We start from the raw sequence: 288,358 nt of genomic DNA on the forward strand, positions 1-288,358 counted from the left end.
AATATACACCTCTACCTCGATACAACGCTGTCCTCAGGAGCCAAAAAATCTTACCGCGTTATAGGTGAAACCATGTTATATTGAACATGCTTTGATCCGCCAGAGCGCATACCCCCCCCCCCCCGGAGCGCTGCTTTACCTCATTATATCCGAATTCGTGTTATATTGGGTTGCATTATATCAGGGTAGAGGTGTATTAAGAGAGTATGACAAACAACAGAGAATGAAAACAACCTAAAACTAAGAAAATGTTCTTCAGTGCCTATTTGACGTGTCTATTAACCCAAAATGAATTTCATGACAGTGATGTATTTTATAATTTGAGCTGCCATGCTCAACTATTATAGTTCAACATTCTATTAGATCATCTTGACTTAGTGTTTTATATTCTTTCCTACCACACAGTCTCATCAAGTTTACATCACTTTGAAAATGTCTATGGAAAAGGCAATGAGTGTTAAATTCAGAAATATTAGTCATTGTGTGAGTATTGTCATTAATAATTTTCATACTTTGGAAATTCAGGGCAAATTACAGAAAGAGTTTTGAGGGTTTTATTTATATCAAATTAAGCAATGATGGATTTCTAATAATGCTAACATAATATTTGGGATTTCCATAATATCTGCCCTTCCAGGACCTGTAGTACTTTACAATCACGGATTAGTTAGTTAAGCATCCCACTACCCAAAGTATTTAGGTCATTATTACTAGTCATCAGAAACAGAATGTGCAAGAGTCCTGACTTCTAAACACTAGAGAACACATTCAGTCAATTAGTAGAATAGCGTAGTATACACCTCTACCTCGATATAACGCTGTTCTTGGGAGCCAAAAAATCTTACCGCGTTATAGGTGAAACCGCGTTATATTGAACTTGCTTTGATCCACCGGAGTGCGCAGCCCCGCCCCCCCAGAGCACTGCTTTACCACGTTATATCCGAATTCATGTTATATCGGGTAGCATTATATCGAGGTAGAGGTGTAGTTTTAAATTATCATGGCTGAAGAGGTGGTAACAGAGTGTTGGGATTAGGGATTCTAAACAATTTCCTTCCCAGTCAGAGAGGTTATAGAAGAAGTGAAGACAGCACACTGCGGGAGATGTTTTAAAGAATTGCAGTGATTCGTTATAATGTTGGCAGTTAAATATTTAGTATGTAGGAAAATATATAGAGAATTAATGTGGAACACAGTTTTCAGACATACACACTATCTCCATTACTATTACTGTGAATGGTAATCATAGCAGTGTAGGGCTGGAAGGGACCTCGAGAGAACATCTAGTCATGCCCCCTGTGCTGAGGCAGGACCAAGTAAGGCTAGATAATCTCTGGCAGGTGTTTGTACAACCTGTTCTTAGAAACCACTTGGGATGAGGACTCCACAACATCCATTGGAAGTCTATTCCAGACCTTAAATACCCTTATAATTAGAAAGTTTTTCCCAATATGTAACCTAAATGGCCCTTGCCGCAATTTAAGCCCATTACTTCTTGTCCTACCTTCAGTAGACATGGAGAGCAATTGATCACAGTCCTCTTTATAACAGGCCTCAAGATATTTGAAGACTATTATAAGGTTCCCCACTCAGTCTTTTTTTCCTCAAGACTAAACATGCCCTTTTTTCCCCTTTAACCTTGTCTCACAGGTCTTAAGATACGCGTATACCAGGAAAATGCACTGCATTAGAAAAACATGTTAACTAACGCTAAGTTAAACACAGCTCTTAGTGTGGCTTAAGATAGCAACATTTCAAAATGTATTAGCTGGTCATAGAATCATAGAAGATTAGTGTTGGAAGAGACTTCAGGAGATCATCTAGTCCAACCCCCTGCTCAAAGCAGGACCAATCCCCAACTAAATCATCCCAGCTAGGCCTTTGTCAAGCCGGGCTTTAAAAAACTCTAAGGATGGAGATTCCACTACCTCCCTAGGTAACCCATTCCAGTGCTTCATCACCCTCCTAGTGAAATAGTGTTTCCTAATATCCAACCTAGACCTCCCACACTGCAACTTGAGATCATTGCTTCTGCTTCTGTCATCTGCCACCACTGAGAACAGCCGAGCTCCATCCTCTTTGGAACTCCCCTTCAGGTAGTTGAAGGCTGCTATTAAATCCCCCCTCACTCTTCTCTTCTGCAGATTAAATAACCCCAGTTCCCTCAGCCTCTCATAAATTATGTGCCCCAGCCCCCTAATCATTTCCGTTGCCCTCCGCTGGACTCTCTCGAATTTGTCCACATCCCTTCTGTAGTGGGGGGACTAAAACTGGATGCAATACTCCAGGTGTGGCCTCACCAATGTCGAATAGAGGGGAATAATCACTTCCCTTGATCTGATGGCAATGCTCCTACTAATACACCCCAATATGCTGTTGGCCTTCTTGGCAATGAGAGCACACTGCTGACTCATATCCAGCTTCTCCTCCACTGTAATCCCCAGGTCCTTTTCTGCAGAACTGCTGCTTAACCAGTCGGTCCACAGCCTGTAGCGGTGCATGGGATTCTTTCTTCCTAAGTGCAGGACTCTGCACTTGTCCTTGTTGAACCTCATCAGATTTCTTTTGGCCCAATCCTCCAATTTGTCTAGGTTACTCTAGACCCTATCCCTACCCTCCAGAGTATCTACCTCTCCCCCCCAGTTTAGTGTCATCTGCGAACTTGCTGAGGGTGCAATTAATCCCATCATCCAAATCATTAATAAAGATGTTGAACAAAACTGGCTCCAGGACCGACCCCTGGGGCCCTCCGCTTGATACCGGCTGCCAAGTAGACATCGAGCCATTGATCACTACACATTGAGCCCGACAATCTAGCCAGCTTTCTATCCACCTTATAGTCCATTCATCCAATCCATACTTTTTGAACTTGCTGTCAAGAATATTGTGGGAGACCGTATCAAAAGCTTTGCTAAAGTCAAGATATATCACATCCACTGCTTTCCCCATATCCACAGAGCCAGTTATCTCATCATAGAAGGCAATTAGGTTGGTCAGGCATGATTTGCCCTTGGTGAATCCATGTTGACTGTTCCTGATCATCTTCCTCTCCTCCAAGTGCTTCAAAATGGATTCCTTGAGTACCTGCTCCATGATTTCGCCGGGAACTGAAGTGAGGCTGACCGGTCCGTAGTTCCCTGGGTTCTCTTTCTTCCCTTTTTAAAATATGGGCACTATATTTGTCTTTTCCCAATTGTCCGGGACCTCCCCCGATTGCCACGAATTTTCAAAGATAATGGCCAATGGCTCTGCAATCACATCAGCCAACTCCCTCAGCACCCTTTATGCATTAGATCTAGACCCATGGACTTGTGCATGTCCAGCTTCTCTAAATAGTCCTTAACCTGTTCTTTCACTACTGAGGGTTGCTCATCTCCTCCCCATACTGTGTTGCCCAGTGCAGCAGTCTGGAATCTGACCTTGTCTGTGAAGAGTGATGCATAAAAGCACTGAGTACTTCAGCTTTTTCCACATCATCTGTCACTATGTTACCTCCCCCATTCAGTAAGGGTCCCACACTTTCCCTGAACTACTTCTTGTTGCTAACATACCTGTAGAAACCCTTTTTGTTACCCTTCACATTCCTTGCTAGCTGCAACTCCAAGTGTGCCTTGGCCTTCCTGATTACACCCCTGAATGCTCTAGCAATATTTTTATACTCCTCCCTAGTCATTTGTCCAAATTTCCACTTCTTGTAAGCTTCCTTTTTGAGTTTAAGCTCACCAAAGATTTCACTGTTAAGCCAAGCTGGTCGCCTGCCATATTTGCTATTCTTTCTGCACTTCAGGATGGTTTGTTCCTGCGTCCTCAATAAGGCTTCATGGCTAATCCTAGTGTCCTCCAGAACAAGGTAGCATGTCAACCATTAACCACATGTTAACCACAACCAGCTAACATGTTTGTGTAGATTAATACACAAAGAATGCAGCTTCCATTTAAATGTATAACAAGACAGGAGACTTTCAACTTTGTTGTAAGATAAGCTCTCTTTTATTTTGTAGGGAAAAACATTTCTTTTAAAAACAATGGTAGTGGTTTTAAAAATGATGTACAGTGTGGAATGAATACAAAAATTCAGTTTTTAAATCATTTGGCTATTGAGTTGACATCTTGTCCAAAGTCTCTTGGATGCTCCAAAAACTAAATGGCATGTTGTCTGCACTTCTTAGCATATATGCAACATGCCTCAGGTGGCACATGACCAGGATTCATCACCAAATTTTGGTCCGTTGGTTGGATCATTAGCTCCCCTGGCCCGGGCTGGGTACTGACGGAGAATGGGAAGTTCACACTGATCCTTGCCCCCCTTGTCTGCACTAAGAAGTTATTTAGGCCCTGCTGAGATCTACTGATTGAAGAGTATTGTGAAGTGATTGGGCAGACTATGACAGAAGGCCATAAAATATTGAAAACATTCTAAATAAGCATTTAATTTAGAAGCCAGAATAGTTAAGAACCTGCCATATATGTTCCACAGGCAGAAATTTTAATGGCCAAGAGTTGAATTAGAATAATATTATTAAACAGTGGTGTCTTTCTTGAATTGGTACTCTCTCTTGACATTGGATGAAATGCAATCGCTGTTGGTATGCCTATATCAGTTATGCAAGGATGATTATTTGGACTATAATGGAATGGAGAGATCAGAAACATTGAGCAATAATAATAAAAAAACCTCAGAAAATTAAAAAAAGCAGGAGAGGGGTAAGGAAAATAATCTTCCTCTCTTCCTTGAAATATGACTGGAGTGTTGAAATCTTTGAAACAATGTCTTTAGAAGGATTATAATTTAAAATCAAACAGACAATTTCACTGAAGTCTAGTCTCTTAACATTCTGGTCTAGTTTCTGAACTTATAACTAAATATGTAACTCACATACTTGTTTTAAAAAAAAAGAGTAATAAGGCTTGAAAGATCCTATTAATAGAAGAAGAGTAAAAATTTGACCTGAGAGGAAATATGCAGTCTGAGAAGATATCAGGTGTTATAGGCAAGTGTTAATTTGCCTGAGGGATTTCAGATCAATGAAATCCTTTAAGGGGAAACTTGATCTGTGGAAACTGACCAGCCTTCTTCTACAGGGTTGTCTAGCCCCAGAGTGGAGCACAGGCCTTGTACTACACTTCGTTAATATCTGGTGGTGTAAATATGTCCTCTTCCTTCCACCTCTACCCAGGAGTGACCATTTCTCCCATCATTACCCACACAGTGCCCTCCCAGTTGCCACTAATTCATACCCTACTTCTGAATTTTCTGTTGAGGGACTTGACCTGTTATTGACCTATGCAATTCACTGAGATGAATTTTCACCCTTCATGCATGAACAAATTAATAGTTTTAAATATTAGATGTTAGAGGAAAATTAATGGTTTTTAACGAGAGCATTATTGTTATTTTGGACTGGTATAGTTATCTTCCTTTTCTTTAGCCATCATCTCAGAGCTCATTCTGGCAACTTAACTGACTACAAAACTGGAAACTTTATTAGGCGATTCAAAAATTTAAATGTATCCTCTTCAGCTTATGTTGACTTTCACAGTGAATAGCAAAAAGAGCCAAGGTGATTGTTTGGAATTAGGACTATTTTTGAGCTGCTCACAAGGGATATGATGATATATAGTCCATAGGGGTTATGTAATGTAGCTTTCTTATTACCATCGTAGCATCATACTTCTGAATTTTAAATATTTTATACATTCTTTTTATACAATATCTTAGTAGCTAAGTGGCAATAAGTAAAATGACTTCCCAATGAAGAATTGTATAATTTAATTTACTTGTAAATGTTTTTTTCTTACTTTAATTCTATTACTCATGGTTATACTTCCATACGGTGCCCTAAATTTCTCTTTGTCTTTGGTGTGTAAGCTCTTCAAATAGTTCTAAAAATTAATAGGCATCACTATCTTCCCCCAGTCTTCTCAACTTTATTGTGCCAAATTCTGCTTTCACAGTGGTATAAACTGACTTAAATGGTGTGGAGTTTGGCTCATTACATGTGCTTAGGAACTTGTACAGGAATTTGGGATGCAGAACTTGTGCTGGAATTTGGGGTAAAGAAAGCAGCAAATAATTTCTCTTAGTAGTAATTTCTAAATTCTATATGTAATTATAATTTGCTGCACAAGTATTTGGGGAAACAGAGCCCTTTATATTTTGGAATGGGAACTGTAGGAAATAAAAGGTCTAAAGTAAAGGTTGAGAGGTATAATATACATGGCAGACAGCAAATATCCTGCTAGGTATATTTATCTGGAGGTACAGACAGAGGCAGCAAGTGACAATTGAAGCAGGAATTGAGGAAAGAGGAAAGGAAAAATAGAATGACTGGAGACACTGATATTGTTGAGGCTTGGCTGAAAAATTAGAAGGCTGTCCAAGCTGGAGAGAAGAGGAAGAGGGACAGATTTAAGATGTTCTAAATCCTCAATATTTTTTGGGAAGTAAGCAGAATTAGCCTATAGAGGATGGCTGGAAAAGGAAATCAATCTAGAAAAGCCAAAACCAAGCTAATAAGAAAAGAAAAGAAAAGAAAAGAAAAGAAAAGAAAAGAAAAGAAAAGAAAAGAAAAGAAAAGAAAAGAAAAGAAAAGAAAAGAAAAGGAGGTCTAACTGCATCTGTCTCCACATGGGCAAGAACTGGGATAGAGTTTCTCAGTAGGAAAAGTGGCGATTGTAGTGAAAGTCAAAATGAAGAGCAAATTAGCTTAAACAGTCTGAGATGATGAGAACATTCTTTGGGCTAATTCCTCTAATTCCTAGAGATTGCTTGCAGATCAGATGTTAATATGTGAGACTGAAGAAGAGGAACTGAAAACAAGGTGAATGCTGCAACAGACTAGACAAGGAATCACTGGGTTGGTTGCACTGAATAGGTTCTGGGGGAAGGAATTACAGTTCTGATTTAACACTGTACAAAGTAAATGGATGCTGAGGTGGAGACATTATATCAGTAGGAGTGTTGAATCACAACTCATTATCTGGAAAACTGAAAATTCTCACCACTGAAGCAACTAAACAATTGCAGTATAGATTCTGGTGGCATTGGTGAAAGCAGAAAGGAGCCTTTTTTGGTGCAAATATGAAGAAAGTGGAATTAACTACTTGGTTTTTGTTTTTGCCTACACTATGACTCCCTCCCAGATTTAGAAGAAGAATGGTATTTTATTTGACTTCTCAATTTGGTTCTGAATTATTTTAGCAACATAATTCATTCTTTCTTTCAAATCTGAAATGCTGGTAAGAAGAAGCAATGCTATCTGAAAGAAACATGATATTCTTTGCACAGACCTGATTTTATACAATTTTCTGCAGCTCAAGAACTCCAGGCAAATAGGGTAGTGTTGTATTAGTAATGAAGTGGCCAAATGCTTGTTTACTGTATTTGAGAATCAGAGTAAAGATGGAACCTCCACCTGGTTTCATTTAAAATATCTAGATTTTAGGGAGGCTTCATGTAAGACCTGAAAGATTGTTGACTTTTTATAAGGAAGGTAAAACATGGGCAGACAACATGGTTCAGTGAAAGAACTTGCTTCTACAGATTCACTGCATTTGTAGCAATTATAACTATGACACTTTCAGACAAAGCAATATATATATATATATATATATATATATATATATATATATGTGGACTGAATGGAAAATGGCCTAATACTTCTGGATTGGAGGCACGTCTGTATTGTCCCTACTCTATAGCTTTTGTTTAAAGAGATGCAGCTCAACAAGCCAAAATGAAGACACTGACAGACCTAACTCCAGGTAATTACTGAATTTCCAAATGGTACTCATTAGTTTATAAAAAATTTAATACACACAATGAAATTTTAGTAAAAATTCAGTTGGAGAGAAAAATTGGAAAACCTGTCCTATTTGGGACACACTGGATGGTATTATAATTTTATGTAGATACATTGACAAGAGGTCAAACTTTAAATCTAAAGTCAAGCACCTTATGGCTTTTTTATTATTTGTTTGAATTTAAAAATTCTGATATATTTTGAAACAATTACCTTTGTAAGCAGAATTATAAACTCAAAACTGAATGATGGTCATATTATCCTCTTCTAAAACATTGTACCATTAAACAGTCAGGTTGTTGCATCCTGAGAATGAAAGACCAAAAGCATTTGCCTGTTAAGAGTAGGGTAGAAATGTTATTTCAAAGTGTACAAATCAGTTACTGTCCTTTTCTCAATAAGACTATTCAAATATTTTTCTTGTAAAGATGCTTTATTTGGCTTTGATCTTTTCCTATTTAAAACGTGCTATAAATATGCTTACAGGTTGATTTTTTAAAAGAAACAAATACATATTTACACTATACCAATATTTATTTGTATCTATGGATAAATGTTTGAAAGATAATAGAAAAGATTCTAGTTTTATGAAGCCAAGGATTTTTAAAATGGCTTTCAAATAAATGAAATTTCTACATTTCATATTAAAAAGTATTATTGTTTTAAGCACATGCTACATTTAGTCTGATAAATAAATACTTCTTATCCAGCATTCATATTATTTAGAATAACCAGGTTAACAGCAATTTTTGGAGTTCGCTTCTCAGGCTAAAAAAGAGTACCCGAAAACTAAGCGAATGTTCAGCAGACTAGACAAGGGTCAGAGGGTTAACAGTGATTCTTTTAGCATGCTTCACAGTATAAATAGATTTGTAAGAATGTATGGATTTTTGTTTTCAGATTCATTGGTTTTAAAAAATATAGATCCTAAAATACAGGATTAGAGTAAAAGGTTGGTAAAACATAATTTCATCAGACAAAAAACCCTGCCCTTGCCAAACTTGAATATATAGTTGGGATGGGTATTAAAATCATGGATTTTTATTTTATAAAGCCAAAAAACAGAATTCCATATCAGTCAGTACAAACCTATAATAATGCAGTAAAAAGAATTATTGTAACCCAGTTGGACTGCTGGGTCATGCAATTATATTATTTTGAAGTCAGTTTCACAGTGGATGTAATCTGATCTATAGGAAACAAAGACAAATAATTTAAGTAAAATAAATACATCATTTATTTCTAAAATTTTAAACAACATACAAAAACCAAATCAGTGAACTATTCTTTAATAAGGCAGGGGGCAGATCCTGAGCCAGTGTATAAAGTATGAAAATTTACCCCAACTGAGGTTCTCCTCCATTCTCCAGCTATAATTACAGTAATCTTTTTTTTCTAGATTTGTTTCCAAATGTTAAAAAAAAAAGTCCATTTAGTTAAGTGGGTAAACATTGTGTAAAATCTGATGACTTGCAGCTATGACATCTTCCACCATCAGATGCCTGAATGTAATCAAACACTGGACTTTGAACATGTTCCTAAAAGCTATGTACATGATTTTTTAAAAATGGGCTAAGTCCACTTGTTTCTTTTAATTACATTTCAGACATGCATTCCCATGTCCTGAAGTGCCTTCCGAAACACAGCGGTTCCTGTCGGGTTTTCGTTGTTGCTTTAATGATATAAAGATCTCTGAGGAAGGAAAGATGGGTAGTTAATATATACATTTAACTTATTTCATCTTTTGGATTCGTTTGCCTTGCCTATCGAGCCGGAGAGTGGCCGTGCTGCTGGCAAACAGAAACTGGGAGCCAACGACCACTTATCTTCTGCCTGGTCAGTGAAAAGACACCAGTACCCACAGGCAGAGACGTGTACTGGGGAGCACACAGAGCTCAACTTCCTCTGCTTTGGCAGGGGCAATCTCTGCTGCTCTCAGCGCCCCTTTGCGGGGGGTGCAGTAGCTGTGTTGCGAGAAAAGTGTTTCGGGGGGGGGGGTGAGTCTCCCCGCAGCAGGGCTGTGGGTGGCTGCGTTGGCACGGGCCGGGGGCGCGGGCAGGTGGGCTGGCCGGAGGGCGCGGGCGGCGGGGGAGGAAGGGGAAGAGGCGCGCAGCAGTGAGTCAGGTGACCCTGTGTGTGGCAGGTTGGGCGGCGGGGGCGGCCACGCCGCGTGCAGGCGGCAGTAGCAGCCGGGCTGGCGAGCGGGCTGCGCCCCAAGCCGCGGCGGAGGCGCCGGCAGGGACTGGGCCATGTGATGCAGGGGAGGGGGAGGGCAGCGAGAGGAAGAGGAGGTGGGGGAGGAGCAGGCGGGTAGGTGCTGCTCGCTATAGAGTCGCTGGGGCTCCGCCGCCGCTGCCGGGGAGCGGAGCCGGGCAGCAGCCGCGGGAGAACGTGCCAGCGAGCCGGGCTAGGGGCAGAGCCGCCGCCGTCCCTCCCTCCCTAGGAATCCCAAGCGGCCGGAGGGTGGAGCCGCGGCCCCCGGAGCGAGCTGCTCCCCCGGCTGTGTGGCGCGGGGAGGAGGAAAGGCAGCGGCGGCAGCAGGGAGCCCGCGCTGCAAGGAGCCGCCGCCGCTTCATCCTGCGGCACCGGGAGGCAAAGAGGAGCCCGGGCGTGCGCAGGTGGGCAGCGCCCGCGGCCGCCGCACGGCCAGCCCCTGCCCTGGGGCGCGCCGGCTGCTGCAGGGCAGCCGCGTGGCTCCAGCGTCCCCCAGCCCTTTGGCGGGTCTCTGGTTGCACGCGTGACCCTCCCCTTTCTCCCGGGGGGGCTCAGACACAGGGTCACCTAGTGCTGAACGTGTCTGTTCCCAGCTGGAAATAGGGGGGTGTGTGACAGAGAGACGCATCATCTCGGAATTTCAGTTTAATCTTTTTTAGATCTTCAGATTCATCCCATATGTATGTGCCTTTCAGACAACGTGCGCGCGCGCGTGTGTGCGGGTGTGGGGAGTTATATATATATTGGAGTAGTTTCCTTGCATTGCTTACTTGTCATTTAGTTACTTGTATTAAGGAATTGATAATAGCCAAGCTGTGCAATGAGGGTGCCGAAGGTGGCTGCATGTGTACGTTTTGACAGGAGAACGATTGGCGTTTTTAGTGAGCAATGTGGAAAACGCAATTCCCTTTGAGGTGAAATTTTGGCTAGTAACTTCAAGGGAGGCAGAACTAGGTGCAGTGAAGGATTTACCTGGCTTTTCATATTATGCTCTGCACGACACAATAAAGCACCATCAGACTTTTTTGCTTTAGAGAAATTTGGTGGCAAATCATGTTTAATCTCTGTTTGGCATAAATATGTTTCTCTTCAAGTTTGTGATTTTTTTATAGATGTTTTGATCATATGCAACACAAAAAGCTTTTATGATTTCAGATTTTAAATATGAGAACAGCCGTTGTCATGCATGTGCTCGCAGTGGCATGAGGAAATGATTTAGTTTCAGATAGTTAATGACTTGATAACATTTTTCCAGGTAGAGAAGTACTAGAGAGAGTGGTCCTACAGTTACTTGTAGACAGAATATCAAAAATTAATAAGTGGAGCCAAGAGAGTGTGTGCACATGCAAAAAACCATGATCTTTCAAAAGATGATTTTCCCTTGAAACTCACTCAGTTGCTGAATGAAACAAATATGCTAAATACAAATAGGCTTTTGCTTTTACAAGTTAAAATATTCCTTTCCCCCCGAATATGAGATGACTGTGAGGTCTTTAAATACCCAGCTTGCATTTTTGTTTGACTGGTATGTAAATGCTTGAATCTGGAGAATGTGGCATTTTGGAGTAAAAGTTATTTTCTAATTTATTACAGTACATTTAAAATGAACTTTTTTATACAATAAGAAAATTCCGGGGTTCAACATAATTTAATTTTCAATAAACATCTAATTATTTCATGTTGTCAACATTAATTTTTTGTGCATATCATTACAAATTATATCAGGTAACCAAGTTATCCATGAAAAGTACATTTTTGTAAAATGGTGATGTTTAAATGGAAGTTGGGATAGTCTTATATTTAATTGAAAACGAAGTACAGATATTTCTCTGTGCTTGAAAAAGTTATAGTATTGCCTTTCAGGGTTATAAAGTATCCATTAAACAGCACAGAAGTAGATGGTGGGATACAAGGTTATTGGGTTTTTTAGTTTTTTAGAGTCTTTAAATATTCCATTGAATTAAATTATGTTGGAATCATTTATTTCCTTACCAAGAAGTTTACACATAACACAATATAAGTATTTTAATTGTCCTGGTACAGATGAGAACATTTTACTAGTATGGTTGTGTAGTAAAATAAACGAGATTAAATGTTTTGTGATGGTAGGCTTTACAGGCATGACTAAATTCTCCTATATAACTACAGGTGGCAGTGTAGAAGCCAAGAACAAAAACTGACAGAAGTTACTATTCTCTATAAGAAAATGAAGAGAGTGTACACATGACTAATCACAGGAACCTGAAAAACCACAGGTATGTGAAGTGATTAATCTAACTGCCTGTGATACTCCGAATATTTACTGTATCCTGATATTACTGATTCTTTAGATATTTTTGGACTAAATTTCATTTGAGTTATCTGAAGCATTCAAATCAAGATCCTAATCCAGATGGCAAAAAAAAAAAATCTTATGAAATAACTAAAGTAGAAAAAATGATCTGAGGTGGTTGTGAGGAAAAGAGGGTATTTCAACATCTTTCCCCAGTTTATTTTGCTATAAAGAATTTGAACACGGTAGTACTTTAAATAACTTGATTTCTTAAATAAGTACATGGCCTCACATTGGTCGTACTGTCTTTTTTCCTAAACCAAATATGACTTCTTTTAACTAAAATAGACAAATTTCAGTTATAATGGGAAGTTTCAATTTCTAGGTGTTCTAGGAGTCTTAGTAGTACTTTTAAAGTTTGTGCAGAGTCAAAAGCTTTAGACGTGAGATAGAGGAACTTCAAAGATGTTTGTCCTCAGATTGTCCAGAAGTGGTGTTAATCTTGTAGTTAAATATAGTATTTTAATATTTTAAAAAATAAAATTAAAATGTGTATTAATACACACAGATGACAGTTCAATAAAAAAAAATCAATGACGTGATTCAAAATACATGTAGTTCTCAATAATAAATAACATCACTCATCTTCCATGATAAGGTTACTAATAAAATACCAAATCAACAAATATCTAAAAATAAGCAGTTCTAGTAGAGGTGCTGCATGGAATCTTTTTGGGTATTGTAATAAGGGGGAAATTAGAGTAATTAGCAATGAATTCTGGTTAGTTAACAAAAATGGAATAAAGCATATATCCTTTCCACAAGACTACCTCTGGGTCTTCAATGCCTATAGAAACTATTCCCTGGGACCAAATTATCTGAATATTTTGAGGCTGAAAGAAGGTACAGACCTGTGGCTTGAACATGTGTTATTTAGGGCAATTTGTAATGTAAGGTGTGAATTTATATCAATCTAGTTATACCCAAAGAACTCCCACATGGATACTCTTATTCTCATCTAAGAGGGCCTTCTTTTTGTTTAGCTTATGTTGCTTTGAAACTAAACTGAAATAATCCAGTCTTATTCCAGAGTAAGAGGTCCACATGGAAAGTTAAAGTAATTTAACTGTACTAGTATAATTGTACCAGTATAACTTCCCATGTAGAGAAGCCTTTCGATTGTCCTTACCTCAAAAAGCTTACAATCTTTTTGTTGGTGGAGTGCCTAATACCATCAGATTCTGCTTCGTAAGTGGGGCTTCTTGGTGCTGTCGCAATATATGTAATTGATAATATCCTACACCTGTGATAATTCTGTAGAACACATGGTTCTAACACAGTTACTAAAAATTAACCCCCACAAAAATATTAAAACAAACCTAGAACTTAAGAAGAGTTATGCTGCAGAGACCAGTTCTCTCAATTATTTTCATGGGATAGCCAGGCTAACCCTGGCCACCTTTTGAGTCAGCAGTTTGCCAATCACCTCCACCCCAAAGGGAGCATTTAACCTGTAGCTTACAGGAAAAGGGAAATTAGCTAAATAAGATGAAAATCAACACAACAATAAGTATTGTGATCCTGATTTAGCAAAGCAGGTAAGCACATGAGTGCTTTAAGTACTTAAGTAGCCCTATTTCAAAGCAAATGGGACTACTTGCAGGCTTTATGTTAAGCACATGTTTAAGTGCTTTGCTGAAATCATTAATTCAATCTGGTACCAACTTGTGTAGATGAGAAAATGGAAATATATATTTATATTCATGTCAGGAATGTAAAATTCTAGTAGGTTATTCTATGATAGTAAGTAGTCACAAAAATTAAGCATAATTTATAATGTAAGAAGCAGTAATTAAAGATTCATATTACAGAGTTTTTGCTATGCTATGTGCACCTAGTACTGTACACGATGAATTATTATCAATAATTAAACTAAACTATAGTTGTAAAATTCTCAAAGTATATTTTGTGGTATATAACTATTGCTTTTTGTGTATGAGAATTCACAAAATTCAGCAAATTGTAATGAGTCAGTCTGCCACTAGTGCAAATTGGTGAGGATCAACTGTATTTGCACTGCATTGGACTATCTAAATTGGATTTGATAGTGGCAAGTAGTGCAAGCTGATATGAAATGAAAATGAATAAAGCCTTCACTATGAATCAGTTAATCGGTATATGGCTTCATTCCCTTTGCTGTACACCTCTGACTGCAAGATAAAGTAATCATGATTGTTTATCATTCTCTATAAAGCAAGAGAAACAGATGAAAACTTCAACATGTCTTTTGTTGTTTCATGTTGTATACAATATAACTAATAAAGAATAACTTGGTTCTGACATTTGAAAGCTACAGTTGTAGTGTTAGACTTAATTTAACTTAGATTTATGATTGATATGGTATAAATCAGAATGTCTTGGTAATAATAAAATATATAGAAATGTTTGCTTTAATTGGAGTTACCCTTATAAATCCATCATGTGTCAATGGCACAGTAAATCTCATATCTTTGTAGCAGGGAGAACCATTTCATGATACTGTGTTTTTTAATTGAAAATTCATTGCTGTCCATGCATTCTTTCTTCTTGTCATAAGTGTCTGCACAATGAATCATTTGATGGCTATCATAAAGATAGTTAAAGTCAGCATTACAACTGCTATGGAATCATGCTAGTATGAAATAAATGTAGTCATCTGTTATGGTACTGTGGTTTTGTACAATAACATCCTATATTCTTTGTGTTGCTAGAACTTTTATGGGATTGCCTTGGAAGTGTTACTCAGGGAGTGGGAGAAAAGATCAGCTTCGTGGGTCATTGTTAATGAACAGTGCAGTTGAGCAGTATAATTGCTGACATTCAGGAAGCCTAGCTGAACGGTGGAGAAAAGACTGCAGACAAGCATTTTGGAGAGAGTATGCTGCTTAGACCATAAGTTTCAACCAGTGAAGGGCCACTACTTCAGTTAAGAAGTATAAACTTAAATATAGACTGGTTATTAAGGATCAAAGGCAGTTTTATGTGAGACATGTAGAATGTCTTTGTTTCTACAAGAGGATGAGGGCTTGAGCTGAAGTCTCTGGCAAGTGAAAATTCCAGATGGAATAGACAAAGAGTAAGAAGATGGAAGCATATAGGATGGAATTGAATAGTGTGTTTGGAGGCATACAACTAGACACCCTAGTCAAGGTAATACTGCGACAGCTGGAGCACCACTCAGAAGAAGAGAAAATAAAATGTGTATCCATCTCAATTCTGTGCATAGGTCACCAATGCCAATTTAATGGGATAGCTATTCCATGTGAAGGGCCCACCTTTTGTGAGAGGTGGTCATTCCAGTGCCCAACTTGTAGTACACGTTCCTGAAGCAGGCACTAAAGCAGAAGGAAAAATACAGCCTTCAGCCATGACACAGCACTGAAAAGCATCCTTACTTAATGAACGTCTGTAAAGCTACAGCAAGTTAAAGTGCACCACCTAAAATTTTGACCTAGACATCCTGGTAGATAATGGAATGATCAGTGAAGAAAAGGAAAGTATTGAAAGGGACAAGAGGCAAGTGATCCTGATCTGTGAGTCCTTGGTGACAGCCTGACAGAGCCATGCCCTCAGAACAGGGGAGAATCTGCTCTTTTCCTTATGTGTGTTCAAGCTTACAGATTTGACAAACAAAGAGCAAATAGCGTCCTGAAAAAGTCTGAGAAATTTCCTTTTATTGTAGCTGCTTATTTACTAGAACTGGTCACAATTTTTCAACCACCAAGGTTTTTGTAAAAAAATGGCTTTTTCTGAAAATAGAATTTTTTTGCAACATATTGTACATGTCAATACATTTTTAATGAAAATGCTCACTGGTTTTTTATGTTTTTGTTTATAATTTTTCTTTTCCCTTACCGCCTTCTCTCCTTTCTTGCTTTCTCCCCCCTCCTCCCAAATCATATTTGAAAAATGAGGTTTTATTTTGAAAATGACTGGAGGGGTGAGGAATAAAGAAAGAGAACCTGAAAAATGGGAGAAGAGAGGGAATCAATGATTTACTGATGAAATATTTCAAAAACACCAAAAGCTAGTCCATTTTGAATCCTGTCAAATGAGAACAACTTCAAAATTTTCACAAAATTCTTTTTCTACGTTTGACAATCTCTATTTACTTTTCCGGAAAAAAAATTACAGTATTCCATTAAGTGTGGTGTCTTTCAGGATGTCCTAGCCTTCTTCCACACATGTCAACATTTTCAAACTTAAAGTTAGGCACCCAAATCCATACTTTTAGGGTATGTCTGCACTATGATGTAAGCCCAGGGTTAGTGGGTCTCAAGTTAAGGTCCTGGGTTAGCGCAATTGCAGCGTAGACACAAAGGAGGTTAGGCTTGAGGCCAGGCTCAAGTGCAGGCTTACATTGCAATGTAGACATACCGTAAGGCACCTGAAAAAGTGACTTGATGTTTCACAGGTGTTGAGCCCATCTGCAGGTTTCATTCTACAATCTTTCAATGTAAAGTGTAAGGCCAATAAATGGCCAGTATATCTTGAAGTGGACTGTTCAAAGATTTTTATAGCGAAAACAAAACATATATTGGAAAAGCAACAGAAATAGTGTGATATGGTAATGAAATAAAAACAAATATGTTTTTTGACAGATGCATTGCATCATGGACTGGAGAGGTGGTAGCTTCTGTAGGGCCCTGGAGACATCATACCTAGAATATTGCATATAATTCTATGTACCTCATGCCCAAAATTGTTTATTGACAGGAATGCTGAGAAAAACAGTGAAAATTACTAAAACAGAAAGATTGATTTATTAAGAATAAAATAGCTAAGTATGTTCTGGCTAACAGATGATTGAGGTGGTAGATATGAAAATCATGTAGAAGTATTTGAAGGGTATAAATGTTAAGAAGGGAGAAGAATTGTTCATACTGGTTCAAGCAACTAATGAATGAAGTTAAGGAAAGGAAAATGTAATCTAGCTAGGAGGAAAAATGTCCCAACTGTAAAATTTTTAGATTCTAGAATATTTTGACAATGAAAGCACCTTTGTTAGTCACTTAGGGTACGTCTATACCCAGCCGCTAGTTCGGCGGCTGGCAATCGAACTTCTGGGTTCGACTTATCGCGTCTTGTCTGGACGCGATAAGTCGAACCCGGAAGTGCTCGCCGTCGACTGCGGTACTTCAGCTCGGCGAGAGGAGTACCGCGAAGTCGACGGGGGAGCCTGCCTGCCGCGTGTGGACCAAGGTAAGTTCGAACTAAGGTACTTCGAATTTCAGCTACGTTATTCACGTAGCTGAAGTTGCGTACCTTAGTTCGATTTGGGGGTTTAGTGTAGACCAAGCCTTAGATGACTAGACCAAACAGTATAGAATATACTGGAGGGAATGAAGCAGACTTTGCTAAATGTCTTAATTTTATTCTTCAACTTCTTTTATTCTAAGATCAAAAGGCAATATTAGCTAAGTGAGTTTTCAAAGTTTTCATAAAGGAGAACTGGATACTTAAATTCAGTCAGTCCCATAGAGCCATTAGTGAACAAATGTTTTGAGAACTACAGCACGTACACCTCAAAACTTTCATAAGCAAGTTAAGAGCTTTATTGTAACTTGTGCTAATGAGAATTTTTGTAATGTTGCATCACAAATTTTCCTTTTAGTGACGAGATAAGCTCTTTTTACAGTGTAGAGGGATTATGTTGAATTCACCAATGTGGATGGTCTTTTGTTTGAAATAAGAAACTAATCCTGTAATTCACGGTACGCCCAAACTATTCCTTGCTTCAGTGGAAGAGCAGGGTGCATAAGGAATGGGGGCACAGGCCCCAAACAGCTAGCCTGATTTAGAGCCAGATGATGGTCCTGTGACGGTTCTCGGTACCCCAGGGCTTTCATAGATTCATAGATTCTAGGACTGGAAGGGACCTCGAGAGGTCATCGAGTCCAGTCTCCTGCCCGCATGGCAGGACCAAATACTGTCTAGACCATCCCTGATAGACATTTATCTAACCTACTCTTAAATATCTCCAGAGATGGAGATTCCACAACCTCCCTAGGCAATTTATTCCAGTGTTTAACCACCCTGACAGGAACTTTTTCCTAATGTCCAACCTAGACCTCCCTTGCTACAGTTTAAGCCCATTGTTTCTTGTTCTATCCTTAGAGGCTAAAGTGAACAAGTTTTCTCCCTCCTCCTTATGACACCCTTTTAGATACCTGAAAACTATCATGTCCCCTCTCAGTCTTCTCTTTTCCAAACTAAACAAACTCAATTCTTTCAGCCTTCCTTCATAGGTTATGTTCTCAAGACCTTTAATCATTCTTGTTGCTCTTCTCTGGACCCTCTTCAATTTCTCCACATCTTTCTTGAAATGCGGTGCCCAGAACTGGACACAATACTCCATCTGAGGCCTAACCAGCGCAGAGTAGAGCGGAAGAATGACTTCTCGTGTCTTGCTCACAACACACCTGTTAATACATCCCAGAATCACGTTTGCTTTTTTTGCAACAGCATCACACTGTTGACTCATATTTAGCTTGTGGTCCACTATAACCCCTAGATCACTTTCTGCCGTACTCCTTCCTAGACAGTCTCTTCCCATTCTGTATGTGTGAAACTGATTTTTCCTTCTTAAGTGGAACACTTTGCATTTGTCTTTGTTAAACTTCATTCTGTTTACCTCAGACCATTTCTCCAATTTGTCCAGATCATTTTGAATTATGACCCTGTCCTTCAAAGCAGTTGCAATCCGTCCCAGTTTGGTATCATCCGCAAACTTAATAAGCGTACTTTCTATGCCAATATCTAAGTCGTTAATGAAGATATTGAACAGAGCCGGTCCCAAAACAGACCCCTGCGGAACCCCACTTGTTATGCCTTTCCAGCAGGATTGGGAACCATTAATAACAACTCTTTGAGTACGGTTATCCTGCCAATTATGCACTCACTTTATAGTAGCCCCATCTAAATTGTATTTGCCTAGTTTATCAATAAGAATATCATGCGAGACCGTATCAGATGCCTTACTAAAGTCTAGGTATACCACATCCACAGCTTCTCCCTTATCCACAAGACTCATTATCCTATCAAAGAAAGCTGTCGGTTTGGTTTGACACGATTTGTTCTTTACAAATCCATGCTGGCTATTGCCTATCACCTTACCACCTTCCAAGTGTTTGCAGATGATTTCCTTAATTACTTGCTCCATTATCTTCCCTGGCACAGAAGTTAAACTAACTGGTCTGTAGTTTCCAGGGTTGTTTTTATTTCCCTTTTTATAGATGGGCACTATATTTGCCCTTTTCCAGTCTTCTGGAATCTCTCCCGTCTCCCATGATTTCCCAGAGATAATAGCTAGAGGCTCAGATACCTCCTCCATTAGGTCCTTGAGTATTCTAGGATGCATTTCATCAGGCCCTGGTGACTTGCAGGCATGTAACTTTTCTAAGTGATTTTTAACTTGTTCTTTTTTATTTTATCTGCTAAACCTACCCCCTTCCTATTAGCATTCACTAGGTTAGGCGTTCCTTCAGACTTCTCGGTGAAGACCGAAACAAAGAAGTCATTAAGCATCTCTGCCATTTCCAAGTTTCCTGTTACTGTTTCTCCCTCTTCACTGAGCAGTGGGCCTACCCTGTCTTTGGTCTTCCTCTTGCTTCTAATGTATTGATAAAAAGTCTTCTTGTTTCCCTTTATTCCTGTAGCTAGTTTGAGCTCATTTTGTGCCTTTGCCTTTCTAATCTTGCCCCTGCATTCCTGTGTTGTTTGCCTTTGAGTCCTTTTTATTTTGTAGATCATGCAAGATCTCCTGGTTAAGGCAAGGTGGTCTCTTGCCACATTTTCTATCTTTCCTAACCAGCGGAATAGCTTGCTTTTGGGCCCTTAATAGTGTCCCTTTGAAAAACTGCCAACTCTCCTCAGTTGTTTTTCCCCTCAGTCTTGATTCCCGTGGGACCTTACCTATCAGCTCTCTGAGCTTACCAAAATCCGCCTTCCTGAATCCATTGTCTCTATTTTGCTGTACTCCCTTCTACCCTTCCTTAGAATTGCAAACTATGATTTCATGGTCACTTTCAACCAAACTGCCTTCTTTGAATCACCTTGTTACTCCCCTGCCTCCATCAAGAGGATGCTTAACTGTGTGTCAGCTCCCTGAGACCACGAGTTTGTTAGCCACCTAAACAATCTCCTGTGAGCTAAGCCGCCCCTTCCTTTGCCTTGCAGATTAACAATAGGTGTACACTAGTCCCCGAGCCCTTAGAAGTGTTCCCCTGTAGTGTCCAGCCCCTTATCCACAGAACACTTGCAGAAATACCAGGTCTGCTGCTTTCCCCAAGGGAACAGTGTGCACATCAGCTTAAATGATTCATCTCCGTATCAGCTTCTTGTGTAATACCACAGCACTGAGATTTATTTGTAGTGTAAACAACAAGTTTATTATCAAAGGTTCAAGAGATACAGAGAAAGGATAATGAAAACAAAAGGGTTACATATAAAACAAAATCATAAAATGATTTCTAAATACTAAACTTAACAGACTAACCTTGTCTATAAAGAAATTTACTTCACCCAAATGTCCTTTGCAGCATTTCAGCCAAGGTTGGTTGTGATAGCAATGCCTGATTACTTCCTAGGGGCAGGATAAAGGGGTGTATTCCTTACCTTCTCCTTGTATTCCCCAAAGTTCATTGTTTGTAGCCAGAATCAGGATAACCCCTGCATTATTCTCTGATGTGCTCTCCCCTGTCGATTTTATATCCCCCGCCCCATTGACTTTGTATGTAAATGCGGCTTCCCGTGTGTTGGCTTACAATACTTAATTTACATGTCTACACAGAGACAGGTGAATACACATCTTTGGCAGAAAACCTGTTTGTCAACTCTCTTGACATAGACCTTAGCAACATACACCTCTACCCCAATGTAACGTGACCCGATATAACGCGATAAAGCAGCGCTCGGGGGGGTGCGGGGGGAGGGTTGCGGGACTGCAGCCGCGCGCTCCGGCGGATCAAAGTAAGTTCGATATAACGCTGTTTCACCTATAACATGGTAAGATTTTTTTGGCTCCTGAGGACAGCGTTATATTGGGGTAGAGGTATATTTTCGGTATACATACATAACTCCTTGCATAGCGTCTGTACATACATTTCACAATGATGTAATGACCTGCATGACCCCGGCTTTCATTTAAGACCTCACATGATATTATTTGGTGAAACAGAATGTACATAGCAGGATCAGGATTTTCTTGTAACCCCTTGCCAATTGGCATTGAAGATTTTCTTAGGGTCACAAGTCCTCTTTGAGTGCTTTGAGAGGGTTGCCATTGATTTTAGGGGGGCCAGGATTTATGCTTAAGAGTCCATTTAAAAAAAAAAAGTAAAGATTTAAAATGAAATATTATACTGAATAAAAGCACAAGAAAAGAATATTCATGGAATTTCTTGTCAAATAAAAATTGAAAGAAATAAACAACTTATCTATTAAGAGGTTATGGTTTCACACTTATTTGAAACCTCTCAGCATCATTGAGCCCACATGCACCAGCCAAATGCATCTCCATTATGCAGAATTTCTCCTAATATTGTGCCAATTAAGTAACAGACATTGGTGTTCACTGTCATTAGATGAAATTCAGCTCCTTGGGCGATGTACCTATTAAGCAGACTTCCTAATTAAAAATGTCTTGATTAAATGGAATGGACTGTACTATATTAAGCTTCTGTGTGTGCACTAAATCTTTCTTAAGATCCATAGGCTTACTGTGTTTCACTTATTTTTTAGATATACTAAAATGTTCTTACTAGGCAAGTAGCTTGTTTTATCACCATTGTTTTTTGTCTCTGAAATGTGTTTATCCATTATAGCTCATTATAAGAAGGTTGCTTAATACAGTAAAAAAAATCTCCATTTTGAATGGAGTGAGTGAAATTCTATTGCTATCCATTACTCAAAACTTGTTATATTAAGTTGTCTTTGCTTGAACATGTAATTGTAAGAAACTTCACTAATCGTAATTCAAAATAGTACCCAGAGCTCAAAAATCTTAGCAGTACCTGCTAAACCAAGGGTGAAGAATACTTGCGATGCCACACACACCTATGCCATGCCCTGTTCCTGCCACCCTCAAGAGCCCCCCACGTGCAATTCAAATGATTAAAAATGTAGTGCATTACTTTTCTAACTTATTTACCTCCTCCCCTTTATTCTGTTTTTCTGTTCCTATGTTGTTTTCTACCTTTTCCACCTGTATTTTCTACTTCTCATCTCCCATTTCTCCTCCCACATTCATACTGTTTGATGCCTTATCTCTTTTCTAACTTATCCCATAAACCCCTTTTTCTTTTCCCCCCTCCACTCCTCAGATCCTGAACACACACACACAGCCTTTTAAATCTTACCAGCACAATACATCTAACATCTACCCAATCCCTCCCTTCCATTCCCTTCTGCACAATTTCTATTGAGAATTACTATTTAACAAATTATAGAACCAGGCAAGTCACTGGCTTCATCACTTACCAGCTCTGGTCTTCCTCTGAAGTTTCAGGAAGGTTTTATCTTGTTTATTCACATGGATTATGAAATTTTTAAGATGTAAACTCCTGTTAACCTGGTGTGCAACACTTCTGAACAGGACAGTCTCCGTTCACTAAGGCTGTAGTGCAACTGCCATTGCTACTAGGATGCCACAACAGTTTATCTAGATTTGGAATCAGCTGAAAATGTAGCTTGTTTATTCTGTACCAAGCACCTTGATCAGTCTCAACTGCATGTGATTTTGAGTTGCAGCTAAATCCAGGAACAAAAGCTGGTTTTGGCTAATATATTTCCTCATCCAGTTCTAATTTGATTAAATTCTGGGAAGACCATCAGTTGTCCAAGCACCACAGTTTGAATACTGTGGGTCTAACTGTTAAGACTTGGGTTCCATTCCCAGCTCTGCCACAAACTTCACATGGGATTGTGGGCAATCTTAGTTTCTTAATTTCTCTTTCCTCATTTACTACCATTAAAAAATGGGAGTTCTTTACTTCACTAAATAATGGTTATGAATTGCAGATAATAACAGCTAGTGGGAAAAGGTAAGAATAAAACTGCTGACTCCTAACCTTGTGCACATTCTACTAGGCCAGTGGTTTTCAATCTTTTTTCATTTGCAAACCCCTAAAATTTTTTGAATGTAGGTGCATAGTCCTTTGGAAATCTTAGACATAGTCTGAGGCCCCCAGGTTGAAAACCACTGTCCTAGACCCTGGAGGCATTGCAGAGGGAAAGGTATCAGAAGAATTGTGATCTCTTATTTCTGGAAACTTTTGGAACGTTGTCCAGGCTAGCACAACGAAATTCAAGGGACTAGGCAGTTCACTGTGAAGCTACGTAAGTACTGCATGCATACATAGAACGCCATTTCTTAGGTGCACATTTAGGTCTGAACCTGCAAAGATCTACACTCATTTTAACTTAATGCATTTGAGTTGTACCATTGAACTCAATGGGATGTGATAACTCACATGTTTAAAGATAAAAATGTGCATACTTTTTTGCAGAATTGGGTCCTTGAACTATATTGCATGTGTTCAGTATGTGATTTTTCAAACACCCAGGAGTCAGGTTTTGGTTTGACAGTTTCCTCTGGACTAAGTATGTGGCCTTATCACTGAGGACTTCTTCTTTGCCAAGCTGTAACTTTCAAACCTCAGCTGCAGGATCGTACCAAAAACCCAAAACTAAACCGCCTTCAAGAATTTCTTAAAATGGGAAAGATTGTGGGGTTTTTTCCTTCCCTTAGTTCCTCATCTCAGTAAAATAATTTTTGGGGGGGGGGGATGAGGGGAACGTTTGAGCGATCACCTTTGAGTAGAGACCAAGCCTGGAAAATTTTAGCCCTAAACGTGACTGCTTCACAGTTAAGAACATCTGAAAAAAAATTGGTGCTGGTGTTTTCTAATTACAGTTTTGAGACTTTATGTAGCAGTCACTCCAGGAAGACTGATGTAAGCCTTTATTCAGCAAAGTACTTTACTTTGGAGCCAGTGAGAACTTGAAGTCAGTTGGACTACTAATGTGCTTAAATGCTTTGCTGAATTGGTCATAATACCTGATCGTTTGAAATAAAATCAAATTCAAAGTAATTATTTAATAGTTTGTTAGGAGGAGATATTGAGAGAGGTCCCACAGGAGTATCTTCTTGGTTCAGTTCTATTTATTAATTCATTTAGTGTCTTGGAATACAGTGAAGAATGTTTGGTCTAATCAACTTCTGGACAGTACAAAGCTGGAAAGGATTGCAGATACATAGGAGGCTAGGATTAAAATAGAGTACGGTTGTGATGCCTTGGGAAATGGCCTGATGTAAATAATATAAGGTTCAATAAAGAAAAACAAAGTGGTTCAGTTACTGTAGGAGGGAATAATCAAATTTACAAATATTGGGTGACAGAATAGAGAGAGGTAAATAGGTGTCCCCTAGGGTCTGTACTGGGACCAGTGCTATTTAAACTAATCATAAATGATCTGGACAAAGGGGTAAACACTGAGGTTGCAAAATTTGCAGATGATACAAAACTACTCAAGATAGTTAAGTCCCAAGCAGACGACGAAGAGTTACAAAAGGATCTCTCAAAACTGGGTGACTGTGCAACAAAATGGCAGATGAAATTCAGTGTAGATAAATGCAAAGTAATGCACATTGGAAAACATAATCCCAACTATACATATAAAACGATAGGGTCTAAATTTACTGTTATCTCTCAAGAAAGAGATCTTGGAGTCATTGTGGATAGTTCTCTGAAAACGTCCACTCAAAGGGAATCATTAAGAAAGGGATAGATAATAAGACAGAAAATATCATATTGCCTCTATATAAAGCCATGTTACGCCCACATCCGAATACTGCATGCAGATGTTGTCGCCCCATCTCAAAAAAGATATATTGGCATTAGAAAAGGGCAACAAAAATGATTAGGGGTATGGAACAGCTTCCATATGAGGAGAGATTAATAAGACTGGGACTTTTCAGCTTGGAAAAGAGACAACTAAGGGGGGGATATGATAGAGGACTATAAAATCATGACTGGTGTGGAGAAAGTAAATAAGGAAAAGTTATTTACTCCTCCTCAGAACACAAGAACTAGGGGGTCACCAAATGAAAGTAATAGGCAGCAGGTTTAAAACAAACAAAAGGAAATATTTTTTCACACAACACACAGTCAACCTGTGGAATTCCTTGCCAGAGGATGTTGTGAAGGTCAAGACTACAACAGGGTTCAAAAAAGAACTAGATAAATTCATGGAGGATAGGTCCATCAATGGCTTTTAGCCAGGATGGGCAGGGATGGTGTCCTTGGCCTCTGTTTGCCAGAAACTGGGAGTGGGCTACAGTGGATGATTCATTCCCTCTGGGGTACCTGGCAATGGCCACTGTCAGAAGACAGGATACTGGGCTAGATGGACCTTTGGTCTGACCCAGAATGGCTGTTCTTATGTTCTTAGTGGCTAGGAAATAGTACCACAGGCATGGGTCTGGAGGTTGTAGTGGAGGTTAAACTGTGTGGGAAGAAGGAAGCAAATGCCTTATTGAGTTGTACTAACAGGTGTTTCATGAGTAACAGAATCAAATTGTAATTTGTAATTATTGTAATAATCACTGTAATTATTCCACTATACCCGTGACTGGGTAGGTCACACTCGGAGTCCTGTGTTCTGTTCTGGCCACTACATTCCAAAAAGACAAACGGATTGGAGAGAGATCAAAAGGTCAGCACCAGAAATGGTAAAAGATTTAGAAAATAAGACCACCTAGGAAAGGTTAAGTGTGGGGCATTTTCAGTCAAGAGAAAAGATATCTGTGGGGAGGCATAACTATTAAATATGTAAATAGATGTTGTAAAAAGAACAAGTATCAATATCTTTCTCAAAATACTTTATATATGGCTTCTGTTTCTTGTGTAATAAACTATGACTGACTTCTATTCTCTGGTCTTTCTCCCCCTTTTTTTCTGGGGTATTAGGTTTCTTGGACTTGGCCCTCAAATTGTCCAGGTTCAATCTGTTGTTGATTGTGCGATATTTTATTCGTGAGATTCTGTGGGTTTTGACCAAAAAGAGAGAGATTTCATACTCAAGTTGCATAAAGATATAGGACAGAAATGTCCGTCCCTGCTTTCACCAAATATTTTTTTAATAGAAGAGAAGCTTCCTGACTTTTGATTGCGTACCTGCAAATGTAATGATGTTGGGAAAGAAACCCTGCTCTGTTGGTATTGAATCTCAGGTTGCTGTTTTGCTTGTCTTACTATTTTGGCCTCTTGGTAGCACAAAAAATTAATGTTATGTCCTCCCTGTCATGGCCACCTCAGCAGAGTCTGATATGTCTCCCCCAAACCCCACATACATTAAGCTATTTCCCGTTTTCAGTCTCAATATGAATGGTACCCAACTTTCTAAGAATCTTACAAGCAGTCTACTTTTTTGCTCCTTCCATTAAACTGAGCACACAACTATTATATAAAGAAACTGATTTTTCCACAAATTCTACCTAGTATAAATCTAAATTACATACTTTATTTGATAATACACTTGTTGACATTTGATTACTTTCTTTAAGCCTGGTTGCATCGAGATGTCCATTGCTATAATCTGTTTTTACAGCAGATCAGTTTTACATTCCAAGTTTGTAACTGTGGATGTCTTTTCTCTCCTTTAGGCATTTATTATCTATTTTCTGCTTCACTAATAGCTGTATAAAGCCCAGCATGGCTTTGCTTTATGAGGCACAGACCAGATGATTGGCATAATAAGGAAATTAGAATTGGCCAACCAACCAGCAGTTGGTAGCTCCTTTTGCAGTTGTTTTTGAAAGGGGAGAAAGCCAACAGCTCCTAAAACTGGTGGCAGTTGAAGTAGTCTGCCACTGCTTCCCAGTCCCTGCTGCTGCTTCTGTCTTTGAAGTGAGTGGGAAAAGCTGTGGAAGGAGAATGGCTTCTTTCTTGTTCCTACAGCTGATACCTCTGCCTCCTGAAGAAGAAGGGAGAGGTCCTAGAGAAGAAATGTAGTTGCTGCCGGCCATGTCTCCCCAGTCTTTGCCATTAGGGGAAATAAAAAAAAGGGGGGGGGGGAAGGGTAAAATGAAAAGTTATGTTAGGAGTTTTTTGTTTTTTATTATAGGGTGTTCATATAAATATATTGGCTTAAACTACCAGTGTTCTCCCCTCCTCCCCCGAAGAAAAACTCACGCTTGAGTCACTCATCAATTGTTAGAGAAGTTTATGCCTGGGATTATGGACACTAAAGAACACAAATCAATAATTCAGAAATAAAGGACAGTGTCTAAAGGCACATCTCTGTTTCAAAAATAACTGGGCTGTAATATATTTGCTAAATTGAATTGCTGCTTTCATACTGGAGTAATTTTGTTTTTAAACGTGCTGAAATACTTACCTGGTTTTAACATGTAGACAAATGTATAGAATTGAGCTTTCATTTGAAACCTGCAATTGTGAAAATACCTTGGAATGCTACTACCACAGGAACCAAACTAGAGTAGGACTATTGCGTCCACGGTTGGTATCCGAATACAGGAAAATTCAGACCTTCATTTTATCCCTAATTTGGTTCCTTGTGGGTATCCCATCAGTGGGACTGTACTTTTGTTCCAAGTCTGGAGATGTTACAAATTCAGCAGCACTAGTGTTGGGCTGTCCATGAACAAGTAATGAGATCTCAAAGCTTTCCTCTTTTTCACATGTTAGTACTGAACTTGCTTACATTGTATTAATAGTATTAATTATTAAAGATCTAATATGCTGCTATAGGTTTACAAGGCATTTCACTGTAAATGATAATATGGAGACATAAATTAGAGCAAGACACTTTCCCTATCCTGAAAAGCTTATTCAATAGAAAAGACAAAGGCCAATAGATGAATTAAGAGAGAGCTGTGGATTATTAGTGGTTAGTGTGTATGGGTGGCTTTATTGAGTACTTTTTTGGTTCCTTTTTCACTTGTTTTCAGTATTTCCCCTTATATCAACAGCATTTGAAGGCACGTGTATTTGAATTATACATTTGGGATTCTTTTATACTCTAAGGCTAAATTCAAACCCAGTGTGTTTGATTGTAACTTTTATTGTTGCTTGTCCTTTGTATAGACATCATACAATTCTCCTGGAAGCAGCTTTAGAGAGAGAAATCTGATTTGATAAGCCATTCGTCTTCATAATAATTTTTAATGTGGCATGGCTCAATGCATCATTTGAACTTTTTGATGCAACTTTATTTAATGTCGTACCCAAAACAAGGGTAAGGAAGGATGGGGTGGGAGTGGGGGAATTCCTTCAAAAAGAAGTACAAGTTGGGGGAAAGAATACTAACAGACAATGATTAATTAGAATGTGGTACATGATGAGGTTTCTGTATCTTCTGTTGGTTTGAAATGAGTGCCACATGGACAGAAATAGTGTGGTAGATCACCTTCCTAACTTACTGAACCATGATAGCAGGAAATAACTTACCATGGGGAGTTTACCTGGCTAACCACAACCTTTCACTAATATGTGTATTGTGTCCTCACACACACACATTCTGAAAAAAACCCCAAAAAACAAAACTCATATGTCACTGATGGGAAAGTGAAGGGAAATTTTGTCTTAATTTGTATGTAGGAGACCATGTCAACATTTGCATGATCTTCCCCCAATTACAGAATGAATACAAAATATTTCATAGACGTTTAAGAAATTATTTCATAATTTTTTTAGAAATATAAGTTGGCTTTGGAAATGCTTAGCTTCCCCACTACTAAATGTTTACCAAAAATATATTTTGGGTATATTTCTTAAAATAGGAAATAGTCAAATAAAGGTTTAAATAGATTTTCTTTTTTTAATTTTGAACTTTGAGTTGGAGTCCAGTAGCATCATTAGGTTCCTTTTAAAAGTTTTAAGGCTAGAAGGGACCATTGGATCATGTACTCTGACCTACTTTGTAACACAGGATGTAGACTTTCACCCAGTAACTCCTCTATTGTGGACAATAACTTGTTTGACTAAAGCATATCTTTCAGAAAGGTGTCCAGCCTTGATTTGAAGATTTCAAGAGGTGGAGAATTACCACTTTGCTTGGTACTTTGTTCCAATGGAACAAATTAAATTCAATAAAGACAAGTGCAAAGCACTACATGTAGATAGGAAAAATCAACTGCACATAAACAAAATGGAGACTAATAGACTAGGCATCAATACTGCAGACAAGGATCTGTGGGTTTCAGTGGATCACAAATTTATTGTGTGATGTTGCAAAAAGGCAAATATAATTTCAGAAAGATGTGAAGAAATTGGAGAGAGTCCATCAGAGAACAACCAAAATGATAAAATGTTTAGTTAACATAACTTATGAGGAAAGGTCGAAAGAATTGGGCATGTTTAGTCTAGAGAAGAGAAGGCTGAATGGGGACATGGTGATCAACTCTGTCAAAATCTGTGAAGAAGATGGTGATCAGTTGTTTTCCAATTCCAGCAAGTAAGGGACAAGAAGTAATTGGCTTAGTTTGCAGTAAGGGAGATTGGCTATTGGAAATTGTTTCCTAACTATAAGGATAGGTAAACACTGGAACAGGCTTGCAAGGGAGGTTGTGGAATCTCCATCACTGGAGGGTTTTAAGGACAGGTTAGAAAACACCTGTCAGAGATGATCTTTTTGTACTTAATCCTGCCTCATCACAAAGTGATGGACTATGTGACCTCTTCCAGCTCTACATTTTTGTGATTCTGTTAATTTAATTTTTACCTTATTTCTAATTTGAATTTGTTTCACTTTGACCTGCAATCATTGGTTCTTGTTATGCCTTTCTTGGGCACATTAAAGATCCCTTTAATACTCTTTGTTTTCTTCCGGAGAAGGTACTTAGACACTGTTATCAAGTCACCTCTCAATCTTCTTTTTGATACACTAAACAGATTCAGCTCCTTAAGGCATTTTTTATCCCTCAGATCATTTTTGTGTCTTTCTGCACCCTCTCCAATTTTCCAGTATCCTTTGCGAAATGTGGACACAATAACTCTGTGCAGTACTCCAGTATTGGTCTCACTGAGGCCAAATACAGGAGTAAAATCACCTCCCTATGTTTATTCTCCTGTTATGTATCCAAGGGTGTCATGAGCCCTTTTTGCCAAAGCGTCGCTCTTGGAGCCCATGTAAAGTGGTTTGTCTACTATGACCTCTAACGCCTTTCAAGGGTACAGTCCCCCATTCTGAAGGTGTAGCCTGCATTCTTTGTTTCTAGATCAATAACCTTGCATTTGGAAGTATTAATACACATTTTGCTTTTATATCTGCATGGTTTTTAATACACAGTCCAGAACGCTGAGAAATACGATTTGATGTAGCATACATTCACTAACTTATAGTGTGTCTAAAAAATTTGCTTCAACTTTTTAGTCACAGTCATGTTGATTGGGCCATAGAAGTGTCTAGAACATCCTCTAATTTGGATATTGCCCGTGATGTTCACTTTACTTATTAAAGTGAATGGGATCACTAGGGAGTAAGGTGATGAATCTGGCTCCCTGTTAGCAAGGTAGAATGACAGTGGCCAAATTAATGGGACTCCAGCCTGCCACTTGATAAGACTTGCCACGTGCCAGAACTTCCTCTTTCTTTGTCATCAGCAAGTTGCTTAGGTTCCAATAAATGTTTCATTTATTCAAGATAAATGAAACATTTATTGGAAAGTTGAATCATAGATGGCTAAAAACTAGCTTTTATTTATGTTGCAAGTATGAGTTTCAATAAGTCTTTTGTCATTTAAGCTGTACAGGTGTGGCTTTTGGCATGTAATTTTAAGCTCTTCGCTTTTTCTTCATGCAGTGAAGTGAAAACTTTTTTTCAGTAGTAAAAGTTCTTAATAGCTTTTTTCATCTTGTGTATTTATTTATTTATTTATTAAAACACTGAACTCTTTAAATCGCTTATATGCAGATGAGTTGTATTTGCATTAGGGGTCCAAATGGCCTCCATGAAGTTGATAATCTGGGGGTGGAAGTGAACTCACAATGCCACAGAGACAGGAAGATAGGAAGCAGGTTTTCTTCCTGGAACAGGTATTGTCACAGAGCTAACTGCATCTCTATCCCTTTTCTGCTCTCCGAGTGCACCCTCTGAGGCATAAGGCTTTTTACCTGTTCTGGACTGAAATTTTTATTTTTCCCACTCTTAGGCCAGGATTTGGGCACAACAGTTCCTGCCCACTGTTTATAACCAAATAGGCTTGACCAGATTCAGTTGCTTGCTTGAGTCTCTCTTCAGGAGCCTGTGATCAGCAGTGTTTTTAAAACAAGTGTATTTATTACCAAATGAAACAAAGGTTTAGAGAAAATTATTTCAAAACAAATAAATAGCCTATATACATAATTAGATTCATTTAATCTTATGCTTCACTACAAACTAAGTTAGATGGGCTTTCCTCTTAAGTTACAGGAAAAGAATAGAGTCAGGTTACATACTTTTAGGAATCCCAGCAGCTCTTGAGACTGAAGGCTGGTCTAACCCAGTGGTTCTCAACCAGGGTTCATGTACCCCTGGGAGTACGCAGAGGTCTTTCAGGGGGTACATCAGCTCATCTAGATATTTGCCTAGTTTCACAACTGGCTACATAAAAAGTACTAGCAAAGTCAGTACAAACTAAAATTTCGTACAGACAATGACTTGTTTATACTGCTCTATATACTATGCACTGAAATGTAAGTACAATATTTATATTGCAGTGATTTATTTCATAATTATATAGTAAAAATAAGAAAGTATGCAATTTTTCAGTAATAGTGTGCTGTGACACTTCCGTATTTTTATATCTATTTATTTTGTAAGCAAGTAGTTTTAAAATGAGGTGAAACTTGGGGGTACACAAGACAAATCAGACTTGTGAAAGGGGTACAGTAGTCTGGAAAGGTTGAGAGCCACTGGTCTAAACTACAAAGTTAGGTTGTCTTTAACTATATCACTCAGGGCTGTGAAAAATGTAATGCCCGGTGGAATGTAATTAAGCTGACCTGAGCCTTGTGGTAGACCCCGGTAAGTTGACGGAAGACCACCTCTCAGAAAGGTGGATTTAATACAGTGACGGAAGAACCCATGGTGCCGCCTTAGTGTTTCTAGTGTAGACACACCCTGAGTCTGTTTTCTCTCTTTCAGGGAAGTTAGGTTTTTCTAACCAACGTCCACCTCATGACCCAAACTGTCCAGTCTCCCTGTGTGACTTTGGCCCCTGGTTACCAGTCAACTTTGTTACAGTGTCTAGATTTTAAGTTTCTTTTCGCTCCCGTGTAGGTAGCTCCATTGAATAGCAGTTAGTTACTCCGTTCTTAATGGCTTGCCATCACTGATCTTCCGACAGTGGAGGAAACTGTATGTTCCCCTCTGACGTTCCAGTCCTCCATCTCAGAAATCCAGTATATAAGCTAAATATGGGGGGGTTAGAGATCAATATTCATTACCAAGCATCCCTGAGTTTATCACAGGCATCAACCCATTCATTACCCTGGATTTTAGTGGGATTGTGGGACTGTCTTACGTGATCTGCAGCAGATCTTGTTGCTGTCTTGAGTTTCTCTTTCTTGGGCTTCTTAAAACAGCACTGAGCCACTTGTGAGTCAGATAACACCCCTTCTTGTGGTCTGGTTTATTAAAGTAACATTGCAGTTCAAATGTCAACTTAAATCAGAACAAATCTTCTCCACTCTACAATTTCGTCAGCCTCGTGCTGGGTTTAACAGTTCTTTCCAAATCCCAGGTCCTGCTGCCTGGTGCTGTCTCAAGCCTCTTCCCTCGTAAGGCTTCTGCTGCTGCTCCTCATGACAGGTCACTCCAGCCAGGCCTTTTCATCTGATCCCCTTTTGGGTCTTCTGTGGGTCTGTCTCCCCTTTCTCACTGATGGAACAGACTCCCTCTTATAGGAAGTCCTGCCAATGGGCTATTCTAAGGTGATCCTGATCACCTGACCCACCACAGGTCCAAACCTAAATCTATCATCTGGGTCTAAGAAATTAAGCACATGTGGGCCAGGCCCAACTCCCTTTAAAAGGCCAGCCCACCCTGTAACCCCGATTATCCACTGTGTCCCCAAATCTCAGTGAGAATGGCAGGGGTAAGTGGTGTCACTACAGGAGGCTTTGATCTGCCCAACAAGAAAGTGGAGAAAATCTGGCACAGGCAAACAGAATTCTCTTTTTCACACTGCATGGTTTGGATTATGGTTCTCTGTGGTCTTAATAAAATTGCATCTTAAGCTATTTTGAACAATTAAGACATCTATATAATCAATCACATTGGTCAAAAAGGTAGGGGAAATTGTGAAAATGGTCAGGTTCCCTTCTCAAATTTCAGAGTTTTGGGAATAGCAATCAACGTGGGGCCGACTCTGGCAATCATCTTTATGGGTTTGACTCCAAGCCAAAGGATAATAGCCCAGTATCAGAAAGACTTGTCACAGAGAGCTTTTTATAAAAGGGAAGCTGTTCAGTTCCTGTATCAGTTTACTGTTAGATGAACTATTTCTGGGAAAAGATGGGTGATACAAAGCTATGTATTACAAACTCTTAACTTTTGGAGTGTTAAGCCCACATCAAGATAAAAAGTCCATATTGGTGTTGGGTTATGCTATCGTGTCACTCTGAGGGTAAAGTGTATATTGGGAATTTCTCGTTAAAATCCTATTTGGAAAGCCTTTTAGATTGAATGTTAGAATGTGGATTTTCCGAGCAGCCTAAAATTATTCCACTAAATAAAGACCAATTTAGTTAAACTCTCCAAAAGGTCGGCTGAAGTAGCCATGCAAAGGGAGGCCACTAGAGGGCTGATCATGGAGAAACACATACTAACAGAATTCCAGCCCCATTCTCCATATTTCAACTTAAAATATGAAAATGCAAACAAGAAACTATGCTTGAAATGTTTAATTTTCCTTAGTGACAAGTTTCTAAAAAAGATAAGAAAAAAAACTGACTCCAACACAGGAAGTCCTAGACTTCAATGATGGCGCGTGTGTGTTTGTTTTTTCTCTGAACACATATAAGCCAGTCATAGCAGTTGCAGAAGAAGCTGCTGAAGATTTTACTACAAAGACCTCTCCAAGCACTCAAATACTGCTTGCAGAAATCTGTGCTGAAAATCTAAAGACTGGACAAGAATTACTGCAGTCTATTAAAACTTTACTCTAAAAACTACTACTGCAAGAATTGTGGAGCGATTGAGGTGAGAAGATCTTCTCTCTAAAGGATTTTAAGGCCTCTGCTAGCAGAAAACTTCAAATTATTTAGAAATACTTTTGAATATTTTCATAACAAAACAGAAGACCTTTCCTCTTCAGGATATTTATTAATACCCTTAATTCCTTTCCTCCATTTACTGGTCTCTCTTTGGTTTGTTTTAATTTTCAGCTGTAGAGATGTGTGTATTTTCACTTTAAATTTGGGTATGAAGCCCTTTCTCCTCCCCTGTCTTCCCGCAGCCCCAAATTTGAGTATGAAATAATCTTCCCTCATAAGCTACAAATCTAATCACAATAATGCCAAAACAACATTCTACCAAACTATGGAAGATTTCCTGAATCTCCTCATTCTTCTGCTATCAGCAAATATCTTTGAAGCCCACTGGCAAATTATGTCCCTGACCCCCCTTTTAGTGCTTGTCCACATAGAAGATGATGACTTGCTATTGCTAGTGGTTGCTCTGTTAACTCAAATAGCAGAGGCCTGTGTGATGAATCTAAAGATTTCAACTCTGCTGATGACCCACATGGGCACACAATTAAACACTGACAAATTTTAAAAGTGCTTGTATACAAATGCAAAAAATCTAAATACTAAGATGGGGGAACATGAGTACCTGTTATTAAATGAGTATATTGATATACAATTCATCACAGAAACCTGATGAATTGATGGTAATCGATGGGACACGGTAATACCAGGGTACAAAATATATAGGAATGACAGCGTTGGGGGGTGGCCACTATAGGTGCAAGAAAGCATAGACTCAAATATAGTAAAAATCTTAAATGAATCAAACTGTACCACAGAATCTCTATGGCTAGAAATTCATGCCTGAATAATAAGAGTATAGCAATAGAAATATACTACCAACCACCTGACCAGGATGGTGATGGTTATTGTGAAATGCTCAGGGAGATTAGAGTTACTACAAAAACAGAAAACCCAGTAATAATGGGAGATTTAAACTATCCCCATATTGACTGGGAACATATAACTTCATTACGGGATGCAGAGAGACAATTTCTAGACACCATAAATGACTGCCTGGAGCAGCTAGTCCTGGAACCCACAAGGGAAGAGGCAGTTCTTGATTTAGTCCTAAATGGTGCACAGGGTTTTGTCTAAGAGATGTAGCTGAACAACTCTGTAATAGTCACTATAATATAATTAAATTTAACATCCTTGGGGGTGAGGGGATACTAAAGAAAACTACCACCGTTGCATTTAACTTCAAAAAGGGAAAGTATATAAAAATGAGGAGGCTAGTTAAATGGAAATTAAAGGAACAGTTGCAAAAGTGAAATGCCTATAAACTGCATGGAATCTTTTAAAAAGCACTATCATAGAGGCTCAAACAATTTGTATACCCCCAATAAAAAAAACAAAACTGTAAGAGGACCTAAAAAACACCACCCTGACTAAACAACAGAGTAAAAGAGGCGGTTAGAGACAAAAAGGTATCCTTTAAAAATTGGAAGTCAAATCCTGCTGAGAAAAATCTAAAGGAGCATAAACTCTGACAGGTCAAGTGTAAAAGTATAATTAGACAGCCCAAGAAATAATTTGAAGAGCAACTAGCAAAAGACACAAAAACTAATAGCAATTTTTTTTTTAAGTACATCAGAAGCAGGAAGTCTGCCAAAAAATCAGTGGGGCCATGGATGATGGAGGTGCTAAAGAAGCACTCTAAGAAGACAAGGCCATTGCAGAGCAGCTAAATGAATTCTTTGCATCAATCTTCATAGCAGAGTATGTGAAGGAGAGTCCCACACCTGAGCCATTCTTTTTAGATGACAAATTTGAGGAACTGCCCCAGATTGAGGTGCCAGTAGAGGAGGTTTTGGAACAAATCGATAAAATAAGCATTAAGTAATCAGGACCAGATGGTATTCATGCAGGAGGTCTGAAGTCGCTAAAATATGAAATTGCAGAAATAGCAACTCTGGTATATAACCTGTTACTTAAATCATCCTCTGTACTAGATAACAGGTGGATAGCTAATATGCCAATTAAAAAAAAAAAAAGGCTCAAGAGGCAATCCTGAGAGTACAGGCCGGTAAGCCTAACAGCACTAATAGGGAAACTGGTTGAAACTATAGAAAAGAACAGAATTATCAGACATATAGATAAACATGATATGTTGGGGATGAGTCAACACAACTACTGTAATGGGAAATCATGTCTCGCCAGTCTATTAAAATTCTTTGAGGGTGTAAGCAAACGTGGACAAAGGTGATTCAGTGGATACAGTGTATTTGGGCTTTCAGAAAACTTTTGAAAATGTCCCTCACCAAAGGCTCTTAAGCACACTAAGCAGTCCTGGGATAAGAAGAAAGGTCCTATCATGGATCACTAACTGGGTAAATAGAAGGGTCCCCCAAAGATCTGTACTGGGACAATACGCTGATCAGCATATTCATAAATGATCTGGAAAAAGTGGTAAACAGTGAGGTGGCAAAGTTTGCAGACAATACAAAATTACAGTCCAAAGCTGAGTGCAAAAAGTTACAAAGGGATTTCACAAAACTGGATGACCGGGCAAGAAAATGACAAGTGAAATTCAGTGTTGATAAAGGCAAAGTAATTCACATTGGAAAACATATTCCCTACTATACATATAAAATGATTGGGTCTAAATTAGCTGTTATCACTCAAGACAGAGATCTTGGAGTCATTGTGGATAGTTCTCTGAAAACATCTGCTCAATGTGCAGCAAAAAACTAACAATATTAGGAGCCATTAGGTAAGGAATAGATAATACGACAGAAAATATCTTAATTCCATTATATAAAACCATGGTACGCCCACATCTTGAATACTCCATGCAGTTCTGGTTGCCCCATCTCAAAAAAGAGATACTAGAATTGGAAAGAGTAGAACTAGAAAAAGAGAAGGCAAGAAAAATGATTAGGGGTATGGAACAGCTTTCATATGAGGAGAGATTAATAAGACTGGGACTTTTCAGCTTGGAAAAGAGACGACTAAGGGGGGATATGATAGAGGACTATAAAATCATGACTGGTGTGGAGAAAGTAAATGAGGAAGAGTTATTTACTCCTCAGAACACAAGAACTAGGGGTCACCAAATGAAATTAATAGGCAGCACGTTTAAAACAAACACAAGGAAGTACTTCACACAGTGCACAGTCAATTTATGGAGCTTGTTGCCAGGGGATGTTGTGAAGCCCAAAAATATAACTGGGTTAAAAAAAGAATTAGATAAGTTCATGGAGGATAGGTCCATCAGTGGCTATTAGCCATGATGGTCAGAGATGCAACAAATGCTTTGTGTCCCCCTAAACCTGTGATTGTTACAAGCAGGGGAATGGACAGCAGGGGCTGGATCACTCAATAACTTGCCCTGTTCTGTTCAATTTATCTGAAGTATCTGGCACCGACCATTATTGGAATACAGGATGCTGGGCTAAATGGACCATTGGTTCTGACCCAGTATGGCCGTTCTTATGTTAATATGATTCCACATGATGGAATTTCTGGTTTTTCTGTTTGATTTTTTTAAAAACCTAGGAAATCACACACACAAAAACTATGTTAAAAGAATATTTAGGTTGCGTAGTCAAGGATTGAAAAGTTAAGAAATGACAGAATTAAAGTTTCCTTTATAACATTAATTTGGCCCCTTTGAATGCATGCATTATGATACTGTCATTGCAAGATCAGACTATATTTTTTCTCCGGGAAGCCTGCCTGAACTGAATGGCTGGAACTGAGGAAATGGGTCAGGATTAAGTAGTAAAGGAAGCTGTTGCCTGTACGACCCCTGCCTCACTTGTTGCAAAAGTTGGAATGTGTGTAGTGAAATGAGGCAGGGGATTTCAGGAAGAGGAAGACTCTCATGGCTAAGGTATTTGAATGCTGCCCTGGAAAATTGGATTGTATCCCAGCCTCTGCCATTGAGTTCGTATGTGGTACTGGACAAGTCACTTAAACTAAAATTTTCACCGTTGGTAACTGTATTCTTCATTTTCTGGGTGCCCAGTTTGAGACATCTGAGGCCATGAGAAAATTAAAACAGGGTTTGGGCAATGTGCAGTAAGTCATTCATTGTGTGATCCCACACCTTATAAGGATAAAAAGGAATATTGAGTAACTACCCATTTAGTGAACATGGGCCTTCCTGTTCATTGAGTGATGCAGAAAAAACAGAATGTGATCATTTAATTTGACATTATGCATACACAAAAGGGGGCCGAATTAATGTTGCATGGGCAACCTTCATTATGCCATTTGCTAACTTTTGACTTTGTAACCTTCATATTTTACCATAATTACTTAAAATTTTGTATATGTATGTGTGTATGTGCATATATATAAAACGTTGGTATTTTCTAACATGATGCACACTTAAGTAAAGAATTGACAGATTTCAAGGAGGATGGATTTTTTTCAGTAGAATTGTTAATACATGGGCCTTCTCTCTCTTTGTTTAGTTTTTAAATACAATTAAAGGCTCCAGTTCAGCAAAGCACTTAGCAAGGCACTTAACTGGATGCTTGAATTGGGGCAAGAATTGATAAACTTGTATATTGTATGATGGCACATGCTAATACAAACAATATATTCACAATGTCTAATATTTATCTTCTAAACCTGGACAGGTCATGTTGCTTCTGTGATTTATTTTTATAAGTTGCAGAGTTACAGTATCCATATTTATTAGTAAGAGGTTTTTAACCTCTATTTTGCAAGATAATTTAGAACATTCCTCCCATATTATTAGAAAATTTAAAGAAATTGTATAAATAAATTATAAAATATAAATCCAGTAGATTTATTGTGGGAGCACATTCCCCTCATTCTCCAAGATATACAATGTACATCACTGAGCTCACTCGAGGACTATTTGTTTCTCATTCCCAAGTCATCAACACTTTATTCCGTCTCGGTGATTATTGGATCAGTTACTATTGCTGTACAGGTTTCAGTTATAGCTGAGCAGAAAAATGAAGAGTTCTAAGATATTTCAGAAAAAATATAAAGGAAAAAGTAAACTCTGGATAGACTAATGTTGATACAGTAGGTTGTCCCCAATTTATGGGGAAGTGCTTAAATAAAATCTAAGGGATGACCATCATAGGATCGTCACTTTTAAGAAAACCTTCAGACTCTTTACCAATTAGAAAAATATATATAATATAAAGAGAGGTGAATATTCATTACATGTTGGCAATTAGCCTCTGAAAATTTTTTATTAAAGAAAAAGCATATGAATGAGGTATAAGAGAGAGAACTTCATTCTTGGCAACTCAAGAAAGAATAAACTATAATTAATGATCTATTGGATAAATAAGGTGTATCTGTAATTTGCAACATTAATAAAATGTTCACCATTTTGTTATAGGATTGATAGAATTTGATTTTTATTTGATAATTTTGATGGACAATATAGATGTTTATTTTTAAGTATTTTTTTATTTGCCTCTATTTAAATGTTCACAGTTGTAGGAAATTATGGAGTGTATCGGATAATAGAGGGGGTCAGACAATAATTATTTAATGACAGTAGATATTGACAATCAAAAAGTTAAAGCTTTATAGCTGTTAAAATACAAATTGTCAACATCACATCAAAATATACAAAGTAAATATCCTTAAATTAAACTTGAATAAATGCTCAAGCAGCATTTTTCTTACTTTGCTACCTATAAATGTAGATTATCATTGCTGGCAATATTTTGTGTGTGTGTGTACGGTGAAATGGATGTTTACTGACATTTACTGATTAAAAAATCTAATCCTTCCAAGCCTAGTTATATACATCTGAATCTCAAATATCCATAACAGGAATCAAATACTTCGGTTTGTTGAATTTACTTATCCTTACACTAGAAGAGAAATTGGAGCTAACTTTTTTTAACTCCTTCAGAAGTTTCTAAAGCTATATTTCATCATGGCTCAAGGAAAGCACCTGGGCCAGTTCATTTTACATTAAAATTTTATACTCACCTTCATAAGTATAGGTATGAGATTTTTGGCCTGAAAGACTTAAAATACATAATTGAAAAATAAACACTTCTCAACAGTTCAGTTCAGCTCCTCTCCTGACATTCTTTTGCTTTCTTAAACCAAATAAAGAATCAACAACATCCAGTACTACTTTGGTGAATTAAAATGATAAAACTTGTCTCTCAGACCAACAGAAGTTGGTCCAATACAAAATATTACTTAATCTACCTTCTCTCTAAACCTTCCAAAAAAATTCACCTTTAAGGCATGAGAAAATATTAACTAAATGTTCAAGATGGGAGCGTTGTTATGGCAGGGAGGGATTTATTAGATAGTAGAATAAACCATAAATGAGACCTGTTGGACTATTGAGTCATCTGAAGCCCAGACCTTCAGAAGGCTTTTGATAGGGTGGAATGCAGTCTCCTTATAAAACTAAACAAAAACACAAATGTGTATGTTGCTTATTTATAAGAAACTTGTGGCTAGAATTTAACAAATGTATTGCCCTGTTTCAGTTGGGTAGAGAGAACAAGCACAGTTGTTCACTTTCCTCCTTGTTATTTATGATCTTTGGTGTGCAAAGGATTCTAACTTGAAGTAATGCAATAATATTGAGTATATTCATTGATGGAGCTCAACACAATATTTTTTGGTATGCCAGTGATGTCCTGTTCCACTTAATCTGTTATAATATCTGAAGTTTTATCAGTCTGAAAGATTACAAAATTAACATGAGCATAAAAAGAATTGTTCCTCTTTGAACAGTGATGAAAAAGCCGTTGAAAACAATTTACATTTTCTTTAAGAGACTTAGGTGTGAGTGTTGCTCATAAAACTGAGTTATATGCCTCTGTCAGGCAAAAAGTAAAAAGGACTTTAAAAATGGAACAACTTCCCTTATCCTTCTTGGGTAGAAGTAAGGTTAAAAGTCACTGTATTGTCATGCTTCCTTTTTCTGATCCAAGTAATCTACAGTACCTAATTTGTTTAGCTCCTTTTTCAAAAACATTAGCTGTTTATGGCTCCAGAGAAAGTAATGCATGATGATGACCAGAATGAGATTATAGTCATACAAAGAAGTTGGTATTATGCTATGAGATTTTCAAACCTATTAGGAGTCCAGCTGGTTCCACTGTATGATAGGCCTAATTCAGAACCTACAGGATATAAACCTAGTTAGCTGAAAGTTGTGGAAGAATAAAGTGTATTTTAAAATAGATAGGTGCATAGATTTAGAAGGTGCCTGTAACACCATATGTGCTGAGGCACTTTAAAAACAAACTGGGCATGCAAGAATAATTTCCTGAAATCCTTTTGTGGGAAAACTCTTTAATAATAACAGGGATTTTTAAATGGTATTTCAGGTTCTGAGAGATGGAAGGTAGATGACATTGATTTTATAATTTTAAATAAAATAATTTAAAATCCTTTCAGCAGCTAAAGACGCAATTTTGTCATCTAGCTACAAGTTTTTACTCGTACCTACAAGTACAATATTGGACCACTTCAATCTTTTGACACAGGGCTGTTTCCCTCCATTTCCTTTGAATATATCACTGTTAGTTAACAGGACAGAATACTTTCATCAGGTCACTGCCTGTCTCTTGTGTTTATACAGCACATAGCACAGTGTGACCCATCCTGCATGGGTTGTTCAGGCACTGCCACAGCACAAAGAATAGTAATAGATTAAGCACTACACAAACTTATTGAAAGACCTGGGGTAAAATCCTGGCTCTGTTACATCAATGGCGAAAATCCCATTTGCTTCAATGGGGACAGAATTTCACTCAGAGAAGCAGTCATAGACTAAGAATATATAAACTTAAGCAAATGTGAAAGATGAATTTAATTAGTATGAGCTACATTTATTTAACATATTCTCCAAACCCATTGACCAGATGTCCCAGCCTAATTGCACTACCAACAAGAGGGAAATCAGTGGGGGAATTTGCTCAATATCTTAGATGTCTATTCATAAATGCAAGGAGTAAGGGAATAAACAGGAAGAACTCAAAATATTAGTACAGAAGCTAAATTATGACTTAACTGGCATCAGAGAGAGTTGTTGGGATAGGTTTCATGACTAGAATATTTGTACAGGGGGTATAGCTTGTTCAGGAAGGACAGGCAGGAGGAAAAGGGAGACGTGTTGCATTATACATCAAGAATATATACACTTGTTCTGAGGTACAGAGGGAGTTGAGGCAGACCAGTTGAATGTCTCTAGGTAAAGATAAATTAAAAATAGTGGTAATGTTATGGTAGGGACTACTATGATCACCAAATCAGGAACAGGAGGTGATGAAGCATTTCAGAACAAATAACAGAAATATCTAAAACATAAGACATGTTAGCAATGGAGGACTTTAACTACCCAGACATCTGCTGGAAAAATAATATGGCAAAACATAAAATTTCCAATAAGTTAGTGGAATGTAATGGGGACAACTTTTTGTTTCAGGAAATGAAGGAAGCAACCAGGAGAACTGCTATTTTAAACTTGATTCTGAGAGGAATTGGTAGTGAATCCAAAAGTTCAAGGCAATTTGGGTGACAGTGATCATAAGATGATAGATTTCATGATTCTAAGGCAAGGAAGAAGTGAGAGCAGCAGAATAAGGACAATAGACTTCCAAAAAGCAGACTTTTAAAAATTCAGAGAACTGGTAGGTAAATTCCCAGGGAAGAACATCTAGGGGAAAAAAGGAGTTCAGGAGAGCTGGCAGTTTCTCAAGGAGACGATATTAAATTCACAACTGCAACCTTTCCTGATGTGAAGGAAAGATAGGACAAATAGTAAGAGGCCAATATGGCTCCACTGGAAGCACTGTAATGACTTGAAAATCGAAAAGGAATTCTGAAAAATGTGGAAACAAATTGTGAAGGAGGTGTACAGAAGAATAACACACGTATATAGGGACAAAATCAGAAATGCTAAGGCACAAAATGAGTTATGCCTTGCAAAGGGCATAAAAGGCAATAAGAAGAGGTTCTTTAAATACATTAGGAGCAAGAGAAAGACAAAAAAGAGTAGGTCCTCTGCTTAGCGGGGAAGGAGAGCTAAAAGCTGATTACATCAAGAAGGCTGAGGTGTTTAATGCCTGTTTTGCTTCAATCTTCACTTGACCAGATAATCAACACAATTAATATTCACAACAAGGAGGAAGGAACACAAGTCAAAATAGGGAATTAATAGGTTAAAGAATATTAAGATAAGTTAGATGTATTCACATTGACAGGGCCTGATGAAATTCATCCTAGGGTACTTAACGCACTAACTGAAGCAATCTTGAGAGAGTCCAGAGGAGAGCAACAAAAATGATAAAAAGTTTAGAAAATCTGGTCTAGGAGGAAAAGCTAAAAAAATCTGGGCATGTTTAGACATGAGAAAAGTCAAGGGGGGGATGACAAATATGTAAGGATTGTAAGGAAGAGGACTGTGATCAATTAATCTTCATGTCCACTGAAGGTAGGACAATAAGTAATGGGTTTAATCTTCAGCAAGGGACAATTAAGTTAGATATTAGGAAAATCTTTGTAATTATAAGGGCAGTTAAGCACTGGAATAGGCTTCCAAGGGAGATTGTGGATTTCCAGTCATTGGATGTTTTTTAAGAACAGCTTGGACAAACACTTGTCATGGATGGTCTACATTTACTTGGTCGCGCCTCAGTGCAGGGGGCTGGACTTGATGACTTCTTGAGGTCCTTTCCAGTCATATGTTTCTGTTATTCTACGATCCACTGTTTCCCTGATGCCCCCCGTACAGAACTAGATTCAGGTTTAGTGTGTGGGAGTATGTGTGTGGTTACTTAAAATCTGATGGTAATAATTTCATTATAACAATATGTAAAGGGAAAAATCTGGGGAGTTCCAAAACATGGTTAGAATGGGAGAATTCTTATTCATTAACACACTATACCAATAAATACATGAGTACCAAGTTATGTCTTGATTCATGATCTTTAGTGGACTGAAAAAGCAAACATATCTGAGATAACCAAATGGTATAGAGTTAATACAGAAAATGCTAGTTTTAGTATATATGCTGTGAAATTATGTAAAGCTACTTAAAAAAATCCAAACAAGCTTAGGAAAATGTTCAGCAAATAGTAAAAATACTGTTGGAATAAAATGAAAAATGTCCATTGGCTCCAAAGATGAGTCTTTTGAGAATCTTGCCAGAATTGTCTCCTTTTCATAAACAGAGATTTCCCACGTTTTCTTTGACAATTTTATGTATTGTATTGCAGTGGAAGTCAGAAAAGTTCATTATAGTACTGAAGGGATTTCAGAAGCTTCATGGTGCACCATCAACAAAGGGTTGGTTTTACAAATTGAGGTGTTATAAGACTTTTAAAAAGGTAGGAATCCTTGATTTAGATACAATTCTTGACTAGATGATATGGACTTTTCCTTTGATTGTACTCCCTCTGGGCCTCATCCTGCAAAGAATTACACATGTGAGTAGTCTTAATATGACTACTTACATGAGTAAAGTTAATCATATACATAAGTCTTTGCAGGATCATCCTCAATAGCCCCAGTCCTTCAAATACTTAAGCATGTGCTTGAATTTTGACTTAATGGGACTTCCTGCATGCTTAAAGTCAAAGCACGTGCATATTTGCAGACTCAGAACCTATGTTTGTAAAGCTGAAGTCCTGTTAGATATAGCAGAAATCTGTGATACTCCTTGTAGGTAAAAACATAGCCATGCAATGTGAACTAAATGTTTAGATGTAGGTTTAGTGATAATGAGAGGATGTAAACACTTAATTGCAGATTTTACTAGTTACTTAGGGAGACTTGGATGCATTACTCTGTAGCAAATGAGAGATACAGGTTGGATACTGATATTTCAGATGTCAGGCTACCACAGACTAATTTTATAATTTAAATGCTTAAAGTATTTATTCAGAATATATATCATGTTATTAGTCTTGTATGAAAGTATGAAGCTGAATAGTTGGTAGTTTACAGGCACATTTGTTTTGCTAAGAGTTGCCAAGAAGAGGTCGATAGTTTGGAACAAGGATATCTGTGGTTGCTATGTGCAAAAACCTAGAACAAGCCAGCGGGAAATAATATCAGGGTGGGAGAGTATTGCTATGGTAACCAAGTATTTTATTTTAAAGGCGAGATGGATAACACAACAAGGATCAGTGAGACTTGGGTAGCAAAGTATTTTACACAAAATGGAGAAGACTAAAAGACAGCAATTGTGTTGTGCTCTTAACTGCATTTTGTTTGTTAGTCTCCAGCTAAGAGAAATTTCTGTAAAGTAGGAACAATTTATGCTGAAGCAATATTACAAAATATATTTTGCTTTTATTTTTTTAAACAGGAATGCTAGAACAGATTCCCCCCCCCCTTTTTTTTTACTCTATTTATAGAAGGAGGAAGATTTTCTTTTTAATTTGTGGATATGGGTGAAGAGTTCCCTTTTTCAAAAATGCAAATTGTGAATATTAAACCATATGCCAGATCTGTGCATTTAAATTATATTGTAAATGTGAGGTGTTTTACAAATAGCTGAATAATAATAATAGGCGCCTCAGAGGGCCTGATTCTGATCTCCCCATGACTGATTTGACTTTGAAAATCAGAGGTGCAAGGACATAAAAGCTCAGCTCAGTTCAGCTGCAGCTCAGAACTGGCACTTAAATTTCCTTTGCTGTTGGGGTAAATCTTCCTCTTCTCCCCCACTTGATGGAAACAGGGACTGAACTAGGCCTCCAGGCCTAACGGGTTGATCTGTACTCTACTTACCTTCTCTAGTCAGCTGCCTCCGAGCCAGCTACTGAGCAAAGGCAACAAGAGGAATCTGCAGCAAGGAAGGGGTAGGAATAGGGATTGAGCAGTGGCTGTTTACTGTGCAGTTGGAGAGGAGAGCCAGTGAGGAAATGTAAAGGCAGTATTCCTGGACCAAGAGAGAGGCAGATGCAATAGAAAAATGTCTTATTTTTCTTGTGTTTGTTTATTTGTCTGCCAGCTCTTCAGTCCCAATGCCCTGTTAAGCTGCATGGTTTGACTGTACTGTAGTCCATGAAGTAACAAGATTCTAGTTGATGGAATTCCATTCATAAGACAAAGTTTTGAGTTAATTAGCCCTGTTAGAGATGGGGCTGGTAGCTCTGCCTAAATGTAAGGCTGTCTGACACTTCCCATTATAAGACCCTCTTTTCAATTGCTTAAACATTGCCAAACTTTAACCACGCAGGCTGAAATTTTTTCATGCCAAGTGTCTGCCTCAGTAGTGTTTTCCCTGCCCCGTCTCCTGAAAAAAAAAAAAAAAAAAAAAAAAAAAAACAGGTAAAATGGTTCAGAGGAAAAGATTAGGGAAAAATATGTTTTCCCAAGGTTAAAAAAATTTGCAACCATTTTCTTAAGAAACTCTAGCAACCTCATGCATTGGAACAGGGACTTGAAACTTGCTAGGAAGGTGCTTGTGTCAGGGATGTGCCTTTTGACATCCCTGTGAAAAAAATCACCCAAATTTGGCCTAAATATAAGCCTTCGAAAAATTGCAGTTTGAACTTGTTCAGTAGAGACTTGTTAGAGTTTGGCAGCTAAATTCTCCAAGGCTTGCATCTGCAGTGAGCATTCTCCAGACCAGGGCTACAGGGGCTGAGCAGGACTTTCACAACAATTAGTGCTCCTGTCTGCTGTGGGTCATTGTGATGCTGAACACAGGAACTGAGAGTAGGGAGGGTGGCGCCCAGGCAGCGTGGAGGAGGAAGCTGTCTGGCCTTGAATATAAAGGTGACAAGAAGATGAATCTTGGAGAGGAGTGGAGGAGGCTGAAGGGGTGACAGTGTTAGTAGACTGGTACTAGGAGTTGCCAGAGGGGGACAGAGGGAGGGGGAAGGACTGAAATTGGCTGGACAAAGACACTGAGACTGGGACAAGGAGCCTAAGATGAGAAGTCTGGGGAGGGAGAATGGGAGCTGGGCAGTAGGGAAGACTTAGACATAGAGCCCCAAGAGGGAACCCGGGACTGCCTGTGCAGGGAGACTGGGACTGAGATGGGAGGCCTGAGGGGGTGGAGTCTGGGACTGGGACATGTAGCTGTGGGATTGTGAGGAACTGGAGTGGAGGAATACGGAACTGTGACAGTGACAGACTGGAGGGGATGGGGCCAAGGGGGTCTGGCTTATTGGAAATAGGGGCTAAAAAGTCTGTGATGACTAGAGCATACTACTCTCCAGAACCTTGAATGGAACCCAAGATTCCTAAATTTCTCCATTCCTCTGCTGTCAGCACATATCTGGTAAAATCGTTCTCCTCTAGCGCTGGTCCACTGGGAGGATGATAACCTACAGTTGCTATCAGTTACTCTGTTAGCTCAAGTAGCAGATATCTATGCGGTGGCTCTAAAAGGTTCCAGCTCTGCTGATGACTTATGTAGGTGTCAGTATGGTTCCACATGATGGAATATTTATTTTCAGCTTGCTTTTTAAAAACCTAGGAAATTAAACAAAAAAAATCTACATTAAAATAACATTATTAAGGTTGTAAAATCAAGCACTCAGAAGTTAAGAAACGGCAGAATTAAGTTTGCCTGTAACATGTTAATTCACATATACATTATGATATAGTATTTAATTACATGATCACATGGTACTTTTTCCGCAGGATGCCTGCCTCATTCAATGAATAGGATGGACCTACTCTGGGGATGAATCAGTTATGCTTAGCGAGCAAGGCTGCAGTCTGTAGGACTCCTGTTTGTTTTAGAAGTTGGAAGGTGTTTAGTGAATGAGAAAGGGAATTGCAGGAAAGAAAGGATGACCTCATGGTTAAGATGGCTGTATGATGCCCTGGAGAACTGGATTTTATCCCAGACTCCCACAGTGTTCCTATGTGGTGCTAGTCAAGTCACTTAAATCAGGATTTTCACATGCTGTCGTTAATTATATGTTCTGCTTTTTCTGGGTGACTAAGTCTGATTTATAAAAGTGCTGACCATTCACAGTTGAACCTAAAGTCAATGGGATCTGTACTTAAAACATATAAATTACTATAGAATGCTAAATATTCTGAAAATCAGATCCTAGGTGTCTCATATTAAATACCCAAAATTAGTGGATACTTTTGGCCTTAATCTGTCTGTGTGTCAGTTCCCCATCTGTAAAATGGGGATAAACCCTTCACCCCCAATCTCATTAATTAATGTTGGTAAAGCATTCAGATAGAATAGGGAAGAGCACCATAGAAAGCCTGTGAGGAAATAATTCTCTGTCTTCAGAGCAGTAACTGAGGCATGGGGCCACCCAAGGATTAAAAAAAAAATGAACAGCTGCTGAATAAGTGAGCACTACCCATCTTGCACACTGAATGAGGTGGGGGTCCTGTGGAAAAAATAGTTTGTGATTGTGTAATTAAATACTGTATCATAATTCATTCACACAAGGGTAATCTCAATTTTGTTGCACTGGTAATCTCAATTTTGTCGCACTGGTAATCTCAATTTTGTCATTTTCTAATTTTTAAGAGCTTAACTTTTCAACCTTTATAATGTATTCTTTAATGTAGCTTTGTGTGTAACACATATTTAGACTTCCTAGTATTTCTTGAATCACGTAGCCTTTTCCCTTACAAAATACAGTGTATGATCTCAAGAGATTCCTCCGAAGTATTAAATTAAATTATTGGCACGTGACTTATACTACTTATGCAGGGACCAAAATTTAATTCTCATGGTTCAAATAAATTGAGTAAAATTGGTTACTAAAAGCTGGTTGTCTGGACTATTTGTCATTCACATTTTGACTACTCCGTATTTATGTTCATTTAACTAGCAACCTGTCAAGACGTAGATTAGAAGTAGTAGAGTTTATCACACACTCTATAGGAAACATAGCTTTCAGTCCTAGTATTTACATATGGTGAATGGATTATATTTAGTTAAAGATTAGAACATGCAAAATTTGCACACAGCATTTGTAGGGCTGTCAACCCCCACTTACGTAAAACGTTCTGGCTTTCATTCAGTTTGTCAAGGTTCCTCCTTTTCTTTCTCATTCCCAAGATTCCCAGATAAAATAGGACTTGATTTAACTAGTAACATGCTAATGAGAAACATTGGGCTTCTAGCCATGAAAACTGTGAACAAGCTATTTGATTGAATTTTAATTAACATCTCCCATTCGTAAAGGAACAAGCTTTTGAAATAATTCTTTGAAAATTTTGAGATAGAAATTAGTGGTGATGTCTCTAAGACCAGAAAACTTTAACTTTGAACATTATAAAAACACACATTAATTTTATGTAATAAGGTTAATTTTTTAGATACAGTTCCATTACATTGTATAATTGGAGTTGTAATTCTCATCCAGAATTTTGATGCTTGTAAATTGTAACACTTAAGTTAATAATTTGGGTCCAGATAAATCTGTTTACCTAGACAGCCTGATTGCCAGTATTTGGCCTGTGTACACGTGGGTCATCTGTGGAATTTAAGTCATGAGCTGTCTCACTGAGGTAGGTAGTATTGAGTGAGAAGAACAGGTAAGGGGCCCCTAAAAACCCATTTTCTTCTCTGTCTTCATTCCGTCTCCTTGGCATCACTATATGACTTTCCCTTTGAGTTTTTCTGGCTGTGTAAGGGTCAATATAAAAATGGTAGCATAGAAGAAAACAAATATTCCTTCAAACAATTATGGGACAATATTTGTTCCTGGATTCATGCACTTGGAACTTCCATTCACTTTCATGGGAACTGTGTATCCAGTCCTGAGAGCAGAATTTGGAACCTTATAACCAAACATTTATGTAGTTGCATGGGAAAGAGGAGTTGCTTTTTTTTTTTTTAACCAATATTTATTTTCTAAGTATTCTTAAGATCTTTTCAGCTGTGGTGTTAAGACTTGTACGTAGGGAAGAATTAGAGCTTTCTCAGGCTGAGATTTTTATTTTGGGTCTATCATGCAAGATCCAATGTCACACTAGCAGTCTTATAAGTTCCTGTTCTTCTTTGAGTGCTTGCTCATGTCCATTCTGTATTAGGTGTGTGCGCTCATCACATGCACCGCTGCCGGAAGTTTTTCCCTCAGCAGTATCTGTAAGGGACCGGCTCTGGCGCCCTCTGGATTGGTGCCATATCTGCAAGTTCTTCAAACCTAGGATGAAGAAGGAGCATGATATCTGTCTAAGAGCACTCCTAATGGAGTCAGCACTCACTCCACCACCAAAGCAGCAGTCAGACTCCGCACCAAGCACTGTGCCGCCATGCGCAGTGCTCCCCCGGTGCCGTCCATGAAAAAGACTGGGAGGGGAAGATCTCCTACCTCCTGCAAGGGAAAGGAGAGGGCAAGAGATGAGCTAAGACCCTTGTTGGGCAGCTCAACATCCCCCTCGGGAAGTCAGGCCCCAGCTCAAGTCGCGCGCTGTAGCCCATCGCATGCCTTGCCTCCGACTCCAGATAGCAGTGCAGGCCCCGGCCAGCTTCAGGTGCTGTTGACGCCCGAAGCCCTTCAAGTAGCTCAGGAGATCCTGACACTCCCAGTGCCGCCCTCACCGGCTCCTGCAGTACCCCTGTCTCAGGGAAAACCCGCGTTGGGACCTATGCATGTGTCCTCGCCTCACCAGTATCATTCCCCATCGAGAGGGACGTCCTGCCAGTGTTCGCCACAGCCATCATGCCTCTGGATGGGAGAGGCAGGCTCAGTGAAGCTGTCTTTGGTCCCCACACCAGAGGCACCAATCAAGGGACTTGAAGAATATCTCACCGGTAGATTGGCACGGACCCTCTAAGGCACGCGGCAACCAGGAAGAACTCTGGGATGGTGGACCGACCGCAGGACAGTCCTGGAGGAGATTCTGTTCAACAACCCCCCTCACTCCACCGAGTTGGTGTCGGACGCCTTGGACCTCGGCCGGGGTGCGCATCTCGGCGACCTCCAGACACGAGGGATGTGGTCCCTGGCGGAGGCAAAGTTGCACATAAATGTCAAAAAGCTCAGAGTAGTCCAGCTGGCATACGGAGTCCTCCTGCCCCACCTGACGGGCAAGGTGGTATGAGTCCTGATGGACAACACAGTTTCGATGTTCTACATCAACAGGCAAGGGGAAGTGCGCTCGTTGGCTCTCTGTCAAGAGGCACTCTGTCTATGGGACTTCTACATCAGCCTCGGAATCCATCTGGAAGCTTGTCACCTTCCCGGCATCAGGAATACGCTGGCAGACCAGTTCAGCAGGGACTTCTCCTCACCACGAGTAGTTGCTCCATCCAGAGGAAGCCTGCATGATCTTCCAAAGGTGGGGAACTCCCCAAGTGGACCTGTTTGCTACCAGAGAGAGCAGGAAATGCCACTGGTTTTGCTCTCAGCAAGGTCTGAACAAGGGCTCCCTCTCCGATGCCTTCCTCCTGTCGTGGCCAGGGAGCCTGTTGTACGTGTTCCCTCTGATTCCACTCACCGACAGGGTCCTGGCAAAGATCAAGAGTGACAAAGCGCAGGTTGCCATGATCGCCCTGGCGTGGCCTTGCCAACGTTGGTTCGGCACGCTCGTGAGCTTGTCAGTGGCCCCTCCCTGGCCCCTGCCCAACCGCTTGGCTCTGCTGTCACAGGACCACGGCTGCTCCTACACCCCAACCTTGGGTCCCTCCACCTCTTGGTATATATGCTGCATGGCTGAACCCGAAGGAACGGACCTGTTTGGAAGGAGTCCAACAGGTACTCCTGGGGAGTAGGAAGCCCTCAACCAGACTGACTTACCTGGCCAAATGGTCGAGGTTTTCCCACTGGGCGTCCGAGCATGGCATTTCTCCCTTGCGTTCTTCCATACAGGCTGTCCTGGACTACGTGCTCCATTTGAGGAACCAGGGCCTGGCACACTCTTCCATTAGAGCACATTTGTGGCCATCTCCACTTCTCACCCGCCAATCCAAGGACAGACAGTGTTTTCCCATGACATGACTGTCAGATTCTTGAGAAGGCTCGAGAGACTCTTCCTGCAGGTACGGACTCCTGTCCTGCAATGGGATCTTAACTTGGTCTTCTCTAGGCTCACCAGCCCACCCTTTGAGCCACTGGGTTCCTGCTCCCTTTCCCACCTGTTGTGGAAGGTCGCGTTCCTGGTGGCGATGACGTCGGTGAGATGGGTCTCTGAAATTAAAGCCTTGACCTCAGAACTGCTGTGCACAGTTTTCTACAAAGATACGGTTCAGTTGTGGCCCCACCTGGCCTTCCTGCCAAAGGTGGTCTCCATCTTCCATATGAACCAGGACATCTTCCTCCCAGTGTTCTGTCCCAAACTGCACAAGACCAATGAGGAGAGGCGTCTTCATGCCCTGGACATCTGGAAGGCCGTGGTTTTCTACTTAGAACGTGCCAAGCCTTTCTGAAAATTGACTCAACTCTTCATCGCTACAGCGGATAGGATGAAGGGTAACCTGGTGTCCTCGCAGAGGATTTCTAATTGGATTATCTCATGCATAAGGACCTATTATGACCTGGCAGGGGTTCCGCCGCCACCGATTGTCAGAGCCCACTCGACTAGAGCACAGGTGTCTTCGGCGGCCTTCCTGGCGCACATCCCTATTCAGGACATCTATAGAGCCGCAACATGGTCCTCTGTTCACACGTTTACTGCTCATTATGCCATCACTCAGCAGGCCAGAGACGACACTGGGTTCAGCAGAGCTGTGTTGCAATCTACACGTCCGTGAACTCCTATCCACCTCCAGGGGTACTGCTTTGGAGTCACCTAATATGGAATGGACATGAGCAAGCACTTGAAGAAGAAAAGACAGTTACCTTTTCCGTAAGTGGTGTTCTTCGAGATGTGTTGATCATGTCCATTCCACAACCCATCCTCCTTCCCCGCTGTTGGAGTTTCGAGCAAGAAGGAACTGAGGGTGGGGGGAGCCAGCAGCGGCCCTTATATCACGCCCTGCTGGCGCCACTCCAGAGGGCGCCAGAGCCGATCTCTTATGGATACTGCTGAAGGAAAAATTTCCGGCACCGGTGCATGTGGCGAGCGCACACATCTAATGTGGAATGGACAAGAGCAACACATCTCGAAGAACACCAGTTACAGAAAAGGTAACTGTCTTTTACTTATTTTTGCAGTACCAGTTACTGAAAAGTTTTCAGTTAGCTGGTACTATCAAAATAGATATTAGGTTTTATACCTTGTTTCCACTTACATAGATTAGTATAGTAGCATAGCATCATATTTACTTAAATAGTGCATTACGTATAGTTTTATTGTATTAACATAGGTAGCATCACCTTGTGATGGAAGATTCATATGTTTCTCAGGTGCAAACGACATCTTTGTCTCTCTATATGAAGGGAAGGGCACACTGAAAAAATTTAGGGCTCTCAATCGCAGTTAATGCAAGCGATTAATGCAAAAAAATTTGATTAAAAATAGTTGTGATTAATTGCAGTTTCAATAGTGCTATTAAACAATAAATACCAATTTACATTTATATTTTGGATGTTTTTCTACATGTTCAAATACATTGGTTTCAGTTACAACACAGAATACAAAGTGTACAGTGCTCACTTTATATTATTTTTATTACAAATATTTTCACTGTAAAGAAAAAAAAAGTAATAATATTTTTCAGTTCTCCTCAATCAACGAATGTCCTGCAATTTCTTTATCCTGAAAGTGCAATTTACAAATTTAGATTTTTTTTTTTTACATAACTGCACTCAATAAAACCAAAACAATGTAAAACTTTAGAACTTACAAGTCCATTCATTCTTCTCTCTTATTCAGCCAATCGCTAAGACAAACATGTTTGTTTGTATTTATGGGAGATAATTCTGCCCGCTTCTTATTTACAATGTCACCTGAAAGTGAGAACAGGCGTTCACATGGCATTGTTGTAGCCAGAGTTGCAGGGTATTGATGTGCCAGATACTTTAAATATTTGTATGCCCCTTCATGCTTCGACTTGTAGGTTTTAAAGTTTTACATTGTTTTGTTTTTGAGTGCAGTTACGTATAAAAAAATAATAATTCTACATTTGTAAGTTGCACTTTCATAATAGAAATTGTACTACAGTCCTTGAGGGGAACTGAAAAAAAATACTATTTCTTTTGTTTATCTTTTTACAGTGAAAATATTTATATTAAAAATAATAATATAAAGCCAGCACTGTACACTATTTTGTATTGTAATTGAAATCAATATGTTTGAAAATGTAGAAAACATCCAAAAATATCATAAATTTAATTTGGTATTCTATTATTGTTTAGCAGTGCGATTAAAATTGTGATTAACTGTGACTATTTTTTTATCTCACATTTAATTATGATTTTTTTTTTTACTCATTTGACAGCCCTAAAAAAATTATTTGGGATTTTGAGCCTATAGCTTGGGTGTGCTAAACTTCTCTTGCTGGTCTTTGTGGGAGTCACAAAATGCCCTTGTTGGTGAGCCTACCATAAAAATATGAATAGGACTCTGGGCACATTCCGCCCACATCTCATTTGAGTAAATGAACAATCAAGCCCCATCACAACATTGACACTTACATCTGATGACTTGTTCGCATATTTTGTGTATCAGTTAGGTTATTTTTCTGACCCTATTGCCAAAAGGTCTAGCTAATAACTCAATCTCTAAAATGTCAGACATGATGATGGAAAAAGGGAAAATCACATGAGAGAGTTAACCACAGCTTTTCCTGTGGGTCTTGCTATCAAAGAATATGCTGCTACTGGTTCATCAGTCAAACCCAAATTAAAAAGAGAACGCTGCTGCAGTCACTGCTTCTGCTGTTCTGCATGTTGTTATTATGGGACCATACAATAAACACATGCTTAAACAACTTCAGTATTTATAGTTATAACTGCAAACAATATTTTTTAAATCATTTTTGTCAAGCTTCTCTACATTCTCCCTTCCCAACCCTCTCTTCTTGAAATGCCAAATAAAGCTAGGGGGCTTCTTACATTGTGAGGATAATGAATAAAAACATGACAGCATTGCACATGTAGTGGAAGTGCACTAAGAGTTAATTTACCTATACCTTTATAATTCTTCTCCAAAAATAATTCTGGTATTTCAAAGGGACAGGAACAAACCTAAGCATCTCTGAGTCAAGGAGGGATAATAAAACCTAGTTAATCAAGTCTAGTGGAATGAAAGTAAAAAGTAGAAGGTGCTGATAATGACATAAAAGTTCACCTCCGTTGAAGTGTCACCCAACTTCGCTCACCTTTTTAAAAGATATGCTTATATAGGGAGGGAGGGGGTTAATTTACAACCTTTCCTGCTACAAAGTGCAAATTACTTTCATTTTGCTAAGCCAGTCCCCAGTAACTACACCTCATTATTTCCTCTAAATATAAACTACTTTAAGTTACTATTAATTATTTCACAGATACTGTGTAATAGCATAAAGTCTGTGGCTAATTCCTGTGTTAATGTTGCATTCCCTGCTCCATGCAATACTGCTTTGGCACTGAAAAAACAAGAACTGAAAGAGGTTCTAGAAATAAATTGCTATAGAAGATTTAGGACAGTGTTCATGTTTAAAATGTTGGAAAACTATTGTGAGAGAACATGTCAGACACACCCTGTCTAAAAGTCTGTAAACATTCTATGTGTATAACTTGTGTACATTAATGTACATCCAGGAGCTGAGATTTGCAGCACCATTCAATCAGACTTTTAAGTATCTTTTTAGTTAGAATATAATTCAGAAGATAGATCCATGTACTTCAAAACTTCACCATTATGGTCAGAGATATAATGCCTGGATTTTGAGAAAATTTGGTTTGCTTCCATTTCTTTGACTTTTTATCTTGCTTGGGCAAAAACTGACTCTTTGGATATAGTGTTCATTTTTGCCCTGTTACATGTTAGACTGCATATGCTTAAAAGTGGTAGTCATTTTTGTTTAGAACTATAGTGTGCTTTTAAGACACTGCACTCCTCAGCAATCCCAAGAGTATAGTGGAACTGTACTAGCCTTTAAGAAGATGCAGCACACACTACCTTCTTTTCCCAGCTATCTCTGTCTGCTATGGAGGTAGCAAAATCCTCATGAAGTCCTTGTACACCTCTACCCCGATATAGCGCTGTCCTGGGGAGCCAAAAAAATCTTACTGCATTATAGGTGAAACCGCGTTATATCGAACTTGCTTTGATCCGCCAGAGCCGCAGCCCCCCCCCCCCCCCCCCCCCCCCCCCCCGGAGCGCTGCTTCACAACGTTGTATCTGAATTTGTGTTATATCGGGTCGCGTTATATCGGAGTAGAGGTGTACTTCAGGAGAGGAAGAGACACATTTTGCCCAGCCCCTGCTTATGTGCAAGGCTCCTTGAATTCTTCATTTCCATCCATCTCCAGATAGAAGTAGGGGTCTTTTTTTGTTTGTTTGTTTGTTTTTTGTTTAAGCTGCCACTATTTCTCTAAAGCCATTTATTTAAGGCTATTGCTCTTCAAAACATATATTCATAGATTCCAAGATAAAATGGTCTACTGTGATCATCTAGTCTGACCTCCTGTGTAACTTAGGCTGTAGAACTTCCCCAAAATAATGCTAGAGCATAGCTAGAGCATAGCTTTTAGAAAAGCATCCAGTCTTGATTTTAAAAATTGTCTGCGATAAAAATTGTCCGTGACCTTTGATAAGTTATTCCAATGGTTAATTACTCAGTGTTAAAAATTTACACCTTATTTCCAGTCTGAATTTGTCCAGCTTCAACTTCCAGTCATTGGATTGTGTTATCCTGCGGTTCTCAAACTGTGGGTCGGGACCCAAAGTGGGTCATGACTCCATTTTAATGGGGTCACCAGGGCTGGCATTAGACTTGCTGAGACCTAGGGCCAATGTCCCACTGCATGGGGCCAAAACCGAAGCCCTTGGGCTTCATCCCTGGGTGGTGGGGCTGAGGTTACAGGCCCCCTGCCTGGGGCTGAATCTCTTGGGCTTTGGCTTTGGCCTCCCCACTCAGGGCGGCGGGACTCGGGCAGGCTCAGGCTTCAATCCTCCCTTCTGGGGTTGTGTAGTAATTTTTGTTGTCAGAAGGGAGTCTTGGTGCAATGAAGTTTGAGAACCCCTGTGTTATGCTTTTCTCTTCTAGACTGAAGAGCCCATTATCAAATATTAGTTCCCCATGTAGGTACTTATAGACTGTAATCAAGTCACACCTTAACCTTGTCTTTGTTAAACTAAATTGATTAAACTCTTTGAGTCTATCACTATAAGGCATGTTTTCTAATCCTTTAATCATTTTCGTGGCTCTTCTCTAAATCCTCTCTAATTTATCAATATCTTTTATTGAATTGTGGACACCAGAACTGGACACGGTATTCCAGCAGTGGTTGCACCAGGTGATAAAATAACCTCTTTACCATCTAAGGATTACAGTATCCCTTTTGGCCACAGCATCACACTGGAAGCTCATGTGCAGCTGATTATTCACCCCACCCTCAAACCTTTTCAGAGTCACTGCTTCCTGTCCTGTCAGTGTAGCATACATTCTATGTGTATTTTTACATTTAACCATCTTAAAACACCCAGTGTTGGCTTGCACCCAGCTTACAAAGAGATCCAGATCACTCTGAATCAGTGACCTGTCCTCTGTATTATTTAACCACACCCCTGATTTTTCTGTCATCTGCAAACTTTTCCAGTGATGATTTTATATTTTCTTCGAGATCATTAATAAAAGTGTTAAATCATTTAGGGCCAAGAACCGGTCCTTGCGGGACCGCCCCCCCCAGAAACTCACCATTTCAGTGATGATGCCCCATTTAGAGTTACATTTTGAGACCCATCAGTTAGCCAGCTTTTAATCCATTTAATGGGTGCCAATGTAATTTTATATCTGTCTAGCTTCTTTAATCAAAATGTCATGCTGGACCATAGACAAAACTATTACTTTTATCAAACAAACTTGTAATCTTATTTAAAAAATTGTTAGTTTGACAGGATCTGTTTTCCATAAACCCATGTTGATTGGCATTAATTGTATTATACTCCTATCATTCTTTATTAATTGAGTCCCATATCATCTGCTCCATTATCTTGCCCAGAATCAATGTCAGGTTGACAGGACTGTAATTACCTGGGTCATCCCATTTACTCTTGTTAAATATTGGTACAATATTTGCTTTTTTCCAGTCTTTTGGAACTTCTCTGGTGTTCCAAGACATATTGAATATCAATATTAATGGTCCTTCTACATTTAGGTAGTGAATTAATGATCCAAATTCTCCACTGATGTAAATTTGATTCAGCAGCTATCTCAATAGACCTGCACCAGTATGCTTCAGAAGAGAATTTATCCAGTATGCTGATTCTAGATGGATATTTTGAAGAAGGCGAGTTTTGAAAAATTTGAATATTTCTGCCACATTTGTCACTCCTGTGGTGCAAGCTGAAAATTCTAACGTTCAAGCCTCCCCACCAATTCCCAGAATTGTTGTAATAGCCATATCACATTTTATTTCTCTCTCGCTCCCCCTGCCACTAGTTTACCAAACCATTAGTAACTATTTGTCATAATAGGACCTTTGTTATAGTAAACGGCTCACTCTGAGCTGGCTGAACTATATTAGTTATATATCAATAGCCGTGTTACTTTCTTTTTTTCTTGTTTTAATTAAATAGTCCAGTCCTTCTCAGTTCCTAGAGGACTCTAGAAACTAAAAATGTGTTCTGCTGCACAGGTTATTCTAGCTACTAAAGAAGATTTGCTTATTCCTGTACAGACTTGTAAGACTAGCTTTGAGGGGAGGGAAGGGTGAAGTGTCTGCCAAAACAGAAGTCTTCCAGCCCAAATCATATTCGGGAAGCATCAGCCTTGAGAACAGGATACAAGAAAGAAATATGCCCATCTGGGTAGCAATTGCCTAAAAGTCACTAGAAAAGTATCTACAGGGACTGGGGAAACAAGCTGACCAGTTAAAAATATTCCCAGAAGACTCCGTATGTCTTATTTCATTATACTTCTTTAGACAAGTTTTAATTAGTGTGTCTACTATTATCAACACCAGGAAAGACCTTATTAACTTATGCTCAGTGTCATGATTTCAGCCACAGCTTCTACATCTAGAATTTGTTGTGCACACCAGTTTTAACAAATTTGCTACCATTTAATCAGACACATGCTCAGCATGTGGCACGTATGGATTGAAGTTGGAAGAATTGAATTTGAGTTCATCCAAGTATTGTACTGTACCAAAGCTCCTGTAGAAAAAGTTAGTTACTAACATGTCACTGCTTGGGAAATGGACAAACATGAACAACAGTACCTTGCTGCACTGGCATAAACTCAAAAACTTGTTTGTTATTCAGGACTTCTTTAGTTTACAAATTCTTGTGGCATGAAATCTGGTTCATGGTTCACTCCCAATTTTTCTTAGTCTTGCACCAAATAACACTTACAATTCTTACAGGGTTAAAGTTGGTTTCTGTTTGCAGTGATATTGAACTGTGTGCTACTTCTTAATAATTTGTAAGGCCTTGTCTACACTACGAGAGTAGTTCGATTTTACTTGCATCGAATTTTTGTAATCGATATTGCAAAGTCGAACGTGTGTGTCCACACTAAGGACAGTAATTCGACTTTGTGCGTCCACACTAACGGTGATAGCGTCGACATTCGAAGCGGTGCACTGTGGTCAGCTATCCCACAGTTCCCGCAGTCCCCTCTGCCCATTGGAATTCTGGGTGTAGCCGGCAATGCCTTCTGGGTAACAAAATGAGTCGAGGGTGCTTTTGGGAAACTGTCGTCATCCGTCCATCACTCCCGCCCTCCCTCCCTGAAAGCGCCGGCGGGAAAACAGTTCGCGCGCTTTTCCAGTCATTGACAGCGCGGACGCCACTGTACTCCGAGCATGGAGCCCGCTGCGACCATCGCTGCAGTTGTGGCCGCTCTCAACGTCTCGCAGCTTATCATAAAGGTTTCCCTGAGGCAGATGCAGAAAAGTCAGGCAAGGAGGCTACGGCACCGCGGTGATGTCCTGAAGTCTGAGAGTAGCACAGACCTGTCAGAAAGCAGGCGACCCAGCGCCGAGGACATCACAGTGGCAATGGGTCATGTTGATGCCGTGGAACGGCGATTCTGGGCACGGGAGACAAGCACTGAGTGGTGGGACCGCATAGTGCTGCAGGTCTGGGATGAATCCCAGTGGCTGCGAAACTTTCGCATGCGGAAGGGAACTTTCCTGGAACTTTGTGAGTTGCTGTCCCCTGCCCTGAAGCGCAGTGACACCCGGTTGCGAGCTGCACTGAGTGTACAGAAGCGAGTGGCCATAGCCCTGTGGAAGCTTGCAACGCCAGACAGCTACCGGTCAGTCGCGAACCAGTTTGGGGTGGGCAAATCTACCGTGGGGGTTGTTGTGATGCAAGTAGCGAAGGCAATCGTTGATGTACTGCTGCCAAAGGTAGTGACCCTGGGAAACGTGGAGGCGATCATAGATGGCTTCGCAGCGATGGGATTCCCAAACTGCGGTGGGGCCATAGATGGAACTCACATCCCTATCCTGGCACCGGACCACCAGGCCACCCAGTACATTAACCGAAAGGGATACTTTTCCATGGTGCTGCAAGCACTGGTGGACCACAGGGGACGTTTTACCAACATCTACGTGGGATGGCCGGGCAAGGTTCATGACGCTCGTGTTTTCAGGAACTCTGGTCTGTTTAGACGGCTGCAACAAGGTATTTACTTCCCGGACCGCAAAATAACTGTTGGGGATGTGGAGATGCCTATAGTCATCCTCGGGGACCCAGCCTACCCGCTAATGCCCTGGCTCATGAAGCCCTATACTGGCGCCCTGGACACTGAAAAAGAACTCTTCAACTACCGGCTGAGCAAGTGCAGAATGGTGGTGGAGTGTGCTTTTGGCCGTCTCAAGGGGAGATGGAGAAGCTTACTGACTCGCTGTGATCTCAGCGAAACCAATATCCCCATTGTTATAGCAGCTTGCTGTGTGCTCCACAATCTCTGTGAGAGCAAGGGGGAGACCTTTATGGCGGGGTGGGAGGTTGACGAAAATAGCCTGGCTGGTGATTACTCACAGCCAGACAGCCGGGCGATTAGAAGAGACCAGCGGGAAGCGCTGTGCATCCGGGAGGCTTTGAAAGCAAAGTTCCTGAGTGAGCAGGGTAACCTGTGATTTTATAGTTTGTGTACTGAGAAGCTAAACCTGCCCCCGTTTCTTTACCCAGGTAATGTTGACTATCCTATCCAGTTACATACCCCCTTCACCCCCCCTCCAACACACGTGTCGAAATAAAAATAGTTCTACTTTGTTAAAGCACACCGTTTTCTTTAATACTGTTTTCGCGGGAATTTTTTAAAACTGGGACGCAGACTGTGGTGCGGGGCGGGTCTAGTGTTGTGATGCGAATGCAGCTTCTAAACTCAAGGATTGACAGGCTCCGCTGCGGTGGGATGCTTGTTTCAACGGAGCCTGTCACCCCTCCTGATCGGGACTGTGTGTATGGGAGGTCTATTTGACTTTGTGGCAGGGGGAGGACGGTTACAGATCCCATGCTGTGTGGCTCTGTGATCCTGTCTAAGGACCGGCGCTTAAGATCTGTAACTGCCCTCCCCCGCCACAAAGTCACAGAGCAACCCACCCCCCCCAACATTACATCAAAACAACCTCCCAGACTAACCGGGGCAACTAGTCACTGCATCACTGCACTGTGTATGTGCCCTGCTGCTGTGCCTGCCCCCGACTATGTACCCTGCCAAAGGAGACTGTCCTGTCCAATTTCCAACCCCCTTTCCCCTCCTCCTCCAAAAGAACATGATTGAAACAGTAGTTAACAGAAACGAATTTTTTATTATCAACTACACATGGCATTGGGAGGTGAAACTTGGACGTGGGCTTGTGTCAGGCGGGAAGGAAAGAACTTTTCAAATTTTGGGAAATGAGAGCCTTCTGCTACTAGAGCTCTCTGCAGGGGTGGAGTGAGAGTTAGCAGGGACTCTGCCGCCTCTCCTTCTTTGCACTTTGGGTGAGGTGGGTATGGGACTTGGTGGCGGGGGAGGGCGGTTAGAGATGGACTGCAGCGGGGCTCTGTCCTCCTGCCTCCGTTCCTGCAGAACATCCACAAGGCGCCGGAGTGTGTCCGTTTGCTCCCTCAGTAGTCCAAGCAGCGTTAGAGTCGCCTGCTGGTCTTCCTGACGCCACCTCTCCTCCCGATCCATGTTGGCTTGGTGCATTCGGGTCAAGTTCTCCCGCCACTGGGTCTGCTGTGCTGCCTGGGCTTGGGAAGAGGCCATAAGCTCAGAGAACATGTCCTCCCGTGTCCTCTTCTTCCTACGCCTAATCCGCGCTAGCCTCTGGGAGTGTGATTCCAGGCTAGGTTGTGAGACAGTCGCAGACGGGGCTGTGGAAATGGGAAAAAGGGAGTGAATTCCTCTGAAAGATAAATGTAGTTGTGAACAAAGAACATAGTCTTTCTCTGTGAACAAGACCATGCACAGCACCTTTCACATGCGCACTCAGCACAAGGTCGAATTCTCGGCCTTCGCATTCTGTGCCTGGGGTCTTGAACAGCACATTTGAGAAGCGAGGCAGCACAACGGAATTTCTGTTGCAGGCAGACATGGTAAGCCGTACACTTGTGGCAGTTTAAAACTTTTATATTACCACTGGCCTCATTTCACATTTAAATCAATGTCAGTCCCTGCTGCCAGCAATCCGGCAAGCGGGAACTCTGCCCCTGTCCCACCCCCTCGCGGCTGTCCCCGGGAACGATCCCTTTCGGCTGCCCCTCTCCCGCCTCCACCGCGTGGCTGCAAACCAGCGGTTACAGTTCTGTAAAGGAACGGGAAAGCAGTCCCAACACTAACATTCCCCTACCTAATTAAAAGCAGGTCACCATGGCCGACATCACCCTGATGAGGATCTCCGAGAGCGACAAAGAGAGAATGCTCCGGGAAAGCCTCCAAAGACCAGGGCCGTATGCCGCCCTGCTGTGCAGAGCAATGATCCCCGAGTACCTGATAATCTCGTGGCGCGGCAACGTGTCGTACTTCGGAGGACCCAATAAGGCCGCTCTCCCCAAGAACCTCATGCAACGGCTTTCAAGTTACCTCCAGGAGAGCTTCATCGAGATGTCCCAGGAGGATTACTGCTCTATCCCCGCACATATAGACCGCATTTTACTGTAGCTGCAGTAGCAGGGAATACACAGTAGAGCGGCTTGTGCAGGACAATCACTGAAAACCGGACATTGCTAGATTTCTTTTCAAAACTTGCACTGCCCCTTACTAAACCGTTAAGCGCCTAGGGCACACTAATCATGAACAACCCATTCTTTTAATTGTTAATATTCCTGTTTTGTTAAAAATAAATGTTTAGATGTTTACAACACTTACTGGCTGATCCTTCACCAGATTCTGTGTCCGGGGTAATGGCTGGGGACGCTTCGTAGGGGATCTCTGTAAGGGTGATGAAGAGATCCTGGCTGTCGGGGAAATCAGCGTTGTGAGAGCTGCCAACTGCCTCGCCCTCCTCATCTCCTTCCTCATCTTCCCCGTCCCCTAACATGTCTGAGGAACCGGCCGTGGACAGTATCCCATCCTCAGAGTCCACGGTCACTGGTGGGGTAGTGGTGGCGGCAGCACCGAGGATGGAATGCAGTGCCTCGTAGAAACGGGATGTCTGGGGATGGGATCCGGAGCGTCCGTTTGCCTCTTTGGTCTTCTGGTAGCCTTGTCTCAGCTCCTTGATTTTCACGCGGCACTGCGTTGCATCCCGGCTGTATCCTCTCTCTGCCATGTCTTTAGAGATCTTCTCGTAGATCTTTGCATTCCTTCTTTTGGATCGCAGCTCGGAAAGCACGGACTCATCGCCCCACACAGCGATGAGATCCAAGACTTCACGATCAGTCCATGCTGGGGCTCTCTTTCTATTCACAGACTGCATGGCCATCACTGCTGGAGAGCTCTGCATCGTTGCCAGTGCTGCTGTGCTCGCCACGATGTCCAGACAGGAAATGAGATTCAAACTGGCCAGACAGGAAAAGGAATTCAAATTCAAATTTTCCCGGGGCTTTTCCTGTGTGGCTGGTCAGAGCATCCGAGCTCGCACTGCTGTCCAGAGCGTCAACAGAGTGGTGCACTGTGGGATAGCTCCCGGAGCTATTAGCGTCGATTTCCATCCACACCTAGCCTAATTCGACATGGCCATGTCGAATTTAGCGCTACTCCCCTCGTCGGGGAGGAGTACAGAAGTCGAATTAAAGAGACCTCTATGTCGAACTAAATAGCATCGCAGTGTGGACGGGTGCAGGGTTAATTCGATTTAACGGCGCTAACTTCGACATAAACGCCTAGTGTAGACCAGGCCTTAGTGAAAAGAAGGAAGGGTGATTTTGTGATTGAGGCACAGGACTGCGAGCCAGGAGATCCACTTCCTGGCTCTGTGGCAGAGGTTCCCTGTCTGACCTTTAGCAAATCATTTAATATTCCTGTAAACAGATAACTTCCCCACTTGTAAAGGGATAATTATATTTGTCCCTAATACAGAGTGTTGTGAAACTTAATTCATTAATATTTGTATAGTGCAGGGGTAGGCAACCTATGGCACGCGTGCCAAAGGCAGCACGCAAGCTGATTTTCAGTGGCACTCACACTGCCTGGGTCCTGGCCACCAGTCTGGGGGGCTCTGCATTTTAATTTAATTTTAAATGAAGCTTCTTAAACATTTTAAAAACTTTACTTTACATACAACAATAGTTTAGTTATATATTATAGACTTATAGAAAGAGACCTTCTAAAAACGTTAAAATGTATTACTGGCACGCAAAATCTTAAATTAGAGTGAATAAATGAAGACTCGGCACACCACTTCTGAAAGGTTACCGACCCCTGGTATAGTGCTTTGAGATTCTCAGATGGAAGCGCTATATAAGGGCAAAGTATTTATTATTATTATTTATTTATTATTATTACTATTCCTGTTCCAGGATAGAAAATGCAGTTGAGTAAAACCTCTTAAGTTCAATATTTCCTAAATGTTGATATTTCTGTCATCATAATGAAAGCTTGATGTAGGCTGTTTTCCTCTAGCTTGCTTTGTAACTTCCATTTCTTTCTGCTCATAAACATCAATGTCATGAGGTGTAATTGGTCCAAATGCTGTTTCTGACAATTACTAGTTAATATTACTATAGAGAAATGAAGAATAGTTAAGTATTTAGAGGAATTTGGGTGTGAAAGGGGTATAGCTTTAGGACAATTCATGAAATAGCTGGTTCCTTTTAATACTAGGGCTCTTCCTCCCCCATGAATTATTCATTTGACTGCTTTTGTTATAATGGACAGTGTTAAATCTGTGAGGCTGTTCTGAGATAGCTTTCCTTTGTTGAAATGCTGCCTATCAGCAGCTACCATTTGTTTTGGAAACCAATATATATTGATAACATTTTGAGAAAATGACAGGTTTCAGAGCAGCAGCCGTGTTAGTCTGTATCCGCAAAAAGAACAGGAGTTCTTATCATATGCATCCGAAGAAGTGGGCTGTAGTCCACGAAAGCTTATGCTCTAATAAATTTGTTAGTCTCTAAGGTGCCACAAGTACTCTTGTTCTTTTTGAGAAAATGTTTCTCTACCCTCTCTTCTTGGTGCTCACCCTCACCTCTATTACAAAAATATGGCATTCCACTGAATACTTTAATTTTCATGTTTAATGGTTAACTTAAATTACATGTAACCATGCCAAATTCAGTATTTTTGTTTATATAAATGTGTGCCAGGGAAACATTGAATAATATTGATGTTTGTAAATAAATATATATATATAGTTTTTTTTAAAGCTGACTCTTCTTTTAACAGTTTTTTTCCCCAAGATGAAGCATAAAATAACCACTGAGCCTACAGAGAAATGGTATTCTTTGTGATATCTAATATCAGTCTTTCATACTTCAAGTATGGACTTTCCTAAGCAGAAATTCCAGTGCTAATGGTTGAGGATTTCCCCTGGCACTCCCCCTTCTGACTTTGACTTAAGGTAGTGAGTCTAGCAGGGCACATTAGGGACAGTCCCTGTGCAAAGTGGGGAATTCAAGGCTGGGGGCTGCATGGTACTGTTGTGAATGGACAACAACATGTGCTCAAGTTCTTTCTGAAGAGGGTGATAAAAAGTGGCATTTCCTCCTAAACTGGTATGTGTGTTGCTGTAACGCCTTGAAGCAATAGATAAGGGAAGGAGAGGGGAGGGAGTTAAGCAGTGAGCAGATGGATGAACGATTAGATCATTTGGATTAGGAATGGGGTTTTTTTACACTGAACTCTCTCTTTTCTCATTCCTTTCTGATCAGATTCTCTATATACAGAGAGAGTTGAAGCTGCTTAAAATAGAGAAAAGAAACGTCGTAGCTGGATTTAGTTGCAAACTATGAGTACTGAACAAGACAAAGGTTAGAATTGAAAAGTATATGTGGTTTGGAGAATCTGAATCATGCAGTATTACTTTCACTTTTTCTAGGCTTCTATTTCCTATGAACAAACCATAAGGGAGATAGAAGTTCTGATTTAGATAATGTCTTACAGTCTTTGGAATAATACATTCTGTTGAAGGGGGAGTTATTTACATAAACTATAGGCTGTATGAACAGGGAGTGTTTAATGCTTTTTGACGTTAAGCAAGTCCATTTGCTGTGGATGTCAGCTTTCTTTCTCCCCCCTTCCCTCAATATTATTCTTATATTTAAGAAGAAACTTTATGTAAAATGAAAACACTCATGGGATCCCCTCTTTTCCTTTTTCCTGTAGCTTAGCTCAGACCATTCTCTCTGAGCATGGTAGTGGTACAAAGTGTGTGGTCTTTCAGCTCTGACTAATGCATTTTGTGCTGTGTGACTGAAAATGCCTCATAGCCTGCCAGGGCTGACTGAGGGTTGTGGAATGTGGTGCCTTTTCTCTGTTTCTCTGGGTTTTTTTGTTTTTGTTTTTCTTTCTCTCCCCCCCCCCCCCCCAAAAGTGTATAGGCAGCTTGTTGAGAAACCTGAAGATAGGGGGAAATGCTTATATGTTGTGGAATGTGGCTTCCCTTGGGAGACCCCGCGGGGCCAGTCAGGCAGTGAGTGAGCAAAGTTGAAGAATGGAAAGGGGAGGGGGATTAGAGAGAGAGAGGAAGGAGGTGGGAACAGAGGGGCCCATTTCCCTTTTTTCTGAAGCAGTGACAGCTGGTTCTGTCCTGACTCACATGACAAAGTGCTATGGAGACTAGTATTTAAGCTGAAGCCAGCTAGCAAAATGGTCAGCTGATTTTTTTTTTTTAGGCTTTAGTCAGGTGATCAGCTGATGACTAATCATTTAGCCCACTGAGAAGGTACTTCAGAACACAGGTAAGGGTGAACCTATCTACTCTGATGTAGATTTTTGCACAAAAAAAGTTTGGAAAATGGCTGTATTTGTTTTTAATCCTGACTGATTTTTGGCATACAGCGTATTCAGACCGTCTCTTTCAGTGCTACCACTTTTGCTGTTCAGACTTGTTCAGTATTGTTAAAATCTGTCTTTAATTATAATTCCTACAAAAGCTTTATTGGGAAAAAAGACCTATTGTATGTTACTAGATATAGTTCTGGGTATTGCATGAAAATTGCATGCTATTACATTTTTAATAACATTACTTGCTGTACTGCACGTTTGTCAGAAACTCGTGTTTAGAGGGGAATTCCCAAATACTTGAATTTTGAGTCATTAAAAAAAATTACAGGAACAGTGTGACAATTTAGGAGAAAACTCCATTCCTTCTTAGGAAGATGGGTTTTTTATATATATTTGGGGTTGAATGCCTCTCTAGAAATAGAAATTGCCAAGCATTTAAGCATGTAGTGAGAGTGTCTTTCCACCCATTTTGGAACACTGGAAAGCATCCTTGTTCCTTAGTTCCCTTATATGATGACTAAAAGGGGAAAGCCTCTCATTCACTTCAGTGTCTCTAAAATGATGAATGCAAATAGCTAAGTATGTGACAGATGAACAAGTCAATCTTGGGATGAATGCCTCATGGGCTAGATTTCTCTTGTGCTTTATATCTGAGTCCTGTTGGCCTTATGCATAGTTATTAGATTGTATTCCTTAAATTTTAAATTTAACTGTATACAATGTCTTCTTTACTATTTCCCTCACTTTTTTTAAAAAAAGTGTGTGCTGCACCATCGATCACACTTTTTTAATTTTTTTAAGTTTAAGGAAAAAACCTTTACGAAGGCACCAGTCAGCTAGATTTTTCACTGCCTAGTGTACAGGCACCAGAATGCATCAAGTGTGAAAGTGAGTGCAAGCACCATTTAGCATAGTGAATTTTCACACTGTATCAAAATTACAGAAACACCTGTGCTAAATACCTTGATCCCTTCCTTTAGTTTTCATTCCTTATCTCATGGAGGTGACCAACTAACCAGTCAGTTGTGATACAAAACATGTAGTCAGATGGATTTGACATCTTAAACAATCAAACTGCAATGGGTTTTTCAATGTATTTTTTTTTTTTACCTCAGTATTTAGAGTCTGGTATTTTAAGAATAGTCAAAATTGGTAGTTCCTCCAAAACTGATTTAACAAAAGCCACTGAAGAGAGGGGGGGGAGTGGAGTGACACACTACAGTTATGTGACAGATGGCTGTTATGATATCAATGTGTTATGATATTCAGGAGTTATGTTGTTATATGCCAATATGAACTCGATATATGCCAGATAATTTTTATGCTAATTTATGACTGCCATATACCTTTCCAGTCCAAACCAGCAAGGAAAATGCCCAATGAGTCTTAGGTACTTCCATGGGACTTGTGACAGGCTGCAAGATTGAAAGACATATGGGGAGATTTTTAAAGGCATGAAAGGCAGTTAGGTGCCCTATGCCCACTTAGGCCTTTGAAAATCTCCCTGCACTGTCCTTAAGTTAAGAGAGACTTTGTTTTGTAGTTAATATTTCCATACTTTACTGGGGATCTTATTCTTATCTAACTATTTATTTTGTAATACTAGATCAGTTATCTACCTGAGGCAGGTTGGAGGGTTATAACAAAGAGGATAAAAATGATCATATTCCCAATTTCTCGTGATGTTGCCAATAAAAGTTGCTTTTATTTATGAGAACCTGGCTGGGGTAACGGAATTTGTGATGACACATGATGTTTGGATGCCTCAGAGAAACTGAAGTCTAATCACTGAGAAAGATGGTTTAGCATGGGGTAGTGGGTAATCATAAGAAATGTAGTGGTGGTTCCATGTCCATTAACTATTAATCCCCAATGGAGTTTTTGTGTCTCATATAAATGTAGATATGTGCGTTTGTTGTTTACTGGTAAATTGGTTACAGATGGATGTCTACTGAAATATTCCAGACATGTCCTATAAGAGAGAAAATAAAGGTTCCATGAGGCAGCATGACAAAGGGTAGCGGGTGATCAGTGAAGTGCACAGACCATGAAATAACATTGATGAGCAAAGACAGATTTATCTAAATGCATTAAAAGATGTGTAAAAGTGAGTCATCTTCTTCCCACCCAAAGCATATGGGAGTACAGCTATGTGCTGCCCCCTCAGTGTGCCCAGTGCTATAGAAATCCTACTGGAAGTCAGTGAGGGTTTTGGGTGCCTAAGGAATCAGGCCCCATGTTTGAAAGTAGACAAAGTTCGTATAACCAATTCTGCCTCTGCTTAATCCTCACCAAAGTGATGCAAATTCTATTAGACTTCATGTTCTCCTCCTTGGGGGAATTCCTGGCAGGTGGACTTGTCTATAGGTTGTGTGTGTTGGAGAAATTCTTTTGGCACACAAGTATAAGCAAGACTGCACATCGTTATATATGTCAACTGCATTAGTAATATAAGAACAGAAGTGCAAATCTAGAAATGGGTAAACATGAAGATATTTCAAAGGGTTAACAATTTTTCCTTGCTGTATTTTCTTGTCTACTTGGCTTAAAGCTTGTTAGTCATTGTAGGTTGAATTTTGAACTATGGTATGTTTTTAATGTCCTGATTGTCCATAATCTCAGATTTGTTAGGTTATCGTCCCCCCAAATCAATCTTGCAACTGAGTAAAATTTAGGTACCACATTGTATAACTTTTATTCATGTTTTAATATTAATGTGCCTGTCTGAAGAGAGCTATCCTGCTTGAAGTATTTCCGGTGAATGATGTTCTTTAATCTTCGATTTTAAAACTAGAATACAGCTTTTAAAATGTTTTACTTTTATCTTGTGGTTTTGGACACTTCAGTTCAGTTTTCTGTAACCTATGTGTAATTATCAGGATTACTTTAGTTTAAAATTATTTGATTTTAAAAGAACTTGTTTTAAATTGAGAAACTGAGTCTATATAAATATATATACACACATACATGAGGCTCTTGGTTTAGATTCACATTAGAAGTAATGGAGAAAATGTTTAATAGCTATATTGAGTAAGCACATAGTTTGTGTTGAAATAATTTCTTAATCCCTTTCTATATGGAGAGATTCATTTTTGTACATAGAAGCAATATAACATTTTTAATATAAAAAACCTCTTTAAAGAGTCTCTCTTTACATTGGGATGATTTGTTTTTGTTTCTGGTTATTGTAACAAGTCAAGTACTACTTCTGTTCATATTGTTGTCTAAATTTAGCTTGGAGAATGTCCAATATAAAATATATGCTCCTCAAGGGCCAGATCCTGTAATCATTGATTACAGTGGGAGCAAAACCTGGTCTCTATGTATGTGTCTTTTGAGGGGGCAACTTCTTGCAAACACCACTTGTATTTGAAAGGAAAACTATAGTAATGTAGGAATGGACGATAAGCTCATTTTGATAAAATAAGAATTAACTAAAATCCTTTGTCCAACATTTAAGTTGAATGTTTGTTTATTTTAGTTGAAAAATGTTTGGATAACTTTTTACCATGATATTTGTGAAAAGTCTGCCTCTATCTCTTTACTAGTTCCAGAAAGGTCTGCAAACAGAAATACCAGAAATCTGGGTTGAAATTTCCATTCCAATTTTCTGGACCCGAAGAGTCATGATCAGATATTTTGGAACAATTTAGATAAACCTCTAAACTTTGTTGCGTTTATCCAAAATGAATCAAACCTATTGGAGGCTTTCCTATCGCCATGCAGTATTCTTATTTTTTAGTTTTTAAATCCCTTATAAATAAATATTTTATTTTGAACACATAAATCCATTTTCTTTACGTATTAATCCTGTTGGCTCTATTAAGGTTAATTAAATGTGCTTAATTATTTTATCTTTTTCTTGTCAGAGCTTCAAAAATAACTAGTAAAAGTGGAGTCAATCTCCTAATTTTTTGAAAAATAAGTATTTTGCCCTCTTTATACCTTTGTGGAAGAAAGTAGAACGCCATCTAGCGAAGTATTTGCATTACTGCAAAGTAAAAGCATTTTATTTTATTAAACTTACTTCTAAATTTACATTGAGTGAGGTTTGAAATGTAATATTTAAAATTAAGCCAAGAACTTTTAAAATTAGTGAGGATCTATGTTCTAGATTTCTAGTCAGTTTTGGGATTAAATCAGTGGCAGTTTTAGCAATTTAAATGTTCTTTGAATTTAATTTTTACCACTTTTTCCACAGTGGTATGTATTATATCAACATCTTGTATGAAACTGTATCCTGCATGATCCTATAATATCCTAAATGGAGTATTGAGTTACATGTAAACTTTTATTTAAAATGTATTTCACAATAAAAACTGGCACTTCCATACTGAAACAATGAAAGATGTCTTTTAAAGAAATCTGTTTATATCTATTGCTATACCTCATTACTACTCTTGAACCAAAATTAAGATTGATGCAAAAGTATACCGAAGGAATGTCTTTTAAGATGGATGGTAGAAGAACAAACAAGTTTTTCAGTTATAAACTCCCAAGAATGTACAGGACTGTAACGTATTGTACGGCCCTCTAAAGCTTTCTAACTGAACAGTTTTAAGTTAATGTTTAACACCAACACGTGTTAAACAATGTCCGGATTAATTTTGTTCTACCCCTTCAACATTTGAGAAGGGAAATACTTAAATAGCAAAATATAATTAGCAAAAGAAAGTTCTCTTCCTTACTACTCCATCTACACTTACGGGAGTAGGAGAAAGCTTCTGAAATGATGATGAGCTCTGATATTTAATCATTGTTTATGACAAGCCATTAATTAGAAGTGAGAGACTAATTCCTGCCACAACATGCTTATATTTCAATGGAAAGTACTCATTGCACAATCAGTTACGCAGTCAGGATACTCAGTTGAGTTTGGGAAGGAAAAAATGGAACTGAATTTAGTATTAATAAATCATACTTCTGCAGCACCCTGGAAATGGAGATCTTTTCTTGAAAATCTTAAACTTTCCGTAATGCTACTCCATTTGCATTGCTTGTATAGGATTTCTCTTTGTTCCCTTTCCATTATTTCCACCTGTCATGGTATGCAACACCTTGACACAAGTTACAGTAATAATAACAACACTTGGCTTTTACATAGTGCTTTTCATCAGGAGATCTCAAAGCACTTTACAAAGGAGGTCAGCATAGTGTAGACTGCTGTGGTTTATGTAAACTGAGGTAAAGGTGGACTCGGCAAAGAACAACTCCACCAAACACATAAGGTGTCCTCCCAATGTCTAAGTACTGTACACTAGGGCAATATAAATTGTCAGTGATAAAGAAAAAAAGATGTAACAATGAATGTATTTTCTGACCTGTATGCTAAGGATTTCAACAAGCATAAACCCATTCCTCAAACTGCTTATCCTCTGTAAAATGTTTGGGCCACTTGTAGTCTCTGGGACACCTGATCTCAAACACTGTGTGACTTATAGAAATAACTGGAAAAAGTTAATATAATCTCACTGACATTTTGATAAGAAAGGAGATCAATATAATACTGTAAAATACTTCTCTTGATGTCTGTCTTTTTTTTTAAAAGTACTCATATAATAGAATTGTAGGACTGGAAGGGACCTTAAGAGGTCTTCTGTCCTTCTGTCCTGTCCCCTGCACTCATGGCAGACTAAGTATTATCCTCTAGACCATCCCTAGTAGGTGTTTGTCTAACCTGCTCTTAAAATTCTCCAGTAACGGAGATTCCACAACCTCCCTAAGCAATTTATTCCAGTGCTTAACTACCCTGACAGGAAGTTTTTCTAATGTCCAACCGTAAACCTCGCTGGCTGCAATTTAAGTCCATTGCTTCTTGTCCTATCTTCAGAGGTTAAAGAGAACAATTTTTCTCCCTCCTCCTCGTAACAAACTTGTAATAATGCCCTAGGATGGGGGCATTATTGATCATCCTACACTTAATTTTCTTTAATGAAAATTGTATTAATGAAAATGGCCTACAAAAAAAGAAAATGATACTTCATATGCTATATAAAAAGAGTTGAAAAGCACTATTTTTTCCTTGAACTTTTAAACAAACTACTGCAGTCATTGAGATATTGTTTTCTCTTGCTTTCATTTTAGTAAATGCATTTCTTAGGATGCTTGGTTGAAATTCATATCACTGTTAACTATATAGTTGGCCTTCAGTGAAATACCAGTGATTTCTGCTTTCAATGTAGTTCTGATTTATTTTGATCTGAGACTGATGTTGATTTGAATAGGGAGATTCAGAAAATTTCCAGTACTCGGGATTGCAGAATTCCTCCACAAAATGAGATTTGTGTGTATGCATACATGCTACATGCTTAATAATGTAAGGCTGAACAAGAGTGTAAACACAAATGAAAAAATATGCTGCAAATGAAATGGTACAGCATCAGATATCAATATTTACTCTATGCATTCAGACCACTGCTCATGTTATGGTAAAGTTCTGACTCACCTTCTTACAAGGAATTTACTTTTAACTCTTCTCTTTAAATATTGGTAGTTTGTCAGAGTCAGATCATTTTCATTTTAATCTCTTTTTGAAGGAGAGAACGGGGAAACCCCCAAAATAGGGACCTATTCTACATGTTGGAGCTGATTGAGATGACATCTTAATAGAGGTGATGAGAAACCTCGCACTTAGGACCCTTTTCTAAATCGTGTTCCAAGTTTTTAATCAAGCTGAACATTTTGGAGCTATTGTTCCATTTAAACTTAATGACAGAAGAAACAATACAGTTTTGACATGCTAATATAGTTTGTATAAATATAATATACTGCATGCATACCATTTTTCAAGCTCTTGTTTACCTAAGGAACCTTTTTTATAGCAAATTTTCCATTTTGTTGCATTGGCAAGAACATTTTGTAACAAATTCTGAAAGATGCAGGGATTCAGAATTTAAGATTTTTTAAAAAAATTGATTTATTTATTTTGAGGGGAGGAGGTGGGATTCCACTTGCTTCTCATCATTTTTACAATTCCTAAATACCTGGGAGCTCATTTGATACTACTATTCAGGAGCATAACAAATGAGTTCAAACATTTCATCTTCTGCTATTGTGGCTTAATGAGTATGTCAGCCTGAAATTTGTGTACCTTCATCTGTGTAGGAAAAATTGTTGCTCTTACCCAAATAAGACAGGGCTGCTGCTCGCTGTTCAGGAGGTTCTTGGTGGGAATTGTTATTGTATAGCTTAATGTATGTGCTCTTGCTCTCTCATATCAATCCATAGGAAGATGGCTCATGATGAGAGGCCAAATCCCAAAATTGACTATGAAAATCTTCCCCAAAATAAGCAATTCTATTTAATTGCATTTTGGATGCATTTATGCTGAAACTGTGCTACTGGATATGAATAGGTCTATATCAAACCAATTAGAGATTGAAGAAAATAAGACAATTTATTTTCTCCCCTAGAATTTAAAAGGGCACTTAGTTTGAATTTTGTATTGACCATTTTCACTAGTAGTAAATATATAAATATGAAATATATGCCATGTCCAATTATACTTTAACAATTATTGCCCCTCGTCAACTTCCTCCTCAAAAAGCTGTCTCATTTGAATGTAAACTTCAAAGTTAAAGCTCTGCAATGTGAGATTTTGCATAATGTCAATTACTTTAGCATGCCATTGGGTATCTGATACAATATTAGGTGCCAAAACTAAATATTTTTCCTTTTAACTTAAAGTAATCCTTTTACAACTGTTTATAAGGATCTTTTACTAATAAAGATAATGGATAGATTTTGTTCCAAGGTTGTCAGAAAAGACTTAGCCAAAGTAAAGAACTATTTCTTAGCAACAGGAATTCTGCTCAGCAAGTAAAATTGGATTCTTTATTAAAGATTAGCTGAATTGTTAATGTAAGCAGTTGTCATGCACAAAACTTCTTAATAGAGAACTTCAGTGTTAAATACTGATTGCTTTCATAAGTGTATGTGTGTATAAATATACTATAAGCATATAGGTTACCAAAGAAACTGAATGTGCCTTTAAGGGAGGTAAAGTTTAAGCACTGTACTAAATAGCTAAATAGTTAAAGGTGTTACCAGGGAGGAGAATTACATTGAAAGACCTGTTGTTTGGAAGGGGAGGGGAGCAGGAAACCCTGCTGGTGTTAGAGGAGAATGGAATGTTTAAAAGAACGGGGTTTGTAATTTCCAGGATAAGGGCGGTTTCTGCAGTCTGGTAGAGCTGTGGGAAGCACTGACTCCATTAGACAGCCCACTCACAGGATATAACGGGGAAGTATGACCAAGTGGGTAGAGGTCACAAAAATGCTGCGTGGTACGCTGGCTACAGACTTCTCGGGGGCCACTGTGGTTGTATATCCTGAATTTCCATCGCCTAATGCAGTAGGTTTGTAAAGAAGGGCGGATTGCAGGATGCTGGGTGTGTGGAGTGCGTAGGCAGCTGTTCTTAAACGACAGTGGGTGGAGATTACAGCATTTCATCTGCTTTTCCTCTGACACCTTTTAAAGATACAGCCCACAATGTTGTTCAGGGGTTTGTGCCAATTGCTGCTAGTAATCTTGCATTAAATCTAAAAACTTATAGTTTGCCTCAGTGTAAAAATAGAAATAATTTATAAGCAAAAACTATAGGTTGTTCGAACATTAAATCTTAACTCCTATGCAGAAATGAAGTACTTTGGTTCTCAAATCCTTTCCATTGCAAATTAACTTTATTCATGTTTTATACATAAGTACTTTCTGGGGAAAAAAGCTTTAAAAGTAACATGTTGGGGTAAGATTTGTCCCTTTTTAGTTTCATTCAAAACTTCACAAATTATCTTTTCTTCCTTTTCAGTTTTCTTCTCTGTGTCTTGGTGTAGTTATGAATGTATTCTGTGTGCAGTATTTTTTTAAAGTATTTGTCTCAAAAATGGTGAACAGCTCGTTCTTACTAGTGTCTCTTTTTTTCTCCCCTGAAGCACATAGCATTTCTCATTTTAAAGGAGTAACAAGAATTTGCCTCTAACTAGAGGAAATATTCTTCCTATTTAAAATACTTTTCAGATATAAGTTTACCCAATATTGCTGTTCGTTATTTTTGATCTCTAAAATATTTGAAAGCTGTATTAGAAACTAATAACAGAGTATTTTATCCATTATTTCTGTATCACTGAAATGTTTGCAATGCACCATGGATTTGAGAAAAGTGAAACTAGGAATACAAATGATTCTGTATTGTTTTGTTTTTTAATGATAGTTCACTCAAGTCTACCAAAATGGAGAATAAAGTCCATTTAGCCAGCTACTAGGCAGACAACCTGAATAGCTGCCAACTTATAAATGTTAATGCATATCATGACCTCTCTTGAGTAATAGTGGATGAGTGTGTTATGCACAAGGGGAGAGGGAGGGTATTCTAACAACTCCTGTAGAATTTGTACTGCGTATTTTTAGGGAAGCACATATTTTAAATGTGTATGTTATAACCAGTAAGTGTGTTAATGCTAGAAGCTGTTGGTGAAACCACACTTATTTTTCTATGGAAAATGTAAAAACAAAATCAAAAACGTAGAGATGGATTTTTTTCTTGATTGTACACCGGTGCTGTTTTCTTTGAGACCTGTACGTTTCCCACCTTTCCTGAAATTCAGGGGAAAAGTGTACAAAGAGCATATGCCTGAAGTGTGATTTCATATTAATACTCGTATTAAAGTATTAAAATGGCTGTTCTAAATACAAGATTACAAAATAGCATGGCATTTTTGTAGTATTTAGTTTATTTCAGTAATCTTGTTTTGTGTATGTGTTTTGTCAGTAGGTAGCCTGGTGACACATGCTGCTCCTTTGGGAAGGCAGTGAAAGAGTCACCTTTTAAGAGAGGAACTTGTACAAGCAATAGGAAACTTACTTCTGAGGTGGAGCAAGTCAGACTTCCTTACTTGAGCAGGGCATTGGTTGCCAAAGAATTTATGACAAAGGACAGAATTTTCAGAAGTACCCAAGTCTTTTGTACTCTGCCAATGAATTGCCATTTCTTTGACATTTGGAAAAGGAAAGTGGTAACCATTTATATATGAGTTGAGGTATCCAATATGTAATTGGAGTGTCACTAAACTTTCATCAGGCTCCTGCATATTCTTAGTTTTCATATAGCAGCAAAAACTTTGAAAGCTATTGTTGGTTATTGGAAATATACAGATGCTGTGAAATGGCTAGACATTTCACAAAATACACCGTTACTTTTTAGATACTAAAATAAACATTCATCATTGAGGTGAGATTGCAAAACTCATCGGGGATGTAGTATTTGTGTCGGAGTAATGTCATACAGTAAACCTAAAATCTGAGCTCACTGAAGCTAAGCAATCGTTACTGGCTATAGACATTGTATTAGCAAAATAATATTCTGTTGGACATTGGGATTTCAGATATATTACAGCTAACTAGGGAACAGTATTACATTTAAACATCAGGACAAGCTTGTTTTAATAATTTAATGAACATACATATTTAAAGAGAAGACTTTTATGGTGGTAAACTGTATGTCCAGCATTCTTCCAAGAATGTCTAATATATGTCGGAAACAAATCCCAGTGCAGTGAAATCTCTAGAGGTGTCATCTGCACTGAAAGCAAAAGATTCTTGAAGTGTTGGGATATATTTTGCCTATATAACTAACCGACTTTAGTTCACCTGCATTGTTAGAAGATAGATGACAAGTAGGATGGAAATAGAAATGTATTTTAGTTAGAGGCATAGGTTGTGGGTGGGGTGGTGTTTTATAAACTGTGTGCCTTCAGGATTATTGATACGGGTGAATGCTATGTATTACCTTGATGCATTTTACTTTTACTTGTTGTATGTCTGCTATTCAAAGGCTTAACAATCCTTATACCTGGAACTGCCTGACTTAAGTTTATATACCTGGGGGTAGAGTCTATGGGCAGTATTGAATAAACTAGGATCTGTAGGGGGTTGTCTAAGGTGGCACTGTTCAAACTACCAGCCAAATGAATGCTTCAGAGGATTTATATTATTTTGGTGTGCTGTCTCCAAAGGTTTAAAGAGCTAGTCAAGACTATTCATTTATCTTGAAATACAGTGAACTAGGAATATTACAGAGGGATGGAATTAGGCATTTTTCTTCTGTTTTTGTTTTGACTTTTTACCATCTGTGGTACTACTTTGACTAGGGACACCAAGCTAGACAGAGAGAATGGTGACTACCTGGTGGAAAAAAAACAGAAAATAGTATAGTCATTCTTTTACTCCTAATTTATCCATTATTCCACAGATTTATTTTCCGATTAGACAGCTACACAACTTTTTCACATCTCTTGTATAGTTGTATATTTTCCGGAACCTTAGATTTTAATTTCATGTATATTCATTGGATGAAATGATAAAGTTGTATTAAATGTTGTGGCTTTGTTAACTTTGAAGAACAAGTAAGATCTTGTTCAGTAATGCAATTTAAGGTAATGCAATCCAATATTTTTGCAGATATCCCTTTTTAGCAATCATCTTAAAATATGGATCTTTATAGCATTGTAGGTGGTACCTCTGGGACAGCCAGTAACATTTTCAAACTAATACTTTGGTTTCAAAGCCCAGTGCTTGCCACTTTATCAAACTTGACACAAACTCAGCTTCTTTAGCCACTGCAATCATGCTCAAATCTCAGTGAAGGTCCCACTGTCACCAGAGGATCCAAATGTTGTACCTAGATAAAGGTACCTTAGTGGTAATCTTGAGCCAAACCTTCATCCAGTAAGATTGGGCTCATCCATGGTGGGGTGCTTCTTCCTTATTTGCTAGATGATGATGATGATCTATGTCTCTACAACTCTTCCCCTTGTGCCTTGGAGAGACCCACTTGCTTTTGAAGTACACCTCTACCCCGATATAACGCTGTCGTTGGGAGCCAAAAAATCTTACCGCGCTATAGGTGAAACCGCGTTATATTGAACGAGCTTTCATCTGCCGGAGCACGCAGCCCCACCCCCCGGAGCGCTGCTTTACTGCGTTATATCCGAATTCGTGTTATATCGGGTCGCATTATATCTGGGTAGAGATGTATTGAAGAAAGAGCTAATGGACTCCAACCGTAGCACACAGGACTCATGCCTACCAGGTTGGAATGACCAGTTGCCCTGAACAAAACACACTGCCACCCCTGCAGTCACCCTTTAACACAATTGCTTTAAGATTCAAAATCGGTGAACTGATGCATTTTACTCCACTGAGCCAACAGCTAATGTTATCTGATAATCCATACAAATTGCACTCAAGGAAAGTTGTCAATTAGGTGAGTGGGAAGAAGGTCTTCCTGACCCCATTAGGCTAAACCTTGTACATGTAAGTGAGCATTACTGTTCAGAAGACTTTAAATATGCCAAATAATCAAATCCACTGGCTTCAAAGTTTCCCTCTGTAAGAAGTGGAATTGGGGGCAGGAAATGCTTGGTGCGGTTGTAAAACAGTAAGTGTTCCCTCTTCCCACCCATCCCTATCTTCCCCCACCCCTCAGGCAGAGACCACCCTTGGGCAAGTGAGATCCTTGGTTGGAGCTGAGAACCCCATATCAATTATTTTCCCCTTTCATGCACACATGCTAGTGCACTGTTGCTGATGAATGGGCTATATTTTTCATTTCTTGCAAGGGAAAGAACTGATATTTTTTATTTTTTGTTTTAATAAGGAAGAAAATGCAAATATTATATGGATTCTGCAAACTTGAGCACCATAATTTGACAGTATCTCTTTAAAAGTTTTGAATTCTACGCAACCTTTTAACCCTGGACATTCTATGCCTCACTACGTCCTAAGTCACATATTTCAAAGGTAGATCTGTGCTTTACAAAGTAGCACTCAGATATGCATTGATCCACACACAAATGGATTTTTCTATGTACTCTTGTGTGTGAATACAGTGTAGGTCTGTCAGTTTAAAAAATTAAGTTATATATTTTTAAATAAGTTAATTGGATAGGAAGTAGTGTTTATATTTGGAGCCAACAAACTAGGCATTTTTCATACACATACTGTTAGAGGGAGCAAAACTATATTTTCAGAAAAGTTGGTTTGAGCCATGGGTCTGTTTAAATGTATTGGTATTGTAGTATTGTTGTGGCAGAATTTATCATAACTTCTCTTCTTGTATTAAGCAATATAGTTCTTTAGCTATAGCAAACTTGAGACTTGTCTTCCTTTTTTAAAATAAAATCTTTACTAAACTTTATGAAAGCCACAAAAAATACAAAAAGATGTTGAGATAGATAATGAACCAAGAACTCATGCCTAATGTACAGTACCCCTATGGAACCCGAAGGAAAGAAGTAAGGCACAGTATATTACTGTACATACAGGATACTTGCATTGAATGTGAAATTCAGGTGATTGCAGATATTGAGGAACAATTCCATCTTGTCATGCCTCAGGGAATAACATCTCTCAGATTTTCAGTTCAAGAAATTAAGACTTTAAGACTGAGCACTAAGTCTTATGCAGTGTCAGCCCTAACCTGCTTGAACTGTCAATAGTTGGGAGAGGAAGGGTTCTGCCATCTCCGTGCCATTTCTCAGTATACAGAGATGTACACAGAATTACTACCGGTTGTATATTCTAAACTTTTTGTTTAGGTCATTAAAGAACAAATTTGACTAAACTCCATGATTTGTATCTTCTGAAATCATTTTAGAGATTTTGGTATTATTTGGTTTTGATACACTTGTTTACAATGTTGTGTTGGTTAGGATTCCACATAAACAAAATGCAAACATTATTGCTAGTACTCACAGTGCTGCTGCATACTTGCGGTTTAGCTATTGCCAAATATTTCAATGTATAGCCACAGACTCGGTCTGGGTGGCATAATCAAAAACAAAGTCTTTCTGTTTCTATGATGACTTGTTTTTTGAATTAGGAGCATTACTGACTGTATCATTTAAGTCGAGAGCCGTGTGTGTGACTCTTTTATATCCCAAAGTGGCAAAGTACAACATCAAAAAACAGATCTGAATGTATCTTCTTAGTTAGAAGAACCCCACAATATGATTGCCAGTGTACAAGATACATGGAAAAGACTGTCTCTGCCCCAAGAAGCACCAACAGGCACATATAAGACTTACTGCAACCAAGAGGAGGCATTGACTTGATTTTGGGTTGTTTACTTTATTATTACTCTTTCCCTTTCTCTCTTTCACCTATTTGCATTTAATGTTGAGGTAGAGAAGGCATTTGACACATGAGTTAGTCTGTCTGGACCTCACTAACCAATATGAGTCAAATGCTTTCTCCCTTCATCTCAAATAAAGGGAGGCATACCATAACAGGGTACAAAACGTATCTTTCAACCTAGGAACTCTCCTGGAACATGCTTAAAACAAAAGTTCAAAATAACAAGTTTTGCAAATGTATTTTGGTACTTATATTTGCACTTCTGCCCATCAACCCCCCAAAATAATCATAGTAATCAGAGTGCCTTTTAAAGTTAACAGTTAAAATGTATGGAAAAGGGAAAGTGGTGGTGTTTACACAGAAAATATTGTATTCTTGAATTTTGAAATAGAATTTTTTACATTGAATTATTGAGTTTAATAATGAATTGTGTTCTTGAGTTCAATTGTGGATTTCTCCCCTAGTTTCCCATCATGTAATGGGAGAAAATAGACGTACATTTATAGATTTTCATTATGCTCCCATGTGATCTGTGCACCCTTTCAAATACAAACTCTACTAGACATCTGCATTTGATAATGGAATTTCTCATTGCATTTTCTTGAAGTACTTCAGAAATAGTAGAAATTAAAGCGTATGTGATTTGTAAGAAACTGGAACAGAATTTGAGTTTTGAGTCTGACATGAGGTACATAAAATGTCTTAAATTGCTGAGGTAAGTAGCTATTGGTAACATAGGACCTGATCCAAAGCCTATGAAGTCAATAGGAGCCTTTCAGTTGACTTCAACAGCCTTTGGATTAGACTCATGATTTGGTAAGCAAATGAAGCCATCATTATTCATTTAACTCAAATGCAGCCTTGTGCTTAAACCTGTTTTTATTGATAAAGGAGGATGTTAGCTTTAATAGCAGGCTCTTCAGTTTTGAAAAGTACTGTTTGTACTTGGCACCAAGACAGTTGACAGAGATAGGCAGCAGAGCCTCTTTCTTTTTTTTTTTAATTTAAAGTCCAGTACCTCAAAGAGTGCAGAGGCTGTTGTGTCAGATAATTGGAATTTGATACATTTCTGGGTCCTGGAATGGAACTTGAACTTAAAAGCTTTCCGTTCAGTGGGTAGAATGCTACTATTCTGAGATATACCAACACAGATTGACGGAGCTACTGAAACCATTCTGTATGTACAGGAAGCACTATTTTTATTCGTCTAAAATCTGCAAAAATGGGAACTGCTTTATGAATTGATTTTGGTGCTGGTGGACAGGCTTGCATGCACTTTACCAAACAGTACATATTTTGTTGGGAGCTACCATTCCTAATGAAATCTCAGTTGTGAATGAAAAATAGCCATCAGAAAGTTAAATGTTTGGCTTATGCCTAGCAGTTGTAGAATAATTTAATTGGAGACCTAAACAGTGCTGTGATAATACAAATGCCACAACAGGAAAAATACGAATGATTATTGTTGAACTGCGGAGATAATAAAGATGCTGGTTTACTCCTGAATGAGAGAAATGCAGTGTCTTCTATGGATGCATTTTGGCTGTTGACACGTGTCTACAAATTTAAAACTGTCTCTTGCGTTGCTGGTGAAAGTTATTGTTAGAAATTATCATTATTTCCCCCAATGTTTTGGTGTGGGTGTGGCCTTCCTCAAGTGAGTGTTTTGTTTGAGCCATGGTTTAAAGAAACTTCTTTTGACAATGAAAGTATTGTCAGCTAGAGCTCTAATACTAAACATTTTTTGTGGAAGGTTAAGAAGTTTGTGGTCAGGCAACTCTATCCAGAGTCCTTGAGCTTCCTTGAGTCCTGGTAAAGATATGATATTGCATTAGACTTTCTGGTGATGGACCGAAGTCAGGTGTGCATGCTGATTCTTTTAGATCTCTAAGCAGCCTTTGATATTATTGACCACAAACTGATGGTGCGCTTCCTGCAGATCCTTCCAGGGAAGGGGGCTGGAGAGTGCTTCTATTTATTTATTTTTTGAGAGATTTCAGAGGGTGGCGTGTGTTGACTGCATATCAGCCGCAGGTGTTCTATTGTAGTGGTGGTGTTCTGTGTTCTTTTGTCAACCCTCCATGTATTGTGTATGTGAGATGAGATTGAGGCATTTTTGGCTGTGGTGCTTCCTGTACCTTCATGACCTATCTTACTGTGTCTCTCACCAGACCTAGATAATTATTTCCCTCCACCTGGCAACAATTGGGCCTTAGGTGGGAGTGAACTGGTGAAACTGAGTCCTCCTAAGACTGAAGTGATGCTGGGAGGAAGAATATGGACGGGTAGCAAGGACAGTGTCTGCCCCATAAATTGAATGTCAGTCCACCTTTGGTCAAGACGTTTTATACGCTGGGGATTGTCCTGAATCCCCAGGTAATGTTGCTTATAAACCTTCTTGACCAAAGGTGCGCAAACATTCAATTTACTGGACAGATACCATCCTTGCCACCTTCAAATTGCCACAATCACCCGCACATTCATTACAAAACTAAAATGTCATGTTGTATCATAATTTACTGGTTACTAAAGGCCAGTTTCTCAGCTGGTATATATTGATGTAAATAAACTTCAACAGAGCAATGCCAGTTTATACCAGCTGAGATCTGGCTTTTCAACTAGTGGAAGTGGCTGCTGTTCACTAAGTCTGGTGTCAATCTTAGGAAATGTGTGTGTAACATCTGTACTCTAGGCTGCACTAGCTCCCTGTTTGTTTACAAATGCAATTTAGGGTACTGATTTTGATCCCTGTGTAGTTTGGGCCTTGGCTATCTGCGAGACCCTCCCTTTCTCTCCCTCCCATCATATCCCCTCAAGGTAATTGAAACAGCAGCGGTGCTTTATCAAAAGTTCTGATATAAATGTCTCTCTGGAATTGGGCCTTTGTATTACAGGGCCCTCGACTATGGAACTTGCCCCCCTCTCGGTCCTTCAGCCTGCTGACCTCCAGAGTACACTTTTTACACAGTTTTTTGCTTGAGCGTATGGGAGAGCATGATTGTAGAAAAGCATCTGGAACTGTTTGAAGGAAGGAGTCAATTTAGATTGATTTTCTTTTAACTGTAGTATATTCACTTAGAGCTTGTTTGATAAGCACAATTTTATAAACTTAAAATAAATGTGTGCACAAGATGTGTAAACGCTAGCTAATGTTTTGCCTTGAGCAGTAATACTCAGACTGAGGCTCGGGAACCACAAGTGGCTCTTCAATGTGTCTCCTGCGGCTCTTTGCAGCACATTATATTAAAATACTGTGTGATTTTTATGACAGGTTTCAGAGTAGCAGCCGTGTTAGTCTGTATTCGCAAAAAGAACAGGAGTACTTGTGGCACCTTAGAGACTAACAAATTTATTTGAGCATAAGCTTTCGTGGGCTACAGCCCACTTCATCGGATGCATGCAGTGGAAAATACAGTAGGAAGATATATATACATAGAGAACATGAAAAAATGGGTGTTACCATACACACTATAAGGAGAGTGATCAGTTAAGATGAACTATTATCAGCAGGAGAGAAAAAGAACTGTTTGTAGTCGTAATGAAAATGGCCCATTTCCAGCAATTGACAAGAAGATGTGAGGAACGGTAAGGAGGGCTGGGGGGGGGGGGGGGGGGGGGGGGGGGGGGGGAGGAGGAGGCATGGGGAAATAGTTTTACTTTGTGTAATGGCCCATCCACTCTCAGTCTTTATTCAAGCCTAATTTAATGGTGTTCAATTGCCAATTAATTCCAATTCAGCAGTCTCTCGTTGGAGTCTGGTTTTGAAGTTTTTTGTTGTAATAGTGCGACTTTTAGGTCTGTAATCGAGTGGTCAGGGAGATTTGAAGTGTTCTCCAACTGGTTTTTGAATGTTATAATTCTTGACGTCTGATTAAATGGACACAAATCAGATGTCAATGGACACCATTAAATTAGGCTTGAATAAAGACTGAGAGTGGATGGGCCATTACACAAAGTAAAACTATTTCCACATGCCTTTCCTCCCCTTCCCCCTACAGTTCCTCACATCTTCTTGTCAATTGCTGGAAATGGGCCATTTTCATTACCACTACAAACAGTTCTTTTTCTCTCCTGCTGATGATAGCTCGCCTTAACTGATCACTCTCCTTATAGTGTATGTGGTAACACCCATTGTTTCATCACACACGCACACACACACACACACACAAAATGAAACAATGAATTCATACTACTCTGGCTCTTTTGGGTAATGTTTATCACCAGTTTGGCTCCTGAACCACTGAGGTCTGAGTATCACTGGCCTAGAGTGTTTCTTTCATTATAATTCAGATCTCAAAGTAGTATATTTGGAAAGAACCTATTATAGCTCAAATAGAATTGTCTTTACAAAACAACAGTAAACATAAAACCAAAAAACATCAGAATACTTCTGCTTAACTGTTTGAATTGAAAATACAATATGGCAGACACATAAAGAATAGAGGGGAAGAGAACTTCCTCTTCACCATCATTTTGCCTGTTTATTTTTAGGACACTGCATTTAGGTTAAACAAAACTTTCTCCATATTATAAACTTAAGAGGCATATATTTCAACGTTCTAGAATACTGAAATCTTAATAAGTCATTTAAAAAAAATAGTTAGTGCAAAGAAAGAAATGCAGCCTAAAGTTTGGTTTAATTTCTTGGCTGTCTACTGTACGTTGATGGTGCTTTTTGAATTTTCTGTTGCAAAAACAATACTTTTTTTAAAAAGAGGTTTCACATTTTGAGGCTCACCATATCTTTTGGTATCTCATATTTAAAAGTAAATAGTTTAACCCCAGTATCATAAGAGCTAAAATTCTAAAATGGTCTTTTTAGGACTTCATCACTCCCAAAGAAAAAGACCAAGCCAAAGGATTATTGAGCGTTTTCTGTTTTGTGTACTTCATTAAACAGATTATCTCCATTAGAATGACAAGCTGTCTGCTCTAAAGTTGTAAAACCTGTACTCTACATAGCTTCACTTGCAAACTAGTCTTGAGTGCTCTGATCAAAATGCTAATGGCAAGATGAAATGCAGCCCTGTGTTTTCCCTTCATTGCCAGTAGTAGTACTTTTACTTCAAGTGTGGGGCAAAAGGGCATCTACCAGAATGTCAAGCATGCTCCTGTTCATACAGGGCTAACCTGTAAAAGAAAAAATTAAAAGGAAGGAGGAAGATATTGAAAAATTCAGCTCCTGCGAATTTGTTTTATATTGATTAACATAATTGCTACATCTTATGGCAGAAACTTTGTATGAAAAGGCAGTAATTGTAATTAATTTTTTGTCTATCCCACATATTTGGTGATAGCTCTGATTCATGCTATTATATTCTCTCTTCCTTCACCCACAGCAAAACAAACTTAATTTGATTCATAGCCCCAGGAAAAAGAAACTTGAAATTACTCACATGGTTATGATTCAGCTCGACATGGAATCCTGTCCTCCTCTATCCTCCCCTTCTCCCACCCAAACCACCCCCATCCTTACCCACAATATATTTATGTCATTGCAGTCTGAAAACATTGTGAGTGGCACTTTAAAAACAGGGTAAAAGAAATCCTTTTCCAAAGTGCTGTATAACTTATGTCTACATGCATTTAACAAGCTTTTCCCTGTGCTAAGTGATATGGAGGCAGTAGCAGTTTTCTGTTTGTGTGTTAAAGTAACATGAAAAGCAGTACTCTATTCTAGTCTGGAGATTTACCTGGTTTTAGAAGTAGGCACAGGTAAAGCAGCTTGTAGTACTGTATAAATATGCAGCCATTCTCACATTTATAAAGCTGATATTTCAGAAATGGAAATATGGTTATTTTAAAAGGGATCCTGTCTCATGGGGATTAGTGGTTTTAAACAAAAACAAACTATAAGAACGTGTCTGTTTCACCAGGGAAAAGTAGAAAAAATAGTTTAAAGATTATTTGTTAAAATCTTAAGTTTTAAAACTTTTTTTTGCAAGGTGAAAGCTGTCCTAGCATGAATTAATAGACGTATGCCCTGTTTCCTACAACATGCACCAGATGATATTTTCCTCTAGATGATCATCACACTGTTGAACCCTATCCACAACTGGGAGTGTGAACATTAAGCCCTGATCCTAGCAACCATCACCACTGTTATCTGAGTGCCTTCCATTTAAAACCAACAGCAATAGTTCATATTAGTTACAATATGAGCTGAAAGTAGAATTTAGCCAAAGCTGCAATGAATGGGGCTGTGGTAGATGAGATATAAAAAATGATTAAAAGTACTATTTTACATTAATCCAGGTTCTGCTATTCACAGGTGCTGAGCACCCACAATTCGAGTTGAGATCATTAGTTCAAAGCCTCTGAAAATTGAGCACTACAGACATATAGCAATGAGCTCTAGAGACTTCATACACGTTGATGCTATTTACCAGTCATTGTGTGTACAACATCTTGCACAAGTTGGAGGGAAAGGAAATTAGCCAAGCATACTGGGACATCCTCATACTCTTCAACGAAGACTGAAATGCTGCCACCATAAACTTACTGTAACTGCGATGAGTGTATGGATATCCAAGTCTTTCTTTTGTAACAGCAGAATCTACAGTGCAAGCATCAACCACCTGATGTTTCAGATGTCAGTATTTTTTTTTTAATGTCATGTATATAATAGAACCACAGATTCCTCAACCAAATGTTAGTTTGCATGAGAGGCACAATGTGTTCCAGTTGATTCAGCCTGAGACTGAGAGCCAAGGACTTCTGAGTTTTAATCCAGGTCTACCACTAATTTTCTCTCTTGGTCTCAGTTTCTCCATTTTTTAAAGGAGGCTAAAGATATCTATTTCATAGAGATATTAGGAAGGTTAATTAGTTAATAAGCAGTTGGAGGTATAAATTAGTTCTCATCTTTTTTGTGTGTGTTCTTTGACTGACTTTTCTTGTCAGATAATTCCCAAACCAACACATTTACATTTTCTATGTAAATACCATACATACAAAATACTATTATGGAATATTTTGGTTTTGTGTCATCTGAGTCACATATTCTTCATCCTCAAAAAACAATAAAAATTAAAGATTGGTTATTTAGTTTATGAACTTTACATAAAAATATTCTAGTTATGAAACATATTTTTATGTGAAGAATCTCATAATAAATGGTTATGGGGCAGGGCAGAGAAATAGTCCAGATTTTTTTTTTAAAGGAGCTTCTTCAGATAAATCTATTACCCTAGATCTCTTCTGAAAATGAACTGAGATTATATTCTGGGATTATTGACTAGGTAAGAGATCTCTAAAAATCTGCCTCCTTTTACTTCTTATGTTGTTACGCACTTGGCTTTAAAGAAGATGGAGGTACCTGTTAGCAGATATAGGAGGAGTAAATTAACCTGGTATTGCCTTGTTCCACTTAATATTTGCCTGAATAAAGCTCATTGTAGGATTTGGGCCACAATATAGAATATACTGGTAGTTTTGCAACTTGAATAAAATAAACACAAGCTATAAAATACATGGAATTAAAATAAGTTTTCCTTCGTTTTTCAAAAATGGCAGTCAGTGAAAGATCTCGGGTATTTATAGGAAAATTTCAAAATGACTAAATATACAGTATGCGATGGTGTCATAGCCATGTATGTCCCAGGATATTAGAAACAAGGTTGGTGAAGTAATATCTTTTATTGGGCCAACTTCTGTTGGTGAGAGAGACAAGCTTTTGGAGCTACGCAGCAGAAGTTGGTCCAATAAAACGTATTACCTCACCCACCTTGAATATAAAGTATTATTTGCTGTATATTGTAAATCTTATTAGATAAACTGATTCCGATTTAAAAACATTAGGTGTCTTTCTGTTATCCAAATGCTTCACCACTAGTTTTGGGCAGAGTGAGGGGGTTAATAGAAAGATTTTCTAGGATAGAATTTTGGCATTTGGGAATTTAGTATTTTGCTGGAAATATACCAAGCAGCTTTTAACATTGGATTAATTGTCCCCTGTTGAAATACATTTTAGTAATCAACTGTAGTGCCTACCCAAATAGATAACTAAATGTGGCTTGATGGCTACATAATAAATGTAGTTTCTAGATACAGGACTTGGTGAAGAGCAGTGGTGGCCAACCTGTGGCTCCGGAGCCGCATGCGGATCTTCAGAGGTTAATATGCGGCTCCTTGCATAGGCGCTGACTCTGAGGCTGAAGCTGCAGATGCTAACTTTCCAATGTGCTGTGGGAGTGCTCTCTGCTCAGCCCCCTGCTCTGCCCCAGGTCCTGCCACAACTTCACCCCTTCCCCCAAGGCCCCTTCCCCTTCCCCCGACCCTGCCATGTCCTCCCCTCTGCCCCCTCCCCACCAGAGCCTCCTGCGCACTGCAAAACAGCTGGTTGCAGTGGGCGGGAGGTGTGGGGAGGGAAGGGGAGGCGCTGATTGGCGGGGCTACTGCTGGGCAGGAGGCGCTGGGGGCTGGAGTGGTGTAGCGGGGGCTGCTGACGAATTACTGTGGCTCTTTGGCAATGTTCATTGGTAAATTCCAGCTCCTTCTCAGGCTCAGGTTGGCCACCTCGGTGAACAGTGTTACATTCGGAAAAAGTTGGGTTAACTTTCTAAGGGATTTAGTAGATTGAAAAAAATAATTATGATAACCCCTGGATTCTTAGAAGTTCCTTATAATTATGGGTTTACACCAAGGCAAACTTTTTTCAAAAAAGTATGTTGTTCTGGTCTGGGCAGTGGTTCCTGACAGATGTTGTTGACATACTGATGTTTTCTGCTATAGAACATGGGCCCTCTTTTTCACCAGGAGGGACAGCTCTTTTAGATATCCAGAGTATGCTGGAGAACTACTGTAAGTCTAAGGCTCTGAATCATGTCTGCAAAGTATCCTACTCCTCACTGCTAAAGAGGCTTGTTGTTCTGTGGAACAGGGGGCGGGGGAGGGGAGATGAGGCAGTTTGAGTCATCTTAAATGGTTTGTCCTGGCATACATTTCCTACCCATAAATTGGGATTGGCAAAAATCAACAGTGGCAAGAAGCCTTGCATTTGTCCCAGTCTAACAGCAGTTACTGCAGCCATGTAATCTTCATATCCTTGTGCACGGGGCAAAAGTGAAAATAAAATGGGGTACAATTCTGAGTGTTAAAAGACAAACACTGATTCTTTTCAAACACATGTCCCTATGTCCTGTGCATTTTTTAAAGAGTTATAGATAGCTGTGATCTCCAATATCTTTTGGGTTGCCAATTAGACTTGTAGATTTCTTACAAACTATTCCTTTTTTGTGGAACAAATCCTTAAAATCACAATAAATGAAGAATTAATTGGTAGTGTCTAGTCTTTAAGTTGTATGAATAATAGAAATTGTACTGAACGAAGACAGGAGAAGTAGAGTTGGTTGTCACTGATTATTTTACATATTTAAATCACTCTGTATTTTTCAAGTTGAGGTGAGTGAACTGATACATAAATTGAGGAGGGGGCTACATGTTTTCCTTTACTTTGAAAATCTCAACTTCAGAGTTAGGGGGGGGAGGGGTAAGAGAGAGAGAGAAGTTTTTATTTTAGACATGATATTTAATTACAAGTTTTCTCACAATTAGCTGGAAAAGCTTGTTTTAATTTTATTTTAGAAAATAGACATTGGTGGGAGCAGAGAATGAGTTGAGATAGTGGATATGTAAACCAAATCTCAGTATGAGGATTTAATTGAATATGTGACAGACTAGTCTAGTTCTGTGTGTCCCTGTGAGGCGAGGGGGTTTCCTGCTGTAAGGCACTTGCAGTGTTCAGCCTGGGCGTTTTCGATTTGAGCTTGCTGCTTTTTTTTTTTTTTTTTTTTTTACTCAATGAGTGTCCTTTATTTAACCCCGTCGATTCATAAAGTTCTCTGCGGTGCAATTGGGACTGCCCTGTCATATGACTAAGCCTGTGATTGGTCAGCAGCTAATTGGCGGTTCTCTATAAGAACTCCCTGCATTAGAGCTAACTGAAGCTTTCCTCTCTTCCACTGCTGAATTACCCGTAGATTGTAACTCTGAGATTAGAGTGATTCAGCAACATGTGATAACAAAGTTATCAGTGCTGTGGGTTTGGCCAAGCTGTTGACAGACAGTAAAGCCTGCTGAAGCCAACTTGGATTAATGAGCGTCACCTATGAACTGGTAACTGTCACATTGAGAATGTTTACTGTATAAGAAGAATGCTGTTTAAAATCTTTGCCAGGAACGTGTATGGACTTATTATCCTTTTTATTTCTTCTCTGTTTTGTCACAGGAATGAAATGCTGATAGCTCCTTACTTTGGAGAGTGACTGAAAGAAAACAGATCATTCATACAGTATACAACAAAGGCATTTTATAATCTGATTTGTCTAGCTGTGATGAAGAATTTTAGTTAATGGAAGCTGCAGTAGTCTGTCACCAGGAAATATACTGCTTTATTCAGAATGGGTAAGTGCGAAATGACATTGCCTACTAATGGATATCATCTGGTCCATGTTATAATTATAAAATTGCTTGCAGATTCCTAGTAGTGTAACTAAGATAACTTGGAAAAAACACAAACCTGGTTACTCAGTCTAGTTAAATATAAATTTGAAAATGGCTTTTTGGGGCTTGGAGGGAATGTTTAACTCAGTTTTATTTTTTTTAAAGGGAGAAGTTTACTAAACTGTTCTAGGAGCTATGGATAAAGTGAATTTAATGCATATGGTTGTGATGTTCCTTTTGGATAGTTACTTTTAACAATGAAATGTTTGATTCTTAATAAAGGGTGCAAATAAAAACTTTTCATCAACATAATGTTTAGTAAGTGTAGAGCTTGATGACTCAGGTAAAATGGGGAGGCTACTTACCTCAACTACTGGTTGTATATTTTTACCAGGTATTGGTGTGTATATAAAATGAGATTTTTAAAACTCTATTTCATTAGTTACTACTTGATTAATTTGGTATGATCATAACACAAAATATGGTCTGACTGTCTAATATAATAAATAGGTAGACATAATATTCCATACCTGTCACTTGATTAATTAGTACATACTCCTTTTATTTCCTAAGAGACAACTAAAATCTGAAGAAGTGAGGTTCTTACCCACGAAAGCTTATGCTCCCAATACTTCTGTTAGTCTCAAAGGTGCCACAGGACCCTCTGTTGCTTTTTACAGATTCAGACTAACACGGCTACCCCTCTGATACCTGAATAAATTGAATCCTATGAATCCACCTAGTCTTGTAATAATCACAACCTGTATTTGAAAAAAAATGTTACTTGTACTTTTAAGTGTTTTCAGAATGTCCTCAGATGAGGACAAAAATAAAAAGCTACAGTGGGATTTTGAGACTGGTTTCACTTTTTTTAGTGGATATCGATGCCTTCTTAATACTGCCTTAAAAAGGGAGGGCAGAGGGCGTTAGATGGTAGAAGGATGGCTATTTTATTGTCTAAATTGTTCAAACGCTTTTCTTTATTTCCTAATACAATGTTCGGAAGCTCTTTGAACAATACTTTTCATAAAAATAGAACTCAAGGTTGCTGAGTAGCTAAATTTATTGCAAAAATGAGCCGGAAATGTCTAATAAGAGGAGCAATAAAAAGAATAGACTTTAAGATAAGAATGTCTTTTAAGGGCAGTGTTCCCTAGCGAATAAGGAAGAATGTGACGCAACCTTTGCAATCAGATTCTTTTTCTTAGTTAAGGTGTGGCCAGGCAACACCTGGGAAAATGCTAGTTGTTAGCCTTAAGCAATCTGGGTTTAGAGGTTCTATATTCTCTTTGAAAATCATGAAACATCTATAGCTAGGAACATTTCACTTATTAATCTGCTAATTAATATTTCATAATAATCCAACAAATGCAGGAAGTTAAAATTCTGCCACTACTACTTTTCCCCCAAATAACTCATACTAAAATATTTGAAGCCTAAAAAATACTATTTTAATGGATTTGTCTGTTTTTAACCTAATGACCTACCCCCATCCCTTTTGGTTTCAATCACCTGTTCTGAAATACTTGTGTGAGTGAAGACTGGCTGACTGATTCAAATGAAAGGGAAATATCAGAAACTAAATAAACATGTCCCTCTTTAGATCATGTTTATTACTTTTCTTTTATTTTGTGACATACTGTTAACTGTTTCCAGTTTATTCATAAAAAGCTTACATTTTAAAGTGTGTGATCTCTCACACAACCACATTTTACCCTACTTCTGGTAGTGTATGTTTACTGTCTAATTTTTGTTAAGGTAACTAAACTAATGAAAATATTTACAGATGCTATAAAAAGAAAATCCTCTGGGTGGTTGTATTGCAAAACTAAAAAGAGCACTTCTATCTTGAAAATAAACTTTGCTAAATATGTCAATAACTACATTTGTAGGTTAAATTCTCCCACAGGTGCTTAGGTACTGTGGGGAGGGATAGAAGTATCTACATACATACAATTGTTTGTTTGTTTGTTTTTAGTTTTAAGATTCTAGTTGACATATGCAAATTACATAAACTACTAAAAGTAATTTTTCCTGTGGGAAGGGGTATATAGAGAATAAAGAAAGGGCATTTCCATCACAAGCATAAAAATTATTCAGGGGCATCCAAAGAGTCAAAATATTGTTTCCATGGCAACAGTATGCATCTAAAGTACTCGGTTTGGCAATATCACTAAAAACTACAGACCTCCAAAAGTAGTTTGTCATTAGATTTGGGGGAGGGAAGGCAGTGCTTGCCTAGAATGCATGCCATAGTGCACAGCTCTTCTGAATAGTGTTGTCTGGAAGTGCCAGGTCAGAATAAATTCTGGGCTGTTTCCACCCCATGTAACTCCATTATTTTGTTTAGTGTCATAAAGCATGTGAGTGAACTCAGAATTTGTCCCCCTTTTCACTGGGACAAAAATTGCTTTCCTTACGCATTCAGTTTGTAAGGGGGTAAGGGTGTCATTTTAAGAGCTGGAAGTTTCCACAAGTCTGTTTTGTGTGTGTATATATATATTTCCAGTGGGAACAACTTGAACTGGTTAGACTATGTAAGTCATTTCAACATCTCAATAGATTTTCCTTAACATATGGTTGTGGAGGAATGTTCTTGGTAGCAGTATGGTACAGCACTTCGGAGAACATTAGTCATTTTCCCAGAAATGACATTAGAGGTTCCTGTGCACTTGTAGATAGTCCTAACTCAAGGAAACTGTATAGGGAGGTCCCATCCTTTCTAGCCTTAAAGATCTCTATTATATTTTTTTTCAAAAAGAGAGAAAAAGCTTTAACCCTAGACTTGTTCATCTTTGCTCTTCTTGTCCTCAGTAGCAATGTCCCTTTTTACAGTTTTCCCTCTGCTTTAGGTCTGGAAATTGTATATTCTTAAGTGAAAATAATTCTGTATAAATATCATTTCAATAGAGAAATATTTTGTTCACCCAGCTGTAAGCTGAATACTGTAGACTGTAGTTATGCACCTTTAACTGTCAGAAACCCACTATAAAATAACTGAAGAGGTTCTCCCTTGGGGGTGATCATTCCATTGTGTTTGGTTTGATTTGTTCTGAAAAGTTACTTATCACAGCAAGAGCTCAAAAGCTGACTTAGTGTCACTTCTTTGCTTGGGGATATGAGAGAGAAAGAGAAACCCATTTCAAACTTAGGATATAAAAAATAGTTGTCAATAAAACATGACACATCTCAGCATTGCATATTTAGGTTTTAATAATTTGAGTTAAAAACAACAAATCAATATATTGGGGAAAATCTGTGTTAAACACTTCTGAATCTTCATGAAATTGCTGATGTTTTAATTGTAAATATGGACACTTCTGTTTATAATGCTAAAACATGTCAGGTCTTATATTGACAGCTGTCACACACACACTGCCCAATGCTGACAAAAATTGGCCAATGGCATAGATTTCCAACTACTTGGTTCATTGTTACAGATAGAAGCATGTATTAAAAAGTCCCTCAGAAGAGGTTTTTACAGAAAATTGAGTAGTCACAGGTAGGTAAGAGATAAAGATCTTTTATGGGCGGGACTGATTGAGTGAGAGAGAGAGAGAGAGAGAGAGAGAGAACAAAGTTCAAGAATAAATGAATTGTAGAAGTTTAGTATGGTGCCCCAAGTATCTGTAGTAGCTTAGGGAATGATGGTCAATAATTAGATTGTTCATCTTTTCTTTTAGGCTCAATGAGGTGACAAAAATTTGAAGAGCACACAATTAGAGTTATATAAATTGAGGCTAGTAAGGAACTTCTGAAGGACCTAACTAAAATTAGGTGCCTGGGCAACATATCAGAAGAAATTCAGTATAAACAGGGTCAGGTAATGCACGTTGGAAGAAACCATTGGACTATTTGTTCACATAGATGGGTTCTAAATTAACTACAAACAGGGAGGTTCAAGAAACAGATAAAGCCGACAGAAGGGCAGTGAAAGGCTGAAAAGTAAAAATATTAGTACTGTATAGTTTAGAAGAAAGGCAAATGAAGTGATAGAAATATATAGAATAATGAATAGTAAAAGGATTACTGAGGTATGCTTATTTCATTGTCTCCCAATACAAAAGACATAATACAACCCCTAAGTGCCTGGGATTAGGAGTAAACTTCTCCAGTAAGTATAATTGTCCATTATGGGGTATTTATACCATTTAATGAAGCAACCAGTACTATCCATTGTGACTCAGGATATTGGACTATTAGGCTGATCCAATATGATTCAGATATTTGTGAATTTGGTAGAACCTCCATAATTCAGTTTCTCTCCATAAAATGACAATATTTACCTACTTTTGTAAAGTCCTTTGGACATTTCTGGTTGAAACGTGCTTGATATACATGCAGCTATTTATTGCCATAACAGATATCACTGTTTCAGTGTTTATAATTTCCATTTAAATGACGTAAAAAGCGACAAAGAGTCCTGTGGCACCTTATAGACTAACAGAAGTATTGGAGCATAAGCTTTCGTGGGTGAATACCCACTTCGTCAGATGCATGTCTTGCCTGCATATTTATACCTGCCTCTTGAAATTTCCATGACATGCGTCTGACAAAGTGGATATTCACCCACGAAAGCTTGTGCTCCAATACTTCTGTTAGTCTATAAGGTGCCACAGGACTCTTTGTCGCTTTTTACAGTTTCAGACTAACACGGCTACCCCTCTGATAATTTAAATCATGCTGGTCATTGACGCTTTAGAAATTAAGCAGGTCTAGCATGATAATGAAGTTTGGTTGCTATTAATGTTATCTTGGCAAGAGATTACTACTCTCATTAAGAAACTGTACTTTTCCACAAATGCCACACGTGCACAGAGTGAAACTGAGCCTTTGGGCCCTGTCTTGAAACCGATCCAGACACAGCTTTAGTCAATGGGATTTCTGTGTGGATCAGTGATGGGGCTGGGCCCAAAGAATTGTTTTTTGACTGGCATTCCCAAACTATTTTGGAGTAAGAAAGCAGTTCGGTTTTTGAATGTGTGAATGGTGGGTTCCATTACTAGTGGTAAGAAAACTACTAGCTGTGTTCCTGTATCAGATAGTAAGGGATGTAGCTATTCACTTGTATTTCTGTAAATTTTAGTTATTCACTATCAAACTATTGATTTCAGATCTACTTCATATTATGTAAAAATCACATTGGCCTTCTTTATGGTAACTTTATATTTAAACTACATCTTTATAAATCCTATACTCTATCTAATACACATTGCAATGGCTTTCTGCATGTTTTTAGGTCTCTCTTTGCACATTGAAGTGTGCTTTGTTGAAAAGTTATGGTCTGTAGCTATTTGCCATAAGACTTACCTGTTTCATAAGTATCATATATCAGATGATTCATTTTCCTTCTCCATCAGAAATATCTACTAAAAATAGGTGCATAATGCTGCAAAAACATTTCCAATTACCTTTGTCACGGTGAAACATTGTATAAATTAGACCAGATGCTGCTTTTAAAATAAGCATTAAATTTTGCTGCCAACTGTTCACACTTAAGGTAAACTTCGCAGTCTGGGTAATTTATGAATAATCAAATATTTGTATTTTAGTAATCTTCTTTTGCTGACCCTATCTAGCAAGCACTTGATTTGGCACTGAATATGAAATGGTTTCTGTCAACAAAAATGGGTCTTGTTTCCACCTTGAAAATAGTTTTGTGTTTTTTCAACTCCGATTGGCAAAAAGTTTAAGGTAAAAGCAAATTATAATATAGCTAAGGATTTCTAAACCCCACACCACTGATAATCTTCCAAGAATAATCAATATTTTCACAATACTGCAAATAGTATTTGGGGTAAGGGGTGTTTCTTCCTGACAGATGCAGCATGATATTCTGACACTGAAATTCCTCAGCATTGTGCACCCATGATGCATTTAGACATATATGCTCCAGAATGGGATAAATAGCCTAGATAAATGGCAGCAGCAAGACAGTCTTGCTGTTGCATAAAGGGCAAATGTCTCCCCCAGCTTCCTGAAAATACAAGGGAAGAAGCAGTCCTGCTAGCTGGACAGCAAAGATGAGGGGTGACCCATTATCTTGGGGGAATTCCCTGCCATTGCACGCACGCAGAGTTTATGTCCCCCACAGATTTCTTTTCTCCCCCCCGCAGAAGATGACAGGGAAGCTGCAAGACCTGTCACACGCCCCTCCCCAGGAGCACGGGTGCGTCGTTTCAGGTGCCCGGCCAGCCAGCGAGTGAGGGGGTGGGGATGGTCAGGGCTGGGGATGCCCTGGCCGGTAGTTCTTACCCTGCGCTGGGCTCAGCTGCTAGACCTAGTTGGGCTGGGGGCAGGAGAGGACAAACTTCCTCTTCCCCTGCAAAGAGCGGCCCACCCCAGAAACCTCCCCGGTTGCAGGAAGCTCTGTCCCCATCACTCGTCAGCCACAGGGGGACGAGGGTCACTATATGGGGAGCTGCTCTCCCGTCCACCCAACCCCTGTTCTTCTAGACCTCCCCATACCCAGACCCCCCTCTGCCAAGCTGTACCCCCCCCGAGTCCCCTGCACCTGGAGCCCCCCTGCACCAAGCTCCTCCCCCAAACCCCCCCCCCCACTGAGCCCCTTCCCCCTGTATCCAGACCCTGTCCCCTGCACCCAACCCCCTGCACCTGGATCCCCACCCTACTGAGCCCCAACCAGCTCCACCCCTTCAAAACCCATTCTCCCAGCACCCGAACCCCTCCAATGAGCCCCCCACACCCAAACTCCTCTTGCCGAGCCCCATCTCTCCAGACCCAGATCTCACCCCACTTGCTAAGTCCCAACCACCGTCACCTGTACTCCTCTGCAGATTCCCATTCCCCCTGCACTTGGAACCTCCCAAGCCCTTGTGCACCTAGAGTTCTCTTCTCTCCCTCTGCCCCCCCCCCACACACACACACATGGATCTACACTGAGCCACCCACACCCAGACTGCCCACACAGAACTCTCTCACTCCACACCTGGATCCTTCCACACTTGGATTCTGCCAGGCTGAGCCTGCCTGGCCCACACGGGGATCAGGGGACCATGGCTGGGCATGAGTGCAAGAATCTGTCCCTCTCGCTTCCTATATTGGTGTGCCTGGGGCAGAGGTGCAGCGCCTTGGGGTGTTTCTGGGGTAGGGCAGGCCTGGCCCTTGCACAGCTTCACCACCATGTCCAGCGTGGGGGCTGCAGGGTGATCTCCCCCCTCCTTGCAGCCAGTGGCATGTGCTCCCCACTGCTATGCTGCAGCCTCCACATTTATTTATTGACAAATAAAATATGCAGAATTTTGCAGAATTTTAAAATATTGTGTGTAGAAATTTATTTATTTGGGTGCAGAATTTCCTCAGGAGTAACCTGAGGAGAAGTGGAATATCTGGCCAACTCAGTCCCCTCAGTAACTACATAAAGAACTGAGGGGCTAGGATAGAAGGCAGACAGTTTGGCCTTGTAGGAATATGTTTCACTTCTTTAGAGTTTCAGGTGAGTCCAAAACGTACAAGCTAAGGGAACGGTGAACTGAGCTCCTGCAAACCCAAACTCACTAAGTTTAGTTAGCTGAAGAACCAATAAAACCAGTAGACTTTGCATAGGCTGAACTGTACATACATCATCAAATAATGTTGTTCAGCTCTTGAAACTTGTTGCTCTTGTTTCAGTTTTATCTGAATGCTACAAGTCATATGATAAAATAATTGGCTGTAGATTTAATCCACATAAATATTGAGAATAAAGGCAAGATTTCCAGGACCATTATTCATTGTTTTAGAAAGTGGATGTACATGTACTTATATTTACAATATTTATTTTAAAATTATGTTTGAAGTTAGCCATGCTAGAGTTACTTATGTAAAACATTACCATTTTCTGGTCTGGTCAGTAAAATGTTGTGGACCTGAGAAAAACTAAACAGTATATTCTGCTGAAGACTATTGGCACTTGGCACGCATACCAATATTAACTAATAGGCACTTCAACTACCAATAATAACATGCTGCTGAAGCTGAGCTGAAATTGTTGATGAGGGGAAAGTCCCTCAAAATAATTTGTCTAGGGAACAGGATAGCGTAGCAGAGATCCACCTTCCTCACAAGAGGCTGTTGGGAGTTAAGGCAACTCTCCTTTGATCTTCAAACAGGAAATGTAGCTTTAAATTACTCACACCTACTAATAGGAAGTTTATGAGAGAGCTGGAGTCCCCAGGTAGGGTCCAGGGCCCTAGTAAAAATCCTAGCAACCTTCCACTTCCTAGAAGAAAGGGGTGCTATGGAGTGTGGAGATGTTGAACTGTCTTATCAAGACATTATTACTGAATCTCACTTGTGGGGCTTCTACCTTTGATTATAAATCTCTCTCTGTCTAGAGAGGTTTTCTATTAAGTGCCTAGGACACTTTTGGGTTCTTAAGAATAGGTAACAGTAGGCTTAGTCTTTTAATTAGTAGGTGCCTGGTAGAACTTCCAATGCCTGGCTGAGGTGCAGTCTCATTAGCGCATCAAGCTAATTGCTGGTAAGTCTCAACAGGCAAGCGTGGCTTGTGGCTTGAACAAGGAACTGGAAGTCAGGTGATCTGGGTTCTGTTCCCACTCTGCCACTGACCTGTTATAGTATTGGGGGTAAATCTCTTGTTGGACACTAGGGTGGGATTTTTAAGGGAATGGGGCACTGAATTCCCATTGACCTTCAAGGGCAGTTGGGTGTCTACCTCGCTTCACTATTTAAGGTTAGGATTTTCAAAAGGGAACGAAATGGCCTCTCACATCGAACCCTCTACTGACAAATTAAATCAAGCTCACTAATTTATTTTAGGTAGATTATGCTGGATGATTGTATTATTTAGATACTGTATTTAGTTATCAGCACTTAGATTCTGAGGTGCTATATGACTTAGAAATATTTAAAATAGAACCTCTGTGATTTATTTTCCCCATCTTTAAAATGGGGATAATTCTGCTAGATAGCATTTTGAAAGTTGCTCAGCAAATATACAGTAACTCCTCATGTAACTTTGTCGTTATGTTCCTGAAAAATGCTACTTTAAGCAAAACCATGTTAAGTGAATCCAATTTCCCCGTAAGTATGAATGTAAAAAGGGGGGAGGTTAGGTTCCAGGGAAATATTTTCACCAGACAAAAGACTAACACACACACACACACACACACGTGTGTATATATACACAGTATAAGTTTTAAATAAACAATTTAACAAACAATTGTGCACAGCAATGATGATTGTGAAGCTTGGTTGAGTTGGTGGAGTGAGAGGGTGGGATATTTCCCAGGGAATGCCTTACTGCTAAATGATGAACTAGCACTCCGCTGAGCCCTGAAAGTTTAACACGTTGTTGTTAATGTAGCCTCATACTCTACAAGGCAGCACGAATGGAGGGAGGAGATACAGCATGGCAGTGGCTGCAAACATTCCCTGTGGAAACTGAACGAGATGATGAACCCACGCTATCCCACTGGAGTGCACCACTCCCTCCACTTTCCAAAGTGGTGGTGGTTGGGGAGGGGTGAGAGAGAGAGAGACAGCGACACACACCTTGTGTGTGTGTGAAGAGAGAGAGGTAGAGACAGACACATGGTGTGGGTGTGAGGGAGAGAGAGAGAGATGCGCATTGCCCCTTTACGTATACTGACTCCACTCTAAGTACATTGCCTTTTTTAGTAGATCAGCAAGTTGAGACAGCAGCTGCTGCCAGCAAGCTCCCTCCTTCCTGAGCCCTGTCATGTCCTGCCCCTGCTCTGTGGAGTTGGGGTACAGGAGCAGGGGGGAGGGGGACACCCTGACATCAGCACCTTTCTTCCCCCACACCCTATGCACAGCAAGCAGGAGGCTCCCAGGAGCAGCTCCAAGGCAGAGGGCAGGAACACCACATGGCAGTGTGGGGAGGGACAGCTGAACTGCTGGCAATTGTTAGCCTGCTGGGTGGCTGCCGCACAGGGAACTCAGGAGGGTTGCCAGTCCACCCTGGTTCCAAGCCCCCACCAGCCAGCTGCAACGGGCTGCTCTTTCTGCAAGCAGTGGACAAAGCAGGCAGCTGCCAAACGACGTTATAAGGGAGCAGTGCGCAACTTTAAACGAGCATGTTCTCTAATAGATCAGCAACACAACAATGAAACAACGTTAACTGGGACGAGGTTAAGTGAGGAGTTACTTGTAGTTAGTTATTGTCATACCAGTTAAACTACACTGTTACCAGTCTTTTTTACAGTTTAGAAACTGCAACTCAGAGAATGCTGCAGGTCTTGTAAAAGGCAGTGGTTTTGTTGCTGTTACTACTGTAACCTGGGCAAGAGGAAGTCTGGCCTTCGTATGCTGAAATTGAACTGTTTTCTCACAAATGGCTGTTGTGCACAACAGGGCAGAAGTGAGCCTTTGTGCCCAGTTCCGCCTTTAATCACTACACAACTTTAGTCAATGGAAATTGCGTGTACTGATGTCAACATCAAGCCCAAAGGCATGGGGGCCTTTTACTGGACCTTTCAAACTTTTTTTTTTTTTTTTTTTTTTTGAGGGGAGTGAAGAGTGAAGAAAGCAGTTCAGTTTTTAAATGTGAAAGGTGAGGTTTCTCCTTACCTTGATTACATTACTAATACCAATAAAACTACTCTGGAAGTTATCTTGATGGTAAGAGAGCCAAAATGGCCCCTTTGTATTTCTCTTGCCACAGAAGAAAACTCTTTATGACAAACGTTTTCTCTAGACACTTTCTTGTTAGTAAGAAGTCATTTGGGAAGCTACTTATGTCAGAGATTCCTTTGAAAAAGAGCTTGCATATAATGAATGGTCTGGGTGTTTTACAGAGCACTATACTGAAAAACTTAAGTGCAAAGGAAAAAAGACATTTTAGATGAGAAACCCATACATGGATGGACAAACAATTTTGCTCCTCTTTAGTGTAAATACAAATGAAGGTTTTTAATAAGTTGAACTACTGTTAAGGTAGCTTTAACATTGTAATATGATTTGTTGCATTAATTGCGACCAGTTTGAGTTGTGTACTTTCAACTACTTTTTGGTCTTTTGTCACTTGTTAAACATTTCAGTCTGAAGTGCAACAGATCAATCCAAATTAAGGGTATGCAATCCTTTGGTACAAGATCAGCATCTGATTCTACAGCATGAGCATACACATCAACTAAAAAGTACCCATTGCGGACCAGACCATCAGGCGAGGTCAGGTGGGGAAACCAGTTAAATGTTCATAAAGTGAATAAATATTTTAAACAAATCTGGTCGAAAACCTTAACCATTCCTTTTGAAAAAGGCTGGAGGACCAAAATCATCAAGATGTTATATTTCTGTTATGCCAGAGATATTTTTAAAGATGTACATATTCTTAATTCAGATTAGACTCAAGAGCAATGGGGAGGTTGGTGAATATTTGGGTGGCATGAGTTCTCTTAAAAAAAAAATTAGTTTCTCTCCTTGAACCTGGTGGTATTTGCATCATATAATTGCTTTTGGATCCTTCCTATGTCATATGTTCAATCCTCTGGAGTTTTGTTGGTATTTAAAACAGGAATATGCATTTTATGTTTTTAGAGTATTCAAGTACAAATTCCTATAATTTACATGGTTTCTTCTAGAAAGTAGGCAACAGACACCATGATTAAGAACAACACACCCTCTCCATTGTGATGCTTTCCAGGGAAATGATTCAGTGCTCTTTAGTGGCTTAAACAATGGATTAATGGCACACCTATTTTGTGGAAAGTCAATTTTAAACGGGATGCCTGTTTTCTGTAAGTCTATAAAAGATGTGAATTGATATGTGGTAGTATACGTTCTCCATTGTCTGGAGATTTGTTCACTGCATGGTATTTCCTTGCTCTATTATAACTGCTAAATGAGTCACCTTAACAGGGATGTGATTTGTTAAATACTTAGTTTTAAAACAATTCAGAAAATGAAAGTGTACCTTGCAGCATAATATATTCCTAGGAGTGTCTCTGATAATCTGAGCAACTGTTGAAATGGTAGATTTCATCCACAGCGTGCCAGTTAAGTGAACTTCACTGTATATACTTTTTTTCTCATGTTAGGCATAGCTACGTAGGCAAAAAAGCTAATTTCTCCTTATCACTGGGTTTGTATTCAATTGCTGCTCTGACGTGCAAGTACAATAATAAAAGAAAGAGGTGATATACTCTTCTCCACCCTCCATGTGTTGTATAAGAGATGCTCACTGTGGGGAGGGAGTTGTATGTTCACATGGGCACATACATTCTGCATCAATATAGCAATGTTGTAACTTGTCTGTGCATAGAGTATCTTTGTGTACTTGATTGGACAGTTGATCAGTATAAATGCATTTTGGCTGCCTTATATTCCTGCCCCATATCCTGGGCTGTACTCTCCAGACTGATTATGCAGTGAATGGGGCACAGCAAAATGAGTCAGTTCCTGTTCTTTTGGCTGAAGCTTCATTAGGAGTTCTCAAGAAAAAATTTAGAATGTGGATGTGGTCAACGTAGTCATTTTCCAGGCATCTCAAAGGAAACCCACATCAACTGTGAATGTGAACTTTGAACTTATATCCCTCCAGTAACAGAAGTGGGGATGCATTTGATGGGAATATTCACTTGTGGCCCTCACCCTATGTTACACCCTGCAGATTTTATATAGAAATAATTCTTAATATCTGATCTTGATTGTACCTTTCAAGATAGGTATCAACTACATAGCATTATCTCTTTCAAAAACACCAATTTGGGGTGGGAATGAGTAAGAAGAACAATGCTTTTCATCAGCTGCATATGCAAAAAAATGTTTGTTTTAAAAGCATTTGTGGAATATTTATATGTTCAACGTATGTTTAAATAATATTAGAAGCAGTTAATGCTATGATGTTCCTTTTGACAGATTTTTAGTTTTCATTGTAACTACTCGCTGAACTACGTAGAAATCTGAAATCTGCTCATCAGTTCCACACTTAGTATTTGTATAGTTTTGGCTAAATATTTTAGATTAAAATGTCACTGTCCAAAAAAATCACTCTAAAACGCAGGATCTTTACAACAAAGCAGCTTTTAATTGTGAATTGCAACAGATTGAATTTCTGATAGGAGAAATGCAATTTCTGATATGCAATAGCCATATTCCAAAGAAGTCATTCTAAATAGTAAGCAAAGATTATTTTTAAAAACCTAAAATATATTTTAACATTCTTTCCCTGATTTTCTTACAAAATACATGTATTCGAGGCGGGTTGCTAAGTATTCTGCCTTATGCACTCAGGGACCACAGAAACAAGCATGATATAAATACCTATAGAGAAGTACTGCATTGTGTGTTCAACATTTGATCACTATCTTGACTTGTTGTTGTTTGTATTGCAGTAGCATTTAGAAGTTCTACTCATGGACCAGGGCCCAGTAGTACTAGGAACTGTACAAGCATAACAAAAATATGCTCCCTGATCTAAAGAGCTTATAGAAGAATATAAGAATGGCCATACTGGGCCAGCTAGTCCAGTATCCAGTCTTCCAACAGTGGCAATTTATTATTGAGTGATCCATCTCCTATCGCCCAGTCAAAGGTTTAGGAACACCACCGAAATGAGCATGATCTAAATACCTCCAGAAAAGTACTACATTATATGTTCAACAGTCAGAGGTTTAGGAACACCCAGAGCATGGAGTTGTCCATCTGACCATCTAGGCTAATAGCCGTTGGTGGATCCATCCTCCATGAACTCATCTAATTCTTTTTTTGAGCCCAGTTATACTTTTGGCTTTCACAACAGCCCCTGACAACAAGCTCCACAGGCTGTGTGTTGTGTTAAGAAGTACTTTCTGATGTTTGTTTTAAACCTATTGCCTATTAATTTTATTTGGTGTCCCTTGGCTCTTTTGTTATGTGAAGGGGTAAATAACACTTTTTCTCCACACCACTCATGATTTTATAGACCTCTCTCATATCCCCCCTGAGTCATCTCTTTTTTAAGATGAACAGTCCCAGTCTTTGTAATCTCTCTTCAAATGAAAGCTGTTCCATACCCCTTGTCATTTTTTTTTCCTTTTTGCCCTTCTCTGTACTTTGTCCAATTCTAATATATCTTTTTTTGAGCTGGGCAACCACAACTGCATGCAGTATTCTAGGTGTGGGAACACAATAGATTTATATAGTGGCATTATGATATTTTTGTCTTACTATCTCTCCCTTTCCTAACATTGTTCGCTTTTTTGACTGCCTCTGCACATTAAGATGTTACCAGAGAACTATCCATAAAGATCTTTCTTGAGTGATAACAGGTAATTTAGACCCCATCATTTTGTATATATAGTTGGTATTATGTTTTCCAAAGTGCATTACTTTGCATTTGTCAACATTGAATTTCATCTGCCATCATGTTGCCCCATCACCCAGTTTAGTGAAATCCCTTTGTAACACTTCGCAGTCAGCTTTGGACTTAACTATCTTGAGTAATTTTGTATCATCTGCAAATTTTACCACCTCACTGTTTACCCCTTTTTCCAGATCATTTATGAATATGCTGAACAGCACAAGTCCCAGCACAGATCCTAATTAATATGCTTTAATTAAATGGTAAAGCAAACTGTAACTGTACAAATATATAACTTTTCAACCTTATAAATGGAGTCAGATATTTTGTGCAGAATTAAAATCTTACATCAGTTGGCAGGAAGCTGCTTTGGCAGCCATGTGCTTGTATTGGAAAGCTAAGGCTTGAATCTCCAGGTAGAAAATTGTTGCAATGATTTATTGGACTAGTTTAGCTTCTGTATTAATAGCAAATAATGGTGAAACGTCTTTGTCATTGGTACTGATACCAACACTTTTTAATTATCCTGTCCTGGTGGAGTGAAAGTCCAATTCTAGCTATCCTCACGCCAGACTAGACCAGAAACATTAATGTAATTCTGAGAGGCACCGCATTACTTTGTCAGCTCTTTCAGAAGGCAGCATAAAGGAAAGAAAAAAGCCTCCTGCAGAAAATACAAAATGTGAAACCTGCTGTACCTGAACATCACAGGTTGATCTCACTCTAATTTTTAAAAAGTGGTTGCTACTTAGAAAAATGTTGCCATCTTTGTAGGGCTTTTTCTTTCTCTTTTTTTGTACAGAAGGAAATTGCAGGAGTAGCTCTACAGAAGTTTGTAAACTGTCCAGGACAGGGCAGTCTCCAATAATACATGGCTCCAAATCAAAAGTCAGGCTATTCATTGAGATTTCCCCAGGAAAAACTAGTAAAACTTGTACAGAGTGGTAGACTTCAGGTAACCTCACTGACTCCTAATATCATCTAGACTATCTCTGGAACTCTGTCCCTACTACGGTGACCAGACGGCAAGTGTGAAAAATCAGGACCGGGGGGGGGAAGGGGTGTAATAGGTGCCTACATAAAACAAAGCCCCAAATATCGGGACTGTCCCTATAAAATCGGGACATCTGGTAACCCTAGTCCCTACTGAGATAGTTTCTGCATATGGTCTGAAATATTAACATGCTTTTTTTTATTTACATTTTCCCATCAATGCTGCTGAATAATACAGCATGCTGGTATTAAGTTTACTATGTAATAATTTACAGTATTAAACAATGGCAATACATTAAACTTGCCAGACAAATTCAGAGGGGGGTAATATCCAATTGTAATATTCTGCTACTTTGAACGACAAACTTTTTCTTATGAGAACTAAAGAAAAGACTTATTATGGCTTAATATAAAAACGGTGCAACAGTGCACTAGTAAAGAACAATTTTTCCTTTGATTGAATGTCCAATTTCTTTATTTGTTTGCATTATTAAGTCTACAGTAGTTTAAAGACTGATGACAGGCTTGTTTTTTCAGTAGAGCTTTATGCGTTCAAAGTATTGTACAGACATTAATTAATCCTCAACAACACTTGTGTGAGTTCTCATTTTATGAGTGGGGACAGAAAGTTAAGTGACTTGCCCAAGCCCACAGAGTGAGTCACTGGAAGAGCCAGGATTAGGATTCAAGACTTCCAGGCTCCCAGACTTTGTGCTCACTATGTATCTGGTTTGCACACCTAGGTATATCTTTAGGAAAGAAAGACTGAATGGGACTGAAACTTTGAGGTTGTCAATTCAGTTGTTACAGTAACTGTCAACGATACAGCAAGAGGTTAGACTCGGCTATATTTTAAGTACACAAATATGGATAATGAACCAAAGAACTTACTTCCAGAAAGGCAGTTGAAGCACTGGTTATGTTGAATTTGTAATGTCCAACAGTACATTTAATAAGGTGCCCTCAAAGTACTTATTAACAAGGTTAAAACCCTTTCTCTTCTCATATATCTAGTAGCAACAATGAAAGCATACTATATGAGGGTTGAATTGTATATAGTCAGATTCAACAATCTTTTCACATTTTCCGGAACTGTGATATATAAATCTAATTTGGGGTTCTGTCTTAATTAAACATGCTAGTAGATCTGACGAGCATTTCCATTATATTTGTGTCCAATGTGACTTACATTCTTTAGGGGGGCATTCTATAGTTTCATTTTTTATTACTTCATTTGTTATTTTGTCTGTTAAATATTTTGTTATGTTTTTGATCTATTTTTAACACAAAGATTAATGATAATAATGTTTAACTATGTGCACAATTAAATATATCCCTCAGTACTGTAATTGCATTTCTAAGAAAGAGAGTAACAGAAGGTGTTTTTCAATTACTGACGATGGAGGCAATCTTTATGTACAGGAGTGCAATTTTCTTCCTTACCCTTATTGCAAATGAATGTGTGTTTTTTTTTTTTCAGTAGAAAGCCACACCCCCAGGCCATCCACTTAATTTTGTTCCCTTCCATAGGCTTTCATAGGTTTTTGTGCTTTTAAAAACCGTTTTGACAAAGTTCAACAGCACCTTCCTTATGTGGCCATCCTGAATATATAGTTCAAGCACTTTTCCCCAAAAGTTTAGCCTCTCATGTTTTTCTCATTGATAAAATTGCCATCCTCCCCCCCACCCCCACCCCTCCGGGTGACATAAAATGGTGACATTTTGGGAGGAGTTGTTCTTGCGGTAGGAGGCAGTCTGACTCACCATGTACTATGAATAAAGCTCACAACCATCTGACTAAGGTTTTAGGGCAGAGATTTTGACCCTGAGTTAGAACTCTGTGCACCTTCATTGAAGTCACCTAGTGTTTTGTAATGAGGGTTTGTCATAAGTAGGAATAGATAAAATTCACTCAAATGGACACCTGTTACCAGAGATGATGATGATTCAGAGGTTTTCAGGTTTAATATAAGGCGAGACGATAAACTGCTTTACTAGTCAGTGGGTAGTGAATATGGCACTACACTATAAAGCGGCATTGGCCAAAGAGTAGCCCACAGCCATACTCATCTTTAAATCGGAAGAGGCAGCCTTTGGAAATTATAAGCCCCAACATGTTATGATGACTTCTCCATTTAAGTAGCTTGTAATCTCTCTGCAGGCTACACTTCTGTTAAAAATGAAGATGGTTCCGTCTTCTCTGCACCAAGAAGTTGCGTCCCTTGGGCACCTAGCTAGTTCTTAAAGTGATCCTCCTCAGTTGGGCAAACTTTGGATGCTCCGATGGCTGTTTAGCCAATCCAGTTGCTACTTTGAACATTTTTAGCTTTTCAGTGTTGAGAGTGCTTCATGCTGTAGAACTCGTTCATCCTGTATTTCCACAGGAGTGTTGAAGTGTTGTTGCAATGTTCCATTTTTAAAATTACATTAGAGAACATTTAATATGTTGATGTAGGTCACCTGTTTTATTATCTTGCAGTGGCACACCTCACTACATATTACTTCGGATCAACTATGAGGTAAAACACTAACTAGAGGCTAAGTGAATAAGAAAGTGTTATTTACTCCTTCACATAACACAAGACCCAGGGGTCACTTAATGAAATTAATAGGCAGCAGGTTTAAAGCAAACAAAAGGAAGTATTTCTTCACACAATGCTCAGTTAACCTGTGGAATTCATTGCCAGGGGATGTTATGAAAGCCAAAACTGTAGCAGGGTTCAAAAAATGAGAGAAGTTCATGGCGGATAGGTCCATCAATGGCTATTAGCCAAGATAGTTAGGGATGCAACCCCAAATTTTGGTTGTCCCTAGCCTCTGACTGCCAAAAGTGAGGCGTGGATGGTGGATCACTCAATGATTACCTGTTCTGCTCATTCCCTCTGAAGCGTCTGGCATTAGCCACTATCAGAAGATGGGATACTAGGCTAGATGGACCATTGGTCTGACCCAGTATGGCCTTTATGTTCCCTTCCCTGTGTAGGCACATATGAATAATTGTAATCTGGGCTAAGATATCCTGTAATATAAAGGTACCCATGGGTCACCATATAAATGTAGACTCTAAATCTTGTTGACACCCTCATCAATCTAAGATTTCAGCTCTGTAATAGCAAAGGCTTTTCCCCTCTAAGAGACAAATCAATAAGTAAATTATATTTAAAAAAAACCCCTCACATGTACCACTGAAATCTCAAATTCTAATTGCCTTCATTTCTAGACATGCTGGTATAATAATCCTCACTCCTTCATCAATTCCATTGTCTCTTCACTAGCAACCTTTCCACTGCCAGGTATGAATAATTTGCTTTTTTCTTTCAAACTAAGAGTGCTGTAATCCAGGACAACATTTCTTCCCATTTGATTATCTTCCCTCAAGACTGCCTTCTGATCTTTGAAGTTATCAAGCCCCTTGAGTAAGGTACTTCTTTCCATTACCATTATTTGGGCTTCTTTTCTCCTCATTTGTCTCTTCTATTTTCTAATCTTTTAGAAATCTGTCCTCTCCATTCCTTTCATAAATTTGCCATTGACTTTGATGCTATCAGCAAAGTTCTAGTCTTCCCTTTCTCAGCAAAGTACTTGAAAGAAGGCTACTTTCACACATTTCCAGCTACTTCTCAAATAACAGTATCCTAGACCAATTTTTATCTGTTTTTTTTTTTTTTCCTGGAGCTGAAAGCGGTTCTCACTGTGGCTAGAGAACTGTTTTCTGTCTCAATCTAATTTTACCTCTCTGCAGCCTTTGCCACTCTGAGCTGTCTATCTGATACCATCTTATACTTTGTCCACTATCTCTGTCCAGTTCCTTTTATAATAGTTGCTCCACTTCTACAAGTAGTATTGCAAGGTTCATTCTTTTGTCCCATTTCCTCATGTGCCCTCCCCCTTTAAAAAAAAACCCTCTTTCTGTAGCTGTAGTCATCAATCTAACAATACTATTCAATGTTTACATGTTTTTGACACCTTTAATTACAGAGTATTCACACAACTAAGTTCTGACATAGCCAATTTGTGGCTTCATTTCAACTTCCTTTAGCTAAATCCTCAATCACAACTCCATGTCAATCTCCCATTTACCTTCACTGGCATCATCTTTGCCCTTGAATTATTCTCCTCACATGTTCCAGGTGGCTTCTAACCTCGCTGCTACTACTCCTCTGCCCACGTAGCAATGTCTATTTATGTCACTTCCTTGATTCTACCTCAGCTGAAATCCTATGCCATGACTTCATTTCTTCTCACTTATAGCTGACAGCTCCTTCTGACATCTTCCCAGATCAGAACATGTCACATTTTAGCATGAGCAGAATGCAGCTGTTGGGATGTATCCAAATGACTTTGACCGCATCCCTTTCTTATGTTTGTACAATGCCTACCACAGCAGGGATCCAACCTGATTTTGGCTTTCAGGTGGTGCACCTATAAAGAATGTCAGTAATAACTCTATCAATCGAACAACTCCACTGACTCATTGAATTACTTGGAATCCAGTCCCAACAGTGCTTAGATTTTTGAAACCTCCAATGACTTGCTCTAGTGCACTCTGCTCCAGCATTGGTCTTCGCTGAAATTTTACACAGTCTCATACAAGTGAGCTTTTTTTCTCTGTAGCTTATCTTCTCTAGAATACTCTGTCTGTATTCTTTCACATCCTCAATTCTCCTCTTAAAACATACCACACATGGCAAACTTTGTTAAGCTGGAATTGATTAAATAAATATATGGAAATATCCTATCTCCTAGAACTGGAAGGGACCCCGAAAGGTCATGCAGTCCAGCCCCCTGCCTTCACTAACAGGACCAAGTACTGATTTTGCCTCAGATCCCTACGTGGCCCCCTCAAGGATTGAACTCACAACCCTGGGTTTAGCAGGCCAATGCTCAAACCACTGAGCTACCCCCCTGCCCTACTATCAAGTTTTCAGGGGACAGGATTCCTTTTAATTAACATTGCTGTTCAACAGAAAGCAAAATGTTCTGGAAAGTCAGGGAATCTCAAATTTAAAATAAACTAAGGTCACTCAAACCCACCATAACTCTGACTCCCATACCACTGAAAGCCTCCCTTTTTCCACCCAACAGTATTTTTCATAGCTAGCTTGCAAATATAGTCTGAATTTACAAGGCTCTGCAGCCTAGTATGTTACAGAGACAAAGTGGATGAGTTAATATTGTTTATTGGATCAGCTTCTGTTGCTGAAAGACACAAGCTTTTGAGCTTACACAAAGCTCTGTGAAAGCTTGTCTCTTTTATGAACAAAAGTTGGTCCAATAAAAGATATTACCTCACCCACCCTTTCTCACTAATGTCCTGGGACCAACACAGCTACAATAATATGGCAAATAATGTAGTAAGCATGTACTACAATCTGGCTTTATATTCTCCAATATTATACAGACTTCATTCTTCTGACAATACTCTTCCATCTGGAGGCACATTTTAACTTTTGGAAATGGCTTGCGACACACATCCCCAGCATCCTTTTTGATTCACAAAGTATATTCCTCTAGACCAGGGGTTCTCAAATCTTCACTGCACCGCGACCCCCTTCTGACAACAAGAGGGGGGGACTCAAGCCTGAGCCCACCCAAGCCCTGCCCCCCTTGGGGGTGGGGCAGGGCCAAATCCCAAAGGGGGTCTGTAACCTGAGCCCGCCTCCCAGGGCTGAAGCTGAAGCTTGAGACCTACTGCTGCTCTAGACTGCATATGGTCCAAAAAAATTTTAGTCATGTAAGTTTGTGATGTAAATGCAGATGCAGTTTGGTTTGAATGGTATAGCAGTGTGTTGTCACCATAAGTAAGGTAGTCTTCTGGCAAGTTAAGATGTTGCTAATTTTCAAAGTCATCCATAAAGACTTTCATAACCCTGTGTAGAAATTGGTCCTATATATGTGAGATTGTGTCTCAGCAACTGTGACCTCCCACAACAGCTGCATTCCATTGGGACAGTGATCGTGTTGATCAATAGGGTTAGGCTCCTGATGACAGGAGACAGAAATGTCACAGGAGCTGGACCAAGAATATGGGACCTGCTGCCAGAAGAGATAAGAATGACCACGAACCATACCACACTTAGAGAGACAGGTAGATTCCAACCCTTCACACAGGTTTTCACACTAGTACCCTCATTTTCATAGATATTTCCATATACAAAAAAGACCTCTAAGCCATCAGGAAACAAAGAGAGAGGAAGTAGTGGGAGGTGCCTAAGTCCCTAGAACAGGGGTCGGCAACCTATGGCACGCGTGCCATCTCTGATTTTTAATGGCACGCGTGCCATCTCTGATTTTTAATGTCACGCTGCTGCCTGCCGGGGTCCCGCTCAGCCCGCTGACGAACCCTGGCAGGCAGCAGCGTGCCATTAAAAATCCGGCCTGGCCCAGCCCACTCTTCTCCGCCCCCCACCTACTGCTCTCTCTGGCGGGGGCAGAGGGCAGAAGCAAGCTTGGTCCTGCCGGCTGCTGCTGTAGGGCAGGCTCCGCCAGCAGCCAAGCTTCCCCCTCCCCCGCCTCTTCCCCCAGCGTGCTGCGTGGAGCCCAGCCTCCTCTCCCTCCCTGCCGCCGATGGCCCTTGCGAGGGAGGCGAGAAGAGGAGCCCCAGCGCCATCGCTGCTCAGACCAGGAAGGAGGCAGAGAAGAGGCAGGGGGAAGGGGCAGGGCGTATCCCTCCAGCCCCCTGCCGTGAGCCCCTCAGGGGGCTGGGAGCACACCCCTGATCCCAGCCCACCCACCCCCTAGCCCTCTGCCCTGACCCCTGCACCCCCCCTTGAACCCAAGCTCCCTGCATCCCCCCCACGACCCCATCCCTGACTCCTGCACCCTCCACACATACCCACCCCGCCTCACAGCCCTCTGCCCTGACTCCTGCACCCTCCACACAAACCCAGCCCCCCAAACACCTCCTGCACAGACTCCTGCACTCCCCACACATACCCAGCTCCCACCCTGACCACCAGGTTGGCAGCGGGCTGAGCGGGGCCAGCAGCTGGGACCCCAGCTGGCAAGGGGCCGTAAGCCAGAACCCCAGCCCGGCAGCGGGCTGAGTCGCTCGGCCCGCTGCTGGTCTTGGGTGTCGGCCCCGCTCAGCCCGCCGCCGGTCTGGGGTTCTGGCTCCCGGCCCTTTGCCAGCCGGGGTCCCAGCCGCCGGCCCCGCTCAGCCCGCTGCCGGCCTAGGTGAACGGAACCCCAGGCTGGCAGTAGGCTGAGCAGGCTGGCGGCTTAAGCTCAGCATTTTAATTTAATTTTAAATGAAGCTTCTTAAACATTTTGAAAACCTTGTTTACTTTACATACAACAGTAGTTTAGTTATATTATATATAGACTTATAGGGAGAGACCTTTTAAAAAACGTTAAAATGTATTACCGGCACGCGAAACCTTAAATTAGAGTGAATAAATGAAGACTCAGCACACCACTTCTGAAAGGTTGCCTACCCCTGCCCTAGAAGGATAAAGTATACCTGTGTGGCAGCTGAGGATCAGTATATTGGGACATTGAGTGGGTTAAAGTTCAAGTTTTCAAGTGACCATACCTGGGCATATCCATATTCTTAAATATTTTGGAGGTTTTGGAACATTTTAACTTTTGATTTTCAAGGTTTACAAAGTTATGGGTATCTTTATAAAATTAGTCTTCCTTAAAGTTATATTTTAAATGTGTGTATTCATCCTTAACTCCATGTTAACAAAGCTTGGTGCATGTGAATTTTCTTAGATTTACTTTTAAAAAAACACCCGGTTTTAACCCAAATACATTTTTGGAAGATGTGAGGCAAATTTCACAAAAAATTTTACTCTAACATAAGATCACAAATAAAATTTCAGGTGGATTAGTTTCTTTTTGGTGAAGTTAGGATTGTGGTCAAAACTGGTCTTATAATAGGATTGTTTCAACCTTATCTATGGAGATACTGTTGTAATACTATTACAGCATATGCATTACAGATCGGAAGTCACTTGCTCAGAGTCATGGCAAGTCATTGCCAAAATCATGATTAGAATGCAGATCTCCAAACTACTAGCTCCATATCTAATTTTCTAGCCCACAGGAGCCCCACGAATAATTTAACCTGCTTTTTCCCAACTATGAAATGAAAGAAATTATACTAAAGGCAAACCCAAAAATTATATCGAATTTAAGATGTCTGTAGCAATGCAAAAATAAGTATCATTACTCCATTTTGCCACTGGGGAAGCTGACAAGGGACTAAATTCTCTCTTAAGTAGTGGTTTAGATTACATATTGGTAAATTGGCATAAATTTCACACTGAGCTGATAAAGAGGTGATATATCAAGAAAGCAACTAAAATGAGGGGTGAGATAAAAACAAAGGAGCCTCCTAGCATCTCTCCATCGTTGAACTTTGACTCATAAAGGATTTAGTTCTGTACAAACATTCCTCACTCTCTTGTGAGGTATTAATTCCGCTTCAAAATATCTCAAGTTGGACAACAAAAAAATGAGGCATCCAAAATCACTAGTCACTTGTGAAAATTTTGGCTGAAAAACACAATTCTCAGTGGACATTACAAATATATTAGTCATTCTTGTAACCCACTTAATAACTGAATCTGGGTATTTGAATAACATGGTGATCTAGTGTGTTTGCACCAGGCTATATTCTAAAATATGTGAAAATACTAACTCTCTTAAGGCCTGCTAAAAATCTAGTTTCTTTTTTATCAAGTGTTAATTGTGCATGTATGGGGAAAGGATAATGTATATTTTACAAGCTATGGTACTGTACTTTAGACCAGAAACTGTCTAAGTATGCAAAAATACTTTTCTCTTTCCCTTCCCCACTCTGGAAGTCTCTGGTACTGTAACTGTGACTGCATTCCCAAATGTCAGTTCTGTGTCCCGTGAGCAGATAAAAACTGTTGCTATTCCCCAGTTCGCAGTAATATATCTGTTAGTACCTTGAAAGGTGTGTAGATAACCTTCTATTCCTAAGATCAATAAGAAAATGAAAGAAAGTACAGTCGTCTGACAGGTCAGTTATGTCACACAGTGCAATTAAATACACATGAATTGATATTTCACTAACTTGCAGATGAGTTCTCGTTCACATAGATCCAGGGTGCTGTAAACACTGGGTTCAATTAGGTCCTCTTTACAACTTAACCAGTCAGTGGTGGGTTACAATTGGTACCAAAAATGTTTACAAAACAGATCTGCCAGTTGAGGTCGTTAACTCCAATACAATTATTCTGAAAACAGAAAACCTGTTTTTCAGGGGTGTTGAGTACCTGCAGCTCTGATTGTCTTCAGCACCTCTGGAAAATCAGCCCAGTAGTTCTTGTTTTATTACTCACCTCATATATTCCATTTTGAGAATGTTATTACAAATATTAAGTGGATTCCTTTGGATTTATCAGTGTTAGATGTTTGTTGTGTCAATAAGAAAAAAATCATATAAATCAAGTTGTTGTTTTTTTCAAACTAACTTCAAGAACCCTAAACTAATCCAAGTTTAAACAACTGCATGGAAGTGGTGTAAACTTTTTCACACACAGCTCCCATTTTCTTAAGTGAGGGTTGTTTGGTGCTCAGCACCTCTGAAGATGAGGCCACTTTTATTTAGGTCCTTAAAGTTTGGCACGATATTTTACTAGAATTTAAATGCTGGAAAGAAATTAAATAAAATATCCACTTATGATGATCCCTTCTGAGGAATGGACCGTATAGTAATTTCCATGCTATTTGTATTAAATGCTTCATAGATACTGTCTCTGAGGAATTGTGACTCAAAAATATGATTTCCAAACCTTCAAGAATTATTTTAAAAATGAGCAAGGTTTAAAGGTAACTACCAAAAAAATTACATTAATCAGCAATTAAAACTAGTTTGAGTCTGTATGGGAATGCCAGTGGTTTTGCCTTTAGGGAACTTGTTTTAGAAGGTTGTGCCAACCATACGCCTCCCTAGGCCTGCTCATACTAGTATGGTCTGGCAGAGCAATTAAAAATGCCTTAGACAGGAATTTCCCTGAATATGTTCAGCCCAATCTGAAACTTCACTTAACAGAGCAATTTATTAAATAGTGAGATGAGTCAAGTGACCATCAGCTGGTGTGAATGTGTTTGATCAACATAGTCACAGGGTCTCAGGTATGCAAGAGCTGGAATCACTACAAACATACGGCCTGCTCTGGAGATAGCCTGGCTCTAATGTAATTATGTAACTCAGCAGGAATTCAAGTTCACAAGAACGCACTTTAATTAGATGCCCCTATTTCAAACGTTGTTTTCACCTCTGTATAATTACACCCTGTTGCACAGTGTGTGTGTGTGTGTGTGTGTGTGTGTGTGTGTGTGTTAAACTGTGTCTATACAATTAGCCTTTTTTGAGGTTTTCCCCCCCATCAAGCCAACATACTGCAATATGTAGCTAAACCTCTATAATTCTACACAGAGTAAGTACCTAGCTAATTCAAACAATATACTAAGCTGGTTAGATGAAGTTATAACTTAAGACACAATCATTAGTATGACTGTTAGATGAATAAGTAATGAAAAGATGTTGGCATGTGCACTGAGCTACAGTGCAGATGGCATTATGGCTCTAAGCACAGAGGAATATCCCTTAATTTACAATGCCAGTGCACCACTGCAAATTTTCAACTACATTTGGTGGTTTGGGTTTTTGAAAAACCCGTTCAGATGTGACATTCAGTCACCAACTTTGAACTTACAAAGATCAGACTTTGTCATGCAAGAAGCATAGTTAACATTGTGGAATGTCTCAATATTTAAAGCTTTCTATTCAGAAATTACCACTCCAGCCACAAATTACAATTTGAGCGTTAAAGGAGCAAATAAAATAACCATAATGACATCTCTCTTTCACCAGCGTCCCCAAACTAATTGACACCTGGAAAGGCAAACTTGTCCGAGTTAAATAAGTATAGAATACCATCCTTTTTGTGCAACAAACAAAGATCACTTTCTTTTTTTTCCTAAGACTTAACAGTGGATTGGTTTCTCCCCAATGTACCCAGTGCTTTGACCCAGGGCTGATCAGAGCCATTCAAATAAGATCACTTTCCTAGAGTGCTAGCTTACCATATGAATCGCTTCCATTCCAAAACTGAAAAAAATGGACAAACCTGTCTGTTTACTCTGTTTCCAAACAGTCAATTCAACAGCAGGTGTCAGGCTTTTGATTTAAAAAAAACTGAATTGTTGGCTTCCTTCAAACTGAAAAATGTACTTGAGTATGCATCAGTATCTTTCACCCTGATTGATCTACTCTAAGAACATTATATGGTATTAACCAAGCATGAGTCTTGATTCAGGCAGGCACAGGCATGAATATGTTAGGCTGTGACTCACAAGCCCTCTCCTCAGCTTCTTTCCTATTTGTTGCACAATAAAGATGAAATATTTTCCTTAATTTTTTATTTGACCTTGTCTTACAAACAGTCTCCTTTTGTGTTGGTTAACAATTTGTCTTCCCCTTAGTGTAGTTAATCAGTACAAAGATTGTTTCATTCTTTTAATAACAGAAACTACCAGAGAGTCATTCATTGGACTCATTTTTTATTTTTGAGCAGTAGTAGGAAGCCTGACTCTAGAGCTAAGCGAAACATTTGACTCGAACCTTAGTTGATCCTGGGTTTGATGTTTGTGCTCCTGAACCTTGGCCTGCCGTCGCAAAGTTTGAGAACTCGCTTTGCATGTAGGAGAGAAGGCAAGCCTTATAAAATTAACATTATCAAGTTCTCCCGTGTTCACAAACCTCCCTCTCCTATAGGTAACACTTCTCTTTTCCCACAAGCCTTGCGATTTCACTCCTTACCTTTTGATGTCTTCATGGTAACCCTGATGATCCATCTTTTTCTCCACACCTCTCCTGTTGTATAGTGGGAACAGGTGATCGCCTTCTTTGTGTTCAGAAGCTGCTGCTGTGTGACTACCCCCTCTACAAGCTCATTTTTGGGCAGGGGAGATGCCCAGTTATGGTTTTGTTTCATACTCTGTAGTCTTTATATAAAAATAATCATAAAGTATCTATCTGAACATTCTTGGAAACATTACTTAAAAAATAAAGTAAATCAAAGAAAGAAGCAGGAACCCCGTAACACATAATAATAATTAAACTGGCAGCATAAAAAATAAAAAAACGCTCCATTTTTCTCTAAGCTTCATGCCCAGCTATATTTCCAAAAGTCTCCTGCGAGGCAAATGTAGAACAAGATTGAATTTCACCGTCCAGTCATGCCAGCTCCTACTTGACACAGCAGAAGGAGAGAAACACTCTTACTGCCAACAAGCAGTGAACCAGAGAGGTGTCTGTAGTTAAATAACCCCTTTTGCTCTACACCAAGGGTAGGCAACCTATGGCACGGGAGCTGATTTTCAGTGGCACTCACACTGCCCGGGTCCTGGCCACCGGTCCAGGGGGCTCTGCATTTTAATTTAATTTTAACATTTTAAAAACCCTATTTACTTTACATACAACAATAGTTTAGTTATATATTATAGACTTATAGAAAGAGACCTTCTAAAAACATTAAAATGTATGACTGGCACGCGAAACCTTAAATTAAAGTGAATAAATGAAGACTCGGCATACCACTTCTGAAAGGTTGCCAACCCCTGCTCTACACTATGGGGTGGGTTGTATCTTGCTTCCTCCACCCAACCTCTATGCCAGTGCTCTCTAATTGAATGGGGAGCCAGCAGCACCACTTCCCCTTTCTGGGGAATGAATCAACCTGCCTGAGGATGGAGCATGAAGGAGTCCCCACAGACTCTGTGTGAAGAGGGAAGGGGGTAGCTAATGTAGCAAAGGGCTGGCTAGCCTGGCTGACAAAGCAGAAGGTAGTGGGGTATTCCTCTTGGCAGTCCACGTTCATTGAATTCATACCGCGGAGGCAGTCTAACACTAGAAAAGTTGTATATCCATTTCCCAGCACTGGTGCGGCTGCACTGGTACTAACAACTGTATGAGTGCCACTCTGGGCTGGGCCCTATAAATCTCTACAGCAGGGGTGGGCAAACTATGGCCCATGGGACGCATCCGACCCTTCAGATGTTCTAATCCGGCCCTTGAGCTCCTGCCGGGGAGCAGGGTCCGGGGCTTGCCCTGCTCCAGCACTCCAGCCGGGGAGCAGGGGCAGGGGCTTGCCCCGCTCTGCGCGTGCTGTGGCCTCCCACACCCTGAACCCCTCATTTCTGGTCCTACCCCAGAATCTGCACTCCCTCCCACACCCCAACCCCAATTTCATGAGCATTCATGGCCCACCATACAATTTCCATACCCAGATGTGGCCCTCGGGCCAAAAAGTTTGCCCACCCCTGCTCTACAGAGTGAACTGCAGGATCTTTATTTGCAATCTTTTATTGTGAGCCAAACACTGCAGGCCACATGTGCTTCTCTAACTCCTTTTTTTCAGTATTACATAGCAGTTCTGTTTATTTGCCATATGCACTTTTGAAACAAAGTGAGGAAATGTATTATTGTATATGGGGTTTTAAGGCATCTAGTTGGATAAACTTAATTTGCCTTCAGTTATACTATGCTTGTACTTTGTTTTGCAAGATCCTTTTGTTCTGGTATTAAGCATTTTTCTAGAGGATTTTACTTTAAATGCTGCAGGCTGTTTCAGAAAGCCAATTAAGACAAAAAAGTGTTATTTATCAGTTATGAAAACTTAAACAATTATGTTTTTTAAAAGATTGTCTTGGGACTAATGTTCTTAAATATCTTGGCAAGACACACTCAATCTGTTTACTGTGCAAAGTGGGACACCTATGTGTAATATTACTTGTGGTTGAAACTTTAGCTACGGAATTATTTATATTGATTTTTTTTTTATTTTATTTCTACAGGTCATGTTAGAATAATGCTGTGCATCAATCAGTCTGGAACTTGTAGTTGCCTATCAGTCGCTCAGTAGTCAGTGTAGATTCTGTCTTTACAATCAGCAGCTACATCTGGCTACTGGGTCTCTGATGACATCTTTCTAGCTTCTGTCCATGCATTTTGTTGCAGATTACTTGGCATTCTTTATGATAATGCAAACTTCATCATGTCTCCTAGATGCAAAACATTTCACAGTGCTACTAAGTTATTTGATATCATTTGGGGTTTGGAAATCATAAATGTCTAACAAGAAATGAAATATTTGTAGGATTTACTTTATAGCCTGGAGTGGATTAAGTGCATCTCTTTGTTTTTCTGTTAGAATGCTTCAATATGTTTTCTCATCTACACACACACAGCTTGTATCTAAACTTTTCTAGTAATGTAAATATAGTTCCCTATGATGAAAAATGTAATCTAGAGTTTTGGTTTTTGATTATCTTAATCGTTTATTAATTATGCTTGCTAAAACCCAACATTCACATCTTAAGCCAAACCCAGTCTTTGTGGTCCTACCATTCATTTCACTATAGCATGTGATGGGGAGAATGAGCACCATAGATGGCAGTGTGTCCAGCCATTGGGAGAGGTGTAATGATCAGAATACTGGAAGACTACCCAGGTTTGGGGCATGAACCTGGCATACAATGTAGAATTCTGTGTTTGTTAAGCAACAGCTACATTGTCTGCTGGGTTTCAAGCTGCCTGGAAATACAAAATGAATTCCAATCTTAGCGCCTATGTTTTCTGTGTGAGCCTGTCCTAGGTACTCAACAAGGAAAATAAGCTGATCATCATCAAACAAGTGATCATCCTGGAGTCAACGGCACTCTGCTCGCTTGGAATGAGGCTATCAGCACTTGGCTCAAACTGAAAATCTAAGTTTCAAGGCACTGATGCATCGTATGTGTTTAAATGTTGATATCTTTTTTTTTTTAATGAGTTTATTTTCAAGGAGATTGGAGATGACTTATGCTTTCCAGTTTAAAACATGATGGTTCCTGATATTAATGCTGTCCCTTTTATTAAGATAGAGTACAAAAAGATCAATAAACATGTATGAAAAACCTGCCTCTGGATTCACGTTAAACCATTATTACATACTGTATAAGCAACCCACTGAAGATGTTTATACTGGTGGGGAGGGAGAGGGTTAGTTAGCATAATGAGTTGGTGCACTAGCCTTTCACTGCAAGAGACTCAACTGCTGTTCTAAATTATATCGTAAGTGAAAATGAACTTGGCCTGCTGCATTTGTGCATATCATAGAGCCACACAGTGCAACAGAACTGGCAGTTTCAGAATGAGAGACCCAAGACTGGAATAGCAGAGGGCTATTGTAGATCAGGATTGAAAGGGCAAAGGCAAAGCTGTGTGGGGAAGCTTGCATAGCATGTGCTCAGTAGTCTGTGCCTGTTTCCCGTCTCTGCTGTTAACTGCTCACTGTCAAACTTCAAGTTCACTTGCACCTTGGTGAATGATTAATAAAGATCACTCTCAAAAATTATAGGAAGATGACATTTTATTTGTGAGGTACACCCTTTGGTCAAGAATCTTATTTGTGTGATGAGACAGGTCTTAATTAATAATGCAGGAATACAGAGCTTCTTCTATTTGAATGCAATACTCTAAGAGACAAGTATGATCTTACCATGAAAATCTGCGCTTTCTTAAAGTTCAAATAAAGCTGCTAATTGAAAATGCTGTGTGAGACTTCATATTTGCTGTTTTGAAACTGAGTAATTTTAGATTTCATAGCTTTAATGAGCAGGTGCTTACATTTTCTGTAGAAAGTCCATATTTATTTAGGTAAATTAAAGTCATCTATGTCGTATGGTGTTTTACAACTATTAACCTATACAATTCTTTACATTCTAAGCACCAGATGAATGGATGAAAAGACTCTAGAAAATGCATGTACCTGATAGTCATAATGAAGGTCATTTCCCCCCTTTCTTGAATTAGCACCTGTACCGCATTATTTTTCCTCTTATGGACTTGTTTATGTCCCTTGGAAAATTATTGTCCCCAATTCATATCTTTAGAAATAGTGTTTATTCATCAGACTTTTGGATGTTGTTAAGAAACACCAGCAGTTGTTTCTCTTTACTTGAACTAATTGAACATCCTTGTATAATTCTGGTTACCCTAGCTTCTCCCCTTCTTGAAATCATCTTTATGAAAAGATGACTTGACTTATGCATCATAGTGTAGTAATGGCAAAGTTGTTTCTTTAAACAATGTTTTATCAGTTTACTCTGACATTCTGACACTTCTGTTGAACCCAGATTATCAGCTTTTTTAAAAAAAACACTGTTGCCAAGTCTTACCAACATAGACACATTATCCCTTTAATTCTGAGTTTCTCAACTGTTCCACACAATTGGAATAAGAAAATGATCAGGGTAAAGTAAGTCTAAACATGTTGTACAGTAAGCACCAGATAAATTCACATCAATGCAGGATTCAATACTGAGCCCTCTCCCCTATTCAGTTTCACTTCCCCACCATGTTTCAGTTAAACTCATGGTGTTGAAATCCCCTTTGTGGGCAGGTACTTCTGGTTCCCCTATTTTTCTTTGTCATGCTACTTACATTTGTATACAGATACCTTAAAAACTCCCCCTTAGTTACCTTGTAAGTTGCTTGCTTTATTTTCAGTGTTTTGTCTTAAGCGTCATCAGATACCTTAGGCACGTATGTTAGCCTTTCATAACCTTTACCCACCTATCTACTTATTTTAGTTCTATGTTCCTTCCACTGATCATTCATTGACAACATCCATATGGACTGGCAGGAGTGCCTGTGCCTTGTTCCCCGTGGTCAACTATTATTATTTCTACTTCAGAATCATAGGGTGTAGTCCTGACTCCATTGAAGCTAATAGGAGTTTTGTCGTTGACTTCAGTGGAAATGGGATTCCACCAGTGATGTTAAAGAAATAAGCTAATTGCTTAAACCCACAATTAAGCCCATGTTTTCCAAAAGTATCCACTGAATGAGTTGCTAAGGACCACTAAGTGAGTTGGGCTGAACAAGGATTAAACAAAAGTTACTAGCTCCTCATTTTGTGCTCAATCCACCCCAATAAACAATCCATCAAACAGGAATTAAGTCAGTTATGACTGCACATCCTGCTACTCCATGCACTGTGTAAATCCCAGCCTCTTTCCCCCATGCTCAGTTTTTCTAGCATCCTAATCCCCAAGTAGCACCTTTCTGTACCCTTCACACACTTGCCCCCCTCCCCAAGCATTAACTTGTTACCCTGTGCATTAAATAGGCAATCTTCCTTCATAGCTTAGTCATCCTGCTTTTATTTTCTGGCTCCAACCGGAATTTCTTGATGCTTACAATTTGCTACTTCTGTGCACTGTGAACAATGTGTTTCTGTATTCAATGAGCTATATTTTCCCAGATATTCAGTAGTTTACTGGCTGTATTCTGTGTTCTGGGCACTATTTTCCCTTGCCATATCCACCTTGATGCATTTGCCACACATAATGCCAAAATTATGCCCAATAGTAATAAAACAGTATTATATAATTTTCCTAGGGAGTCTTTATTGCAGTGTTAACAACTTCACCACTCAAGAAAAATTCCAGGGTGTAGAGCAGTGGTTCCCAAACTTGTTCCGCTGCTTGTGCAGGGAAAGCCCCTGGTGGGCCAGGCTGGTTTGTTTACCTGCCACGTCTGCAAGTTTGGCCAATCGCGGCTCCCAGTGGCCGCAGTTCGCTGCTCCAGGCCAATGGGAGCCGTGATTGGCCGAACCTGCAGACTTGGCAGGTAAACGAACCGGCCCAGCCCACCAGGGGCTTTCCCCACACAAGCAGTGGAACAAGTTTGGGAACCACTGGTGTAGAGGCCAATTCATTATGGGGGTGAACATCTTTTACACACGCAAAAAATCCATATGGCAACAGCTGAATCAGTGACTAAACCAGTTGACTTCACTCTCAAATATGAATAATGTGATCTTACCTGCATTTAAGTGGAGGCCTACACTCAGTATGTAAGCAAATGGATTAATTTTAAGAAAAATCTTGTATAATCGTAAAAGATATTGGTACTGTAAAGGCCTGTAGCGGCCATCCTGTTTGAACAGAATCTATACAGACATTATAGATCTGGATCACTAGACAATTGCCTGTTCTGTTCATTCCCTCTGAAATATCTGGCACTGGCCACTGTCGGAAGTCAGGATACTGGGCTTGATGGCCCATTGGTCTGACCCATTATGGCTAATAGTATTTAGTACAACCTTGCCCTCTTCCTGGCTGTTGGAATTATTATTAACTCAACATAAATACAAGCCTGGCTGTACCTAGGGTTTCCCTGCAGCAGCATCTCTCTGTTCCAGACCCCAGTCCCACCTGCACAAAGAGCCAGTCCAACCCCCTTAGCTCCAGCGTGGAGCCAGTGAGTCACTCCTGCTACAATGAACAGCAGTTCTCCAAACCTGCTCACAGGATGGGTCAGCAAAAGAACCCTACCATCTTGTTACAAAGTACCATGACAATTGTATGTTTTGACCTGTTTCATGTATTCCCTATGTTGATGTCACTCAGACTCGGAGACTTTAAGGTCAGAAGGGACCATCGTGATCATCTAGTCCAGGGATCTCAAACTCAAATCACCACGAGGGCCATATGAGGACTAGTACATGGGCCCAAGGGCCGCATCACTGACACCTTTTCATATAAAGGTACAAAAGTCCCCCGCCCCCACTCCACCCCTTCCATGAGGCCCTGGTCCTGCCCACCTCTTGCCACTCCTTCCCCACCCCTATTCCAACCCCTTCCCCAAATCCCTGCCTCTTCTCCATCTCCTCCCTCCTGGAAAGTGCTAAGCACCACCAAACAGCTGTTTGGCAGTGGGAAGCGCCTGGAGGTAGGCAGAGGAGCGGGGATGCGGCCCGCTGGGGTTGAGGGTGGGCGGCAGGTGAGGGGAGCTTGGCGGCCGCAGGAAATAAGCTCCCCGTGCCCCCCTGGAGTTGGCGGGCCGCAGCAAATAACTCTGCGGGCCGCATGTTTGAGACCCCTGATCTAGTCTGACCTCTGGCACATTGCAGGCCACAGAATCTCACCCACCCACTCCTGTAATAGACCCTTAATCTCTGGCTGAGTTACTGATCTTAATTGAAAGACCACAGGTTACAGAGACTCCACCATTTTCTCTGGTTCAAACCAGCAAGTGACCTGTGCCCATGCTGCAGATGAATGTGAAAAACCTCTACGGTCTCTGCCAATCTGACCTAAACGAAAATCCCTTCCCAGCCTCAAATTGGCAATCAGTTAGACTCTGAGCATGTCAGCAAGACCCAATAGCCAGACACTGGGGACAGAATTAACCGGTAACTCAGCGTCCTCCCCAGCTACTGTCCCATCTCCAGCCATTGGAGGTATTTGCTACTAGCAGTCGCCGATGAGCCACAAGCCATTGTAGGTACCCCCTCATTGTACCATCCTAGCCCTAAACTTATCAAGCTCAGTCTTGAAACAAGTTAGGGTTTTTACCCCCACTACTCCAGAACTTAACTTCTCTGTGATTAAAAACCTTCTAATTTCAAGCCTAAACTTGTTGATGGCCAATTTGTATCCATTTGTTCTTGTGCCAACATTGGCCCTGAATTTAAATAACTCCTCTCCCTCCCTGGTATTTATCCTTCCGATGTATTTATAGAGCTCCACTGTAGTCTGCAAATATACTGCAGAACTAGAAGTGAAAATTCCTTTTTGAAGTTATTTTCAGACTACGTGGAAAGTCCTTTGAGAGTCTGTACAATGTGCCTCTAAGGATACTGCTCAGATAGGGCCATTACACTGGTTGCATTTATGCAGTGCCGTTGAACTCAAAGGGCCTGAGTGCTCACTGATGTGATTCAGGGTTGTACAGGCTGCTCCGTATTACTTCTTATAATAAATTAGGGGAAAGGGTCTTCATTCTTTTGGACAAGCTATTTGGTATGAGTGAATGACCTATGCACGACTTAAGACTTTGACATGGGGCTCAAGGGTAGACGGGAACTTGTGTATGTCCTTGACAATGAGGTGAGTTACACTTGCCTTAATTGGTAGGCTTACAATTGGTAGGTTATATTATAAAAGATATTTTAATTATTGCTTAAAAATCCTTATTAAACCACAGTACAAGCAAGATCCATTTGGATACTACTCCTCCTCTCTTTTTACATGGCCTGCGCTTTCTAGTGATAACATGAAGAAGTTGACTTAACATCTGTCACTTAAAAAGAGAGGCAAGATAAAGAATAATTGTTCTTAATATAACAAAAGCAGCACACACTTGCATGACTAATACAATTCAACAAAACCCATCGTTCTGCTCTCTGCTATACAATAGCGAGTATCATTTCAGGTGGCTTTGAATAATTGCTGCTTCTGCACATTAACAAATAACTTTTTTATATAAGTTAGTAATTTTTTTCTAGCTACTCAAAGTTTGTTCTTTAGGTTGCCTAGTAACACCCAGATGCTAAGCCTTCCCAATCACAGCAAAAAGCAATTTGACTTTGAACGCCAGTCATCAATGCAAAATACCTTTCCAAAATTAGTGTCTGTCAAACTAGTGAAAGGTAGTGTTGCTGTAATTCAATTCAATCATGTTGCCTCCAGTAGCTGCTATTTCCCCCCATAGAAAACATTTGCAGGTGCTTTACTATCGTGAATTTCTTAATTCCTTTTAGCTACAAGAACACAATTTCCTTTAAGAAAAATTTAGAAAGCACAAAGTGTGGAAAAGGAAGCAAATTGCAGGTGCTATCCATCTAGCTCACTAATTTTCACATCATAAGGTGGTAATATTCTCACTGACTTTTTAGCAGTTATTTATGTGACAGTGGGAAATTCCAAAGAGTAAACTGGATTGAGTGCTGAGACAGTAGTTTTTCCCATGTACCAAGACCAACCACACTGTAAACACTGTAGAAATGAATGAGTTTGGATCTGAGATTTTTTGTTTTACAGGCTTCCACTTCTTTCAAATATGCACTATAGCATGTTCAGTTAACAGTGTATGACCAAAACTGTCTTCACCTCTGTCCTTAAATCTACTTTGTCTCAAAACAAGCATTGATTTCCCCACCAGCTTCTGTAAGAATTTAATAAGCATCCCACTAAAAACACTTTGCTATGACAGTTTTTCTTTAAGAAAAAGAAAGCCCTCCACCTGTGTATTTGTTTCTCCCACTGGTTCATACAGGCCAGAAAGATCATCTGTGACCGTTGTGAAAGCAGCAGCAGCAGCTAAAAAGGATATCTCTGCTGAGACCAGGAAATATGAGCTGCTGCTCCCTTAAGTGTACTGTGTCTATTCCATGAAATTCACTTAGACAATCTACTCATACACAGAGAAGTTCATAACTAGTTCACTTTTTCTTTGGCTTATATGAAGTACTGAGACAGCTCAAATTGGTTGTGCTTTTGGCAAAAGAGCCACAAAAAAGCCATCAAAACCATGAAGGTTTTGCCAAATCGTGCCTCTATGTTGTAGCCTTTCTTGTAAACAAAAGCAGGTTGTTTTTTGAACATTTCCGCCTCTGTAATCCTAGGAAGCCAGCTGCAATAGAGTGGCATTTGGTGGGCATGGGTTACACTAGAGAATTGAGTCATTAAGCACTGGACTAGGAGACATAAAAAGAGATCATTTCTGAAGAGTTGTCATAAGAAATACCATGAAAGGAAAAAGTACATACTGAACTGCAGGTGTCAGGCATACTACATCATGTTTATATTCTTGTCTGTTGAACAGCTACAGTCCTGTGTTTTTAAAATGTCAAAAGCTCTGACTTTCTCTCACATCTCTATTGCAGTGAATGCAGCATGGGGGGAGGGATAGCTCAGTGGTTTGAGCATTGACCTACTAAACCCAGGGTTGTGAGTTCAATATTTGAGGGGGCCATTTAAGGATCTGGGGCAAAAATCTGTCTGGGGATTGGGCCTGCTTTGAGCAGGGGGTTGGACTAGCTGCAGGGCCGGCTCCAGTATTTCTGCTGCCCCAAGCAAAAAAAAAGCCACAATTGCGATCAGCAGTGGCAAATTAGGGGGAAAAAAAAAAAAGCCATGATCGGCAGCGGCAGGTCCTTCGCTCCTAGAGGGAGTGAGGGACCTGCCACCCCTGAATTGCCGCAGGTGCCGCCCCTCTCCCTTGGCTGCCCCAAGCACCTGCTTGTTAAGCTGGTGCCTGGAGCTGGCCCTGACTAGATGACCTCCTGAGGTCCCTTCCAACCCTGATATTCTATGATTCTATGTACAATTACCTGCCTCCTGGGCAGGTGGCATGTGGTGCAAGTAACTCCTGGCCATCAGAGAGATAATACAGGCTCTTGAAGGCAGAGTAGCTGAAGTGGAGGAGCTAAGGGTGGAGACACCCCTTATTGAAGGGGAAACTATATCCTAGTAAAGAGGATAGGAAATAAGTTGGTAAAGTACAGGTAGGAGCTAGTGCAGAACAGTCAAATATAAGAGATTCCTATTTAAAATAGAATACAAGAAGGCAAACAAGTAAATATTAACAAAATGTACAAGTGCTTATATACAAATGCTAGATGTCTACATACTTAGATGGCTGCACTAGAGTGCCTGGCAATAAATGAGGATATTGATGTAATAAAGCATCATGGAAACTTGGTAGAATGAGGATAATCACAAGGTACATGGTAATACCAGAGTACAAAATACATAGGAATGACAGAGTAGGTCCCACAGGTGGGGGAGTGGTACCACAGGTGAAAGAAAGCATAGAGTAAAATAAAGTAAAAATATTAAGTGAATCAAACTGTACCATTGAAACTCTATGGATAGAAATGCCATGCTTGAACAATACGAGTACAGCAGCAGGAATATAGTACCTATAATCTCACCAAGATGGAGACAGAGATTGTGAAATGCCCAGGGAAATTAGAGAGGGTACAAAAACCAAAAATGCAATAATAATGGGGGATTCCAAGTATCCTGACTCTGATCAGGAATATGCCACCTCAGGAAGGGATGCGGAGATAAAATTTCTAGACACCATAAATGACTACTTCTTGGAGCAGCTTGTCTTGGAACCCACAAGGCAAGAGGCAATTCTTGATTTAGTCCTAAGAGGTGAATATAGCTGAACCTCTCTGTAATAGCAACCATAATGTAATTACATTTAACATATTTTGGGGGGAGAGGGGGGAAATGCCAAAGAAACTCACTACAGTAGCATTATCTTCAAAAAGAGGAATGACATGAAAATGAGGCGGCTAGTTAAGTGGAAATTAAAAGGTATAGTCACAAGGATGAAATCTCTGCAGACTGCATGGGAGACTATTTAAAAAGACCATAATAGATTCTCAAACTCAATGTATACCCCCAAATTAAAAACAAAAAGGCAGAGGGCCAAAAAAATGTTACCATGGCTAAGCAATAGAGTAAAAGAGGTGGGTAGAAGCAAAAAAGATATCCTTTAAAAATTGGAAGTCAAATCCTACTGAGGAAAACAGAAAGGAGCATAAATTCTGGCAGATCAAGTGTAAAAGTGTAAGAAGACAGGTCAAGAATTAATTTGAAGAACAACTAGCAAAAGACACAAAAACTAACAGCAATTTTTCTTTTTAAAGTACATCAGAAGCCGGGAGCCTGCCCAACAATCAGTAGGGCCATTGGATGATCAAGGTTCTAAAGGAGGACTCAAGGAAGACAAGACAGTTGCAGAACAACTAAATGAATTCTTAGCATCAGTCTTCACCGCAAAGGATGCGGGGGAGATTCCTACACCTAAGCCATACTTTTTAGGTGAGAAATCTGAGGAACTGTCCCAGATTTAGGTATCAATAGAGGTGGTTTTGGAACAAATTGATTAAACAGTAGTACGTCACCAGGACCAGATGCTATTCTCCCAAGAGTTCTGAAGGAACTCAAATACGAAATTACAGAACTACTAATTGTGGTATGTAACCTATCGCTTCTAAGAATAACTACACTATTTATTTGTATTACAGTACCACCCAAGTCTCCTCTTCCCCCCATTGTGTTGAGAGACAGGCTCTGACCTGAAGAGCTTGCATTCTAAGTAGACAGACAAAGAGAGTATATTAATCTCCATTTTATAGATGGGGAACTGAGGCACAGTTAGCGATTAAATGACTTCCCTAACATCACACTGGCAGTCTTTGGCAGAGCTGGGATATGAACCCAGGGCTCCTGTGGCCCTGTTCAGTGCCCTAACCACAAAACTTTCAGCTTAATAGAAAAAAACATTTGTTTTCTATACTGGAGTGGGAGTGGGGGGGTGTAAATTTCCATACAAGGGATCCCACTGTTCAAGAAACAAGACTGAACTCCAGTGATTTGTAGTAGCAGAGTGGTAGGGTGATTAGACAGCAAATGTGAAAAATCAGGACAGGAGGTGGGGAGTACTAGGAGCCTATATAAGAAAAAGACCCAAAAATCGGGACTGTCCTTATAAAATCAGGACATCTGGTCACCCTACAGAGTGGAATACACAGTTCATACTCTTAGCATGGCAGTTTTCATTTTTAATCTAATTAACAAGCCAGTTTAAGAGGAAACCTGAATGTTCACTCTGTGAGTGTGTTATCGCCTAGTAAGATTGCACAGGAAAACAAGTTTTTATCTAGAGGTTCTAGAGGGCACTTCTGCCCTCAGAAACAAGAAGATTGCCTTATTGGTATTCTCTAGGTGCCAAAGTAGAGTCTCGCAATAAGACTTTCACTACTACACACATGAGCGCAGAACGATGACTATATTCTCAAAGAAAATGCCATCTACTGAGCTCTTCATGTTACGATGTGTTTCCCCTGCAAAGTTCAACGTGCAGACTGTACGCAGTGATGATAGCATGGGCCTGTGGAAGTCTGGGAAGAGTCCCTCTATTAGTCTTGATGTCAGCAGTAGTAACAACAGGGTAGTATCCAGAGTCCCCAGTCAGGATCAGGGCCCCCATTATGTTAGGAATTCTACAAATAAGGCGCAAAGGAGCAATGGTCTCAAGCTGCCCTGGGGAGGTCTAGGTTGGATATTAGGAAACACTAGGAGGGTGATGAAGCACTGGAAGGGTTACCTAGGGAGGTGGTGGAATCTCCCTCCTTAGAGGTTTTTAAGGCCCAGCTTGACAAAACCCTGGCTGGGATGATTTAGTTGAGGTTGGTCCTGCTTTGAGCAGGGGGTTGGACTAGATGACCTCTTGAGGGGTTTTCCAAACCTAATCTTCTATGATTCTATGAAACACATAGGAAGAGACAACCACTGCCCCAGAGTACTTACAATCTAATGCAAGATGAGGATGCAGCAAGTGGGAGTAACAAAAAAAAGTAGAAGGCGTGGGGGAAGGAGGCTGAAGACAATAGATATGAATGAAAAAAGAAATGTTAAAGGTGTCACTAGTCCCCATGGGCACAGTTGCCAGTTGCAATAGGCTGCATGGACTAAGCAGTTATAGGTCAGTGTCCATAATATGGAGACAGTTCCATACTGATCAAGTTACTAATGCCATGAGGCATTCAAAGGTGCCATTTGAGCCATTGCCCCAGTCATCTGCTCTCAGGCTTTACTCTGACCTGGGTACATGTATGGGAGCTCCACACTGAATACAAGGAGGAGAAAGGCTAAAACAAGTGAACAACTACAATAAAAACACGTTTTAGAAAATGCTAACTTGGATCCATCACGGACATAGACTTCCTTGAGCAGCCATGTTGACACTTAGGGCTGGTCTACGCTGGGGGTGGGGTGGGCGGGGATCGATCCAAGATACGCAACTTCAGCTATGCGAATAGCATAGCTGAAGTCGAAGTATCTTGGATCGAATTACCTGTGGTCCACACAGCGCGGGATCGACGGCTGTGGCTCCCCCATCGTCTGCGCTACCGCCGCTCGCTCTGGTGCAGTTCCGGAGTCGACGGTGAGCGTGTTCGGGGATCGATATATCGCGTCTTAACGAGATGCGATATATCAATCCCAGATAAATCGATTGCTACCCGATATGGCGGGTAGTGAAGACATACCCTTACTGTTGTGTTTATCTGTTCAGACTAGTCATATTTGGAAATACTGTTCCATTCTGACATATGACTTTTCCCAGGAGCAAGAAAGCTTACAAACAAGATTTCACAATAAAGACAATTCTGTTCAAATGTTTGAGAATGCAAGCCATGACAACTCCTTTGGCTGAGGACTGTCTTTTTTTCAAAGAGGATTTTTTTTTTTTTTGCTACACCTTTTCCCCCTGACATTACATTGTAGCCATGCATTATTTCTTATTTTGTTTTCATTCTCCCCACCAGCTGCTTAGATATAATACTTTGATACTGAGAAGTTTCATATGTTTGTACACCATTAACTTCAGTGATGTTACTCTTCACTTGCACCCATATAAGATGGACCAGAATCAGGCCTGTAGGGTCTGTTGTTCTTTTCACGTGGGTGAGTTAGGCATGTCGTTCAAGGGGAAGAGTAGGCCAAGGTCCAATAGTAGTGAGAGATGGCAACTATTTAGGTGCAACATGGCAATTCCAAATTTTGTAATTGGAAAGGCTCAAACATTTGAAGCCACTAGCTAGCTGATCAAGATCTGTCACTAATATTCTTTCTTTTGCTAGCACAGTGCTCATGGCATAGTAGTACCAGAGCTCTTGTAAGATAATGGTAATCTGTCTGGAGATTTCAGTTTAAGTCTGTATTTTAAAAAAAAGAAAAAATCTGCTGCATGATTCTAAAATTGAATTGGCTTAATCCATAATGCCAGATCTGTTTCCAAAGTATCAAACTAAAGAACTGAATTCCAGACAGTTTACACTATGGTTAACATTTAAACAACTGCAAAGCCACCTGTATTGTTTCGTCAGGGTTTTACCCAAGGTTTGAGAGAATGTTGGAAGGAAGCTAGTACATGGGGTGAAATTCTGGCCCCACGGAAATGGAAGTTTTGATTTTGACAATAGCAAGGCCAGAATTTCACCATGGTCTTGCTGTGCACATCAAAACTCAAAAATACAGATTAAGAAAGGCTGTTTCCTGCACAATCTGCACACTCACAATTCCAATTAACTTCACACAGAATTTTGGACATGCAAGGAACTCGCAATTGGGCTGTAAAATATTTATGTGAGTTCTACTTTCATGGAAGTTACAAGAAAGAGGAGGTTTTTCAAGGAAGTGAGTTTGTGGAGTAGAAAACAAAAGCATGATGGTATCACCACCAGCTTGTAGGGATTTAAACCAGAGGCTGGTACAACAGCTTTAGATTTAGTGTGTTTGCCTCATGTTGCTCAAACTATAGTTCACTATAGTTTGTTGATGTTTCTATTATAAATCCTCTGAAGTGGGTGTTTATAATTGCAGTGAATATTCTCGCTAAGAAAAAATTGGCCATAAAAGGGAGTCATCACAACAGTGAGAAGGGTTTTTAAAAAATGACAAATCTCTGCAGTTAAAAAAAAAATGCAAAAACCAAACACAAGTTACACATTAAAACTCCTTTTCTCTGCCTTCATTCAAAGGATATGTTTGAATAAAAGAAGCGGGTGCTAATTAGTCTATAATTTGGAGTTAGTATGTTTCTTCCTTTGACTATATATACAAATAAATTACTCGTTTCATTAAAAAACCCAACTTACTACAGCACATGAATAGAAATTTATGCCCACCAATAATGTTATAATGGTTTTAGTGCCTGGAGTTACATTATTTCCACTTACATGAATGACGCCTCATTATTTTCATCCATTGGGACAAGGATTTGTCAAGCTAAAAATATTAACTCTACTTAACCCATACTTTTGTTGCTTGCTAGTGCAGTGCTGGCACACTCCAAAATTCCCACTGAAGTCAATGCAGGCTGTTGGTATTTAATTTTGTTCTTCCCCTCCATTACATTATCATTTGAGGCTGTTTAAATTACACCTATTTCTCCAGGCTGCAAATATATTGATTTGTGCCCTTTCCAACCTCCTTTACTATGGAGAGATGCTTTTAGGGTATGTCTACACTGCAGTGTAAGCCCAGGGTTAGTGGGACTCAAGTCAGCTGACCTGTGTTAGGGAACCCTGGGCTTGAGCATCTATATTGTGTTTTAACCCTATGTTAAGACTTCTTTAACCCATGCAGTGTTTTCCCCAGGAATTGAAATTAGGGAGGGTGTTGGAATATTTGGGAGGGGTGAGGACCGACAAGGGTTGAGACTGTTAGGGCAAAGGTGGGCTGTATGGCACCAGAGTAAAAACTGAAAAATGTTTCACAATCATTTTATTAGATTTAACTCATGTTTTAAAATCATCACACAAATTAAAGTTGGCTACTTAAGCCTACTATGAAGCACTATATCTACATCCTTCTTGGTTTCTTGTTGTAATTTTGCACTCTTTGGTGTTTCCTTGTGTATCCGCTACTTCCAGTCCTTCATGATATGCTCATGATCAGGCAGAAGGCGACTTCTTTCGGAACACAAAATTCTATTCAATGAGGAAAAAGAACGCTCAACTGTAGCTGTTGTGACTGGGAGTAGCAAGAGATGAATTCCTACTTCTTTCATCCCAGGAAACATAGCACAAAGATGGAGTCAAACCACTAGTGATGATAAAGAAGTTGAAGTTAAATCTTCATTTGCTCATCATATCCTATTCCACTCTGTGTTCAAAATTCTCTATTCTATCCTGATCACATAGCAGCCCTATTGCTGATAGTGCCTCACTCCACTCAACTATAGGTTTCAGGGTAGCAACTGTGTTAGTCTGTATCCTCAAAAAGAACAGGAGTACTTGTGGCACCTTAGAGACTAACAAATTTATTAGAGCATAAGCTTTCGGGATGCATCCGAAGAAGTGAGCTGTAGCCCACGAAAGCTTATGCTCTAATAAATTTGTTAGTCTCTAAGGTGCCACAAGTACTCCTGTTCTTTTCAACTATAGGTGTTTTATAAGGCAGGCATCTGTAAAAGCTACATGGAGGTTGAGTAGAATCCAGAAATCGCTATCGTAGATTTGTAAGAATCAAGTCTGTGTATTTTTTCAGCTGGCTTAACAAACACTTCTTGTCCTCTTCATTTAAGGAGTCAATGTAAGTACCTTCATTAGTCAACTTCTGGACTGAAGTCTTTGCTTCTTCCAGTACATTTTCAATGGATATCTCTGATAGATCCAAGGGTAGCGTCTATTGCTGGACAAAAATCTACTACTGTTGTAGCAGATGCCTGGATGACATTGTTTAATGATCCAAGTGGTTTCAACAGTAGACTTACAAGAGAGAGAATGGTAATAGTCTTCTCTGAACTTAGTAACAAATATAGTCCACCAGCCTCACTACTTAGATCTGTCCTATCTTGGTGGATACTTTCCAAAGCCAGTAATAATGGCTGCAGTAATTTTAAGACAAAAGCCAAGAATCGTTCTCGAGAAAGCCAGCAGGTTTTCCCAGGTTGCACTAATTTGAACTTCAATCCCAGTGTATCTTCTATTTGTTTCCAAGATATTCAGTCCTTTCGGATTCTTGCTGAAAAAAAGAGTATAAAAAAGCCATTAAATTTATGATGTTTTAATGTCTTTTCAAGATTCTGCAGCTTGTACTAGCACTAGCTGGAGTACACGGCCTCTGCAGTGTGTTTAGGAGAGATTAGGGTTACACTTTTCTCTGAGCAAAACTTGTACTTTATTATGTCTTCCAGAGAAGTTTGTAGCTTCATCAAATGCACAACCAGCCATCTGTTTGGGGTTCAATTTACAAGCATTTAACTCTTCTGAGATGTCACAGATGCAGCTGATGTGTCTTCTATCACCTGAACATCTAGAATGCATCTACTGGCCTACCATGGACATCAAGATAACATATGCAACGACTTAATACTTGATGCCTATTTGCATTGGTGCATTCATCAGCCATGTATGCACATATTTTGAATATAGTCAGAGAGTTCTTTTTCAACTGCTGAGTCTTTCACTGTTACACCGCATGCTTCTAGAGAGTCAGCTGAGATTTTTCAGAAACATAGCGAGCATTTGCCATTCTTGTTCAAAACCAGTGTCCAACTTCAGGATTAACAAGTGACAATGCACTTAACATTGGCGTCCAGTTTGTAGTGTGTGGTATCTCTTGCTTAAATATGATGCAACAGCCATGTTGGTTCACATAAACTGAGTTGTGTCTCCAGCATTCTTAACAGCCTCATTAAGTTCTTCTAAAATTGGCTTTGACAGTGACTGGCTTATAAGGCTTTCTGCATGTTGATGCAGTCCAGAGGCATGGTATTTTGCAGCCTTTTCATGTAAATTGTCAGTATTGGTTTAGCTGATCAGTCTGGCAAACCAAGCTCCTCCACTTTTACTATATAAATCCATGATATGCCCACATCTTGAATACTGCATGCAGTTCTGGTCACCCCATCTCAAAAAAGATATATTGGAATTGGAAAAGGTTCAGAGAAGGGCAACAAAAATTATTAGGGGTATGGAACAGATACCATATGAGGAGAGATTAAAAAGACTGGGACTTTTCAGCTTTGAAAAGAGACGACTAAGGGGGGATATGATAGAGGCTTATAAAATCTTGACTGGTGTGGAGAAAATTAATAAGAAAATTTTATTTACCCCTTCTCTTAACACAAGAACCAGGGGTCACCTAATGAAATTAATAGGTAGCAAGATTAAAACAAACAAAAGGAAGTATTTCTTCACACAATGCACAGTCACCCATGGAACTTTTTGCCAGGGATGTTGTGAAGGCCAAAATTATAAGAGGGTTCAAAAAAGAACTAGATAAATTCATGTAGGACAGGTCCATCAATGCAGAGGATGGATCACTCAATGATTCCCTGTTCTGTTCATTCCCTCTGAAACACCTGGAATAGTCACTGTTGGAAGATGGGATACTGGGATAGATGGACCATTGGTCTGACCCAATATGCCATTCTTACATAAAAAATAATTATACTAATCAAAAAGTTTAGTATAGAAACTCCCCAAGATAATGACCTCTTGAGATAGCGACTATGTGAGATAATGACCTTGGCAAATAACACATTTTAAAAATCTTGGCCTACTAGGAAATGTTTATTTGTATAAGTTTCCTAGTCACAAATCTAGCATTCTGGAGCAAAGTCACTAAAACATAGTCCAATGTTTTGGCCGCTGTTGTTTGTCATGCCACTGTTCACTCTATTGCTCCACCCTAATGGCCCTGCACTGTCACCTTCTGCTGCCACCTGCCACTGTGACCTCTGTGAGTCGGTCTCTCGAGGTTCCACCCAGCTCTCAGTGATTTCAGCTCTCAGTGGGGGAACCTCGCTGCTAGTGCAGGCTGAGCTGTCTCTTCCACAGAAATGCTGCCTAAGCACTTAGATCTGATTATCAGTGATTTCAGCTTTAGTGGTCACTTAACAAACCAAAAGACTTTCTATGAAGCCTAATCAGCTCTCTCTCTCTAAATGGGAGAGAAGGACAGGTCAAATAGTGCCTCTGACTCTTAGGCAGAGCCCACACCACCAAGCAAAACACCTTTGCCCCACCCTCTCTCCCTTCATTAGGACATGGCATCCAAACCTCCTGCTTAGGGAGTGCAGTTCAGTTGAGGGTGGCCACTGCTTAATTTGTAATGAAAGAGGTGCAAGTTTGTTACTTTCATAACTGATGTGGTAAGCCCAGAGGTGCCAGGGCTATGAACTGCCATGCCTAGAGATGCTGGGGCTCAGCCCTGGCAAGTCCAAGCACAAATTATGCACTTAGGGAGACCCCCTCATTCAGTCAGGCTAAGTACATTTCTGCTGCCCTTTACTCATACAATAAGGATAACAACCTTTCATATCCCCCACATTTAATACTTCAGTGATTTGTAACCCAACACCAGCCAAAATTGATCAGTTGGGCAGGAAAGCTCTGTCTGCTGGAAACCTAGGCAGAGTAGGTGTGTTCATGTAAATGCAATCTGGTCCTGAAGCCTTTCCCCCCTTCCCTGGTTCATCACTAGCTGTCAGGGCAGAGCTCATTCAGACCTTGCTTTCAAATCATAATTTTAAATTATAAAGTAGGCCACCATTGCCGAAACGAAAGTGCTGACATTGTCATAAATAACAGCTGAATGAGGAAGCTAGTCTTTGTTCATACTTTTCAAACCCATTATGCTTTCTCAGGTACAAGTATTTTCTCATATACTGTGTATGCTTTTAAAGTGTGTATTAATGGTTGAATTTCAATTCAAATTTCCAACCAACAACTAAATTGGCAACACTGCATGAAACTGGGGGGGGGGAGGGAAATTCGGGGGGGGGGGGTCAAGGGAAATCCCTGGAACTCTGGCATCCATACTGCAGTGCACAGACCCAAGTTAAAGTACCAATAGCCAAGAGTCCCTAGTTTGCCCCCCGAAATGTGGCAGCTCTAGCCCTAGTGGTGCACTGTGGGAAAACTTTACTGCTGACACTGCACATTACCAGGAAGCAGCTCTCTTTGCAAAAGGCTTGATTGGTTCACTTTCCATTGCATACCCAGGAGGCTCACTGATAGTGTGCTTGCAGATTGGTGATCAGAAGAGAATGGGTTACCACTGACCTGAGTTGCTACTGTTCACAACGGGGGTGGGGGTGTGGCTTCCATTTTCAACAGAGTGGATTGCAGATTGTTGGGATAGAGAGGACTAAGGCAGTTGTCCCATGGAATTGTGGGATACTTCCAGCTGACTCCTGGGACCTGAGTCAAGTAGGGCTGTGTCTACACTGCAAAGCAATAGGGCTCGGACCCTGGGTCCTGGCTTGAGTTCAGACCCTCCAGACCTGTAGGGTCCTGGGACCCTGTGTCTAAGACCTGGTCAACGCAATTGCAGATACAAGGGGGGTTAGGCTTGAGCCCAGGCAAGCATGGGCTTACCGTTGTTGCAGTGTCGACAACTGCGAGGGACCTTGCTCTGACATAGGAGGGGTAGCTAAGATACTGCTGAGACGTCTCATTAGCAATTATAGTCTCTCTTCCCCTCCCCTCTCCCACTGATGTTCACGGAAGGACATTGCTGCCTCCCCACAACCATCTTAACAAATTAGGGCTTCCTGGGTTCTTTTAGAAGAAGAATCAAGCCCAAATATCTCTCTATTTTATTGCATGTATTCTAAGTGATACAAGCTGACACTAAGGAATACCTTCCCAGTAGTGCCAGCTCTCCTGTTTCTATCACAAAGCTCATGAGACCTGGTGTATTAAAGCCCCAACTTTGAGAGTCATGTGACTACGTGAACATCTCAGCTTTCATTTTTTTTTAAAGTAAGTTTCTAGCCATCAGGGTTGTGAAGGAAAGAATGAAAACATGACCCCAATTCACCCCAAAGTTTCAAAACACAGAAGGTAAATCAAAAGACCCCAAAATGTATATATTTTTAAAAAATCACATGATTTTTTAAAGATAATCTCATGATTTGGGGATGGGGGGAAGCCTGACTCATAGACTGGCAATATCACCTCCCCCCAGTTCTTGTTCAGAGTCTGTACTCACTGGCATAGCCAAAACTTTCAGCTTTCACCTCTGTTATGCAAGCCAGAATTGTGAAAGGCCTTCCCTGATTTCAACCTTAATAGCTAATGTGTTTGTGTTGGTCTGTATCTGCAATTTCACCTGCATGGAACCAGATTGCTCACCTATGCTGAGTCCAAACAAGGTGAATTCATGCATTCATGGTTACCCAACTGGCCTGGGGAAACCCTGCTGCAGCTTAAAAGCTATTTTTGGCAGCACCAGCTATAGGAACTTTGTTCCAGAGTAGTGTCTGGTTCCATACCAATGCTACTGTCCCTTGTGGATGCTCAGATGCCTTTGTAGTTATTAGATAAAGGCCTTTCCTACTGCTCATGCTGCTGTTGCTAATCTGCCCATCGTAGGTGTCTTAGTGCCATGTTCAGTGTCCCAGGGAAAAGCTGTCAGAGGAAATACTGGGCCACAACTGTCACAGGTTTTGTAAGTCTTTAAAAATAGTGCAGAAAACTACTGTGGGAGAGAAATGAAGAGGCATAAAAATGGGAGGGAATTATGTAGTGCCTGATCCAGAGCCCATTGGGTTCACAGGAGTTTTTCCACTTACTTAAATGGGCTTTGAATCAGGTCCTTGGTCTTTTCCCTTACTTTTCTTTCAACCCCAATCTTCCTACACCATCTATTTCTCTGCATAGGTGCTTAGGTGATGGGAGGGATATTACTGTCTGAATGTCTGGTTGCAGCATGGCTTCTGCGTTCTCTGAGTGGCTAGCTGTTGCCCTGAGTCCCTATTATCTCTTACAGTGAGGTATCTGAGTTACAATAAAATAGATATCCATTTTCACTAGAGTGAGGTGCAAGGTGTGGAAGGCATGTGCTGCAGGAAAATCTCAGGGGAGGAGGAGGAATTAAATGTACCAATGTTAAGACACTGTGTGTAAAAATATGATCCTGCCAATGATTTTCTCTGTTACATATGCAGAGCTGTAGCAAACACAGAAGCAACAAGGTGGAAGAGTGCACTATCTACACTGGCACTTTACAGCACTGCAACTTTCTCGCTCAGGCATGTAACCCCCTCCCCGAGTGCAGCAAGTTTCAGCGCTGTAAAGCGTCAGTGCTGGGAGCCATTCCCCTCATGGGGGTGGAGGTTTTTATAGCGCTGGGAAAGCTCTCTCCTAGCACTCTGCCGCAACTACACAAGCCACGCTGCCACCAGTGTAGACTAGCCCTTAGATAGTTGTAAAACTGCAAGGTGCCTGTAGTAACACACAAGGGCTGAGGCTGGCACCACTGCAAATTATTAGCTCTTTTCAGATCAATTGTGATGTAAATGGTAATGCAGGGTAACAGGCAAAACAAAGTAGGGAAATGATGAGTCAGGCTACACCCATAGCTTGCCTGAACAAGCAACAGGCACGTACAGTTTCATGAGCATGTGCAAATGAAAACCTTTTTGAGGAGGCTGCATTTATTGTTTATGCAAGGGCAGAAGAAGGGGAGGGCATTTGGGATTTTGGAAGACTGCCTCTGAAGAACCCCTCAACAAGCCTTTCCTCTGTGATATTAATAACAACAGCAAGTCCAATTTCTAATACACATTTGTCATTTTATTACCATTTCATTTCCATAGAATCCAGTGCAGTCTATTGCTGTGCAGTTTGGGGTGGGATTTTTTAAATTGTTCTTTAATGAGAAGTTAATATGTCTCTGACAGGGGAGAATACATCCTCTTGTTTGGAGAAGATAAGGAACATTTGGGACTATATAAGGCTCTCTGACAATTAAAACTTGGCAGTTTGCCCTTCCCACTGGAGAGGTTAAAACGAAGGTTTCAGCTTCTCTGTCCTACTATAGAGATATCAGATTAACAAATCTGTGGGCTCTGAGTACCAATAACTTCAACTCAGACCAATCACACATGCTCTTACATTTGCCTTTTAAAGCATAATTTAAATCATTTCTTTATTAACTATTTTAAACACTGCTGCTACATATTTTATGTTTACTTCTTTCCTAAATGGATTTTCTTGACAGCAAAACATTGTCAGTCTTTACAAAGGAGAGGAATCAGTGAAGCAGTTAAAGATACAGGGCCCATTTCAGGTCCTCCTAAGTCAACCTAAGTTACGTCAGCATAGAGCCGCTACAGTAATTGCTTTGAGTATCCATACTGCGCTCTTTGTGTCGGCAGCGTGCATCCTCACAAGAGCGCTTGTACCAATTGTACTGTCAGTGTGGGGCATTGTGGGATGGCTTCTGAAAGCCAGTAACAGTCAATATAAGCAATGCAGTGTCTACACTGACACTGCGTCGACCTTACTACATCATCACTGACTTTCCGCCTCTTGTGGCGGCGCAGTTATTAATTCGGCATAGCAGGGAAGTTACATTGACAGGAGTGAAATTTTAGTATAGTCACTTACATAGTTAGGTCAATGTAAGCTGCCTTTTGTCAACCTTACTGTGTAGTGTAGACCAGGCCTCAGTCGCAAAGCTCCCATTGACTTCAGTGGACATGGGATGAAACCCAAAGTGCCTTGAAGTCAGATGCAGACAGCTACAGTACAGTTATAAGAATCTAAACCTTACTTTAATCAACATATTTGTCCCTCTGTAGTTCAGAAATACTGTCCTTTCCAAAGCTGCTGCTCTGCGGGCTTATTAGCTATCCCTGTGAAAACTGTCTGCTATGATGTTCTGAAAGCTCTTTAAATAGGATGTTATTGGAAATGAATGAAGATATTTGAAAGCAGTACTGGGAACTGAATTTCATAAAATAAAGTGAGAAACAAGGTAGGTGAGGTAATGTCTTTTATTGGAAGGGACAAGCTTTCAAACTTCACAGAGGTCTTCCTCAGGTCCTTGAAAGCTTGTCCCATCCACTAACAGAAGATGGTCCAAACAAAGATATTACCTAACCTACCTTGTCTCTCTCATGTCCTGATATGATTTCAACAACACTGCAAACATATAATAATATGCCATACAAAGATAGCTAAGGTGCTACAATGTTAAACTTTGTGCAGTGAGGAGACACATAGGGAAGATGGGGAAAAGGAGTGCACTTTTGCTGGCTTGTGTCTATACCAATTCCCCCCCCTCCCCCCACTCTCTCTCACACACACACACACACAAAATAACAACCCACATTTAGGACTAAATGCTGCACTCCATAGGCAGGCCAATGGGAGCTTTCCTTGCTGATGGACTCAGGGAATAGTCCCAGGTTCAGGGAATAGTAGAAGAATGTGTAAGCTACAGCCCCTTTTTACAGAAAATCCTTTTAACAATTATGCAATTTACTACAACTTTCAAGAATGTCATAGACCACTTGAATAGTGTGCGTTTAGCTATTTATAAATGATATTTCATATGAGGTTTCATTGGCCCTGCAAATGTATTTTCTACCTAGGACTTTAATAAGTAAATCTTTGGCCTACTTTCTCACTCCCTCAAGGTAATCTCTTGCTTTTTAATCACCCAACTAATAAAGATTAAGGACCTGATTCTGAGCTCACTTACACTGTTATTAATCAGTAGTTACCCCCATTGACTTCAAGCCCTTGTTTTCTTCCAATGATATCGCATAAAGAAAATAGTTCATGTGCCAGGGACAGTAACTGGTAAAGCAGTTCGGAAGTATTCAGTAAATATGGTTTTAGTGTCTCTGCAATAGGCTACCCCAGGGAGATGGAACTAGGGGAGTGACCCAGAAAAGGTCGCTTCTCAGGATACTCAGGAGACACTGGAATTCATAACTGGAATCTATACTATCCTCCTGGCCAATTGGCATAGTTTAGTAAATATGCTACCGTATTGTTATGTGAGCAAATGGACCGAGAGGAAGAACTGTAAAACATGTTTGGGGATGACTGGGTAAAGCTGTTTCTGTGATGGCTGTATCCTAAACAGATCATGGTGCCAAAGGGTTACTTCCCAAAAGAATATTATTCTAATAAGGGAGCAAGAGAAAAGTCAACTGGAAGCTGTGTTTGTACCAAGCTATCTCAGCCGCTGCCTCGAAGTTCAAATGTCTGAAATGAAGAAGTGCTTAAAGAAATCAAATCAAAGAATCCAAGAAATAAAAAGCCCAAACGATCCTGTGCAAGATGCACCAGTTTTTCACAGACTAAGCCTTTTGCTGCAACCAACCAATGGTGCAAAATACTCCAACTTGGAATGAGCTGTCAGATTGATTAAATACACAAAGTAATTAGCTCTTTGTTCCCTGTGTTCTCATTATTTAAATAACAAACATCAAGTGAAAGGGAAATTTTAATGAAAAGCTACCGTATTCAACATGTGAAAAATGCTCAGTCATTGTGTTTATAGATGACCATATATGTGACCTTAAAAGATCAATACGAAACTTTATCTTCACAAAACCAAAACAACCACCACCAAAGGTTTGCATTTTATAGTCTGCATATTGCTATAAAAACACAACATGCTTTTATTTATTTATTTATATAAAGATCTGAAATGCACTACAGCCTTCTATGACTAAAGGAGCTGTCCTCCAGTGTAATTTAAACATCCTTGCTCATTCATAACCACAACCACAAGGTTAAATTGACCTTCTCTGTTCTTCTCAGCTTCATCCCTAAAAAATGCACTGAAAACTTCCACCCCTGCCAAAATTAGGGATGTTTCCTCCCCATCAATTTTCAGTCAAATGCAAAATTCCAACCCAGGTATATGACTAAGTCTTTAGTCACATAAACAAAATGCCTCATCTTAAATAAATTAGTAATTGTCATTCCTTCTCTCAACTTTGTATAGCTTTCTCTTGAAAAACAACATCCTTGATGCACAATAATTGACATATAAACCTGGATCTTTTTAGAGGACATTGCAAACACTCAAGCCCAAAAAATGGCAAACCCTGAAGCAGATGTTATGTTCTCAAACCATATTGATATATAAATAAAATAGTCCATGAGATGACAGAGCAGAGCTCTTGAGTGGAGCAAAGGACTCCCTAAAAGCAGGATCTATCCTGTTTGCTCCTCCATAGGGTTCCAGGCACTTTTCTCTTGTTGCTCTTTGTAAAGTTGGAATGCCAGATTCAAAAGCATCTTTTCCAGCTCAGAATTTGTACAAAGCCCTGATGGGTGGCAAAGAAAGGGATTTAGTGAAGCTTTGAATGGAAGATTCCAAAGCAGGCATTTAGGAATTACTGACTGCTTCCATGATTTATTACTCCTGAAACACCCCTCCATGGGACTGGTCTAAGATAGTCACTAATAAATCAGTCTGGTGGCACGCTGATGGAGTGCTGCCCTGTCAGCTGGTAGATGCCCAAATAATGTGATCAAATTGCAACTGTAAGCTATGTGCTGATGGAGAGTAAGCCTCTAAGGCAAGTTATAAATATACGGGGCGGAGAAGGTACGATACCTGCTGCACTTTTACATGTCCCTGCTCAGTAACTTGTGTGTCGAAGGGGGATAAATACAGATGACAAGAAAGGTATATTGACATGAAACAACTCCTCCTCCCCCCATGAAATGACGTAATTATTTTCAGGTTGCAGCAACACTACATTTCTGTTTCTCAATGCTGGTTTTTATTTTAGAAGAAAGAGAAACTTAGCAAACAGTGTCACTGTGATTGTGATGAGTGCACGGATTCTGAAAATTCCATGGCTTGCGTTCCAGCTGGCTTGAATTTAATTGTGTGTGTGGATGTTGGGGGAGGGTTAAATGTTATAATGTTTAACATTATAGAGAATAAAATAAAGGCTAGTTTGCGCCTCACTCTAATTTATACCCTTTATCGCACTCTGGCAGTATAAACGGATCTTAAAGTGTGTATAAAATACAATTATGGTCTCTTTACACTGCTGCATAGGTGAAAAGGGCCTTAGTTTAAATGGGAAACAGACATTTTATATTTAAAAGTATTTGCAACAATTGAGGCATCCCTCCCCCCAAAAAAGGAAGAAAAAAAGAGAGAGAAAGGGAAAGCTAAGATACCAAAGTACCTACGTTAGCCAGCTATGGTTTAAAGATCACAATGAAATCCATAGGGTGCCTAGGTTCTATTTTTCCCTAACTGGCTTGCACATAAATTGTCCCCAAATGGTCTTTTAATATCTTAAAGCTCCTCTGTTGCCTTAGTAGATGCCAATTGCCAGTCTAATTAGAGGAGAAGGAATGGGGCTCACAGCAGCAAGTTGACCCGGTGCTGTAAGACTTACCTTCTTACCACAAATAAAATAAATAAATAAAAAAATTGGTTTATGAAACAGAGCTAAAGAAATGGGCAGGGAAGAGGGAATCAGTCTAAAAATATAGTTTGTGTAATGCCGAGAACACTAGGTCCCCTTGCCTGGTCTAGCCACAGTTCTAAAGAGAGGTGACTAAGAAAGGGGGGGGACGGTCTTGAACTTTTGCACCTGAACCAAAGTTAGTCTCCACTCAGAAAAAAGCCTGTTCTAGAAAATCCCCCTTCTCCTGCCCACTCTCCAATTCCCGGCCTGTTCGTGTCTCCCTCCCTCCCAACAGCTCTGGGTTTCTGTCATCCCCTATAGGAAGTTTGGATCTCCACCCTCCATTTCTTCTTTCAAAGTGCTGGTCTCCAGTGCCAGAGCTGCTGGTAAACCCTCCTCCGCTACATCCAGCCCCTGCCAGGGCTGACCAATGCTTGGCATGGTGTGGGACACTGTAATGCCTAGAAGCCCCAGTCATGGGCCAGGGCCCTGTTGTACAAGGTGCTGCACACTAGCATGTTTGGCAGTCCCACCACGCCCTGCTGGACTGTCACCACCACCGGGGGCAGGACAGCTGGGATTCTCCCTACAGCAACTCCGCCTGACTGCCAAGGGCTGCTGTAACACAGGCTGCACAGGCAGCCTGAGCACCTTGCCTACCTTCTCAGTGATCTCTGCTCCCAGGGCTGCCCTACAGCTCCTGAGAGTGGAGAGAAGGAGCTGACAGCGCTAGGGACACCAGTTCGGGAGACAGAAGAGAGTCTGTTATTACTGGATGAAATGTCCTGTAGTTTGTCTACACTGGAGCTGGAGGTGTAATTTCCAGCTCGAGGAGATGTACCCATACTAGTTCAATCAGCTCCAGTGTAGACATACCCAAGGGGCTAGATAACATGGGGCTGCAGGTTGGGCAGGGAGGAGACAGAGCTGGAGGTGTAATGGAGCAAATCCCATGGGACTGCTAAAGACCAAGAGCAAATTTTAGCTGGATCTTGAAATGAATGGAAAACAAATAGAAGTGTTTGTGGATATGGACTATTCTGGTCATAAGGCTTGGTGTGAATGTGATATCCATTTTCCATTAATTATACTTAGCACACATAATACAGCACTTGATTTCAAAGAGCTTTACAAATATTAACTAATTAACATGTTTCAATGGATTGGGCCCTGGCCTGGGACTCAGGAAACCTGGGTTCTATACTCAGCTCTGCTACTGACTTTGGACAAATAACTTCAGCTCTTTCCACCTCTGTTTTCCCTCCTGCCTTTTGTCTGTCTCATCTATTTAGGCTATACATTTCTCAGGGCAGAGAGTGTTTCTTACTACATGTACATGTAATGCAGGGGCGGCTCCAGGCACCAGCGCACCAAGCGCGTGCCTGGGGCAGCAAGCCGCGGGGGTGGCCTGCCGGTTGCTATGGGGGCAGCAGTCAGGGAGCCTTCGGCAGCATGCCTGCGGGAGGTCCGCCAGTCCCGCGGCTTTGGTGTACCCGCCGCCGAATTGCTGTCGAAGCTGCGGGACCGGCGGACCTCCCGCTGGCATGCCACCGAATCCGTATTACCAGCGGACCACCCACAGGCATGCCGCCGAAAGCCTCCTGCCCGCCATGCTTGGGGCGGCAAAATACATAGAGCCGTCCCTTGATGTAATGGCTAGTACAATAGGGCCCCGACCCTAGGCATTACTTTTATATAAATAATAAAAGTTCTCCTTTAAAAAAATACATTCAGAGCTCATTCATATATGGTATATATATTTTGCATGCACACATACACTCCACATTGTGTAAAAGTTAAACTCATTCCACACAGACCATATCTGACACGAAATTACAAAAACAAGAAAATGAAAAGTTGAGGCATCTAACAGTACATATGTACAGTTCCTGCACCCAGACACACACCTCATCACTAGGACAACCACCATACACCATAATACACTTAATATAACCTTAACTCTACTCTAGTAAGAATGCTGGCTTTCCAGAACCCTGTTTTCCAAACTCCCTACTACCATAAACAGCCCAGACCTCATCCTCTTCCTCGCACCCCAATACTTTGCTATTATCCATTCTGCACAGTTCTGGAAAAACTTTCTCATTCATATTTGAGGAAGATGGTGGTACCTGACAGAATATAGTGCCACCATCTTCCCTGCGGGAAGAATGGCCTCACTCCGATTAGGAATAGTGGGAAATGATGGCCATTTTGAATGGGCATTTTTCTAATGGCAGCTCTTAGCCTTGCTCTCCTTGGTAACAATAGGAGTAGCAGGTATTTTGAAAAAGCAGTTCTTCATGGAATTATCTGTAGTAGAATGTTACTCACCCGACAGAGAAACTTTCAGTTATGAAGAATGTTGGCCAAAAAATGACCATTAATTCTAAAAATAATAATTAAAAAACCACCTTAAATTAAGCCAGTGCATGAGATTTCAGTGACTTGTAACTATGTGGGAAGCCTGAAGGGTCTGCATCATTCAGTTATTAAGGTCACATAGGATATTAAAATGGTCTGACACAGGGTGCTAAATTTATTAAAGGACCCATTTATTAATAAATTTTAATTCAAACTAATTACTTTATTTGCTGGTAAATACTCTGAAAATTCATTCTGTGCCCAAAGAGAACGTGCTGTAGTTTTGGGGAGATCTTCCTCAGATCTAACAAAGTAATGCCTACTTTAGGTACAAAATCCATCTCAGCCTGTGGAATCATGAGTAGGGCTGCCATAATATATATATACATACAAAGATATTCTTAGCAAGGATACATTTCAGGATGAGGTTTAATTTCAGGCTCATGTTTTAGCACATATGGATTGGACAGTCAGTCACCAGAATTTCCTACTCTGTGATATTAAGATAGATTTATCAACTTGCATTCTCATACTGATCAGTGAAACAACTGGAAAAAATATAAGCTGTGTAATAACTAACAGTACATTGCATGGAAATATAAATCAAAGCAGTGATAATCCCCAGACTCAGACACTCATTAGTAACCTCTAAATAACTAATGTTAAACTGAACTGAAGCCTTCTGTGAATAAGAAAACTAGAGTGTTGTTTTAATAGCAACTCCCTGTTTTCTTCCCCTTTGAGCAACATGTGTCAGACTGAAACTATAATATAGGTTGCGCTATATTAGTGGATCTGAAAAATGCATGGAAATTAATGTTCACAGATTATTTATAGCATCAGGCAAGGGTTGTCTCTCCCCACTAGATGCTGGCCAGAAGCATGAAAATAATTTAATGGCAATATGTGGCCAGCCCCTGTTGCATTAAAATAAACACTTGTACCATGCTCAGCACTATTTATAGAATCCTAGATATGTAAGTGCCCTCAAGGGGTGATCTACTCCATCCCTGCATTGAGGCAGGACCAACTAAATCTAGACCATCCCTGAGATGTGTTTGTCTAACCTGTTCTTAAAAGTCTCCAACCTCCATCTCCCTGGTAACCACAACCTCCTTAGGTAACCTGTTCCAGTGTTTAACTAACATGCATACCAATGCTCTCATTGTCTCTTTAAAATATGTTCATGTAAGAGAATCATAGAGAGCGCTTGGACTTCTTCCATTTATCCTCACAGCCAGGAGCATCAGAAGCTCCCTAAAAGTGGAGGGGCAACCAGTACCCAAACCATAGCCCAGCCCCCACACTGCCCCTCCCCCGAGGCCCCCACATCCACATCATGCCAACTCTTACCCCGAGGCCCCACCCTCACGCTGCCTCTTCCCTCCAAGACCCCACCCCTGCTCACTCCTCTCCACCTCCTCCCTGCTGTCTCTCGCCCTTACTGCCGGTAAAAAGGCTATGCCCTCCCACTTTTAAAAGTGATGGGGCCATGGCCCCATGGCCTCCCCCCGTTCTGGCACCCCTGCTCACAGCTTCCCATTAAGGTGGAGCTGACAAACTATAGGGCCTCTTAAACCAGATAAATGAATTTAGCCTAGAAAATAAAGTCTTGAGAACTAAACCGCAGTTCGCTGCTCCAGGCAATGGGAGCTGCTGGAAGCGTCGCGGGCCGAGGGACGTACTGGCCGCCACTTCCAGCAGCTCCCATTGGCCTGGAGCAACGAACCGTGGCCACTGGGATCCATGATCGGCTGAACCTGTGGATGTGGCAGGTACACAAAGAGGCCCAGCCCGCCAGGAGTTTTCCCCGGACAAGCGGCGGAACAAGTTTGTGAACCACTGGTTTAGAGCATTACCTGGGCTGTTCGAAGCTGCACTAAGGGGCCAGTTCAGCCTTCAGTCAGTCCTAGATGACTTAAAGCAGTTTACCTTCCCCCAACCGCAACCTTACCCCTGAGTTCTGAGCCAAGTGCAGCTTGGACAAACCTGGGGATCTGGCCCACACAGAATTAACTTCAAATATTAAAACCACTTATAATGAAAGTATCCACAATATTACAAATAGCTATCAATCTTACCCAATCCTTGTGTGGGGTAAATAGATGGGCCATTGATGTTAGCACAAGGGGACCCTCGAGTGACAAAATTCTGGAAGACAAAGATTCTCTTCTCCTTAAACCAGGGATGGGCAAACTTTTTGGCCTGAGGGCCACATCTGGGTATAGAAATTGTATGGCAGGCCATGAATGCTCATGAAATTGGGGGTTGGGGTGCGGGAGGAGGTGAGGGCTCTGGCTGGGAGTGCAGGCTCGGGGGTGCAGGAAGGTGGGACCAAGGGGTTTGGAGGGCAGGAGGGGGATCAGGGGTGGGGCAGGAATGCTGGAGGGGGTCAGGGATGCAGGCTCCAGGCGGCGCTTACCTCAAGCAGCTCCAGGAAGCAGCAGTATGTCCCCCCTCCGGCTCCTACGCAGAAGTGCAGCCAGGTGGCTTTGCGCATTGACCCATCTGTAGGCACCACCTCCGCAGCTCCCATCAGCCATGGTTCCCAGCCGATGGGAGCTGCGGGGGGCAGTGGCAGTGTGCAGAGCCCCCTGGCAGCCCCTTCCAGGAGCTGCATGGAGCAGGAGCTCGAGGGCATGAACTGGCTGTAATAGTGTGGAAGAGACAAAACCCTTCAGCAGCTGGCTCCACTTACCCAAAAATCCACAAATGGGAGCAATTGTGCTCGCAGTATGATAAATCCAGTGATATTGCCGAATATTTCATCACCTTTGAGAGACTGTGCACTCTCCATGCGATTCCTGAAGATCAAAAGATGACCACATTGGTAGCAAAATTGACTGGGAGAGCTCTGGACTTATTCAATAAGATGCCTATTGCTGATGCTTCAAACTATGGTAAATTTAAGGAACTGATTTTGAAACAGTTTCAGATTATACCTGAAACCTACAGGGTTAAATTCAGGAGTCTTAAGAGGGGATCTGGATTAAGTAATGTGGCCTATGTAAATGAAATGAGAGATTTGTTAGACAAATGGGCGAGGGGAAAAGGCATTACAAGTTTGCAGTGATGATGTAAAACAGTATTTGTGGGACAAAAAGGTAAATGCAGTGGGTGAATTAGCTGGGTTTGCAGACTCTTATGAGAAATCACAGGCTTCAATTAAACATAAATCACTGGCAGAGGGGTACAAGGTTGGTGGAAAGCAGAATCACCATTTTACCCCAGGGAAAAAGGAGGCTGGGCATTCACCTCCCCAGTCCCCTGTTACTCGTCCCAAGTCTCCTGTAAATGTCCTTGGCTGAGTGGGAACAAGCACCAGGTTACACACGAAGCTGCTTCTTCTCAGAGCACAGGGGTATCCCAGGCTAGTGCCTCTTACCACACAGGATTTGTAAAGGTTGCTTTTGCACAACCAAGCAGTGAGCTGCTAAGCTTAATGGCAAAGTGCTCCAAAGATGGAGAGATACTGGTGCAGAAATTACTGTGGTCAGAAGAGACCTGATCCAGGAGAAGGATTTATTACCAGGAAAAATGGCAGAATTAGAATTGGTGGGAAGTTACAAAGTCCTTTCACCTTTAGCTAAGGTACACATGGAAACTGGTGATTTGCAGGCTGAACTGATTGTTGCAGCAACGACACACAATTTTGCACCGTTTCTACTGGGGAATGATTTTTTTTTTTGATGTGGCAGAATCTGTCTCAGGGTTTGTTAGCAGCAAGAAGGAATCTTGTGCTGAAAGTCCCAGAGGGGAGGGTGAAGTCACATGTGTGGCTGGGGAAATAGGAGAGTGTCTCTTTAATTCCTTGGTAGCAGTGGGAAATGGGTCATGTAGCCCCGGGGCTCAAGGCAGGTCCCTGCGGGAAGGATTGGATAGAGCCAGCTCCTGTCCTGTGATCATCACCTTGGGGAAGGGGGATGGTCCACCTTGTAACAGGGAGGCTTTCCCAGCTGCTGACTGCCAGGAAGTTGCAGGTCAGCAGGGGACAGGTCCTGCCCTGGGGTGCACAGAGGCATGTATCCCAGAGACGGAAGTTGGGGTACTGGTGACCGCTACAGTGGGAACAGACCCGAAGGATTCTGTAGCTGGAAGCAAGCCCAACCTGAGTGAAAGAGGGGGGGAATTTTGCTGGCCAGTGAAGGGTCTGTCATAGCTGGTAGCTGTGATTCCACAGCTGGGTCAGAGTCACCTTCCCTTTTGGGGGACACAGGAGTCTGCCCCAGAGGGGAGCCCAGAGAGGGAAGTCCATATGGAAGGTGAGGGGGGGACAGGAGGGTCTGCTCACCTTTTGTAGGGAGGCTTTTCCCCAGGAGGAGGATGAAGGATCTGCATCTGAAATGCTAGACCCCTCACCTGTGGATCAGGTTTTAAGGTAAGACTAGGGGTCAAATCTCCTGACGGGGAGATCTTTTGCAAACAGAAAGTGAGGTGACCAAGGGGATCTTACCAATACAAAGCACTCCATTAAAAGATGTTGTTCCTGCTTTGCTTGTAAGAGATAAAACTGTCTCTTCAAGGCAGGAGAAAGAAAAACTTGGCATTTGGAAAACTTCACAGGCGGGTGGGGTCCAACACAAAGAGATTCCAGAGGGTGGGGCCGAGGGCAGGCATGTTTGCAGTGCACCCTTTCCTTACCAAAACCTCAAACACATGCCTGAATTGAGAGCCTTCTCCAAAGAGACAGAAGTATCTGTATCTGAACACCTATCCTGGTACACAAAGGGATTGGAAAATGGACTAGACTCTGAACAAGCCAAACTGTGTGAACAAAGTCTGTCTGTCATAAATTGGCTGTTAATCGTGTGTCTTTTGCTTCTTCATCTATGGGTTAAAACAAAGGAATTAATACTAGTGGTAAACCCTTTAAAGATGTGTGACATACCTGATTTGTGGAAAAAACTTTTGTACATGCTAGGGATGGTGACAAGACAGTTCCACAAGAATGTTGCTTTTCAGCTTATACTTGTAAACAGGCTGGAAGCTTGGCACAGTAGCAAAAGCATAACAGGCCTACACTGCTGTGTGGATGGGGAAACTGAGGCACACCACCTCATGGCCTTGATGGCTAAATGCCAAGACACCTACACTTTAACAGATATTGCTATTTGCATTCTGTTAGCAATACTACACCCCAACATGTTTTCAGGCACCTGGGGACCAGGAACCCTGAACCTTGCTAGGACACCTATGAATGACATCATAGGGTTTAGAGGTACTGGGAAGGTGTGTAACCAGAGACAAACAGGGATTTTACATGTACTGCCTCCGCCATGGACAGTGTCCAAGACTCTGGCAGTAAGTTCAGGAGGAGGGTATGACGTTGCACTCCATAATGTTCTATGGAAATATGCTTATGAATGTGAATATAAGGTACCTGGAATATGCTTTATGCAAAAGGTCTCTTGTAAGGTATCATTACAAAGCTTATAATCTACTGAGTTTGTTCATCCTATTTGTATGCATATATCATTTTTGTATCTGAAACTAGAAATATGAAATACAACTCTGAAATCCTATTGTAATTATGCAAAGGGTGGGCCATTAATGGTGGTTTGGAATCTTGATGTCTCCCATTGACTAGGACAATTGGTTGTGAATGGCTCTGTTTACTTGAAAACCTTCCTGGGGACCTGCAGGCGAGCCCTGAAGAATGAAGGCTGGGGTCTCATAGGACATGTGACCATGTCACATGATACTGGAATCCATCTTAAACCTGGTGCCTTTCCATTTAGAAGGAGGGGTGGGGATCCAGAGAGACAAAGGATTCCCACCTTGGGTCAAAGCTATAAAAGGGGGTGGAGCAGGACAAAAGGGGTAGCCAGTCATAACAAATCCGCTAGTTACCACCTGAGCTGGAACTGACAAGGACTGTATCACGGGAAAGGATTGGGACCAGACTAGGAAGGAGTCTAGTCAGTGAAAGAAGTTTATTGGAATATCTCTGAGGGTGAGATTTACCTGTATTCAGTTTCTTAATGTATTAGGCTTAGACTTGCGTATTTTGTTTTATTTTGCTTGGTAACTTACTTTGTTCTGTCTGTTATCACTTGAAACCTCCTATTTTTTACACTTAATAAAATCACTTTTATTTATTAACAAACCCAGAGTAAGTGATTAATACCTGGGGCAGCAAACAGCTGTGCATATCTCTCTATCAGTGTTAGAGACGGCAGACAATTCATGAGTTTACCCTGTATAAGCTTTATAGAGAATAAAACGGATTTATTTGGGGTTTGGTTCCCATTGGGAACTGGGTGTCTGGGTGCTGGAGATTGAAAACCACTCAGCAGGTTTCCTGTTAAAGCCTGCAGCTTTGTGGGCGCGGTTCAGACCTGTGTGTGTGTTGCAACAGACTAGCGTTGTTTGGCTCAACAAGGCAGGGTTCTGGAGTTCCAAGCCATCAAGGAAAACAGGCTCAGAGGTAGTTTCAGCACGTCAGGGGACAGTCCCAAGGGGGTCTCTGTGACTGAACTCGTCACAGCTGCTATTCGGAAAACCTCTGCAGAAAATGCCACAATGCCCAGTTGGGGGTGAAGGTTTTCAAGTTGGCAGGAAATATTGTTCTGCTCCTAAAGGCTGGGACTATCTAGAAATCAGCTTAGTCTGGCTCCAAGAGGATAGTTCCGATTAAAATGTTAAAAAATGCTATGCAAATTATTATTTTAAATGATTCTTTGACCAATTTTCTCATTACTGGTCAGAAATCAGTGTTTCTAGATTGCAAGGCCAGAAGGGACCATTCTGATCATCTAGTCTGCCCTCCTGTATAACACAGGCCATAGAACTTCCCTAAAATAATTCCTAGAGAAGCTCTTTTAGAAAAACGATTAATTCTGATTTAAAAATTGAGATCAGGATCTGAGCCCTGCCTTTATATTACACAAATTATCACCCACTTTAAAGTTGAATATTTCAGTATTCTCATGTTTTTATACCTGTGAGTATGACCTTTGAAACTTCTTGGGTGAAACCCTGACCCCATTGAAATCAATAGCTAAACTCTAATGGACATCACTGGGATTTCCCCCCTCATACGTCCACAAATTTCTTGGTTTTAGCTACAGTAAAAATCCTGGTCCATGCACATACGATCTCGCATCTGGATTTCTGAAATGCTGTTGACACTGGTCTGCCAAGACCCTATCTCCAGCTGCTTTAGCCATTCCAAAAGCACCTGTCATTTTTACTTTGCTTCACTATTCATGTCTCCCTTCTCTTTCTTCACCTCACTGGTTTCCTAGACCTCTGTGCTAGTGCTTTAAAATTCTTGCTTCTTACATTTCATACTATCACCCCTGCCATTCCTTCCTACCTTTCTTCTGTTATCACTCCTACCTTCCTGTTCACTCCCTTCACTGAGCTTCTCACGATCTTCTTCCCACAGTTAACCCTTCTCAATATCACGCTTTGTCCCTGCTAGCTGCAGCTCCCTGACTGCCTTCATCATTTTAAACCCCATCTCTAAAGCCCTTTACCTCTAATGATCATCTCTCTCTTCGCGGAAGCCCAATAGTTTGCTTTCACTCCAGACTACCAGTTGTCAACATATTTGCTTTTATTATTAATTGTCTTACGTTTATGTGCTATGTCCTTTTACTTTCCTTCCCTAATGCTGTTTAATGTAATTATTGGATACATTATGCTGAGAAATTGGTTCAGTACTGACAAAGAAAAAGACCAACACCTAATGAGTCCCCACGCTCACTTTCTGCAACTCCCAAAAGGCATCCTATCCATTGTTGACCCAACCCATTCCTAGTTAGCTTGGGGGATCTCATGGGATCACAGCAAAAAATTCCACAGCAGCACAGTGGTAGCTAAAAGGAGCCTCAGCTCAGCAGGTCCTCCTAGTGACCAGAAACCCAGTGACAGCCAGGAGAGCCCTCTAAGTAGCAGCAGTCCTGCTCAACTGCCCCTTAGGAAGCAGCAGCAGCCAGCAGGACATTGTGGGTCCAGTTTGGCCCTCTGATTTGACTTCCGTTACATCTGCCTACCTTTTGTGCAGGCGAGAGAGAGGAGAGGCTGCAGGAACCGAAGTGTTCGCTAGAGCTGGTGGAAAAATTGTAAATATCAAAGATTTTTGGTGAAACTATTTTGCTGTTTCTCGACCAGTTGACAGAGTGGTTGGCATGCTCTGGAAAGTTAAAATGTTTTTGGAGAGTTTTCTGTATTTTTTGACTAGCTGTGGGGTTCACAGGGAGATGGGGGAGTGGGAGAGAACAGATTCGATAAATCCAATCATTGCATGTGACTACATTTAACATGTATCCTATTTCATAAGTACAATATAGGCAACACACTGCCTCTTGCGGTTCCATAAGACACAAAGGACATTTCTGATATGGCCAACACATGTGTCCTGGGGACCAATTCTCCTACCTGCAGGATAGAAGCCAGTGGCCTGAGACCTAGACAGGCACTATCTTATACACACTTTTTGAGTGTTTGCCAAAAATAAACCAAAATTAAGAATGGACTAGCTACCACATTCTCATCTCAATTAAGTCAATGAGCGCTTGCCACTAACTTCCAAAGAGTTGGGATTTGGCCCTAAATGAAGATCAGTTGTTTATACAAGACGCCTGAATCAAATATGACAGTCACGGATATTCAAAAGTAAATCACTTTCCACGGGCACAGATATCTATTTGTGATTTTAAATGGTCACTTGAGCGTTAGGCTTATATATTTCAGAACAACTGCAAATGCGTGTTTCCATGCGTAAATGGTTTCGGTTACATTTTCATTTGTGCGCATGCTTTTAATGTGTGGGTTTTCCCATGTGATTCAGATTACTGTGTGACTAGGTTTTTACCTGTGCTGAAGCTGGACATGTGTAACAAATGTTCTTAATGGTGGGAATTAGCCTTCTAACATTTATATAGGCTTCCTAGAGCCAGTAGAGAACAACAGGAATAAGTTGGCAAGATCCTTTCCTACTGTAATTGCTGAGCATTATCAGTCATTAGGAATCAATATCTATCCCTGCCTTGCCACTCCAGATCAGTTCTGCTGAACATCCAAGCTGAGTAATTGGCGTATTTCAGGTTCTTTGTTTAAAGTCAAGGTATGGTAGAGTGGCACTTTTTCTTAACAGATTCTGATCTCTTCTGCTGCAGGTCCCAGGAGGTGTTGCGGAAGGGCAAAGGAGGCTGGACATCTCCTCTACACTCTCACAACTCCTGCAGTTCCTAGGGCTAGGCAACTTTTCCAACTCGCCTCCATGTGCAATGACTTCCAAGGGGTAGCTGTGGCAGCTGGGGACTGCTGGAGCACACTGCACTCTGACCATGCCTTCCTCCCCTTACAAACCTACTGCGGTATGGTACGGAGCCAGCAATGCCAGTTCTACACCCCCTGGAATTCTCCTACACCAGAGCTTGAAGGCTCTTTTGTGCTGCTAGAAAAACCTAAAGCAGCCTTATCAGGGCTGAGCAGCCACCCCCTTGTCTTCGTCCTCACCTGCAAAGCATCTAGCCTGCTATGAATTCAACCCTGTAAGGTTCTGAGCAAATGAAATCAATTTTATTATTACTGACACATGCGTACACACACACACACTCTGGTTATTGTGTCATTGACTTCTATAGGGCCAGGAGCTCATGCCTAGAATACTCCCAAGTTCTGTTAAATACTGATTATTAAATAATCTGTGCACCTGGAGCTTTTGCCTGCCCTGGCTATGAAGGAGTTAAAGATTTGTATACAACAAAATGAAAAGGGCTGTTTAAAATTCTCCTTCCAGTGCAAGTCATCACTCCCCATATGGTAAGATATTTATCTCAAATACATGTTGTTCCGTAAATCAGAGGATTTTTTTTTTAAAGTTCTATGTAGCAAAATGTCTCTGTGCATTTCTGTCATTGTAACTGTTATGGAACAGTCGGCAGCATTGATTTCACTGGAACAAAATATTTTTGGCACTGTCCTTTCCCCCCCTCATGGATAGTTCTCTGGTAAACACAATCTTCTTTCAGAATAGGGTTGGCTGCTATAGTTCCCGTCTCATACACATAGCATTAGCTTACCTGATAGAAAACATACAAGCTCTATAAAACCAAACACACAAAAGTAAGGGACAACAGCTTTAACTTTGCCACTAATTTCAGCCCTGGAAAGCAAGTTCTTCTTAGGACAGTTCTGCAACTCAAGTTGTGAGAGGGGCATCAATCCAATATACACCCACTGTCCACCGCTCTGGGTTTTATGTTGTTGTTGTTTGTAATTTATTTCTAGGGCTGGTACTAATTTTCAGTTTGTCAACCCTTGACTCATAGAAACTCTTCCCCTGCAAAAAGGATGCATCTCCCTGCCGAGCACAGGAAAAAATGTAACATGAAATTCAATCCTTTCCTGATTGGACAGGAGATGAGGAGAGGACAAGGGAGAACAGCATGATGAGGAAGTTCTGTCATTTCCAGAAGGAAGCATGAGTCACTGTGCAGAGCATTTTTGGGAGCCTGAATCAGAGCTGTCGAGGAAGTCAGTTCTTGGACAGTTTTAATGTTTGGTTTAACTGTGACTTTTCCAGTGAGCTGCTTGCCTCTGTGTGAAGACTGTAGATATAAAAAGCTCAGATTACACGCCACTAAAGAACAAGAAATAGGACAGACAAGAGAGCCCCAGAGTGAGTGAAAGCTCAATAGAAGTATTTACAAGGCAAGATAATTTGATGTACATTTGGAAAAAAATATAAAATAAAATTAGAAAATGCACCAGAAGTACTGCTTTTCATGCTATATCCCAGCACTTGCTACGGCAATAAATTGGCAAACCCCACAGTATAGAAAAAAAGTATTGTACCTGTCAAAATTAACAGAGGGTTACTGCCATGGGGGCGGGGGGGACGGGCAAGGGAATGGTGGGTCAAATTCTCTGCTGGTGTGAACTGGCACAGCTCCACTGATGGCGGTAGAGCTGCTCCTATTTATACCAGCAGAGAATTTGGCTCAATGACTTGCTTGACATTCACATGACAGAACGATACGCTCATGTTGGTTTCAATTATGCTGTTTATATATTAATACACTATACCACTCTGTAGAGGGAAGATGGATTATTTAACCATTATCCACATTTTTTTTGTTAAAAAATTGTCTCAGACAGATCATGGCATTTTTGAGTAAGTTCTTTATTGGCTGCTGGTAAGTTTCAGGGTAAATTTAAAATGTTTGTTTTAGAAAACCCATAACACCCTCACTGGTTTTAGGATCCAGTTATTTGAATTACTGGCTCACGCCACGTGCCATTCTGCAACAACGGAGATCAGCAGAGACACTCGAGCTGGAGCCTTTCTGATAGAAGAGAGAGGGATCTGCTGGCAGGGTGTCCTCTGTGTGGAGTCCTCAACTTTGCAATTCACTGCCTTCTTGGTCAACCACAGCCCTGATCTCTTAACCTATTGCGGGCATGCTGCAAGGCTTTCCTTTTCTCCCCAGCACCTCACAAGGGGGTAAGCTGAGGGAGTGATTTTATTTTGTTATGCCTGTGGAGGAGGACTTTCAATAAGATTACATCTGCTGAGGCATATTTGTATATTTATTGTTAGATCAGAACGAGCAGTTTCTGAAGATATGTACTGTGAAAAATTACCTTAAATTAGGGCACCCAAAGCAGGGGTGGAGGGCTGTTTATATTTTGTACAGATGAATAAAATCCATTCATCACCGCCATCTTCATTCTTGGTCATGTGGGAGCTAAGTTTCTAGTCTCTTGATAAGCTAAAACTGCATATAAAGTAAAGCCAGACTTTCTATGGGATGTATGTTCCCTTACTGTATTTGGGAGTAGAGAACTTTTGCTGACCATGACACGCAATGGGAAAAGGAGTCACTGGTGGCAAACCAGGAAATAAGCTAGTGCTCTCGACCTTTTTTGCTTGCTTGAAGAGGATGTAAAATATGCTTATCCTAGTGGGAGTACAGTTACAGTGCGACTGCTTAACAATAAAAAGGACTTTAGAAAACAATGGCTTGGAACTCAAGCACCCCATGTAATTTAAGCATTCCATCAATTTGCCCTCATCTAACAATGCCATCCCATCAGTAGGAGACACACACAGCAAGGGCGTGTCTACACTCCAGAGAGTACAGGCATAGCTACGGCTCTGTAGTTATGCTGGCACAACTCTGTAGTGAGGACGCCCCCTACAGCAACGGAAAGGGTTTTTCCATCAGTGCAGGAACACCCCCTCCTCAAACAATGGTAGGTAGACAACAGAAGCATTCTACCGAGCTGCATCTATACTAGAGGTTGGCATAGCAGTGGTGCTCCAGGGTGTGGATTTTTTACACCCTTGACCAACACAGCTATGTTGATTGGCATTTTAAATGTAGACCAGGTCTAAGAGACATAAAGACAAATTAGTACATTCAATTCTGTTAAATGACACGCTGGGTCAAATTCAGAAGCTCCACGTAAGTTAGTGTCAGAGCTAATCTACACTTAAAATGTAGGCTGACATAGCTACAGTGCTCAGGGGCGTGAAAAAGCCATACCTCCTGAGCTTTGTAGCTATGCCAACTGAACCCTCTGGTGATCGATGGAAGAATCCTTCTGTTGTCCTAGCTACCATCGTTTAGGGAGGTGAAGTTCCTACAGCAATGGAAAAACCCCTTCCAACGCTGTAGGCTGCATCTACATTACAGGGTTACAGCAGTATAACTACGGTGCCATAGCAATCTTAGTGTAGTCAACAGTTAGATTCCCACACACACTAACTCGGTCTCCCTTAGATGTACTTACCCTGTGATAAAGCAGGTGAAAGGGAGTCTCAGCTGGTTTAACTTGCACGAAAAAGAGTCAAAAGAAGGTGTAGGTTAAAGTACCCTCTGGTGTCCAGTTCCTCGTCATGAGGCTGACACAATCTTTGATTCCTTACACAGCAACAGAATCTGTGTTTGAAGGGGCTAAAGAAGATTGAAACAGGGAGAGGTCTCACTCCCCTAATTCAGGAGGAAGGAGAGCTGTGATAGAGCATGGTTCACCCAAGCCAGGGAAGGGAGCGGGAGCTCACCCTCTGCTTTTATCTCTTTGTATAGGTACCCTATTCCCTCTGACCTTTAAACTCTGGGCATAAGTAGGTCTATGGGAGTCTAACCAAGTGAAAGTGAGGCCTTGTCTGCACTCAGAAATAGTCCTGATTCAGCAATCAGTGGCCAATAATAGGTAAGGCTTTCAGATCCACATTTTCAAGCTCTCCTCTGTACTTTGCGAGCTCAAAACTTACCTTTTTAATGAAAACTGATATTCTTACATATTCACTTGACTCCAGGAGCTGGGCGTTAAGAAAATCACCAAATATCTTGAGAGTAAATAAAATCTTGAGAATTTGTAACACTGACTATATCACTTCTTTATTTTAATTAACTTGGTAGGCCAAATTCAGACAAGGACAAATCTGTTTTCCTAGATAACATTCATTCACTTCCCAGCACTGGCTATATCACTTTGCATTTTTTAACAGCAGTACAACACACTTCATCACTTGAGCATTAATACATTTTATACAATAAATTGCATGAATTCCTCAAGAGCAGATCTTACATAAACTTAGGACTTGAAAATGATTTTTAACATTTGTTTTAATGACAAATTCATCATTTTACTAGAACAAGTCTGCTTCTTTTCATTTTGCTCTCAGCAAGAGGAATGAATGTTTATTATTTGCAATAAAAATAGTCCTGCTATCATAAAAAATAGCATTTTTACAGCCCTCGGTGTTTAGCCTGCAAAGTTCTTTGCTCAAAATATCTATAGATGATTTTCACATTTGGAAACTAGGGCATTTACTTTTTGAAGTACTATAAATACAAATCTTAACGTATAAAGAGCTGGTTTTAAAGCAATAAAAGCACTTGAAATCCCTATAATTCCACACTTGCATACAGTAGCAAAACCAAAAAAAAAAAAAATCATTAGGTTGGATTAAATGCTTGTGTCCATGGGCACTTTGCTGTGAGCCTCAAAAATAAACATGGAAATAGTAACAGAAAAGTAGGAAATGATCTTGTTCCTGCTTGTCCCACCCTTGTACCTGGAACTCCCCCTGATTTCATTCACTGTCTTTACACCAAGTGACTGAAGACCATGTCCTAAGTATGAAAAATGTCACGGCGAGGGGCATGATAGTATTTCCTGCATACTCTAATTTTGCATCACTTATGAATACATTCCTAATGGGGGAGGGAGGGGAAACTTTATTACAGTGATTGCAGATAGCAACTGCTGTATTTAAGGTTAAATTGCAACTCCTTTTGTAACCTCCACCACTGCCCCCATTACCACCCTTTTCAAAGTCTCATAAACCTTCTCAAACAAATCCCTTTGGGGCTGAAAATCTGCATGTTTGGTCTCATCACAAAAGTGAGTTGGGGTTATTTTTGAGCAAATCTGAGTAAGTCCACATTTGAGCTATTCAGATATTAAAAAAAAATACCCTTCTCCGTGAGCTGTAATCAGAAATTTAGCACTCACATAATTCAGAAATGACAAGTTAGAAACGTCACATTTAGCTAAGTGAGATCTCCAAAACAAACATAGGCTTCAAACCCACAGCCGAATCTGAGGAGGTCACTTGGTCACATAGAATCTTACAGTAGGACCAGGGCCCACATTTGTATTGTTGATCTCATGGACCAAACTAAATCTGAAGAAAACCAGTTCATAATTGTTAAAACTACTCAACCTCTAAATTAGCATCTAAAATGTCTATTGTACAATGGCACGTCAGCACATCAAGGATGAAGTAGAGCAGTGATTCTCAAACTTTTGTACTGGTGACCCCTTTCACATAGCAAGCCTCTGAGTGTGACCCCCCATCTAAATTAAAAACACTTTTAAATATATTTAACACCATTAGAAATGCTGGAGGCAAAGTGGGGTCTGGGGCGGGGGCTGACAGCTTACGACCCCCCATGTATTAACCTCGTGACCCCTTGAGGGGTCCCAACCACCAGTTTGAAAACCCCTGAAGTAGAGTTTGCTGAACACCGGTGCCCCTGAGGTTCAAGCACTGTGGCTGAATTAAATTCCCTCTGGCACCTGCAGAAGAATGATGAGATCAAAAAGGAAGAAATGCACCAGACTATGGAGATTTTAGCTAGGCTCAGTGGGAGTTTCACACGCAGAGGGTGTGTTGGAATGGACCCATTCTGAATAATTATTCTCAGAACCTGAAGTTTACTGATATTACCCAAAAGAATCAGGGATTCTAGCAACAATACAATCAAAATGGACAAAAAATGATGGTTATTCCATTGAACTGAAATGTGCACCGAACACAGAACAGCAGCCTGGAACAAATTTTATAGTGGGGTTGCTGAAAGCCATTAAACAAAACTGTAAACCCCATATATGATGGAAACCACTTCAAACCAAGAGGTGCTGCTGCTGCATCCCCAGCACCCCTAACTCCAGCACCTATGGCAGTGTGAGATACCATGTCATATAGAACCTGAGATTCAGTAGTAAATTTCTCAAGATGCAAGAACCCGAAGAAAAAATTAGCTGAGGCTGGTATCAACTAGTCATAAATGGTTCCGGTAAGATTAATATCTTTGGGTTTTTGCTGTGGGTTGATGCAATGTTTCTCTAAAACATATCAATGCTATCCCCAAAGCAGAAGATCATTCTGTTCCTGAATGCCTAGCCAATCAGATGCAATTCCTAACCTACTGAGAGTGCAAATCTCAATATATGCATCTATAGATGAACTTTCTTTAGACCTAATAGCTAAAAGAAATAACAATTGCAAAGCATGCAAGCTCGTGGCAGCCGTACTACTCACTTGGCATGGTCCCTTCCTGTTAATTGTGGAGTAGAACATGTTCTTCTTCAGACTTTTCCTCTATCTACCCCAGTAAGAGAGCCAGACCGTGGCCATTTGTGGGGGGAAGTTGGCAGCTGTAAGTCACAGAAGCCAAGCTCTGGAATGTATTTTTCCAACAGCAACATCTGGTCCCCTGGTTAACTTCCTGATTGATCTTCTGCCTCAGACAGAGGCCAACCACAATAAATGCACAAAATATAGTGGGGAGGGGAGGAGAGGGGAGGCTTGGGCATACTTTATATCTTTAAAAATAGCAGTGCAAATCCAAAGCATATTGGCAAATTTCATGTAACTTCAAAACTTAACTGGGAAATGCCTCTTCCTGTTGATTGTCTTGAGGATTTTTTCCCTGGTGTGATCCTCTGTCGGTTCCAATAGTGAAGCCAACAGCTGCAGCGTCACACACAGAAACAGTTAGGCAACTTCAAAGCTCAAGTGCCAGACCCTAGCATATAGTTTTGGTTGATGGTGCATGGCTTCTTGGCTAGCTGTGTTGTGGCATCTGTATCATAATCACTGGGGCATTTACAAAGTCAATCTGCTGTTTGGTTGTATTGACTTGTTTGCTTGTCATTTTAATTTGTTGCACCTTTGAATGTGCTATAATACTATATGGCCAAGGAAAAGATATTGCTTAAATTACCTCTGAATGACAGTATGTCTATGAAAGGCCCCCCCCCTTTTTTTTTAAACAAAATGAACAAAAGAAGTTTGTGCCACAGATAACTGCATGGAATGAATGAATGAATTCTGCTCGCACTTGTATGCATGCAAGCCCAATCTACTGAGTCTTATGGTCACTCATTGGTTAGTGTGGATGCTAGTAATGCATACTTATTCTTTGATAACTGTAACATTCTATACCTTGGGGGAGTGTACTGTAACCCCCATATTCCTCATTTTCATATAATTATGATCTCACATATAAAGCATGCCTTGTTAGGTATCAAGGGAAAGGTTATGATCTGCTGAAAGTCATTTCTCTATCCATATATGTGTATCATTAATGCATATGAAGTTATGAGAATTGTGTTGTATCGTGGTCACTAAAGTATGCTGTAAGTTGGGGAATCAGCCAGATATTAGCTCCCCAGAGGCAACAGCAAAGAAAGTAACCAACACCTGGGTGAGGTGTCAAACAATCTATCAACAGCCATTGTCCAGCAAGGGAGCTACAATGCAATGACTCACCTGCATGAGGCCACGCCAGGGGAATTGCTCAACCTTGCCTGGAGACTCAGCAACGCCCTCCAGACATGCCTGGACTTGTGCTCCCCAAGCACATAGACTGAGAGTATAAAACAGACACAGTGGACACATACTGGGCTCTTCTCCTGCCCCCACCTATGCTGCAAGCAACCAAGACACTGAGAAGAGAACAAGACTCCAACACAGGAGATCGGCCCAGGTTTAACGGACAAACCTGTATATTAAGGACTGCAATATCCAGTGGGGTGAGAAAAACTACTTAATCTAGTTGCTGCCCAGTCTAATAGGATTGAGAGTTTAGACTGCATGCTTATATTTTCTTTTCTTTTGGTAACCACTCTGACTTGATGTGCTTTGACTTATAATCACTTAAAATCTATCTTAAATTTGTTTGTTTATTCTACCCAAAGCAGTGCGTTTGGTTTGAAGCATGTCAGAGACTCTCCTTGGGATAACAAACCTGGCACATATCAATTTCTTTGTTAAATTGACAAACTCATATAAGCTTGCAGTGTCCAGCGGACATAACTGGGCACTGCAAGACAGAGGTTCTTGGGTTGTGTCTGGGACCAGAGATATTGGCTAGTGTCAGTCGGTTGCACAATCCAAGGAGCAGCTTATTTGCCAGAGGCTGTGCGTGAGCAACCCAGGAGTGGAGGTTCTCCCAGCAGAGCAGGGTAAGGCTGGCTCCCAGAGTCAAGGATTGGGATGACCTAGCAGATCACCGGTCCAGATAACACCAGAGGGGAACGTCTATCTGTAAATCTGTCAAGGTTCTTTATTGCCCCCCCACCAGAGTCAAAGAGGCTCAACAAGAGAAGGCAGGTTTGGGTGAAATCTTAGCCTCACTGATGTCAATGGCAAAACTCCTATTCATTTTACACACACAAATGACATAAAATTATCAATTGTTGACTGTGCAGCTAAATGCTGCCTATATGAAGAATCACTAGTTTTAATTTAAATTCTCAGTTTCTCCTTTAATTTCTTCTTCAGTCACATTCCAGGTAATGGGAAATGCATCTCAGCAATAAATAAAAAACATTTTGAAAATGGAATATAGATTGCATCAGATAAAGACTCTTTGTCAAATGATAGATCTGTCTTCCGCCCACTCCTCCCCCCTATACATACTTCCATCCTGGTCTACAGGGGAGGGGAACAAGATAAGGAAGAAATAAAGAAAACCAAGCACAGACATACAAAACTAGTCTCTCTGAGACTCTGCTCAAGACAAATAAACTAAGCTGATTGTCTGTGATCACAAGTAGCATAAATCAGGTATGTCTGTCTAAGGGGGAGGGTGTACATTTACAAACAGGACCCTGTCAAAAAAAAAGAGTTTATTGTCAGAAGAGGATGAGGGGAATTTAAGAGCTTATGAAATCATGGCCTGGCAAGGGGTAGGAGGATAGAGCTTTGAAAGAATGTTTCGTTCACCCATCCCATGCACTGCACAGCAAATAGTTTGAAATTCTGACCATGTCTTCAGTGTCAGCAGGCGATTAATTCATCGATAGCATGGAAAGCAGACTTCGAAAATCAGGTGGCCACATATAGGGCTTTTTGCTGCTGGCAGCAAACACTGGCACATTTCAGTCACTTGGTGATTCTAGTCAGGCCATCAAGGCTGGCTGGCCATGACCTTCTGAAGATGATTTCTGGCACTTCATCTCAAGCATGAGTGATAAAGCCATCATTTCTTAGAAAGATGCCCCCTCTACAGATGTCATGCAAAGAATGTTGCTATAATGCTATGAATTTTATTCTGTTTGTTTGATAAGTGGGCTGCAATAGCTTAGAGGTTGATTCTGTGCTGTTCCATCTTACTGTCTAGACATATTTGCAAGCACTGCTTTGTCTTGAAGAGGAAGGAGCACATATTGTAAGATATTGGGTTATTTTTACTTGTATTGCACTAAGAGGATTTTTACTTGTATTGCACTTTTCAGTCAGAAGTCGCTTGATACAGCGTACTAGTTCTGACAAGTAAATGGAAAAAGTGGAACATATCCTGATTTTTTTATGGGGCAGACAATACCAATACTTTCCACATAGGCAGGAAATGACTTGGGTTTATATATAGAAATACTGTACATTTTATATACATATATAACATTGATTTATTTAAAAAAAATACGCCCTAACTGTATCTCAAGTTGCAAAAGCAAACATTTAATGTAAATACTAATGCAGTCTGGAAACAATAGGACCAAGCTATCAGTTTAAAAGATGATTCCACCCCTTTAGCCCTCTCAGAAGAAAGCCTTTGTCGACATTAAGGTTTGCCATGGTGACCTAAAGGTCAACAGACTTGGGTTCTATTGGACAATGGGAGGAGCAAATTCCAGAGTCAAGGGCCTCTCTACTGAAAGCACCCATCTACTCCTATAATAAACATTTCAGTCTATGACAACAGCTCAAGTGCCTCAGCTGACCTCAGTTGCTATGGCTGAGCATTTAGGGAAGAGGCAGCTTCTCAGATAGCTAGAACCTAAACCATACAGGGCTTTGTTGCTCTATTTCAATGCCCGAACTTCAATTTTAGTGCTTGAATTGCCTGGAAATGAAGAGGGAGTCAATGTATTCTCTGGAGCACTGATGTAGTAAAATGCTAAGCAGGTAGTCTCCCTATTCTGCACCTGCTGCAACTTGTGAGCAGTCTTCAGCCATAAGTGCATATATTGTACCACCGCACACTGCAGTGAACCAAATGAGGAACAATAAAAGCACTGCAGACCATGGCACATTCCATGTTTGAGAGAAATGGTTGTGTATTGCAACCACTCTGGCCACTGATGCCATCGCAAAATCAAGGAAGAATTAGTTCAAAAGTACCCACAGATTAGCAAAGAATGGATATACTCTTTCAATACAGAGGAGGCAGATTCCAACTGAGTCATGTTCTCCAGCTGGGTCCCCTAAGCAACCAGCATCACTTCAGTCTTATCTGGACTGAACCTCCATCAGCTCATCCTCTTCCAGCCCTCTACATTGGCCAGGCACTGGGTAAGTATAGACGTCACATGGTCTAGGTGTAAGTAAAAAGCTATACAGAGATCTGTGTCCTCCACATACAAATAGCGCTACAGCCCAAAGCACCTGGCATCTCATTCTGTGGCGACACATGGACGTTGGACAGGAGGGATAACAGCAAATAATCCTGTGGAATCCTGCCCTTGAGTGCGCTTTGGGCCCGAAGAGCACCCACCCAAACCATTCAGAGGCCTGTGAAATGTAAAACTAAACCACTCAAGAATGAGTACAGCCACACCTGCCAGGGTCCTGAGTCAGATCACTAAAACCTCATAATCAGCAGTATTAAAGGCTGCCAATAGATCTAACAAAATCAGCATGAATATCTTGCCCATCCTGACCTAGTGGATAGGGTGGAAGCAGATGATGTGATAGATCTAGAATTTACTAAGGCTTTTGATATAGTCCTACGTGACATTCTCATAAGCAAACTAGGGAAATGTGGTCTAGATGAAATTACTATTATGTGGGTGCACAACTGGTTTAAAACAGCGTCAAACTGGGAGTACGTAACAAATGGGTTTCCACAGAGGATCAGTCTTGGATCCAGTACGATTCAATATTTTCATTCATAACTTAGATAATAGAGTGAAGAGTATGCATATAAAATTTGTGACAATACCAAACTGAGAATGTTGCAAGCACTTTGGAGGACAGGATTAGAATTCAAAAGGACCTTCACAAATTGGACAATTGGTCTGAAATCAACAAGATGAAATTCAATGAGCACAAGTGCAAAGTACTACATTTAGGAAGGAAAAAAATCAAATGCATAAATATGAAATGGGGAATAACTGGCTTGGTGGTAGCACTGCTGAAAAGGATCTGAGGGTTATAGTAGATTAGAAAGGGCAGATATGATACAAAGAAATGGTTTGAGAAAGAGAAGAATACCTGCTCATTAGACGGAATCTGGCCTCTTGCTATCCATCAAAGCAGCACTAGCCATATCCAGCACCAACAGACCCAATACCTCTTCAACTTGATTTTGTGAGAGGCAGAGGTCTTGCTTACAATAGGTTCTCCTTCCAGACATGGATCTGCCCCCATAGAAGCAACTAATTCTGTCCAAACATGTGAGCTTTTCCCCAAAAGAGCAAGAAAATTTGTAACAGTGAGAAGCACTTGACTATTTCCAGCTGATAGAATCAAGATTTATCACCATCCAGAACAGCTGTGTTGGACAAGATTTCACAGACACTGCAGTCAAGGAGAAGAAAGCTCTTTCACTTCCATGAGAAGCCATAGCATAAGATTTTACATATTATCTAAGCCCTAAAAGTTCAACTCAGAGCAGGATAACTATCACCAAAACTCAAATCTTCACCTTTCATGTTTCCTCTGTTATAGGCCAACTATGTACATCACTGTCACAGTTTTACAGTAATTGCACCTCTATTTCCCTCTCCATGATCAACTCCAGGAGTTCCCAAGTCAGGTCTCAGGTCTCTAGCAGACATGCCAAACCCACAGAAGAAAAACCACAGAAATTGGGCTTGTTTTTGGCTTAAGTGTCTTGGGAGTTGCTTGTTGGGTAGTTTTTGGTTTGTAGCTGCTTTTATTTGATTGGCTCCTGGCAAGCAGGGGCAAGGGGGTGGGAAGAGAGTCAGGGGTGCACAGCGGGCCTACTACAGTCCCAGACTGCATGCCAGGGGGATCTAGTCACATAGAGTGTTGGGGTTCTTAGGGATTGGCTTGTTTTCGCCTTGTTTTGAAATGGAATTAGCTTGATTTTTCTCATATTGTGAAAGTTGGGCTGCTTATTTACCACGTGAAAGTTGGCAACTGTGGTCTGTAGCCATAACTCTTCTCTGGGCAGGGACCCTTGTCCCACTTCTTTCTGACCAGGGATTTTTAAGGCTTACACTGTGATATCCCCAGGGTTGCAATAGCTGTCACAATCACTACACAGAGATCTAGGAAAATATTGCTCAGCTGTCTTCTAGCTCTGTCTAGTATTGAGACTAGCCCAGGCACTGGTAGAAGTACCCTAAAGAATGTGTTCCTAACTCTATAGTCTACTGATGAAAGCTACCAGTAACATCAGCCATGTTATGACAGAAGTGAATATTCAGACTGCTGGCTATTGGCTGGTATTTTAATTCAGTTCATTTCTTCCTAGTATCACCTTTCATTTTTGGAACGTGGCATTAGAAAGCAAGGTGGGAGTAGCAAGAAGTGCTGCGTGGAGGGTCACTTGAAAAATATTAGAAACCAAATCAATTAGGTTTTCAGCTGGAAAACATCATGATGCATTAACACTGGTATGGCTGCATTCCTGCAGTGTGAACAAAAACTATAGAACAAGTACATTCAAGTAACAAAGAAAGTGTATGAAAACAGCAGACATAAAATAAAATAAAATAAAATAAAATAAAATAAAATAAAATAGAAACTTAAGACTTTTGTCCACTGGCCAAATAAATAAATAAAAATGAGACAACAAAAATATTTCATTTTTCAGCAGCAAATGCATCTCCATCGCACCAGGGGACAGAGCTGAAGGTAGTATCGCTGTGTATGGGCTTGCTTCCAAGTGTAGTGTCAAGCGGAGCTTTGCTATAGGTGGTATAATTTTTCATTGTTGACATGAAAGTAGAATTACAGCTCTCTGACAATGGCATTAGATAGCATTAACTAGAAAGGATTGCTAACTACAGGGAACATTTGAAATAAATGGCTGCAAAGAAAGAAAATCCTTAGGACAGAGGTATGTAGAAATGGATAATGTGAGCTTTGTTCTTTAGGCTGCTGCTTTCATTGTTTAGCCTACAAAGACTTCCTCAGAACAAGAGAAAACAAAACAAACCAGAATGGAGGTAGAGACCCAAAGATTACAGTTAAATTATATTGAAAGGCCCTGCCCTCTACTGTAAAAGATTCCTTTGTCATACTGCACCCCAAGAGTATGGATTGCTGCCTGACTTGGGAAGGCAGGAATCCAAGACTCCAGTCTCCAAGAGCTTTGACTAAATTCTTAAAGCATTGGACACACTATTAAGCAGGAGATACATTGGTCCCAATTCTCTTTTCTGGACAAGTTCTGCTTGGCAAGCAGTGGGAGCGGCAAAGTTGGCATTAGGCTATCTTTTTGCCTCTCCGATCATGGGAGTGTTGGAGGTGGTTTAGCCCATGGTATATAAGTTAGAACAACCTCAGGGCTGCTCAAATTTATTCCTGACTGCCTATAGGTCATTTGCAGCAGCCAGAAATAACCAGACCATGAAGCCTTGTCCCCTAAACTAGGGACTGGGAGATAAGAACTGCTATGCCGAAACTGCACCACTCAGAGGTTCTCGGGAATTCCCAGGTGGTCAGAGATGCTGATATCTTTGGCCCCTTTGCAATAGTGATTATTTCATTTTTAAAAGTATTGTTAAAAAGTACAAAAGATTTCAAGAATCCCTTAGGAATTAAGCATACCAGTAAAAATTTAAAATCCAACTATTTCAACAACTTTTCATGCATTGAAAAATAACGGACCTCTTGAATGTTTTTTTTTTTTTTTGCATAATTATGTGCAAGTATTGTTGCTTTGATGATGTCAGGTGACTGAGGTGACAGGAAAATTCTGATTATTTTTATTTACACTGGAGACCAAACACATTCTCTTAATATATGCAGTTGTATCTTAAGGTTTTATAGTGCCGCTCATCACCATAGTATCTGAACTCCTAGCACACACTGCAGTTTTCCCCATTCGTTTATTTTATCCTAAAAACAAAAATTCTGTTAGAAAAAGAAATAAATTGTATTGAAGAAACAGTAAAAAGGCACAGGATAATAAAATGCCTTCTACTTAGATTTTGTTCTTAAAATAAAAGTAACTCTAAAAAACACCAAACAATCCTAAAGTTGACATTGACAGTTAGAGGTTTCCAAAAGTTAGGGTTGACCCACCGTTTCAAGCTTTTCGGGCCCCACGTATGTTCTCTATAATACACTGGCATACATGGGACAGGTCTATTGAGTAGCAAGGTGTTATTTTTACACAGTCTTTTTTGGCCGGGAGAGGATTAACTATCTGCAGCTCTAACATAAGTACTTTCAGCAGTGAGAATCCCTGTTTGCCAGTGCTGCAAGCTTATTCCTCATAGTAGCCTTATTTCTAGGAATGAATGCACCCACAGAGTTTAGAAGGCATGTGCCTAGCATGACTGAGCAGCATTTTCTAGCTCAGCTACCTGAATCAAATTTATACCATCCCAAATTTTGGGAGCATGTGTTCCATAGATAGGTTACCATTCCCTATAAATGTAGTTGATAATGTTGGGAAAATACTTCCCCTACCTATCCATGAGCTACTGATTTCATGCTTGTGTCTTGCTTACAGCCAATGCTTTGAATTACTACATCTATGCAAGTGTCTGCAACTTCTTTTAATACTCTTGTGGGGGTTTATTTAATTCAAGATGTTTATTACTCTGGCCTCAAAAAATCTGGCCACTCCTTTTTATGGAAATTGCATTTTACAGTGAAATTGGAACATTAGGGAAACCAACATAAAGAAGTCACTGTAAATAAAATGAAGCAAAGGTTAACTAGTAATATTTACCCAATTGCAGTAAGGAAAACTACAGGCAGCTCCACTCCTCTATCAGCAGCCAAAGTCCGTCCCCCCTGCCCCACTCATCCTGCTGCTAATCCATATTCGTTTTCTTAAGAAGAAGCCAATTACACCTTGCTGTTGACAGTACAAATCTTTATAAAGCTTTACATTTTCACTCCAGAGGAAGGGAATTTCCTCTTACCTCTCAGGGCAGCAAGTCAGTTAAAGGTGATGGGAAATGCTTGACACCCAGCTCTGCCTACCTTTCATCTTTCCCATTCACTCCACAGATATATCTTGAGTCTGACATGGAGAAGTAATTAAAACCATGTTGATGCCATGCACAGCTGAGCAGACACGTGTAAAATCAGTACCTGGTACGAACCCAAACACATTGACTTTTATGAAACATCAGAGCAATTGCAATCTGTCTCATGGAATCCTGCAACCGTATCAGCCCAAGGTCAAAAAGGTTCAGCTTTAACTAACATAGATCATCTCAATAATCAAACAGATGCCACATGATTTACACTAGTGTTTTGCTCAACACTTGGACAAAGATTGGCCTTATACTACTGGGTAGTTAACAATTCTTCTCTCCCTCCTTAATGTTCCATATTCAAACTGGTATTTTCAACCTGCTCTTTTTCCAGACCATGGTTATTCTGAAACTAACAGCACTGCCTTAATATACTTGCCAATTACTTAAAAAAAAAATCCTTTTCTTCTCCCTTACAGCCTTCATCTGTTTTGCAGCTTTGCAGGTTTTAAGCTCATCAGGGCAGGGAATGTGCCTTGTGTGTGTGGAAAGTGACTTTCTGGGGGTGATCACAGTACAAATAAATAACGGTAATAATGAAGCTTATATGTTAAGTTATGCCCTCCTAACTTTCAACACCTCTTACAGTGTGCTGGTGTGCTCATGCTCTTCTCTTTCCCAAGCCTCACACATAGGGTGACCAGACGTCCCGATTTTATAGGGACAGTCCTGATATTCGGGGCTTTTTCTTATATAGGTGCCTACTACTCTGCCCCCATCCCAATTTTTCACACTTGCTATCTGGTCACCCTACTCACACACCATAGGGAGGGAAGCTAAAAACAGAGAGCTGGATTCTCCAGTCTGCCAAGTTCCCTGTGAACTGTGTATGTTTTCTAGTTATTGTCCCCACTTTCCCTACTAAGGTGGAGGATGTTCCCTGGGCGTGGGGCAGAGAAATATGGAGGGCTCGGGGTGGGGCTGAGCTCCACTCTGCCTAATCATCCTTTGGGGTCAGCTCTGCTAGCATATACCAGCAGCAGACCTTAGAGTAGACCCCCTGATTCTCTAACTTTCAACCAGGCCAAGTGAGCAGCGAGCAACAGCTAGGAAGTAGTAGAGAAATGAGGGGAGAGTTCACAAGTTTGATGGCAGTTGGGCATTCAACAGCAGTAATTTACATATGCTTCTATCTACAGCGTCTTCTCCCCAGTCACCGCTGTGGAAACAGAACTTCTCCCATATGTCCTCCTTCTCTCATCCTATTCATGCAAGTTTCTGTACTTCTGAATATAGGATAACTTAGCTGCTAAAGTTCTCCAGCCTCCCCAGTACAGTTTAACCAATCCATCACGATCTGGGCTTGTTACATTGGGCAACTGGTTTGAAGTAACATCATAAATCTATACAATTACACATTTTAGCTCTATAGCTCGCAGTAGCCATAATTAGAGCTCCAGAGTCTAATTGTCATATCAGACCAGTTTTACACCAGTGTACTTCCACTGAGTTATTTAATGTGAGAGGAGAATCAGGCCCACAGTATATAGGTTGAAGTCATGATTTAATCAAATTGCCCCCTCAACATGTGACAAACATCCCTTTATGCTTTATAGTGTTTCACTGGACGTTGCCAGTTGGAATGTTTCACACAATTTAAGCCCTTATTCCACTGTAGTTCTCATATTTAAGACAATAAATGTGTCTTACACAGCTGTGATGTATTAGGTGTGGGAAACTTTTATGTGGAGGTAACTACAATGAATGATAACTACAATGGCATAATTGCTATTGTACTGGAAATTCAAACAACTACAGAGCTGCAAAAAGACTGACATGGCACCAGACACATCATTTTTCTCTCTCAACAGGATGACTCCACATGGAAAACCGTCATCAAATACTATGGGGAGCAGTAGCATGAGTTCTCAGAGTACTCTAGGTATTTATTTTCACGCTTGTATTTTTTCCTCACATCAGCAAAATCATTGTACCATGAGTTGAGCAGCTCCATGAATCACTTTATAGGCTGTTTCCACACCAGTCCTGACACTGACGGAAAGGTGAGAGCAACTTTCCAACACACCAAGTAATGTTCCCGTTTCCTCCAATGACTTCTCAGAACAACATCACTTTGACAAGCCAGATATTGCAGGGGCTCATGCATTTAAACTCTGGAGCCAATAATTCATTTACAATCAATGCTTTGGATTACAGGGTGACATGCTGATCCCATTGAATTCCTTGGCAAAAATGTCATAGATGTCACTAAAGTCAGCATTTGGCCATTATAACATCGTTTCTATCATTCAGGAGAATTTCAAAATGGTTTACATATTTTAAATAGATGGATTCCAAGGCCAGAAGGGACCCCTGTGATCATCTAGTCTGACCTTCTGTGTAACACAAGCCATTGAACTCCCCTAAAATAATTCCTATTTGAACTACAGCAGATCTTTTAGAAAAACACCCGATCTTGATGTAAAAATTGCCAGTAATGGAAAATCCACTACAATCCTTGGTAAATTGTTCCAATGGTTCATTACCATAGGACACGCCAATCCCAGGCAAGATAACGGAGTGGCTGATATGGGATGTGATTGATAAAGAATGAAACAAGGGTGATATAATTAATGCCAATCAACATGGGTTTATGGAAAATAGATCCTGTCAAGCTAACATATCTTTTTTTTATGAGATTACAAGTTTGGTTGATAAAGATAGTTAAATATACTTCTATCTAAATATACTTAGACTTCTGTAAGGCACTTGTATTGGTACTGCATAACATTTTAATTAAAAAATTATATAAAATCAACATGGCACTCATTAGATGGATTAACAGCTTGCTAACTGATAGGTCTAAAAATGTTATTGTAAACAGGGAATCATCATTAAGGAGATGAGTGTAGTGGGGTCCTGCACTCACCGGTTCTTTGCTCTATGTTATTTAGCAATGACTTAGAACAGCGTTTCTCAAACTGGGGGTCCACGGACCACTGGGGGTCCCCAGAGGAACTCCAGGGGGTCCCCAGGAGCTGCTGATCAACTCCTTCCCCTCCTTCCCTCAACGCCTCCCCCTCCCCCTCTATCTCCCAGAGGCTATTGAAGCCAAACTGGGAGATTTTAGGTGTTAAAAGTCCAACAGCGCAGCAGGGCTAAGGCAGGCTGCCTGCCTGCCCTGGCTCTGCGCTGCTCCCGGAAGTGGTCAGAACATCTCTGTGGCCCCTGGGAGGGAGGGGGTCTCCGCAGGTTCCCCCACCCCGAATTCTGACTCCGCAGCTCCCATTGGCCAACAGCTCCCATTGGCCAACTGCAGGGATGGTGCCTGTGGGCAGGGGCAGCGCACAGAGACCCCCTGGCCTCCCCAGCTAGGAGCTGCTGACAGAGATGTGCCGGTCACTTTTGGGAGCCATCCGGCCAGACCCCGCACCCCTCACCCCCTCCCATACCCCAACCCCTTGCCCCAGCCCAGAGCCTGCACCCTGCATCCAAACTCCCTCCCAGAGCCCGCACCCTGAAGCCCCTCCTGCACCCTAACTCCCTCCCAGAACCCATGCTTCGCACCCCCTCCCACACCCAAACTCCTTCCAGACCCCACACCCCCTCCTGCACCCCAACCCCCTGCCCCAGCCTAGTGAATGTGAGTGAGGGTGGGGGAGAGTGTGTGATGGAGAGAGCTGGAAGCAGGAAGAGATGGGGTGGGGGTGAGGCCTTGGGGGCAGGGCTTGGAGCTGAGCAGGAGGGTTGGGGGTCCCCAAAAATTTTAAATCGAAATGGGGGACCTCGGGTTGCTAAAGTTTGAGAATCACTGACCTAAAAGAAAATATAAAGCAATCACTGATAAAGGTTGGAGATGACACAAAAACTGGGGGAGTGGAAAATAATAAAGAGGACACTAATTCAGAGTGATCTGGATCACTTGGTAAGATGGGCACAAGCATAAAATCTGAGTGTTAGAGCAGCTAAATGTAAATGTATATCTCTAGAACAAAGAATGCACTCCATACTTTCATGATGACGGACTCTGTCCTGAGAAGCAGTGACTCTGAAAAAAGATTTGGGGATGGTGGTGAATAATCTGCTGAACGTGAGCGCCCAATGAGACGCTGTGGCCAAAAGGACTAATGTGATCCTGGGATGCATAAACAGGGAATCTCGAGTAGGACTAGGGAGGTTATTTCACCTCTGTATTTGGCACTGGTGCAACCTCTGCTGGAACACTTTGTCCAGTTCTGGTGCCCACAATTCAAGAAGGATGTTGATAAATTGGAGAGGGTTCAGAGAAAAGCCATGAAAAAGATTAAAGGATTAGAAACATGCCTTACAGTGATAGACTCATGGAGCTTAATCTATTTAGCTAAATAAAGAGAAGGTTAAAGGGTCACTTGATTACAATCTGTAAAAACATACATGGGGAACAAATATTTAATAATGGGCTCCTTTGTATAGCAGAGAAAAGTATAACATGATCCAGTGGCTGGAAGTTGAAGCTAGACAAATTCAGACTGGAAATAAGGCCTAAGATTTCAACAGGGAGGGTATTTAACCAATGGAACAATTTAGGCCGGGATGGGGTGGATTCTTCATCACTGGCAATTTTTAAATCAAGATTGGATATTTTTCTAGAAGATTTGCTCTAGGCATTAATTTGGAAAAGTTCTATGGCCTGTGGTATACAGGAGATGATCCTGGTGGTTTCCTTCTGGCCTTGGAATCTATGAGTCAATGATTTGGGGCATACCAGTAGAGGGCAGGTTGAGGTCCCTTTCAAAAAAAGTTCCGTTTTTATACCATCACTCTGGGCTGTAAAAACTAGTTGCAAGTATAGGTTTATGGGCAAAATAATAGCATATCAGGTGGGCGTGGGGGAAAGGACTTCAATCCTGTTTACCTGAAGGCTGTGATTACAATAGTAAACATACTTGGACATTTCGTAAGAAAATGACATTCCCTCAGAAGTGATATCTGTGTCAATAGCTTTGTTTATATGCCAGGAATTATGGAGCCTACTGCAAAACCTATTGAAATCAGTGGAAAGATTCCCACTGACTTCAATCTGGTCTGTAATGAGAAAACCAACACCTTGAAAGTTAAAAAAACCCACAGGTCACAGAGCTGAGGGCTTGTCTTTATGGCGAGTTACTGCACTGGCAAGCCAGAGTGTGAATCTACATTACACCAGCTTGCCTCGCAGTAAATGTCCTGTACGGACACTATTACAACACAGTGAAAATCCCTGAATGCAGGTTAGTGTGCAGTAACTCCACATGCTGACGACCCCTGAGCATTCCTGAGGCACTCTGGATGCATATACATTAGCGATTTGATAAAATGTCCCACTGTTGCACTACCCCCAGAGCTAGCAGCGGCAGGAGAGCTAGCATACAGCAGCTGCCAGAATTCTCCCCAGTGTCATCTCATCCTGCTCAGAGCAGCCCTGGATGACACGGCAGTTAGACCCTGTTAGATGCTCTGCTGCAGTAGCAGTGGTTAATGAGGGCTGGCAGGAGCAGCAGTTTGAACATTACAGAATGATTTGCCTGGATTTTAGGAAAGTGTAGCAGCTTAGTTTATGAAGTCAGAAAGGGAGAAGAGGACTGAACTGAACGGCAATGGCTGTGGGACAGCAAGCCGAGGATAATACGCAGCAGAGTCTCTAAGGTAACATGTCAGGGCGGATAAAGGTAAACTAGGATCAATATCAAGAAAAAATGTCTTTACCTTCTATACTATTGACTGTAAGGGGAGAATAATGTCATACAGGCAGACAAGGAAAAGACCATCGACCATCTCAGATAATGCTTATCATTGGCTCAATTTAACTACTGCCAAACTGCTCTTGGGGTAGATTATTACAGTTACAGGGCCAGAGTGATTTCAGTTACACTAGGGTCAGTCTGAAGAACTTCACAGAAGGAAAGGAAAGTAGTCCCGATCGGCACCAATCTAAGTTGGTTCAGAATAGAGTCAATAGAGAGGAAATTGGACGTTATTTCAAAACTAAAATGCACAGCTTGAATAGGAAAATGCCACTTAGAAAAGTATAGGCATTACAAGAACACCATATTATAGGAAAGACTTTTTCATATTTGAAAATGTGTAGTTAGACAGAAATCTAAAGTTATTCCAAGTATTGGGGGGAAGATTCATTGTAAACTGAGGTTGTCTAGATTTCAATCTGTAACTGACTGTGAACAGTCAATTGAGATAACCCACTACCTTCGGACCAGCCGAGAAGTATTTTTTTAAGTATTATAAATTATTAGAATTCTAATATCCACTTATTGCCAAATTCAATTCAATCCCTTTCTTCCTCCAAATGCTCCCATTGAACTAAACAGTAAACAAGAAATTTCTTTTTCTGAATTTTCTTATTTAATCAGTCGGATATTACCATTTCACCACAAACAGAATACTTGCTACCTGTGCAAAGCCAGCTCCAGTAATCAAAATCTACTTAAAATAAAATAGAAAGAGGGCTAATAATGCAGCCAGACTTGTTATAACACATTTTTTTTAAAATCCCCATTAGATTAAGATGTGACCCTTACAGGCACTGAAGGATGTAGGCTGCTTTCCACTGGTCCAACCCTAGATCTGCTCTCCTAATTCAGACATAAGAACATAAGAAAGGTCCATCTAGCCCAGTATCCTGTCTACCGACAGTGGCCAATGCCAGGTGCCCCAGAGGGAGTGGACCAACAGGCAATGATCAAGTGATCTCTCTCCTGCCATCCATCTCCATCCTCTGACAAACAGAGGCTAGGGACACCATTCCTTACCCATCGTGGCTAATAGCCATTAATGGACTTAACCACCATGAATTTATCCAGTTCTCTTTTAAATGCTGTTATAGTCCTAGCCTTCACAACCTCCTCAGGTAAGGAGTTCCACAAGTTGACTGTGCGCTGCGTGAAGAAGAACTTCCTTGTATTTGTTTTAAACCTGCTGCCTATTCATTTCATTTGGTGACCCCTAGTTCTTGTATTATGGGAATAAGTAAATAACTTTTCCTTATCCATTTTATCCACATCACTCATGATTTTATATACCTCTATTATATCCCCCCTTAGTCTCCTTCTTTCCAAGCTGATCTATGACATTCTTCAGAGATCTGCAGGGTTGGGCCTCACACTTATACAGCTATTATCTGCACACTCAGAGGTACTGTGAATGAATTGAATTACCAGAGAATAATTTCTGTAACTGTGATCTGCCTTGAATAATCAGAGCATCTGGTATAAACATATTTAATTATCTAAGTAATTAATTTACTGTTCATTTGCTTCATTGCATAACTAACTATTTAACTCATTGTCATGCTGATTTGTTGACTAATTACCCCTTGCTTAATCCACTGATCTGTTGCTCATGCTTCACCTGCTTGTCTAGCTTCGACGCTTATTCTCTACTCCCTTGTCCCTACCTTCTTCTCCTTGCTACTTTTTCCTTTCCCTATTCCTTCTGTCCTCCGTCAGGGCACGTCTTCACTACCCGCCACATCGGCAGGTAGCAATCGATCTATTGGGGATCGACTTATCGCGTCTAGTGAAGACGCGATAAAATCGATCCCCGATGGCTCTGCCGTCGACTCCGGAAATCCACCGCGGCAAGAGGTGGAAGCAGAGTCAACGGCGGCGCGGCAGCGGTCACCTCACCGCCGTCCTCACAGCCAAGTAAGTCTACCTAAAATACGCAACTTCAGCTACGCTATTCACGTAGCTGAAGTTGCATCTTAGGTCGACACCCCCCACCCCCCGTAGTGTAGACCTAGCCTCAGACTCCTCTCTCTCTCTCTCTCTCAAACACACACACACACATTTTCATCCTCCCTGCCACATTTTCCACTCCATCTATCCACACTCTTGGGGTCATAGGCAGCCAAACTAAATTAGAGCAACCCAGCTCACCCCTGAAAACAGAGAGCACAAAAGTGGCACAAAGACCTTGTAGGAAGTGGAGCTAGGCTGTAACAAAGAAGTGAGGCCCTTGTTTCAAAGGCAGAGATTTCTTTACGATGTACTGAGCACATGGAGACTATTAGCAGAGCTACAAATGGTTCCTCTGTTTAACAAACAACCGTAGCTGGATTGGTGGGGGTGAAAAGATGATTTTGAGTGATATCTGGCTGGTAACTCAGAATGACAACATAATCAGAAGAATTTTAATGGACGTCAGGAAAGGTTACGTCACACAGAAGCTGGAATACTTTATAGGAGAGACTTTGCTAGCTGGGTGAAGGTCTGAATCTGCTGTAAATACTTTGTTGAGTTCTGCAAGTTGTAGATTGCTGAAAACAATAATAGAAACGATGTGCACAATGTAACTAAAAGCTGTCTATATCCTGCCTGTATCCAATCCATTCTATCCCATGAAATAAAAAAAACCATGCCTTCGGTGGCACCTTAAAGACTAACAGATTTATTTGAGCATAAGCTTTTGTGGGTAAATAACCCACTTCTTCAAATGCATGGAGTGAAAATTACAGATGCAGGCATTATTATACTGACACATGGAGAGAAGGGAGTTACCTCACAAGTGGAGAACCGGTGCTGACAGGGCCAATACATGAAGAGAGGAAACTCCTTTCTCTATTTTTTAAAGAAGTACTGATGTGGAGGTGTGTGTTTAAACCGGAATATTTTTACTATAAACCTCCTTTTTTAGAATTCCACAGGGGTGTTTCCTAATTTGGGATGCAGGGAAGTGCTATTCAACTTCACTATAGCATATTTTTATAGAAAGAGAATTTATGGGTTATTCCATTGACTAATGAACTTGGGCTTCAACATTACATAGCAGGTGCCTGAATTAATAATTTTAGTTGATATAACTTAACTTAGCTTCAATTTCTGCACATTTAATTTAGACCTTGGTTCAGTAAGGTCCTTAAGCATGTGAGAAGTCCCACTGAGAGATATATTATTATTTATTAAATATCAATCTTGTTGAATGTGGGTCTACAACAGGAGTGGGTGGGTGTCTACAACAGTTCTGTGGCCTGCAATGTGCAGGAGGTCAGACTAGATGACCATGATGGTCCCTTCTGGCTTTAAAGTTTATGAATTGAGACCTTAGGCCCAGGTTGCTACTAAAAACCTGCATTCAATATCCTAGGTCACAGCAGTGATTGTGACAGGACTGAAGCATATGACACTGACACATCTTTGGAACCGAATGAACCTCATTAAAGTAATTGTACTCAAAATTAAAGCAAACCAATGGGTCAGATTGGAATTCATCTGGTTTTGATAAGCCTTATCAACTGTTGGCAAGCAAAAAGAAAAGGAAAAATCAGACTTATTTACTGCCCTGATAATATTCCATGATTCTGAATCATTCAAATTTAGTCCTATATGCCCTACCTAATATTTCATCATGCTTTAAAAAAAAACGTTCTGAATAAGACTAATTTACTTCTCTAATTATGTCTCACCTAATGGTGTGTCTTGGGAGAGGGCCATTATTTTTTCTGGTATTTACTGCATATCACTGTGTAATTCCCTTGGTAACATCGACATCAGCCTGGCATTCAAAGCAGGGTAAAATGCCTTCGTGCCTGACTGATATCACATGCAGTGCTATACACGTGAAACATTTCATATATCTGTATGTTACACTCTGATCAGAAAGGAATGGAGCTTTCATTCAAATAAGAAATGTCCAGTGCTCTCAAAGCCCACTGCAGCTGCAAAACCACCTCCATATGAAACCCCACTCACATCTGCCTGAATAATTCTTTTTTGATATGCATGTACAGTTTGAAAGGTAGAAGTCTGCAAAATCCCTGGGGTCAAGGAGGAGAGAGGGGATTACATTATAGGTTTTCAAACTTCGTACTATGGGCTCCTTGGCTCATTCTAGCAATTGAGATAAATACACTCTTTTTAATTGCTTGTTGTTTCTTTATATTCACTCAAGTTGATTCTTAGACAGAGGAAATATCCCAGGCCTACTAGCAATCACACTGAAATACAGTCTATTTTGTGCCACTATAGGGAAAGCAATAAACTCCCAAAAGCTTTTAGCATGGCCTGTTTTTCTTTGGACTGTGGCAAAGTATGAGCATCTCTTTCGATAAGAGGGTAGGGTAGGGGATTATGGCGGAGGGGTTTTCCCCAATCAAAACAACATTAAGGAGAAGGAATAAAACATATTTCTTCTTCCACAATTGCCTTTTTCAGCCTAAATAGTCTATTTTTATGTTTTAACACTGATAATAGGAGAGGATTTAGGGCCTCATGCTGTTCATCTGACTCTCCAGAGACTGACGGTAAAAACGAGGAAATCAAAGTTCACATATTCTCATGACTGCTGAAATGCTTCTGTTTGCCAAACTATAATCCACAGGTATAATGAAATTTAAATACATTACACAACGGAGCTACATTCTCCCTTATAGGGCAATCTGCAGTCACATATGTTAAGGCAAAAACAAGACTGGAGCTGTTGGGGAAAATGAGGAAACATAGGTATACAATAACACTAATGTTAGGTTATGCCAAACTGCAGGTTATAGGAGTGACTTAAACAGAACCCTGGAAAGGGTGTATCATTAGTTATTCTCAGGGTCTGACTCTGAGCACAGCTCTCATAGAGCTAGGAATAACATTTTTGGAGAATTAGCTGAAGTGTGCCAAATATCTGAGCTCTTTCTTTGTTTCTAGGACTGCTTCATCAGTGACACAACCAAGAGAAAGAGTAAGGAAAGAAGTGCTCATTCTCGTCACTCTAACTATGGGGGTTTTCAGGAGGAGAGCAGTTGCTGGGTGGGAGTGTCTGGGTTTGGAGGGAAATCAGGGCAGGTACCAAGGTGGCTGAGATTTGCAGGGAAGAAGCACAGTGTGTGTTCAGAGGGATGGGTGGGAGGGGAAAGAGTGAGTCCCAAGGAATGCGTATGTGAGAGGTGGGGACACACACATACTGAGGTGTGTTTGAGATCTGTATGTGGGCCTTGGAGGGGGAAATGAGCAGGCAGACCAGGGACATAAGACCCTCATCCTCTTGGAGGGTGGCAGAAAGCTCCTCATAAATATGTCTCCTTTCATCTGGAAGCTGTTGTGCCAGCTGATTCCCTTTTTGAGTGTTGGGTCTCTGGCCCCTCCACTCTCAGATCAATACAACATGGGGGGGGGGGGAGGGGAGCAGGAGGAAATAACAAGGATACAGAAACAAGCATGAATCTACTACTAAGATGACTGCTCACTCACACAATGGCCGACGCCACGCCTCACCCCGCCCCCTTCTCTTTCTGATGGGTTTCTTCCCCACCCCACTCCTTTGAATAATTGAAATGGTCACATCCCATTTCTATTTGGCTCCTCTCTGCTCCTGTTACCTCAGCCCATTTACTGGAAAATCCAAAGGCAGGCAAAGAGTTTCCTGACCTTGTCTAAAGAAAATGGCAATTGGCCCTGAGACATGGACCTCTCTCACCTCTGGCTCCCCTCAACCCCTGCTGATACTTGGGCATGGGAGCAGCAGAGGTAAATCTTTCAAGCTGTGAGGAATCCACGGTTTGCTTTGCAGGCCAGACCAATGGGATTTGGACCATGTTATGCACTTTTGTGAGGGCAGAGGTGTGTGTGGAGAGGACAAAGACAGTGAATTTTCTGGCTGCTGTTCTTTGGGGAAATCTAGGTAACTTTGTTTCTGCACCCTATGAGTTGGACCCTCACCCCACTTAGCTAGAAAATTCAAGCAGGGAAGCATTGGGTCCATAGCTGTTTGAGATTGTTGACAAATGACTTCAGGATGGAGAATGTCATTGTGCCTTTTAAACGTAGGGTGAGGCCTCTGTTGCAGAAATCTTCTAAGGCCAATGGCCACACTGTTTCTAGCTTTCCCTTTTTGGTGAAGATTGAGAATGTGGTAGAGAGGTAGATCTGGAGACAGCTGGAATACTTGGATTTCCTCAGTGCCTTTTCGCCAGGATTTCTACCTGGGTATGGCACAGATCCTACACTCATGTCAGGGGCTGATGATCTACCCCAGCAATAGACAGTGCCCAGGCATCTGTACCTATAGTTGTAGATGTGCCTGAAACTTTTGATACTATTGATCACAAGGTATTGAGGAATTACCTTTAGTCCCTACTTCAGGAGGGTAGATGGCATTGCTCAAGAGATTCTGTACTGGAGTATGACCCAGAAAGCAGTTTTGAGTGTTGTTCATCTCCCCTGAGGGGGTCTCTTGTGTAGAGTGTCAAGGCTCTATTTTGTCAAACTTTCCCTTGCCAGTGATTGGCCAGAATGGGAGGTGGGTGAACACAAGATGTCATAATCTGGATAAGAGACATGATGCTAACGAGTTGAGGGGAAGAATCTTGACAGTATTGTGGGGCAAGAGAAAGTTTAGCCCTTTGGCTAGGATGTGTGTCCAATCTTTTGTGGGGGGACACTTTTGCTGGCCCTTGAATTTTGGGTGATGTCAGTGCCCTGAAAGCACCTTTTCCCCATTTGCATTTGCTTAAACTTTTTTCAACCTTCCCTCTATGATCACAGTGGCACGTTCTGGATCAATGGCTTTACGGTTTCTGAATTAGATTATTACCAGGCACTCCACTTGGGGCTGCATTTTAAGCTACACCAGAATACTACTACTCCTTTAGGTGGGGTTTACCACAGGGAACATCAAACTTGGATAACTGCACTGGCTTCCTATTCACTTCTAAAGTAAAATTCAAAGGGGAGTGGGGGAAATCCTGGTTCCACTGACGTCACTGGGAGTTTTGCCCAAGGTGCTGGCTTCGGTTTAGACCACAAGCTGTTTGGGACAGAGATTGTCTGCGACTCTGTTTGTACACTGCCTCGCACAATCAGGCCCTGTTCTTGAGTAAACATGAGTAATAATAAATTTGCATTTCCCCCCTAAAATGGATATCTGCATTTTTGTATTCACATTTTACAAGCAAGAAAACTGAGAACGAAGGGGTTAAGTGACTCATCCCGATAACATAGAGAGTCATTGTTAGAGCCACAAGTAGCACTCAGAGCTTCTCTCCATCCTTTTTCATTCCCCCAGACCACACGGACCTGACAAACGGTACATATTCTGCTCTGAAATCGCTGGATAGCAAAAGCAGGCAGATATGAAGGCTGAAGGCTTTGAACATGAGATCTGAGGACTGAAAAGTGAACAGATGTGCATTTGCTATTGATTGCTGCCCCTTTTCTTTATGATTTATGGGATGTTTGAGATCCACAATTTGGGAAAGATGCTATATTTATACTTGGAGATAGACAGAATGTAACTGCTACCAAGTTCAACCTGATTTGATTTCCTCTATTCTTATCTGTGAGGTTTTTTCCAACTTTCATAACACAGGATAGGATACGGATAGGATTACCAGCACATGAGATTAGTCTAAAAATAGATGTACTGTTATCATCAAATAGGAATAAGTGTGTCTTGCCAAGGGAAAGGAAAGCTGTGACATGCAATGCAATGTACACGTTTTTTTCATGATCCTCCAATAAGACAGGATAAACATAGGCTGCCATATATGAGGTTCTGATTGTTATAAATATAGGTGTGGGCTCCATAGCTGTTTATCTAAGGGTTTTCTAAGCACCCCTCATCATGGTATCTAAACACCTATTATTGCTCTTTCAGTGTTTTAGACCGTATCCTTGCCTCAGAGTGAATTAGTTTGAATTACATAAAATCTAACTGGAACCTTTGTGCCCAAAGTGTGAAATGAACTGGAATCTTTGAATTTTGAAAAATGTCTTGTATTGTTTCTTTTTCATCTTTCTGCACCTCTGTACTTCCTGGTTGCATCCAGGACTGATGTTTACAGGAAAGGCTGTTTTGTATTGTTCCCAACCACGCTTGAGCCAGCAGGTAACTGAGAGCATGCACCACAACCTCATGGATAGACAGAGACTCAGGAGCTCCTGAGGGATTTCTGTCTGGGCACAGATTCATGCATCCTGTCTTTTACCCCATCATCAAAGTCCTTTACCCAAAACACAGAGCCCTAACGTCTAGAAGCTGCCCAATATCTGTGCCCATAAGACTTAAAAGTGCTGTTCTTGATTTGCCACTGAATGGTCAATGGTCTTTGTTAGGAATTCCCCCTTTACACAAAAAGATTCCATTCAGCGGGGCATTGGAGGAAGCTGTTTGTGTAGGTATTTATAGTACCTATCTGTTTGCATTGCATTTATTTATTCAGACTTTTCCTATAATTTTTTGTTTCCAGTTTCCCTAGCCCATTATCACTGCAGTTTAAATAAAGCCCCTGTGGGAAGACTGCCCATCCTCTGGCTTTCACTGTCCAGTTTGTGTGCTTATTGACTCCTCCTCTGTGAGTTTCCCTGTAAAGTTTCCTAAAGGAGGGGAGGGTCTCACACACCTACACTCCGGTGGAAGTGCCAAGTACTCTAAAGTCTGGTACTAGACATCCCCATAAACCACCTGCCCTGATGAAAGCCTGAAGCCTGCTGTCTACCCAGAGTCAAGTGGGTGGATGCCATGCAAGAGAGGCAATTACTATATAGTAAAATAGTCAAGACATTTTAAATAATTAACCCCCGTCTTTATTACAGGAATAATTATTCTGCAGATAGGACAGGTTAGGAACATAACCCCTCCCCCTCCACACTCACAACAAGATTAAGATGACAGGACAATTCGATCTGATTGGAAGTGTGCTAATGCCAGACTCTTTCCTCCTACAGGGTTATCATCTCCCTTCCTTGCACAAAACTTGAGTCAACTGGTTTTGTGCAAGGAAGTAAACAGAAGATAGAGAGATGGATCTACCCATAGCCCACAGACAGGCCTGCCACAGCCATTGTGCCAGTCTAAGGGGTAAGACAACAGGGCCCTGACTCATGTTTGGAGTCCCTATGCACTACTGCAATACAAATAACAACAGCTTCAGCTGCTCCGGATCCCTCATGGGGTTGCCAGCCATTGGATTTGCTAAATTGTACAGGTATGGGTGGTGGGTATCATAGGCCGGGGGAAGCTGTGCCTCCCCAAACAGCCAGGCAGGACCTCACCCACACTCTGCCCACAGCCCCTCCCCCCCGCTTCCGCTCGACATGGCTGCTCCCATTTCCCTGTGGGGTGGCCCCCTGCCTGCCCAGCGCTCCAGGACTGGGGCCGTGCCACCTTCTGCGGGATTGGGGAGGAAGACTGGGGCCGAACTGCCCGCTTTGGGGCTGGTGCGGAGGCTTGGGGTGCTCTGGGGCTTAGGGGGGCTAGCCTGGGGTGGAGGCTGGCAGCTGCGGTGGGGCAGGGAGGCTCGGGGCACTGAAAGGACGGGGCTGGGGCTAATCCTCCTTTGGCTGGTAGTTCACATGCTGCCCATGTATGCGGTAGAATCCCTATTTTCTGAGAGATAATAGCAACCCTTTATGTTTGGGATTCGGCAGGCCTTGCTTGCAGGGTGAATGAATGGAAGAGAAAGGTGACACTATAATCAACATTTAAAAAACCCACAACTTTGGATTTTCCTGCATCAACTGCCAGTTTAATTCTTTCAATGGCCCAGCATGCTCCCTCCTGTATGTTCTGCTGCCTACTGTATATATGCTGCCTTGCATATAACCTCTGACAATTTATGGTATTTTATTGACTTTTCCCAAAACACATGGAGTTATCCCCAATAACCTCACTCCTCTTAAAGTTTAATAGAGCATCTACTAAGAAGTTAACTTTTCATTCTGATATATGGTATTTTCCCATACAGTGAATATTTCCTTTGACCAATGGGTATGTTTTGTTAGAAAAATCCCTCTGGGAAAATATGAAGAGCTATAAGAAATGTCCCTGTCGCCCCCACACACACACCCACACCCCCACACACACCCAAACCCAAAGAGATTCCTTTGGAACACTTAGAATCATAAAATATCAGGGTTGGAAGGCACCTCAGGAGGTCATCTAGTCCAACCCCTGCTTGAAGCAGGACCAATCTCCAGACAGACTTTTGCCCCAGATCCCTAAATGGCCCCCCTCAAGGATTGAACTCACAACCCTGGGTTTAGCAGGCCAATGCTCAAACCACTGAGCTATCCCTCCCCCCCCATCCTTTGGTATTAAAGGCCTGGGCTACACTATAAAGTCAGGTTGATGTAAGTCACCTTGCGTTGATCTAGTTGTGCATGTGTTTACCCTTAAGTTTGACTCCCACGGATGTAAGTGCCCGAATACAGTGATGCAGTAACACCACCTCCCCGAACAGCATTGAAACACGGTCAATGTACTGAGTTACCTATGTCAACCCTAACAATCCTCCAGCAGCTCTCCCAGAATGCCCGACACTGACCAGTCGGGTCACTATTGTGAACTCTACTGCCCAGAGGTCACGGAGACTAGGAGCCCCACCCCCTTTAAAGCCACAGCATGTCTGGATTTTTGAAATATCTTTTCCTGATCGCCCAGCTTGTCAAGCACACCTAGCAGCTCTCCATAGTTATGTGCACCTGCCCGGCTGACTGTGCCAGCTACATGTTCCAGACGTGCTCTGGCCTAGGGTACACAGGAGGTATTGGATCTCCTGGGCCCATGGAGAGAAGAGGCTGTGCAGCAGAGTTACAGACACATTGTAGAAACATAGACATCTATGAGCAGATAGCACGGGGAATGCTAGAGAAGAGGTACAATTGGGATCGTCAACAGGGCCATGTGAAAAGGAAGGAATTGCGCCAGGCATATCAGGAGGCCAACAGTCAATTTGGTGCCAAGTCACGGACCTGCCACTTTTACAAAGAGCTGCATACCATATGTGGTGGAGATAGGGTGACCAGATGTCCCGATTTTATAGGGACAGTCCCGATTTTGGGGTCTTTTTCTTATATAGGCTCCTATTACCCCCCACCCCCGTCCTGATTTTTCACACTTGCTGTCTGGTCACCCTAGGTGGAGACCTCACCACCACCACCTTCAAGGAGCTTTGGGACACCAGCAGCAGCTGTGCTCTCTGTGCCTTTGTTACCTTCAAGAGTGAGATATCAGCTAAAATCACCACTGCATGTGGAAAATGGCACCAGTATTCAGTGCTCTTGCCCTATGCCTGTACAACCAAACAATTCCCTCGCCCCTGGTGGGCCTTATTCAACATGGCTGGTGCTGAGAGTGGTTCTTCTCCAAAGCATAAGTGTCATTAAGCATGGCTTGTATAAAACTTTAGGGGAGCAACAGAAGCAAGTTCTGAATCTTACCTTTTGCTTTCCATTGTTTCTATACTGACAGTGGTATCTCTGGTGGTTTTATCTGCAGCTGCTGCCATTGTGGTCATAAACAGCTCTCCCTTCACACCTGCAGAACACCTGAGCCAGATAAGAAGGAGAAAGAAGAGAACTTGATCTCGCTGAACATGTCATCCCCTGCAAGCCATTATTGCATCAGATCATGAACAGAGGGCCTGGAGAGTGAATATTTCAGACGATATGGAGAAGGAAAGAGTGGAAAGAAGAAAGGCGCAGGAAAAGGAGAGAGGACTTTTCTGGCAGCAAACACACATGCTGCAGACTCTTGTGGACCTAGAGGTTCAACAGTCACAGGCTTGCCTCCCTTTGCTGGAGAACTCAATTTTAGCACCTCCCTACAAACCCCCCTCAACATTCCATGTGGCATCAAGGGCCTCACCCCGACCCTTACCTCTCTGTACCAGGGGACAGTCAGGAGAGCTACTTGAGAGCACCACAATTGCTGTATGTGTAGCCAAAAAGGACATGAATGTTTGTTCCCCTTACTTAGTTCTGTTCCCTAAATTTATTATTTTTTTGTATATTTACTTTTAAATATACAGATATTTTGCACCAGTTTTGTTAGTCTAACAAAATTCTATTTTGGGGGAAATAATTCATCTTTAGTAGTTCACAACATGTGCTACAGCAGTGGTTCTCAAAGCCAGTCCACCGCTTGTTCAGGGAAAGCCCCTGGTGGGCCAGGCCGGTTTGTTTACCTGCCACAACCGCAGGTTCGCCCTCCAGGCCAATGGGGGCTGCGGGAAGGGCGGCCAGCACATCCCTCGGCCCGCGCCGCTTCCTGCAGCCCCCATTGGTCTGGGGCGATGAACTGCAGCCAGTGGGAGTCGCAATCAGCCGAACCTGCGGACGCGGCAGGTAAACAAACCGGCCCGGCCCGCCAGGGGCTTTCCCTGAACAAGCGGCAGACCAGCTTTGAGAACCACTGTGCTACAGAATGCCTCGCAGTAGTGAAAGCCCCCATTTACTTGCCATTGTACACGGTGACCCAACTCATAGGATCAGTGACAAACGCAGTGTTATAGTCATAAATGTACAGCAGACACCACACAATTCCTAACAGGCCCTAAAACTGCAGGGCCAAGTAGAGCACAGTCCACCACAATGCATGACTGTGGCTCACTGTTCAAGTGCTCTTTCAAGACCTCCTTCAGTCATATAGCTCTGCCTTGAGCTCTTCTAATAGCCCTTGTCTGGCTGTTCAAACTCAGTGGACAGCCACTCCACCTCCACAGCTACTTTTCCCTCTTTGTCTCACAGTTATTATGCAGGACACAGTGAGCAGCTATAACCATTGGGATATTTTTCTCACAGTGATCCAATCTTGTGAGTAAACAATGCCAATGTCCCTTCAATATACCAAAAGCATGTTCAACCGACATTCTGCACTTGCTGAGATGGTAGCTGAATCTTTCCTTGGCGCTGTCGAGGTGGCCAGTGTGACAGTGTACCCCATAAGGCTTTATGGGGGGGGTGCTTATAAATGTATGTATGACATAACTGGAGTATGTTTTGTGCTGCCTGTGCCATGTAATATATCTCCGTAAAGGCTATGGTCTACTATATCTATTCATCCTATTTGTACATGTATATCATTTTCTATTTGAGGTTAAGAACATGGGCTGTATGCTTGCTTGGTTTCTAAGTAAGCTTTGTGAGGCATTTGGTCAGCTTCTTTAGGAAGGAATTCGCCAGGTTAAGTACCTGATCAGGAAACACTTGGGGAACAATGCATCTTGGAATGCTCCAATCCACATAAGAAGTCTTCCTGGAGACATGCAAGATACCATGTGGACAATGGCTTCGGCCTGTAAAGACTGAGTCATGCAGGGACATGTGACTTGCCCAGGTGACTCCAAAACTCCATCTTGGAGCTGGACTTTGCATAGGAGGGAGGAGGGGGGGTCTCCACCCACAAGAGAGAGTCTATTTAAACCCATGGGAGACCCCTCCATTTTGTCTTCAGCTGGCTAAGGAAGGAACCTCTCCACCCCCTCAGGATACTTGAAGGGAACTGAATCAAAAGACAGTAACTATAGGGGGTGTGAGTGATTGCTGGACCCAGGCTAAAAGGAGATTAGCCTGTAAAAGTGAGCATTCTGGAACTGGTGAGGAACTTATCTGTATTTAGTTTGATTAGACATAGATTTGCGCATTTTATTTTATTTTACTTGGTGACTTACTTTGTTCTGTCTGTTACTACTTAGAACCACTTAAATCCTACTGTCTGTATTTAATAAAATCACTTTTTATTTAGTAATTTACTCAGAGTATGTATTAATACCTGGGGGAGCAAACAACTGTGCATATCTCTCTATCAGTGTTATAGAAGGCGAACAATTTATGAGTTTACTCTGCATAAGCTTTATGCTGGATAAAACGGATTTATCTGGGTTTAGACCCCATTGGGAGTTGGGCATCTTTTGAGTGCTAAAGACAAGCACACTTCTGTAAGCTGTTTTCAGGTAAACTTGCAGCTTTGGGACAAGTGATTCAGACCCTGGGTCTGCGTTGGAGCAGACGGGAGTGTCTGTCTCAGCAAGACAGGGTGCTGGAGTCCTGAGCTGGCAGGAAAAACAGGAGCAGAGGTGGTCTTTGCACATCAGGTGGCAGCTCCCAAGGGGGTTTCTGTGATCCAACCCATCACAGCCGGTGTACAGCTTCATGAGGCAGAGGAACAAGGGGTAGGCTGGGTCCCTCGGGACCACTATTGGCATTTCAACATCCTCAAAGGTAATCCATCAGTCAGGAAAGAAAGTCCCTGATCGCATCTTTCTACAGTCCAGTGTTCTTAAAGATGTGAGCATCTTGCACCTTCCCTGACCAGACACACTGCTGCATAACCATAGAAAAGTAGCCCTTTCTGTTGATATGCTCTGGGGCCAGGTGGGCTGGTGCCGAAATAGGGATATGCGTACTGTCTATCACTCCACCACAGTTTGGGAACCCCATTGCTGCAAATCTATCCACTGTGTCCTGCACACTGCTGACAGTCATAATCCTGCCTAGCAGGAGATGATTAATGGCCCCACATACTTACATGACAATAGCCATTTTCCAACTTCAAAATAATTTTCCACGGGCTGGTAGCAATCTGGTATTGCAAGTTTCTAGAGTGTGATAATCACTTGCTTCTCCATGGTCAGTGCAGTTCTCATTTTGGTGTCCAGGCTGCTGGAGGGATGGAGAGAGTTCACCACACAGACCCAGTAATGGGGCCTTTCACATCCAAAAGTTCTGCAGCCATTTCTTGTCATCCCAAACTTGTATTACCATGCAACCCCACCGGTCAGCACTTGTTTCTTGAGCTCTGAAGTGGTGTTCCACCATCTGCTCTGTGAACACTAGCAACAACCTTGAACTGGTTCTTTCTATGTCCCACAGCAATCTGTCCTCCAAGAAATCTTTGTGGTCCCCACTGATGCGGTTCTTCTTGAGACTCTGAAAATACTGGAGGATTGTGTGTCCTGTGCTGGCAACACATATGACAATAATGTAGAACTGTGCAGACTTCATGCTTCTGTCAAAGATGGGCCGTGCAGGGATGTGAAAGGCTACATGGGATTTTTTTTAAAAAGGCATATAAATTATGGGAGATGGGTGACATTATGGGATGGAGAAAATTACATGCTGGTAACTTGACCCCTTTCACCCAGTCACCCCTCGTTTCTGCCTCACCACTTTATGCCAACGTAATTTGCAGCAGCCAGTTTGTAATGTAGACATGGCCTAATTATCCATAAAAAAACCCTGCTGTATCTGTATCTGCTAAAGTACTAAGCTTTGCAGCAATCCATTACTTCCACTAAAATGCAAATGATTAACCTGATTTTAATACTACACAGGTATGTTAACAGCGGTCATCAGTAATTCATTAACATTCTTCTGGCTAGAAATCACTTCTGAGGTAGGGCATTCCCTTTTGTAGAGAATTTCCCACAAAAAACAGATGCAAATCAGTTACAAGTCAAGGGATGGAGAAAAATGGCTTTTAAGAGGCAATGTACATGACATTCTTTCACATGCAAATCAAGGAGCATGGTCACACTTTCATTTCTGTTCACAGCGTAAAAGGTGTTAGTAATGAGACTGCCCTGAAAGGAAGAATTCTGGAGGAAATTTTAAAAATTCTATGTTTAAACAAATTAAATTGCTTTAAGATCCCAGATTATTAACAAAACGGGTGGACAGACTTAAAGCTACAAATGAACTAATCCATTTTAACACAAAACATTTCAGGTGCTCAGGAGCAAGAATGGTGCAAATTCCTGTTGGGTGAATGGGCAGGAACATCTTCTTTATTCACCTATCAGGTCCTAAATTCAGGATTCTGCATTTAGGACCCAGTCCCACAAACACTCCTCCAGGTGACTACTCCCATGTGCAAAGTTACTCACATGTATGTTTGCAGATATGGGCCTTTGCCCCTATCAACTTCCACTTTAAATAATGCTCCCTGTATTGCTGAAGACATCCACGATGACTTCTGCTCTCTCTCTCAGTTCTGGCTTTACACATGTTGCGCCGTAGGGTTTTGCCCCTATGCCCTCACCCCATCATCCACACTAGAGGCATGTCCAGGGATGCATAGAACACGAGTTAACATACCCACCTGGGTGTGTGGGCAAGACCCCGTATTAATATATCTGACCCTCCTCGCTACCTGCCCACTTTATGGTGTGGATGTAGCAATTACGCAGTGAACCACTCCCAAGTCGACATCATCTTCCACTGTTATTCCCACAGTTTCCGGTCTTGTATCTTCCCACCTTTTGGTCTCCTCGGTTCCTTCCCACTTGTTCTCTATGGACCAGTAGTTTACCCATCCCCTTTTGTGCATGTGGACTACTGCACTTCCACAATTGCTCCACCTCAGCCCTGCCCCATTATTTCAAAACATCCAACCCCCAGCGTGAGGCAAGCTGGCCGGAGAACCACACCAGGGTGCTGGTTACCATCTGGAGTGATTACATCCAGATCCATGACTTCAGCAGGAACTTGCAGAAATATTCATCTTTATGAAAGATTTCGCGGAGGCTGGTGGAACAGCGAATCCATCGTACCGCAGTGTGCAGCGCAGGGAGCTCGTAAAACATCTCATTTCCCTGTACCTCAAGGTCAAGAGCTCCAGCACCAGGTGTGGTAATGTATCCACTATACACCCCGGCAACCAGGAGCTTGATAGGATGTGTTTCAGCACCACCAGCATGGAGCCCTCTGTCTGCCATGATCCATTCCTGCAACTGATGGGTGTCAGTGTGAGGCCAGAGGAAGGAGAGGTGGGTCCAAGGAGCTGTCCATGGAGCTTGATGCCCTGATTCAGCCCACCAGCAGGATAGGATAGTGGAAGTTCTGGGTGGAGTTTCCTAGGACCTGTTTGGGGATGGAGTCAGAGATCAGCCAGGGAAGACAGAGTATGGAGAGAGAGTGGAGCTGGGACAGGGCACCAATCCATAGCTCAGTAAGAGCCAACTATTATGTTTTGAATGATTATTGCCACATGCTTCTTGTGTGGTTTGTTTTCAGGGTATGGTTTCACAAGCCATCGTAGGCAGGGTCCCCCAAAATAACAGTAGGCACCAACACCCCATCAATGATAATATTTTAGGAGAAAATAGGCCCCTGCTTCTCCCAACAGGTATTGTCCAAATCTTTTGAAAATTCTTGCATCATGCACCTTGGCAGTATTACTCACGTTAGTGTTCATGAACCTGCCTCTGCCCCTACCCCTGCAGAATGGTGGACCAGTGCCCTTTGCAGTTTACATATTCACTTGCTCCCTGTGGAGGGCAAATTATGGGCAAATGTGTACCGCCCATGGTCCCTGCACAGTTGGGGAACCCCATTCTCTGAAAGCCCAGTATTATTTCTGGAACATTTCTAATGCCAATCACACATAGATAAATCACAGTAACTGCCTGGCAAACCACCAGCACAACCCCCACCTCTGACTTGCTAATACCAAACTGATTAGCCACAGACCTGTAGCAGTATGGGGTGGCCAGCTTCCAGAGGACAATTGCAACCCGCTTCTGCATTTGGTACGGCCTCCCTCAATTGAGTGTTCTGGTGCTGGAGGGTCGGGACAAGCTCTTCACATAGCTCCATGAGGTCTGCTTCCTCACACGGAAGTTCTGGAGCCACTGCTGGTCATCCCAGGTCTCCAGGACAATGTGGTCCCACCATAGTGTGTCAGTTATGCTGTACCAGAAATGAATCTCCACACAGGGAAAATAATGTGGCATTCTATGAAGTCTGCTGTAAATGGATGCCCCCCACCCTCACCCCGCGTCCCTCTGCCTTCTTCATCTCAGAAACTCTTCCTGAAATGCATCTCGCCGAATATCTGCTCCATTTTATAAACCCATTCATATGTGAGTAGGAGCAGCTGATCAAATGGATCCATGGCTCATCCCTGGGTTGCAAAGGACCAAAGCGAGCAGCTTGAATGGCCAGAAGTGACTCAGAAGAAAAGGCATTCACAATGCCGAAAGCACTTTCATGCAGACATTCAAGGACAGGCAAGTTCTTCCACAATACACTGCAAACAAGCACTAGAGCGGCCCCAGGTGGGCAGGATGCTTGGGACTATGGGATCTAAACCCATGAGTCCAAGCGCAAAACAGCATGCAGCTGCAGCATCAGTTTGGGCACAGCTACATGGGGTATGGCACATGTGCGGCTCTGCAACATGGACTCTGGCGGGAGGCTTGGACACATGCACACCAGCACACAACCAATGTGGACATACCCTCAGCATCACCCTTACAACGCTTTTCACTTCACTGGGGATGACAGCACATCATAGCACAGCAGCAGTTTTACCAACTCTTGACATTTCAATACCACACTCACAACTCTTGTGGCTATTCTTAAAGTCAAGAGACTCACAGACGTCATTTTGTTAACAAGTAAGGTTGTGGACCTCCTGGTTGCAAAGGAAAGCTGGAAAACTTGACCTGAGCACACCTTAACAGATCAAAAACCAGAAAAGAAAGAAAAATGAACCCCACATTTATGATTGTTTAAACTCTTAAGCTAATCTCATCATTTTTTGCAAAATGATTTCTGAATGCTTGAGATTGGCAATATTGCCAAAATTGGACCAGTACTTCGAATTTAGGACTTAGCAGATGAGCAAAACTGATTTTCTAAATATTTTGTTAGAAAATTTATCAGAGAGTTTGTGGGTTTTAGCCTGTTGAGATGTCCTGGGGAATGGAGTGGGATTTTAAACAGATTTGTTTTTCAAAAAGAGACTCTGTAGTTCATCTTTAAGGACAGTCAAAATAGCCTCATAAGCAGGGTGGAAGGGGTGTGCTTAGATGCAAAGTAATTGTACGGTCAATTCCGTCCCACAAAAAGTCCCTAGTCACTTCTGTTCCCCTAACTTCAAATAGCGGCTGCTTACATTTCTAACCACAGAAGAGCAGCATTCCAGGCACCCCACCTCATCTTCCTATGTCTGTGTGATAATGGCAGTAATAACATCTCTGCCCACTGATGGGGTAAGAAGAGGATGTGTTTTTTCACTGGCAGTTTTCCATTAAAGTGAAATCTTAAAAGGTTTCATTTTGAGTGTGTAAGGCCCCTGCTACAATCTCCCCCCAAAATTTGACTTCATATAAGGGCACTCAAAATCAAAGGTGAAATCCTGGTCCCACTGAAGTCAATGGGAGTTTCTTTGAGTTCTGTGCTGCATAGCCCTGAGAATTATCCAGAGCTGCAGGGACAAATATAATAATAGTACTTTGCCCTGAGAGAGCACTTCTCATCCAAACCTCTCACAGCACTTTCAGGTGATTAAATAGTATAACTCCACTTTTAAAGATGGGGAAAAACTGAGGTACAAAAAGCTGCCTGAGGTCAAAGTCTGTAGTGTAGCCAGGACTGCAACAAAATGTCTTTTGCCTTCGATTTTGGCTCTAAGCGCTCTTTAGTCCTCCATCCCTACTCCTAACTGTATACCAGCTAAAAGGATAAGAGAGACCCCAAGGCAAGCCAAGTATCCACACTACTAAAATCCCAATAGCACTGCTGCCATTTCAGCTGGCAGGGATCCACTCTTCTCAAGCATAATAGTGCCATGGCTGGCAGATGGAAGAGAATGGGCTCAGAAACTCTCAGGTCCTAGGTAATGCTGAAGGCTGGTAAATCAACATGGAGAATATTTACTATTGCCCTTTTCAGAGTTGCACTGAAGGGGAAATTCCTCCCCTAACTTGACCCCTGCCAATGATACCCAAGTTATCAGTGCTTAGGAAAGAGAACATTTTAAGTTGACTTCAGTGTATCGATCACTGTTGTTGCTGATGTCATCTGAAACTGGATTTGGATCATAAACCCAGAGAAATTATTTCCTGTGTAAAGTCATCCTCTGGGGAGAAAGCTACAGGAGAGGGCCAAAAGCCAGGGTGGGGATTGTTTGGATACCCTAAGAATTGGGGGTGCATGATTTCAGGGGCAGACCCAACCAGTGATGCCTGGGTACTGAGAGAGAGTGTGAGTATGTGCATACTAGGGTTGTCAATTTTGGTTGGACGTGTTCCTGGAGGTTTCATCTCATGACATAATCTTTATTTAAAGATTAATCTTTAATTCCTGGAGGCTCCAGGACAATCCTGGAGGGATGGCAACCCCAGTGCATACACAGAGTGAAAGTGTTTTCTCTGGTCTTCCTTTGCAAGGAACTTATTTGTACATTCTTTACTTCTGAAGAACAAAGGAAGTGGCTTACTCAAACTAAACTAGGTTTTCAAAGATAAGAAGCCTTCATATTGGCTTTGGGGCTGCAGAAGAAGATATTCCTAGCTTCTAATGGCACAAAGGAGGTTAGGGGCCAACTTGATCACAGTCTATAAGCATTTACCATGGGGTACAGAAATTTGATAATAGGCTCTTCGGTCTAGCAGGTAAAGGTATAACAAAATCCAATGGCTGGAAGTTGAAGCTTGACAAATTCAGACTGGAAATAAGGTGCAAATTTATACCAGTGAGGGTAATTAACCACTAGAACCATTTACCAAGGATTGTGGTAGATTCTCCATCACTGGAAATCTTTAAATCAAGATGGGATGTTTTCCAAACAATATGCTCTAGTTCAAATAGGAATTAATTCAGGGAAGTCTTATGGCCTCTGTTATGCAGAGGAAGACCCGATGATCACCATGACCCCTTCTGGTTTTATAATCTATGACATAGTGGCACATACAGATCTAAGCTACAGGTGGGTCCAAAGTTCTGATCCTGATTCAAGCTTCCCAAAAATGCAATAACGTTTCAATCCAGGATTTTGGACTGAACCATTGTGGAGACATGAGTGAGCTGTGAAGTTCTGCGTTAGCTCTAAAATTCCTCAAAGTTCAAAGTGCTACAAAAATCTATAGATCAATTCAGTCCAGTTCTTATCTTTTGAGGAATTGTGTCAAACATATGATTAACAAACCTTTCATGAAGTTATCAAAATTCTATGTGTTACAGGAAAGAAAACAGGAATTAATAATTATTCTGACCAATAGTTTATGTAACTCCAGAAGGCTAGCTATAATTTAAGCCAAATATCAGGATCGGTTGAAAAAGAATCTTGATAAATCTTAGTTTGCACAGACAATTCTTCTGTTTATCAAATGGATGTGGTGCCTCATTGTAATTTTTTTATCCCCAGTTCGAACCCCTATAACTCTTATATCCACGAGTTAATTTTTCAAATACAGTACATAAATTGTTTGTGATGCAGATGAATTAACTTAGTTAGGTCATGGAATAAATATATTCAAGACCTTTGAAAAAAAAAGATTTCTTAAAATTCTACTTTATCCTGGAGATAAGTAGCTCTCTTAGCAAATTGGTAACTAAAAATATGATCACAGCACTTAGCCTCGGAGATGAGATCTGGTTGTGAATTGGTAACTGAAGATTTTATCATAGTGTAGCACATACCTTGGCTCAGGATTTACAGCCATTTCTACATTAACAATACAGCTACAATTTTCAGCAAACCTGAAAGCCTTTTTGTCAATCTGAATTATTAATTTACAGCTCAGCTCCAGGCTTCATACAAGTTATTTGCAAAAAAACAAACACCATTCTCTTAAACTCTAGCCACAAGGCTCTAAAACCCTTCCAATGAAATATCTTTTAAAATAACATTTACTACTGATTGGAAGGGGTGGGGGGCGGGAATCGACCCTTGCAGTAAAGTGAGTCAACAAAGTTGCTCCAGACATACTCTGATGTAACAGAGATCAGAATCTTGCAGGTGATATTTATTAATACTAGGCAGGACATTATGCACACTTCTGTGGAGTTAGAGGACTATAGAAGCCAAAAATGGGAAAGTCTGAATAGGTCTTCTAGTCCTATCCCCTCCACTTGCTAGACCAGGATTATTCCTGATGGTATTTTTTCATGTGCTTTGTTCAGTCTAATTTTAAATGTCCCAAGAAATGGGATTTCTCCTTGAATTCCATTATAAAAGCAGCAACTGGTGCCCAAAGTAAGTGGCAAGGCTGCAGGTAGCAAGCTGTTACCTCCATCTCTCCTCTCCCATGCGCGCCCCTCCTAACCTTTCCTGTAGGTTTTATTAATTGGGCATGGTAAGGAGACTGGGTTATAACAGGGAAGTTTTGGTTAGGTAAGGTATGAAAAATGGAACTTTTCAGAGTAATGGTCAGGGAACGGAAAACGTTTCTCCCTCTGTGACCCCTTCATTGTCCAATCCAATTCCGAATTTCTGCATCTTCCAATATTGCTCTTACGCTACTCCTGTGGTGCCCACAGCCATATGCACATTATGCGCCGTAGGGCAGCAGGACAGCCTGGGTGGGGGGGCAAAAGGATCAGTTTGCCTGCCCCCTCCCATTTTAGAGGTGTGTGGGATTGCAGCACCACTAAGGTTTGGCTCAACGACTCCTTGACGGGGGGCCATTGGGCCAAACATAAGTGGCACTGTGACCCTGTGCACCAGCTTGCAATGGCACTCTGTGAAATTTGGCCCAGTGATATCCTCTGTCATGGCGGAGGGACAGCTGGGCCAAACCTGAATGGCACTGTGACCCCAGGGGCCAGTTCGCATCGCCTGGAGCAGGGAGGCCGGCCCAGCCCCATGGAACAAGAGCTGAGCTGCTGCTCAGGGTGATTGCTGTGCGTACCATGTGGAAATTTTCTGGGTGTGCCCCTGCACACTATATCATCCCCCTTACTCTCTCCCCACTTATACCGTCATTCACCCATTGACTCTACCCCACCTTGCACTCAGCCCTCCTCGCCGAGCTCAGAACTTTCCCAAGCTCCTTCATTTTGCCACCTCCCAAACTCCACTTGCTCAGAAACACCCCAATAGCCACACATCCCCTACCCAACCCGGCTGAGAACACCTCACCTTCCTACCTGATCACGACACAATGCAGAGCTACACCCTCAGTGCTGAATCCCCTCCCACCCCACATCGCTAGGCTCAGAACAACTCTCCCCAACCTCCACGCCTAGTACACACACACACACACACACACACACACACACACAACCTTCCACACTAAGAACACGTTGCCCCCTACCTGACCCCACCCCACCTAGTTCCCTCTACCTGAGCTCAGAAACCCCCGACTTATTACTGGAACTGGAGAATCAGAGCAGGCAGCAGCGGTGAGCCCTATACTCGGTCTCTGGGGGGGTGGAGATTGATCTGATTTAGTCACACAGAGATGCTTTGTGCCTCTTCCTTTTGCTGCTTGCAGGGACTCCAGAGCTGGAGCTGGCAGGGAGTACATGCATGGCTTCCTGTACTTTGTGGGGGGAAACCTGAATTAGCCCCTCTTGCAAGCCTGTGTTCCCTCCTCCTGCTGCTGCTTGCAGTCCATGTGCTGTAGGACGGGTTGTCCTCCAGTGGTAGCCCAGGTGAACTGCACCCTGTGGGATGCCACTTTACCCAGTGTCTACCATTTGGCAGACAGCTCTGGCTCTAGCATTACTGGTGGGATTTAGCCCCATTAGCACCTAATGAGCAATTGCCCTGCTATTATACCTAGCCGACTGTGCAACCGCATTTAAAAGCGAGAGGAAGGAGAATGAATTAATCCGTAACCACGTTGAGGGGGAGAGAAACAGGAGAGTAAAAGGTTGAGGGAAGAGAACATGTACATCTCACCACCAAATAGTTCCAAAATAGAGAGTGCCATGTATTATTAGTATTAGCCAGAACTTGGGCCTTTAACACTACACAAGTAGTCTTTCCAGTACCAAACACAGCTCTTTAAGAAAGGCACTCCCTCTCAATAACAGAGGCAGAAGCAGCCTTGTTAGAACAGGACAATCCCTGTACCTTTCATTTGTACTCTGCAAATGTATGAATTTGTGAAAAACAAATGCGTTTGCCTTTAAAACATTTGCTATGACGCTGGTAGCTACGGTAGCTGTTTGAGTTTAAACTGGTCTGGTTATTTAACATTTTAAACACATGGAAATAATACAAGGTAGTGAAGCAGATTCTTTTATCCTTATTAGGAGCATAGGTTTTTTTTTGGGGGGGGGGGAGGGGGGATTTGCAATTATGAGCCACCCGTCACCTGGAATGTTGGTATTAATAGCGTTCTTCCTTTGAGTTCCAAAACGCAGATGGGCGTTTGCCTAAGCATGCAAGCATAGAAGCAAGGCTTGTGTATTTTGTATAGGAAGCTGCTTTTGTTTTCTGCCAGTAGGCTACACAATGTGATCTCTACAGGGGATCAAGATTTAGAGCTGTATAAACACAGAGCAGCAGGACCAGCAATATGTTATGTAACTGGCCCTCAGGGATAGTTACTTGTCATGAGAAAAAGGGTTTTGTCAGGAAAGGTGATGCATGGCAGGCAGTGTAGAATTCACTATTAAAATAATAAATGGAAAAAAACCAAACTATTTGCTTGGATGATAGCCAGGCACATAATTTTGTGCCACACAGGCAGTGCAAAAGGAGCAGAAACCACCCACATGCCTCTTTCAGGGGATTCTCCCAGCCTGGGGGTAGCCCTCAGTGGGCATAGAGCTAGTGTAGGCAGCTGCTATGTCTCTTCCCTACATCCCTCAACACAGGGAGCGTGTTGGAATCAGGAAGGGTTGAAAGGGTGTGAGGATGGAGTGTAGTATGCTCCAGCTATCCCCAGCTGGCCTATGGGTCCTTGGGAACCATAACCAGCAGGCACAACTTAGAGCAGCCCCCTGACTTCACCTCTCCTTCTGAGGTCAGCCTTTATCTAATGAAACCTTTATCTAAAAAGAAAAACTCCCTCTGTTTTAAACTCCTGCGGTATCTGTTTGGCTTCATAATCCAAACTGCCTACCACTGCATAATTATTAGTATGGACTCAATCTACTGTGGGCAGGTAGGAAAATACCAATAAAAAATGCTTGCTATATTTGTCTTGTCCATTGTCATTCTTCCCTTTTATTTTGGTTTAGCTTCATCCAATACAATTAGGTAATAAGTCCCAGACTTAACAGTTGACAACACAGGGGTGCACCCTCACACAGTTAGCTGCAGGTAGTTCTGTGCAAAAAATGGATTGTTTGGTTCACTGGCAATTTTGAAAAATTGGGGGGGGGGGGGGGGAATCATTTCCAGCCAAACCAAAAATTAATTAAAAAAAATGTTTGGTGAATCAAAAAGTCACAAAAAATTATTCTGTGTCAAACTACACATTTCATTTCAATTTCAAGCATTTGTCATGTTTCTTACATTTAAAAAAATAAAAATAAAGGAAATTTCAAAACAAATAGTAATTTGGAACAGAAAAATGCAATTTAAAAATTTTGAAGAAAGCCTGAAAAGAGTTTTCCACCAAAAACAATTAAGCAAAATCAACACACATTCATGAAATGTTTTGGTGTCACCAATTATGCATTTTTCTCCCCCAAAAAAGTTTTGGTCAAAATATTTTGCCTAGCTCTAGCTGCACAACTGAGGCCCGCAGTAATACAAAATCATGTTCTACACGTGTGGCTTTTTGGTAGGATCTTTTTCAAGACCTGGTTGCCATGATGCAACCAGTAAGGACAATGTTGGAGGCACGCAATTTGTCAACATATTTGCCTAGAGATGAACAGCATATTCTCATTGTGACTGTCTAACAAAACCAAGAGAACTTTTCTAAAAAAGAAAGCTACATCTATATAGCTGAAATGGCCACACTTCATTGACAAAGCTACAGCAACTGCTAACACCTCATCCAATCCGATACACCAGGTAGTGGCTGTCTATCCTTACAGCCAACCCTGGTAATCCTTATTTCTGCTTGATATACCCCTCTACCAGGGCCGGCTCCAGGCACCAGCATTCCAAGCAGGTGCTTGGGGCGGCAGTCCGTGTGTTTTTGCCACCCCAAGCAGCGCGCCGAATTGCCGCCGCGGATGGCGGGGGAAGTCCGTGTGCCGTTAGGGTGGCACGCGCGTTTCCATGTTGGCGGCAATTCGGCGGCTTCTGTCTTCTGGCTGAAGGCAGAAGTGTGCCACCCTAACGGCACATGGACTGCCCCCACCGTACATGGCGGCAATTCGGCGTGCTGTTGGGGCAGCAAAAAAAGTAGAGCCGGCCCTGACCTCTACCCCTATATAACACAACCCAATATAATGCAGTAAAGCAATGCTCCGGGGGGGTGAGGGGGGGGACAGGGCTGCGTGCTCCAGCGGATCAAAGCAAGTTCAATATAATGCAGTTTCACCTACAACGTGATAAGATTTTTTGGCTCCCAAGGACAGCGTTATATCGGGGTAGAGGTGTAGCAGAAATTGAAGTGAGCTATTAAAAGCTCTGTGAATCAGATGGAGGGAAAGAAAGAAATGTGACCTGCACTGTCCTTGCTAAAGAGAGACAGTAATGTTGCTTAGGAAATTAAGATTGGCTCTGCATGGTTACAGCTTGACAGTATGTTTGCATCCAAGGACGATAGCCTCTGTGTGGGCTCAGCAGTGCAGTGCAGTGCATTGTTAGGAGTTGAAGGTAATAACAGTGATCTTAACCAAGACATCAGTCAACACACGAGCCAAACAAATTTAACATGCTCTGTGATAAAGTGCACAGCTCCATTCAGTACAGAAAGGGTCCTTCACCTACAATTGTTAGTGAAGATTTTATGAAAATCACCATGGACACAGTTTCTACAAACAATATGAAAAATGTACCTCACTCTGGAAGCAGTAGTGACCTGCAATTTTTTATCTGAATCTAAGCGGGGCAATGGGTTTGATTTTCCTGATGTCTTTGGCACTTTAGAGAAGTACTGAAATGGCAAATCATGGAATCGTAGGACTGGAAGGGACAAAAGTGAATGAAGAATGGCGTTACTGCAGCCAGCTGAGACTGAACAGACTCCACAGTCTTTTACTAGCAGAAAGACAGTGGCGCTGCATACAAGACAAACAGGTCAGAGAGGGGTCTTGGCATTATTGCAAGAAAAAAAATGAAAGTTATGGTCATCTGTCTGAGAAACATAAAAATAATGTAATAAAGATGTGATTCAGGAAATGTAGATGTGGAAAGGCCCCTATCAAGGAAATAAATTAACATTCTTCAGTATTGATAAAGCATGGAAATTGTATTGCAAACAACAAATGAATTATTGGAATTAATGTTGTTTCCTTCATAGTTTAATATATTAACATTTCTTTCAATATGATTAAACATGATAAATAATTTGGATGGGTCCTGCTGATTACTTGATAATTCTTCATTCCAGGGTGATATTTGGAGAGGTTTTTCCCATCCAGGTTGCTCTTGACATTTAATGATAGACACAACTCTAAGGGCCAGTTCCTCAATTACTGTAACTTACATAGCTCCACTGAAGTCAATGGGACTATTCACAGTGTATAAAGTTAAACCTGTATCTAAGTCTTTCCAGGATCAGGACCTCCATGAATAGATTTTTGTTTCTTACAATGTACTGTAATTGAGAAAACATGCAGTTATTTTACAAAGAATTTAAATCTCTGACATGCAGTAAATGGAGCTTTATTGTAATTTTCAGTGTGGGATCCAGTGCTGAAATGAATCTGAAGTATGTAAATGAATTCAAATTGCAATTCAGAAACTGGATCTTTTAGAACAAAAGATCCAATTTCACCCAGTGAAATTTCTTATTTTGCCTTTTGAATTTAGAACCATATTTGGTGAAAGTTTTTATTCAACAACAGTCCTATTTTCAATTGTTGAAATGACAGAGTTGAAAATCAGTTATCATTGAAAACACATGAAGCATTAACGTTTGTATGTTTTCAGTGCTAAAGTGCTCATGATCATTTTGCAGAATAAGAACTTTTTAGGTCATGAAGTGTCCTAAAACCAAATCAAGAGAATGCGCATGTAAAACTTCCTCCTTTTTGTCCAGTTCTAGAATGGACCTACTGCCAATCCCAGTTCTAGGTATTATATTCCTTACTCTGCTCTTCCCTTTGTACTCTAAACAGAAAGCCAAGAGTCTCTTCTTGTACTGGCTGTTATTAAGAGGATTCTGGTCTGAACATGGAGTCAAAATGGTACATATATGCATGGTTTTGTGTGTTGGATTTTTCTAACCATCTGAGAGCAGTTCCCAAATTCACAGGCAAGCTGGGCCACGGTTTCCAAACAAATCTGCCCTTAGTGAGGAATAAATACCGTGTGAAGAGTAACACAACTGAAATTCAGGGCAACTCCACTTCACCCCCCACTATTGTCAAATTGCAATGTTATCTGTGATTTAGGGTAAGCAAACACTGCCAGTTGACTTGCATGGGAGTTGGGCCATGAAGAGGATGTGGTGTTTCATGAAACCTGGGTTACAGGACCCCTGGCACATAAGGAAGGAAAGATTAATGAAGAGGATTTCCTTTGCAGAGATCAGGTATGAGAAAAGTTCAAGAGCAAGTGGTCTCATGGTGGCCTGTGTGTACAGAGAAAAGATAAGGAGGTGACAGAGTGGTAACTTTTAAAACAGATTACACATCTCCAAACATATCCTGCCCTCTGTTATGGGTGCTGTGTGTGTACCATAATGGAGGGCAGCATTTGCTACTTTCACACTGGGCAGAACTAGCCTTTGCAGTGAGAAAAGGTAACAAAAAAATCCCCTTTATTGTAGTGTGCTCACTTCAGCAGATTCCATACAGACCTCTCCATAACCAGTTTTCATAATGATTATTAAACATTTATATTGTAACAGCCCCTATAAATCAACCAGCGTGGGGCCCCATACCACTAGGTGCTGTACAAACATAGAGAAGTCAGAATAACATTTGGTATACCATTGACACCACACTAGCACAGCATCACCCTTTAGTGATTGGGCCACGTAGTCTACCAGAGCGGCTAACTAGAGGAGTTACTCCTTTAGTTTCAGTGGAAGATGCTCAGCTTTTGGCACTCAAGGTATTGGGTTCAAAACCTACTGAAGATCCAGATGAGGGGTTATTATATTATGGATCAATACAATATGTAAAAATTTCCTACGTATAGTGCTTAATGAAAATACATGATGTAAAACACATCCCCAAGGTGCTACATGTGAAAATGATTTCATTCAAATATCCTTCCAACATTTCAAAATGCTATTTTAAAACAATGATGTTCATAAGTGTGAAGAAAGTTCTTTTCTTTTTGCCTGAACAAATAAATCTTAATTTTACATTCCATTTTAAATGCAGGCTTTTCATTAATAAGGATGGGAAACCCAGAGAGGAAATCTACTTCGCCTTTGACCCAAACATTGAGGGCAAGTTTAAAATGCACTGCCTCGTCCTTTGCACCATCTCCAATACCTGACTCCTCCTTTCTGTTTACACTGCCAGAACTCCTGTCTATGCCCTGATCATTTCACCCCTCAACTACTGCTCTCTCTTCCTCTCTGGCGTCAGCACTGGCAATCTCACCCCCTTCAAATCAATTCAAAATGCTGTTGCCAAGGTCATTGTCTTGGTTTGATGCTCTAAGTCACTCCCCTACCCAAAAGTTCATCCATTGGCTCCTCCTTTCCACTATGTCAAACACGAACTTCTTTCTCTTACTTACAAAACTCTTCATGTGTTAGCCCCACCCTACCGAACCAACTTACCACCACAAAATCAGCTCCCACCCTAGCTTTGCCAATGAGGACAGCCTGGATCTTCCACTTCTCTGACAAATACTTTCCCACTTTTTCCCCATGCTGCCCCTTTTGAGTGGAAAAAGCTCCCATTCCAGATCTGTAAAGTCATCACCTTAGCCTCCTTAATACTCACCTCTGCCATAATGCATATGGTAAACTACAACCTGACAGTGACTTGGCATGTGAACGTTCTATCATATTTTTTAGCCTCTCTCTCTCGCCACCCCCACCAGCTTGTTTGTTTCATCCACCGGTTATATCCTTTAGGATGTAAGCTCTTTGGAACTTACACCACAGTGACTGAACTAAGAATATATTGAAAGAAATACTGTATTACCAAAAAAGAACTGGAACATTAGAAAAATATTGTGTAAGAACTGACAGTCAATTAATATCTATCAGCAAGAGATCTCCAGCTTTCCCAACTCTGGTCAGGTCTCTCTGTCATGCTCTAAAATAAGAGGGAAATAAGGCAGTGGGAGAGGGGAGTTTTCATCCCAGACCATTCTAGAATGATCGTTTGTCCACCCCTTTCCCTCATTCTAATTATTACCTCTCTCTCTCTCTCTCTCTCTCTCTCTCAAGTGTTTTTGTGAAGACTGTGAGGTGCTCTCAGGTGTCACTGAATCTCCTCACAGGAAGTGAGGGCATCAGCTATGCAGTTCTCCCACCCTCTGCCCTGCTAAGGGATCTATTGAGGTTCTGGTACAGCCCCATCACTGTAGCTCCTCCTGCAAGTAGGAAATGACCGCAGTAACGTCACATTGTCGTCTTTCTTCCCTGCTGCTGAGAAGAGGGTTTGCTTCTTTTCCCTTTTCAAATATGTGAAAGCGAGTCTACTACTGCAGGAAAGCCTAAGGAGGCTGTGCCCAAAATAATGTTTTTTGCAAAAGGACAATCAAGCAGGATTAATACTTAACATAAAACAGTTTATAGAGAAGAGGGACGGTCCAGTGGTTAGGGCACTAGCCTGGGACTCACAAGACCTGAATTCAGTTCCCTGCTCTGCCAGACATCCCGTGTGACCTTGGGGAAATCACTTCATCTCTCTGTGCCTCAGTTCTCCATCTGTAAAATGGGGATACCACCACCACCACCACCACACCTACCTCACAGGGATGCTGTGAGGATAAACTACATTGAAGATTGTGAGGCACAGAGATATCACATTAACAGGCGTCATGTAAGTACCATAGATAGAACAATAGACTTGTCACCACAAAAGTTCACAATCACCCCCAGAGACCTGAAGAAAAGCTCTGAATCTTGATTTCACCCACACATACACACCTTTTGTGGGGCGGGAAGGGGAGGGTAGAAGATAGACTTTCCTATTTATGATTGACAAACAGATATTTAGAATCACTAACCTATCTACTAGCCCCCAAGCAGATATTCAGTGATTGGAAAAAATAAATAAAACCAAATCCTCATTACATTCAGAGCCACCAGTCATTCCAATACTGAATGCATAGAAATACCATATACAATATTTCACATCAATGTAAAGTACAAGGAAAGCTTGTTTGGAAGGAAGAGTACTTATAGCTTATTTACAAGTGAGATAGTTGCATGAACATCATAGCTGGATTATTTTTCCTGCTGAAAAATTCAATTGCCTATTTCATGGAAGATCTCTTGTGTGATTATTATAAGTAAAGCAATTTCAATACACTTATAACAATTATAAAGTGGCTAACTATAGATAATACTTAGATTGTAAACTTCTTCAGGAAAGGGACCATCCTTTTGTTCTGTGTACAGCCCATAGCACAATGGGGCCCTGGCCCATGACTAGGTGCTACTGAAATACAAATAAATAAGTAAATTAAATTAAATAAATAAATAAATGCTCATTACCACCACCTGAACTGTAGACATGAGCATATTAGTGTGTGAATATTGAGGATTATATGACTTCAAGTCTTGTGAGTCTTACATACCATGGTTAAATCCTTCAGTCCCTGGAGTTGTGACATTGGAGTTGTGGAGTAAAGATGCAAAATTTGACCCTAAATTACAAGTCGATGCATTGGTACCCCCAACAGGTGAAGGTGAGAGTTTGGGGACTATTGAACATTGTGCATTATGTACCACAATAATAGAAACAACTGTGCAGAATAATGTAATTTTTTGCCAATCTGCTATGGGCATCTAATCATTCTTTTAGCTCACTTTGCATCTTTGTGTCTCACTTCACATCTGTCATCAGCTACTCTAGTGCAAGAGTGACTGAACCATAAGAATGGCCATAGTGGATCAGATCATTGGTCCCTGTAGCCCAGTATCCGGTGCCAGATGCTTCAGAGGGAATGAACAGAACTGGGCAATTTTCAAATGATCCATCCCCTACCATCAAGTCCCATCTTCTGTCAGTCAGAAATTAAGAAACACCCAGAGCATGGGGTTGTGTTCTTGACCATCCTGGCTAATAGCCACTGATGGACCTATCCTCCAAGAATTGATCTCATTTTTTTAACCCTTCTATACTTTTGGCCTTCACAACATCCCCTGGCAACAAGTTCCACAGGTTGACAGTGCACTGTGTGCGATACTTCTTTTTGCTTGTTTTAAATCTGCTGCCTATTAATTTAGTCAGCTGCCCCCTAGTGTCTGTGTTATGCAAAGGGGTAACTAACACGTCCTTATTCACTTTCTCCATATCATTCATTATTTTATAGACCTCTGTCATATTCCGCCTTAGTCACCTCTTTTTGAAGCTGAACAGTCCCAGATTTATTAATGTCTCCTCAAATGGAAGCTGTCACCTATAATAAGTGGGAACAAATCAAAAATTATTTTTAAAATTCAACATGGTTGATGAGGTACACTTGAGTTTCTTCAACAAAGTACATTTAAAGTAAACACATGTGTGCTGTGATGCCAACAAAAGGATTATGAAATTCTACAGCTGTGGAGAGTGGGATTCAGAAAGTTCACATGAGGGGAGTAGATTCTATGTAGGAGACTAGCTGTAAAACCTGGGATTAGAAAAGGGGAAAGAAAGGACCCCGCAGGGTTCATATTAGTGGCAGATAGATCCTAAAAGATTAGTTTGGGGAATCATATTAAGTTTGGGGAATCAGATTTAACTGAACAATTTTGATCTAGAAATTGGGCTAGAAAAGAAGCAGAGTTGATTTTTCACCAATAGCCTCTTCTGCCAGCCAGAAAAAATGTACATGATCTGACAAAGATAGATACAGAGCCTGCCTCTGCACAGCTTGGCACCTAGCGCAATCATTTACATTTGTGTAAAGTGGGTGTGAAATGCCCCCATTCTGATTCAGTTTCATTTGGAACCTACTTTGCACAGATGTGAAATGATCAGACTGTGCAATTCAGTGAAGAGTCAAACCTAAAGTTTTGGCGGGGGAGGCTTGTGTTCCCAGGCTAGCAATCTGTCATTCCCTTAGTTCCTGCTTTGCTGGTGGGCCACCGCAACACCTCAAAGCCTCCCTGCAATTAATAAATAAATGCTCTCGTTGCTTTTTAAAATTAAAATGCTCTGGGTTTATAGTTCAGCACTAAGCATGTGGGAGAAGGGGAAGGTCACTAGATCATAGAGAGGGTCTCACAGCACAACCAGCACCTGATGGGTGAGAGACACCGACTGAGTAGTTTAAAAACTATAGGATAGAGGTCTGTCTTATTTACTTTTAGACCTTTGCAGCCAGCATTCTTTTCACAGTTTTCTTCTGAGCCTCTGCCTCCTTTGACTCTCTTGTAATAACCCATATCACATTATTGCTATCATCAAACTCACTCGATGAGTCAGCCCACATGGGTGTGAGAACTTCATCTTCTGCCTTGTCTTACTCCCCCTCCCATCTGCAGACACACACACATACACACACACTCTAAGTGGGTCATCGCTTTCCCCCCTACCTTCCTATTATTTTTTAGCCATTTTTTATTTTCTGAAGGAGGAGGGATTGTGCTTCTATACCCAGACCCTCCCACTGTTAACAGCACCTGCCCTGTGCTAACCCACTACTGGGAGCTGTGGTGCATGTCCCCCCTTTTCTTCAGTCCTCTTCTCTTTTTCTCTCTCAGTTTGAGATTTTTTTCTCTCCTTTTTTGTACTTTCCATCTCTCAGTCACTCAACCACGTTTTCTATCTTACCAGCAAAAAAAGGAAGAAATGGTTTCCATGGCAAATTTGCAGGGTTTAAACTTAACACAAATAGAATAACTAAGACTTTCACCTAGTTTTAGTGTATGCTAGATAGTGAGCCAAATTCTTGGCCATCATTTCACGCTCGCAGAGAATTTTATTTTCTACTGGTGATCGTGAGGTTGCCTACAACTGCCTATTGGAAAAGATGTATAGAATTTAATTTAAACCAATAGAGTTTTATGAAATTTACTCTAATAACCTACAGAATGTATTAGAAAATAACCTTTCTATAGGTGAGTTGGGTTTGTTTGTATGTTTGTTTTTGAGACATCCTATAGAATTGCATGGCAGTGATATCATTTGCTATTCAATTCTACAAGATAATGCAAAAATAAATAAATAAATAAAACCACCCTAGAGGAAGTGATCATTTTCCATTTAACCCCATAGGACTTTTTTCTATAAGGGCTGCAAATATCGCACTGTTGTGGTAGTGAGCTCCGAGACACATGCAGGTACAGGCATAGCAAACTAGATTTCAGCTCCAGCTTTCAGGCCTGTCTCTGCTGTAACATACACAGTATCGCTTGGAGAAGCAGACTGTAACACAGCTTTTCACTCAGAACAACTGCTTTTCCTGAACTAAGCAAATTTGACTCAGGAGGAAAGAAATTTTTCTGTCTGGTACCCAGTTCTCATATGTTCCGGTTTCATAAGTGCAGGAATAAATTCATTTAAAATGAAGAGCACAACAGGTCAGAAGATGATTGAATAAATGGATTTTTGTCTTTTACTCTCATGGTTTCCTTTCAAGTATTTTTGATGAATAATTCCTGTCCCACCCCTCTGCTCCACCTTCTGTGATTCATTCAATTTTAGGGTGGATGACAGGATGGTAAATTAGAATTAGTTAGTGGGGATGTGTGTCAATATCAATTTATTTGTAGATAACACACGATACAAATATATATAAACCAGCTTGTGGTACAGCAATTCCACACTTGTGTAGAAATTAATGGAATTGGATCAAAATATGGCTTATTAATATCCTTTCTTGTACTGTAGATACCTCTTGTTTGATCATATGAGCGTGCTTGCTGACTGCTACATCATGTGATGGCCAGAAATGACTTCCTTGTGACATTGTGCATGCTTGGCAATAAGTTTGCTTGCGCGCGCGCGTGCACACACACACCTGAAATATCAATACAGTGGGTTGAGGGGTTTTTTTACGTGCTCACAGACTAACATTTGAGAGGGACATTATGTTACACTGACATTTCATAAGTTATTTTGTTTTTCTGAACTTCCTTTTTTCCTTTATAATTTACAAAGCATTGAATGTTTCAATTAGAGATGGACACACGCTGCAAAATTCAGATCTGGCTTTTGAACAACCTCCCTTTCTGTGCAAGTTCAAAGGGATTTAGTTAGAGTTTTTGTTCCCCATAATACACAGAAAAGGGCCGTTCAAATTAACCTCCAGATCTGAGTTGGAACTCTGAGGCTATTTATTATTTGTAGCATGGCAGCACTGAGAGGTTCCAATCAAGGTCTGGATGCTTTACAGACCTGGTTTGTTTTATTATATATGTTTGTACAGTGCCTACCATAACGGAGCCTTTATACACTATCCAAATACAATTGGTCAATAATAATGACAATCCCTGCCTCAAAGAGTTGACAATCAAATTATGTAATTTTATAAAATCAGTAAGTTAGTACTAGATGAACCAGGTATAATCAGCTCTTACAGGGAAAAAACACACATTATATATCTTATTGGTCTATTATGATACTAGACATACAGCGTGAAATATTTTTTAAAGCTTAGAAATAGATGCATCTTTTAAATAGCAGAAAAAGAACCACAATAGAAACTGGGAAGTTATGTTCCAGGGTAAAATTTTCAAAAGCACTCAAGTGACTTGGAAGACTAAGTCCCGTTGACTTTCAATTGCCTAGACTCCTAAGCCACTTCTGACCATTTTATTCTCAATCTAGAACATTAGGTTTAGCTCTATAACCAGCAACAATGAAAGGGCTCAGGATAAGCAGAATACAAGTTTCCAACCTGTTTTCACTCTGATATAGCAGAATCAGAACCAGTTCTGGGAAGCAGCTCTAAACATACCCTTACCTGTTAGTTTTGTCTCTTCACTTTTTACCAGCCACCAGTTTTCAATGGAAAATGGAATTATTTAGTCTGGGCAGAACAATTTTGTCCCTGCTGATATTTTCCCCTCTGTCTCTCACCCCTGTAATCCTTTTCTTAGATGTATTGCTTGTAAATTACTGACTCCAAAATGAAGGAAGGTTTTCCTGTAGAATAGTGCCAGTTATTGCTCACATAATGATCCTTCCATGCACAGTGTATTTCTGTGTTATACAACAAATCAACAAATAATTGTATTCAGAACTTAAAAAAGAAAAGAAAAAAGAAACCAAATCTGCCCTAGTTTTGAGCAGACACACACTTTGGGGTTAGTGTTATAGTCCTGCCTTGCAGGGCTCAGTTGAATTTCATTTATTACAGTGCTTGGCGGTTCTGGAAGCTTTCCTTTAATTGATGATAATTACATGTCAGCCCCTAATGAGTCAGTTGAGCTTTTATTTTTCCCCTGCATTCCAATGAATTCATATGGGTGTGGAAGGAAGGGAAGGCTTGTTAAATATAGAATCCTGGCATTGAGATACTAATGTGATTGTAAAGCACTACTATTTCTTAAGAATTTGGGCGGGGCTATGTGGTGTCCTAGTTACAATTTCATTCTCTTCCTTTAGATTTTTGTTTAAAAACCAAATCACATTGCCATAACCACCAGAACTAGATGGGGTGATAGAGACACATGTTCCTGTGCTTTACGAGCTGCCCTAAATAGTGACTTTTTAAAAAGTAAATTCCATATGTCGTCTTTGCTTTTTCTAGACATGGAAACCATTCCAGGTTTTTACAACTTCACACATTAAAGGTCTGATCACATAACAGTCCCGTGAAGGGTAGAAGTTACATTGGAAATGGAAAACTTTTCATTGTTTAATTACTGTAGTGCCACTTGGATTTGACTGCTGAAATTTTCACAGCGTGTTGGTGTAGTGCACTGCAGCTCCTTACTTCGCTCTGCTATAAAGTAAACTAGCAATTATTGATTTAAAAAACAACCACCAAATCCTGAAAATCTCTCTGTGCAGGACTAGCCTTATGGGTGGGCAACAGAGGTGACTGCCCAGGGCCCCATGGTCAGAGGTGGATTAGGGGTTTGTGGGGCCCTGGGCCAGAGCAAGTGGGGGCCCTCCCCACTCCTTCTGCCTGCAGTCCTCCCCGCACCCCTGCTGGCTCCCTGGCAGGAGCGCCAGGCGGTTGGAGTGGGTCGAGGCATGGGGGGGGCATTTTTCAGCCTTCCTCCTCCCCCCTCCCCCAATTGGCCAGGCTCCTGAGCACAGGCCCCATTGGTCCAGTGGCTAACCCACCACCGGCCATGGTCATGGGGGTGCCGTCAGTGCTTAATTTGTGCTGGCACCTCTGGGCTCTTGGCCAGCAGACGCCGCTCTCCAGACGCCCGGCTCTGAAGGCAGCACTGCTGCCAGTAGCAGTGCAGAAGTAAGGGTGGCAATACACCATAACATGCCACCTTACTTCTGCGCTGCTGCCAAAAGCAGCGCTGCCTTCAGAGCTGGGTGCCCAGCCAGCAGCCACTGCTCTTCGGCTGTCATGGTCAAGAGGCAAGGAGCAGGGTGGGCCTGGAGTGCGAGGCCACAGAAGGGAGCTTGGGGCAATGTGTGCGGGGGACAGAGGGGGGGCTAAGCAGTGAGGCCCTGGAGCAACGGGGGGATGGGGAGCGTAGGGAGGCAGTGGAGCTCAGGTGTGATGGGAGGCTGCATGGAGTCAGCAGGGGCCAAAATACAAGTTTGCCCCGGGTGCCATTTTCCCTAAGGCTGGCCCTATCTCTGTGGAATACTGTTGTCTCTCATCCCTAACAGAAGTACAAGTATATGGTATGTCAGGCTACTTGCTTTATGTATGCAGTCTACAAACACTGAATGCTGCCTATATTCCTTAAGTGATGGAGTGATTTCCATTTGAACCATGACTGTGCAGACCTACCCCATCTAAAGGGAGTACACTATGGGGCACAGTTAATCATTGTCCCACAGTACTTTCTTAAAATAGTCTCTAGAATACTTACAGGGCCTGATCCAAAGGACATTGCAGTCAGTGACAGACAACTGGATCATCTAGCATTTTCATCTGTCAATGAAAGCTCTTTACACAGGAGGGTAAAGATCACTGTCCCCATTTTACAGATGGAAAAAACAATGTAATGAAGTGACTAAGCTAAGGTCACCCAGCAGGCCAGTGGCAGAGTTGAGAACAGAACCAAGGTCTCTGGATTCCCAGTCCAATGCCTTACTTATTGTGCCACACTGTCCCCCAAATTTCATAAGATGACATTGCTATCTGTTAGGTAGCAGAGTTAAACTGCAAGGCAAAATCAATAGGAAAAGTTTCCTAGAGCATAATACATTCCAACTTTGAAGTAGCTAGATAATGGTAATATCTGTGTGATATATGATGAGATTGTCAGACTGATAGGAAACCAAATAAATTTAATCTGGAAAATATGCCAAGACAATATACCTAACCAAGACCTAATACCTAACCAAGTCACCTAATCCTCAAAAGAAGACCCTGACCAGATATGAAGCATGGATTACCAACAGACATGGCTACATGCCGAGGAATATTTCTAATGTATTGGGCTCAAACAACATGTTTTAGGTAGGTTGTCAGTACATAATTAAAGTTTGCCTAAGGACTGGCAGGTGGTATTCTAACTACACAGCTTTTCAAAGGGGGTCTTTGGTATCACTTTAAAGAGGATTGTGGTAAGGAACTCAATCTTAATTAAAAGGATTAAGACCAATGCAAAGTGAGTGCAAAATGGATGTAAAAACATACAAGATCAGAATAGCAGCAATAAATACTACTTTGCACTAGTCTCCATGATTACACAAGGGGCAGGACAACGAGTCTAGTGCTGCTAAGCTAAGGCCATTTCTACATTACAAAATTAAGTCAATCTAACTTACATTGGCATACAGCTGCTACAGTAATTACATTGCTTGTACACGTCTACACTTTGCTTCTTGTGTCAGCCGCGCGCGTCCTCACCACGAGCACTTGTATCGATTATACCGTCAGTGTGGGGCATTGTGGGATGGCTCCTGAAAGCCAGTATCAGTCGACATAAGCAAGGCAGTGTCTACACTGACACTGCATTGACCTAACTACATTAATCTTGATTCTATGCTGCTCATGGTGGTGGAGTTATTAAGTTGGCATAGCGGGGCAATTACGTCGGTGGGAGTAAAATTTATGTGTAGATACTTCCATAGTTAGGTCGACGTAAGCTGCCACTAACTCTGTAGTGTAGACCTGACCTAAAATAGCTAAAGGCAGTGGGCTCCAGGATGAGCTGCATATAGCAAAACAGAAACCACCTGTGTATAGGTAAAGGTTTGTACATAAACTAGATGGGAAACAGCTATCACCTGACAGCTGTAAATAGGCTAATCACGGCTGTGAACACCACATGTAAGCCTACAAGGCTGTATGGACAAAGTAAAGCTACTTTTCTCTCTTGCAAAACCCAATGAAAAGGCAATGGTTTCGTGTCAGAAAAGGCTACTCCCCCACTGCCCCCAAAAAAGGAAGTTAAGGTGAAGTGCTCATAGACTAAAGTCAGAAGGGACCATCATGATCATCTACTTTGCCCTCCTGCTCATTGCAGGCCACAGAATCTCACTCACCCACTCCTGTAATAGACCCCTGACCGAGTTACTGAACTCCTCAAATCATGATTTAAAGACTTCAAGTTACAGAGAACCCATCATTTACACCAGCAAATGACCCATGCCACATGCTGCAGAAGAAGGTGAAAAATCCCCACAGTCTCTGCCAATCTGACCTGGGGGCAAATTGCTTCCTGACCCCAAATATGGCAATCAGTTAGACCCTGAGCATGTGGGCAAGACCTACCACCCGGATGCCACATAGGAAAAGACATTATTATCTGACTGTTGATTATTTGTATTACCATACCACCTAGGAGCCCTAGTTGTGGACCAGGATCCCATTGTGCTAGGTGCTCTACACAAACAAAAAGATAATCTCTACCCCTTCATTCAGAGCTCAGCTGCCTGGAACTCTGGTGCCATCATGTAGAGATTTGGGTTCAAAGCAGCAATTTTATATTTTCTTCTGTAGTTTGTAGCCATGTCATAATATTAAAGTTCAAATAAACTGAAACCTAGATGTTTCATCTTTTTCAACAAACACTTTCTTCCACATCAAGTCAGCACAGTTACAGAATTCCAAATTACAGGTGACAACAGTAAACACTTAATACACTGAACCGGTGGTCAAGTTCCTCTTCCCACCATATAAAACCTGAGCATTTTGTGTGGACCTGTCTAGATGTTTTGGAAGGACACTCCTCTCTTTAATTAAGAGTGAGCAAAATGCATAGCGAGGAACAACTTGTAGAAGGAGATATAATTTGAGAAATTGAGTCATTTTGATCACGTTTACCCTTGCCTTCCTTAGGTAAAGCATAATATTATGTATCTGAATAATAGATTAAGCATTGGTCACAATAGGTTTGTTCAGAATAGGTACAAAATATATTTAACATTCAACATATATTTAACAACTTTAAACTCAGCTGTTTTTTGAGGTGTCCTTAAGCAACCACTTTCTGGAGCTAAGGGCCTTTGGTCCATTCAAAAGCTGCACAAACCGCAGAGTATCTTAACTGATCCCACTAAATTGGAAACAGAGACAATGACTTACCTAGTACATGAAAAGTAATATGTTCTGCATAACATAATAGTGTGTTCTTAGTGCCCTCACTTCAGCAGCTTAATCTCTGTGAGCAGTTTAAGAAAGAGATGACAGCTTTGTACAGTACTCTGCCCACAAGACCATTCTGTCTAAGGCTTTCGCTGTATCCTGTGGAAATAGGGAAGGTACTCCTCTCTTGTCTTCATCTGCTATTTGTAGCATCTTGACATTTCAGCCTTTTATTAACCAGTTAGTCTACATGCACAAGGCTTTTCAATACTGTTTCCAATCAATCAGCTTTGAAATTAGATAAAACTCATAGTGGTACAGAGGGGCATGAATCTGTAGACCACAGATGGCTCTTTATAGTCTAGAATATATGGTGTAAAGTCTCCTAAAGCTCTCGCATCTCTCTCTCTCTCTCTCTCTCACACACACACACACACAGGTTGCAAAGTCAAGCACTCAAAAATTAGGAAATGACAGAGTTAAGATTACCTCTGCAACCTTAATTCAGCCTTCTTGTGTTTGCATTATGACAGTCTTTAATTACATGATCAAATACTACTTTTTCCACAGGACCCTGTCGCATGCCTTAATTCTGACATTTCCTAAATTGCTTGATTTTCCAACCTTAATAATGTTCTTTTAAGATAGTTTTTTGGTGTGATTTTTCTAGTTTTTTTTTTTTTTTAAACAAACAGAAATTCCATCACTGGGCATCATATTGACATCCACATGGGCCATCAGCAGGCCTGGAACCTTTAGATCCACCACACAGACTTCTGCCACTCAAGCTAATAGAGAAACTGATAGCAGTAGGAGGTTGTCATCCTCTGCATGGATCAGCACTATAGGGGGACAACACATACACTTTGCCAGGGGATTTCACAGATATTTGCTGACAACAGAGGAATAGTGACACTCAGGAATCCTGAATTCCATTCCAGGCTCTGGTGGGAAGTGTGCTCTAGTGGATATTGAATCTTCTGCCCATTTTCGCCATGCTCGACTCTTTCTGCCCCAACCTGTCCCTGTCCCAATCCTGTCTCTTTGCCGCCCTGGCTCCTTGCCAAACCAGTCCTAGTCTCCCTTTACAAGCTTGTTATCTGAGTCCCAATCTCCCTGCTCCACACACCCCGTTCCAGTCTCCTGGCCTCACCAGTCCCAGTTCCCCACCTCACCTCTTCCCTTCCCATTTCTAGTTCCCAGTCTCCTTCCCTGTGCTCCTCATACAACCTCAGTCTCTCCCTTCCCCCCCCACCCCCCAGCTCCTTGTCCCAGTCTCTTTGCCCAGGCAGTCCCAATTCTCCTCCAAAAGCCCCGGCTCCTTGTCATATTTCTCTCCCCACCCCCCTACTCCTGTCCCCCTCACTAGTTCCTAGTTCTGGTCTCCCCCTGCCCCCATTTCCCCCAGGTCGTCTTCTAATCTCAGTGTCCCCTAGGGTTACCATATCTGAACTTTCAAAAAAGAGGACACTCCATTGGGGGGGTAGCCCCACCCCCTAGCCACTCCCTCCCACTTCCCGCCCCCGACAGCCCCCCCAGAACCCCTGACACATCTAACCCCCCCCCGCTCCCTGTCCCTGACTGTGCCAACCCCTCTCCACACCCCTGCCCCCCTGACAGCCCCCTCCAAACTCCCGACCCATCCAACCCTTCCCCCCGCTCCCTGTCCCCTGACTGCCCCCCTTCTCCAATTCCCTGGCCCCCTTACCGTGCCACTCGGCTTAGAGCATGTGTCTGGCTCCGCGCCCCAAGGAGCACCCCGCCCCGCCCGAGCGCTGCCGAGCAGTGTGCAGAGGCTGTGAAGGAGGGGGGAAGCAGGGGAGGGGATCTGGCTACCACTGCCAGCCCTGCCACCGCATTCCCTCAGAGGCGCACAGCCCTGCCCCCCCCCCCCCCCAGCGCTGCCGGGCAGCGTGCTAAGGCTGCAGGGGATGGGGGGAGCCGGGAAGGGGCTTTGGCTGCTGAGGTCCCAATGCGAGCGGTGGTTGGCCACCCTGTCAGCCGCTTTTCAGTCGATAAATAGCTGACCGGGGGGAAATCCTGGACATTTTTAGAAATCCCCCCTGGACGGCTATTTAAAGAGCGAAAAGCCGGACATGTCTGGGGAAACCCGGAAGTATGGTAGCCCTAGTGTCCCCCTCTCCCCACCCCCAATCCAACTAGCTCTCAGGTACCCCTCCATTTTCCCAGTCTCAGTGTCTTTGCTTAAATTGTTCCAGCCTGGCCTCTGCCCCCTGGCTCCCAGTCTCCTTGCTCAACAAGTCCCAGAGTCTCCTGCTCCAACTCCTAGTCACAGTTTCCCTCCCAGCTCCATTTCCTGTCTCACCAGGCTACCTGTTTCAATCTATTCCTTTCCCCTCCCCCAGTCCAACTTTTGTCCCCTCTGTATTTGAATTAGACCACATTCTCCATGCTGCCTGAGTGCCTGCTCAGGCTCACAAAGAATAGAGGAGATACAGGCTCCCTGCTTTCAGTTCCAGTGCCCAGCCCCCACCCCAGCTTGGAGCAGCCTTTACTGGTAAAGTCCTTCTTAGCGCCTCTAGCCCTGGGTTGGAGCAAGCTCAGTTGCTCTGTGATGATGGCATAAGCATAGTCTGGACAGCACTAGGATTGAGAGCGGCTCAAGAATGCTCTGTGAGGATGGAATCTTCTGAGATTTTAGCGGCTAAAATTGAAGACGCCTCTATTGAGCATGTGCAAACTGTGATTTTTCCAAGGCTTATAACTTGGGCAAATTTGTGTAGCTTTTCATAGGAATGGCAACACACATATCCCTGGTACAAATGCCATCCCACCGTCAAATTTCAAGTGCCTACTGCAAAACATATGGTCATTAGAGAATTTGAAAGACGAGGTCTCTAGACATTTTTAACATAGGCAAAACATTGTAATATTCCCTAGCCTCGTACTCAGAAATAGCTGAAGCATTTTGGCTGAAATTTTTCAGAATAATTCAGCTGAGAGAGATACCTGGCATAGGAAATTTCAGCCCAAACATTTAAAGTTTAGCAAAGTTATAAACAACTGACAGGTGCTATAATGGGAGGTATCAGACAACTTTAACAACAGGCAATGCTACTAGTTCCACCTATAGGAACTCTTCTAGGAAGTAGTTCATATTCGGGAAAAATTCATTTTCACCCAAAACCCTATCCTGATCAGCCATAAAGGAGAATTCTGCTCTGTACAAATCCCTATAAACTACTGAAGTTGTTTCTTTTGTACCTGTGAAAAACATCTTGTTTCTGTAATAGACATATGATATCTTTAGAAGAACCAATGTCTTTGTTAGTAGTTTCCCTGGTCTAATGACATAGTAAAAAATGCATTGCCTTGCTTTTACGAAAGGAAGCCACTCCTTTTAAAAGAGTAGGCACCAATCAAACTGAAACATCAGTTCTCTGGAGAAGGCAGCCAGCTGTGATCCCAAGGGTTTGATTTTGTTGTCAGTTCATTCTGAGTACTCATTTGCATTGTTTTCTCTAGATGCAGGCCCTTAAGGCCCAGTACTCACTTAGAGCCCAATCCAAATCGTGCTGAAATCACTGGGAGCTGGATCAGATCATTAGCTTTCCAACAAATGGAAAATACTGATAATGGGTTTGGGGGCGGAACTGGATGCTTTTAGCTACAGAAAAAATATTTTTGTGCAGTGGAGATTATATCTGACCTTCGAAGAACTGAGTGTCATGTAACCACAGTCAGTGAACAATACAGACCAGCCTCAGTTAATACTCTTCAGCTAAATAAAGTTTACTGCTACCCACTACATCTTTGCAGTTCTTTCCCTAGTGTTTTATCCCCCATCTGAATAAACCAAGAAGCCTCTAATAGGATGGAGATTAGCAAATCTCCTCAGCCTCTACCCTGACTTAATACGGACTACAAGACATATATTCACCAAACACTATTACAAACTATTGCATTTATATTTGTTAACAAGGTAGATAGAAACAGTTCTGACCATGCCCAGCATGCATCAAACGAATTTACATCACGTAATCTCTAAGAAAAAATAGTCTACATTATTTCACTCAAGATAAATGGGCAAAAATTCCCATGATTTGGGTCACAATTCCCAGAGTATATATTCAACTGACATCATCATGTTCTCTACTTCTACAGTTAATTAATCTAGTGTTCCATTGAGCTCTCCATCCATTAGCAGTGCCTAAGCTACCCTGCCCTGGTTCAACAGGTTTATTTTATGGGCCTGATTCTGAGAGGTGCTGGGCACCTATCTACAAATCCCATTAGTGTCAACAGTTGTGGTGGATGCTCAGTGCTTCTTGGGATCAGGCCCCAACTGAGTAAAACTCCTTAAGTCCTGCTCTTTTTCTACTTTTTTCATAACCATAAGTAATGCAGCTCTGAACCCGATTCCTCATTGCTTTAGTTCCCCCTACTTGCTCATTATTCCTGCTGTATTTTAAGTATTCTCCCAGTTTCCCTTCTGTATGTGACCACCCACTTCTCCACCTACAGTGTCTATAATGTGATTTTATCTTCTGTAGTTTCTAATGGTAAAATTATGCTAATTTTATTCAGAGCTTAAAGTAAAAATCAGTATGACTATTATTCTGCCCATATACTGAACCAGTGCAGGTAGTTATTCACTTCAGAAGTGAATATGGCTAATAATGTAAGAAAATTACACCTGCATACTGTTAGCCAGTTTCATATTTAATTAGTGAGAACAATATATTTCCAGGTCTTATTACTGAAAAAAAATTAACTCCTTTACTTCAAGGCGTGCTTGCTTGCAAACTTTCAGCTCTCATTCATGCCTTTGAAAATATCCCCCTAAGTGACTTTAGTTTTATGCTCTTAAGTCTCTTTGATGCTTTTGACAATCCCACTCTAAAGTATTTCAAAAGTCTGTGAACACCCGATTCTCTTGATACACCATGGGCAAACACTCGCTATGTCACAGGGTGCGCATTATACTCTATTAGTTGCATACTGTATCATTAGGCCTATGTCTGATGGTTCAGTGCTTCCACTACCCTAAGAGAAAAGCATTGTTACTTGTTATAATAGCATGGGTATTGTATTCCATATTTCTTGGTTGCTGGCCTCATTTTGCCAATGTGTCACTAACAAACTTTGAAAACTGTCTCTCAAACATATAGTAAGAATTAAGATAGAGCTTCTAAAGCGTTAAATGTGGCAATGACAGTGCTCTGCAAATTCACAATGGCCATGGTATAGTCTCAAATAAGGCCAGCACGCTCCCACATTTGCTATAAATAATATACACTAACACACAGGCATGGGCTAGATTTCACGGGATTTCTTCAATTGCTGCAAAATTTGCTGTGATATATGTTGAAGACATAACACTGGTCTACAATTTTTGAGAAGTCGTCTGCTTCAGAGATAAAATGTGCTATTTATTATGTATTTTGATGTGCTGAATTCAAATATGACAATTAAAACAACTGTTTCTAAGATATTTAAGTTTTTACATTTTATGTCTATGTATATTGTGTAGATAGTAGAGTTTTAATCATAAATTGTAAACCTAGGTCTTTTCATGTGTTTATGGTTGCTTTACATGATAATATTTTACCTGTCCTATTTATGTAACACTTTAAAAATCAGCAAAAGGGTTATATAAATAAAATTTATTATGAAACAAAAGACAAAAAACTATTCTGTACATAGTTTAGTCCTATTCAGTGTCTACTCGGCGCTTCTTGGCTTGTCTCTTGTATTCATTAAATGGAGCATCTCTTGTCACTGTCCAGCAATAGTCTGCAAGCATTGATGGGCTCCATTTGCCCTGATAGCGTTTCTCCATTGTTGCAATGTCCTGGTGAAATCGCTCGCCGTGCTCGTCACTCACTGCTCCGCAGTTCGGTGGAAAAAAATCTAGATGAGAGTGCAAAAAATGTATCTTTAGTGACATGTTACAACCAAGGCTTTTGTGTGCCTTGAGGGGGTTTTCCACCAACAACCTGTAGTTGTCTGCCTTGTTGTTTCCGAGAAAATTTATTGCCACTAACTGGAAGGCTTTCCATGCCGTCTTTGCCTTGCTACACAGTGCATGGTCAAATGCATCATCTCGAAGAAGTTCACGAATCTGAGGACCAACAAAGACACCTTCCTTTATCTTAGCTTCACTTAACTTTGGAAATTTTCCACGGAGGTACTTGAAAGCTGCTTGTGTTTTGTCAATGGCCTTGACAAAGTTCTTCATCAGACCCAGCTGGATGTGTAAGGGTGGTAACAAAATCTTCCTTCATTCAACAAGTGGTGGATGCTGAACACTTTTCCTCCCAGGCTCCAATGACTGTCGGAGTGGCCAATCTTTCTTGATGTAGTGGGAATCTCTTGCATGACTATCCCATTCGCAGAGAAAACACCAGTACTTTGTGTATCCAGTCTGCAGGCCAAGCAAGAGAGCAACAACCTTCAAATCGCCACAAAGCTGCCATTGATGTTGGTCATAGTTTATGCACCTCAAAAGTTGTTTCATGTTGTCATAGGTTTCCTTCATATGGACTGCATGACCAACTGGAATTGATGGCAAAACATTGCCATTATGCAGTAAAACAGCTTTAAGACTCGTCTTCGATGAATCAATGAACAGTCTCCACTCATCTGGATCGTGAACGATGTTGAGGGCTGCCATCACACCATCGATGTTGTTGCAGGCTACAAGATCACCTTCCATGAAGAAGAATGGGACAAGATCCTTTTGACGGTCACGGAACATGGAAACCCTAACATCAACTGCCAGGAGATTCCACTGCTGTAGTCTGGAGCCCAACAGCTCTGCCTTACTCTTGGGTAGTTCCAAATCCCTGACAAAGTCATTCAGTTCACCTTGTGTTATGAGGTGTGGTTCAGAGGAGGAGGATGGGAGAAAATGTGAGTCCTGTGACATTGATGGTTCAGGACCAGAAGTTTCATCCTCTTCCTCTTCCTCGTCTGACTCAAGTGAGAATGATTCTGGTGCATCAGAAACCGGCAGTCCTTCTCCGTGGGGTAATGGGCGTATAGCTGATGGAATGTTTGGATAATGCACAGTCCACTTTTTCTTCTTTGACACACCTTTCCCAACTGGAGGCACCATGCAGAAGTAACAATTGCTGGGATGATCTGTTGGCTCTCTCCAAATCATTGGCACTGCAAAAGGCATAGATTTCCTTTTCCTGTTCAACCACTGGCGAAGATTTGTTGCACAAGTGTTGCAGCATATGTGTGGGGCCCACCTCTTGTCCTGATCTCCAATTTTGCAGCCAAAATAAAGGTGATAGGCTTTCTTAACCATAGTGGTTATACTGCGCTTTTGTGATACAAAAGTCACTTCACCACAAACATAGCAGAAGTTATCTGTACTGTTCACACAAGTACGAGGCATCTCTGCTCACTTTGGCTAAACAGAAATGTGTCCCTTTGCAAAATCAAACACTGACAAATAAGAGAGCACGACACTGTATGATTTCTACAGCTGATAGCAATTTGTTCAGCAGAGTGATGTAAGCTTCATTATGATTGCATCATCCATGACTTCTAGGAATAACATGATGCAATTCATATCATGTATGCTGCAATACCAGCTTCAGATTGCATCATTCATTGTTTTGCCTAAAAAGCAAGTACTGTCCAAACCCAGTCATAGATTTATTCATAGATCCAGTCAAAGATGTATTTTAGTCATTTCTGGTTTAAATTGAGATCCCTTCCCTTTATAACTCACTTCTCCTCCGCCATTCCCAAGTCAAGGGTCGTATATACTGACCCAATAGCATATCTTGAAAACTAAAGCCAATCAACAATTTTAAGCATCATTTTCGTTCTCAGTGACCCAGAATTAGTAAAGTTTGACTACATTTATTTCAGAAGCATTTTGGCTGTAGAGCAGTGATTAGTCATAACACATTTTATATATATCATATAAAGGAGAAGCTGACTGAGAGGAACACTTCTGTTTTAGGTTCTCTCACAGTTAATCCCATGGCAGGACACTTCAAGGGAAGCAGAGTCACGAAAAGTGGGCTAATTTCAGCTCTGGCATAAGTGGACACCAGTTCATTGAAGCCAGTGAAGTTTTATCCATTTACATTAGGACTGAATTTGGCACAAGGAATTTAATTGTGGTTATAAATAGATGGACAAAATGACATAAAAGTTCTCCTATGGCTCCCTTTTCTCTGATACAAGGGCACAAAAGAAGCTTTTAATCACCTAGCCCGATTCTGACAAAACCACAGTAATAATGAAAGAACAGAGTGTGTCGGAACAGATGTGATTTTATTTATTTGCCATCTTACAGCTCTCTGCAGCTTAGTTCTTTAAAAGCATTTCAAAGCCTTGATGAAACTGTTACTCAAAACCCAGCTTTGGTTTTGATTCTGAATCTGACCTAGCCTTGGATCACTTATTGTTGAGCATAACAGATGTCCTCTGCATTGCTGAAAAAGGACTGACTATTTGAAGTTGGACTCTGTAAGTCAAGAGTGCAGCTTCTTTTGGAAAAGTGAGATAACATAAGCAATTTAAATCTGAAATATGAATTCTTTGCACTAGGAGCTGTAACTATATAGTTAGAAATTATTTTAAAAATAGCTCTTCAGGGCTTTGATTCTGGAACTGATTCTACATAAGTGGACCCAAATGCACCGAGTAGCAGGTAGAGCTGAATGAAATTTTTTTTGAACAAATCGTTCTTCCATTGAAAAAATACAGAGTTGGTGACACCAAAACATTCACATTTGGGGAATTCATACTGGTTTTGCCAAATTGTCCGTGTCAAACAAAAAAAATGTATCCCTCCCCACCCCCCGCAAAAGCCTAAATGTTTTGACTTTTCAGTTCAAAAGACATTGTTTTGAAATTTCCTTCAAATTTAAAAAATTAAAAAAAAATTCTTAAAAACTCTAGAAATCTAAACGTTTTGACTTTTTTTTTTAGTTTTCTATTCACCAAAAATTTCAAAAAAATGTTATTTTCAGTTCAACCTGAAATGATTTTTTTGGACTTGCTAGCACACTGAAAATCCTATTAGTCATCCAGCTCTGGTGGCAGGTTCAGGGCCTTCTTGTTCACCCAGAGAAGGGGTTTTAAATGCTATTAAATCAGAATAGCAGCATTTTACAGCCACTTTGAATTGATGTAATATCTATGCAAGGTATAGGGCAATGAAGAATCACAACCAACAACTATAGATGCCCCACTGTTTGTATTCTTTAACTTTCATTCTTTATTTTCCTTTTTATTTTGTTTCCCTGGCTTCTAACTCCATTCTGTAGATTTATTTCTGTACTGTAAAATTGAATATCTCGATGCATTTCATATTTCATGATCAGCTACAGGCTACATTTCAATGCTATAAATTTAATACTGTAATTCTAAGTAAATTAAACACAACAGAATTTTTTTAATGCAGTTCAGTACATTTAGTTCAGTATAAATCCTTGGAAATCATACCATTCCATGCAACCCTATCATCATGGCCCTGAAAATGCCAGCACAGTATTTTATTTATATTATTACCCTTCATGTCAACAGAAAGAAATGTGGGCAAAATTTGGATTTTATCACTATTGCAGAACCAACAGTACCCCTGCATAGAACTCCAGGAAAATATAATTTCTCAACTCAGGTATCTGTTGTTGTTTTTTAAATGGCATAAAAGGATCTCAGCCTGGGACATAGAATTCCTTTGAAACTTACATGATTGTGAAGATGTAAACTTTTAAGTTACAGCTGTTTTGTTTCCTCTAAGTGGCACTGGATGGCTCACTTAGGCCTTGGCTACACTTGCAAGTTACAGCGCTGTAAAGCCTCCCCCAGCACTGTAACTCACTCCCCGTCCACACTGGCAGGGCACTTACAGTGCTGTATCTCCGTGGCTACACCGCTGCAGGTACTCCACATCTCCGAGAGGAATAACAGCTGCAGCGGAGTGGCTACGACTCACGGGTGTGAGTGTAAATGCTTGCAGCGCTGTACTAATCACCTTGTCAAGTGGCCAATCCTCTCCATTGTTGTGACCGGCTGCAGGAATACGGAAGTGCCGGTTTCAAAGCTCGTACCACAGAGAAAAGCAAACAGTTTGCAGCTGGCTTAGAGTGAGTAAATGAATGAGCAGGGGGCCGGGATTTCGGAACTTGCAAAATAGAGAGCTGACATGCTCCAAAAAGCACTCTCTCTTCCCCCACTCTCCCTGTCACAATCCACCCCACCCTCCACCCCCCGTTTTGAAAAGCACATGGCAGCCACATGAATGCTGGGATAGCTGCCCATAATGCACCGCTCCCAACACAGCTGCAAATATTGCAAGTGTGGCCACACCACTGCGCTGGCAGCTGGCAGTGTGGACAGACTGCAGCGCTTTTCCCTACTCAGCTGTACGAAGACAGGTTTACCTCACAGCGCTGTACAGCTGTAAGTGTAGCCAAGGCCTTAATGTATGATGGATGAGACTGACAAAAACGTAGAATGGCCTAAAACTGAGGAGATATAGCTACTTTAAATAATGATTTTTTTAAGAATAGCTCTAATTACGTTGGATCATTTCATTAGTTACTGTGCAAGGCACCTCAGGGAAGAACAAGCATCAGGCCTGTGTTGCTCACCAGAGACATAGATGCGTACACAGTGTACCATATACTGCATAGCTATGGCATAAACACGTTCATGAAAGAAAATATTGTTCAGTATCTTCCTCCACTTAAACAGAATATTTATCATGTCCTGTTTGCATCAGCTTCTCCTCCTCCCCATATTCTCCAAAGGTTCCATCTCTTCTCTCTGCCAGTTTGTTCCTAGCCACCTGCCGCTTCAGTCTTCTCTCAGGACTCTGTCTTCCGTCGTTGCATACTCTGCTCCCCAGGCCCTGCCCAGTTTACACTCCCTCTCACTCTTCTACTGTCCTCTAGCTCTCTTGGTCTCCTCTGTGCGCCCTCTCTGCTACCCCCTACTCCCTATCCATGCTATCTGTCCCAATCTCATTACTCATTATTATTAATAATAATAATTTATATTAAGTTAACTCCTAGGAATCCTAGATATTACTCAGATGAGTAAATAAGACGACAGTCCCTGCTCCAGAGGGCTCACATTCTAACGGTCAGACAATATGCAACAGGTGGACAAACCAAACATACCAGCTGGGTTGGGGTTGGGAGAATAATATTGATAAACCAAACAGTTCAGCAGAAAAGCAGAAGTCACATCACACTAGAAATAGCACCATTGGCTACACTGTAACCCTCACAATGAGTTAACATACTCAACAGTACATTAGCATTTGGGAACCTAGTCTTTCTAGATATCCTGAGTGAAAATCTGGCCCCACTGAAATCAGTGGCAAAGCCTCAATGGGGCTACAATTTCATCCCTAGTTTAAGGGAATTACATACCTAGGACAAGTTCCTTCCTGTGCAGGGTGCTGCTAGCAGCTGTAAATTGAGCCCTTTGGAAGCCAGCACCCTGGTCACTTGGAACACCCTGGATACTAGGGGTAGTTAGAGTAAGAGAAACTTAGGTAGCTTGGGTTGGGAAGGGTAGAAAGGATCAAGCTAATGAAGTAATTAACTCCCCATCTGGACAGCTCTGAGAGGAAAGGAAGCAGTATAAAAGGCTGAGCTGGGGGGCTTCACATGATGGCTGCTATATCATGAGGTACCTGGATCATAAACAGTAACAAAGACACTTGGTGAAGGTGGACTGTGTGTGCTGGTTAATTCACCCCAAGGTGAAACTGAGCCAGGGTTTCCAGTAGCTGAAGGGGGCTCCCATTCACACTTCCCATGAATGATAATGAAACTTTGAAGTTAAAAAATAACTCTCTTTAACACCAACTCCATTCCTCTCTTCTGACATGATCTGGCTATAGTTGGAGGTACCTGTGTGGAGGAAATAATCCCTGTGCTGCTGCTTGTTATATTAACAATAAGGAGCTGCTTCTTAGAAATCATTCTCGTTAATGACAGTGGTCTCCTAATTTAGAAAACTTAATATAAGATATGTGGCAGATGCGCACCACACAATTTTGTGTAGCCCTGGTTGTGAGAAAGAGGTTGACAGGGATGCCACTCAATGAGAATGTGTGGAAACAGCACAGAATGGCATTTTAGCAGTTCATTGCCCACTCAGGCACTTACCATCACAAATCTTAGCTAGGGATTGAAATAATGGCTGTGGAGGTGCTGCTTTATGCCCTGCTTAAAGAACTGAAGCAGAGAGGAGCAGAAGTAGAGCAACAGGCACGGTGGCATCCATTGTAGCATACGAGGAACATCACTCTGGTTAATATTGAGCATAAAGGCAGCTAGGAACAGCTGATGACCTGTCAGATCTAGGTTCCCTATCAAGTTCAGTCCTGTATTGATAGTAACACCACTTGCTCTTGCTCTAACTTGGATTCAAATTATTAGTGAGACAGCCAATCTGTTTCTGTTGAATTCTTGGTGCTCACCTGTGGTTTTATTCTTTAAATTCCAGTAGATGGGATCATCAAAAATGGGTACCTAGTCTGCTTTAGATGTCAAAATATTTAGTTTAAATCCTTTGGAGGTCAAATTTTTAATCGGAACTAGTAGAGATGGGCTGGCAGCCCACATTGGAACAACCTTCAACTTGACAAAAGATCAGGTTTGGACCCATTTTTAAAAATTATTTGCAATTTTCCCTACAAAGTATATAAAAGGCTCAGTACATTTTAAACCCTTCATCAAAAATATTCTGTTTAGGGCAAATCTCTGTCCTGGCATCCAGTTCAATTATCTTAGCTGGGCACCAGGGATCTTGTCACACACTCTGCTCCCCACCCTCCTCTGGTTTCCCATGAAACAGAACTACAGTACCTCTGCTGTCAAGAGACCCTTCATGCTTGCAGAGAGTGAAAGGATTTATCCCTTGATGAAAACATATTTAAGCAATTCTTGCTACTGAAGAAGAAAATGTATAATATGGAGTGATTTGTTTTTCCTCTGAAATAATAACTGTGAAGTGTTGCATGCAAGCAGTTAGTGCCTGAAAAATTAATTAGCAAAGGCTACACACACAAAACTGAAATTCCATGGCATAAATGTAAATTATTAATATTTCCATTGCAACCACAGAACTGAGTGGCCTCAAGTGACTGAGTTGAGCCCTATGATTTTCCATTAGTATTGTCAATCTTAGGCAAGGGTTCTCAAACTGGGGGTCATGACCCCTCAGGGGTTCACAAGGTGGTTACAAGGGGGCTGTGAGCTGTCAGCTCAGTGGGGCTGACATCCCGAGCCCCGATTAAATTAAATTATGCCCCCCCATTTTTAATTTATGGGGGGGGGGGTCACAGTCAGATGTTTGCTGTGTGAAAGGGGTCACCAATACAAAAAGTTTGAAAACCACTGATCTTAGGCATTTGTCCAGCACCCAACACCATAGTACCCAAGCACTTCTGAGGTAAATTAGATCTTCATGTGGAGGTCTCTATTGGACTTGCTTTCATTAAAACACACATTACATTTTTCCCCACTAACATGAGAGAATATTAATTACTGCATTTTTGTAGAGTACAAAAATAAATTTGGTCAAATAGAAAAAAGAACAGTATAGTAGGGTTGACAACCTTCCCAGTTTGGCCAGGAGTCTCACGGAATCGAGCTTAATCTCCCGGAGGCTACTGAAGCCAATCCGGGAGATTTTAAACCGCTAAAAGTCCGGCGGTGCAGCAGGGCTAAGGCAGGCTCCCTGCCTGCCCTGGCCCCACACCACTCCCGAAAGTGGCCGGCACTTCCCTCCGGCCCCTGGGCGAAGCCAGGGAGTCTCCATGAATGTGCTGCCCCCGCCCTGAGCGCTGGTTCCACACCTCCCATTGGCCAGGAACTGCAACCAATGGGAGCCACGGGGCTGCAGGGACATGCAGGCTGCTTCTGGGAGCAGGCACCAGGCCAGAGCAGGCAGGAAGCCTGCCTTAGCCCTGCTGCACCGCTGACCAGGAGCTGCCCAAGGTAAGCGTTGCCCAGCCTCACCCCCTCCCGCATCCCAACCTCCTGCCCCAGCCCTGAATCCCTCCCGCACCCCAACCCCCAAACTCTCTCCCACAACCCAACCCCTTTCCCCAGCCCTGTAGTCCTGTCCTGCACCCAAACTCCCTCCCAGAGCCCACACCCCCTCCTGCACCCCAACCCCCGCCCAGTGAAAGTGAGTGAGGGTGGGTTAGAAGAAATGAAGGAGGGAGAGGGGGCAGGGCCTTAGAGAAGGGGCAGGGGGCAGGAGATGGGGCAAGGGTGTTTGGGTTTGTGTAATTAGACAGTTGGCAATCCTACAGTGTAGTCACATATTGTTCAGACATTAAAAGTTGTTCTAAAAAGAGGATTAGAATTAGAGCTGGCCAAAAACCAGGGCATTTTTCACAAAATGTGTCCATTTTATTCATTGAAAACATTTTGAAATTTGAAAATTTTCAGCCAGCCCTACTTAGAATTTTACTTCCATGAATAGCCCTTTTGTTTCAGTGGGTCTATTTGTACAGGAACCTTCATTCACATGCATCCCTTCAAGATCAGGGCCTCAGTGATCAAATTATACAAGACAATTTTAATTGACTTAGTATTTGTCCCCCTTCCCTCCGCAAGAGATTTCATAGCTCTCCTATGTAGATTTTTTTCACCTGGATTAATGGATGTTCCTAACTGTATTTTAGTTTATTTGATTGTTTAAATGATCAACCCTTTTCTAATATTGGCAGGAGTGGGGTGTTATGTATCACTTCTATATGTAATAGAATTCTTCTTTAATCTATCCACATTTGTGAGATACAGCTCCAAAATGTTCTTTTTACCAGTGTGTTGCCCTATATAACATTAAACAACACCGAAATTCCCACTGTCTTTTCAGGATTAGCGGTGCCATGATTTGGAAAGCACTAGCTGCAGCTATAAGAACACAGGAAAATGGTTAAATGGAAAAACTCCTTCTCAGGTTATAAAAGCAGTTAAGATCATAGCTACTCTCATTTCATGGTACCTTCTACTATGCACACTGTACATCTGAAGTAAAGGCTGTCTTACCAACTTGTAGCTCCAAGAATAGTTCCACTCTGTGAGTAGCAGTGGAAGGCTGCCTTGTTAGAACCATGCTGTTGCAATTTAGAACACGCCAGAAAAGGAATCCCGCCAATCCATTAGTTATCACTCTTATCTGAACTTTCCTTTGTTTTAATTTTTCCTCCTTTTCTATTTTTCCTCTTGGAAATAGAACTTTTATTGTAGGCCATAAAATGGAGGGAGTGGGGGGATGAGAAGATCTGCCAAGAGTTAAACTGCTAAAGGTGAGAGCATATGGACACAAATATATATCAAGTAAGATGACTGTCACTTCTCTGTCATTAATACTCTATTGTCATTGTAGTGAGGTTTAATAAACATACATTGGAGCAGTTTAAAAATTAAATCTGACTACACCATTGGCTGTTTGTATAGGTTTGAATCTTTTATATTGTAGCTTCCAAGATCTCTCTGTATTAGGGTTGGGGTTTCTTTCGGGAAAGGGTGGGGACTTCGTTTTTCTTGTTGGAAAACAATGTTAATAATCAGGATAGTAGCAAAAGAAAAAAAATCACATAATTCCAGACAGATTATCACCTCTCATCCTTTTTTGTCCTCTTGGCAAAATTGTGTGTGTTCATCTTGAGGAACTAATTCTCTGATGTTATTTCATGTGAGCTTTTGTAGAGTCCTAGGGTATAATCTCTGTATGGCAGAATCAGTCTGGGCAGCTACAGAGGGTGTTCACAGGAAATTCAGGTTTCAGAACAAAAAATCCCCTCTGAGGTTTCAGGTTTATTTCAGGATAGCTTGTCTACTCAAAGTAATAGCAACTTGGTAAAAACTGGCTAGATTTCTTCCACTCAGCTTCAGAGTCAGTAAACATTAGAATATACAAATGAACAACAAAAGCAGCCCTTTTGTTTCCCTGAGAGTTCCCTCTCTAGTTTCCTGCTTCATAAAACCCATTGGGCCTCTTTCTTTTCTCACACTGGTGCAGATCAGCTCCATTGCATCCAGCTGACTCTCAGCAGTGCAAAATCCCTCTAATTAGTTGGCCCTCCCCTATGAGGAATCTAGTCCCTCTTTGAGGGACTGAGTCTAACTAGGCTCAGCTGCACCTAACTGGTTTCCAGCTGGAGCATCTCCCTCAGCTACCTCTCACCCCTTGTTTGGTGTTAACCCAAAAAACCACCACACAGCTTTCTAGCTCAGCATTTGCTCTTCCAAAGCACACCACCACTGGAGCTGTCATGTGGCAGGACAAGGGGTCCCCTCCAGGAGCCCTGAAAGATATCTGTATCCTATCACACCTTCCTCACAGACAAAGGAAAATAGCTTATTTGTTCATGGACACGTTCCTGTTGAATATCACCCTTATATACAATTGCAGTCGTAAAGCTCAATAAGCCAAACTTAAAACTTTGTGCTAGGCTGGAGACGGAGACGAAACAAATAAGGCCATTCTGTGCAGTTTGGAAAGAAACGTCTCTATTAACTGCTTGCGAGTTTAAGGTAATTAAGGCACTTGAATTTTGGCAGCATGTGGTTGTTTGATGTCCTCAGTGTATTCCTGGAAAGAAGCTGGAAATGTTATATATTGTGCCAGTCTGGGAAACATTTAGATATGTTGTCTAAACAATGGTTGATTGTATATTTAGCTCTATAAACTTTGCTTTCTTGACACTTTCCTAAGAAGCTCAGGCATGGACATCCAGAAATTAAAATAATTATTATATTACTATATATATTACTAATAATGCTTCATTATTTCTATGGCACCTTTCAGCTAAGGAATGTAAAGCACCTCCCAAACATTTATACGTTGAGTTCTGCACAACCTCCTTGAAGTAGATTAGTACTAACTGTATTTTACAAGGGAAACTGAGGCATGGAAAGTTAAGTGAATTGCCCAAGGACAGTAACAAGGGGACTCCTGAGCTGCATCTAAACTTCAGAGCTGTAATTCTCCACTGGTGGTAATGATAGTGGAAGGTATAGAGTAGGTAGGACTCAGGTGCTTTTACCAATCTGACATTTAAATAAAAATGGGTGACTCCTGTCTACATTAGCACTGTCACCATTGCTGCACTAGTGGTGAACTATGGCTATGAAGTTTACTATGTAGCTAAGGTGTCAGGGATGCCCTATAGTGAAGTTCCATAACTGAGGAAGGGTTTTCTACTCCTGAAGCTCTGTTGAGGGCAGGGTCAAGCTGCTTTCACTGGCTCCCTAGCAAATCCTTGGAAATGTGGCATTTCTCCCCTCCTCTTATAGACAACGGGAAGAGCTAACCCATAGGGAGCCATATCAGCTTTAGCCCAGTGGTGCCTGTTCTCAGCAAGGTGGTGAGAGGCCCAGGTTCAATTCTCCCTTCTGGCTGAGGGGGAAAAGGGATTTGAATGCAGGTCTCCTACACTGGAGGTGCATGCTCTAACAACTAGGCTATATGATAGCCTGGTACAGAAGTTTCTCAATCTCTCTTTGTGAAACTGGTCCACTGTTAATAAATAATTAACTAGTCACTGGAGCAGGGACTTGAACTTGGTTCTCTCACCGCCTAAATGAATGCCCTAACTTCCAGGTTATAAAGTCATTCTCATGCTCTTTACCCTATCCAGTGACTACCCTAGTCATTGTCATCATGAATGGCAATGGAAAAGAGAGTGAAATAAAACACTTCTTCATCCAAAACATTTTGCCCAGCTCTATTTATTTCAAGATTCCTAAGACCTTGTTCCAGATACCTTGCAATTCTAGAATGCTTATAATAGTATAGTACTTTGCCTGTGCATAGGACCTTCTAGCCCAATCTCAATGTTCTTTACAAACACAAGGTACCAGGCTGCCTCAGGCCCCAGGAGTGGGTGCAATGGGGAGAGGTGGGGACAGTGGTAGCCCTGCTCACCTTTAGCACTTCTAAGGAGAAGCCAGACAAAAAATAGTCCTAACATTCACCTTAATTTGATTTTCAGGTATAAGGTACTACAGACTGTAGAAGTCTTTGGGAAACAGCAACATAAGACTGGGTCAGAGCTCCTGTCAATTTTTTTTCTACTGGCTGCCAGCTTCTCTTTCCATGGCTATTGATGTTTGAAAATGAGGTAAGTTTTAAAATATTGACTTTTAATTTTTTTTAAAGGGAGGTTTATTTACAAAGAACCTGATCTTCATCCAGATCCTGTTCCATCTCCCACTGAAGTTAATAGAAAGACACCCATTGACTTCAATAAAAGTTGGATTAGACCTCAAGGATGAAGTTCTGAACTTATTGAAGTAAATGGCAAAACTTTCATTGACTCTAATGTGGCCAGGATTTCACACCGAGAGTCCCCATTGGCTGCAGAATTGGGCCTCAGTTCATCCAGCTGACCTCCCATCTGTTGTAACATGAGTGTAAAGGGGCAGATGAAAGAGAAGGCACTCACCGGTCACTTTCTGCTCCTGGCTGCCAAGCTCACAGCTGGCCATGCCAGAAATCAAAGTCTGATCCACCCATTTAAATCAATGGGAGTTTTTCCATTTACTTCAATGGGCTTTAGGATAAGGCCCTTATCTGGAAAATATTGTATTAATAAATTCAATTTGTAAATTATATAATTTCTTTTATAAATAAAAGATTTGTCTGTCTTTATATTCACAAATGGTAAAAAAAATCCCAATTACCATTTTTTAAAATCCCACTTTATAAAAACAAGAAAAGAACACTTCAAATAGAAAAGCCTATGAAAAAATCATAGTGCAGTTATACCAGTCACTTGCATTTCTCTAGTACTTGAAGACACTCCGCTTCAATTCAAGTGCCTCATGTTGCACAAGGTGTGTGAATGTCTGACAGAACTGCAAAGCTTATTTCTCTTATATGAGTGGCGCTTTTGTACCCAATAGATGAACAGATATATTTAACATAAACAAGTTACAACTTAGGAATCAAATTTGTTGCTTGTCAACTTGAAATCTAGTCAGTTGCCAAAAAGGAGTTAAAAGCATTTTTAGGTTCACACCTGTGCTTGGTTTCCCCTGCCATTTTTTGTAGTTTTAAAAATCACACTTTCTAATTCTTTTTTTTTTTTTAAAGGCAGCTCCCCCATTGCTCTATTGCAGACCCACACAAACAACAGAGGAAACTGACTCCCTGACTATACAGGGGAAGCAGTGAAGTTGACTACTCAACGCAAAAGCCCAAAGTGAACAAACTGGTAAAAATAGAGACAACTGTAACAGTTGGTAACAAACATTTCACAAAAGTGTAGGGGTTTATGGTGATGGCTGACTTTATCCAAATACATTTGTAACATTGTAATAAATCTGCAACAAACCAGCCCTCATAGATGTTTACCTATAGAGGTGCTGATCCTGCAACTTCTTGTGCACAGACCCCTGGCCCTGTGAGAAGCCCAATTAAAGTGCCTTCTGACCGCTGGCAGCTGGCATGGTTTAGAGCAACCTTCAGTTGCTTTGATTTATGCAAAGGTCTGGGCTGGTGCGGAACTGCCCCAGGATTAACTGATCACAAAAGGCTCCTTTGCAGCGATCTGCCTTAGCTACATCCCATGCTGAAAACCCAGTCTGTGTAAATGTAACTCACAGTCACCTCTTTCACATCCTCTGTAAAATGTACATGTAATTTATGCACTTAAAGCCCCTTTTAAATTGCCATGTAAAGTGGTCTCCTTGTAAATGAAAATCCAATCCAAAATATTTGTATATAAGAAAAATAAAAGCACTTTGGAAAATCCATAGTAAAATCCTCACTGGAAAGACGAATAAATTCATCACACGGGCAGGCAGCATGATTAGAAATGGATGGAATTGTCCACTTCGACACCAGAGTTTCTAAGTTTCAATTCGCAAACCATGCAAGCTGTGAGTCATGCAATTTGCTTGCAAAGGAGGAGGACCATCTGCTAGTCATGAGCAGATGACGAATTCACTGCATTGCGACTTTGTCGATACTTCCAAATTTGTAAGTAAACACATTTGGTAACCTTTCTCAGATCAAGTACTTGAGAGCTTCAATAATGGAAAAGTTTAAATTTATGCAATACAGTTTGAAACCTCATATTCTGAATGCAATTTAAAAGCACTAGCTCAAATTTGATGGTAGATATTACAATTGCAGTCTATTAAGAGTGGTATATTTTTTCTCAGGCCAGGAGCAAATTATTGTAACTTTGACTAGTAATACACATTTTAGGAAGATAGCTCAGATCCTGTGCAGCTCCAGTCTGCTAAAATAACACTGAAACACTCATTCCTAAGTGTCAACTTACTTTCTTTCCAACTTCATTTACATGGTGCAACTCTGACCTCTACTGGTCACTGACTTTAATCCTCATCCTTTACCTTCCTACAGATAACTGTAAGAGTGAGTACATGCCAGACCCTCTTCTTCGTCTATAGATTGCAAGGCCAGAAGGAACCACTGCGATGTTCTAGTCTGACCTCCTGTATAACGCAGGCCATAGAATTTCCCCAAAGTAATTCCTGTTTGAACTAGAAATGATTTGCAAAATTTGTATCCGATCATATTAAAACTTCATCTCCAATTTTTACAAAGATGCTAGCATCCATTCCCTATTAATAAGGGATAGTCTCTTTTAGATAATGGGCCAAATGCTGTCCTCACCTACACAGTCATGGAACCTCATTGAAGTTGCATGGATGCAAATGAGGAAAATTGGCTTTGCATGTCCATGGATCACTCGTGTCTAATCGAAACCATAACATTAATATGTAGTCTGGTACAGCACCTTTCATCCAGAGATCTCAAAGAGCTTTATGAAGGAGGGTGTCATTAGCTCCATCCTACAGATGAGGAAACTAAGAAACAGAGATGCCAAATTACTTCACTGCTGGTCAGTGGCACAGCAGGGAATCAAACCCAAGTCTTCCCATATTAAAACATTCCAGACTTAAATCTAATTCATACTTTTATAACTGATTTTGGCCAGGATTTCAAAGGAGCCTAAGGAAGTCAGGCACCTAAATCCCATTGGCTCCTTCAAAAAGCACAGCCTAAAAAACTAGTCAAGTAAGAGGGAGAGAGCCTGGAAAACTTGTGTTTTGTCTTGAGCCCTTCACAAACAAGGAACATTGGCAGTGATTGTCATCCATGTGAGGTATATTCAGCCCTTTCCTGGAACAAGGGCTCTTTAGCACTATATCGGGCTGAACCTCAGCAGCATAGACTCTGCTAGGTAAAGACATGATGCTCTTAGCCATGTTAATCTCCCTATTGAATTTAAACCCACTGTTTGCTCAGAGAAAGGTTGTTTTTTAATCAGTCCTATTCCAAGTGTCTGCCTAGCTATGGGATTAGCTCGGAAATCCAAGTCAGTTTGGCAAACCTACTAGAATAATCATCTTCTGCGTGTGAAACAAGGGGGAAATGAGGTGATGAAGAGCACTGTGGCAGTACAATTATCAGGTTGTCCCTCTGATGAAACCTTCCATCTTTGTTCTGTGTAAAAACCCCTTCCATCCAGGACAAAGTCCACCCTGAATTATGTCCATTCTCCAAAGTGTACCCATCTGCATGGTTTCCTTACCCAGAAGCATCCCACTACCTCCACGCCTTCTGGTTTTTAGGAACACTGATCTTCCTAGGGCTCCTCGGCATTCACCCAGACTGCAAGAAAAACAAGGCAGGTACCAGACAGAGGCAGGAACCAAGAGGCAGAGGCCAATAGTAGATGCCAGAAGAGTAGATTGTGGAAATACAAAATAGTGTTTGCATCCCTGAGGAAAGAAATGCTCTAACCTCATCCTTCTTGACCTGTCAGCCACCTTCAACACTTCTGACCAGGCTGTTCTTCTTGAAATCATGTCCTCCCTTGACTTTTGTGACTCTGTCATCTCCTGGTACTCTGCCTACCTCTTTAATCATTCCTTCAGCATGTCCTTATGCCCCCCTCAACTTTTTTGTGGGTTCCACAGGGCTCTGCCCTTGGTCTCCTAACCTAATCTCTGGGTAACGTCCTCCACAAACACAAATTCAGTTACCATCTCTGTGCTGACAGCTCATAGGTCTACCTCTATATCCAGAGCTGACTCTTTCTCCAAACTAAAAGCTCACCCTGTTTCTCTGACATTTCGTGGATGTCTAGATGTCAGCTCAAGCTCAACATGGCTAAAAGAGAGCTCTTAATCTCCCCGCCCCCACCACCTATTATGTCCTCTCTCAATCATTGTGGACAGAGGTTACAGAACCTTGCTTTCTGGGGGAGGGGCACTGATGTGCATACTGGATGGGGGGCAATGGGAGCAGTGGGTTAGTGGGTAAAAAATAGTGGCTAAACACCTAAACTCAGCTCCATATTCCCTAAATGAGATGTAGGTAAATTCTGTTTATCCGCATTTATCCTCAACTACATTGCTGAGTGGAGACCCCAGGAGGGAGCAGGGGGAATTGGGGGTAGTGGGGTAAGCTAGGAGGAAAATAAGGACAGTGGGAGGCCCAGGGGAGCAAGGGATGATGTCCAGCAGACCCTGTCCCATCCCTGCCTCCCCACACCTATGCCTGACTTATACTTCCCATGGAGGACACCACTTCCCAGTATCACCTGGATGTGGCTCTGCCCTGGGCTCCCAGCTGTTCAGAGGATGCTCTGCAGATAGGGAGGGCCTAGGTCCAGCTTCCCACACAGGGCACTGGCACCTGCTCACCCCGGTTCCTACCTGCTCCCTTCCAGGCCTGACACATGGGGGTGGAAACATTGTTCAGTCCCCACAATATTTCCCATGGGGGGGGGGGGTTACTCTCCCCCCCCACCATCAAACCCTGGTTCAGCTGCATGGCCCTATCCCTAGGACCTCACATCCAGGCAATGTCTAAGTCTTGCAGATTCTTTGTACATAACATCTCTAAGATATGGCCTTTCCCATCCTTCCATGCAACTAAAACCCTTGTCCAGGCTCTCATCATCTCAGGCCTTGATTATCACAAGCTCTTTTCTCTGGCCTTGACAAATGCAGTCTCGCCCATGTTGTGGGGTATGTACACCCTGATGTGGGGTGTTGGGTTGAGGGGGTACAAAGAAATAGGAAGCTACATCTCAAGTGCAAGAGTCACTAGGGCTGTTCCCTGTCTTCAGAGTAGCATGGCCTAGAAGCCAAAGTCTGTAAAGCTGTACTTGGTCAGTGCCTGCGCCCAATGGTAGGTGCGGGGTGGGGTAGTGGGCCCCAGACCCTCCTTTCTCCACCAGATCCTGACCCAGGGCCCTGGGAAACCGGTAATCTTTGAATAGGGTGACCAGATGACAAAGATGAAATATCGGGACGTGGGGGGGGAGCAAAAAAAAAAAAATGGAGCGCCCCCCCCATCAGGCGGCAGTGGCACAGCTCCGTCTCCACCCAACTCTCGGCTCCAACCCCCCGATACACCCCCAGTTCCCCCATTCCCTTGCTCCCGGGCCCAGCCTGGGCGTCGAGCTCTGCAGCCAAGCTGCGCTCCAGGCCCCTCCTGCAGCTCCCAGCCCAGCCGCTCCCGGGCTCCATTGCACCGGCCCCGCAGCAGAGGCTGCTCCGCTCCACTCCGCCCCACCTGGGACACTCGCCTGGGCAGCCCCTCTCCAGCCACGGGGAGCTCGGGGACCCACCCGGGCAGGGGGCGAACCAGGCAACCGGGCCTGGCCCCTCCCAGCAGGAGCGTGTCCTTCCCACGCGTCTCCCCGCCCCCCGCCGGGGCCATGCCTGCTCTGCACTGCCCGGGGGGCTGCAGGGCTGGAGCAGCCTCCGCGCTGCACTCCTGGCCCCGGCCATGGCGCGTGTGCAAGCCTGGGAGGGAGGAGGAATGCCGTGTGGCTGGGGAAGAGGCGGGGCCAGGGCAGGGATTTGGGGAGGGATCCAATGGGGCAGTGAGGGGCGGAGTCGAGACGGAGGGGACGAGAGCCCCTCCGGGCTCTGCCTGTGAGCTGGAGCGGAGGGCAAAATTGCTTGTCTGTCCAGTGTCCCGACCGAACATCGCAAACAAGCAAATATCGGGACAGTCCTGATAAAATCAGGATGTCTGGTCACCCTATCTTTGAACCAGGCTCAGGTTCCTGATTCAACAGTTGCATTCCCTGGGCTGCTTCCTACCCTTGTTCTGCTCTATTAGTTCCCCTAAGGGGAGGGGTGGCCTTCCATTTCTCTCATTCTTCATGGTCAGCAGGGGTTCTGCCATCAATTCAGCTGGTGCAGCCTCCACTGTCTGGAGCCCCAGCAACTCCCTGGCAGGAGCCTGCAGCGTGCATTTGCTCTCTTCCTCAGCCAGCCCTGACTGAGCTGATCTGCTCCCTTTTGTCGCCTGTCTCCAGTTGGAGAATGCACAGCAGGGGTGACAGGGCATGGCCTCCTCAGCTCACAGTGTGTGGTCACTCCTAGGTGGGCCAGTGCAGGGTAGATACACTTCGTCACACCCTGCTGATATTCATTCAGGATACTGCTGCACAGATCATTTCCCAAGCCTGTCACTTTGACCACATCACTCCTTTTTTTTGCATCCCTCCACTGGCTCCACCTTCTCTTTCCCATCGAACCTAACCTACTTGTCTTCACATCCAAGGCCCTTCACAACCTGTACCCACCCTACTTATCATCTCATTCAGTATCAGATACCAACTTCCAACTGGGCCATGATGCCAGCCCCAATTGCCCACTTGCCCCTCACACTTGGGAGGAGCTCCCTGTAAACATCCACTAAGCTACCTCACTATCCACCTTCAAATCCCTTCTTAAAACTCTCCATTGCCATGATGCCTATTGAAAAAATTGCCAGTGGTAGGGCTGTTGTTGCGCTGAGACTGCTGCCTATCATGCTGCCCGGTCTCATTGTTTCCTTTTACACCCTCATCTGTCCTTGTCCATCTGCTCTTATTTTATACTTAGATTGGGAGATCTTTGGGGCAGGGAGTTTCTTTGTTCTGTTTATACAGTGCCTAGCACAATGGAGTCCCAATCCATAACTAGGGCTACTAGGCTCTATATGAATACAAATAATCAATAATAATCCCATTCATAGTCTGGATCAGGCCACTGGTGTGGTATCACCATTCTGTTCTTGCTTCACAGCTCTTGCTAATAAGTTGGATTTAACATTATTCCAACCCTTCCACTCAGTACAAGGTGGACAATCTGTGAAGTTGGTTAGCAATAGTCAGGCATGACAACCACTAAAAATAGGTCTTTGAAAGAGCAACATTCAGTATTTCTCGATGCCTCCAAACCTTGACTTTGGAAATAAAATGTTAATGTCATTATTCTTATTTTTTTTAAAACCCATTTTCTTTACATTTAATGCAGCCACTCAACTTCCATTTTTTCTTTCAGCAGTACTGACCCCTCACCTAGTTTGAATGATTCATCACCAGCACATTCACTGCCCAGGAATGTTGGCTTTAAACAAGCTACAGCAAATCATTTAAAATAAACACAAAGGTGCTTTCATCTCACAACAATTTGTCCTAGCAAAATTTTTCACACACAGGATATGTTACATTAAAATCAGAACCACCAGACTTAAAAACCCAAAGCCAGCTCAAGCCAGCACAGAATCAGTTCTATATTTACTTACATACAATGAGGAGCATGAGTAACACTTACTGCTATTTTAACCCTGCCATGTACCACTTGCCAGCTCCAATTTCTCTATTAGTTAAAGGCAAACATGAATTATGTTCAATTAATGTGGATAAATCTCACTAAAAAACTTATAATCTGGTCTCTGAACAACAGTGTGAAGATGCAGATACATATATCTGCTGTCTTCTCTCTTTAGTTTTTTTTAATTTTCAAAATAACTTTAAATCACACCTTCTAGAAGCTAATGGAGGTGACTTGCCTGAAATGATAAATATATCTTTAAATGGCTATTGCTTCTTGCTGTCAAAATCAAGCAGTCGGAGTCTTCAAACTATTCATTTTCCATTTAAAGGATACAGGGAAGCAGCATCTGAATAAAAAAAGAGAGTGAAAATGGGGTCAAGGATATTGAGGTCTGCCATAAAGAATTTCCAGCACTGGGATTGACACAGATTCTGCTCACATACGCTTACTACACTTTTACACCAATGTAACGAAGATAAGATTCTGGTCCATAATTCCAATATCAGCCCTAGAATAGGGGAAAGCTCTGGTGATTGTTTTGTTTTCTTTTTTTTAAAGTAGCCTGGTTGGTATTACATTCACCTGAGCCTGTGACAGAGATTTTTAAATCCCGATGACCTAGACGGGCTCTCATATAGCACCATATTGTTATATTTGGAATTATAGTGGATTCCAGAAGCCAGGGCCAGTTCAAACACATCTGGGGTTGGGGTGGAAATAAAAAGGATTAGTGCCATTTATCGCTCTTCCTTCTCCATAGCTTTACTTCCTTTAGGTGAGGATCCTCTTAATCTCACCTAGAGAAGGAGTAATTAGAAAGGTATTGGGGGAGGGGTATTGCCAGTGCACTTACCAGTAGTGAGGCAAGGATACCTACTTGTTCCTTGGAGGAAAGAACTGTATCTAAGTGACTTGAGTTGCTTGGTGACAGAAAAGGAAACATTTCTATTCTACCCAATACAGACTAAAGAGCTCCTGGACCCTGAAGAATCTACAAGTGCCAAGGTTCCCACTTGTTACAACTTTCATGCTAGTCCACGATGTAGTCAAGCTATAAACATCCCTTCCCTCACAAGGGAAAACTTTGAATTTTACAAAAAGAAGAACAGGAGTACTTGTGGCACCTTAGAGACTAACAAATTTATTAGAGCATAAGCTTTCGTGGACTACAGCCCACTTCTTCGGATGCATATAGAATGGAACATATATTGAGGAGATATATATACACACATACAGAGAGCATAAACAGGTGGGAGTTGTCTTACCAACTCTGAGAGGCCAATTAATTAAGAGAAAAAAAACTTTTGAAGTGATAATCAAGCTAGCCGAGTACAGACAGTTTGATAATAAGTGTGAGAGTACTTACAAGGGGAGATAGTCAATGTTTGTAATGGCTCAGCCATTCCCAGTCCTTATTCAAACCGGAGTTGATTGTGTCTAGTTTGCATATCAATTCTAGCTCACCAGTCTCTCTTTGGAGTCTGTTTTTGAAGTTTTTCTGTTGTAATATAGCCACCCGCAGGTCTGTCACTGAATGACCAGACAGGTTAAAGTGTTCTCCCACTGGTTTTTGAGTATTTTGATTCCTGATGTCAGATTTGTGTCCATTAATTCTTTTGCGTAGAGACTGTCCGGTTTGGCCAATGTACATGGCAGAGGGGCATTGCTGGCACATGATGGCATATATCACATTGGTAGATGTGCAGGTGAACGAGCCCCTGATGGTATGGCTGATGTGATTAGGTCCTATGATGATGTCACTTGAATAGATATGTGGACAGAGTTGGCATCGGGGTTTGTTACAAGGATAGGTTCCTGGGTTAGTGGTTTTGTTCAGTGATGTGTGGTTGCTGGTGAGTATTTGCTTTAGGTTGGGTGGTTGTCTGTAAGCGAGGACAGGTCTGTCTCCCAAGATCTGTGAGAGTAAAGGATCATCTTTCAGGATAGGTTGTAGATCTCTGATGATGCGCTGGAGAGGTTTTAGTTGGGGGCTGAAGGTGACAGCTAGTGGTGTTCTGTTATTTTCTTTGTTGGGCCTGTCTTGTAGGAGGTGACTTCTGGGTACTCGTCTGGCTCTGTCAATCTGTTTTTTCACTTCAGCAGGTGGGTATTGTAGTTTTAAGAATGCTTGATAGAGATCTTGTAGGTGCTTGTCTCTATCCGAGGGATTGGAGCAAATGCGGTTATATCTTAGAGCTTGGCTGTAGACAATGGATCGTGTGGTGTGTCCTGGATGGAAGCTGGAGGCATGTAGGTAAGTGTAGCGGTCAGTAGGTTTCCGGTATAGGGTGGTATTGATGTGACCATCGCTTATTAGCACAGTAGTGTCCAGGAAATGGACCACTTGTGTGGATTGATCTAGGCTGAGGTTGATGGTGGGATGGAAATTATTGAAATCATGGTGAAATTCCTCAAGGGCTTCTTTTCCATGGGTCCAGATGATGAAGATGTCATCAATGTAGCGCAAGTAGAGTAGGGGCGTTAGGGGACGAGAGCTAAGGAAGCGTTGTTCTAAGTCAGCCATAAAAATGTTGGCATATTGTGGGGCCATGCGGGTACCCATAGCAGTGCCGCTGACTTGAAGGTATATATTGTCCCCAAATGTGAAATAGTTGTGGGTGAGGACAAAATCACAAAGTTCAGCCACCAGGTTAGCTGTGACATTATCAGGGATACTGTTCCTGATAGCTTGTAGTCCATCTTTGTGTGGAATATTGGTGTAGAGGGCTTCTACGTCCATAGTGGCCAGGATGGTGTTTTCTGGAAGATCACCGATGGATTGTAGTTTCCTCAGGAAGTCAGTGGTATCTCGAAGATAGCTGGGAGTGCTGGTAGCGTAGGGTCTGAGGACAGAGTCTACATAACCAGACAAGCCTGATGTTAGGGTGCCAATGCCTGAGATGATGGGGCGTCCAGGATATCCAGGTTTATGGATCTTGGGTAGCAAATAGAATACCCCTGGTCGGGGTTCTAGGCATGTGTCTGTACGGATTTGTTCCTGTGCTTTGTCAGGGAGTTTTTTTAGCAGATGGTGTAGTTTCTTTAGGTAATCCTCAGTGGGATCAGAGGATAATGGCCTGTAGAATGTGGTGTTAGAGAGCTGTCTAGCAGCCTCCTGGTCATATTCCAATTTATTCATGATGACGACAGCACCTCCTTTGTCAGCCTTTTTGATTATGATGTCAGGGTTGTTTCTGAGGCTGTAGATGGCGTTGTGTTCAGCATGGCTGAGGTTATGTGGCAAGTGATGTTGCTTTTCCACAATTTCAGCCTTTGCACGTCGACGGAAGCAATCTATGTAGAAATCCAGTCTGTTGTTTCGACCGTCCGGAGGAGTCCATGCAGAATCCTTTTTTTTGTAGTGCTGGTAGGGAGGATTCTGTGGGTTAGTATGCTGTTCAGAGGTATGTTGGAAATATTCTTTGAGTCGGAGACGTCGAAAGTAGGATTCTAGGTCACCGCAGAACTGTATCATATTCATGGGTCTGGAGGGACAAAAGGAGAGGCCCCGAGATAGGACAGACTCTTCTGCTGGGCTAAGAGTATAGCTGGAAAGATTAACAACTTGTCATAACACTGGTCATTCAGTGACAGACCTGCGGGTGGCTATATTACAACAGAAAAACTTCAAAAACAGACTCCAAAGAGAGACTGGTGAGCTAGAATTGATATGCAAACTAGACACAATCAACTCCGGTTTGAATAAGGACTGGGAATGGCTGAGCCATTACAAACATTGACTATCTCCCCTTGTAAGTACTCTCACACTTATTATCAAACTGTCTGTACTCGGCTAGCTTGATTATCACTTCAAAAGTTTTTTTTCTCTTAATTAATTGGCCTCTCAGAGTTGGTAAGACAACTCCCACCTGTTTATGCTCTCTGTATGTGTGTATATATATCTCCTCAATATATGTTCCATTCTATATGCATCCGAAGAAGTGGGCTGTAGTCCACGAAAGCTTATGCTCTAATAAATTTGTTAGTCTCTAAGGTGCCACAAGTACTCCTGTTCTTCTTTTTGCGGATACAGACTAACACGGCTGTTACTCTGAAACCTTTGAATTTTACAGGACTTGACAAATATGAATTAAACCTGATCCTGTTAAAAACTTTTCCAACCAACTACAAAAGTAACCTGAGGCTGCAGAGATTCTTCTAGATCCAGATACATTTTTAATATCAGTTGAAAGGTGAAATCTGCCCATTGGCAGAGGACCCATGCAAAACCCTTCACTGAGACAAGACAGCTGTGCTGCAAGGCCTGCCACCCAAGATGGGATGAAGGATGGATTCTATCCCCACAAGTCCCTGTTTAGTTTCCCATTTAACTCAGCGGAAAGAAGGAATTTCACACTCAGGGCTGGCTGTGGTTGGGAAAAAGGTGGGGAAGGGGAAAAACATTAAAATTTTAAAAATCCTCCCTTTTTCAAAATTCAACAATTCTAAATTTTGAAATTTGCAAAAATTCCCAGCTGCTCTACTTAGGGCATATTTCCATGGACTTCAGCTGTCTTTGAATCAAGCCTCTTGTGAAAACAGAATTATTTTCAATAGAAAAAAAAAACCACATAATAGCTTTTATATAGCACTTTCCATCTGTAGATCTCAAAGCTCTTTTGTATTCAGACTAAAATCAGGTCTCTTTCTTCCTGATTTACGAAAGTATTACTGTTCCTCAAGAGCTGTGTAATGTCAGTGTTTGTTCTAGAGCAGACTGTGGTAGCCAAAGACTGTGCCTCATGTCAGGAAGCTTGGGGCATGGTTTGGGATATGCAGTGGGGGAGCTTGGAGTGTGCTGCCGATAAGGGAATAGGATATGAAAAGGTTGCAGTGCTACAGTGGAGGACCGGGGGAAGATGGAGGGGCATTAGCTCGAAGGAGGAAAGCTGTAGAGCATGATCCAGTCTTGCATGAGAAGGAGCGTTAAGTCCATCATATAGAGAGGCTAAAGCTGGGAGAAGCACTAATTTTTCTTCTTCTGATATTTCTAACACTCAGCATATCAGAGAAACCTTATTAAGAATAAACCAGGGTTACAGAATGTACCATGCTGCAGCTTTACCCATTTTATCATCTATGTTGCACATGTTGGGCACGACCACCACGCAAGTTATAAAATACCCAAGAATATACTTTCCTGGTCGCTGAAGTTTAAAAAGGACAGAAGAAGTCTGGTGGTGGTATTTGTGAAATGCAAGAAATGTGATCAACAATCTACAAAAGGCAAAATGATGATATTCCCTGCCTCAAACAATTTATAATCTAAGGCATTGGTCTTGCAGCTGGGGTTGCCTACATGGTGCCAGTTTCAGAATTGGGCCTCAGAGACAAATCGGAGAAGATAAGGTGCCTTTGGGATCCCAGAGGAAAGTTTAACTTTGAAGAATGGTTTTTAATGACTATATGAAGGTCCTCACATTGGCATTGCAGATGAAGTGAAACCATAGGACAGGTAGGGAATTGGAAAATAATAGGTGTCCGGACACCTATTATTCGTTGTACCTTACACTGTATTGCTGTACAATTGATATGAGCAGGCATCGCCTTTCTGGACTATCCCGAAGAGAGCTGCTGGGAAAGTTTCCAACATATTTTCCCACCGTTTGTTGAAAATGAAGCATGTTAATTTTGATAAAAGTCCATTAAGAAAGAAAAATGTTAAAGCATTTTGATAAGGTTACAATGGAACTTTTCGGAATGGAAACTTTTGATTTTCCATTTCAAACTGACTGTTACAATTTTTTAAATTTTATATTATATAACATTTGAAAAAAATCTAAACTGGAAGGAAATATTTTGATCATATCAATACACAACATTCTGCTTGACCTGAAGCCCCAGGATGTTCTGCAGCAGAGTTGCCAAGGAAATGTATTTTGCTGTCAAAGATATAGAAACTTTAGCTAATGGCTAGAGCTGGGTGAGCCTGAGAATTACCCATGCTTGTCTAGAATTTGGCAGGCTGCTTGGAATGCATCCAGGATCTCCAAGTGCCCAGAATTTATAGGCCAGTCCAGGAAACAGTTCATTTTTAACAGCTCTGAGCAGCCCCGGAGACCCTTCTTTGGTTAAGTGCAAACCTTCACTCACACACACATGCCCCACCTTAAGCAACTCTCCAGTCATTCTGAAATAATTCATTTTTAAAAACTAAATGAGTTTGCATCTAATAATAAGAGATTATAAGTGTTCGGTCCTTAGGGTGTCCAGATAGCACGTGTGAAAAATCGGGATGGGGGAGGTAATAGGTTGCCTGTATAAGACAAAGCCCCTAATATCGGGATGTTTGGTCACCCTATGTGTCTTGTTTGTTTGGTGGTGGTGATTTGTTTCTTTTTTAACTGCCAGCACATGGGAAGGCATATCCAAGGAACAAAAGGTCATATTTCTGGGGGAAAATTGGCACTAATAATTGGCTCCAATCAGAAGGAGCTTCCTGATACTTTATCATCCTTTGTTTGCTAAGGATGAAAAAAATGATTAATTAGTGGGACATGACCCATGCTATGCAGTCTCTCCTAAGCTTTTCAAATATAGGATTAGCGTATCTTGACTGATATGCAGGAATCATTGAGTCAGTAATTACCTTGCAAGAATGACCACATTTTTAGGGCCCAGTCCCGTTCCTACTGAAGTCACGGAAATCTTTCCACTGAAATTGCTGGGAGCTGAGTCAAGCATGTAATGTGTGCACTATACTATTCAGGTGGTATTTGGAACGCTCACTTCATCTCCACAGTATTTTTTTAAGCAAATCAAAAATGAGGGAGGGATCTGAATAATGAGAGTTTGGTGTAATAGCTTTTATTTAGTAAGATATTAAGTGTCAGATCAGGATTTATAAGAACCTTTCTCTGGCTAAAGGAAAAAACACATTGCCATGACTGGACAGAGCCAGTTGCTAGAAACAGTCATTGGAACAAAGCATTGACTATAAATGGGCTCAGTCATTCAATAAAATGTGTGGAAAATATAGTGATCGCTCTTAAACAAGGTCCTGGCCCCACGGTGCAGTGAAAGAACGTGGAGAAAAATGAGAGCCTTGTGGGAAAGGAAAAGGCTTTTCCAATGCTTGTCTTTCCTTCCTAAGTGTTCAGTGATAACACATGGGGAAGAAGAGAGTTCAGACAGAGAAAAGGACAAAGCATGGGCTTTGGATCAGGCCCTAAATGAACTGGAAGGTGAGAAAGAAAAGAAAGAGAACAGAAAGTGCAGGAATAATATGAAAAGGAGGAAAAGACCAAGAAGGAATGAAAGTGGATGAGGGACAAAGGGCCTGAAAAGAGAGAAAAAAATTTAAAGGGAAAATACCAAGGTGGAAAATGGTAATTATGTATGTTTTTAGTAGAAAATATTCATTCTGAGGCACAGATAGTAGCCAATATGGCATAAAAAGTTACACAGGAGCAGGCAAGTAAAGGTTAAGTCCAAGTCTGGCTAGTTCTCTTCCAAATAAGGCAGCTGAGAGTCGGTGTTCCTTTATTGCAGGTATTGTGGAGCTAACGTTCACTTTCAGTGACACGTTTCCTTACTTTGTATCATAGCTGATAAGTGATTTGTTCCACGGGGAGAAAGCCTTTTATCACCATAGTCCATGTGTATTTTTTTGGCACAGCATCGCAAGTCCAATTATTCAATGTACTTTATCAGCTGGTGGGTATTTGTTTGATTTTTAACAAAGGCAGAGCAAAATACTATTTTTGAAACATTCTTTTTTTCCACTTTCTCCCATCTCTTGGCTCTTTTTTCCTACCTTTGTCTCTCTCCCTGGCCTTATCTGCACTATAGCATTTTCTTATTGCAGCCACTAGAGCAAACCCTTATTATGCTTGTAACACTCCACATACACAACTTCTGACAGTGATGCTCAGCTATTCACACCACTATTGTGACTGCATTTGCTCTGAAGGCTCAGAACTACTGTAACCACCACTGTATCAGTGCACCACTGCAGTGCCAGTGCAGGCAGCAAACACAGCTGCTGCAGCTGTGATCGTGCAATTGGTTCTCCCAGGGCTATCCAGTCCAGGGCTTAGTGACAGCTCTGACCAACCCCAGTCACTTGCTAAATCATTGTCCTTCCTGGTTCCATACAGGCTAAGAACAGTCAAAGCCATACTTTGCTGGTCTCCGCTCTGCCCTGCAAACATCTTACACCCACCCCTTTCAGTAAAGGCCTTGAAATCCTACTACCACAAGAGCGGTTTGAAAAACAGGACAGAATTTTTGCAAAAATTATCCTGAAAATATGTTGTTTTTTCAGTTAAAATTTGAAATTTCAATGAATAAATGTAATCAAAGTTGAAAATTTTCCACCAGCTCTAATTACAACTAAATTTCCCCCCCTTGTTTTCAATAATATGTAATAAAAATAGCACTTTCCTTCCCCTTTGTGTATAGGTGTGTGTGTATATTAATAGAAGGTTTTTAAATATTTATTGTAAAGCAAAGTTCTAATACATTTTTCATTAACAATACATCCACCTCTCTCTCTCTCTCTCCACACACACACACACACACACACACACACACACCAATGGGGCTGTACTGCTGAAAAAATGCACACACAGTAGAGAAAGGTTAATACACACACACACACACACCATACTGTTATGCTGGAAGGTGTTACTGGCAGCCATCAATAACAGATCTGGTTAAAGCCAGAAGGAGTACTAAGCTGGGACTATTTATCCATAGCTCAGGCATGATTGGTGAGCACAAGAGCATATCCAGATGCCGGTGGGCCTGCACATTACACCTCTGGCACCCAGGCTGCTCTGAGATCCTTTGCACATTTAGTCTGAAGCCACAAGGTGTAGTCAGTTTCCAGCTGGTGCCCATAAAGAGGCACTGCCGAGAGCCCTGACTGTGAAGAGGCTACATGCCAGCAAGGAGGACTTGCATACTCTGCTTCCTTTTACCAAAGCTAGCTGGCGGCTGGGTACAAAGCGAGAAGTGAAAGGCAATCACACTATGCAACACCCAGCACTGGACACATCACACGGTTCTGTGCCAAAGCACCACTGCAAACACTGTTAGTTGCCAGGGTCTCTGGAAGATCTTGCACAAAGTTGGGTACCCACACAAACTCATCACCAGTGTGTGCTCATTCCATGCTGGCATGCTGGCTGGAGTGCTGGAAAACAGTGCTTCATCAGAGCCTTTTTTGTCATGAATAGCATTAAGCAGGGCTCCGTGCTCAGACCTACACCGTTTACCATTCTCTTTGGGGATATGCTGCTAGATTCTTATAAAGACTGCAACCAGGGTATTTACATGCAATTCTGCACAGATGGCAGCATCTTCAATCTTGACAGTTGAAAACGGGAGGAGCTAACAAAAACAATATAAGAATACTCTCAAAAAACTCACCTAAAAGTTGGCCAAGCTGACTCAAATACAGGACAAGCTGCTGCTGCTGACAGACCTGTTGACCTTCACTTAAAACCACTGAGAATTGCAGAACAGAAAAAGCCAAAGAGAAGCATGGGCGGAGTTTGGGGGGCAGGGAGGGGCAGTGCACCCCCAAACTGCAAGCCTCGGGCAGGCAGGTAGCTGGAGTGTGCAATGTAATGAGTTCTGCAGAGGAGACAGGAGACTGCTCCCAGTTTGTGTCCCTGAGGCAGAAGTCAGAATTTTATTTATAAACAGAGTGATTAACAGGTGATTAAGATAAGAACGGGCTGTTAGGATGTTTCCTAAAGTTAAATGATCTGTTTCAAGCTTGGTGAATTGCAAAAAGTAAAGGAGCCTAAATGATAGAAAGTAATTGTAGATATCACCGGACATCTGCAGTACCAGGAGGGATGAGCTGGAGTACCAATGAGAAGCGCAGTCAGGAAAGTAACCGAAATACTTCCCTGATGGATTGTATTTTCTAACGGACAACCTACCCTAAAATTCTCAATTACTGAGGGACAATCTTCACTCATTGCTATATTTGCTTTCCACAACCAACTCTCTGTATAACTTTTTATGAGTAATGAACCTGAATAATTGGATGCTAATATTTAAACTGTATTGTTACATTTATTCACCTAAATTTGGGTTATTGCTGATTATGTACTATATGTATCTTATGACTTTTAAAACAAACTTTGTATTTGTGGATAATCTAAGCACTATATCCAGATGTACAGACACTCTTTTCTTAATCTGTGTATTATATAATTTTTTAACATTAACTTTCATAAAATTTTTAAATCTTTTCTACAGTTGTTAGATTCAAGAGATGGTAACAAAGGCTAAGTCCACACTACCCGCCTGATTCGGCGGGTAGAGATGGATCTTCTGGGATCTATTTATCGCGTCTCATCTGGACGCAATGAATCGATCCCAGAAGCGCTCCCCCGTCGACTGCGGAACTCCTGCTCACCGAGAGGAGGAAGCGCTGTCGAGGGGGGAGCTTGCCTGCGCCGCATGGACCCGCAGTAAGTAAACTTAGTTCAATCTAGGAAACATTGACTTCAGCTACGCTATTCTCGTAGCTGAAGTTGCGTTTCCTAGATCGATCCCCCGCCCCAGTGTGGACCGAGCCAAAGTTACTAATTTTTTTTTTTTTTTTTTTTTGAGAAGATAACTGATTTTTTAGACAAAGGAAATGCAGTAGATCTAATCTACCTGGATGTCAGTAAGGCATTTGATACAGTTCCACATGATAAATTATTAGTTAAATTGGAGGAGATGGGGATTAATATGATAACTGAAAGGTGAATAAGGAACTGGTTAAAGGGAAGGCTACAACAGGTCATACTAAAAGGTGAACTGTCAGGCTAGAGGGAGGTTATTAGTGGAGTTCCACAGTGATCAGTCTTGGGACCAAACTTATTGAACATTTTTATTACTGACCTTGGCACAAAAAAGTGGGAATGCGCTAATAAAATTTGCAGATGACACAAAGTTGGGAGATATTGCCAGTATGGAGGAGGACCAGAATATCATACAAGAAGATCTGGATGATCTTGAAAACTGGAGTAAAAGAAATGGAATGATATTTAATAGTACAAAGTGCAAGGTCATGCATTTAGGGACTAACAAGAATTTTTGCTATAAGCTGGGGACTCATCAGTTGGAAATGACAGTGGAGGAGAAAGAGCTGGGGGGGTATTGGTTGATCCAGGATGATTATGCGCCATAAATGTGATGTGGCCATGAAAAAGGCTAACAGTCCTGGGGTGCATCAGGTGAGGTATTTCCAGTAGAGATAGGGCAGTGTTCAGTGGCGTAGCCAGGGTCTAAGTGTAGGGGGAGCAAACATAAAAAAGGCGCCCCCCCTTGGCTCCTCCTCTGGCCACGCCCCCTCCTTGGCTCCTCCCATTTCTCTCCCAGATTAAACCCGGGGCCTGGCTCAAGACTCCTGCGGACTTCCCGGGGGTGCAGATACCCCCATCACCCCGCTGTCCCGGGAGAGTCTCTACTGCCCAACCCGCTCTGCAGGTGTACCCCACCGGGCTGCGCCGCCCGGCCCCACCCCGTGGGGTCCCGTCTCCCCGCCCTGGGCTCCAGGCTCCTGCACCACGCCAGAGCCCCCCGTCCAGACAGCGCGGCCTGTGCCCCTGCCTTGCGGGCCCGGCCCTGGGGAGCCCCTCGCCCGGACCCCCTAGTGCAAGGCACCAGACCCCCCGCTGCTCACCTTCCATCCTGCACTGCCGCCTGTCCCCAGCCGATCCCGGTCCCATGCTGTGGGTGGATCCCAGCTCCAGCTCAGGGCGGGGAGCGCTTGGCCGCCAAGCCCTGAGCCACTGCAGGAGGTGGCTGTGCCTGCGGCGATGTTGGGGCCATGCTGACCGTGGAGCACGATGGCCGAGGAGCTGGCCCCCTCGCTCCTCCGGCCGCACCTGCCGCCCCCCCGCCCAATGGCTCCTCCGGCCGTGCTACCTCCAGTGCCGGCCCAGCAGGCGCCGTTTTTGGGAAATGTGCTGAGGGGAAGTGGCTGCTTCCCCTGCACCCTGCTAGCTACGCTACTGGCAGTGTTAGTATCGTTATACAAGGCACTGGTGAGGCCTCATCTGGAATAGTGTGTGCAATTCTGGTCTTCCATGTTTAAGAAAGATGAATTCAAACTGGAACAGGTACAGAGAAAGGCTACTAGGATGATGTGAGAACTGGAAAACCTATCTTATGAAAAGAGACTCAAGGAGCTTGGCTTGTTTAATCTAGCCAATAGAAGGTTGAGAGGAGATATGCTTGCTCTCTATAAATACATCAGAGGGATGAATAACAGGGAGGGAGAGGAGTTATTTAAGTTAAGCACCAATGTGGACCCCAGAAAAAATACATATAAACTGGCAGGGCCGTCCCTAGCCATTTTGGTGCCCTATGCAGCCCCCCCCACTGCACTTCCCACTGCCAGTGAGTGCAGGCCTGACCCTGCTGTAGTCCTCAGGGGAGTGGGGGCAAGACTGGGGCGGAGGCCCTGGGGAAGAAGTGGGGTGGGGCTTTGGGGAAGGGGTGAAATGGGGGTGGGGCTGAGGAAGAGCAGGGGTGGAGCTGGGGCGGGGGCCATGGGGAAGAGGCGGAGCAGGGACTGCAGCAGCACGCAGCTGTGTAGGGCACCAGGAAATTTGGTGCCCCAAAGTTCCTGGTGCCCTAAGCAGCTGCGTACTTTGCGTATGGGTAGGGATGGCCCTGTAAACTGGCCATCAACAAGTTTAGGCTTGACATTAGGTGAAGGTTTCTAACCACCAGAGGAGTGAAGTTCTGGACCAGCCTCCCAAGGGGAGCAGTGGAGGCAAAACACCTAACGAGCTTTAAGATTGAGCTTGATAATTTTATGGAGGGGATGGTATGAGAGGACTGCCTACAATGGTGTGTGGCCCATCAGCGACTGCCTGTAGCAATATCTCCAACGGCTGGTGATGGGACACTTGATGTGAGGGCTCTGAGTTACTACAGAGAATTTTTTCCCCCGGTATCTTCTTGGTGGGTCTTGCCCACATGCTCAGGGTCTAACTGATCACCATATTAGTGGTTGGGAAGGAATTTTCCCCAGGTCAGATTGGCAGAGACCCTAGTGGTTTTTCACTTCCTCTGCAGCATGGGGCCTGGGTCACTTGCAGGTTTAAACTAGTGTAAATGGTGGATTCTCTGTAACTTGAAGTCTTTAAACCATGATTTGAGGACTTCAGTAACTCAGCCAGAGGTTAGGGGTCTATTACAGGAGGTGGGTGGGTGAGGTTCTGTGGCCTGCAATGTGCAGGAGGTCAGACTAGATGGTCCCGATTGTCCCTTCTGACTTTAGTAAGAGTATCTGAGTAGGAATATACATTACAATTTTAAACCTAACCAGTTGTCCCATAAGTGACTTGCCACAAGATGTCAGAACATGTTAGTATTAGAGCTGAAGTGGGTCTAATATTTATTTAATTTTTCTTTCTTGATATAGGAATTAGATACAGTGCTCCTGTCAAATAACAGCTTAGAAATTATCTGCAAAAAAAATTAGAGTTTTCAGTTGCCTAAGTAGCCCCTGGAATCACAGTTAACCCCCCCCCCCCAAAAAAAAGTCTGAAATGGTGCCCCTGTGGGCCAGCACAGAATTTCCTCCCCCTACCCCCCCCCCCCCCCCGCATGTCTAGCCCAGTTGGCTTGACTGGAGCTGCCCCCCAAATATAGAAGTCAAACTACACCTATGAAGAGAAGTGTGAGCAAAGAGAGCGGGCTGTGGGCAAAAACACGTGGGCACGTCTGCCTGATGTGTGGACGCATCTGCTGATCCCTCACTGGTTTACATTCTCCCAGGAAGTTGCACTGAAACAAACTGACTCTCCTATGTTGACCAGGATGGGAAACTCCAACAATTAAGTACCTTTCATTCAAGCAAAAAGAGGAAGAAATTAAATGCCCCTTTCAGTAGTGATAGCTGAAACAATAGAAGCCACTACCCCAGGCATGGGCCAGGCATGGCAAGGCCTGAGCAGAAGCTAAGCCATGTGGCAAAAGTGGTTTTCCTGGAGCCTGATTGCATACCCAGTGGCTGGAGCATTGATTTGTTGCAGCTGTGTCTGTCTGTGGCTGTGTGAAAGGAACCAGAAATCAAGAGGAAAGAGAGCAGACAGTGGGAGGAATCAGTGGTGCATAACCCTGGGAGGAAGCCAGAAACAAAGCTTCTTTTGGACAGGTACTCTTCGGAAAGGGAGATTTAGCTCTCTGACCAAGGAAACTGCCTCCTGTTCCTGCTCTGTTGAGGGAAACAGGACCTTGTGTACATTCTTTGTAAATAAACAGGATTGCACCAAAGAAATACCTCCTCCATCTTACCAGAAACCACCTGGGAAGGTCCCAAATATTGGCTAAACCGCTCAGGCCAAAGGGCAACAATACCATGTGCATACCCACTTATAAATACAGACATGGATGCTCCTTCTTTAAAGGGGGCCCAGGGCTGGCACTGCAGTAAGACAGTTGCCTCTCCTACATCTGCCAGATTCCTGAGATCTAAGGAAGAGAAACCAGAAGAGAGATTAACATCATACACAGATATGCCAGGCAGATCCCGCGGCCCAAAGTAAAACTTACTTGCCTGTCCATGACCCAATGGTGTCCCCGTGTCACTGCATGACTGGCCCCACTGCATGAGATAGGGTAGACACAATGGAGGGACACTGGCTAGACCTCATAGAGGGGCTCCACAGAAACTCTTCTTTCTAGACCAGGCCAGGACAATTCTCGTCTCAGCATTTTAAAGGGAGACAGAACAAGGGAGGGAACTTCAACCCTACCAAAATAATCAAAATAACTGTGAACAAAATAGAAAGTCATAATTTCAATAATACCAACAGCCAAAAGACTCTGCAAGCCCCTTTCCTGCTTGAGCACTGCCATTCAGAGGTACCACTGCTCCTCATGGGTGCTGTAGGCTGCCTGGTTCCAGGTCAGTCCAAAAAAGTCACAGGAGGAGGGTGGTTACTCTCTGCCATGACATCAGAAATGGAACAGTTTAGCAGAACGTAACCCCTTATCTTCCCGAAGCAGGCATGTATCCTTGTACAGGATAGAATTATTCACAGCATTCATCAGAGCAAATGAAAAATGTGAGTAAGTGTAGAACATACATAATGTGTCATAGACCTTGTGCATCTGCTCTAGGGAGCTGTGTCAGCCACGGTGGGAGAGTTGCAACAATCCACAAACCCAGCAGTTGTTTCAGGAAATACTGCATGTGACTGAAATACACTGTGTGTTACCAAAACAGGGTGGCTAGTACAGATGTACTGCAGCGAATGCAATATCCAACGATGTGTTAGCACACAGGCAAGGTGCAACTGTGCAATTCTCTAGTGTAGTCAAGGTTCATATTTTCCCTTTTCTTTTTTTCTGCGATTGAATGGGATGGAGCATTTTTATGGGGTTTGGATGTTGGCTACAAAAAGGTTTCGGGCAGCCACTGGGCCTTTCTGGGCTGTAGTAGGTGGAGTTTGGAGGGAGGGCAAATAGAAGCATAAGGGCCTGAGCAGTTGTAGTTGAGGGACCTGGAAAGAAAATTAGGCACCATGGGGAAGGAAGGATGGAGTCAGGGGAAGTAAAATTGATCAGATTGTGTTAGAAGACTGGATAATGTTTGGACGGGAAGCAGAGGAGGAGAGGAAATAAGAGACCTCAGAAGGTTTAGATTAGTTTCAGCAAAAATGAAACCTCAAATGAGCCTGAACCTCCTCACCGTTTGATGTCACTCATTCCTACTCAATGCCAGGCACGACTGTTATTGTGATAACAGCAGAAAACTCTTATGTTGAGGAAGCATCTGTGAACTGAAATGTGTAGGTAGATTTTGCTTGATACAGAAAAATCATGACAGAATGAGGTCATATAGTTGTGGGTTCCAGACCTAAACAAGGATTTGGGCTACTATCCAACACTGAGAATGAAGCTGGAGGTTAGAACTGCACTGTTAAAGTGCCATCCTTCTGATGAGCTCCTTTTGTCTAGTGGACCCTAATGATACCATGTTACTATTTGGTATAAAAAGTATAAAACCAAATTTGTTTGACAGATTAGATTAGATAGCAGGCCTGGATTTGATATATTTTAGAACTATAGTACTATCTTAAACACAAAACCTAAAATTCAAGTTCCCAATGACATTGTGACTAAAAGTATTTCTTGGGAAGAAATCTGGGAAAGTAGCAGCAGAATGCAGTTCCTTTGCCCTCAAAGCATACTTTATTCCTCACTGATGTGTGAAACCTCCAGGTTTAGTACAATCTAATTAGTGTGCTGTTTACCTTTTGTGTCCAATTAGTAAATATGCTGAATAAAACTAGACCTCAGTGGCACCTCACTAGACACCTCCCTCACATTTTGAGATCTTGTTGTTTACCTTGCTTCTTGGTTTATGATCCTTTAGCCAACTTTCAAATACATTGGACAGCACAGCACTTGTCTGACAGCCATTTTGAAGGAATTATGTATGATTTTATGATGAATTTTTTCAAGTCCTATACTACATTCTACTCACTGCATTCCCAGCATCCAGTAATTTTGTAATTAAAATAAAGAATCAAATTCATAGAGTTTAAAGCCAGAAAGATCATTATGACCACCAAGTCTGATCTTCAGTATAACACAGGCTTTAGAGTTTCACCCAGTAATTCCTGCAGTAGAGGGAATTGCTCTTCACTACTATGTATACGAATAATCAGGGCCAGCTTTAGGACCTGCGGGGCCCAATTCGAATACCCAGCGGTGGTCCGGGTCTTCGGTGGCACGGGGTCTGCTCCGGGTTTTCCACGGCACTGAAAGACAACCCCCCCGAAAATGCCGCCAAAGACCCGGAGCAGACCGCCACCGGGTGAGTAAAAAAATTAAAAATGTTAAAAGGCGCCTAAGGCGCGGGGCCCGATTCCGGGGAATCAGTGGAATCGGCCTAAAGCCAGCCCTGCAAATAATATTGAGCCCAAAAACTTGGGGGTGAAATAAAACATTCTTTAGAAAGACATTCAGTCTTGCTTAAAAGGCCCATACCTATGTATGGGTAGGTATCCATACACCATGATCAAGTCACCTGTAAATTAACTGAACTCCTTAAGTCTAGCATTTTGAAGCATGTATTCCACAGCTCAGATCATTTTTGTAGCTCTTCCTAGCACCTACTCCAATTTTTCAATACCCGTTTTAAAGTGTGGACAGTAAAACTGGAACCAGCATTCCAGCAGTAGTCTGATCGCAGTCTATGTACCCAACACACGTTGTTACGATTCCATCAGAGGTTGCACCAGTGCCAAATACAGAGGTAATATAACCTTTCTATTCCTCTTTGAGATTCCCCTGTCCATGCATCCAAGGATTGCTTTAGCCCTTTTGGACACAGCATCACACTCGGAGCTATGTTTAGCTGATTATCCACCGCCACCCACAAATCTTTGTTCAGAGTCACTACTTCCCAGGATAGAGTTCTCCCATCCTGTAAGTATGTCCTACATTCTTTGTTCCTAGATTATACATTTACATTTAGCCATATTACAACATGTATTGTTTGCTTGCATCCAGTTTATCAAGCCATCCAGATTGCTCTGAAACAGTGACCTGTCCTCTTCATTATTTGCCACTCCCCCAAACTTTTGTATTATCTGCAAACTTTATCAGTGATGATTTTATGATTTCTTCTAGGTCACTGATAAAAATGTAACTATGCCAATTACTTCTTGTTCTATCCTCTGTCAACATGGAGGACAATTGATCAGCCTTTGTATAGCAACCTTTTACGTATTTGAAGACTGTTACCATGTCCCCCCTCAGCCTTCTCTTCTTTTGACTAAACATGCCTAAGTCTTTCAACCTTTACTCATGGGTCATGTTTTCTAAACTTTTTATCATTTTGGTTGCTTTTCTCTGGACTCTCTTCACTTTGTCCACGTATGTCTTAAAGTGTGGTGCCCTAAACTGGACACGGGCCTCCAGCTGAGGCTCACCAGTACAGACTAGGGTGGAACAAATACCTCCGATATCTTACATATGACACTTCTGTTATTACATCCCAGAATGACATTTTCCTTTTTTGCAACAGCATCATACACTTGACTATATTCAACTTATGATCCACTATAGCCCTCACGTCCTGTTCAGCAGTACTGCCGCCCAGCCAATTATTCCTAATTTTGTATTTGTACTTTGGATTTTTCCTTTCTAAGTGTAGTATTTGGCACTTGTCTTTATTGAATTTTATCTTATTGATTCCAGACCAATTCTCCAGTTTATCAATATAATTTTAAATTCCAATCCTGTCCTCCAAATTGCTTTCAACCCTGCCAAACCTTGCGTTGTCCACAATTTTTACAAGTCCACTCCACCCTCCAAGTCATTAATGCAAATATTAATATTATTTGTTGAAGGCCTACAGCATGTTTGGTGCCATAAAGAACAGAGTAAAAACGGGTTCACGATCTCAATGTCTGATCCAAAGCCCACTGAAATCAATGGGTATCTTTCCCTGGACTTCAGTGGTTTTGGACCCAGCCCCAAGAGTACAGACAGAGGGTAACATTTTCAAAAGTGCCCACATGACTTAGGAGTCTAAGTCCCATTTTCAAAAGTGACACAGATGCTCAGAATTCTCAGCAAAGGGGTTTTTCCATCACTGCAGTATATCCACCCCCTCAACAGGAGATGTCAGGTCGATGGAAGAATTTTTCCATCAGCCTAGCAATGTCTATCCTGAGGCTTAACTACATCTTTCAAGGGATGATTTTTTTTCACACCCTGGAGTGCCATAGCTAAGTTGACCTAAGTTTTAGGTATAGAACAGGCCTAAGTCTCACTGGAAGTTCCTTTTGAAAATGGGACTTAGGTGCTTTGGAAAATTTTACCCATAGGCACAGGGAATCCACGCCATGGGATGTACGGTGGTGGAACAGCAACTTTAAAAAAAATATCTGGTGCTTCCAGCAGCACAGTGTTCCCAACCCCCGACTTAGGAATTGGTTCAGCGTTGACTCAGTGGGAAGAGTACCATGCACTGAATCACCAACACCACTCCCCACAGCACCTGTTTTTCCCCCTGTAATGACTAAGCCTGATCCCTCTTAGATTGTGAAATCTGACAGGATCACAGTGTGAGGTGTTATGGCTGAGGGCACACTGTGCTACAGTGTACTAATTAAAGGCTTTCCTGATCTGGGATACAACATTCCTCTCTGTCCACTTCCAGTGACTCTACACAGTTGGGGGTTGTTCCATAACTTTTACAGCCCCACCTATTCCTGCGGAGAAATTGAGTCACTTCCTCTTTAGAAAGCTCACCCAAAATTCTTCCTGTTCACTTTAGCTTATAAACTATTATTAACTTTCTCTGTAAAGCAAGACCTTAGTCATCACAGGCCAATGCTACTGTGCTCTAGAGAAGACTTTTCTCTCTGTTCTAGATGCACATATCACTTAGAAGAAGAGTTCTTGTTAACCATTCTTGTTAAGAACATCATATATTCTGGTTCCATTCAACCATAGCATGTGCGTATGTGTGTAATATCACCAGTAGTTTGTTACTGATATCAGTTCCCTTGCTTATTTCTGAAACATTGATAGAAGTGCCCTCTGATTTTGTTATAAATAAAAACTGGCTCATTATCCATCCATCTATGTTCTTCATTTATTGAGAAGGCAAGAACCAACTGGTAGGCTTGGCTCTTTTTATTTTAGTTTCCTATGTCACAGTGGTTTGGAATGAATGTCCCTTAGATGTGACTTGAGCCATCTTAATTATTTAGGACCAGATACTGATACTCTAATTTACAATTATTAAAGTACTCTGCATATAATCCTGTTGATTTCAGTGGAACTATTTAAGGAATAATGTACTCCTTATTTTTAGTAAGGGTGCAGAATCTATCTGTTAGGAAATCTGCCATAGTGCAATCAATGGAATATTATCATCACCTGAACTGTGCACTAACAACTGTCCAAAACAAGTGACCAGAAGGTTATAAATATATCTGGAGAGTTATAGATGTGTTGACTTTGGAAAAACATATGCAACTTGCTGCTTTTGAGGTCTAACTTGTCTCTCATTCAGGGTTTACTTTACATGATACTTCATAACACCAGAGAACTTCAAGGGAAACATCTCTATGTTTGTCATCCATTTCAAGAAAAGGCATTCCTCTCAGGAGTTTTTTTTCTACCACATATATGCTCGTGTGTGCATGCTGTAGTGGACCCATATTGACTATTAGTCAATACAGGGTACAGGGAGGGGAACGTTTCTGCATGTATGTAATTTTCAACTCAATGGTGAAAACCTTCAAAGGGTTTCAACTGCAAAGGAACAGGAGAGAAAAAAACTGAGCCAATCTGCCTCTCTCGCCCCCTCTATTTCTCAGTTGTGCTGGCCTCCCCCTCATTTATAGTGTGTCATCTTTCACTCCCATTCTACTGTATGGGGACAGAAATCATGCCAGAAATGCTTCACTCACTAACACCTACCTGCTGGAATTCAGACTCAGAGAGGGGGAAGGGGGGAAACACACCCTGGCAATTCTTACAAATCACAGTGCCGCTAATCTCCTTTCAAGAGAGTCAAACATAAAGTCATGTTCTTTCTTGTGAAACCATTGCTAGCCTGTGGGTGTCAAGCCAGCCTTCTTTTCCAAGAAATCTGTTGCCTCCCACAGTGAGTCTAGAGAAATAGCATTCTGATGACAGTGAAGAGAGGCTGTTAGAAAAACATCACACGCCAGAGCTGTACAACAGGCTCCAAAAGCCCTTGTTTTTTCAAGCTCAGCTCTCTCCAGTTTCATAAAAAGCCAAACCAAACTAAATTTTAGTTTTCATCTTTTTTGTCTTAAGCCCTGGGAAAAAAAAAAACATTCTTCAGCTCCCTTTTCAGTCCATGTCAAGAAACACCACACCCGCTCCTTCCGAATCCAGCCCTTTTGAAGAATAAACAGCGTCCACAGTTACCCAGCTGCTACCTATACACCAAGTTCTATGCCTTACTGGCTAACATAATGTGACTCAATACTAATCTAAGGTCCACAGCATAAGACAGCAGGGATATCCTTTGGAACTATATTATGCTGACATAAGGGCTGTCCTCCCCAATGAAGAGAATGTCCTGGGCCCTGAGCCCACAAACTGCTTCTCACAGGCTAACCTTGGCACCCATGCAGAAACCCGATTACTTCAACAGAGCTCCATGCATGTAAGGGGAGCTGTCCATGCAGAGCATCTTGCAGGATCAGGCCATAGTTGATTGGAAGGCCTCCATCACCTCTGATGACCCTCACTCCAGGTGGAGGAAGAGCCATGTTGCAGAAAGTGCCATTTCAAATAAATGAGAGAATAGGTGACACTTTATGAAGTGAAGGCACAGCATTAGCCAATGTCTAGAATATTAATAAAGAGAGTACCAGTGAAGTATTGTGGTATTATGCAGGTAATCAGTAAGAGATGTCACCTTTCTGTACTAAAAATAACCTTTTGCTTGGTACACAAAGATTGACATATGCAGAAGATTGGTACTTTTCCTCTGCCGGATCAGTAGCATCATAAATGGACCTGAGCTCCTTTCAGATCCTGAGTTATTTATATTGAATCATTAACTCCCTCCTCACCCCACTCCAGGAAACAGGGTTTCTGCTTACCTGCAGGTGTTTGGAGCATGGACTGGCCTTTGCTATATTTCTGTCCCAAAACAGTAACTGTGTAACTGGAGTCATGGGACTGTCACAGAACCCTTCATTGCAGTCCACACTTTCCCTCTATATTGCCTCCTGTTCCCTGTCAGCACTTGCCCTGCAGCCAAGGGGAAACTGAGACAACCTCTTTTTTATCTGCAGTAAGCACACAATAACACATAGCATCTGGATTCATCAACCAGTATATACACACCTTGGGTATGTAGAGGCATTGTCTTGTGCCTCACAACACGTGATGTGTGAGCTCAGTGGCAGATGGATGAACCCACTGCCACATGGTATTGTATTTACCAAAGGGTTTGTTTCAACACAAGATGTTTTTATTAGCTAGTAAAGCTACCTAAGATAATAGTGCCCCAATGGAACAAAGTAAACACTTCCTCAGAGAGAGAGAAGAGGAACCAGTGAGCTGCTTCCATTTAATGCTCCCCTTGTGCTTCCCCTTCACCACCAAAGCAGCAGGGTGAAGAGGCCTTATTTTACTCCATATTTAAAGCCCTCCCTCCATTCTCCGGGCAGTAAGATGGTGGGAGAATGGGAGCAGCTGCAGGATTGTTTGTTTTAATAACTAAAAGGCCCAATCAGGATAGAGTCCCCATTGTGTTAGGCACTGCACACACACAGTTCTCTGTCCTGAAGAGCGTTCACTGTTGCATACTCCATTACATAAGAACATAAGAACGGCCGTACCAGATCAGACCAAAGGTCCATCTAGCCCAGTATCCTGTCTACCGACAGTGGCCAATGCCAGGTGCCCCAGAGGGAGTGGACCAACAGGCAATGATCAAGTGATCTCTCTCCTGCCATCTATCTCCATCCTCTGACAAACAGAGGCTAGGGACACCATTCCTTACCCATCCTGGCTAATAGCCATTAATGGACTTAACCACCATGAATTTATCCAGTTCTCTTTTAAACGCTGTTATAGTCCTAGCCTTCACAACATCCTCAGGTAAGGAGTTCCACAAGTTGACTGTGCGCTGCGTGAAGAAGAACTTCCTTGTATTTGTTTTAAACCTGCTGCCTATTAATTTCATTTGGTGACCCCTAGTTCTTGTATTATGGGAATAAGTAAATAACTTTTCCTTATCCACTTTCTCCACATCACTCATGATTTTATATACCTCTATCATATCCCCCCTTAGTCTCCTCTTTTCCAAGCTGAAGAGTTCTAGCCTCTTTAATCTCTCCTCTTATGGGACCCATTCCAAACCCCTAATCATTTTAGTTGCCCTTCTCTGAACCTTTTCTAGTGCCAGTATATCTTTTTTTAGATGAGGAGACCACATCTGTACGCAGTATTCGAGATGTGGGCGTACCATCGATTTATATAGGGGCAATAATAGGTTCTCTGTCTTATTCTCTATCCCCTTTTTAATGATTCCTAACATCCTGTTTGCTTTTTTGACCGCCTCTGCACACTGCGCGGACATCTTCAGAGAACTATCCACGATGACGCCAAGATCTTTTTCCTGACTTGTTGTAGCTAAATTAGCCCCCATCATATTCTATGTATAGTTGGAGTTATTTTTTCCAATGTGCATTACTTTACATTTATCCACATTAAATTTCATTTGCCATTTTGTTGCCCAATCACTTAGTTTTGTGAGATCTTTTTGAAGTTCATCACGGTCTGCTTTGGTCTTAACTATCTGGAGCAGTTTAGTATCATCCTCAAACTTTGCCACCTCACTGTTTACCCCTTTCTCCAGATCATTTATAAATAAGTTGAATAGGATTTGTCCGAGGACTGACCCTTGGGGAACACCACTAGTTACCCCTCTCCATTCTGAGAATTTACCATTAATTCCTACCCTTTGTTCCCAGACTTTTAACCAGTTCTCAATCCATGAAAGGACCTTCCCTTTTATCCCTTGACAACTTAATTTACATAAGAGCCTTTGGTGAGGGACCTTGTCAAAAGCTTTCTGGAAATCTAAGTACACTATGTCTACTGGATCCCCCTTGTCCACATGTTTGTTGACCCCTTCAAAGAACTCTAATAGATTAGTAAGACACGATTTCCCTTTACAGAAACCATGTTGACTTTTGCCCAACAATTTATGTTCTTCTATGTGTCTGACAATTTTATTCTTTACTATTGTTTCAACTAATTTGCCCGGTACAGACGTTAGACTTACCAGTCTGTAATTGCCGGGATCACCTCTAGAGCCCTTTTTAAATATTGGCGTTACATTAGCTAACTTCCAGTCATTGGGTACAGAAGCCGATTTAAAGAACAGGTTACAAACCTTAGTTAACAGTTCTGCAACTTCACATTTGAGTTCTTTCAGAACACTTGGGTGAATGCCATCTGGTCCCGGTGACTTTTTAATGTTAAGTTTATCAATTAATTCCAAAACCTCCTCTAGTGACACTTCAATCTGTGACAGTTCCTCAGATTTGTCACCTACAAAAGCCGGCTCAGGTTTGGGAATCTCCCTAACATTCTCAGCCGTGAAGACTGAAGCAAAGAATTCATTTAGTTTCTCCGCAATTACTTTATCATCTTTAAGTGCTCCTTTTGTGCTCGATCGTCCAGGGGCCCCACTGGTTGTTTAGCAGGCTTCCTGCTTCTGATATACTTAAAAAACATTTTATTACCACCTTTGGAGTTTTTGGCTAGCCGTTCTTCAAACTCCTCTTTGGCTTTTCTTATTATATTCTTGCACTTAATCTGGCAGCGTTTATGCTCCTTTCTATTTGCCTCACTAGTATTTGACTTCCACTTTTTAAAGGAAGTCTTTTTATCTCTCTCTGCTTCTTTTACATGGTTGTTAAGCCACGGTAGCTCTTTTTTAGTTATTTTACTGTGTTTCTTAATTTGGGGTATACATTGAAGTTGGGCCTCTATTATGGTGTCTTTAAAAAGCACCCATGCAGCTTTCAGGGATTTCACTTTAGTCACTGTACTTTTTAACTTCTGTTTAACTAACCCCCTCGTTTTTGCATAGTTCCCCCTTTTGAAATTAAATGCCACAGTGTTGGGCTGTTGAGATGTTCTTCCCACCACAGGGATGTTGAACGCTGTTGTATTATGGTCACTATTTCCCAGTGGACCTGTTATAGTTACCTCGTGGACCAGCTCCTGCACTCCACTCAGGACTAAATCTAGAGTTGCCTCTCCCCTTGTGGGTTCCCGTACCAGCTGCTCCATGAAGCAGTCATTTAAAGTATCAAGAAATTTTATCTCTGCATTTCGTCCCGAAGTGAAATGTTCCCAGTCAATTTGGGGATAATTGAAATCCCCCACTATTATTGGGTTCTTAATTTTGATAGCCTCTCTAATTTCCCTTAGCATTTCATCATCACTATCACTGTCCTGGTCAGGTGGTCTATAATAGATCCCTAATGTTATATTCTTATTAGATCATGAAATTTCTATCCATACAGATTCTATGGAACATGTGGATTCACTTAAGATTTTTACTTCATTTGATTCTACATTTTCTTTCACATATAGTGCCACTCCCCCCCGCCGTACGACCTGTTCTGTCCTTCCGATATATTTTGTACCCTGGAATGATTGTGTCCCATTGATTGCTCTCAGTCCACCAGGTTTCTGTGATGCCTATTATATCAATATCCTCCTTTATCACGAGGCACTCTAGTTCACCCCTCTTATTATTTAGACTTCTAGCATTTGTGTACAAGCACTTTAAAAACTTGTCACTGTTTATTTGTCTGCCCTTTTCTGATGTATCAGATTCTTTTTTATGTGAATGTTTATCATCTGATCTGGCCCCTACTTTATCCTCTTCCATCCTCTGCTCCTGACTATAACCTGGAAATTCTCTATCATTAGAGTCTCCCCTAAGAGAAGTCTCTGTCCGAGTCACATGCTCCTCTGCAGCAGTCGGCTTTTCCTCATCTCCTAGTTTAAAAACTGCTCTACAACCTTTTTAATGTTTAGTGCCAGCAGTCTGGTTCCACTTTGGTTTAGGTGGAGCCCATCCTTCCTGTATAGGCTCCCCCCATTCCAGAAGTTTCCCCAGTTCCTAATGAATGTAAACCCCTTCTCTCTACACCATCGTCTCATCCACGGATTGAGACTCTGAAGCTCTGCCTGCCTACCTGGCCCTGCGTGTGGAACTGGGAGCATTTCTGAGAATGCCACCATAGAGGTCCTGGATTTCAGTCTCTTCCCTAGCAGCCTAAATTTGGCCTCCAGGACATCTCTCCTATTCTTCCCTATGTCATTGGTACCTACATGTACCATGACCACCGGCTCCTCCCCAGCACTACACATAAGTCTGTCTAGATGCCTCGAGAGATCCGCAACCTTTGCACCAGGCAGGCAAGTCACCATGTGGTTCTCCCGGTCATCACAAACCCAGCTATCTACGTTTCTAATGATCGAATCTCCCATTACTAACACCTGCCTTTTCCTAGCAACTGGAGTTTCCTCCCCCGGAGAGGCAACCTCAGTGCGAGAGGCAACCCCAGCACCATCTGGAAGGAGAGTCCCAACTATGGGAAGGTTTCCCTCTGCTCCCGTTGACTGCTCTGCTTCCCTGGGCCTTTCATCCTCCTCAACAGCACAGGGGCTGTCTGACCGGAGGTGGGACAATTCTACAGTGTCCCGGAAAGCCTCATCAACATACCTCTCTGCCTCCCTTAGCTCCTCCAGTTCTGCTACTCTGGCCTCCAAAGTCCGTACGTGGTCTCTGAGGGCCAGGAGCTCCTTGCACCAAATGCACACATACACCACCCGCCCACAGGGCAGGTAATCATACATGCTGCACTCAGTGCAATAAACTGGATAGCCCCCACTCTGCAGCTGGGCTTCTGCCTGCATTGTCTCCTAGTTAATGAAAGGGTTGTTTAAGCAAAAGGTTTTGAATGTAGTTTGGTTTATAAGTTTTAAGGGGACTAAAGGGACCCCCCGCTCCCTTCCCACTCCCCTTCCAAACTCCCTTGCGAAACTCCCGGTTAGCAGCCCCTGTTTGCAAAAGCTCCCTGGTCACTTGTGCACTGCTTTATAAAGCCCTGGCCTATGTGAATGCCCCGTCCACTGATTAAGACTCAGCCACTTACCAGAGGCTTCTAGCTTTCAGACCTTCCTTTGAAGCTCACAGCTTCCAACATTGCTGATTGTCATGTTCCTACTCACAGTCAACCCAAATACTGTGTATGAGTTTCATCAGGTGCTTACAGGGCTGAGCCCTGGTCAAGAAGGGACCACAGAATCACTCCTGGTGGCAGGCCAGAGGCAATGACAGTAGCACCAATTCATCCAATTTTTCAATAGACGTTGGGGCCAGAAGGGATATCACTGGCTGTTATTCTTGATATTTGAGACATTCTTGTTTTGAGAGTTGTTTTGTGGAAAGAAAAAATAGTTTGTTTCATTGGCAGCAAAGGACAAGAAAAAAATATCATATTATGTAGGCCATAGAAGTTCCATTGGAAAATGATGTTTTTGAGAGAGATTTTTCACCCTGCAATACAAATCCTCACTGTGTTCGCACAATAAAATATTGCTAAAAAATGTGCCGATGCTTCCAAAACCTTTTTTTCGGGTATTCTTCCACAAATTGAAAGATATGGGGAAAGGATAATATGGGAATGAGATGGACAAAAATAGGGGAACAGTTGTGATAGTTTTAAAAGATCCTTAATTTTTATGACTTTTCTATAAAAAGAAATCGTGGGCTCATAACTTGCTTTTCGGTGCCTCATTGTCCTTAAAATATTTTAGCTCTGTTTGTTCTCTTTTAATATTAGAAATGGGCCCAAATCCACACACCAGATTTAAGTACCCAAGAAATTTTGGGTTATTGGAAATCTGAATCCAGATTGCCACAATTTTGCAAATAAGCCAAAACAAAACTTCAGATCTTATCATCAGTGCTCAATGTTTGGATCCACATTTATTCATCTTGAGCCCCTCTCTAATTAAAATGCAATTATAGTCTGGAGAACAAGAAACAGGACAATCGCATTAAAAATACATGAGAGAGTGAGAGTGAGTGTTGAATAAGTTAAAGGTTTTTCTAAATCATGTGTAATCAAACTGGAAGAGATTCTATAAACAAGATTATCCTTGAATCCAAAATTCCTTTAAAATGGTCTGTTGTAACTCGAGTTCAAGTCCTGGGTTATTCAAATTTACATGAAATTGATATAAACTTTCAAGATCTGGTCACTTTTAATAGCATGGAATACATGCTTCTCAAACATGATGTGAAAGCTAAAACCTGAGCCAGATTTTTATTCACAAAATGAACTTAGTGGTAGTAAAAAGACTTCAGTATCTTCTCTCACTTCCTTTTAGTGTCTTTAAAATCAGGATATCAAGAACAGCCCTATCCAGAAAAATCCTTCCTTACAAAAGTAGCCCATATTCATGATGGTACTCCCATTGACATCAGGAGTTTAATTTTATTTATTGGTTTATTTATTGTTTTGCAGGGTTACACACCAAAGTTCTAAACAGGATATACATTTTCTTAACAAAATGGAAAAATAAAATAAACTGAGCTAAATTATGGGTTGACTCAGGAATTGATTCAGGAAAGCACTTGCTTAAAGCTAAGTAAGTGCTTAAATGCTTTGCTGAATCAGAGTCTTAGACCATGCAACCCTACTGCTTCCAAGTCTGTGCACAATTTGGCTAATTATGCTGTTGACCTTTTCTAAATAAAATCTCTTCAGCCAAAATCCACTTCCTTGCGTGTGATACATGCAGTCCTAGGAGTGTCTACATTGAAAGTGAAATATTTGGAACACTGAAAAACCAAACTGAAGGCGACAGTTTGAAAAGAGCCAAGAGAGAGGATTGGCAGCAGCATGATCCATTATCTGCAGTGATTACAGGCATCTGACCGGCAAAGAAGAGTTAAATTTCACCTTTTAACAGTCATGTTGCTGTGTATTAACGTATCATTTTATGTTCTGATGCCCAAACAAGTGGCATCCTGAGTGTGACTTTTTGTCTCTTGGAAGATACCCACCTGCAATCCTCATCACAGAGGAAGATGAAGTTGGTGGATAACACACATGCTTCAACAGGAGATGTGAAGTATTCAGAATGTCCTGTTTAACTCCAGCAACAAAGATAAAACAGGAAATCATTTGTGATTTGTAAAGACAATTCCATGTGCTTCTTAATGTTTTGGGGTAGGGGGTTAAGCTCCATGCTCTTTGAAACAGTGAAAGAGGCCAAAGTGCAAACTCTATCTGGGTCAGTTGTTACTGAGGAAAATCTGATACAATCTGTGAGTAAATGAATTTCACAGTAAAATATTTACAATTTAATATCCACATCTCTGAAGTTATTTCTACAGGAAACCCAGATAGCACTGCCCCCAATATCCAAGTTCATGCATAGTTATGGTGACTCCCCCAAGTATCACTAGAGGAATGATGGTAGGTAGCCTATGCAGTTCTCTATGGCAATGCTTTCACCTTTTCATCAATAGATGGACTAAAGAGCTCTTTTCCTTTTGGAGCTTCTGGCCATTGGCCTTGCAAAAAGATGCAAAAGTATCTGTCTTGGAGCCTTTTTCCATCTGGAACAACCAAATGTGTATGAACACATCAGAAATGTTTCTTAAACCTCCAGGAGTGTTCCTCTTTTAAATCAGTCTGCCTGGCTTAAGCCATAACTTTCTTAATTGCCTGTATTATTCATTTTGATCTTGGATTCCCTGTACATCTTCATTTTCACCTTTTAAGGCAACGGTGTTTCATAACTTAGTACATTGCCATTCAAATTACCCATGCACTACCAAGGGGCCAAGATAGACACCAATTTATGCGGTGTATTGCCAGTTTGTTCTATGGCATTCTGTCTCATGAAATCCAGATAATTCTAATGGGAATTCATTTCCAACACATGGAATAATTTTAGACTAGTAAACCATTTTGATGTGTGCAATGAAGTTGTTTACAGCTTCTCTGTATTGTTAAAAATCAGTTCTCTATCACAGTAGTTTTCATGCTTGAAGTACTCTTACTCATGTTGTCAAATCATGTTTAAATAATTTAGCTTCAGGAGAATTAATTTTTTGATGGTGCAAGAAATAAAACAAGGTGTTCAAGGGATGAGTTGATATCCAGATGTCAGATAGCCATCTTGAGGCTCCTAAGACTGGCCAGGCAAGGCCCCATCAATCAATGAATAATCAATCAATCTCTTCAGTAGGCAAAGTTTCCTTTTGTGCAGCTCTTGGAATGGGTGAATTAAAGGGCATGTTCTGATGTTTGTGAGATATGAATATTTCATAGGTCATCACTATGACAAAGTTAAAGAAATGAACAAGGAGGGAAAGAGAGACTTTATTTTATTTTTAAGTATCTGTGATGGGGTATACCAGACCCTCTGAGGCCCCCTGCTGGAGGCCTTGTGGCCCTACCACACCCCAAAAGAGGGCAGTGGAGAGGGTCCTCCAAGCCGCCTAGAGTGGCTGTATGGGACACAGCCCATCAGGGCCCAGCAGCCTAGTATAAGAAGAGCTGCAGGGCCAGAGGGGAGTTCAGTTCCTTGCTGGAACCGAAGGAGTGTGGATGGTGTGGCTGGCTGACAGAGCTACAGGACCTTGGATGAGGTAGTGCTGCCAGAAGCCAGTGAGAGCGAGAAGGAGCCCGAGTTGGTTGAGGGGACTCCATCAGGACAAGGCCCTGAGGTAAGGGTGAAAATGGCACAGGGTCATGGGGAAGTGGCCCAGGGAATTAGAACAGCAGCGTGACTTAGATAAAGGGACACAGCAGATAGCCACAACACCACAAGACAGTCCAGCCAATGCCATTCTCCGGGCGGCTTGTAACATCCGGGATAAAATTCCACCAACTGAGGGGTGGAGGCGGCCCAGAGGCAGACCCCCTATAACATGGGTTCATCAAGTCTGTTCCGATGTTGGACTCTCAGGCCATCAAGCCTTTGTGGTTGCACGAGAATGGACCAAATGGTGAACAATCACTATGGCCAACTGTCTAGCTAAGCACTGAAGAAGAAGAAGATAGCTGCTATCTACAGGGTCCCTGGGCTGGGACCTGGAGTAGAGGGTGGGCCCGGGTCCCCCCACCCCCTCAACCCTCCTTTAGCCGTTGGGGGAAGAGGCGTGGACAGTGAGGCACCCCAGAGGAGGGAACTGAACTATAGTAGCCCAGCTGGAGAGCTATAGCCAGGAAGCTCCAAGAGGGTGAAGACATTGTCTCCAGAGGAGGGACAATCAGAAAGAGTGTGTGCAGGCACAAACTTGGCCAAGAGGTGCTCAGAAGAGGTGAGTACACCCCATTACAGCATCTTAAAGTGTGTTAAGTGAGTCACAGGAGTAAGAAAAGACACAATCCCTGCCTCAAAGATCACTCAGTCCAAATTCAAACATGACACAAGTGAGCATCTTCAGCAGACAAAACAGAAGGGCCTGGGGAAAGAAGCAGAAGGCCAAAGTTTGCAGTAATAAGATCACATGGTTTCTTAATGTGTTATGTACAGATCAGATCCTGTGGGTAACTCGGGTGGCAAGCCCATGCCGCTACCTGTGCTACTGCAGCTACACTACTATTTTCAGTGTGCTAGCTTGACAAGAGCTAGTATGAGTATGTCTCCTCAAGCTGGGAATCACATCCTCAGCTACAAGTGCGGACTTACCCTTTGATCATCTGGTGTAAATTCAGCCATGATCAGTGGATGACACGAAGACTGGAAGAGCACCTAAACACAAGAGAGGAACGAAACTGCAAAGTAACCAGAAAACTTTAAAACTGTGGGACCTACAAGCAATGAGGAGAGCTTTTGTAACTAATAAACAGAAATCCCCACTGTGAGGGAAAGGAACTAAATGGCCCAAGTACAAGGGTGGGAAATTGTTGCACCCATTTCACTGAAGCAATCAGAGGAGGCAGAAGTATGCTTTGAATGGGGGAGAGGGGAGGCGGCAGTGCATACTGAAACCTAAACGTACTGACCAGGGGGAGCAGGAGATGGGTGCTCTGCATAAGGAGTTTGGGGAGTCAGGGGGGCTGGGTGGATGCTCTGCGTGAGGAGTAGGGTGAGTCAGTGGCAGACAGGGGAGGTTGGGGTATCAGCAATAGAAAAGAGAATCCAGGCGGATTCTGTGCAAGGGAGCACAGGAAGCTACTGAGTCTTGGCTACGGGTGGAGGAGGCAGCTCCAGGCTGGGAAGAGGGGTCCTGGTGATTCACATCTCTGTTACCGGGGATAGGTGCTCCCAATATAGGGGTAGTTTGACTTATCTATTTAGGGAGGCAGCTCCAGTCAGGCCAATGGGGCCATGCAGGGGTGCTGGAACTAGGAGTGCTGGGGGTGTGGCAATTCCAACATATACAGGGTTTACAGTTTTGTTCAATTTCAGCACCTCTACTATAAAAATTGTTCCAACACCACTGGATCCATGTGTGGGGAGGCAAATTCCGTGCCAGCCTGAAGCTTGCAATTTCGGGGGCCATGCCACCCTACTCCCCACAAACTACACCCATGTTCCCAGATCCAGTCCAATCACCCTGGTGCATACTTGCTCCCTGACAGCTGTTCCAGCCCCTCTGGGTCCCACTCTCACCTCCACCCTCAGCAGCTGCAGAGCCCCGCCCAGCCTGCACACACAAAACAACTCGCTTAAGAACAACTTAAGGGGCCAGAAACATAGACCAGCCCCATAATATTTCTATTGCATTATCTCCTACTGCTCCCACACTCCCCATTCCCCCATCCCTGAAAGCAAGTTTATTTTAATCTTGCCTTAATACTGACATATCATTTCTCCATGCATGAGAGCTACCACCAAGAAGACGTGGAATTGGTATTAGCAGATGACATGGGCTATAAGAGAATCGCTCTCTTAAGAAGTTGTCCACGTATGAAAATATTTGGCAACTATTGTTGCAGGAAACTCTTTCAGGGGCAGGAGTGTTCATTGAAACATTTTCATCTGATATTAGAGAATATTGGCATTGAAATTTTGAACCTTAAATGAAGATATTCAATCCACTAAACTGATCCCATGTTTATTCAGTCTGGGAACCAGAAATAATATCATGTGGCTAATTTTGTCCAATTAAAATTTACCAATACATTTTAAATTCTGAAAATCAAAACACATGGAACTGCTCATCAAACTATGGACCAAGAATTAGTGTCAGAAGCTATTCACAGGTAATTCCTTGTAGCAAATACACTTTAAAGAATAGCTGTCAACTACTCATGGACAATCTGGAAACAGAAAAAAAGAAACTAAGTGCTCCATATAAATTACATGTTATGAATTGTTTACTCAGCTCTAGTAAGCAGGATGTTTTACAAAAGATAGGGTTGGAAAACACAAAATGATGAGAAAGTAACATAACCGTTCTGACCTGGTGTTGTCAGCAACAACAAGGGCTAAAGGTCCAAATAGCTTTGTTTAGTGGTTGGATAGGAACAGCTGTACCAGAGTTCATTCATCTCTGCTGCTGTTCTCTCCATCATCAAAGAATCCTCCCAATCACACATGATCCTCAGTGGAGGGGAACCAGTAGCATATAGGGCCTTGAGCAGAGTCCTTGCTACTGGAAATCCACTACTTGCCATAACACTGACATATTACTCCTCCAAGCATAATAGCTACCATCAAGAAGATGTGGAACTGTTATTAGCAGAGGACAGTTCCGGTTCAATTCCATCACCCAAACAAGGTCAAGTTGTGGACATTTATTATAACACCCAGCACTTGTCAGCTATAGATCTCAAAGTGCTTTACAAATGATGTCAGTATCATTATCCCTATTTTACAGGTAGGGAATCTGAGGTAGAGAGAGAAGTGACTTGCCCAAGGTCCGGCCAACGGCAGAGCTAGGAACAGAATGCAGGTTTTTTGAATCCCAATCAAGTGCTCCATCCAGTAGGTGATGCTGCCTCCTGAAGTCTTACTAGAGGAATTCTGGGTAGAAAGCTTATGCAAATGAAGCTCTCTCTGTAGCCATACTTTCCCCTGTTCACTATCACTAGATAGCAGCTAGAGAGCCCCTTCTCCTCCAGAGCTTCTGTCCATCTGAAGTTCTGGATAAATAGTTTATGCAGAGTAAGCTGCTTTGTCTGTGGCCACCCTTTCTCCTGTTCACCAACAGATGGGAGCAGAGAGCTCCTTACGCAGAAGAGTTTCAGGCCACGGGACTTACACAAATAACAACCAAAACCCCTGTCTAAGTAAAAACAAGAAATAGGCAGTGCTCACAAAAGTTAAGAGAGAAAGATTATCACATCAAACAATCTTGGCACTCTTTGGATTTTTCCATGGATTAATACACTTCCTGTGGTGTAGCTAACTTACTAAGCTACGTTATTGTACAACCAGAAAAAACAAGTTGGCTGAGCTTGGAAAAAGCTCATGTACTTCAAGGTATTTGTCTAGGCTCACCAAGCTCATTTTTGGTTTTGCTTTAAAATTATACATGGACGCAGAACTAACCACACATCAAATACCCGAGACTAGACTATATGGTATTTAAGAGTTTAATATTGTAATATTAGATTTGTAACTTCCACCACTTAGGGTTGTTCACTCTTCATACACTTTCCTTAGCTCCATCTATAATAGTAATAACTGCATTTGGTAACTGTATACATGCTATGTTTGGTACTTGTTCTTTACCTTGTGTTTTCTGCACTGTTAAAAACAAAGCTAAAAATAAGTGTCTCACAATTTATTCCTGTTTATGCATATTCTGTGGGCACAGACGCAAATGTAAAAAAAAAATTATTATAAAACAGAAGATAATGTACTCATTTTGGGGTTATTTTTATGTAAAAATATGAAGTATTTGCATAATTTTAATACCCAGCCAGCTGGATATGTTTATTGATGTGCTACTAACAAAGATTTTCTCCTCAAAAGAAGAAAACAAAAATTGTTTTATTTTCCATCCTAGAGCAGGCTGTTTATTCCAGCACAACCATCGCAATGTGGTGGCCAGCACATCAGCTGGTATAAATTGGCCAATTTGCACTGGCTGAGCGGCTAACCTGGTGTAAACTGTTGTAGTTCCATCAAATTTACACCAGCTGGGATCTGCCCCCTGGCATTTTCAGATTGCCAGGGAAATGACTGCTGAGAAGCATATATAGATTACACATCCTGCATCTGCAGTTTCCTAAGGGCCTTGTTCACAAGGAAGCTACTGTAAAGTTTCAGCCCTGCGATGAACAAATCCCTCAAAGTTTCCAAGCATTAGTCACTGGTGAGACCCCGATCAGCAATACTATGTGCAGTTCTGCTCTTCCATGTTTAAGAAAGATGAGTTCAAACTGGAACAGGTGCAGAGAAGGGCTGCTAGGATGTTCAGAGGAATGGAAAACCTGTCTTATGAGAGGAGACTCAAGGAGCTTGGCTTGTTTAGCATAACCAAAAGAAGGCTGAGGGGAGATAGGATTGCTCTCTATAAATATATCAGAGGGATAAATACCAGGGAGGAAGAGGAATCATTTAAGTCATGCACCAACGTTGACATAAGAACAAATGGATATAAACTGGCCATCAACAAGTTTAGGCTTGAAATTGGATGAAGGTTTCTAACCATTGTCGGAGAATAACAGAGTTCTCACTTTTTGTTTGGGTACAGCAAGTCAGATACTTTATTTTTTTAACAATTGCTTAGAGGGAGAGAGCTAAACAGGTCTCTCTACAGGTAAAAAATTACAGCAAACCTTTATACCTTTTATTACAGACAATAATAAGCAACAGCTGCATTTTGTTTATACATAGGCCATTTTGATATTTTATTTTTTTCACTTGTTTTGACTAGTCTATATACAATATTTTTTACACATTATTTACACAAGGTTGCAACAACTTCTCACACAGTTCTTTCCCACTCGCCTTATACAATCCTCGCTTCTACAAATCTCGCGTTATTAGGGTTACAGTTAGCCTGACTCTTGCTAACGAACTGTCATGCATTGCATCCCCTTCCTGTCAGTTCTTTCTCTGCTTCCACAACATCAAAGGAGTGAAGGTCTGGAACAGCCTTCCAAGGGGAGCAAAGGGGGCAAAAACCTGATTAGCTTCAAGACTGAACTTGATATTTTTATGGAGGAGATGGAATTATGAGACTGACTACAATGATATGTGGCCCATTTGCGACTGGTAGTAGCAAATATCTCCAATGGCTGGCGATGGGACACTAGATGGGATACTCTGAGTTACTACAGATAATTCTTTCCCAGATGTCTGGCTGGTGGGTCTTGCTGACATACTCAGGGTCCAACAAATCACCATATCTGGGGTCGGGAAGGAATTTTCCCCCAGGTCAGATTGGCAGAGAGGGGGCATGGGTCACTTGCGGATTTAAACTAGAGTAAATGGAGGATTCTCTGTAACTTTCAGTCGTGATATGAGGACTTCAGTAACTCAGCCAGAGGGTAGGGGTCTATTACAAGAGCAGGTGGGAGAGGCTCTGTGGTCTGAGATGTGCAGGAGGTCACACTAGATTATCACAATGGGCCCTCGGGCCTTAAAGTCTATGAGCTTCTCAGGCAACATCAGCCCGATCCTGTCAGATGCTGAGCACCCTCGACCCCACAGACATCAAACACTAAGAATACAAATTAAGAAGAGAGGTTATAAATGATCTAAGAAATCTTTCCTGCAGTATTTTCCAGTACGTCTCATCCTGCTTTGTCCATCTCCTAACATGCAAGATCTCTGGAGCTTGAACTGTCTTGACATCTCTTTTACAGTGTGTCAGCACTTAACATACAATATATTAAAATAACAATAGGAGTTGAGGAAGCTCAGCACTCAGCAGGATTGAGACCCATCCTCTTTGCCCCACCGCATCCTCATTATGGCCTCATTGGTCACTGTTCCTCCCATACTCTGCCACATGCTCACTCGCCTCCAATGTTCTCCACAGAGATGCCTACCCCATAGGAGCAGCAGTTAAAGGGCAAAGTGGGTGAAGCAGAGGGTTGAGTCAGCGTATGGTAGAGACCAGGGCTGGTGAAGAGAGCCCTGCATTTGAAGTGTTGCCTGGTGCCTGCGCTTTCTGGGACACTGACACAGCAGTGCTGGAGGGGGGCTTTCACGGCCGATGCCTCAGCACAGACGGACTGGACCCCACCTCATCCCTGGCCTCCTGAACAGCTCTGCTCACTCTCTCATTCCGTTCAAAGCATGGGTGCCTCTCGCTCCTTTCCCCCAACTCACTGTTCCCCAGAGCTGGGGACTCAAGAAGTGTCAGAGAATGGAAGTAATGGCCAGAATTTGACCATTCTGTTGGCGTTTCCTTGCAGAGAAAAGTTGCGTTCTGAGCCTGACAAGGAACAATTCGCCTAAATGTAAAATCAGAAGCGTGGCCTAACTATGGGCTTTTATGGGAATCAATAAGTTTGGAGTTTGCAGGCACTGTGGGCTTTTGGCTAGAGAAGCCTGGAAAAAAATTATACGCTAAAGGATAAACTCAAAAAGAGTTCATTCTTATATGCTTCTTCTGCCAAAGTTAGTAAATTGATGACATCAGAGAGCTTCCTACAGTTTTGACTCAACTTTCTCTGCCCTGTGCTGCTGGGTGGTTTGCTCCAACACTCCACCTCCCTCACAGTCTTTTCACCTCAGCTGCACTCCACCCTGCCCTGTCCCCTCCCCTTCATGTTTCTTTCCGTTTAGCTGATCCCCTCATAATTAACCACACACACACACAAAATTGTGGCATATTAACTGGAGAGATTTAAAGGGCTCAATCTGTTTAGTTTATTAAAAAGAAGATTGAGGGGTGACTTGATTACAGTGTACAAATCCCTTCATGGAGAGAACATACCCAGTACTAAATGACTTTTGAATTTGGCAGAGAAAAACAGAAGAACAAATGGCTGGATGCCGAAGCCAGACAAATGCAAATTAGAAACAATTTTTTTAACAGTGAGGGTGATGAACTTTTGGAACAAACTACCAAGGGAAGAGGTAGATTCTCCATGTATGAATATCTGCAGGTCAAGAGTACTGGATGCCTTTCTGGAAGATATGTTATAGCCAAATATTTATTCAACACAATGTATTGGGCTCAGTGCAGGGGTAACTGGTGAAATTCTCTGGCTTGTGGTATAGAAGAGATCAGACTAGATGATCTAATGGTCCCTTCTGGCCTTAAAATTTATGCATCAGTGAATCAACAGGTTTCAAAAATGTATTTATCCTGAATATGAAAAATGCAAAGCTCTCAAGATGTTCTGTTGACAAGTAATAGATTTACAGATCCTTTGTGCTACTTAAGAAGTCTGCTTTGATTTTAATTACCTTTCTAGTTTTAAAACCACTCACTCCTCTTTTTGGTAGTGGAGGGGTGATGGTGTGAAGCTGCTGGTGACCCTTTTCCTGTTCAGCACATCTCCTGTTGCTAAGAGACAGAATGTAGTTTTAGAGAGTACCTGAAATCAGTTATCAGAAAATACACTACTAGAAATGAATGCATCAAGTGGCTGATTCACTACAAATACAGACATGAATCATGCAGACATTTATGCACATGAGTAACTTTACTTATGTAAACAGCTAATTTAAGAAGAACGATGGTTCAGTGGTTAGGCTGCCAGCCTAGAGCCTAGAAGACCAGGGTTCAATTTCCTGTTCCACCAGAGACTTCCTGTGTGATCTTGAGCACTTTGTCTGTCTGTGCCTCAGTTCACTATCTGTACAATAACACTTCCCTACCTCGCAGGAGTGTTGATAGGACAAATATGTTAATAATTGGGAGTGTTGTGATAGGGTGCATAAGCCCCACATTGGCCAGGAAAGTGTTAATGAGCTGCAGTAGGTGCAAACAGCCCTGCTCTGCAGTAGGTTAGGCTTGGAGGCGGGAGTTAAAAGGGTAGAGCCCTGTGCAGTCTGAGGCTAGCTGGGCAGGATGGTGGGCCTCAGCTCTCACTATGTGAGAGAAGTATGGCAGGGAACAGGAACTGACTAGAGACTGCTGCCTGCCACAGCCTTCCTGAGGGAAGGTAGGCCTGATGTGGGGCAATTGTCCTGGATTTACTAGCAGTAACTTAGCTGTTTCTGGTGAGTAAAAGTGCTGCTGGCTGTGCCCTACCTTAAGAGGGCTACAGCCAAATAAAACCCTTTTGTCTTTTGGGGAACCCAGCAGTGGTTTGTTATGAACTCAGAAGGGACCCTATCACAGGGGTTTAGTTACTATGGTAACTGCTGTGCTGTAGTGGGGCTGGATTGCACCGGAACAGCAAACCGTCACTTTTGCCACATGGAGGCTGCCATTTTGTTCTCAAAATGGCATCCTCCACACTAGGGTTACCATTCGTCCGGATTTACCCGGACATGTCCTCCTTTTTGTGCTAAAAATAGCGTCCGGGGGGAATTTGTAAATCACTCAAAATGTCTGGGATTCCCCCCCCCCCCCCCGGCAGAGCAGAGCGAGCGGCTGGGAGGGCTGCAGGAAAGTCACGGGCTGAACTCCGTAGCAGCTGTAGAGGAGCTCCTCCTCCTCCTCCCTCCCTCCCTGCATTCTGAGCCGGCAGCTCCCTTGCAGCCCAGTGTCCCGGTCCGGCAGCACTGTGCAGGGGCAGCGACCGGGTTGTGTGTTGTGCTGGGGAGCGCAGCCACGTGTCCGGCTCGCACAGAGCCCAACCCCCTGTTCTGAGCAGCAGGGTAAGGGGGCCAGGGGGCAGGAGAAGGGGCAGGGAGGTTCTGGAGGGGGCAGTCAAGAAACGGGGGGGGTCGGGAGTTCAGGGGGGGGCTTTTTGTGGGGGAGTGGAAAAAGTTTTGGGCAGTCAGGGTACAGGTAGGGGGTAGGGTCCTGGGGGGCAGTTGGGGGGGGTCTTAGGAGGGGGCAGTCAGGGGACAAGGAACAGGGAGTCTTAGGTAGGGGGTGGGGTTCTGGAGGGCAGTTAGGAGCAGGGGTCCCAGGAGGGGGCAGTCAGGGGACAAGGAGCGGGGGGCTGGGAGTTCTGGGGGGGAGCTGTCAGGGGGCAGGAGTGGGGAGAGGGATCAGAGCAGTCAGGGGACAGAGAGCAGAGGGGTTTAGATGGGTTGGGAGTTCTGGGGGGGGCTGTCAGGGGGTGGGGAGTGGTTGGATGGGGTGTGGGAGTCCCAGGGGTCTGTCTGGGGGTGGGAGGGGTGGATAAGGGTTGGGGCAGTCAGGGGACAAGAGGCAGGGAGGCTTAGATAGGGGGTGGAGTCCTGGGGGGCAGTTAGGGGCAGGGGTCCCAGGAGGGGGCAGTCAGGGGACAAGGAACGGGGGGAGGGTTGGGGGTTCTGGGGGGGCGGGAAGTGGGAGGGGCAGGGGTGGGGCTAGGGCGGGGCTCCTCCCGTCCTCTTTTTTGCTTGCTGAAATATGGTAACCCTACTCCACACAGTGTGACCTTGCATGCCCAATGCGTGCGAGCTCACACTACATGGAGAATGCCATTTGGTAGAGCAAAATGGAGTCGTCTGCACACTATGACCTGGCATGCGCTGGGCATGCAAGATCACAATGCATGGAAGAGGCCATTTTGTAGAGCAAAATGGCATCCCAAGCACAGCGTGCATGCGAGGTTACGCTGGCAGAGGCGTTCCTTCCCACACTAGCAGGGGGCATTCCAGTAGTTGCCCATTCAGGACTACACGCTTGGGTAGGGTTGCCAACAGTCCTGTATTCAGGGTTACCATACATCTGTGTTTTCCTGGACATTGCCACTTTTTTGATCCTCTCTCTGCCCTCTCTCTGGGCAGATTTTTCAAATAAGAGGCAATGTCCAGGCTGTTTGCAAGCAGAGGCTGCAGCTCAGAAAGATTGATCTGCTTCCTGATTGGTCCCTCCCCTACATCCCCATCTGATTGGTCCCTCGCAGCTGCTGGATACCGCCACCCAGGTCTGAGCTCCCATCCCCAGGGTGGGGGAGAGCCCCGTAGGGAGGCACTGACAGCTGTCGCTGAGCCGTGGGTCTGCACCAACCATCCTGTCACTGTGACAGGGAGCAACCCTGCCCCCCACCTCAAGAATGAGGCCCCAGGTTTCCTCTCCAGCACACCCTCAGATTCCCCCTCCCAGATACCCACTCCAGTACCCCCCAAATATTCCTCTATTACTCACACACCCCTCCAGCACACCCTAACTGTATTCCCATAAGCCCCCACTCACCCTCCAGAAGTGTCCTCTTTTTGGGAACCTCAAATATGGTAACACTACCATATTACAAGGCATATCCCTCATTTAAATAGAAAATGGCCTGTCCCATACTAAATCAGCATGGGACAACTTTTATCCCATATTTCAACATATTACAAATATTATCATCATACAAAGCCAGTTTTATTATTACTTTACCTTCCAATGAGAGAACCTTTGTAAAATTAGACAATGTAGTAATGCAGAATCGGTCCCATGATTTACTGAACCTGTGTACCTATAGCGGAGAGGTTCCCAGACTATGGGGCACAAACACCTGATGGGGCCATACTGAAAGGTTGCAGTCAGGAGGGGGCTGTGCCCAGCAGAGGAGGCAGACAGGGCTTTGTGCAGGTGGTCTTGGCTGCCAGGACCAGGCTCCTTGCCCACCTTGCTCCCCAACTGCTGCAGCAGCCACCAATCAGCAGTTATGCTCCTCTGCTGGAGATGTTAGATTCAGAGTGGGGAGGCTACACCCCAGGGGTACTGACCCCTCTGTCACACAGAGCCCCTTCCTCATCCTGGCCCTTCAGCGCAGCTCCAGGGCTCACAGCCCTGTCCACTGGCCCTGCCAAACAGAACTGAGTCTGACACAGGAAAAGCAGCCAGGCTTGAGTGCTGGGCATGCTGCCACACCCCCTGGCTTGAAGTAGTAACAACAACCCAAATACATGGTTTCCGCTTTCAGCGCTCCCCCTATAAAAATTGTTGCAGCTCCACTGCAGATGGGGCCACAGTCAAGGGCTGGAGTCAGCAGGGGGCCAGTACTCTTGAGTGCATCTTTCCACTCCCCTCCCGACCCTGGCCCTTCAGTGCTGTCCGGTTCACCTCTGGAGCTGGGTCCCGGCTACGGTGACAGATGTCCCGATTTTATAGGGACAGTCCCGGTTTTGGGGTCTTTTTCTTATATAGGCTCCTATTACCCCCCACCCCCTGCCCTGATTTTTCACATTTGCTGTCTGGTCACCCTAGTCCTGGCAGCCAAGACCACCTGACTGCTGCAGGGAGCGGAAGGTTTCGTCAACTGCCACATGGTTAGTACCCCCACCCCTGTGGTACTGGACCCTCCACCCCTGGTCTCCATGCATACAGGGTATTCCTCCCCCATATGTTTGAAATACAATGTTGGCAACCCTACCCATGAGAAACTGGGACTTCATACATACTGCTTCCCTTTTTAGCCTGTGTGGTTAGCCAATATTTGGGACCTTGTGGGTTATTTCTATTAGGGGGAGAAACTAATGATATAGTCAGGTATTTTTCTGGTAAAAGAC

The 288,358-nt window shown here is 41.7% G+C and overlaps 1 protein-coding gene and 1 long non-coding RNA gene across 4 annotated transcripts; one reads left to right on the forward strand and one right to left on the reverse strand.

Moving 5' to 3' along the window:
• The first annotated feature begins 9,904 nt into the window (after positions 1-9,904).
• Positions 9,905-192,548, forward strand: LOC101936647 (uncharacterized). 3 transcript variants are annotated; one of them, XR_010594929.1, is made up of 5 exons: positions 9,905-10,420; positions 12,165-12,271; positions 92,225-92,400; positions 158,723-166,886; positions 191,724-192,548. It is a non-coding gene; the product is annotated as an uncharacterized LOC101936647 (long non-coding RNA). The 3 variants fall into 3 exon arrangements; XR_509119.4 differs by lacking the exon at positions 191,724-192,548 and having other exon boundaries at positions 9,925-10,420; positions 158,723-159,371; positions 159,881-168,614; XR_010594930.1 differs by lacking the exons at positions 92,225-92,400; positions 158,723-166,886; positions 191,724-192,548 and adding an exon at positions 15,039-39,531 and having other exon boundaries at positions 9,935-10,420.
• On the reverse strand, positions 62,283-64,829 carry LOC135977436 (uncharacterized). The gene is made up of 2 exons (XM_065578426.1): positions 63,847-64,829; positions 62,283-62,852 (listed from the first exon to the last, which is right to left on the reverse strand). The coding sequence occupies exons 1-2, from the start codon at positions 64,421-64,423 to the stop codon at positions 62,377-62,379; spliced, it is 1,053 nt and encodes a 350-aa protein (XP_065434498.1). The 5' UTR covers positions 64,424-64,829; the 3' UTR covers positions 62,283-62,376.
• Positions 192,549-288,358: the final 95,810 nt, after the last annotated feature.

The sequence above is a fragment of the Chrysemys picta genome, chromosome 1, assembly GCF_011386835.1.
Source record: "Chrysemys picta bellii isolate R12L10 chromosome 1, ASM1138683v2, whole genome shotgun sequence".
NCBI classification, from domain to species: domain Eukaryota; kingdom Metazoa; phylum Chordata; order Testudines; family Emydidae; genus Chrysemys; species Chrysemys picta.

What these genes read in the sequence shown, in the direction of transcription:
- LOC135977436 (XM_065578426.1), bottom strand. Translation starts at nt 64,423, where the DNA reads ATGCAGAGCTCTCCAGCAGTGATGGCCATGCAGTCTGTGAATAGAAAG. An exon ending in ATCTGGTGAAGGATCAGCCA is followed by an intron (nt 62,853 to 63,846) that starts GTAAGTGTTGTA and finishes CCATTTCCACAG; the next exon opens with CCCCGTCTGCGACTGTCTCA.